At 32.8% G+C, this 288,358-nt stretch overlaps 6 protein-coding genes and 1 long non-coding RNA gene across 7 annotated transcripts; 1 reads left to right on the forward strand and 6 right to left on the reverse strand.

The window, feature by feature from the left end:
* Positions 1 to 10,195: 10,195 nt before the first annotated feature.
* LOC143046394 (uncharacterized) lies at positions 10,196 to 172,857 on the reverse strand. The gene is made up of 7 exons (XM_076219537.1): positions 172,753 to 172,857; positions 170,108 to 170,497; positions 164,906 to 165,135; positions 163,730 to 163,982; positions 145,815 to 148,211; positions 25,612 to 28,008; positions 10,196 to 10,365 (listed from the first exon to the last, which is right to left on the reverse strand). Exons 2-7 carry the CDS (start codon positions 170,325 to 170,327, stop codon positions 10,355 to 10,357), a joined length of 5,508 nt encoding a protein of 1,835 aa, XP_076075652.1. The 5' UTR covers positions 170,328 to 170,497; positions 172,753 to 172,857; the 3' UTR covers positions 10,196 to 10,354.
* On the reverse strand, positions 87,116 to 89,645 carry LOC143046395 (uncharacterized). The gene has a single exon (XM_076219538.1). The coding sequence runs from the start codon at positions 89,528 to 89,530 to the stop codon at positions 87,506 to 87,508; it is 2,025 nt and encodes a 674-aa protein (XP_076075653.1). The 5' UTR covers positions 89,531 to 89,645; the 3' UTR covers positions 87,116 to 87,505.
* LOC143046396 (uncharacterized) lies at positions 89,645 to 116,244 on the reverse strand. The gene is made up of 4 exons (XM_076219540.1): positions 115,933 to 116,244; positions 99,092 to 99,321; positions 97,070 to 97,322; positions 89,645 to 90,798 (listed from the first exon to the last, which is right to left on the reverse strand). Exons 1-4 carry the CDS (start codon positions 116,150 to 116,152, stop codon positions 89,660 to 89,662), a joined length of 1,842 nt encoding a protein of 613 aa, XP_076075655.1. The 5' UTR covers positions 116,153 to 116,244; the 3' UTR covers positions 89,645 to 89,659.
* LOC143046451 (uncharacterized) lies at positions 104,741 to 115,269 on the reverse strand. Its single transcript, XM_076219612.1, has 11 exons — positions 114,435 to 115,269; positions 113,724 to 113,794; positions 112,995 to 113,090; positions 112,290 to 112,382; positions 110,678 to 110,900; positions 109,552 to 109,803; positions 108,775 to 108,875; positions 107,194 to 107,740; positions 106,468 to 106,751; positions 105,645 to 105,840; positions 104,741 to 104,982 (listed from the first exon to the last, which is right to left on the reverse strand). Exons 1-11 carry the CDS (start codon positions 114,829 to 114,831, stop codon positions 104,741 to 104,743), a joined length of 2,502 nt encoding a protein of 833 aa, XP_076075727.1. The 5' UTR covers positions 114,832 to 115,269.
* Positions 172,858 to 225,713: 52,856 nt separating the features above from the next.
* LOC143047113 (uncharacterized) lies at positions 225,714 to 230,569 on the reverse strand. The gene is made up of 2 exons (XM_076220068.1): positions 230,167 to 230,569; positions 225,714 to 225,837 (listed from the first exon to the last, which is right to left on the reverse strand). The coding sequence occupies exons 1-2, from the start codon at positions 230,531 to 230,533 to the stop codon at positions 225,827 to 225,829; spliced, it is 378 nt and encodes a 125-aa protein (XP_076076183.1). The 5' UTR covers positions 230,534 to 230,569; the 3' UTR covers positions 225,714 to 225,826.
* A 29-nt stretch (positions 230,570 to 230,598) lies between these two features.
* LOC143046884 (uncharacterized) lies at positions 230,599 to 281,657 on the reverse strand. Its single transcript, XM_076219940.1, has 5 exons — positions 281,266 to 281,657; positions 276,159 to 276,388; positions 271,231 to 271,483; positions 230,696 to 232,659; positions 230,599 to 230,604 (listed from the first exon to the last, which is right to left on the reverse strand). Exons 1-5 carry the CDS (start codon positions 281,483 to 281,485, stop codon positions 230,599 to 230,601), a joined length of 2,673 nt encoding a protein of 890 aa, XP_076076055.1. The 5' UTR covers positions 281,486 to 281,657.
* LOC143046386 (uncharacterized) lies at positions 236,972 to 246,008 on the forward strand. The gene is made up of 4 exons (XR_012969152.1): positions 236,972 to 237,376; positions 240,299 to 240,333; positions 241,165 to 241,265; positions 245,650 to 246,008. It is a non-coding gene; the product is annotated as an uncharacterized LOC143046386 (long non-coding RNA).
* Positions 281,658 to 288,358: the final 6,701 nt, after the last annotated feature.

The following is a 288,358-nucleotide window of genomic DNA, read 5'->3' on the forward strand; positions in this document are numbered from 1 at the left end:
TTAACAGAAAAGTGTACAGTTCCCGCCAAAATTCGATGATAAGATTATTTCCGTTTTAACGGATTTAAAACATCGGTGACCCCCCTTTTTTATTTATGCTTTTAAAATCTTCCCTGAAGCTGCAACTTATGCATAAGTTTGAAAGGAAAAACATTAGTAGATTTTTTTTATTTCAAGAAAAATCTATTATAAATAGAAATTTAAAATGGCGGGAAATGTCCAAAGGCCTCCAAAAATAAAGAATCAGAGACAATTAAATTTGTTTAAGGTACAAATAACATTTGACTGTATATGATATTCCAGTTTAAAATCGTTTTTCAATAATTTTGCCATTTTAAAGCAATTTAGAGCTTTATTTCTATATTTTGGTATAACACGATTCTTTAAGTTCTGATGACGTCATATCTCGAAAACAACATCGGTGACCCCGAAATTTTTTCCGCCTAAAATATCGTAATAAGTATGATCTGTCTACATGCAAAATTTCAATGAATTATTATTAGTAGTATAAATAGTGTGATTTCCCTTTAAAAATATTATGTGTTCTTTATTAAGGTAACACGATACCGAATGACGTTACGCCACGAGTTATCGTTCCTGACGTTATCGTATATAACGTTCACACATACAAGCCAATGCAGCAGGTTCTGCAATCACAAAGTGATTACATAATAAAGAAAAAAATATTTTTGATAATCATAACTATGTGACATTTTTAACGGTTACTTTTTCTAGATGCAGAGTGCCGAGAGTTTTGATGCAATACGTAACGGTTAACTTTTCGACATAGATTGTTTTATCGTTTTCCGGCAATTCTTCTGCTCATTGTTAACCTTTAAAAATGTATTACTTTACTTTTACTTTTTCTTTAATATTTTAGCATCTGCACGATTTATCTATATATGTTCTTATGCAAAATAGACTGAGTTTTGTCACTTTATTTTACTCTTAGTTTATTTTTGCAATAAAAACTTTTTCATGATGCACGCCGTATCCCAATGAAATTTTGTTTTGAAAATAGAAATCTTGTCTATAGAAACTTAGGATGATGTGTAAAAAAAACGGGGAATTGTACAACTATTAATTGGTGTTAAAATGGTCGTCAAAAACACCACTCGGGCAAAATGGAAAAAGGAAATTTATCTGGATGAGAATACGGATAGAATAAGGCAAAAAAGCACAATTCAAGCAGACTTTGAAACTTATACAGAAAATAGTTTGTTAGTATGGAATGTAGAAAAGTGGTTTAACTTGGTTATTTTGCCGAATAACATTTCCTGTGTTCCAAGTGTAAACATTCTCATTGGTCTGTTCAGAGTAAATCTGATATAGTTTCGGAAACATTTTAAAAATAAAGTGCTAGCTTCGTAATATCATAGACCAAGTCTACACAGGACAGACAGCAAAATCAGAATGAGGCCTGAAAAAGTTACAGTAGGCTGAGAAATACATGGGAACTTGATTCGGCAAAAATTAAAACAAAATTAAATCAGGTCCCGTTAGAGTCTGATTAAAGCCAGTCCCAAGTATCCACTTGCATCTATACATATTTTTGTGTGATTTGAGTTGGAAATGATGTACATGTACAAGTTCGGAGACAAAATGACTGATAGATAATTAACATAGTTGCCTTTTTAGGTCATGGGTGGCATATTGCTCACATGATATACCATCATTTTCCAGTGTCAGTCCAAATTTTCTCAACCATCTTCCCGGATCGCCTCTATTACAAAACTTATCTATAATTGTATTAATGTTAACTTGTTCTCGTCCTGAACATGCATGACATATTTGCCACTGGACGTTTAAGCAACCAACAATCAATCCTACAATTTACACCCGTCACTTGAAACTTCAGTTGTTAAAATTTAAATCATTGCCTCTATTTTTTTCAAAGAAATCGACAAAGTTTACGAATATTTACGCAAAAAGAAATATCTACGTTTCCACTTGCTAATTATGGAAGTGGGGTAACATGAAACTTTATTTGTAAAAGTACAAGTACAAATAAAACAAAAAAATATATGGAACATGTTATTTGTACACAGAATGATAAATAGAGACATGGGATTTGCCATTTATGAGATAGCCACATCTGGACATTTAACGACATCAAAACCAAAGACATCAAGAACATTGTGACTAATGCTAATTGGACAAGCATCTTTTTATTTCTAATTCTGATTTATGCATGATTCACGTGGAACCAACCAGATCAAGTAAGTTTCAAGTATATGCTCGTTGTGAAAATCAGACGAGATTAATGTTAATTCATGTGAGTGAAATTTCCAGGTGCAGAACGAAATAAATTATATCAGCAGAATTGTGTATTTCATTACTAGGAAATTTACGAAACCCGACAGCGGAAATAAAAATAAAATAAAGACCATTCAGATCCCGACACATATTTTGTTTTCAATATCTCTGAGTAGTAATACCGTAACGTTACATTCTGTATTCAATAACGTTACACGTTTTCGGTCCAATTCTAATTGTATCAATCAACTTCGAAGCCATTTATCTCAAAAACAAGGATGGTGACATATGAGTTTCTATACGTGTATGGATTCAGTATGCAATTCTGGATATTATGTTAGTTTTTTGTTTTTCTCCGTATATAAGAACATAGCCATCCATTGGAAAATCTAAAAAGTTAAGCCGAAAAAAAGTCATTTCCCCTATATACCTAGGTAAATTTGTCGCCAAAATTGACGTTTTCCTATGAAAATACCAAGAAAACAAAAATGGTGACCCCCATTTTTTATTACATATTCCGATGTAACTCGATTCAAAGAACACGTGTGCCAAAAAGTTTGGAAATCGGGAGATATGCCATTCGGTATCGTGTTACCTTAAAACATGTATGATTTTGAATTCCAATTTGCAGTAACAGTAAGTCCATTTAACAGTAAAATAATTTTTTATTACAAAATTTATCTCTGGATACTATCTTATGATCATAAACAAGCTTCTGTCCAAGTTTGGTACAAATCCAGGATAGTTTAAGAAAGTTATTACAATTTCAATAACTTTAACCACAGAGTGAATATTTGTGGACGATGACGGAATGTAGGATCTCTATGTCTCGCTTTTTCGACAAAAGACAAAGCCTCAACAAAAATAATGTTGACACAATATCTGGTATTTGTAGAATACCATAAATGTATAATCTTCTGCCTTTAAATGAAAAGTATAACAAATGAATTGCATTCCTGTAGCAAAATACACCTGTTGATGATGTTTCCTGCAGGATAGCTTTATAAATTCTAAGCTATTTGTAATGATGATCTGTTTACATCATGTTTACATCATGAAAATAAACTGACAACACCATGGCTAAAAATGAAAAAGACAAACAATAGTACACATGACACAACATAGAAAACTAAAGAATTGCCAACACGAACCCCACCAAAAACTAGGGGTGAGCTCAGGTGCTCTGGAAGGGTAAGCAGATCCTGCTCCACATGTGGCACCCGTCGTGTTGCTTATGTGATAACAAATCCGGTAAAAAGTCTAACTAGGTAGGTACATTCATGAAAGGGGATTTTAGGTACGACGTAATGAACATATCCGATATTATGTGTGAAACTGTCAATCAACTCGTAATGGCGTCCATAAAATTTACAAAGGGATGATTTCAACTTCACTATTTAGAACTCTTGGTTTAATAGCTTCCTTGTGAGCAGCAATCCTCTATCAAGGAAATGTTCCAAGGCTGATCACTACCTTTTTTGATACACAAAGTATAGTGCATTGATCATAGCATTCTATACATACTGTCCATGAACATTTCCAGGAATTTATCGATGTAATATAAGCTCAGATATTAAAGGCACAAAATGATGTTCCACTTGTTAAAAAAATTACATAACTTTTGCAAGGTGCAGTAGGAATCTAATATCTGTTTAAAAAATATAAATTATGTCATTGTTAACCTCATCTTTAAAAATTGGAGTTATCTTCCTTTGTCTATAATAGCTGTTAAATCAACAACAACCAAAGCAATATTTGATTTTACTTCCCACTGATAAATTGAAGCAATCTTGACCATTCAGTGTTTTCATGCACTTTGATTAAAGTTGATGTAATAGAACAGATGATTATTTCCATAGTCAAATTTTGATATAAAATCGGACTACAATGCAAAATGTTTTTTTTTTTTTTTTTTTTACATTGATATCTTAAAAGAATGCAATCTTCTCATATTTGCCACTTAACGATAAACAAACAATAGTCAAATAATCATTCATCCCATTACACACATTTTAACAACAACAAGAAGAATGTGTCCTCAGTACACGAATGCCCCACTCGCAATATCATTTTCTATGTTCAGTGGACCGTGAAATTGGGGTAAAATCTCTAATTTGGCAATAAAATTAGAAAGATCATGTGTACCAAGTTTGAAGTCGATTGGACTTCAACTTCATCAAAAACTACCTCGACCAAAAACTTTAACCTGAAGCGGGACAGACGGACGAACGAACGGACGCACAGACCAGAAAACATAATGCCCCTCTACTATCGTAGGTGGGGCATAAAAAGAACATTGTTGAGTCCCAGAATAATAAAACAGTAAATTTTTGTTGCAATGGTTAATGGTTATTTTGTAAACCCTTTTTTGACCTATAGCTTATAGGTTTCAGCGATCCTGGTAAAAAATAAATAGATGGTTACAATTGATAAAGAATTTTATTGTAAAATAGAGGCGAAAGACATTATAGGGATTTTCAAAATCATTTAAAAATAAACTAAAAATTGCTGAAGATTTCAAAATATTCACTAAGGCGGACGACAACCACTGACTCTCTAGCAATAACTCACGAGGTCTTATCTAGAGATTATTGGTACAGAATATTTGTCAAACTTGTGCTTACAGTGAACATAATAAATCACGATACAGTCAATGAAAATGATGTCAGATGACATTACAATGACAAAGACATGACAAGATATACAAACCAAATATAGTTTACAACATGAAATTTCTTGCATATTGTACTTCAATACACATCTCTATATAGTTATCAAAGGTATACCAGGATTATAATTTAATACGCCAGACGCACGTTTCGTCTACATAAGACTCATCAGTGACGCTCAGATCAAAATAGTTGTATAGCCAAACAAGTACAAAGTTTAAGAGCATTGAGGACCCAAAATTCCAAAAAAGTTGTGCCAAATATGGCTAAGGTAATCTATTCCTGGGATAAGAAAATCCTCAGTTTTTCGAAAAATTCAAAGTTTTGTAACAGGAAATTTATAACAAGTATGTGTCCAAAGTACACGGATGCCCCACTCGCATTATCATTTTCCATGTTCAATGGACCGTGAAATTGGGTAAAAAATCTAATTTGGCCTTCAAAGTAAAAAGATCAACTAATAAGGAACATGTGTACTAAGTTTCAAGTTGATTGGACTTAATTTAACTTCATCAAAAACTACCTTGACCGAAAACTTTAACCTGAAACTCACACTTTTAATTTCTATGTTCAGTGGACCATGGAAATGGGGTCAAAAGTCTAATTTAGTTTAAAAATATGAAAGATCATATCATAAGAAACATGTGTACTAAGTTTCAAGTTGATTGCACTTCAGCTTCATCAAAAACTACCTCGACCAAAAACTTTAACCTGAAACTCATACTTTTAATTTCTATGTTCAGTGGACCATGAATATGGTGTCAAAAGTCAAATTTTGTTTTAAAATAAGAAAGATCATATCATAAGGAACATGTGTACTAAGTTTCAAGTTGATTGGACTTCAGCTTCATCAAAAACTACCTTGACCAAAAACTTTAACCTGAAACTCACACTTTTAATTTCTATGTTCAGTAGACCATGAAAATGGTGTCAAAAGTCTTATTTTATTTTAAAATAAGAAAGATCATATCATAAGGAACATGTGTACTAAGTTTCAAGTTGATTGGACTTCAGCTTCATCAAAAACTACTTGACCAAAAACTTTAACCTGAAACTCACACTTTTAATTTCTATTTTCAGTAGACCATGAAAATGGTGTCAAAAGTCTTATTTTATTTTAAAATAAGAAAGATCATATCATAAGGAACATGTGTACTAAGTTTCAAGTTGATTGGACTTCAGCTTCATCAAAAACTACCTTGACCAAAAACTTTAACCTGAAACTCACACTTTTAATTTCTATGTTCAGTAGACCATGAAAATGGTGTCAAAAGTCTTATTTTATTTTAAAATAAGAAAGATCATATCATAAGGAACATGTGTACTAAGTTTCAAGTTGATTGGACTTCAGCTTCATCAAAAACTACTTGACCAAAAACTTTAACCTGAAACTCACACTTTTAATTTCTATGTTCAGTGGACCATGAATATGGTGTCAAAAGTCAAATTTTGTTTTAAAATAAGAAAGATCATATCATAAGGAACATGTGTACTAAGTTTCAAGTTGATTGGACTTCAGCTTCATCAAAAACTACCTTGACCAAAAACTTTAACCTGAAACTCACACTTTTAATTTCTATGTTCAGTAGACCATGAAAATGGTGTCAAAAGTCTTATTTTATTTTAAAATAAGAAAGATCATATCATAAGGAACATGTGTACTAAGTTTCAAGTTGATTGGACTTCAGCTTCATCAAAAACTACTTGACCAAAAACTTTAACCTGAAACTCACACTTTTAATTTCTATGTTCAGTAGACCATGAAAATGGTGTCAAAAGTCTTATTTTATTTTAAAATAAGAAAGATCATATCATAAGGAACATGTGTACTAAGTTTCAAGTTGATTGGACTTCAGCTTCATCAAAAACTACTTGACCAAAAACTTTAACCTGAAACTCACACTTTTAATTTCTATTTTCAGTAGACCATGAAAATGGTGTCAAAAGTCTTATTTTATTTTAAAATAAGAAAGATCATATCGTAAGGAACATGTGTACTAAGTTTCAAGTTGATTGGACTTCAGCTTCATCAAAAACTACCTTGACCAAAAACTTTAACCTGAAACTCACACTTTTAATTTCTATGTTCAGTAGACCATGAAAATGGTGTCAAAAGTCTTATTTTATTTTAAAATAAGAAAGATCATATCATAAGGAACATGTGTACTAAGTTTCAAGTTGATTGGACTTCAGCTTCATCAAAAACTACTTGACCAAAAACTTTAACCTGAAACTCACACTTTTAATTTCTATGTTCAGTAGACCATGAAAATGGTGTCAAAAGTCTTATTTTATTTTAAAATAAGAAAGATCATATCATAAGGAACATGTGTACTAAGTTTCAAGTTGATTGGACTTCAGCTTCATCAAAAACTACCTTGACCAAAAACTTTAACCTGAAACTCACACTTTTAATTTCTATGTTCAGTAGACCATGAAAATGGTGTCAAAAGTCTTATTTTATTTTAAAATAAGAAAGATCATATCATAAGGAACATGTGTACTAAGTTTCAAGTTGATTGGACTTCAGCTTCATCAAAAACTACTTGACCAAAAACTTTAACCTGAAACTCACACTTTTAATTTCTATGTTCAGTAGACCATGAAAATGGTGTCAAAAGTCTTATTTTATTTTAAAATAAGAAAGATCATATCATAAGGAACATGTGTACTAAGTTTCAAGTTGATTGGACTTCAGCTTCATCAAAAACTACCTTGACCAAAAACTTTAACCTGAAACTCACACTTTTAATTTCTATGTTCAGTAGACCATGAAAATGGTGTCAAAAGTCTTATTTTATTTTAAAATAAGAAAGATCATATCATAAGGAACATGTGTACTAAGTTTCAAGTTGATTGGACTTCAGCTTCATCAAAAACTACCTTGACCAAAAACTTCAACCTGAAGTGGGACGGAAGGACGCACAGACCAGAAAACATAATGCCCCTCTACTATCGTAGGTGGGGCATAAAAATGACCACATAATTGATATTCATGTCAACACCGAAGTGCTGACTACTGGGCTGGTGATACTCTCGGGGACTATTCCTTGGATAAGAAAATCCTCAGTTTTTCGAAAAATTCAAAGTTTTGTAACAGGAAATTTATAAAAATGACCACATAATTAATATTCATGTCAACACCGAAGTGCTGACTACTGGCCTGGTGATACCCTCGGGGTCGAAACGTCCACCAGCAGTGGCATCGACCCAGTGGTGTAAATAGTTATCAAAGGTACCAGGATTATAATTTAATACGCCTTTACGCCAGACCCGCGTTTCGTCTACATAAGACTCATCAGTGACGCTCAGATCAAAATAGTTGTATAGCCAAACAAGTACAAAGTTTAAGAGCATTGAGGACCCAAAATTCCCAAAAGGTTGTGCCTCTTTGATGTTTATACATGTCAGTTAATGTACATGTCTCATTGATGTGTGCCCAACATATCAATTCATTCCGACAATTACTCATTTATTCCTAAAGTTCAAAGAAGTTTACCATTACTGATGAAAAGCTTACAGTGACTTACGAAAATTTCACCAACTGAACTATTAAGATCAACGTACAATTATATAGTAACAGATATGTCACCAAGATATAAGGGAGAGGAGCTAACTAATATGTGTCTGAACCAAGGGACAGGGGATCAGTCTATTGGTAGACTGTTCTGATAGATATAGCTAAAACACAAGAAAGGTTTTCATAGTTTAATAATTAAAGATAACATTAAAGATAACAATTTAGATGAATTAGAATCAATTAGTAAACAATACCAAATAATAATAAGGTACAAAGTATAAAATCTGAATATCGAATCTTAAAATAAAACTTTTTCTCTACAATGTAGAATATAAAAAAAATACCAAAACTACAAAATCATAAAATAAACTTAATTTCAAAATCAAAATGCAAAAGTTTCAAATTTTAATAATGCTCAAGTAGAAATTGACAACTTAAAAGTACATTGTAATTATAATTACTTAAGTTGGCAATTTCTACTTAATTATAATTACTTAAGTTGGCAATTATAATTACTTAAGTTGGCAATTATAATTACTTAAGTTGGCAATTTCTACTCGAGAATTATTATGTTACCATGTGATTATGGACTTTCCGATTAGACTTTCCTCTAAGTTCAGTATTTTTGTGATTTTACTTTTAAACAAGGACGATAATAAATCAGCTACAAAGTAACAACACTTGTTCAGCACCTCAACAGAACCATTCGTACCATGTTTGGTTTCAATCCACTAAGCGGTTTTCTAGAGGAAGACATTTGTATATATTTCCCATAGGGTCCAGGGGCGGATCCAGCCATTTTAAAAAAGGGGGGGTCCTAACCCAGGACAAAGGGGGGGGGGGGGGTTCCAATTACATGTCCCCATTCAAATGCATTGATCGTCCAAAAAAGGGGGGGGGGTTCCAACTCCCGGAATCCCCGCTCTGGATCCGCGCCTGGGGTCCTATGTTAACCGAAATTCCCCGCTGGTAGACACCTTGGATGATTGATTAGCACCTCATTAGGAACATTCTTGTCATGTTTTAAATCATTCCATTTAGTTGTTCTCTAAAAAAATACATTTGTATATAAAGCCCAAAGGGTCCTATGATAAACTTAGTACCTCACTGATGGCTATCTTGGATGATGGATCGGCTACAAAATAACAACACTTGGTCAGCATCACATAAGGAACATGTTTGGTATCCCATTCAGAAGTTCCCTAAAACAAGACATTTGTATGTATTGTCATAAGGGTCCTATGTTAAATGAAGTCCCTTGCTGGAGACCATCTTGGATGATGAATCAGCTACAAAGTAACAGTACATGCGATGTTTGGTTTCATTCCATACAGTGATTTGATAGAAGTTCAAACTGTGAAAAGTTAACAACGACGACAACGACGGACGATGGACGCCACGTGAGGAGAAAAGCCGACTTGCGGACCAAGTGAGGTAAAAATAAGAAAGAGATAAATTATGTCTCAACACTACACAGTCAACTGGTAGACAGTCTTGTAGGTCCAGTATAAAGACATGAGTAGTAAGAGGTTAAGGTTCCGGAACAATGACTACTTTTGACATGTTTGACGAAGTAATATTAAATTTACAATATTTTATGAGAAAGATAACCAAAAGTCGAAGTAATTCGTTTGAATAATCATGATTAATGTTATCTGAAATGAGTTTAATGTTATTATATTGTTAAGCATCTTAAGGAAATAATTGAACACATGCATACATACTTGCATATAATAAACTAAGTCCTCTATGCATGTTTCTGTTTTTATTAATTACAAATCCATAATGCATAATCTTAATATAAATACAAAATATATCATTCAGTAATTGTTAATCCAAAACTTTAGCTCCTAATGGTTGTGTTGCATAAGCTTTACAGTCATAACCTTAAATAACAATCCACACAGAATCATGGAGTACCTGAAAAATAAGAAAGTTGATAGAACAGTGTTTATTTCTTTCCGAATTTTCAGACGTTTCCTTTGTTAATCAAACTTTTTCATAACAAGTTATAAGTGATTTAGTATTTGTCTTTCAGAATCAATAAACATTACCTACCTTGCAGTGCATGTTTGTTTACCTTTTCTTTTAAAACGGATTTCCCTTTCATTTGTGCTGTGTGTTTGCAGATCTAGAAGTTCTAATGAGAGGTCGTTTAGTTGAGGTAAATGCATAAGAAAGGCAATTTAGAGAAGGGAACGGGAAAACAATAATTCAATAGCAGTACATTTCTTAAGATTTCTATAAGATGAGGGTTTTCTTTAACAAGAGACTACATGTCCACTTGTTCTTTAGTAAAACTTAGCAATACAAGTATAAATGAAATGCTCTCCTGGGCGCAGCTTGATACGACCACCTAGGTCGAACCCTGAACAGTTGGGGCAATTATGGACACTACATTCAAGCTTGATACAGCTCTGGATTTTGATTGTGATTAAGGGCGTATTTGTTACCGAAAAAACTGGTTTTTATTAGTTTTAGGTTTTGGTTTAAAACTGGTTTTGATTGGTTTTTGGTTTTGGTTTAGGTTTCAAAATTTGTTTGGGTTAAGATATTTTTCAACAAATGTAAAGTTTATCCGAAATTTAAATGATGTCAAAACTACTTGGGACTGTTTTATTGATCTCTTCTACACATTTCCAGGATGTCTTTTAGTGAAGAATCCCCCAAAAAAGAATCTGGACCTATTTTGGAGATATTCTACGGAAGATCAATGAATACAAATTCAATTTGCCTTCAAATATAGCAGATTTTTATTATGTTTGATGACATAAATTAAGTTTTCAATAATTGGCCACTATATGTTTTTTAAGAATAATCTTAAACTGCACAAGAAATTGTCAATGTTTGTCTAGTATATATACAGGAAAAAAAATCTGAGACAAGTGCCTGTGAATATGACTAATCAAAAAGGACATCTTAGTCAATCCACATTTTTTTAAAGTAACCCAAGTGGATTTTTTTTTTGTATAAAACAAAGATATCAGAAAGTTCTCAAAATCCCTTTTCTCTGGTGGTCCTAGAAAAAATCTTCTGGTCCTAACTATTTTTTCTAATGCAAAATTTTGATGGTCAAAACCTTTGGACTTCCACTTTTCAAAAACTTTCATTGTATATGGATCTATATGTAAGGATACATCGTATAGCAGACGTTTCTTAAGATTTTTTTTAAATAAATCAGTTGGTTGTGTACTGATTGATACTTCAGTCTGGGAGAACAAGATTTATTTCAGAACTAGTTGCAACTAGCTTTGAACAAACTTCCATTAATTGCAAATACTCTTAGTTTGATGCTTCGAGTCTATTGTCTTAATGTTAGTTCGCCGTTTTTTTTTTTTTGTGTGTCTCGTACCGATCGTTTGAGTTAATCTAATTGCAACTGATTTGCACAGGTTGTTCTTATATTGTACTGCCACACTACTGTTTCAGTTCCGGGGAGGATTGAGCGATCACAAACAAGTTGTACTGTTACACCACTGTCCTAGGTTAAGGGATTGTTGTTATCCCGCTAACATATTTAACCCTGCCACATTCTGTATGTACGTGTCTGTCCCAAGTCAAGAGCCTGCAAGTCAGTGGTTGTCGTTTGTTGCCGTCTTATTTTTTTTGTACATTAATTAGGCCGTTAGTTTTCTCCTTTGAATGGTTTTCATTTGTAATTTCGGGACCTTTTATAGCTGACTATGTAGTATGGGCTTTGTTTATTGTTGAGGGCTGTATGGTGACCTATGGCTGTTAATTTTTGTGTCATTTTGTCTCTATTAAGAGTTGTCTCATTGGTAATCATACCATATCTTCGTTTTTATATCAACCCCTGCCATATTCTTTATGAACCTGTTTAGTGGTTGTCATTAGTACATGTCTCAACTCATATTTAATTTTTTATAAATTGTTTTGTTTTGTATAGTTAGACCTATAGTTTTTTCGTTTGATTTTTTTCACACTTTTCATGGCCTTCTATAAACGGCTTTACAGTATTGGGTTTTGTCATTGTAGATGGCCTTAATGTTGCCTATAATTGCTTACATCCACTTCATATTTGGACACTAGCCTAATCATGAGTGTTAAACACCAATGAAACAAATCCCTTGAATGACAAATAGTTGCTCCTTAACTGTTATTGTCCGTGTAGTTCTTGTATATATCCAGCTTATCGTCCTACAGGGATGTCCTACTAAGACTGACATACCATAAAAACGTTTATAACACAGCTCACATTCTTATATATCTACATTCATAAATTTATTATTGTTATTTAGACTAAACGACTCCATGCATGTTTGTTTTGTGCCGCTGCCGTCTAAACCACCTTTTTAGCTCACCTGACCCAAAGGGCCAAGTGAGCTTTTCCCATCACTTTGCGTCCGTCGTCGTCCGTCGTCCGTCGTCGTTAACTTTTACAAAAATCTTCTCCTCTGAAACTACTGGGCCAAATTAAACCAAACTTGGCCACAATCATCATTGGGGTATTTAGTTTAAAAAATGTGTGGCGTGACCCCGCCAACCAACCAAGATGGCCGCCATGGCTAAAAATAGAACATAGGGGTAAAATGCAGTTTTTGGCTTATAACTCAAAAACCAAAGCATTTAGAGCAAATCTGACATGGGGTAAAATTGTTTATCAGGTCAAGATCTATCTGCCCTGAAATTTTCAGATGAATCAGACAACCCGTTGTTGGGTTGCTGCCCCTGAATATGTAATTTTAAGGAAATTTTGCAGATTTTGGTTATTATCTTGAATATTATTATAGATAAAGATAAACTGTAAACAGCAATAATGTTCAGCAAAGTAAGATTTACAAATAAGTCAACATGACCGAAATGGTCAATTGACCCCTTTTGGAGTTATTGCCCTTTATAGTCAATTTTTAACCATTTTTCGTAAATCTTAGTAATCTATTACAAAAATCTTCTCCTCTGAAACTGCATGGCCAAATTAATCTAAACTTGGCCACAATCATTTTTGGGGTATCTAGTTTAAAAAATGTGTGGCGTGACCCGGCCAACCAACCAAGATGGCCGCCATGGCTAAAAATAGAACATAGAGGTGAAATGTAGATTTTGGCTTATAACTCTGAAACCAAAGCATTTAGAGCAAATCTGACATGGGGGTAAAATTGTTCATCAAGTGAAAATGTATCAGCCCTGAAATTTTCAGATGAATCAGACAACCTGTTGTTGGGTTGCTGCCCCTGAATATGTAATTTTAAGGAAATTTTGCAGATTTTGGTTATTATCTTGAATATTATTATAGATAAAGATAAACTGTAAACAGCAATAATGTTCAGCAAAGTAAGATTTACAAATAAGTCAACATGACCGAAATGGTCAGTTGACCCCTTTAGGAGTTCTTGCCCTTTATAGTCAATTTTTAACCATTTTTCGTAAATCTTAGTAATCTATTACAAAAATCTTCTCCTCTGAAACTACATGGCCAAATTAATCCAAACTTGGCCACAATCATCTTTGGGGCATCTAGTTCAAAAAACGTGTGGCTTGACCTGGCCAACCAACCAAGATGGCCGCCATGGCTAAAAATAGAACATAGGGATGAAATGTAGATTTTGGCTTATAACTCTGAAACCAAAGCATTTAGAGCAAATCTGACATGGGGTAAAATTGTTCATCAAGTGAAAATCTTTCAGCCCTGAAACTTTCAAATGAATAGGACAACCGGTTATTGGGTTGCTCCCCCGAAATAAGTAATTTGAAGGAAATTTTGCAGATTTTGGTTATTATCTTGAATATTATTATAGAAAGAGATACACTGTAAACAGCAATAATATTCAGCAAAGTAAGATCTACAAATAAGTCAGCATGACCAAAAATATCAGTTGACCCCTTAAGGAGTTATTGCCCTTTATAGTCAATTTTGACCAATTTTTCGTAAATTTTTGTAATCTTTTACAAAAATCTTCTCCTCTGAAACTCCTGGGCCAAATTTAACCAAACTTGGCCACAATCATTATTGGGGTATTTAGTTTAAAAATTGTGTGGCGTGACCTGTCCAACCAATCAAGATGGCTGCCATGGCTAAAAATAGAACATAGAGGGGAAATGTAGATTTTGGCTTATATCTCTGACACCAAAGCATTTAGAGCAAATCTGACTGGGTAAAATTGTTTATCAGGTCAAGATCTATCTGCCCTGAAATTTTCAGACAAATCAGACAACCTGTTGTTGGGTTGCTGCCCCCGAATTAGTAATTTTAAGGAAATTTTGCAGATTTTGGTTATTATCTTGAATATTAATATAGATAGAGATAAACTGTAAACAGCAATAATGTTCAGCAAAATAAGATCTACAAATAAGTCAACATGACCAAAATTTTCAATTGACCCCTTAAGGAGTTAATGCCCTTTATAGTTAATTGTTAACAACTTTTTCGTCATGTTTTTAGGAAATATTTTCCACTGTAATTACTGGGCCAAGTTCATTATAGAGAGAAATATTTGTAGCAACAAGAATGTTCAGTAAAGAAAGATCTACAAACACATCACCATCACAAAAACACCATTTTGTCATGAATTTATCTGTGTCCATTGATAATATCCACATAGACCAAGGTGAGCGACACAGGCTCTTGAGAGCCTCTAGTTTGTTTTGTTTAAAAAAAGGTGGGAGAGAACCAGAAGATGCAAAACAATAGAAATGGACCTCCTCTGGCTCACGACCAAAGAAGAACAAAATACGCCCCTGATTTCTGCTCTTTAAATAAAATTAATGGCATGAATGAGTACATTGAAGAGTGGGTTTAGGGAGATGGAAGAAATAAATAACTTTTTTTTGGTGTACATAATACTTGACACTGCAAAGAAAAAGAGGTCACGTGTTGCTTAGAATTTAGACATAAAAATCAAACTTAACCAGTCTCTTAATTAATTATTGGTAAGATACTGACAGACGCACCTAGTCAAATTATAATAATCTCTGTTAAATGAGATGTTCACACTGTATACCAATATCAATGAATTATCAATGGTGGTTCACTATACCTAATCACAATTAAGTTCAACATGGTACCTGTCAAATGTTTCAGTGTTCATACCCTGAATTCGAAAATGGAGCCATTTATTTTCTAATTTCATAGTGAGTTGTGCTCATCTTAATGCAACAACATATATACCAAATATCATAATAACTGTCAACGTATATTTGTTCCACCTAACAGAAGTTCCAATGGAAACTTTGTTATAAACATTGTCATAATATCTATTCCTGTTGGAACAAATATTCTATACCATTTTTATCTCATAAACATTAATTGTCATCTCAGTATTTTCCAATTTACAACATATAAAAATTTAAGACGTTTTTTAATTGCCAATGTATACAAGAAGATATTTGTCAGACTGAATAAATAGCAATAACAGTAACAAACTAGATTTGTAATTGCTAGCAATAACGGATGGCACCCTCGTCCCCCCATTGCCAGGCGAGCGGCAGCCATTTTTGGAAATTCCAAAGTCAAAGAAGGCATCTACCCTTGCAAGTTATCATTTTTGCAAAATTTCATTAAGTTTGAAACATTTTGAAATTTTGGACAATTTTGCTGTTTCCATGGTTACGGTGGCCATTTTGGAAATTCCAACTTCAAAATGCAACTCCGCACATGTCAGTCACTATTCCTGTAAAGTTTCATCCAGTTTGCAGCACTTATTTTTTTTTGGAAATTTTGAACATTTGTGCTGCAACCATGGTTACAGTAGATAATTCCAAAATTCTAAAAGCGTACATCTCATTGCCACATGTCATGTTATATATCAATACAGTTTCATTGACTTTGGTGCACTGCTCTCTGAGAAAATGCTGATTTTATGCATTTTTCCATAGGGTCAATGCAAAACTTGGCCCCAGTTTCCATGACAACGGCGGCCATTTTGAACTATCCATATATTGTCTTGACATCTTGGCATACTGGAGTTTTGGTTTGAGAATAACAAACGTCAAACCAGTTTAGGTTCGAAACTAGTTTCAAACTGGTTCTCATTAACAAATGGAAAGTTTATCAAACCAAAACTGGTTTTGCACTAACAAATACGCTTGCAGCTTCTTCTTAGTATAAGACTCCTTTAATTAGGAGCCCCTCCAAATATATATGGAGTTTTCCCTTAACTTTAAAATTTAAAATGATAAAACAAAAATGTTCTATTTCCAACATATGTACACACATAATAAACAAATAAACAATAAAAGTGGCATGCACGGCATCTTTACATGGACCTTTTAATTACAAATTAATCTACCATACAAGTAGTTTTATTTATAGTTAAAAATATGTTTCATTTGAATTTGCTTTTTAATATGCATAAAAGGTATATTAAAAAGAGGTTTCTGACACAGAATGAATTTGGTCGAAAAACTAAACTTTGCTGATATTCTTAAGAAGCATTTCAATTTCAAGAATATGTATGATTTATTCAAGAATATGTATGATTTATTCAATAATGTTCCATTTACAAATATTGTTGCATTTTTAAAAGAAATTGGAATTTATTAAAGAATATAAAAATGTTATAATACTTAAGTCGTTTTTAATTTTTATCACGTTATCTTACTGTTGATTTTTATTTGTAAATAATCAATTTGCTTTATTCTAGAATTTTAGTATATTGAAGGACTTTTTGTCTTATTTTAAAAATATGCTTTAAATTGTAAAAATATTCGAATTAGCTCTCGCCGCGATATAGCCTTTTTGTACTAATGCGGCGTAAAGCAACCAAAAATCAATCAATCAAATCGCGGCCCAAAATCTGAATACATTGTTAGATTCAGCATATCAAAGAACCACATATATTCAATTATTGTTGAAATCAAACAAAGTTTAATTTTGAATCCCGATTTAGACGGTAAGACCAAATGAAAACTTGGCCAGAAATCAAAAATCTAAATACATGCTTAGATTCAGCAGGGACTTTCTATACTGACTAATTTGTATAGATATCGTTAAGTGACCAGTCCCGTTAGTATAGAAAGCCTCTGGTTTCAGTTTAGCAAAAAAAACCTTGAATTCATTTTTTTCATAAAATCAAAATAATCTTAATTTTGGACTATGTGGACCCATTGGAAAACTTGTCCAAAAAATAAATAAAATGCTCCGCAGGGCGCAGCTTGATACAACCGCAGAGGTCGAACCCTGAACAGTTGGAGCAAGTATGGACACAACTCTCAAGCTTGATACAGCTCTGAATTTGGATTGTGATTAAATAGTTGACAGAGCATAGGTTTCTGACACATAATGAATGTGGTTTAAGAAATTAAATGTTAAATAGGACATTAACCGATTATGGTCCAATATCCAAAATCTAAATGCATGCTTAGATCCAGCATATCAAAGAACCCCAATAATTCAATTTTTAAGGAAATCAAACAAAGTTTAATTTTCGACCCTTTTGACCTCAATGTGGACCAGTTTAATAACAGGGCCCAAAATTCAAATATCTAAATTCACGGTTAGATTCAGCATATCAAAGAACTCCATACATTCAATTTTTTATAAAATCAAACAAAACAAAGGAGTAGGGCATTAAGGCCTGGTTTTGGCCCAAGAAAATAAAATGTTTGATAACTTTTTCAAATTGGAACATAATCTTTAGAAATGCATAGGGTCAAGAAATATAAATGAAAAACATTAAGATTCTTATGTGATGACGTCACAATTACGTCATAATATATACTGTTTTCACAAAAACGATGAAAATTCAGAATTTATGCAGTTTTCTATCTTTATTTCTGTTGTGGAAACATCGTGCGCAGCCAAGAAACAACAAAATAATTTAACTGAAGCTTTATCATTACTATTGACAAAATCTCACCAAATATAAAGTTGTTTCTTGGGTGCGCACATACTTTTCCAATCGAAAATATACTCAACAATTTGATGAAAAACAAGGAAAATCACAAAATTTTACAAAATATGCAAATTAAGGCATGATTTGTTGCCATGGTAACTTGTTTAATGTCCAAAATTATTTTGTTTTTCTGAATACCTTCTACCTGAGATACTTTTCAGTAATTTTAAAATATGTATGAAAACTTTTAAATTTGCAGTAATTTTTGGGCCAAATAAGGGCCTTATTGCCCCTAATTTTGGACCTTTTGGACCTCAATGTGAACCAATTTAAAAGCAGGACCCAAAATCCAACCAGATGCTCCGCAGGGCGCAGCTTTATACGACCGCAGAGGTTGAACCCTGAACGGTTGGGGCAAGTATGGACACAACATTCAAGCTGGATTCAGCTCTAAATTTGGATTGTGATTAAATAGTTGACACAGCATAGGTTTCTGACACAGAATGAATGTGGTCTAATGAACTTTAAAAAAATGTTTTGCCTTTGAGCAATTCACTATGCTGTTGAATATTAATCCTCTCAAAAAAATGTTTGAAGAAATTTTCTTTTTATTTATGAAATCTGAAATGAAAAAAATGGACCCCCCAATTTTTTTTTTCACATCCCCCTTTCCCTTATTTCAAAACTGATCTCAATTCAAATTTCTAATGAAGTTTGCAACAATAACTACTCATTTAAATACATCATAAAATATTAAAATGTAAAAAAAGTGCTTGTTATCACTGAATGGTAAAGATTGTTTTAATCTATCAGTTGGTAGTAAAAGTGAATAATGAATATACATTGTATATTGTATAAAACAACGATTTAAGTTGATTCAACTACTATTCTGGACAAAGAAAGATAACTCCAATTGAAATCCAATTGGAATTTCTTGCTATTGCACAATATTGTGCAATTAGATATTTCTTGCTATTGTGCAATACTGTGCAATTGAAAATATTTGCTATTGCACAATACTGTGCAATTGAAGATTTCTTGCTATTGCACAATACTGTGCAATTGAAGATTTCTTGCTATTGCTGAATACTGTGCAATTGAAAATTTCTTGCTATTGCACAATACTTAATATAATAATTTTGGATCCTGATTTGGACCAACTTGAAAACTGGGCCCATAATAAAAAATCTAAGTACATGTTTAGATTCAGCATATCAAAGAGGTCCAAGAATTCAATTTTTGTTAAAATCAAACTTAGTTTAATTTTGGACCCTTTGGACTTTAATGTAGACCAATTTTAAACGGGACCAAAAATTAAGAATCTACATACACAGTTAGATTTGGCATATCAAAGAACCTCAATTATTCAATTTTTGATGAAATCAAACAAAGTTTAATTTTGGACCCCGATTTGGACCAACTTGAAAACTGGGCCAATAATAAAAAATCTAAGTACATTTTTAGATTCAGCATATCAAAGAACGCCAAGGATTCAATTTTTGTTAAAATCAAACTAAGTTTAATTTTGGACCCTTTGGACCTTAATGTAGACCAATTTGAAAACGGGACCAAAAATTAAGAATCTACATACACAGTTAGATTCGGCATATCAAAGAACCCCAATTATTCAATTTTTGATGAAATCAAACAAAGTTTAATTTTGGACCCTTTGGGCCCTTTATTCCTAAACTGTTGGGACCAAAACTCAATACCAACCTTCCTTTTATGGTCATAAACCTTGTGTTTAAATTTCATAGATTTCTATTTACTTATACTAAAGTTATGGTGCGAAAACCAAGAAAAATGCTTATTTGGGTCCCTTTTTGGCCCCTAATTCCTAACCTGTTGGGACCTAAACTCCCAAAATCAATACCAACCTTCCTTTTGTGGTCATGAACATTGTGTTTAAATTTCATTGATTTCTATTTACTTAAACTAAAGTTATTGTGCGAAAACCAAGAATAATGCTTATTTGGGCCCTTTTTTGGCCCCTAATTCCTAAACTGTTGGAACCAAAACTCCCAAAATCGATCCCAACCTTTCTTTTGTGGTCATAAACCTTGTGTCAAAATTTCATAGATTTCTATTAACTTAAACTAAAGTTATAGTGCGAAAACCAAGAAAATGCTTATTTGGGCCCTTTTTGGCCCCTTATTCCTAAAATGTTGGGACCAAAACTCCCAAAATCAATCCCAACCTTCCTTTTGTGGTCATAAACCTTGTGTTAAAATTTCATAGATTTCTATTCACTTTTACTAAAGTTAGAGTGCGAAAACTAAAAGTATTCGGACGACGACGACGACGACAACGCCGACGACGACGACGACGCCAACGTGATAGCAATATACGACGAAAAAAATTTCAAATTTTGCGGTCGTATAAAAACTAAAAATCGGGTTAGATTCAGCATATTAAAGAACCCCAAGAGTTCAATTTTTGTTAAAATCAAACCAAGTCTAATTTTGGACCCGTTGGACCTTAATGTAGGCCAGTTTTGAAAACAGGACCGAAAATTAAAACAAAATCTAAATATACTGTTAGATTCGGCATATATCAAAGAACCCCAATAATATTGAGAATGGAAATGGGGAATGTGTCAAAGAGACAACAACCCGACCATAGAAAAAACAACAGCAGAAGGTCACCAACAGGTCTTCAATGTAGCGAGAAATTCCCGCACCCGGAGGCGTCCTTCAGCTGGCCCCTAAACAAATATATAGTAGTTCAGTGATAATGAACGCCATACTAATTTCCAAATTGTACACAAGAAACTAAAATTAAAATAATACAAGACTAACAAAGGCCAGAGGCTCCTGACTTGGGACAGGCGCAAAATTGCGGCGGGGTTAAACATGTTTATGAGATCTCAACCCTCCCCCTATACCTCTAGCCAATGTAGAAAAGTAAACACATAACAATACGCACATTTAAAATTCAGTTACAGAGAAGTCCATAAATCATTTTTTGATGAAATCAAACAAAGTTTAATTTTGGACCCTTTGGACCTCAATGTGGACCTATAAGAAAACGGGGCCAAAAATCCAGAACTTAATACACGATGAATTCAGCATATTAAAGAACTCCAAGGACCATAATGCAGACCAATTTGAAAACGGGACCAAAAATTAAAAATATAATTACACAGTTAGATTCGGCATATCAAAGAACCCCAATAATTCAATTTTTGATAAAAATCAAACAAAGTTTAGTTTAGGACCCTTTGGACCTCAATCTGGACCTATTTGAAAACGGGGGTCCAAAATCAAAAATCTAAAGCACTGTTGGATTGGCCATTTCAAAAAACACCAGAATTAAATTCTTGATGAAATCAAACATTTGTTCAATTTTTGACCCCAATTTAGACTAATTTGAATACTGTGCCCAAAATCAAAAATCTAAATACACTCTTAGATTCAGCATATCAAAGAACCCCAACCAGTCATTTTTTTTAGAACCAGCAATATTAATTTTGGACCCTTGGGACCTCAATGGGGACCAATTTGAAGACAGGCCCGAAAATTAAAAATCTTAATACATTATAAGATTCAGCATATCAAAGAACACTATAATTAAGTTTAATTTTGGTGCCTTTGAATCTTAATATGGACCAATTGAAAAACATACCCCAAATCCAAATTATAAATACCAGATTAAAGAATCCCAATGTAAGAATTCAAGAATTTGAATTAAACCCCATTGAATTGCTAAAGCAATAAGCAATGTATACAAAGTATTACAAAAGAATTATTTTTGGCCCTTTTTAACTTAACCATTAAGGTCATAACCCCAAACTTTATTTTATGATATAACATCTTGTGGCAGAATTAAATAGCAATAAATAGAGTTATACTCAAGTTTTTGTCCAGAAACCAGAAAATCCCTTTTAGACCCCTATTTATTAGACAGTTTGACCCCCTAAATATAAATTAAAACTTTCATTATGAAGTACGAAACCTTGTGGTAAAATTTCATAGAGATCCATACTCTAATACGCAAATAATTGTCCTAAAACATGAAAAATGCCTCTTTTTGGCCCTTTTTGGCCGCTTATTATCAAACAGCTTCCACAATAACCCCAAAATAATTCCCAATCTTCCTATTGTGATATGGAACCTTGTGCTAAAATCTAATAAAGATCCATGCACTTTCACTTATACTCAATTTATTGTCTGTGAACCAGACAAATAATTGTTTTTGTTAAGTCCTTTTTGGTCCCTTATTCAGCTATATGACAAAATATAATTAATCTCAGTCATCTTCATAACTCAAGTTATTGTCTTAAAGCCAGACAAATAATTGGATTTGGCCCCTTTTGGCCCTTAATTACAAAACATCTGCAACAATAATCCCAAAAATCATTCCAACCCTCCTATTGTGGTATGGAACCTTGTGCTAAAGTTTCACACAGACCCATACACTTATACTAAAGTTATTGTATTCGAACCAATTTATTTGCTATGAACCTGTTAAACTGACCTTCTTTGACCCATAATAACAAAACCACTAGGACAATGACCTCCCCCCTACCCCCAGTTTAAAAAAATAAATCCCAACCATCCTTTAGTGGTATTGAACCTTGTGCTAAAATTCCATAAGAGATCTATGCACTCATACTGAAGTTATTGTCTGCGAACCAAAATGTTTTCAGACGCAGACAACACTGTCACATAATACGAACGCAATTTTAAATTCAAATTCATCTTTTTTCCCCAAAAAAATCGGGAAACCCTTCCCAATTTTTTTAATAATAAATATACATATCATTTGAATAAACTTGAAATTTCTGAAAATTGGTTTCATTTAACTTGAGGTATATTGTCTCAGGAAACCTTACCTCACTTTTATTTTAACAGGGATGAACTACATTGAGGCAAATGCCTCGTGTAGGAAATTTCAAAACCCAACGATTGTCTCCATATCAAATTGTGTTCACGGCCTTGCAAGAAGCAAGTTCTGTTTTCCCTCAGACTTATAGCCCTGATTTTTCGGGATCAATGTTTCTTATTTATTTGTGTTTTGTTCATTGATTGCCCTTCTGTATTCTGTTAGTGTTGCATTTCTTTTGTAATCTAGTAATTTTGTTATGAACTTGATCATGAGTTTAAAAAAAAACTACAGCCACAGACTTAACTATATGAATTCCATTTTTTGCTTTATCATGTACATTGGTATTTTGATGTTGTCTCTAGAAACTTAAGTCTTACAATGAATTTATACATTTTGATTTGAGACCAAAATATATATAGTTTCAAAAAATTATTAAAATAAAATTTGCATTTGCAGATTATGAAAGGGTCTTCGGAACACCCAGAAAGCATGATTTTGCATCATTTGTTCCATAGCTTCTTAGGCTTTCAGTGGCTCCAAAACCCTTCAAAAAATATTTTGCCTCGCTCCGCTCGTCGAAATACCTTTGTCAATACTTTTAAAAGAGGCTAGTTACAACCAAACTTTAATACAGTGTTTGTATGCAATACATGTATATGCAGTTGGGAATATACAAGATTCATTTCTACAGAGGATGATGATTAATTTTGATTAAATGGTACATAACGACTTGACTATACATGTATTATTTATGATGAACAAATCATTTAAAAATTGTTTGTTTTCGAATACCATAGATATAGTCGTGAAAATGAATAATCAGTCCCTTGCTTTAATAACAAGAGGCTCTCAAGAGCGGCTGAGCCTGAATCGCTCACCTTAATTCTTTTGGTTAAATCTCTCATCAATGATTATTTTGGCTTTTCAATTTATTTAAATGTTTTTTGGATCGTCCTATTTTCTTCAAAAGCCAAAAAAAATAATCATTTTCTCCTATGTTCTATTTTAGCCATTAGAGCTATGTTTCTTGACATACAAGGAAATAAAATATAAAATTTATACTAGATACTCTGAAACTCATTTAGCCTAAGTTTGGCTGAAATTGATACAGCAGTTTCAAAGGAGAAGATTTTTTAAAGTAAGTCAACATGATGAACAAATTGTGAAAAAAGTCTTTAAAGGGCAATAACTCCTTAAGGGGTCAATTGACAATTTTGGTCAAATTGACTTAATTGAAGATCTTACTTTGCTGAACATTATTGCTGTTTACAGTTCATTTCTATCTATAATTATATTCAAGATAATAAACAAAAACAGCAAAATTTCCTTAAAATTATCAATTCAGGGGCAGCAACCCAACAACAGGTTGTCTGATTCATCTGAAAATTTCAGGGCAGATAGATCTTGACCGGATAAACAATTTTACCCAACGTCAGATTTGCTCTAAATGCTTTGGTTTTTGAGTTATAAGCCAAAAACTGCATTTGACCCCTATGTTCTATTTTTAGCAATGGCGACCATGTTTGTTGATAGATCATAACTTCTGATACAATTTACAAACAAGATACCCTAAGGAACATTCAGTTAAAGTTTGGAAGTATTTGGCCCAGTATTTTCAGAGGAGAAGATTTTTGTAAAAGATTACTAAGATTTACGAAAAATGGTTAAAAATTGACTATAAAGGGCTATAACTCCTAAAGGGGTCAACTGACCATTTCCGTCATGTTGACTTATTTGTAAATCTTACTTTGCTGAACATTATTGCTGTTTACAGTTTATCTCTATCTATAATAATATTCAAGATAATAACCAAAAACAGCAAAATTTCTTTAAAATTACCAATTCAGGGGCAGTAACCCAACAACAGGTTGTCTGATTCATCTGAAAATTTCAGGGCAGATAGATCTTGACCTGATAAACAATATTATCCCTTGTCAGATTTGCTCTAAATGCTTTGGTTTTTGAGTTATAAGCCAAAAACTGCATTTGACCCCTATGTTCTATTTTTAGCAATGGCGACCATGTTTGTTGATAGATCAAAACTTTGGATACAATTTATAAATAAGATACCCTAAGGAACATTCAGTTAAAGTTTGAAAGTATTTGGCCCAGTAGTTTCAGAGGAGAAGATTCTTGAAATAGTTTACGACGACAGACGACGACAGACGACGGACGACAGACGACGGACGACGACGGACGCCAAGTGATGGCATAAGCTCACTTGTCCCTTCGGGACAGGTGAGCTAAAAATGAAAAATCTTGCTTCAAAATCAAAGAAAATGAATAATCTGTCCTCTTAGTTTACAAAAATAAATAACCGATCAAAAACAAATCCTCCTGCGTTCATCTGTGTTTTAAACTTTTGGATTGATTGATTGTTGTATGCTTAACATCCAGAGGTAAATATTTCATGCATTTTTAGGAAGATAACTTTTAAGTACAGTGGTAAAACAACAATATGAACATATATACTGATGAAGACAGTTTTAGTAATTTGTAGGAGTTATAAAGGTTTTCTAAAGTAATTTAAACTTTTAATGTTATGTACCTGTTTTGTTCCTAGAATGTTCATTTAAAACATTAACTATATCACCATGACCTCTTTCAGAAGCAATTATGACAGCTGACTTGCCTTCCTTGTCACATTTATTATAATCTGCTCCTATGTCTAACAACATCCTTACTATTTCTATATGTCCCTCACTACAAGCAATCATTACAGGTGACAAACCTTCATTGTTACATTTATTATAATCTGCTTCAATGTCTAACAACATCCTTACTGTTTCTGTATGTCCCTCACTACAAGCAATCATTACAGGTGACCAACCATCATTGTTACATTTATTATAATCTGCTTCAATGTCTAACAACATCCTTACTGTTTCTGTATGTCCCTCACTACAAGCAATCATTACAGGTGACACACCTTCATTGTTACATTTATTATAATCTGCTCCTATGTCTAACAACATCCTTACTATTTCTGTATGTCCCTCACCACAAGCACTCATTACAGGTGACCAACCATCATTGTCACATTTATTATAATCTGCTCCTATGTCTAACAACATCCTTACTATTTCTGTATGTCCATATCTACAAGCACTCTTTACAGGTGACCAACCATTATCGTTACATTTATTATAATCTGCTCCTATGTCTAACAACATCCTTACTATTTCTGTATGTCCATATCTACAAGCACTCTTTACAGGTGACCAACCATCATTGTCACATTTATTATAATCTGCTCCAATGTCTAACAATATCCTTACTGTTTCTGTATGTCCCTCACTACAAGCAATCATTACAGGTGACCAACCATAATTGTTACATTTATTATAATCTGCTCCTATGTCTAACAATATCCTTACTATTTCTGTATGTCCATATCTACAAGCAATACTTACAGGTGACCAACCATCATTGTCACATTTATTATAATCTGCTCCTATGTCTAACAACATCCTTACTATTTCTGTATGTCCATATCTACAAGCACTCTTTACAGGTGACCAACCATCATTGTTACATTTATTATAATCTGCTCCTTTGTCTAACAACATCCTTACTATTTCTGCCCAACCTTTTTGAGCAGCTATATGTAATGGTGATGTCTCATTATTCCTGCATTGATTAACATCAACACCATTATTAATACACCAATTTATCATAGGAATGTCACCATCAAAACATAACAGAAACAGAGCAGTATCATTGTTTCTTACATCACAGGTGAATGCTAGTTGTTTCTGATAAGATACATCCAGTTTATTCAAAACACATAGAAATCTCTGTCTGAAGTCAGGAATGTTCATATTTATGTTACAAAACACATCATTTACTTTGCCTTTTGACCAGTCATCAATAATTCTTTCCATGTACATGTCATGATACTTAGGAGGTACAATTGTTATAAACGGATCAACATTGTTTTGTTTATCTATCAAAAATCTTTCCATGATCAAACAACTATGTGCATTCTTTATCAAGCAGCTGATTATTTTCTGTCCAAAGTAGTACACCAGAAAGTCGAATATTTTATCATGTATAGTTTTGTATTTGTTTTGTTCCTTTTTTAGAAATGTATGTGTAAGTGAGTTTAGTTCATCCTGTAAAGTAAGCCGTGATGTCCCTCTATCCAGTTTACATGCCTCACACGTGTTCTCAATAATAGATCTTGTTTCTTTGTTCATATCCTCTGTTAATATCTCTTCATTCAAATTGTTGTTAAATATGACACATAGAGCCAAAGCACAGTATTTACTAGAAAATCCTTTTTTCTGTAGTTTGTCAATCTCTGCTTCATAAACTGTAAATGGGCTCTGGAAAAAATCTTTGATATTAAGTGCAGGATTTTCATGATACAATTTACATAAAAGAGGGAAACAATCATATAAATCATAATAATCTGTAATGTCAGGAGCTTTAGTTTTCAGATATAACCCAGCTATTGACTCCTTTTCAGCTTTTGTCAAGCACATGTTATCTGATAAAATGTTGCAAACACATGATTTGAAAACTGATAAAGATTCAAATTTGTCATCCTGATACACTTGTAATCGACATGCTGCTATTATCTTAGTATGTGTATTCGAAAGGATATTTTTTACTCGCTCCATGACTTGTTCCCAAAGTTTTATGTCGGTCTGGTTTAAAGAATAGTTTCCGCATAAATCATCAATAACAAACAATGTTTTCTGGTTTGGATTATAAAACTTAACAATGTCACCTGGATCTGTAACTGGTAGTACACCGTACCCTTCGTTTGTCATTTGTAAAGACACATGTCGGAGTATTGCCGTCTTACCAACACCAGAACTAGCAGCAATAGTCACACAACTGTTCTCCTTTATACATTTAAGTACATGTTTAGTAGCTTCCGTTGTTATAAACATCTGGTCATTATCCTTCCACTCCATAAGAATCTGACTGATTTGTGCTGAAATATAAATAAATTAATTACTTTCCTTATTCAGATTAGTCTGCAGTTCATATGCTTTTTGCAGATTAAAGCAATTTATTCAGTGCAAATACTTAAACTGTTTTATGCGCAAATTCTCCTTACCTAAGGGTATAAATCAATTTTTTTTCTAATATAGGATTTCGCTATATTTTTTTATAAATGAAGTTTATCATATACTTAACAGAAAAATGAAATAAAAAAATGGGGTCACCTTTCATTTTACTCACAATCTGCTTCTGGAAGAAGCATACATTTTTGTTAATGTCCTTTTTTTCTGTTGAGCTAATAGGAGAAATAGAGGTAATATCAAAATAAAAAAATAACCTAATTACAGAAATCGCTTAAATTTTTACAATTATTTAGTTTATGTTCAGCTTATTTGAAAATAATAATAAAAAATATAGGTCACCGATGAGTTAAAAAAAGAAATTTCAAATTTAATGCCAAAAAATGGCATTTTTGCACCAAAAGCAGATAATTTGGAGCTTTTTCAATGATATAAACATTTTAAGTCATCTGGGGCCAAACCGAATCGTTTTTTTTTTTGGTTGATATCTGTACCATATAATAAAGTAATAACTTATAGTGTAATAAATAACATTTGTAATGAAAAAAATAAAGGTTTAATTAGTTATTGACATTTTTGTACCCAAGAGCCACCTTAATTTCCAAATTGTATTGGGTTTTTTATGTTGTTTGTTTGATGTATCATTAATATATATCCACTTCTGTTGTTTATTTTGTTGAGTTTATAACAGTTTCTGTTTAATGAATGAGTTTTAAATGTCCTCTTGGTATCTTCCGCCTCTTGTTTCCCCGACCTTTAACAAGGCTTTTAATGAAGACAATGGTAAACATTGCTGAGATGTCTTGCCTGATAATTATGGAATTTGTGTTAAAAGTCATTACGACAAAAGTTTAATACACGTATAATATAAATCTTAACGTTGCATATGAGCCATATAAAGAGATAAACAGACATGTTACTTATTATGAGTGAGAAATTCATATGAAACCTAAACAAAGCTTATGCAATACAATTTTCTGAAATGAATGTTTGATACCAGGAATGAATTTAACATAATGTAACTATTTTTTTTTATAAAAATTATAACCCCAAAAGAATTGCTAAAACATATTAACCCTTGCAACATGAGCTTGTTGGATGTTTTTTTGCCATGGTGATGTGAATTTTTATTATGATTATGAGTTTCAAAGTCCCTCTTTTTTTACTGGTTCTATAAACCAAATACAGCTCATAAAGTGATTATCTAGCCTTGCCCTTTGTTTTTCATGATAATATATAAAGTGTACGACCTTGACCTTTCAGATACAAATTCCAAAATTATTTGCGATACATTTCCTTAAAACAAAAATATTATTAAAGGTTATCAATTTGCCATTGTAGTTAAATCGTTGAATGTTTTTTTTATTAGTATTGCTCTGATGGTTAAATACATAATTAAACATATATTGCTATCCAGTTTTGAAAGTTTATGGCCCGACATTTTATTTGACAAGGCAAAGCTTGGCTCAGACTGCTTGTGATGTTTTCAAATTTATCCTTAGTATTGTTATTAGTATTTTTCTTTCTTTGAAAACATGGTTTATATATTAGTTGAAATTCAGTATTAAAAACTATTGACACAGAGATATGTCTCATGTTTTGTAACTTTGACGGTGAAATGAAATTGTTGAAATTAAAGACACCCTAGTAGATTTCGAGAAAAAGCATGTTAATGCCGCTACAGGTCAGCACTTGCACCCGCAACGTTAAACGTGATTAAACGTTGCAATAACTTGTTTCCCAATCCACTATAAATAAATATGTTTAAACTAAATTAAACTATACTGGTAATATTTAAACATGTTAACCATCAAAATTATTCAAGGTTAATGAACCATGACTGAAGGTGCAGGGTCAATAGAAATGAGATTTGTCAATACTAAAAATCTGCATTTTTAATAATATAATATCATTTACCTTCCTCTAGGGAAGTAAACATTTAACTTCAAGGTGGGGCATTATTGGGTTTTTTTTCAGTGCCAAATAATTATTTTCTTAGTTTTTTTATTTACTCCTTTTTGAAGACTAACAGGTAAGGGATTTACTCCTTTTTGATGACTAAAGGGTAAGGGATTTACTCCTTTTTGAAGACTAAAGGATAAGGGATTTACTCCTTTTTAAAGACTAAAAGGTGAGGGATTTACTCCTTTTTGATGACTAAAGGGTGGGGGATTTACTCTTTTTCGAAGATTAAAGGGTAAGGGATTTACTCCTTTTTGAAGACTAAAGTGTAAGGGATTTACTCCTTTTTAAAGACTAGAGGGTGAGGGATTTACTCCTTTTTGATGATTAAACGGTGAGGGATTTACTCCTTTTTGAAGACTAAAGGGTGAGGGATTTACTCCTTTTTGAACACTAAAGGGTAAGGGATTTACTCCTTTTTGATGACTAAAGTATAAGGCATTTACTCCTTTTTGAAGACTAAAGGGTAAGGGATTCACACAGTTTTGAAGATTAAAGGGTAAGGAATTTACTCCCTTTTGAAGACTAAAGGGTAAGGGATTACTCCTTTTTGATGATTAAATGGTAAGGGATTTACTCCTTTTTGAAGACTAAAGGCTGAGGGATTTACTCCTTTTTGAAGACTAAAGGCTGAGGCATTTACTCCTTTTTGAAGACTAAAGGCTGAGGGATTTACTCCTTTTTGAAGACTAAAGGATAACCTTTTGAAGACTAAAGGGTGAGGGATTTACTCCTTTTTGAAGACTAAAGGGTGAGGGATTTACTCCTTTTTGAAGACTAAAGGGTAAGAGATTTGCTTCTTTTTGAAGACTTAAAGGTAAGGGATTTACTTCCTTTTGAAGACTAAAGGGTAAGGGATTTACTCCTTTTTGAAGACTAAAAGGTAAGGCATTTACTCCTTTTTGAAGACTAAAGGGTTAGGGATTTACTCCTTTTTGAAGACTACAGGGTAAGGGATTTACACCCTTTTGAAGACTAAAGGGTAAGGGATTTACTCCTTTTTGAAGACTAAAGGGTGAGGGATTTACTCCTTTTTGAAGACTAAAGGGTGAGGGATTTGTTCCTTTTTGATGACAAAAGTGTAAGAGATTTACTCCTTTTTTAAGACTAAAGGGAATGGCATTTACCCCTTTTTGAAGACTTAAGAGTGTGGGATTTACTCCTTTTTGAAGACTAAAGGGTAAGGGATTTTCTCCTTTTTGATGACTAAAGGGTAAGGCATTTACTCCTTTTTGAAGACTAAAGGATAAGGGATTTACACCCTTTTGAAGACTAAAGGGTGAGGGATTTACTCCTTTTTGAAGACTAAAGGGTGAGGGATTTACTCCTTTTTGAAGACTAAAGGGTAGGGGATTTATTCCTTTTTGAAGACTAAAGGGTAAGGCATTTACTCCTTTTTGAAGACTAAGGGGGTAAGGGATTCACACCTTTTTGAAGATTAAAGGGTAAGGAATTTACTCCCTTTTGAAGACTAAAGGGTAAGGGATTTACTCCTTTTTGAAGAGTAAAGGGTGAGGGATTTACTCCTTTTTGAAGACTAAAGGGTAAGGGATTTACTCCCTTTTGAAGACTAAAGGGTAAGGATTTACTCCTTTTTGAAGACTAAAGGGTAAGGGATTTACTCCCTTTTGAAGACTAAAGGGTAAGGATTTACTCCTTTTTGAAGACTAAAGGGTGAGGGATTTACTCCTTTTTGGAGACTAAAGGGTAAGGGATTTACTCCTTTTTGAAGAATAAAGGGTAAGGCATTTACTCCTTTTTGAAGATTAAAGGGTAAGGAATTTACTCCCTTTTGAAGACTAAAGGGTGAGGGATTTACTCCTTTTTGAAGACTAAAGGGTGATGGATTTACTCCTTTTTTAAGACTAAAGGGTAAGGGATTTACTCCTTTTTGAAGACTAAGGGGTAAGGCATTTACTCCTTTTTTGAAGACTAAAGGGTGAGGAATTTACTCCTTTTTGAAGACTTAAGGGTAAGGGATTTACTCCTTTTTGATGACTAAAGGGTAAAGCATTTACTCCTTTTTGAAGACTAAAGGGTAAGGCATTTACTTCTTTTTGAAGACTAAAGGGTGAGGGATTTACTCCTTTTTGAAGACTAAAGGGTGAGGGATTTACTCCTTTTTAAGACTAAAGGATAAGGCATTTACTCCTTTTTGAATACTGAAGGGTAAGGCATTCACACCTTTTGAAGATTAAAGGGTAAGGAATTTACTCCCTTTTGAAGACTAAAGGGTATGAGATTTACTCCTTTTTGAAGACTAAAGGGTGAGGGATTTATTCCTTTTTGAAGACTCAAGGGTAAGGGATTTACAACCTTTTGAAGACTAAAGGGTAAGGGATTTACTCCTTTTTGATGATTAAAGGGTAAGGGATTTACTCCTTTTTGAAGACTAAAGGGTGAGGGATTTACTCCTTTTTGAAGACTAAAGGGTAAGAAATTTGCTTCTTTTTGAAGACTTAAAGGTAAGGGATTTACTTCCTTTTGAAGACTAAAGGGTAAGGGATTTACTCCTTTTTGAAGACTAAAAGGTAAGGCATTTACTCCTTTTTGAAGACTAAAGGGTTAGGGATTTACTCCTTTTTGAAGACTAAAGGGTAAGGGATTTACACCCTTTTGAAGACTAAAGGGTAAGGGATTTATTCCTTTTTGAAGACTAAAGGGTGAGGGATTTACTCCTTTTTGAAGACTAAAGGGTGAGGGATTTGCTCCTTTTTGATGACAAAAGGGTAAGAGATTTACTCCTTTTTTAAGACTAAAGGGAATGGCATTTACCCCTTTTTGAAGACTTAAGAGTGTGGCATTTACTCCTTTTTGAAGACTTAAGAGTGTGGGATTTTCTCCTTTTTGATGACTAAAGGGTAAGGCATTTACTCCTTTTTGAAGACTAAAGGGTAAGGGATTTACACCCTTTTGAAGACTAAAGGGTAAGGGATTTACTCCTTTTTGAAGACTAAAGGGTGAGGGATTTACTGCTTTTTGAAGACTAAAGGGTGAGGGATTTACTCCTTTTTGAAGACTAAAGGGTAAGGGATTTATTCCTTTTTGAAGACTAAAGGGTAAGGCATTAACTCCTTTTTGAAGACTAAGGGGGTAAGGGATTCACACCCTTTTGAAGATTAAAGGGTAAGGAATTTACTCCCTTTTGAAGACTAAAGGGTAAGGGATTTACTCCTTTTTGAAGAGTAAAGGGTGAGGGATTTACTCCTTTTTGAAGACTAAAGGGTAAGGGATTTACACCCTTTTGAAGACTAAAGGGTAAGGGATTTACTCCTTTTTGAAGACTAAAGGGTAAGGGATTTACTCCTTTTTGTAGACTAAAGGGTAAGGCAAGAATGGAACTGGCTCTATAGTCGCCGTCATGTAAAATTGGCACCGTGATTTTTGTCGAATTTTTTTTAAATATCAGCCGCATTCACAGGAGAAAATGTTTTTCCATTAGCGGAAGAAAAATTCTTTACAAATATCCACTACTGTCCTACCTTTTATTGTGTTTGCACTGTATAATCTTGACCTTCACATTTTTCAAGATTAATTACATTGTAAAACCGCCATCTTGGTTTCTATGAGGATCCCTTATTTATGTGGTAGAGAGTCTAATTTTAAAACAACATTATTTCCCTTGATAATGGACTGTGAGAAATTTACATTTAAATATTACTGTTGATATAAATTATTGATAAAAATCATTATTTACTTATACATATAGCTTTTCTATTCATCTCGCTATTGTTAAATAAGATCTGAGATTAATATTTGTTAAATTGCTAAATCATTTAGAGAGCCACAGTCTTCCTATAGAAACTTTTTAATGTAGGTGCAATAGTTAAAATGCAACCCAATTCTGTTTTAAAACAGTCTACATAAGGCTTTTAATATAGAAAGTTTGCTGGTCTTGCACAGACCTCACCACTTGCTGAAAGATGACATTGTTACATATAGAACAAAATGTCTATCTTCAGTCTTGCTGGTCTTGCACAGATCTCACCATATTTTGTCACTCTTATGTGAGTTTTAACTTATTTACATTTGAATACTTTATTTTTACTATATTAATGTTGATATTTGCTAAATTGTAATTTATTAATAAACTATGAAAACTTGCTAGTGTTGAGTATTACAAAGTTAAATATGAAGGATCAGAGACTCAGGATTCTGATACCTACTCTTTATACAAACAGGGGTAAAAAATTGACACAGAAAATTCACAACTTAAAAAACCCTCCGGTTACATTTACATAACATTCGTTACTCTCTGGTTATATCATTGTCATTGATGTGATACAATTTCCAGCGCTTTTTGCCTTTAAACAATAAAGATGATGAAAAGCTCTGAGAGACCAGAGAAAAAAGACAGCATGTGGAACTCCACAGCAACACTTCCGGTAATAACAATGTCGGATTCCACCATACAAAATAATCTTGGATTATGTGAAGGTCAGGATTATACAGTGCAAACTCAATAATAGGTAGGACAGTATTTGATTTTTGTAATGATATTTGATTCCGCTAATTGAAAAACGTTATTTTGAATGAATGAACCAAAACATGGTACCAATTTTACGTGACGGTGACTATAGAAAGTAAATTCTGTCTTCCTAAAGTAATTAAACAGACGTCATATACGAGCTATTTTAGGTTTTTAGTGAATATAGGCTAATTTTAAGTACATTTTGGCTAAATTAACATAAAAAATGTTAAGCACAAGCATTGACTAGTATATTTTTTCCCGTGAAAAGATCAAACAAAATACACTTATTACTACAATATCACACAGATGAAAACTGTCTGGAAAGTTTAAACTAAGTACTGTATATAGATTCAAAATTTACACATTTAAACTAAAGGCTCTCAAGAGATTGTGTCGTTCACCTGACTCTACTGGGTTTTTCATATAAAAAAAAAAATCATAACAGATACTTAAAAAATGATTGAGGCCAACTTTGGTTTAATATTGGCCCCATAATGTAATAATAAATCATGGTGGCCAGCTTGAACAGTAAATCAGCAACAAAGTAGCAACACTTCAGCAGCACCTCATAAGGAACATTTATGACATGTTTAATTTCAGTCCAAGCAGTGGTTCTCTAAAAGAAGACATTTGTATGTATTTCCAATAAGGTCCTATGATAAACTAATTCCTCCCCTGGCTGCCATCTTGGCTGATGTATCAGCAACAAAGTAGCAAAACTTCATTAACACCTCATAAGGAGCATTTATGCTATGTTTGGTTTTATTCCATTCAGTGGTTCTCTAAAAGAAGACATTTGTATGTATTTCCCTTAGGGTCCTATGTTATATGCAATTTGGCAAAAAAAGAACCTTCTACAATTTTTTGGATTATTCAATATTTACCCCTTATATTCCAAGGTACTGTATCTTCTTGAGATGTCTTCAACTTTTTCACTTTTTTTGTCAAAGCTTTCTTTGCTCTCTTCAAGCCCTTCACTGACTTGTTCAAGCTCTCATACGACTTTTTCAATTCCATTATTTCACCATTTGAACGTTTAATGTCCAGCATTATTTCCTGATTTGTCTGGTCTAGTATCTTAACCTTCAGGTCATCACACTCCAGTTTCATTGGTTGTCCACCTAATCGGCTGATAGCCTGAAAATTAACAAAGAACAAGGAGTCTTCATTAAAAAACAAGTTGGATTGTGATTAAAAATATCTATATCTTAAAATCTAAATACACAGTAAGAATCAGCATATTAATGAAATATAAGAAGATGTGGTATAAGTGCCAATAAGACAGCTCTCAATCCAAGTCACAATTTGTAATAGTAAACTATTATAGGTAAAAGTACGGTCTTCAACACGGAGCCATAACCCCAAAATTCAATCCCAAACTTTCTTTAAATGTATCAATTCATATGCTTATTCACAATTGATTGTCACAAAACAAAACAAAAATGCAAGTTTTTTACCCTTTTGGTTTTACCCTTAATTGTTGAACATTTAAGACAATAACCCCCAAATCAATCGCAACATTTTTTGGTATGGAACAATGACAACAAAGACAATGTCATACAATTTTTCCAATGCAAAACTATTGCAGTTGCAAAACTAGAGGCTCTAAAGAGCCTGTGTCGCTCACCTTGGTCTATGTGAATATTAAACAATGGACACAGATGAATTCATGACAAAATTGTGTTTTGGTGATGGTGATGTGTTTGTAGATCTTACTTTACTAAACATTCTTGCTGCTTACAATTATCTCTATCTATAACAGTACTTTCTGTGGAAAATGTTATTGAAAATCTTCAAATTTTAAGAAAATTGTTAAAAATTGACTATGAAGGGCAATAACTCCTTAGGGGGTCAATTGACTATTTTGGTCATACTGACTTATTTTTAGTTCTTACTTTGCTGTACATTATTGCTGTTTACAGTTTATCTCTATCTATAATAATATTCAAGATAACAAAATAACAGCAAAATTTCCTCAAAATTACCAATTCAGAGGCAGCAACCTAACAACCGATTATCCGATTTATCTGAAAATTCCAGGGCAGATAGATCGTGACCTGATCAACAATTTTACTTCCTGTCAGATTTGCTCTTAATGCTTTGGTTTTTGAGTTATAAGCCAAAAACTGCATTTTACCCCCATGTTCTATTTTTAGCCATGGCGGCCATCTTGGTTTGTTGGCCGAGTTACCGGACACATTTTTTTTAACTAGATACCCCAATGATGATTATGGCTAAGTTTGGTTAAATTTTGCCCAGTAGTTTCAGAGGAGAAGATTTTTCTAAAAGATTACTAAGATTTACGAAAAATGGTTAAAAATTGACTATAAAGGGCAATAACTCCTAAAGTGGTCAACTGAACATTTTGGTCATGTTGACTTATTTGTAGATCTTACTTTGCTGAACATTATTGCTGTTTACAGTTTATCTCTATCTATAATAATATTCAAGATAATAACCAAAAACAGCAAAATTTCCTTAAAATTACCATTTCAGGGGCAGCAACCCAACAACAAAACGTCCGATTCATCTGAAAATTTCAGGGCAGATAGAACTCGACCTGATGAACAATTTTACCCGTTCAGATTTGCTCTAAATGCTTTAATTTTTGAGTTATAAGCCAAAAACTGCATTTTACCCCTATGTTCTATTTTTAGCCATGGCGGCCATCTTGGTTGGTTGGGCGGGTCACCGGACACATTTTTTAAACAAGATACCCCAATGATGATTGTGGCCAAGTTTGGTTAAATTTGGCCCAGTAGTTTCAGGGGAGAAGATTTTTGTAAAATTTAACGCAGGACGACGACGGACGCCGGACGCCAAGTGATGAGAAAAGTGAGCTAAAAAGTGACTTGCAACAATTGCTGATTATAATAGAAAAGTTAATTCTTAGCCGTTTTGTAAAAATATTCAGAATTGAATTAGTTTCTTATAGTTTCTGATTTGAAATACATGTACACTGCATTCAAGAACTGAAGAGATAATAAAAATGCTAATACCAAGTCAGGAATGTGACAGTTAATTTCCATTCGTTTGATGTGTTTGAGCTATTGGGTTTGCCATTTGATCAGGGACTTTCTGTTTTGAATTTTCCTTGGAGTTCAGTATTAGTGTTATTTTACTTTTAACATGTAGTGATTTCGAATGTGAGGAAAATCATCTTCATAGACTGCAACATGGTCCATGCCAACGATTGATATTTCCATGTCATATATAAATGCATATCTTTCAGTTTCAGGCTTTTTGGTGAAATTAATCTTACTGTATAGTTTGTATCCATGATAACATTGTATTTACGATGAACTTACACTAGTCACATTGTCCCATGCTGTTGTGAATGTAGTACTGTCTACTTTTCCCTCATCCAGGTGAGCAAGGAAGTTCCTGTAATATTTAATCCTGGCTAAATCTGAAGAAGGTGTGTTTTCATTATCAGATGGCAACTGGTCAAATCCACTGCAAGGAGGGGTCAGAGTGGTCAGATTTCTAAGTAACGTTATTATTAGAGTTACGTCAAATGATTTAGAATCAGGAACATCTACAAATAAGATACATAAGATCATTATATCATTGAAAATTTAAGACTATTTAACCTTTATGAATCCTAAGAGTAAAATTGAAGATCACAGAAACTGGATCATTTCTGCAAATACCCTTCATTAATAACTTGTTGTTTTCCTGGTAACATATTGTAGGTACATACATACAAATGAATCATGCTAATAGAAACAAAACGCTACATTATAACTATATGTCCATTGTCCATTGTCCTTGTACTCATTTTCATTGGTCATTGACTATTCGGGAGAAAAAAAAGATTTCTGTGCATCAAATATAGTATCTAAGGAATAAACTTAATCAGGAAAACTTAACATTGACCAATGAACCATGAACAGTATATCAATGTCACATGATACCTGCCATAAAGACATATACACCTTACAATTATTTCATACACCAAATATAGTTAACCTATAGCATACAGTTGAAGAAAAACAGACGAAAACACAAAACCTTAAGGTTAAATAAATCCTGCCAGACTGACATGTAAATTACAAAATATTTCCATACATCAAATATAGTTGACCTATTGCATAAAGTTTTAAAAAAACAGACCAAAACCACAAAAAACTGAACTTTAACCACTGAACAATGGAAATAAGGTTACGCTCAGAAGACACCTGTCAGTTGGACATGTACACCGTACAATCATTATATACACCAAATATAGTAGATCTATTGATTATAGTATTCGAGATATAGACTTGACCATGCAAACTTTACCTTGTTCATTGATCCATGAAAAGAGGTTGATATCAATTTGTCTGCTAGACATGAGGACCTTGCAAGGTAAGCACATACCAAATATAGTTATCCTATTACTCATATTTAAAGAGTTATTACCATTACAAAACATCTTTATTTTAAGTAGTCTCTGAATTATGAAAATGAGGTCATCGGCAATGGACATATGACAGATGGATATTTCATAATATAAAGCATATATATACATATGTCTGATGCATCCTGGTCTTTTACCTGATATATAACATGTCTATTATCACAAAATACAATGTACATTGAAATCAAGGGAACAGGAGTTTCACTGCGACTGACACCTAACATGAGGTTTGGCACCTTCAAACTAGTTTAACTCCACCACATTCTGGATTCGCTTGTACCAATTCAGGAGCCTGTAATTCAGTGGTTGTCGTTTGTTGCTGTATATCATATTTGTTTTTCGTTCATTATTTTATACATTAATCAGGCCGTTAGTTTTCTCGTTTGAATTGTTTTCCATTTGTCATTGCAGGGCCTTTTATAGCTGACTTTGCGGTATGGGTTTTAACCCATTGTTTAAGGCAGTGCAGTGACCTTTAGTTGTAAATTTCTGTGTTATTTGTTCTCTTGCGGAGGGTTGTCTCATGGGCAATCGTGCCACATCTTGTTTTTTTTTATATTCACAACATACCAGGAAATCTTTGTAGCAGGAGATTTCCTTGTTTCACTGTGAATGACATCTTACATGTCTATGTTAAGTTACTAGAAAATTAGAGAAAAGGAGTTTCCACTTTTTCCTGAACCAAGTTAGGAATATGACAGTTGTTTCCGTTTTTTTAATGTGTTTGGGCTGTTGTTTATGACATTAGTTAAGGAATTTTACGTTTTGAATTTTTTGTGGAGTTCAGTATTTTTGTTATTCTACTTTTCATTGAAATATGACTTATCTCCCCCTTTTTTAGCAGGAAATCTTAGGTAGTAGTTTCACCTTAACTATCCTGGTTTCCGGTACTACGTACGTTCCATATTTGTATATGTGTAACATAATGAATATTGCGATCGGGAACCAGTCTACACTGTAACAAACATATAACATGTCTCTTTACTCCAGGTGACCGGGGGGTCAGGAGTTTCCATTGCGATTGGTTTATTACTCGTTTATTTTGAAGGTCGTTTAGTTTATTGTAATTAACTACATAAACATGACTCTAAACTTACCAGAAAATGTTGGGAACAGGAGATTCCACTGTGACTGGTTAATTACTCGTTTCTTTTGAAGGTCTTTTAGTTTATTGTAATTAACTACATAAAACATGACTCTAAACTTAACAGGAAATGTTGGAAACAGGAGATTCCACTGTGACTGGTTAATTACCCGTTTCTTTTAAAGGTCTTTTAGTTAATTATAATTAACTACATAAAACATGACTCTAAACTTACCTGGAAATCTTGGGAACAGGAGATTCCACTGTGACCAGTTAATTACCCGTTTGTTTTGAAGGTCTTTTAGTTTATTGTAATTAACTACATAAAACATGACTCTAAACTTACCAGGAAATCTTGGGAACAGGAGATTCCACTGAGACTGGTTTATTACTCGTTTCTTTTGAAGGTCTTTCAGTTTATTGAACTCTTTCTTCAGTGAAGAATCCAAGCATGACGGAGCAAATTCCTGATCAAACAGAGCTCGTGCTGCACGCGGAGATATACCTGTTAGTAATAAACTCATCCTGACATAGTTTTCCTCCTCTAGTGAAAGACTAGACGCCATTATGTGATGCTATAATAATAAAGTTTATAGTTTTCTTTTGTTCAGACTTTCAGTTCTATTTATTCAAGTCAATGTCATCATTGCTTTCCATACACATATTTGGAATTATAAGCTCATGGCTGCACTTCTCATGATTCTCTGGTGGTCTGTTTATTAACTTCTAGGATTACTTTTTAACATCTGAAAAAACCTTCTGAAAGGAAAACCATAAATAAAAAATTTGTGATTTTTTTTATCATTTACAATTAGTGCTGTCATTTATCATGTTTATATGGAAATGTTGCATTATATATAAGGTTGACACCTGTTGTGAAAATATTTGGTAAATTCTAGATTTATAATGTAAACTAAAGATCTTTCAAATAAATCAAGCAACAACGGACGATAATTCTATAGTAGAAAGACTAGAGGCTCTAACACAACATAGTCAAACTGCAGACAAAATATATAATAATTTCTTTCTATCATTTTCATTATTTAAAGTCAAGAAAGTTTTACATCAAAGGTTTTTTGGACATACGAACAGAGCAAAGCAAATTCCTAAGGGGTTCTGCAAAACCAAATTTCTGGCCTCCGACTGCAGCTGTCAGTGTTGATTTAAAAAGAGAGTCCTTTTATCAGTAAAATATAGAATTTAAAAAGGAGTCAAATCTTTCTTTATTTAGCACTCCGCAGTTAGAAAATAAAATTAAAATTGAACCACCAAATGTTTTATCCTCTTCTATTTCTGGCTTTCTAATACATTAAACTAACTTTCACAAGTGTTATACATGTTTACATGTATGTAACACTCAGAAACGTGTCCTTCCTCTCAAACATGTCCGATTTCCCCAAACGTGTCCACATGACGTCACTGAACTGCAAAACATGTCTTGTTATAAAAAGGCTCCAAAGTTTGTCATTTGTTACATTTCTTGTTTTTATAGTGATTAAGATGATTTTGATTTGATTTTAAACATATTTTATTCATTAAGATATGAAAAGGATTGAGCAACAGGCACAGCCTATAAAAGCTCTCTCCATATTACATGTACAAGGTATAATTCAATCACAACAACTGTATTTAAAATAATGCAATATAGTGGAACATGCATGCTACTTGTGAGCACACACGAGCAAATATATGTTAAAAGTGTTACTTACTAAATGCAAAATATATTTAAATATATAGGCAATTAATCATCAGTTATTTAAAGTACCTTGAAACATGCAAATATCCTTTATAAGTCATTAGAAATATATATATGGCTTGAAAGAGACACTAAGCTTGCTTAGTGGAATAAATGAATTAATGTTGGAGTGTAGAAAAAAAATAAAAATTAAAAATAGATGAAACAAAAATTAAAGTAAGTTTCAAACAAAACGTTGAGTGTCACTGATATATTTCTGAACAGATTTAAAAATAGCAATATTCATATCATATGAAAATAATCTGTTTCCAAAAAGTAGTAATTCAATATTTATGTCAACATTATCAACAATGGAGTAAATGGAATCAAGAAGGATCTGTCTTACATCATTATACTTAGGGCAAATAAAAAAGAAATGTTGGTTATCCTCAACAGGATGGTTACAGTTTGTGCAAAAAGTGTTCTCGGATAAGAACTGATTAAACAAATGAGATTTAAGGTTGCTAGCATTATTTCTGAGTTGACAATGACTTATATTTAGTTTCCTTATCCCATAGTTGAAAGGTTTAAATATATCATCAGTCCTATAAAACTTATCTAGTCCACTTCTAAATATACCCAAACTTGGTGATTTTTGTAAACTCAAAGGAAGACTATTCCAAAGTCTTATAGTGGAAGGAATGAAACTATTAAAATAAGAGCTAGTTCTAGCAAGAGGCGGGTGAAAAGTGTTATTTTCATTCCTCAAAGTATAAGGGGTTTGTCTGGGAAGATATGGCTGAACTAACTCATATAAGTATGCAGGTGTCATCCCATTTAATATTTTGTAGAATAGTATAAGCTTATGTTTATTACGTCTATTCTCCAGAGTTTCTAAACCTAATTCAATATAAAGTTTTTGTCTGGAGGAATTTCGTCGTAATCCTGTAATAATTCTAGCAGCTTCTATCTGAATATTTTCAAGAAGCTCAGTCTCATGCTGGGAGCAATTGCCCCAAATAACATCACCATATTCTAATATAGGTCTAATAAAAGCATAATAAATACGTATAAGTGAACTCCTATCTAATAAGTGTTTAACTTGACGAAGCACAGAAAGACGAGAGCATGCTTTTTTATAAATAATATCAATATGCGTGTGCCATGAAGCTGATGACTGAAATGTTATCCCAAGATGACAGTGAATATTTATTTTCTCAACCTCTTCACCATTTATCCCAAAAAATACAGGTGGATGCTCCCTTTCCCTTCTAGTAAATACAATATTTTCAGTTTTCTTAGAATTAAATTGAACAGCCCATGATTTTGCCCAATTTGAGATAACATCCAAGTCATCAGTCAAAGAAGCAGCCGCTACAGCATGATCATCATCTACTATGACAAATAAAGAGGTGTCATCTGCAAAAAGTCTAATATCATTAGCAATGTCATTTACTATATCATTTATATAAATAAGAAACAGAAAGGGTCCCAAAACTGATCCCTGGGGGGACACCTGCATGTATACTTCTTAGAGTTGACGAAAAGCCTTCTGAAACTACCTTTTGTTGACGATCCGAAAGATAACTTTCTATCCAAGATAAGAGCTGGTCATTTAAGCCAGATTGTTTAAGTTTAAATAAAAGTCCTTTATGCCAAACTTTATCGAAAGCTCTAGATACATCACAAAATACAAACCTTACATCCCTACCACTATCCATATTACTAATAATTTTATGATATATTTCAATTAACTGATTAACAGTAGAATCACCTGGTTGGAATCCAGATTGAAACTTTGACAAAAGGTTATTACTCCTCATATAATTATACAAATGTTTAAATAAAACTTTTTCCATAATCTTACAAACAATACTAGTAACAGATATTGGACGATAGTTTAGAGCTGAATGTGGGCTACCTTTCCCTTTAAAAATAGGATTAACATGTGCAATTTTCCATAACAGTGGAACCTGTTTAACTGATAGAGACATATTAAATAACTTAGTTAATGGTTTAGAAATAAAGCTAGCAACCTCTTTTAAAATTCTAGGACTGATACTATCAGGTCCAGCTGGTTTATTAACATTCAAAATTTTTAACTGGTCTAAAATTTCTTTCTCAGTGATGACAAATTTGTTTAAATGACATGGAGGAGGCTCATTATTATCAGGAATTTCTGGTTCTATATCAATATTAGCTATATCAGCAAAATGATTGTTCAGGATCTCTGATTTGTCCAACGGATGAATAAAAATTTGGCCATCATGTTCCAAAAAAGGGGGGGAATCTCTGTTTTTAGTAAAATTTGAAACAGACTTGGCAATGCGCCACCATTTAACAGGAGGAATATTTTTGTCAATAAGTTGTGATGTCAGTTTGCACTTATAATCATCCTTTGCCTTTCTAACTAAACTGATAATTTCATTACGAATTTCTCTAAATTTTTTCCAGTGATCTGGATTATTTGAAGTTTTCGCTTTGTGGTGAATTCTATTACGATGTCTTATCTTGTTTCTAATCAAGTTGTTCATAAATGGTTTATCATTTGGTCTAACTGTAATAGTTTTAGTAGGTATGTATCTATTGACAGTACTTTCGAATGTTTTGACAAAGTTCATATAAACATCATTTATATTATTTGAATTAAAAACAACATCATCCCAGTCAGTATCATTCAACTGGTTTTTAAGACCTTCATAATCTGCACGCTTAAAATCTCGAATTTGTCTTTTAAACAAGTGTTGTTTAAAAGTTTTAAATGAAATTTCGACTGAAACAGGAGAATGAGAACTGCATATCGGTGTAAGTACAGTCACTGATTTAATTAAGTTTTTGCGATTAGTCACACATAAATCAATACAAGTTCCAGTTTGGGTTGTAAAGTTGGTAGACTCCCAAACAACATTTTCCAAGTTTAACCGGTTAAGTAACTTTTTAAAAGAGTTACTTGAGTTTGACATCATATCACAATTGAAATCACCACAAAGGAAAATTGGCAAATTACAATCAAGTGCTTTATCTACTGACTCACTAAATAAGTCCCATAAATTAGAATTTGAGTTAGGAGGACGGTATAAAACACCAACTAAAAATTTTTCATTACTACAATTCCTCACTTCAACCCAAAGTAATTCAAGATTACTTACAGATATGTCATTCCGTATAATAAAATGTAAGCTATTTTTTATATAAATGGTCACACCTCCACCATGTCTATTTCTATCTAACCTAATAGGTTTATGAAACCCATTTAATTTAATTTGGTCATCAGTAATTGACTTGTCAAGATGAGATTCTGATATACAAATAATGTCATAATCGTGTACTTCATTGTTAATGAGATCTAACTTAGGAAGTAAACTACACACATTATTGTGCACTATTTTCAAATTCTTTTTGTTACTCTGATCTGGACCTGGATTTTGCTCAATTCCAGCAACCAGTAATAAAAACTGTATTATACTACTGAGGACAAAAACATTTTTTATGATTATAGGGAGGATTATGTTATGAATAATAGTATAGTTTACAAATTTACAGATTAATGTTGAAAACATTGATCAGTCAAAACTATCAAAACTTATCATGAATATATAGTGAAACTTAAGCACATGATGTACACTTTGGACAGATCCTTGAAACCGAAAGCTGACGTATACATTAATTAACAGGATACTCAAACATAGACGAGATAAAGTACAAAACAAAACATACATGTACATGTACAGAACATATATATGAAAGGGAAACATTAATAAATAACAGATGTTGATGATATCAGATATCACTTATCTTGTGATACTGTAATACTATTGAAAAAATGAGCAAGGTCTGTGATCATGCAATAATCTGTGAATTTGAATTACAGAGATGTATGGCAGTAATTATAATGTGAAATGTAGAAAACAAAACAAAGGCAAAATAAATAAGCAAAAGTAGGATAACACTTGGCCTGAATTTCAGACAAAAGTTGAATGAGCCGCAGTAAAATTGACTAGACTAATCTATAGAATATGCTTGACAGAAGTTTATAAGCTTGACTTAATTTTAAATTTACGAGTGCAGACAGAAGTGAGAAACACAATTTGTCAAATGATTAGGATTATCTATGTTATAGATTATGGTAAAACTGTAAATTGAGGGATATTGATGTATGTAACATCCTTCACAATTGCAACCATTATCCAGTTGCTTGAGTGTAAATCTCATGTGTAAAAACGAGTTAACTCTGGAAGTAAATAATTAAATTTGTATGTTTACAGCTAACCGGAAATATGGAAATATGAGTATTTTCAAAATTAAACCAAATACGTAGGAAACGTATATTTTCCGGAAAATAGTTACAAAATAAAAATAGTTGATTGGTACACTGTGTCTAAACCACACCGGCAAAATTTGCTCGGACTCGATGCTATCTAACATCCGGCACAATGACGGAACATCAATAAACAAAAGAAAGGTAGGTTTCTCTTTATTGTTTTATTCTTTTTATGATATCGAAGAATATATATACATATACAACTATTTTCTATTGTGAGATGCAATATTTTCTACAACCGATCTCTATTAACGGAGAAATAAGTCAAAATCCATGTCAAAATGACGAATTGAGTGAACCTTGCCTCGAAATTGTTTAATTTCTCGTTAAATCGTTCACATTGTACGGAAAGAAAGGTACGGGAAGATAGATATTGACACGGAGATTGCAAATTAAGTTATTATGAGCATCTCATTAATTGTATCTCTGTGTATGGAACGAAAGAAATGGGTCATGTCAAATTAAAATAAACCGGTTTCGTCAATGTTGTTACTACACAATCACCCGGTTTCGTCTATATATATCACCCGGTTTGGTTGGGTTTTTTAACAAACAATTTATGAAAAGCAACTTTGGCACGGATCTGAACATTGTATTTCGAGAATTTAAATATATATTTATTGTAAGGTAAACTTGGCGTGTTAAAATCTATTTAAAACAGGCACTTTTGGACATATAGTTAATTATGATAATACACATTTTCTAATGAAAGGCGTATCCCTTATTTCACTTAACTTCAAACTAATTTTAAATGGAATATAAATACTCAATAGCAAACACTGGTATCTAACTATTTGTAACATTATTATATTTTCTTCGTTTATAATAGTAGTATGTAAAGATGAAAAATAAAAGTATGTGTTTTGATTGTGCCATAATTTTAATTTACTATACTAAATTATATACACTATGCATTCAATCATTGACGAACAGTCCCAAACCGACTATAGTCTTTACTGTTCTGCACAAGTTTATCATGCATGCGGTCCTGCCAGATTTTCTGGTACTATATATACTGTGTTCCTTGCACACTAAAGCAAGTTTTCACACTTAAGCATCCATAACATAGCAATGAGATTTGTAACTTTCTCCCCGTTTCTGGTAGGCACATTTATTTTCCTATAGGCATGTTTTTCACATTATTTTTACAGTTCAAATTCATTTTTTTTTACATTTCAAATTCATCTTTTTTACAGTTCGAATTCAATTGAAACTTCAAGATAACTTTCAAAAACAATATCTGACAGTATTGTATTTTCAATGTGAATAAAAGTTGGTTTGCAAAACATGACCGTCATTTATATCTAGGTCTTATTTAGAAGAAGTGACGGTAACCACTTATCCCATACACATTGACAATGAGACAACTTTCTTTTAGACACAAAAATGATGTTGAATTAGTCAAGTTTAGGTCACCGTATGCCTTAAACAATGAGAAAAACACACAAACCGCATGAAAGCAAGCTATAACAGGGCCCTAAATTATAAATGTAAAACAATTCAAACAAAAAAACTACCTGCCTATGTTATGTTCAAAACACATATGGTACAAAGCAACCAAAGACAACCATGGAATTACAAGCCTGTGACTCGGGAAATGGACTGAGTCAAAGTGTTGTCGCTGACACAAAGAGTACAACAAAAGTACAAATTATAAAAAATGATGAATAAACCTTAACTCGTCCTATGACAGAGCCTTTATAGTAAATTCGCGATTTATGCCAAAACTTGTATCATAGTTACAATTATCCATTAAATATGATAAATATACATGTACATGTATTCGCAGTTTACTATGAAATCCACTATCACTGAACTAGTATACATATTTATTAAGGGGCCAGCTAAAGGACACCACCGGATGCGGGAGTTTCTCGCTTCATTGAAGACCCATTGTGGCCTTCGGCTGTTTTCTGCTCTATGGTCGGGTTGTTGTCGCTTGGAATTTGTATGAATTTTTCATGTTTAAATGCCCCCCCCCCCTTTTTTTTTTTTTTTTTTTTACCAAAAAAAATTCAATCCCTCTAAACCAAAATTTTAAACATCACCAAAAAGTAAACAGAAGTTTATAGTATTTATATAACTAAGAAGTGTATAAAGTTTGATGCAGTTATGATACTTCGTTTTTGAGATATGGCGCGACATGTTAAAAACCCCCACATTCCTGTTTCACTTACATGTTCTGTAACTCAAAAAGATTTAATTTGATTTTCACTAAAAGGTTTACAGATCATGTTAAATTTTAAGACAATAAGATAAGCTGTCCTGAAGTAACGGTGCGACATGTTTATGGTGGACAGAAGTATAGATAGACGGACGGACGGACAGAATGACTGATAGATGGAGGAACGGACGGATGGAAGGACGGACGGTTAGACGGGTGTATACAATAATACGGCCTGTCAAAATTGGGACGGGCGTGTAAAAACGCGAAGAAATGGTGAAAAAAATCGTAATGAAGGTCAATAATTTTTATTAGGATATCGGCCAAGTCGATTTATTTGTATATTTGTCTGCCTTATCATTTTCATATATAACGTTTATATATATTTGAAAAAAAATGTATAGAAATCGATAAAAAGAACTTGATATTCGGCATTTATTATGAGAAACATAATCCAACTGACATAATCCGATTTCCCGGGTGTCCCTGTTTTCTCATTTCTTACAATATTTTAATTCGGTATACACTTTATAAGGTAAGTGGCGAATCTAGATGACGTATATGTTGCACGCCCCGACCCCACCTTTGGTTGCCAAAACTTTATTGATTCCTGTATTTAAGATTTTGTAAAGCAAAAAATAATCAAAATATTGTTCGACTCGCTACGCTCGGCGGTATGTAAAAGTTGTTCGAAATACGCCCACTTTGAAATAAACTGAATTCGTCTGTCCGTATATATTGTCAAAATATATTGACCAACATCAGTGTACGATCATCATAACACAATGGCGACAGTGCAGACTCGTTTTTTTAATAATGTTAACAAAATAATTATTATTGAATTGTATCGATGACCTGAGACTATTATACTAATTTGTACATAGCAGTATAGTGATAAATAAATTTTATTTATTTTTAACGATGGTAGAAAAGATTACATACATGGAATGATTAGATTACTTATAAAGGTGTCCATTCTTTTGTGCGAGACAATCACATATCAATTGTGTGTTTCGATTTTTAAGCCGGTAAACTTTACTTTCAAGTTTAAAAATGTTCAACATATTTTCCCATAACTCATATAGAAAAAACAAATTTAGAGAGCTTTAATCTCAATATGCTGTAAAAAAATTTCGGAATGCAAAGTAAAATTAAAATATATGTGTCGGCTATAAGAGTATGAATTTGCTTATTATTTATTTGAATCTGAGACTCATATAAATAATAAGCCGCTGTCCGGTGAACGAACTTGTTTTCGAACGACCCACAAAACTCCTTTTGAACGCTGAAGTTAAAAAATCAATTCTAATGTAATGGGATTATGATTTTTTTTATTTGACCAAACCGGGTTATGCATTTTTAAATCTATGACGAAACCGGGTTGTATACATTGACGAAACCGGCCAGTTCGATTTTGACATGACCCATTTCTTTCGTTCCATACACAGAGTTACAATTATTGAGATGCTCATAATAACTTAATTTGCAATCTCCGTGTCAATATCTATCTACAATGTGAACAATTTAACGAGATATTAAACAATTTCGAGGCAAGGTTTACTCAATTCGTCATTTTGACATGGATTTTGACTTATTTCTCCGTTAATAGAGAACGGTTGTAGAAAATATTGCATCTCACAATAGAAAATAGTTGTATATGTATATATATTCTTCGATATCATAAAAAGAATAAAACAATAAGGAGAAACCTACCTTTCTTTTGTCTATGGGTGTTCCGTCATTGTGCCGGATGTTAGATAGCATCGAGTCCGAGCAAATTTTGCAGGTGTGGTTTAGACACAGTGTGGTATAAGAGACAAAGAGACAAATCTCATCCCAAGGTTCAAGTTGGTGTTGTAGACAACAAAATAATTATAGATGAACAGGAATTATATAAAAATACATATGGTACTTGACATTATTTCTTATGCAGCAAAAATACTGCAATCTGATTGGTTAATTACCCCGGTGTAAATAACACCCCACCCTGGTTCACCCCGGGATAAATAAAATTTTGCCAAAAATTTCAGAATTTTTTAATTTTTTTGGCCAAGAAAAAAAAAAATAAAAAATAAAAAAAAAAAAAAAAATAATCAAAATAAAATGTTAAAAATTTCCAAAAAAAAAAAAAAAAAAAAAAAAAAAATTTAAATAAAAAAGAACACAAAATTTTTCTGATTTTTTCCAAAAATTAAGTAAAAAGTATTTTACAATGCACAGCAACATAGACATTGAAAAAAACGTTACTATGTAAATTTTTCATTACCATTTTTTCAATTTTACATCCTGGTTTCAAAATGAGTAAAGGAAATGTTCATAAGAAATAAATTCGTTATCTAGGTGTAATCAGGGGTGTACGGAATTTTACACCGTTGTTGAAAATTCATACACCCATTCGGCTGCGCCTCAGGGTGTATGAATTTTCAACAACGGTGTAAAATTCTGTACACCCCTGATTACACCAAGATAACTAATAATATCAAACAAATTTGAAAAGCATGTTCAAGTGATTTTATACACACATTTTATTTTTTCAGTTTTTTGTTTATGTCGTCAAATATTTCAAACCGATGTCTAGTTCCTTCCTCGTCTGATCCATATACATGACCATTAAAATACCATGAACTGATAACATTGTCATGTTGATACAATCTATTTTGGAGACCCTGGATGAGTTTTGTTATATCATCACCAATTCTAACTTTGAGTGATTAAGATGATAACACAATGTTGACTGCTGTACCCCTATTTTTGACATTTTTACCTATTGTGTCTGTTTGTTTTGTTCACGCATCGTTGACAATATAATGGAATTTGATGCGACTGGCATACAAGTGCGTGGTTTAGCTAGCTATAAAACCAGGTTCAATCCACCATTATCTACATAAGACAATGCCTGTAGCAAGTCAGGAATATGACAGTTGTTATCCATTCGTTTGATGTGTTTGAACTTTTGATTTTGCCATTTGATTGAGGACTTTCCTGATAAAATTTTCCTCGGAATTCATTATTTTTGTGATTTTACTTTTTGTATAAACGCCCAAATGTGTCCATTAAAAAAAACCAAACAAACGTGTCCATACCAAGCTTTTTTTAATTGGAACTATCATTCGTGTCCATATTATAAATACGTATGTTATTTGGTTATTGTTTATTCATTAACGTACACTCATTTTACTATTTCATTACAGAATAAAATTAATTACTTAAGGGCATAAATCAATTTTTTTTAAATATAGGATTTCGCTATATTTTTCTATAAATGAACTTTATCATATAATTAATAGAAAAATGAAATAAAATGTAAGCTCAAAAAATCTGCCTCCAAAAGAAGCATACTTTTTTGTTAATGTCCTTTATTTCTGTCGAACTAATAAAAAAAGAACTAAATTACAGAAATCGCTTGAATTTTACAATTATTGAGTTTATGTTCAGCTGCTTATTTGAAAACAATAATAAAAAATATAGGTCACCGATGAGTTAAAAGTAATATTTCAATTTAATGCCCAAGCATCGCATTTTTGCACCAAAGGGAGATAATTTGGGGCTTTTTCAAGGATATAAACATTTTAAAAGTCATCTGTGGCCAAACCGAATCTATTTGTTTGGGTGAGTTTTGTACCATATCATAAGGTAATAATTAATAGTGTAATAAATAAAAATTTCAATGAAAAAACAAATGTTTAATTTTTTGCTGAAACTTTTGTACCCGCGAGCCTCCTTAAGGTCTTTTTTATAAAGCGGCAGTTTAACATGAGTAAAAGTGGGGTCTTCCGTTCAAGTATGTCGGATGTAAGCAGCCATGCTCAGTCAAATTGTAGATATTAAATCAGATACCTTGTGGAGGGATAATGTCACTTTCTATGCGCATTAAAATCTTTGTAGAATTTCACTCTTTCGTGAAGCGATACGTTGAATTTTTGAAGGCAACATTTATTTTCAAATTTCTGTACATTTTTTTGTAAAACGGCATCGTATTACATAATAGATATTGAAGTAGTTTCTTACCTAAATTCCCGATATGACAACCTATATACCAGTATAGTATATGTATTTTTAACATGATTTTGTTCAAATAATGCATGAATTATTTGGCACTGGACGTAATGTCTCTTGATCATGTGCCTTTAGTGATGCTGGAAACCTAAAATTCATTAAAAGAAAACCTGATAGCCCGTTAATGATTTAAAGAGCTTTTAAAGTGACCGTGAAAAGGGGAGTCAATTCTGCTGAAATTCCGCTGTGCAATATTCGGATTTATTTAAAAGGCATCGTCGGAGTTTATTAGTACAAAATAATTTACAAAGAAAACGATTAATTCAACTCTAGATCTATTTGTATGTTCGCTCTAAATAAGTATGAAATACTTGCAATTGGACAATAAGCAATGTCAATCAAAAGTTAATTCATATGTTAAAGATTAAACTTGCAGTTATGATAATCATTAAAAACCAGTATTAAACTAAATAACGCTAATAAATAACAACTTCATCACCTGTATCCCCCATAATAGAGTTGCCCTAAACGTTATCGCTTTCATTTGGGACATACATGTATTAGCGCTTAAAGACGCGAGACGTTCTTGCGTTTAAGGTGGTATGGGAGTCTAAAATAAAAATGATAGAATTTGTTCATACTTTGCCAAAACGTAGTATCTGTCGATATATGGTAAAAAATATAATAAAAATGATAGGTCACCGCGCATTTTCTCAAGCTACAGGTTGTGACAAAATGACACATTTTGTATGGATTATACAGGAAAAAACACCATTTTGTGATTAGAAACTAAACGAATGATAGAATTGTAAAATAAATTAGGAAAAGATAGCTTTCAGACAATGCTTTGAGAATATCAAAAGTAAAGGTAGGGTCACCGTACGTTTTTTCCGGCTAAAATACAAAATAGGAAAATTCCATGTAGATTCCTTCAGAAAATGCACTGTTTTAAAGTTACCTCCCCTTAAAATGCCAATTTTAAAAACATTTAAAAACATTCCAAAATAATCTACACTTGTAAAAATATTAATAATTATAATTTATACTTATAAATTGGTTCTTTTAAATGAAAATTCATATTAGATATCTGCATTCCTGCATCAAATTTTGCCAACTTGATAAACAATCTGGACCTTAGGTTCTCTGTTTTTTACAATCCAAGATGGCGAAAGACACCCATACCCCCTTGACAGTGGACACGTTTCGTCAAATAACGATCATCGGACACGTTTGAGGGGTATGAAATCGGACACGTTAATGAAGTTTTGAATATTACTGACACGTTTGGGAAATATAGACACGTTGGGGGGAATCGGACACGTTTGGGAGTGTTACATGTATGTAATCAGTATATTTGCTAGATTTGATTTTCAACAGTTAAAAGCGTGAAATATAATCCCTTTTTATTTGTGTATCCATGGCAACATTTTGCTTTTATTTACACAAAATATTGCAAACAGGAGGGTTAAAATGTCACATATTGCCCAAAATTTGGATCAAAATAGAATTTCAATGCCTTTGAATCCTGGTACCTTTGATAACTATTTACACCACTGGGTCGATGCCACTGCTGGTGGACGTTTCGTCCCGAGGGTATCACCAACCCAGTAGTCAACACTTCGGTGTTGACATGAATATCAATAAGTGGTCATTTTTATAAATTTCCTGTTTACCAAACTTTGAATTTTGTGAAAACTAAGGATTTTCTTATCCCAGGCATAGATTACCATAGCCGTATTTGGCACAACGTTTTGTAATTTTGGATCCTCAATGCTCTTCAACTTTGTACTTGTTTGGCGTACTGAATTATAATCCTGGTACCTTTCATAACTATTTGAGTGAAACATTTTCAGAAACTGTTGAAATTAATCTACCTACTGATCAAATAAAAAATTGGTGTATTTCGCCTCATTTTTTCGTAAATTTAATCACAAAGTTCGTGCGACAAAAAAATGGGGAAAAACATAACAATAATTGCCGGACCAATGTTTGGTATGGATATCCAAATACGGACAGTCATACAGAAAACAGCCTATAATATTTGTTTAGGGGCCAGCTGAAGGACGCCTCCGGGTGCGGGAATTTCTCGCTACATTGAAGACCTGTTGATGACCCTCTGCTGTTGTTTTTTATTTGGTCGGGTTGTTGTCTCTTTGACACATTCCCCATTTCCATTCTCAATTTTATTACATAATCTTGATGTTCATATAAACCCACTATGAAGGCTATTCTAATCTTCGGCTATCCAAAAATGAAGTTTTATTGCACACTAGCTCTCTTAATTTGAAATTCCACAGGGTCCAAAATGCGAAACTACACACCTAATTGTGGTATGCTACCTTAATATGAATTGTTTCCCCTTGACTCAATTGTTAGTATATGTTCCATGTAGTACTAGCTGTAACGATTATAATGGTACCTTAGGTTTTAAAATTGGTTCAGTAATAAAGAGCTTATGAAGGTCAGCAGTTGATGTTGAAACGAAAAAAAATGCTTTAAAAAAAAGATGGATTATAGTGAAAAACCTTAAGTCTGTCTTATTTTTGGGGTAAATTTCTAAAACATTTTTGTTAATTAGTTATATACCTAAACAGATCATGATATGAATGAAGGAATAGTCATTTAACTCTGATATGGTTGGGGGTTATGGCTCTTTCCAATCACAAATATTGTAATTCCCAACTTAGAAGAAAAATCTATCCTGATCAAGGAGAAGGAGAACCAAAAGCCTATGAAGGAGCTAATGTCCCTTTAATAAAGGTTCATGTACATCTTTAACAATTGACACTCCAACATTGTACACTAGAACATTATTAATTTTTACTATTGATCTTGTATCGCTGATCCTTTTTTTCTGTTTACACCAGCTTCTCTTTCTTTTATAGTTTTTGCTCAAATTTTCTAATTCAAATCAAACCCTTGACATGTTCCCGTTCTGATTGATGCGCATCAGAATTTAAAATTTAGCTTCCAGATCACTGAGTCGATATTTTAGGTTTTTCTGTTTTGTAGTAATCGTAACATCCTAGCTATGCTTATATTGAATAATTTAACTATTTATAACTTTTAAATTGTGTTAATGTATTGTGCATAACTACCTTGGCTACATTTATTTCATAATAAGAATATAAAGACGAGATTTTATCGTCTAGTTGGCGAGTACCAGGAATAAGTAAAGGACTTTTTACAAATATAATATTTTCGACTGTTTAATAAAATTGTTTCTTATCTTAGGCAGATTACCGTAGCCGTATTTGGTACAAGCTTTTGGAATTTTGGAACATCAATGCTCTTCATCTTTGGTTTCTTTTACTACTTTGACATGAGTGCACTGGTGAGTCTTATGTAGACGAAAGACGTGTTTGGCCAATTAGATTATAAGCCTGGTACCTTTAATAACTATTAGCATGTCATAATGTTCTATTGTATTGTTAATTTGTGTATTTCTCTATCCTGAATGTTTTTCAATTTATTTGTATGGTAATCCTGTCATGTATAGCTGTCATTTTAGTGTTATATTTAACATTGCCATGAAAGCGGAAGGTTAAGCTTTCCACAAAACCAGGTTCAACCCACCATTTGTTTTCTTGAAATTCCTTGTACCAAATCAGGAAAATGACAATTGTAATCTTTTATTTCGTTTCTCTGTGTATTGCATTGTTGTTAGGTTTTTTGTTGCACCATAGTATTTCTGGGGTTTTTTTTCGTTGTTTTCCTCTTATATTTGATGTGTTTTCCTCAGTTTTTAATTTGTAACCTGGATTCGTTTTCTCTCAATCGATGTTTGACTGTCGAACAACGGTATACTACTGTTGCCTTTGTTTTTTTATTATTATGAAGTAACACTTAAAGAAAACTAAACCAACATTATAATTGATAATGACATACTAGAAATCGTTATATAATAGTTCAATATTATCATCTTATAAAGCATTGATTCTCATCACATAACACAAGTTAACATCCAAAGTACTAATAACGAGTGACCGATATCCGCTTCCGTACGAATATTATTGTTACATTTGTAGTTTATCAGTTCCTTTCCCAAAACAGGAACGAAGATACCAGAGGGATAGTCAAACTCATAGATTAAAAATAAATTGACAACGCCTGGCTAAAAATGAAGATGACAAACAGACAAATAATAGTACACATGACACAACATCGAAAACTAAAGAATAAGCAACACGAACACAACCGTGCATTCCTTGCATTCCGGCAATAAGTCTCCAATGTAACCTTTTTGTTATTGTTACATTTCAATGAAACCGTAGCCAATGACTTCTACTAATGCTATAAATAGAGCTTGAAATAAAATTATGATGCATCCAAATCTTGAAATGTCTAGACTGAATCAGAATACAAAAGGAATAATCAGTTTGAGGAAGATTCTTACGAAGAGGTACTATCAGAATAATATAATAGATCCCATGCATAATCATGACAAGGATTTGTGGATAAGATGTTAGGTAATAGGCAGGTATATACATATATATGTCTATATATGTCTCCGGTATGAAGAAATATATTTTTAACAAAGTGTTAGGTAAGTTTAATTATTTAAAAATATCAAATATTACTTACGTGAATATATAAAGTTTTTTAAACAAGTTTTAAACTGTGTTGATAGTAAATTTCTACTTTCGATTTCATATGTAGTTGTTAGGTTATTTCCCTCTTTTTAAATATGCTCCTCATGTATCCAAGCACGACGAAGCATGACATTTCGGCACATAACAAACTCGGAACATGGCAATTCTGCACAGTAGGTCTTTTTACCACCGAACACAATACATTAAATTTTCTTTTCATTTATCTTTTAAATTTGAGCTTAATCATAATTATAAATTCACCCAGCCCAATGAACTTATAAGTAACCTCAAATAAAACTAAATAATTATAAAACAATTATATTACGTTTTGGAAAAAAAAATATTCTTCAAATTATCTTTTTGTTGATGAAAGTTTATTTAAAAAAAAAAGATAATTTTAAAATATATAAAAATTTAACTATTTGTAAACAGAATTGCGTCCTTTGAAATACGATGTGTTTGGCTAGTTTTTTAGTATGACTAATAATTTACAAATTAATCTTTTCCCAATTATTGTCCATAGATATAAAGGAGGTAGTTAATAAAAGTTCATCAAACATATGTTCTCGTATACCAGAATAGAATGTAAAGTCTAATAAAAATGAGTTTCGGTTGTCGGAGTCTTTATGCTGGTCGTTCACCTATATATCGTCTGGCTGCTGTCCTTAGTGGTAATATTCCACATCTGAATTGTGCTAAAGGCAGATTTGAAAGTTATAAAAGTACAAATTTTGGCACTTGTTGTATATTTTCATTCCATATGTTTGAAGAAAGACGCTGAACGTAAATTTCTACAATTTTCAAAATGATAGCAGTTTTTCAATCAAAACTTTAAAAATAAATACTGTTTATATACCCTTCGGCTTCGGCTCAGAGAATATTAACTCTTAGCCTGGAATGTCACATTGTATACCATCTTGTCTGAGACCAGAACACCACATTGTATTTAACAATATATATACATGACATATGCTTTTGTTTCCTCATTTATATGTATTGGTACTTTTCCAAAATTTTACATATTTTTTAGCTTATCTTTTACAAACATATTTGCATCACCCTTTTCATATTCATAGCAAGATTTAAAAGCTTCATGTACATTAAAGTGTTCGTATGACCCTCAATTAATAATGTATAGCAATACAATAAAGTAACAATAAAATCTATTTCCAGACACTTAGGAAAGTTCAATTAAAACGGAAGGTCTCACATCAAATGACAAAACCTCAAACACATCAAACAAATATTCATGACTTGGTACAGGCATTATCTTGTTCAGAAAATGATGGATGAAACCTTGTTTTAATAGATAATTTAACCTATGACTTTTACGACAATAGTATACAATTCCATTATATTGACAATAACGCGAGATAAAAAAAATCCCATAACACAATAATACAAGGACGCAATGTATAATTTCCGATCCAAGTATAAAAGATGTAACCAAAAATAGACTAATAGTAAAACAAATCATTTACAAAGAAAAATAAAAGATAACTATAACACGTACTTTAAAAGAAGATAAACAACGCCAGTATCTAGAATATATACTTCAAGACCCTTGTGTTATACTTATGAAGTTGATACGGTGGGCGAAATTGAAATTTAAAAATTAAAATCGTCTCGTTTGTCATATATTCTGGTACTGAGATTACCACTTATGTCAAATTCGAGGTAAAAGTCTGAAATTTCGGCAAGGGAAATCGTGTCTGTTGTTTCTTTAAGTTCTAGTTCTTGGGATATATATTAATGGAAACAAATCAGAAAAGTTTTGCTTGTTAATGTCTCATAATGACAAATATGCGAGTACAGGAATACATCTATGATAAGTGTTACACATTTAGTCTTTTTTTTTTTTTGGAATACCAATAACTCATCCGTATATTTAATCTGTATAACAGACATACACATTAATATGTTAAAACTAACGAATGTCTGTAATCTTTCTTCCAACGATAAACTAGTGTATATTTGTTCAACTCCATTGTTAAAGATGAAATTGAAACTACTGCAACTGATATATGTATTTGAACCCAGTTTTTTTTCGTAACGCCTTTTATTATTAGACAAATATCTCTTTGGAACGATAACTGGTAGTGTAGTATAAAGAGTAGATAATCACTTCGGAAAAAGATGACAAAGTCACTTTCAAAAGATCATATTCCAGAAATCAAAAAATTGTTTCGATACTGAAGAACACCTATTTTAATCTCTCAAAAATATTTAAACGTCTAGAGGACTTTTTTTATCGATATCAAGTGTGTTAAAGGAAAGGTAATTTATGTTATATAACATTAAATCATTCATTATAGTGGTTAATTAATACAATCAAGTATTGAATAAATTAACAGATTGAGGTTTCTAACACAAAATTGTAAGTGTAAAGTATTTCTACATGAAGGAGGTAAATTGGTTCATTTCGTTTGTAAGAGTGTTTGAATAAAGATGCAATAGATATGATAAGTTTATTTACAAGCACACGGTCGATGCCACTGCTGGTGGGATTTTTTTTTCTTTTCCCCGAGGGTATGATAAATAAATTTACTGTTAACAAAACTTTGAATTTTTGAAATACTTAGGGTTTTCTACCTCAGGAATATATTACCTTAGCTATATTTGGCACAATTTTTAGGAATTTGTGATCCTCAATGCTCTTCAACTTTGTACTTTATTTGGATTTTTTTTTTATTCGAGCGTCACTGATGAGTCTCTTGTAGACGAAACGCGCGTCTGGTGTAAATATAAAATGTTAATCCTGGTATCTATGATATTTTTTTATACTGTTAATTGTGACAGTGTTCTTGTAAATACTTTTAAATAGATCTTTGCAATATATAGAGAAATATTTTCAGATTGTTCTAAGATTTACAAAGCAATATGATTGCTTCAATGTTGTCTAAAGAAACATCACTGTTGCTATTATTCATATTAGACATTGTTAAACTAGGTATCATTCGAGGGGTTTTATTTTCATTTCGGTGGCTTTCAGCGCATGATGACCTCTCCATGTAGCCCTCTGTATGACCTTCGCATCTGGGATATTACAAGTTGTTGTATTACAAGGAGACCATTAATGTTTGATTTCCCGCATGCGTTAAACCACCAAGGTCCTCGTCGTCCCTAACCACAATGATACAAGTGAAGGTCGTTGTCACGTTCAACTTCTCTTGACGTAAACTCCATCCTAATGATCCCATAACTTTCAGCAAAGGCATTACCTATAGGAAATTATGATAGTTAATTTAAAACAGGTGTCGCAAAAAGGTACATTTCTGTTATTGATTACATATAAAAAAAAAAAGATTAATTGACCCTTGGTGAGTAAGTAACAATATTTAAAAAAAATTCAGGTTGATCTTCTACAGCAAAACTGGAATCATAGAGATTTCAAACTTATTAAGTTACACTTAATCATTATTTGTGCCTTATTCAAACTGTATTTTTTTTTAAACTAGCTCAAGTGAACTAGAAAAATTAAGAAAGGAAAAAATGTATGGTAAAATAGTTCGATCCAGAATACAGTGGATAGAAGAGGGAGAAAAACCCACAAGTTATTTTTGTGGACTTGAATCTAAGAATTTTACCAGCAAGATTATTCCAAAGGTTGAAAAAGAAAATGGTGATATTGTAACTAACCAAAAAGAAATACTTAAACAGGTTAAAATATTTTATGAAAATTTGTACAAAAACAGAGATGTTGAATGTTGTAAACCTCAAGAAATTGAAAATAGTCTACAAAATGTAAATGTTAGAAAGTTGTCTTTAGATGAACAAGATAAACTAGAAGGTGAAATATCAGTTGAGGAAGCTGGTGAATCTTTAAAAAGAATGAAAAGCAATAAAACGCCTGGATCAGATGGTTTTTCAAGTGAATTTTTTTAATTTTTCTGGCCTGACTTAAATTTTTTGTTGTAAGATCCTTGAATGCAGGTTATGATAAAGGGGAACTTTCTGTTACTCAAAAACAGGGGATAATTACATGTCTTCCAAAGGGTAACAAACCTAGACATTTTTTAAAAAACTGGCGCCCTATATCTTTGCTTAATACTGTATATAAAATTGGCTCTGGGGTTATAGCAAGAAGATTTAGAACAGTTTTGACTAAACTTATTGATACTGACCAGACAGGTTTTATGAGTGGAAGATATATTGGGGAAAATCTAAGATTGATCTATGATATCATGGAATATACTGAAGATAATGATATACCAGGCCTTTTATTGTTGATAGATTTTGAAAAAGCCTTTGATTCCATTTCATGGGAATTTCTTTTAAATGTATTGAATTTTTTTAATTTTGGCGATTCTATTATAAATTGGGTGAAAGTGCTCTATCAAAACATCAATTCAGCAGTCATTTAGGGAGGAAATCTTTCAGACTTTTTCACTGTTGAACGGGGTTGTAGGCAAGGTGATCCATTATCGCCTTATCTTTTCATTCTTTGTGCAGAAATTTTAGCGTTAAAAATAAGAAAAAAAAAATATATAAATGGAATCAAAGTTCTTCATGTTGAACACAAACTCTCGCAGTTTGCTGACGATACATCACTACTTTTAGATGGAAGTGAAGAATCTTTAAATAGGGCATTATTGGAACTAGATTGGTTTGCGAAAATTTCTGGTTTGAATATAAATTTTTCCAAAACTCATGTGATTTGGATTGGAAGTAAAAAGTACAGCACAGAGACACTTTGTACAAATCAAAATCTTACTTGGGGAAGCACATCCTTTAAATTATTGGGTGTTAATTTTGATGTTGATTTAGAAAACATAGTTAAAATCAATTATGATGAAAATATTGTAAAAATAAAAAGACTAGTCAAACCATGGTCTAGACGTAACATTACTGTTATTGGTCGAATTACTGTTGTAAAGACACTTATGTTGCCAATTTTAAATCATTTAATATTGTCACTACCTAATCCAAGTGAAGATATTATTAGACAGATAAAAATGAACTTATGTATAAGTTTATATGGAACTCACCAGTTCATAGAGTAAAAAAAGATGTAATACAAAAAGATTATTGTGATGGAGGCTTAAAAATGATTAATTTACATGCTTTTATAAATGCTTTGAAATGTACTTGGATAAGAAGAATTTGTAAAAACGATTGTAAATGGCGATATATATTTTTGTCATATGTTGATAAAGATAGATTCTTTACTTGTGGTAATAGATATGTAAAGCAACTACAACAAAGTATTAAGAATAAATTTTGGAAAGATGTACTGGGTGCTTAGCAAATGGTAATTGAAAAAGAAATGAATTTGCATGACTGGGAATACTTTCTTTCCAGTCCAATTTGGATGAATAACCTATTCCAAATTGACAACAAACCAGTATTTTTCAAAGACTGGCATAGTAAGGGTATTCTACATGTAAATGATATTGTTGGGGAGAATGGTACCTTTCTAAATTTTTATCAATTTCAGGAGTGTTTTCAGATGGATATAGACATCATGAAATATAATAGCATAATTTCTGTGCTAACTAAGACTTCCAAAAAAAATAATAGGGGAGATTATAAATTAGTATCTCCTTTCATACCATCAGTTATAAAGACCATTCTCAAAAGCGAAAAGGGATCTAAAGATATGTATTTGGTGCTAAACAAAACCAACACTGTTCCTACAGGAGTAAAAAGATGGGAAGCAATTTTAGTTTTAGAAAATCAAAACTGGAAAAAGATTTTTCAATTACCATTTGCTATTACAAAAAATACTAAGCTACAATGGCTTCAGTATAGAATTAATCATAAAATTCTGGCAACAAATACGTTTTTAAACAAAATTGGGATAGTGCAAAACCCATATTGTACTTTTTGTAACACTGAACTTGAATCAATTGAACATATACTGTGGGACTGTTATTATGTACAACAATTTATTGAGCAAACTGAAATGTGGTTTCTCCAGAATGGTATTAGTATACCATTTACACAAGATATTTTTTTGTTTGGAAATTTATCACGAATGTACAAAGGTGACCCTCAAAACAATATTTTTCTCTGGATTAAACAATATATTTATAATACACGATATTTTAAAGGAGAATTAAGTTTAACAGCATTGATTGAAAAAATAAAGCATCATTATATTTTGGAGAAGAAGATATCAGTTAAAAATAAATGTTTTGACAAGTTTAATCAAGCTTGGTGCATTTACCAAGAGGCTTTACAGGATAATTTAGTGGAATAGCAACTATACAAAATTAGCAGACATCAAACTAAATTTTTGGGTTTTTTTTATATTTGTTTTTTTGTTTATTTTTCTTAATCATCTTTTAATTCTTTTATTTATTAATTCTCTATACTTTTTTTTTTGTATGTCCTTTTTAATAAGATACCATTATAAAATCCCAACAAAATGTTAATTTCAAGTTCTATACATTTTCTGATAGGTTGTATTATATAAAATTCATATATATGAGCTTACTGTTTGATAACTGTACTGTTGTACATTATATGTTGGATGAAAAAAAAAATTAAAAAAAAAAAAAAAAAAAAAAAAAAAAAAAAAAAAAAAAAAACTCAAGTAAAATGTTGTCGGTGTATTTTTAAGTTTTTAACACATGTCAATAAATGAATTCCTTGTGCTTCATTTTTCAGTGTTGTTGCTTGCGTTTTTCAATTTTGATGTTGTTTCATTCGTTACCAAATTTGTCAATCCTTTGTCATGAGATACGTTGTATAATTTCTAAATCATATTAAGGAGTCTCGAGGGTACAAAAAAATCAGCAAAAATTGAAACATTTGTTTTTTCATTATTTTTTGTTTATTACACTATTAATTTAGATGTTACCTTATGAAATGGTACAAAAATCAACCTAAAACAAATCAATTCGTTTTGGTCATAGATGATTTAAAAATTTATATATCATTGAAAAAGCTCCAAATTATCCCCCTTTGGTAAAAAATGCCATTTGTTTGCATAAAAATTGAAATAACTTTTTTAACGAATCGGTGACCTAGATTTTTTATTATTTTTTTTCAAATGAAATGAACTCAAACTAAACTATTGTAAAATTTAAGTGCTTTCTGTATTTTTTTTTTTTTTTATTTCGATTTTACCCTTTTTTCTCCTTTCAGTTCAACAGAAAAAAGTACCTTAACAGAAATGCGTGTTTCATTCAAAGGCAAATTGTAATTCAGTCTTGTCATTTGTTGTTGTGCTTCATAGGTGTTTCTTGTTATTGTTCTCTATATAAAATAAAACTTTGGTTTCTGTTTGTATTGTTTTCCACTAGTCACTTTGGGGACATTTATAGCTTCCTATTTAGAGTGAGCCAAAGCTATGTGTTGAAGGCCGTACATTCACCTAGAATTCCTTACTTTTAGTACATTGTCACTCGAATGGAGAGTTGTCTCATTGTCACTCATAACACATTTTCTTATTTATATAAGTAAGTAAATGGGGTTTTGTGGATATTACATATGGCATACCTTCTTATTGTTTTCTTATGATCATATGAGATGGTCCTTGTGCTTCCTCTTCGTCTGTTGTTAAATCTTTTCTTTTCCTTTGTTCCTTCTTTATTGATGGTGTTTTCTTTTTAATAATATTTTCATCAGACAAATAATAAAGTTGCATTAGGATGTTTTTTTATTCTACTATATTTAAATCACCACCAATAGATTTGGATTGCTTTCTTGAGAGAATTGGGGTCGTTGATAAAAAATTTAGTCTTCAATATTTTTTTCTTGATGTTCATGGTACATTTATTAGTGGCTGATAAGAAAACTGGAAAAAACATAATGGAAATACACATGTAAAAATGAAATATTATCCATGCCATAGCTATATTAAAGTTATTGTGTTTTTTACATATTTCTTTTTACACAAAATGACAAATGAATAAGGACAATATTTCACATATTACTAAAATTAAAAAAAAAATATGGTTAAAACCATTGTTTCTATTATATATTTTTACATGGATCAATCAATAAATAAATAAATTATTTATTTATAAAACTTTTAAGTATTTTGGGTTTATTAAATGTAGCAGTTTTTATTCAAGTATGCCAACATCAACAAACACAATATCAACCAATTAAAAGGATAAAGTTTAACTTTAAGAAGGGATATTGTGTTCGTATATTTCTTTCTGAAACAATCTGATAATAGAAACTACTAATGTGTTAAAGAGTCAACAATGTGACAAAAGCAAGGAAATTGGGCATGGTTGAATTAAAACATGCATATATTTATTACAATGTAGTAATAGCTCATACATGTATGAGGCATTTTCTCAGTGAGTTGAAGACCCTCTGGTGGCTTTTGGCATAGAAGGCTGTTAGTTTGGGTACCATCTTTTTCTATAATGCAGTGTTTTTGTCTATTCTTTGTATGAATATGTCATATGGATTTAGTGTTCTTACGACAAAATCAATCCATGGAGATTCACATATTAAAGCAATGTCTGACACTGGTAGTAGTAGTTGTGACTGATTTTAAGTTGCAGAGGACTGTTTGTTCCAGATGATACTTTTTTCCAAACAAAACGTTTTCAACGATGTTGCTGCCTGTGTAAGCGTTATATTTTTGTCATGTATCAGGTCCAAATTCATTTTTTTCAATAACTTTTCCATCAGGGCAAGCGGGTAAATATTTCAATTTTTGGTGCATAATAAATCAACATTTTTCAACTCTTTTCTCAATATTGTCTTTTCCTTTTATATTAATATATTCTTGTATGGTAATTCGTTCCTCACACAGGCCAATTCGAGTAGATTTATTTCCTTTAAAATCGAATCGATTCATAACCATAATGTTGTTTGGCGTTATTGCTGTTGCTTTCTTTTAACGATGACATTTTTCTTTTCCATCTTCTTTCCTTAATTTCTTTTTTATCTTTGCTCTTGTTGTTGTTTTCAATACACTGCTCTCTCTGTTGGTACACCTTATCAAAATATAAACCAGATGTTTTTTCTGTGGTTTGAGTCCATACATTCGGTGACCAATTATGACTTAGATTGAAACGTAATGTACTGAGTATACCAAGCACCCCTATAACAATGATTCAACATTTTTCCTCCATCAAATTATGACCTAATGTGCATCCAGCACCTAGCCAAATTTGTAGTAAAATTTCCAATGAGACTGCTTGATTTTTTCGCAACACTGTTCAATAATAAAGAAGGTCCTGTCTGATTTTTTTAAGTATTAATTACCTCTTGCATCTTCCTGGGCTTGTAGCGATGTTCCAGCATTCAAACCTCCGGCGGTTCTTGGAATATATCTTCAGATTCAACATCACTCTCGTCATCTTAATTTTGGTGTGAAACGTTTGATTTTGTTTTACAGAAGTCTGGGTTTCATAGTTTATGATCTCCATATATGTTGGAGGTTGTGTTTCTTAAGTCGTGTTCAAATTTTTATGTTGCTAAAATTCTGATGGTTTCATCAGACCTCTTTCGGATGGCACATTACACAGCACTCACTATTCTTACTCTCGTTCTTTTGCATGACTTTCCTTTACCCTTGTATAAAGGGTTTTCTTTAACTTAATTTTCCAGGTTTTATTGTGAACACTTTGTAATGTGATGGGCACATTCCAATTTCTAAACATGTTTGCCCCAAACTGGAACACAATCCATTATTTGCGCATGCATCGATGAATCACCATCTGCTTTAAAGTTCATGTATCTTACACGTTTCTCTGCGTTTAAAAACCCTTCACCAATAACATCAGATTCCATCGATTGGCTTGATTGATTCCAATTTTCAATACATTCGTGCTTCTTTAGCTTATTCCTACATATGCTATTTGTTTTTGTTTCTGCAACAATTGTAACTGCTACACCTTCTAACGCGTTATATGTATGTTTATGATATCTCTTGTTCCAACCCCATCACATATTACAGTGACTGATAAATTTCCTGAAAGTTAATGTTTAAAAATTGAGTCACTGATATCCATCTTAAGTCAAATTATCTCCGCTTCATGCTGTTTATATGTTATGATAGTTACTTCATGCACATTTCTCATGGATGTATAGAAGTATAGGTAGTATCCTTAATAATATGAATATACCTTAAAATACATTATAAGATTAAAGAGTATAACTGTTTACCTTACTAAACATGCAGTCACATACTACATGATACAATCAGCAAACAAATTATCTCCCCTTATTTGTCAGACTGTTTAAATGGTACAGTCTAACAGTGATTTTTTTAAGATATTTTTTTAATCACATAATTTTAAAGTAAGTATTATTCTGTACTGTTTGCAAAAAAACAAAAATCATAATATATCACAACAAGGAGTTAATTTATAATGAACTGATGTAATTAAAAGCACACGGTAATTAATTTAAATATATAGGCATTTGGGAGGGGCTAATATGTCAATCATCTGTAGATGCCAGTGTCCAGCTGTTAATCACTGACCACAAGATAAAAAGTGTGGTCTTATCTCATGGTATCATGTGTATTGCAACAAAAGTAATTTATATCACTTTGAAGTAAACAGAGAAAAGGGTCAAGTTATTAAAGTTTTCAAACAGGAGGGGTGAGGTGATCCTAGTGAAATCCCCTATATTTCATTTGATTTGTTATATTGTCCAATACATGAATATATATGGTTGAGGGGTGGGGATCTCATCTGTTTCTAAGTTATCAAACAGGAGTTGGTAGGGTGACCATAAGGACTCTCCCTATATTTCATTTGATTAGTTCTCATACATGAATATATATGGTTTAATTTAAAGGTGGGGATCTCGACTGTTTCCAATTTCTCAATCAGGAGGGGTGGGGTGACTGCAGGGACTTCCCCTATATTTCATTTGATTTGTTATATAGTCCCATACATAAGAATATAAAAAAGAAGATGTGGTATGATTGCCAATGAGACAACTATCCACAAAACTAACGGCCTTATTTATGTAAATAAATGAACGAAAAACAAATATGTAACACACAAACAAACGACAACCACTGAATTACAGGCTCCTGACTTTGGACAGGCACATACATAAATAATGTGGCGGGGTTAAACATGTTAGCGGGATCCCAACCCTCCCCTAACCTGGGACAGTGGTATAACAGTACAACATAAGAAAATATATGGTTAAGGGGTGAGGATCTCGAATTTTTCCAAGTTTGTAATATTGTCCCATGGGTAGAGTGGTCCCACGAACTCTACCTATATTTCATATGATTTGTTATATTGTCCCATACATGAATATATATTGTTTATGGGTGGGGATCTTGACCGTTACCAAATTCTCAAACAGGAGGGGTGGGGTGACCCACAGGGAATCCCCCTATATTTCATTTGATCAGTTATATTGTCCCATACATGAATAAATATGGTTTAGGGTTGAGGATCTCGAATGTTTCCAAGTTCTCAAACAGAAGGGTTTGCATTGACCCTAGGGACCCCCTTATTATTCCTTTGATTTGTAATATTGTCCCATACATGAATATATATGGTTTAAGATTGGGGATCTCAACCGTTTTCAAATTCTCAAACCGGAAGGGGAAGATTGGCCCACGAACTCCATCTATATTTCATATGATTTGTTATATTGTCCCATGTATATGTTCCAGACCATATGAGTATTTGGACCGTACGCGTACGGTCATGGTCCGGACCGTATACGTATACTCATACGGTCCGACCATACGCGTACGGTCGGACCGTATGAGTATACGCGTATGGTTCAGTACGAGCTGACCATACATATTATTAGATCATATGGGTTAAATTTTAAAAAAGTTACATTAATCACAATCTTTATTTTCAGATTTACTAATTTAATATTATTAAAATTACACGGATAAATTGAACAAATGAACAATTGAAATTAAATTTTTGTTTAATTGTATATCTTGATCCTAATTTTGGTACTCTCAACCAATGTTACACTTGCTACCACAAGTAACGTACTAATATTTTTGACATTTAAATTTTTGCAGTTCGTGTATGTTCCTTAGCAAAAATATTTTTTGGTAAAGTTGCTAAATATTCTAAAACAATTGTCCTCCCACTTTATATTTACTTCCGATATTTTCAATTTTAGTGATCATAATTCAATTATTTTACTGAGTGATCGACATGTTAAATACAAGAGATTAACAGATTCAATTGGCGTGAATTTTTTAAATCATTAAAATATATAGTTGTTTTTTGCAATTACAATTAAACTTTTTTATATCTATTTGAGAGATAAGTTATATTGATCTGTTATATAGATCTAATTAACTTTGACAACTTCTTAATATTAGTCAGACGGTACGCGTACAGTCCAAATACTAATACGGTCTGGAACATATACATGAATATATATGGTTTAGGGGTGGGGATCTGGACCGTTTCGAAGTTCTCAAATAGGAGGGGTGTGGTGATCCCCAGGGACTCCACCTATATTTCATTTGATTATATATATATATATTGTCCCATACAGGAATAAATATGGTTTAGGGGTGGGGATCTCGACTGTTTTCAAGTTTTAAAACATGAGGGGGTGGGTGACCCTAGGGACTTCCCCTATATTCCATTTGATTAGTTATTTAGTCTCATACATGAATGTAATTGGTTGAGGAGTGGGATCTCATCCGTTTCAAAGTTATCAAACAGGAGGAGGTAGAGTGACCCAATGGTCTCCACCTATATATCATATGATTTGCTTACATTCAGGGATAGTTGTCTCATTGGCAATCATACCACATCTTTTTTTTTTGTAAGAAACTTCCAGCTATTTTAACTGACCTATCAAAATTGAGAAGAAAAAAAATACCCTTTGAAATTCCAGCAATATGTTTAACTTTAAAAGCATCTAACATGCATTACCAACATTTATCACTGATAAAGACAATTTATACTGTTACCAGGAACATATATATATTGTTTAGATAATAAAATTAACGGTACCAATTTTCTTGCACCAGATGCGCATTTCGACAAAATATGTCTCTTCAGTGATGCTCGTGGCTAAAATATTTGAAATCCAAAGCTTATATAAAAGATGAAGAGCTATAATCCAAAAGGTCCAAAAAGTATAGCCAAATCCGTGAAAGGAATCAGAGCTTTGCAAGAGGGAGATACATTCCTCAATTTATAATAATTTCTAATATTTTGTAACAGCAAATTTAAATAACACAAAATCCGTATGTTCATGCAAGTACCGAAGTACTGTCTACTGGGCTGGTGATACCCTCGGGCACTATAGTCCACCAGCAGAGGCATCGACTCAGTGGTAGTAATAAAATTAACGGTACCAATTTTCTTGCACCAGATGCGCATTTCGACAAAATATGTCTCTTCAGTGATGCTCGTGGCCAAAATATTTGAAATCCAAAGCTTATATAAAAGATGAAGAGCTATAAACTGTTCCCAGCTGTCACATTGTATTGGATTTTGACATTAAAATTTGTGTACAAAATATTTTCTGCTTTTTCTTTTTTTACATATACAGTCCGTGTAACGTAATAATGCCCGCGTCACACTGTCCCGATTTTTATATACGATGGACACCCGAATGCGAAAATTGTAAGTTCGTACGAAGTTGGTCCCGATCTCGTTAAAATACCAAAAAGTGACCGAAGCAAGTACGATGAATAACGATGGTGCCGAAATTATATACGATAGCAAAAGATGGACATACGAAGGTTAACCGAAGACGGGTATTTAAGCTTCATATCTCAGCCGAAGCCTACACGATGGATCACGAAGGCTACACGATGGATTACGAAGGCTACACGATGGATTACGATGTGTACAGCTTACGATGCATTTAAATTATATGCCAAAGGCATCCAGTTACTGAATGTTTTGGTTGATTCCTAAAAAAATAGTTTATGTATCAAATATTCAATTTACCATTTTCTGCATGTGTCATATACAAATATAGTGTCCATATTTGTCCCCAATATGTTACATACGAGGGGATGTCACGCTCGGCATTGCCTCGTTTGAACTGTAAAATGTGTGCACTAGTCTGAATAATCACCCATAATTATGCCAATGTTTACTGATCTATCTTAAAGGTAAGGTAAAGGTTGATCCCTTTTATTCAAAAAGAACTCTTTCCAGGAGAATATCATAATAATATAGACAAAAGGAAGGATGTGGGGAAAGCAAGAAATGCGGCAAAATATGACATATAGAAAACAAAATGGATATGAAGTAAACATTCGTGTGACAACAACTCAGACGATACATAAAAAATCCGGCAGAATAATGAAGAAAAAGTTGGTTTCCCTATATACGTGTACCTGCAGTGTTAGTGTAGGAGGCGCGTTTATGATTTTCATTATGTTACTTGATATGAAAAATTGACAAAAAATAATATTTTACTTGTAAAAGTAAATCCTGAGTCTGTAATAGCTGCTCTTCCTGTTCCATTTGAATTAATAGAAACAACGCTGTCGCCTTTCTTGTTCTCATAGAAGCATATGATATGAGCTCCATGTTTTGTGAACGTCTTTCTTAACTGTCGTATAAGACTAACCAGTGCATATCGCGCATGGCACTTTAAATGTATTTTAGCGCGAAAATTAACTTACATTTAGCTGGATTTATTGCCGTCGTAGTTCCATCTTGTCGCCTTCGTACTTTTATTCGATGGCAACACGACGGGATTACGAGGTCTTCACGAAGTCGTGTTGCCATCGTAAGACCTTCGGGTAGCTTCGTGATTCATTCGTGTAGACATCGTAATGTCAAAACTGCCCGATGGAAACGATGGAAACACGAATGCAAGACGATGTTCAAAGATGCATTCCCGGTGACATTACGATGGTGAGGATGGTGATACGAACTCAATACGAACCCTCAACATCGGACGCACCTTCGGGGATTTTGTAACATGTTAAAAAATTTAGAACCCTTCCCGAAGTTGTCCCCGAAGGCTAGAAAAAGTCGCCGATGGTTCTACGATGGTTAAAGATGGCACTACGAATAGCCCGATCTGGATACGATCAGTCCCGATTTTGAAAATTTCCATAATCGTGTTGCTATCGGCGTAAAAATCGGGACAGTGTGACGCGGGCAATGTTGAGGGTTCGTATTGAGTTCGTATCACCATCCTCACCATCGTAATGTCACCGGGAATGCATCTTTGAACATCGTATTGCATTCGTGTTTCCATCGTTTCCATCGGGCAGTTTTGACATTACGATGTCTATACGAATGAGTCACGAAGCTACCAGAGGGTCTTACGATGGAAGCACGACTTCGTGAAGACCTCGTATTCCCGTCGTTTTGCCATCGAATACAAGTACGAAGGCGACAAGATGGAACTACGACGGCAATAAATCCAGCTAAGTGTAAGTTAAGTTTTGGCGCTAAATTATTTAAAGTGCAATGCGCGATAAAAACATGGACCTCATATCATATGATTCTATGAGAACAAGAAAGACGACAGCGTTGTTTCTATTAATTCAAATGGAACAAGAAGAGCAGCTATTACAGGCTCAGTATTTACTTTTACAAGTAAAATATTATCTTTTGTCAATTTTTCATATCAAGTAACATAATGAAAATCATAAAACGCGACTCATACACCAACACTGCATGTACACGTTTATATAGGGAAACCAACTTTTTCTTCATTATTCTGATTTTTTATGTATCGTATGAGTTGTTGTCACACGAATCTTTATTCCATAACCATTTTGTTTTCTACATGTCATATTTTGCCGCATTTGTTGCTTTCCCTAGATCCTTCCTTTTGTCTATATTATTATGATATTCTACTGGAAAGAGCTCTTTTTAAATAAAAGGGATCAACGAACCCATTACCTTACTTTTAAGATAAATCAGTAAACATGGGCATAAATATGGGTGAATATTCAGACTAGTGCACACATTTTACAGTCCAAACAAGGCAATGCCGAGCGTGGCATCCCTCGTATGTAACATATTGGGGACAAATATGGACACTATATTTGTATATGACACATGCAGAAAATGGTAAATTGAATATGCATCTTTGATACATAAACTATTTAGAAATCAACCAAAACATTCAGTAACTGAAAATACCTTTTATATTGTCTTTAGAACCAGCAGGTAAAAAAATGAGCAACCAATTTCCTGTGTACTACTAGTATGCTATTTCAAGGAGAAAAAACAAGTCCATATGCATAACCTTGACCTTTGGCCTTGAACGTAAAAAATGTCAGATCATTACAAGGAGGAACAATATACAAAATGTGGTTAAAATCTTTTGAAGCATATTGGTTTTAGAGTGTCCACAAGGGTGATATTGCCTTGTATGACAACTGCCACTGTGACCTTGACCTTTGAACTTTTAAGTTAATAGCGCTTAAGATATTCTTAACGAGTAACACCATACCAAGTTTTGAGCATTTTGTTTCTAGAGTGTCCATAACAACTCTATCTACACGCAACTTATATGTAGTAGGCGAGGGGATAATACACTAAGTTTTATAAGAATCGATTTTCCGCCATGCACGGCAGACTTGTACAGAAACAATATGTTGTCGAAATTCTGTTCGTATCATAAAAAAGTTCAAAACAGGTAGAACGCATTTTTAGATCGTTTGTACACTTATCGTAAGCTGTACACGACGTCTTTTATACATCGTATGGCCATCGCGCCATCATCGTAATCCATCGTGTAGCCTTCGTGATCCATCGTATCGGCTTCGGCTGAGTTATGAAGCTTAAATACCCTTCTTCGGTTAACTTTCGTATGTCCATCTTTTGCTTTCGTATATAATTTCGGCACCATCGTATAGACTTCGTTATTCATCGTATTTTCTTCGGTCACCTTTTGGTATTTTAACGAGATCGGGACCAACTTCGTACGAACTTACAATTTTCGTATTCGGGTGACCATCGTATATAAAAATCGGGACAGTGTGACGCGGGCATTAAGGTTAACAATACGAACGATGCCCGAACCATGTACGGACGATGCCCGAACGATGTACGTACGCTTCCCGAACGATGTACGAATGCAAACGAAACGCTGACCGAACGTTGTACGGACGCTGAACGAATGATGTACGAACGAAACCATGTACCATAAACCATACCATAAACGATAACATAAGCGCCCTTCTATCGTACATCGTATGATTTTGCGTACATCGTTTCGTTTAGCGTATATCGTATCGTTTAAGCGTACATCGTTTCTTGGCGTGCATAGTTTAGCGTACATGGTTTTTTAAATATAAAACAAAAATTGTGTTCTGTTTAATCTTTTGATATAGGTGATGTTATGTGTAAAATTTAGATTGGATACATGTTTTAGTTTTTAATTAATAATTTAATAGATAATAATTTAATCTGACTCGATCTTGATCCAACATTATTTACATAAAAAGTTTGAAAAATAAACACTGAAATAAATTTAAACAAATTAAAAGATACAATTATGATTTGTTTTAGCCGTAGAAATACGTACTAGTCTTGATGAATGTGCGAGTAAACTACAGTCTGCAGAGAATTCGGTCATTTTTTTTTTGAAAATAGCCTAAGGAATCACCATTTTTTTTCTTTAAATGAACAATGTATTTTAGATGGAATTCGGAATTAATCTAATGTTCTTACAAAAGTATATATGGGGTCTTAAGGTTGACTTTTTGTTTAAATTTGTTAAGTATTTTTATGTATTCTCTCTTATAGCATGTATTTTAAAATCGACTGAATAGCATTTTTATCTATATGTCGTAATTAAACCATATGTTTTTAGATTAAAGATATTTTTTATTCATTTTAAAATCAGACGAGAAAAGAAACAATTATTCGAAAAATTTCAAATAAAAACAATTTCTCATATGTGCCTCATCAACTCTAAACATAAATCCCTACCAATGTACAAACGATTGTGTATTATTTATCCTATAAATGCACTTGACTTTAAATAATCATCAACATTTGTCCGGCAAAATTCTAGACCACTCTCTCTATTCTTCAATTTTCTTATACCATTTTCCTCTGATCTTTATTTTGCCCGTTATACACTATTCTAAATTTTTCTTTCTTTTCTTTATTTTCCTGTATCTATATCTCCTTTATTCGGAGCAACCCACCCTAAATATACATATGATATACATGGTCTATAGGTGATCTCTTGTGCCGTGATACACATGTTTGCTTAACACATGATGTCCTTGTTTATATTTATTTATTGAATGCTTCTCTTTGTAACTTCATTGGGGTGTAAAAGCGTTGACCGAAGTACATTTTGTATGAAGCGCTTCATTCTAAAAAATTGCGCACGGTCAACGATTTTACAACCTTATGAAGTTACAAAAAGAAGCATTCAATGTCTTATAAATACATTATTTAGCTAGGATCATGAAAACACGATTTCTACCAAGTTTTTATTTACCTCTGCACTATATTGTGGGACCTCGTGTCATCATGAATGGTAGATTTTATTGTGTAATAATGAAATTGATTAAGGAATAAGGCAATATTGTAGTGTAGCCAATCAGAATAACGTATTATAATGAAACATACATCTGATTTTATTATATTAACATTGTAAATGTCCTCCTAATGATACATCTAATAGTTGCCACTGGACATTAAACAGCTCACTATAAATTCATCCGTTATATTCTCAGTTTTGTTATAATGTGAAAATCAAACAACATGATGATACAATAATTATTGCAGATTTGCACAAAACCACTCAGTCACATCCCTACGGCAAAAATTAAAGTGTAGCCTTTTCACATTGAAATACGTTATTTCCATCTATTTCAATCTATTCTAAATAATTTTAAACAATTTTAAATCAAACGGTCATTTTTCTTATTTGCCATAAAAAAAACAACAATTATTTTCATTTCTTATTTTAAACAGATCGATTGTTTTTCAATGGTCGGTGCCTGTGAGCATGTATAAAACCGTGTTTGCCAGAAAGAAAGCTACATAGTAGTTATCAAAAGGTACCAGGATTATAATTTAGTACGCCAGACGCGCGTTTCGTCTACATAAGGCTCATCAGTGACGCTCAAATCGAAATATTTTTTAAAGCCATCAGGAACATAACAATGTCTGAGAAATACTTCGAGGCTCTACATGTATTTTCTAATTTCTGTTGTAATGTGGTGTAATGAAAAGTGGTAATTCCTGAATACTGATTTGAACCCATCAAGCATCTGAGGTTAATAACAAATCTATGGTAGTGTCTTTTTCTTTACTCGCAAAGTATTCACCTCAATCATGTTTTATTTATGAAAATTGCTCATTGCTGGCGAATGTTAAACATTGATATCTAGGTTTTCAATTGTTTAGTTTAGGTTACTGTCTAATCTCGCAAACCTGACATTTTATGGTCATTATTGTTTGCATCTAATTGCACCAATGCATTAAAAAGATATAAACGCGACACCGTACGAGAGTCGTTATTTTATATAAACTATTAGTATTTTTTTTCTTTAACCAAAACGAAATACGAAACCACCTCTCGCAATTCGCTTTGGAGTTATTGTGCTTGTCTTTGGACAAAATATAGCCTTGTTTCAAAAACAAAACGTATAAGAGTAAGATATAAAACTGAACTAGAGTGAAGAGTTGGGAAGTAGGAATTCCTAATTTTAATTGAATGTTCTAAATCTTAGTGTATTTCTGATAATATACAAATATAGCCTTTGTATGAGGTCGATACAAAGATATATTGACCTGAAAGAAGTATATTGACTGAGGACGAAGTCCGAGGTCGATATACTTCTTTGGGTCGATATATCCTGTATTGACCTCATACAAAGGCTACATTTGTTATATTATTAATTTCAGACCATTATGTATATTTGTATCAAAATCGTTATTTGATTTTGTTTGAATTTTATACATCATAGTGTTTCCTTGACAATAACAACATATTAGTTGTTATTTAATTATTTTGTTTGTTTGTTTGACATCTTAGGTATTTGAAGACTTGTTTCCTCAAATAATCGATCACAGATATCATTTGTTTCAAAACGTTACAACGATATCATGAAATTCATTACATGACGTCACAAAGTAAATCGGTGTGCAATATGCTTTTTGTTATCCGCCGTTTTCTCTCGACCTTCGAAAATATTGTTTAACATGTGACTATCCCTAAACGAATCAAATTTGTTAAAATATACGAATTAATAATATATGATTGTACAGACTCAAAAATGTCTTTGTTTTGCTGAAATGAAAGGTCACCGTCACCAGCCAATAAAAGCAAAATGAATATAGTAGATCTTTCTAATTTTGAAAACAATATTTCTCTTGCTTCGTTGATAAAAGGGCACTTACAAATAGTGAATACTATCCTCAACAGAATGACCACAGCTGCTTGCGGGAGTGGGTTTAATATGGATCAGGTTTACATCTGCATTTGAATAACTGCACCATAGTTCTCAACTGCACTGGTATTAAACTGATAACCGTAACTGGAATTACGACTATCCCAATATGGCGACGGCAGATATAGGTAAAATCTTAACAGCCATTTTTCTAAAATGTAGCATGTTTTTGTCAACAGTTACAAAACTGCAAGGTTTTTCTATACCATTACATCATATTTGAATCGTAACGGTGCACTGGAATTGTCTAAGCACTTTGAAAATTGCCGTTGGAAAATACTGCCAAGATCTTTTACAGAATAAGGTTGTCAAAGTTGAGAAAAACGCTTGGTACTTTTATGTACTTTGTGGAAAGATAGAAAAACACTATAATTTTCGTCAGAACTCAAAGATTCTTCGATATGTCCCATTGTCCTCTGAATATTTTTTAAGATGAATAATTAAAAATTTGTATACCAAACATTTAAAATGTTATTCGGCGTTTATAAATAGCATTGAAAGTACAACAGCTCAAAAACGATAATCATTGATAAAATTAATTTAAATGAGCCACTCTGTCTCAGGTTGAGATGGAATATGGAATCGAAACCCCTGAAATTTCGTCTTATGACAAGCACGAAAAATGGCGAAACTGAACTTCCAACAGCGGACAATGATTTCTAATTATACAATGTTCTTTCAACGAATGTTTTAAATGCAATGTACAACTTATCAATTAAGACATTTCTTATCCCTTTTGAAATATATATATATGACGTCACATGCACGAAGAAGTTTGTCTGACGTATGAAAATTGAAAAGAAAAAAAGGCATGACATGAGTTAAGAGAAAAAAGGCAGTATGGCCATCTTGCCAAAAAGAAAAGTCATGATGAACTTATGAAAAACAAGTCAGGATACATTAATAACTAAGAAAGGCAGGACAGAATAGAGTGTAAAATAAAAAAAAACAGGACTACATTTACATTGAGATTACATTGAAAGAAAAATGCAGGACAACATTTTTCATCCTGGCCACAACACCCACCCCTACCCTGTAAAGATTTAATGGTATCTCCCTAGTGTTGATTTCGACAACGATCTTTAATTGTAACCGCAGAGAAATAGTCAATTGTAAGTCGGTGTGACTCTATCCACCACCAACACATAACCACAAGCTGAGTGAGGAGACTTTCTTGCTATTAGACCTCTAGAACTATTTCCGACCTTGTCGTCTTATTTTTTAAATTACGTCATTGATGATCTGATCACTACAATGTTTTAACAAAATATTCGTTCCCGTGAAAAGTAAGATTTGTTTAACTTTCAAATTTCATCGTGGTCTCTTCTCAGGATATAGCGGCTATCTTTATGTTGGCTTTACAGCTGATTTCCTAATGCATGTAAAGCGATACTTTGGTAAGCTTGATTGCTTAGTTTGTATCATTTACAATTGTAATTTGGATAATTTCCAATCAAATTTAAATATAATATATACAGATTAAAATATGCCTCTATATTGTTTGAAGATGTCAATGTTATTTACAAAGCTTGAATTCATGTTTATACAAACAGAGCAAGCAAGCCTACCAAAGTTTTACTCTACAAGCATTAGGAAATTAGCTGTAAAGTCGACAAGATAACAGGTTAATGTATTCAAGTGAATTTAAGATTTGTTGCAATTCTAAAGTACAATGGTTAAATCAATCTTAACTTTGATGTGCCACATGGGCATCCCTATAAAATAAGACAGTCCATGCGTGACCCATGGAACTAGATATTATGCATGTCAATGGATATTTTCTTTGTAAAGCTAGCACTTAAATAAACTATATTATTTACGTGTCTGAAATATTTTGAAAAGTGAAACTAAACTCTTGAACAGACCATTCATGAACGTCGTTTGTGTGAATTCTGGATTTACACGTATGAAAAACTCTTCACTTTTCGGGATTCGAGGAAAACAAATTTAGCAAACACTGTTGAGGAACACAAATAAAAAAATAATTCTGTATCATAAATTTAATTTGTTAATATTTGCAACTCTTAAAACCAGCTGATGATTTTTTATTCATCATGTTGAATAACCTAACAAATGGGGATACATGTAAACACTTCCCAAATTTAATCTAAAATTCAACTACGTTACCCAACACTTTTAATATTGAAACAATACAAGATATAAATAATTTTTTTTTTTATCAAATTCGAATACTGGGAGCTATCTGAAGTCTGTTCATAGGATCTCATTTTTAATATAGGCGTGGCAATCCATCACTTTAATCCAATCAACTGTCCTTAATAATAAAGATTGACGTGCAATTGTGTCTGTGTCAAGTTAGATAAATATATTCATATTTCTGGACGTACATATGTCAGGGTTTAGGCTATTTCATTCGATAGTAGTATAGGAAAAAAAAGGATTTTCTGTTATTCTATCTTTAACTGAAAAAAATGGCATTAAATCGTAGAGGCAGTCCCACTTAATGTGAAGAATAGAACATATTGAGCTTTTTTGGATTTTCTTTGTCCACTAGCAAATGTCTGCCTGTACCACTGATTATATATATAACTTCCGGACTAGCAAACACAGGCAACCCAGTTACTATTCTTCCTGCTTCCAACTGAACGACATGTTCCAGATTGTTGGAATTTTGTTTAGTACAGTCATTCCATAACTCGCGTGCATATTACATAATTGATCTTATAAGTGTATGCGAATAAGATAATTCCTAGTCAATACATATTTCAATTTTTTTTTTAATATAATCTTGCGCTTGCACACTTTAAAACGTTTTCTATATTGTATAGAATTTACCATTGGAATCAAATGTAATACTTAAATGTTTATGACAGGAGATAATTCTACTACTTGATTTTGAAGTTCTTATTTTAATATCATCTGGAGAAGAATTACAGGAGAATAGCATAGTAATTGTCTTGTTCCGATTAAAATCATAAAACCAATCCTTAGACCATGCTAAAATTTGTTCTAAATCGCTATTTAAGACATTCGCTATTGTAATAGGACTAGTTCTTGAATAAGAAAAGGATGTTTCATCAGCACACAATCGAGTTAGACTTATCAAATTACCAGCTATGTCATATACATGAATAAGGAATAGTAGGGAACCTAATACAGAGCCTTGTGGAACTCCTGCATTAGTATTCTCAAAAGGCAAATATGAAACAGAAACGCATTTTGTATATTTGAAATATAACTAATTAAGTGATTAAATACATTTTTTAATACAATTTCTTTTCAAATACTTTGCCCACTGCTGAAAATAATGAGATTGGTCTAAAATTGAGAAATCAGTGATTTGTCCCTGGTTTTGAAAGTAAACATATGCTCAAAGTCAACTCATTTTAGAGAAGTTTTGAAAATAAAATGGCTAAATGCATTTTTGTTTTACATAAAGCACCAATAAATTTACATGTTACATTATGAGATCAAAATATCTTAAATTCCCCAGTCCAGAGATACCATGTATATTCGCCTGAATATACCATATCGAGAATTTTACGTTCGTACTTGTTACGTAATAAGATATTTGCCCAGGTAAAAAGATCCAGCAGGTGGTGTATATTCTAAAGTGTTTATCGCCTTCCATTATACATGCTGACGATGACATTTAGCTTTAGGGCCATTTTGTTTTCGCAAAGGAAAACAAAAATTAAACAATTTTATATATATAATATTCTGTTGAAAAATCATTTTTAAAATTAAAGGTAAACAGATAAGCATAACGTCTTCGCAATTTCTTGTTCAGATCCATGGACACAGATGTCAGAATGAATAAGAAAACACTAAACTCTTAAAAAATATATTGTTAAATGGACACCAAACACATTTTGATAGAATAGTGTACTGATAGATTTTCTTGTGTATTTTCTATGTTCTGAAAACTTCAACATCCCATCAACAATACTTAGATTAAAGTCCTAAGTTTTATAAAGTAAATATATTTTTTTTAAATATCATTTGCAAGGCTGCATGGGGTACGTCTAAACACCGCTCAGGACCTCCTGAGTGCACTCAGGACATACAAAGTGCACTCAGGACCCTTTATAGTCATCGCATTTGCACACAGGATGGATGTATATATGCGTTACATGCTGCTTATCTACGAATTAAATTTTGGTAGAATTTGAAATCGAACTTAAATAGATATGTTAATTTTTGTTCTTTTTTTTAAATAATGAGGGCACGTGTCACTGATTACACAACTACTGAGCCGTGAATTATCCAATCAACAAAATTAATTGGATTATCTTTATTGATGTTTATGAATTGTGTTGTTTGTACAATGTTGCGTTTAAAATTTTTAAGATTGTTTAATGTAGGTAAATTTAAATTATGCACAGTGAAAATAATGAATTGTATGTAATATGGATAGAGAAAAAATAAGATAACCCATTCGATGTTCTTTGTATTTTTCATTTTGATGGCTAAATTATTTATTTTGTATAAAAAAGAAGATGTGGTATTATTGCCAATGAGACAACTATCCACAAAAGACCAAAATGACACAAACATTAACAACTATAGGTCACCGTACGGCCTTCAACAATGAGCAAAGCCCATACCGCATAGTCAGCTATAAAAGGCCCCAATAAGAAAATGTAAAAAAATTCAAACGAGAAAACTAACGGCCTTATTTGTGTAAAAAAGAAGGACGAAAAACAAATATGTAACACATAAACAAACGACAACCACTGAATTACATGCTCCTGACATGGGACAGGCACATACATAAATAATGTGGCGGGGTTAAACATGTTAGCGGGATCCCAACCCTCCCCCTAACCTGGGACAGTGAAATAACAGAACAACATAAGAACGAACTATAAAAATCAATTGAAAATGGCTTAACTCATCAGATGGACAAATATACAAGTGGACTGCAGTATATCTGAGACTACTATAACACATGTGTTATAGTAGTCTCAGAGTTTATGAATAAAGAAAATAAAAAATCTGTAGCAAGTTCGATTTTTGTTTTTCTTTGTGATTTTTTTTTCTCTCTCTCTCCATATCAATTTAATAAACAAAAACAATGTTTACTAAATATCAAATAACGATATTACAAGAACGATTAAAATGAGAAATAAAATCTTACTTAATGCGGATTCGTTTAAAATTCGTATTACTCAGAATTTTCTTATCACTTTTTTACAACAAATCATTCTTCAGAATTTACTTTTACATTAAAGCTGCTCAAGGAATTTAAAACTGGACAAGAACGAGCTCAATGTAAAAACAAATCTTACTACATGAAATTGTTTAGAAATAATACCCAAATGTGATAGTTTAAAAAAATATACAAAGCAAACTCTTTCATTTACGGTTTTGTTTTCATAGCGACCTGTTTCCATTCAGAAGGGGGCAACGTCACACATAAATTTAGCAAATGCACTTCTATATCGTATTTAAATGTTTTTCCTTAAATACATCTCTGTTTCAAAAACATCTTTAGACAATTTATGAGTACGTAATTTTTTTCCAACATTTTGTGGCAATACTCTATTATGTCATTTTATCTTATAATTTTCGATAAAAAATCTTCTAACTGTGTGATAACATTTTTAAGCGACACATTATCTAAATAAGTGTATAAATCTACATTACTTTTTCTAAATTTTGTCATAATCTAAAACACCAGTTTTTCTTTTTATTAATGGCATTTCTAAATGTCCATTGATATACTTTATAACCCATCCTATCTGTTGACATTACATTACATCTAGCCCCATGTCTAAAACCACAACTCCTCTGCTTCACACATGAAGGTATCCAACCAATATCCTGATTGATGGCATTACCAAGACCCATAAAAAAAACGGATAGCTCTGTGCTGAACAGCATAAATAACTGCCCAAAATGGCTATACATTTAATAGTTATCCCATAAGGACGCGGTGTGTCAAGATCATCCCGATGGCCGGAGGCCAGAGGGTGATCTTACACTGACACACCAAGTCCGAATGGGATAACTATTTTACATCCCAGCTGTTTTAGATTAGACGAAAAACCATTTACAATTCATAAAATCTAGTTTAGAACGCCACACAACCATTATTATATACTTTATATATTACTATATGATGTATACCCTTTATGACCCCCTAACACGATGAGTAGATATCAAATAATGTCAACTCGCCCCACTGGCCAATCGTGCCATACCATATCGCCACTTTATGAAAAAATCGCCCCACTCTTGTAACCGACTCGCCCAACTTTAAAAAAGTGTAAAATCAAATTGAACAATCAGTCTGACAACTCATTTATTTAACGAAAAGGGTTTAAACCCCACTGAGTAAAGGTCTACCAACTCGCCCCAGTTATAAAAATATCTTGCTTCCTTTAAGTATGTTAAATTTCTGATATTTCGTATCCAGTCGTCCTGGTGAAGTGGTATGTGTCGTGGCTTGATATGCTAAAGGTCTTGAGTTCGAATCCCAGCATATGCACTGGATTTTTTCTACGTGAATTTTGTTAGATAGTCTCCGTATAATTAATAAAGTTTTATACTGGATTTGACATTCCCGCCAAAATGTTACAGAACAAAGGAAAGCATGCATAACAAAGAAACTTAAACTGGGGTGATCTGGTAGGGGTGATCCGGCTCAGATCACCCCCGTTAGAACAAAGGAGCTGGAATGCAATAACTTATGACTGACCAGAAATAGCTATCAAAAAGTTTGGTGTATGTATTGAAGTAGAAATCTCCATGTGCTTTACTCTTTACAATCACTCAGTACACTTAATGCTCTTCCTGCTGGCATGGCTTCAGATTTTGCCATTTCATTATAATCTATAAATTCAGGCATCGTTTTCATTTTCAGCAATTTATACAATGTCATCTGCATATTATAAACTATCATTTTTTTCAACATCGATATCAATACCGATGTCTAGATCTTTTATGTCTATGACTAAATTGTTTATAAAAATATTAAATAATATAGGTGATAAAATGCATCCTTGTTTGAAGCCTGAGTCAACACTTAACCACTCAGTTAAGTTTCCATTAAATTTAATTGCACATTCCACCTGAGGGTAAATCGTATTAATAGTATTCAAAAATTTTGAACTGATTCCAAGATCATTCAAATCTGTAAACAATAATCTCCTGTTAACTGTATCATACGATTTCTTAAAATCTACAAAGACAGCAAAAGTTGACTATTTTTTCAATTTCCTTGTCTCAATAATTAACGTAATTGTGCAAAAAATTATCAATAATACTTCGACTTTTACAAAACCCATTTTTTTCATCATGTAAAATATCTCTTTGATCTAACCAATTTACCAATCTATTGTTTGAAATACTACAAAATAATGTATAGGCATATGGTCCCAAAGTTATTCCCCGATAAGGCAAAGGATCCCTTGGATCCGATGTAGAACACTTTGGAATAGGTGTCGATCCCTGGGGGGTTTGCCGTTTTTAGCTTGCGTTAATACTTTTAACACTTCATCAATACTAATTACAGAATCTAAATCAACATTATTTGACATATTATCATTTACATTTGTTACTTCATCTCAGTTCAAAAGATTTTCATAAGAAGTTTTCAATTTATTTGAAATAATGATAGTGTCATAGTACATTGAACCATCTTCTAGTACAACTTCTATGGGTATGGTCTTCTGTCTTTCACTACCGACATCAATCTTGCCAATGTTCTTCTAAAACACCCGGAGTCCCTAGTCTGTATATCCAAAAGATTATCTTGACTTCGGTACCAATATTGCCTTTCTGTTTGTTGACAATTTATCAAAAAGTTTACGTTTGTTTACAAAAGTATGACGTACGTTCTTCTTATCTTAGTTATGGCTTCTATTCCATTTACGTTCGTCTTCGCATACTTCATTCCAGAGCGCAGTGAGATTGTCGTTCCACCAGGTTTTTTTTTCAATTTCATACGTTTATTATTAAGACCATCCAAGTGAACCACCTTTCGTCTAGTTAGTTTAGAGTTCGTTTCGCCATGAATAATTGTGACCAAATCATTATATTTATTGTCCAATTCTTTCTGTTTAATTCCTAATAATTCTAAGTTCTGTATAAACGGATTTAATTTTCCATCTATTTCAACATCTGCCATTCACTCATTAGGTATATTGTGAGTGTCAAATTTAGTTCTGTATGTAACTTGTCGCCGATTGCTAAATTTTTATGCAAACAAACTTGTGTACTAAATTTCTTATACGGTACAATGCAATAATCAACGACTAGTTCCTGTCTTGTTGAAACCTATGTAAAATCATTATGTGAAGAGTTCCTTCCATTTAAGATGCACTAGTTTACATCGCTAAGAAAATCACACAAAATATCTTCATACGTGTTGTGAGTAAAATCAGTCTATAACTTGTCGCTCAGGTAAATTATCAATTGCTGTTATAAAATAAGTTATATACCATGTTTTATAGAATTGAGAAGTGAGAACATAAGACAACCCACTTCACTAATGACTTACATAAATAAATTATTGATAATGCATTAAATCCCCATCCCCTCCTATAGAGATGGCTCTGTAGGATCACGACAGGCACTTTTAAAATTATTAAACTGTACTTCCCCTAAATGGTATTTTTAATCGATTTTTTCAGTCGTTGTAGTATTTAAATTCTTCCTTTCAACATTTCATACTTGTTCTTGATTTGATGTAACGTTCACTATGAAAATCAAAATTATTTATTTTGAAAAAAATATTTCCAATCTCCATTTAAACTGTTTACCTAACAACACAATTATTTTCAATAACCTGTGAATAATATTGTTGTAAATGACGGAATTTTGTTCAATGTTTTTGTTGTTTTTCTGAAATTGTTTAACATTTAACAGAGGATAAATACTGTTACTTTTATTATCTATCCCTTATTTTATTGATTTTGTATTTACATTGTAACATAGATCAAATGTATTCAGTGTAAGTATTGTGTTAGTATTTCTTTTGACTGAGTTAAGCCACTATTGTTTCGAATAAAGGTGAAGGTTTGTTACCATTAAAACTTTTAAACCCGCTGCGATTGTTTGCACCTGTCTCAAGTCAGGAATCTGATATTCAGTAGTTGTCGTTTGATGATGTGTTTCTCGTTTCTCGTTTTCGTCGAGCAAATTATTGACACTGACGAAGGCTTTTAGTTAATCAGAAATAGTGGTCAACACGATTTTATAACACCATCTTGTTGTAGTTCTTATCTATTGTAGACGATCAGGTGCATATCAAGTTTGGTAGTTTGTACATTTTATAGACTCCTAAAAGGACATAGTCTCCTATAATTATATATGAGCCAGTCCATGCGAAAAGGTACAAAAAGTCCTTTTGGTAAACTTTACAGGACACGTTATCAAAGTTTGTTATAGTATTTTTGAAAAACGATTTTATCCGAAAAAAAATTACATTAATGTAAACATTCATAAGATTGTCAATTCTATCCCGAATTTGTCAACTAAAACCGAAAAAGACGTAGAAATATCTGAATTTTTGGTATTTGAGCAAGTGTAAAATCATTTGTTCCCCGGACTAATGCTATACCGACCAGAAACTACAAAAAATTATGACACTACAGAGACAAAAGTCAATAATTTCCGTCAGTTCTACAGGTTTAAAGAAAGAAAGACAACATTAAAACATGAGGGAAAATGCAAAAACTATGACATCTTGTGTTTTAGAGATAGAAATTTAAGTTAAGTTAAGTTATTTAATATTATATAAATCAACCTTAGTTGGACGGGATTCGAACCGTTGCCCGGGTTGATTGCATTGATATCCGCATCGTAAGCGAGAGCCTTATCCCCACTGCTACCAGGTTTAACGTTATCAATTGGCAAATCAAGCCATTTAAACTGTACTTTGAAAATGATTGAAATATATGAAATAATTCACTAAAAATCTAGATAAAACTAGGGGGGGGGGGTCTCAACACTCGCAGGAGCGTGTAGCTCACAGCTTGATGATATGAGGGAAAGTAAATGTGTTTTATAAATCACAAGTCTACTACCAATAATTATGCACACTTTTTAGAATTTCGTAAATTTTTCGTTTTTGTACCTTTTCGCATGGACTGGCTCATATATTATATATATCTTGTGGTATTTATCTCTATCTTTTCTGGAAATCATTGTTCACTTTAACTATATCACTATGGCCTTTTTGAACTATTCATGATTGCAGCTAACAATTATATCAATCCAGTCTATATTCTAATAACAACCTAACTATTTCTGTATGTCCAATTGCACTAGCAAACTTTACAGTTGACTAAGCAGCAGTCTATTATAATCTGCTCCAATGTCTAACAACATCTTTACTATTTCTGTATGTCCTAAATCAGAAGCAATCATTACAGGTGACCGACCATCATTGTCACATGTATTATAATCTGCTCCTATGTCTAACAACATCTTTACTATTTCTGTATGTCCATATCTACAAGCAATTAATGCAGGTGACCAACCATCATTGTTTCATTTATTATAATCTGCTCCTTTGTCTAACAACATCTTTACTATTTCTGTATGTCCCTCACTACAAGCAATTAATGCAGGTGACCAACCATCATTGTTACATTTATTATAATCTGCTCCTTTGTCTAACAACATCTTTACTATTTCTGTATGTCCCTCACTACAAGCACTCATTAAAGGTGACCAACCATCATTGTTACATGTATTATAATCTGCTCCTATGTCTAACAACATCCTTACTATTTCTGTATTTCCATATCTACAAGCAATCATTACAGGTGACCAACTATCTTTGTCACATGTATTATAATCTGCTCCTTTGACTAACAACATCCGTACTATTTCTGTATGTCCCTCACTACAAGCACTCATTACAGATGACCGACCATCATTGTCACATGTATTATAATCTGCTCCTATGTCTAACAACATCCTTACTATTTCTGTATGTCCCTCACTACAAGCACTCATTACAGGTGACCAACCATCTTTGTCACATGTATTATAATCTGCTCCTATGTCTAACAACATCTTTTCTATTTCTGTATGTCCATATCTACAAGCAATCATTACAGGTGACCGACCATCATTGTCACATGTATAATAATCTGCTCCTTTGTCTAACAACATCCTTACTATTTCTGTATGTCCCTCACTACAAGCACTCATTACAGGTGACCAACCATCATTGTCACATGTATGATAATCTGCTCCTTTGTCTAACAACATCCTTACTATTTCTGTATGTCTATGTCTACAAGCACTCATTACAGGTGACCAACCAATATTGTTATAAGTATTATAATCTGCTCCTTTTTCTAACAACATCCTTACTATTTGTGTATGTATATGTCTACAAGCACTCATTACAGGTGACCAACCATCATTGATACATTTATTATAATCTGCTCCAATGTCTAACAACATCTTTACTATTTCTGTATGTCCATATCTACAAGCACACATTACAGGTGACCACCCATCATTGTTACATTTTTTGTAATCTTCTCCAATGTCTAACAACATCTTTACTATTTCTGTATGTCCCTCACTACAAGCACTCATTAAAGGTGACCGACCATCATTGTTACATGTATTATAATCTGCTCCTATGTCTAACAACATCTTTACTATTTCTGTATGTCCATATCTACAAGCACACATTACAGGTGACCAACCATCATTGTTACATTTTTTATAATCTGCTCCAATGTATACCAACATCTTTACTATTTCTGTATGTCCCTCACTACAAGCACTCATTAAAGGTGACCAATCATCATTATTACATTTATTATAATCTGCTCCTTTGTCTAACAACATTTTTACTATTTCTGTATGTCCCTCACTACAAGCACTCATTACAGGTGACCAACCATCATTGTTACATTTATTATAATCTGCTCCAATGTCTAACAATATCTTTACTATTTCTGTATGTCTATATCTACAAGCAAATATTACAGGTGACCAACCATTATTGTCACATTTATTATAATCTGCTCCTATGTCTAACAACATCCTTACTATTTCTGTATGTCCCTGACTACAAGCACTCATTACAGGTGACCAACCATCATTGTTATATTTATTATAATCTGCTCCTTTGTCTAACAACATCTTTACTATTTCAGTATGTCCCTCACTACAAGCCCACATTACAGGTGACCAACCATCATTGTTACATTTATTATAGATTGCTCCAATGTCTAACAACATCTTTACTATTTCTGTATGTCTATATCTACAAGCAAATGTTACAGGTGACCAACCATCATTGTTACATTTATTATAATCTGCTCCTTTGTCTAACAACATCTTTACTATTTCTGTATGTCCCTCACTACAAGCCCACATTACAGGTGACCAACTATCATTGTCACATATATTATAATCTGCTCCTATGTCTAATAATATCCTTACTATTTCTGCCCAACTTTTTTGAGCAGCTATATATAATGGTGATGTATCATCATTCCTGCACTGATTAACATCAACACCATTATTAATACACCAATTAATCATAGGAATGTCACCATCAAAACATAACAGAAACAGAGCAGTATCATTGTTTCTTACATCACAGGTGAGTGCTAGTTGTTTCTGGTAAGATACATCCAGTTTATTCAATACACATAGAAATCTCTGTCTGAATTAAGGAATGTTCATATTTATGTTACAAAACACATCATTTACTTTGCCTTTTGACCAGTCATTAATCATTCTTTCCATATAAATGTCATGATACTTAGGAGGTACAATTGTTATAAACTGATCAACATTGTTTTGATTATCTAACAAAAATCTTTCCATGATCAAACAACTATGTGCATTCTTTATCAAGCAGCCGATTATTTTCTGTCCAAAGTAGTACACCAGAAAGTCGAATATTTTATCATGTATAGTTTTGTAATTATTTTGTTCCTTTTTTAGAAATGTATGTGTAAGTGAGTTTAATTCATCCTGTAAAGTAAGCCGTGGTGTCCCTCTATCCAGTTTACATGCCTCACACGTGTTCTCAATAATATATCTTGTTTCTTTGTTCATATCCTCTGTTAATATCTCTTCATTCAAATTGTTGTTAAATATGACACATAGAGCCAAAGCACAGTATTTACTAGAAAATCCTTTTTTCTGTAGTTTGTCAATCTCTGCTTCATAAACTGTAAATGGGCTCTGGAAAAAATCTTTGATATTAAGTGCAGGATTTTCATGATACAATTTACATAAAAGAGGGAAACAATCATATAAATCATAATAATCTATAATCTCAGGAGCTTTAGTTTTCAGATATAACCCAGCTATTGACTCCTTTTCAGCTTTTGTCAAGCACATGTTATCTGATAAAATGTTGCAAACACGTGATTTGAAAACTGATAAAGATTCAAATTTGTCATCCTGATACACCTGTAATCGACATGCTGCTATAATCTTAGCATGTGTATTCCAAAGGATATGTTTTACTCGCTCCATGACTGGTTCCCAAACTTTTATGTCAGTCTGGTTTAAAGAATAGTTTCCGCATAAATCATCAATAACAAACAATGTTTTCTGGTTTGGATTATAAAACTTAACAATGTCACCTGGAGCGATAACTGGTAGCACATCGTACCCTTCGTTTGTCATTTGTAAAGACACATGTCGGAGTATTGCCGTCTTACCAACACCAGAACTAGCAGTAATAGTTACACAACTGTTCTCCTTTATACATTTTAGTACATGTTTTGTAGCTTCTGTTGTTATAAACATCTGGTCATTATCCTTCCACTCCACAAGAAGCTGACTGTTTTGTGCTGAAATAGAAATAAAATAATTACTTTCCTTATTCAGATTAATCTTCAATTCATATGTTTTTTGGAGATTAAAGCAATTTATTCACTGTAAATACTTAAACAATGTTATGTGCAAATTCTCCTAGCTTAAGGGGGCTCCTGGGAATAAATCATTTTTTTTCTAATATAGGATTTCGCTATATTTTTATATAAATGAACTTTATCATATACTTAAAAGAAAAATTTCGCTATATTTTTTTATAAATGAACTTAATCATATACTTAAAAGACAAATGAAATAAAAAAATGGGGTCACCGTTCCTTTAACTCACAATCTCCCGCTGGAAGAGGCATACATTTTTGTTAATGTCCTTTTTTCTGTTGAGCTAATAGGAGAAATAGAGGTTATATCAAAACAAAAAAATAACCTAATTACAGAAATCGCTTAAATTTTTACAATTATTTAGTTTATGTCCAGCTTATTTGAAAACAATAATAAAAAACATGGGTCACCGATGAGTTAAAAAAAAAAGATATTTCAAATCTAATGCCAAAAAATGGCATTTTGCACCAAAGGGAGATAATTTGGAGCTTTTTCAATATAAACATTTTAAAAGTCATCGTTTTTTTTTTTTGGTTGATTTTTGTACCATATAATAAAGTAAGTGTAATAAATAAAATTTGTAATGAAAAAATAAAGGTTTAATTAGCTGCTGACATTTTTGTACCCAAGAGCCACCTTAATTTCCAAATTGTGTTGGGTTTTTTATGTTGTATGTTTGATGTATCATTAACATATATCCACTTCTGTTGTTTATTTTGTTGAGTTTATAATTAAAGGCAACAGTAGTATACCGCTGTTCAAAACTCATAAATCCATGGACAAAAAACAAAATCGGGATAACAAACTAAAACCGAGGGAAACGCATTAAATATAAGAGGAGAACAACGACATAACACTAAAATGTAACACATATAGACAAAATCCCACGAGAATAACAAATATAACATATATATATAAAACATCAAAACCAAATACATGTAACAGTTTCTGTTTAATTAATGAGTTTTAAATGTCCTCTTGGTATCTTTCGCCTCTTATTTTCCGAACTTAAACAAGGCTTTTTATGATGACAATGGTAAACATTGCTGAGATGTCTTGTCTGATAATTATGGAATTTGTGTTAAAAGTCATTACGACAAAAGTTTAATACAAGTTTAATATAAATCTTTACTTTATCAATGAGCCATATAAAGAGATAAACATGAGTGAGAAATTCATATAAAATCTAAACAAAGATTATGCAATACACATTTTCAAAAGAAATGAATTTTTGATACCAGAAATCAATCTAACATAATGTAACATTTTTTATTAATAATAATTATAACCCCAAAAACATGTTTACCCTTGCAACATGAGGAGTGCCACATGTGGAACAGGATCTGCCATCCCTTCAAGACCACCTACTCTCACCCCTCAATTTTGTGGGGTTCATGCTGCTTGTTGGCTGTTTTTTTTTTTGGGCCATGGTGATGTGAATTTTTATTATAATTATGAGTTTCAAAGTCCTTCCTTTTTTTTTACTGATTCTTTAAACCAAATACAGCTCATAAAGTGGTTATCTAGCCTTGTCCCTTGTTTTTTGTGATAATATATAAAGTGTATGACCTTGACCTTTCAGACACTCATTTGAAAATTATTTGCATCACATTTCCTTTGAATAAAGATATTATTTAAGGTTAATAATTTGTCATTGTAGTTAAATCCTTGAATGTCTTCTTTACCAGTGTTATAATGATGATTAAATACATAAATAAACATATATTGCTATCCAGCAGGAACATATATATTGATATACCGTTTACAGTATTCAGTTATGAAAGTTTATGGCCCAACATCCTGTCAAAAATTATATTCTGATAAGGCAATGCTTGGCTCAGAGGCAATTTAATTTAAACATACGTATTTATAGTGGATTGAGAAACAAGTTTTGCAACTTCTATTAATCCATTTCAACTTTGCGGGTGCGAGTGCTGCCTTGTAGCGGCATTAGCCTGCTCTTTTTCGAAATCTACATGGGTGTCTTTAACGTTCAAGAGATATAACTCTCTCTTACACGGGTCAGCCATTTATCGTCCCCTTCCGACGGACTTTCATCGTTTCGTCAAGACCATACTGGCAAATGGTCAATGCATAGCTCAGACTGCTTATGGTGTTTTCACATTTATCCGAAGGATGTTCATTAGTATTTTCTGTTTGTGAAAACACGGTTTATATATTAGTGGAAATTGGGATCTGAACTATCCTTCAGTACTAGAAACTATTGACCATGTTAACACAGAGATATGTCTCATGTTTTGTTACTTTGATGGTGAAAATGAAATTGTCGAAATTAAAAGATACCCTAGTAGATTTCGAAAAAGAGCAGGTAAATGCCGCTACAGGGCAGCACATGTACCCGCAACTTGGAAAGGGATTAATATAAGTTGCAATAACTTGTCTCCCATTCAACTATAAATAAATATGTTTAAACTAAATAAAGCTAAACTGGCAATATTTAACCATGTAAACTATGCAATCTTTCAAGGTCAATGAACCATGACTGAAGGTACAAGTTCAATAGAAATGAGATTTGTCATTCTAATATCATTTACCTATCACTAAGGAAGTAACCATTTAACTTCAAGGTGGGGGTTATTTGTTTTTTTTTTATGATACATGTAGATGTTCAATGTCAGATAAAAGCGCTTTTCTTTTGTTTTTAGATTTTTTTACACTACTAGTCAAATCTTTTCTCTTAAAATTATTAAAAGCAGGATAAGGCAATGATAAAATTTGGATTGAGAACTTTTTTTTTGTCATTTGCTTTGCCATGTTGCCCGTAATATTTTTTAAGTTATGTCATTGGCATTCATGCCACATCTTCTTTTTATATAGCGATTTATAAAACAGGATTTACTACTTTTTGAAGACTATACAGTTTGGGATGTACTCTTTAATGAAGACTTTACAGTGACCTGTTGCACACATTTTTTTCTATAAGACCTTGGTGGATATCTGATTCATTAACAATCACACCTCAGTCCTTATGTTCATATTGATTTGCAAGGGATTCAACTATAGTTTTTACCATCTGATGAGTAGAGTTAAACAGTATTTAAAAAACGGATTTGGTTCTAGAAAGTAAATTCTTTCTTCCTAAAGTAATTAAACAGACGTCATGTTCGAGTTATTTTAGGTTTTTAGTAAATATAAGCTAATTTTAAGTACATTTTGGCAAAATTAGCACACAGCATTTAACACAAGCATTGACTTGCATATTTTCCCCTTGAAAATATCAAGCAAAACACATTTATTACTGATGACAGCTGTCTGGAAATTTTTACTCAGTACTGTCTCAAGGGTGTTTGTCGCTCACCTGACACTACTTTTTTGACATCATATAAAAAAAGATAAAAGTCACAAAAGATACTTTAATAAAGATTAAGGCCAATTTAGTTTAATATTAGCCATATAATTTATTAATAAATCCTGGTGGCCATCTTGAAAAGTAAATAAAGGCAACAGTAGTATACCGCTGTTCAAAATTCATAAATCGATTGAGAAAAAACAAATTTGGGTTTCAAACTAAAACTGTGGGAACCACATTAAATATAAGAGAACTACGACACAACATTAAGATATAATACACACAGAAACGAACTATAATGTAGCAATGGCCATTTTCCTGACTGGGTACAGGACGTTTTAAGAAAAAAAATAAATGGGTTGAACCTGGTTTTGTGGCTTGCCAAACCTCTCACTTTTAAGGCAATGTTAAATATAACATGAAAATGTCAACATTACACGATAGGACTACAATACAAATAAATGGGAGAATATATATAGGACAGTGAAACATACGAACAATAGCCAACAAAAGGTGTTAGGTTTGAAATTTAATACGTCAGACGCGCGTTTCGTCCACAGAAGACTAACCTTTGACGCTCTGATGAAAAAGGCTCGAAAGCACAAAAAAATGTACAAAGTTAAGGAGGATTGAGGACCAACAGTTCCAAAATATTGTGCCAAATACGGTTAGGGTTGTCTGCCTGGGATAAGAACATGGCGTTGTCAGTTTGTTTTAGATTTATGAGTTTGACTGTCCCTTTGGTATCTTTCGCCCCTCTTCTATATCATTTAGAATAATTCATACTTTTTCAAACAGTAAATTTTTATAAAATGACTATATAATAGATATAAATGATAAAACCGGTGACTAACTACAATATAAAAACGAATAGATGAATAATCTAAACCAGCATATAAAAATTCACAACCGCGTTAGCCAAATAAATAAACGCACAAATGTAAGTGATGTCACATTTGAATTTCTAAAAATTTTCCCAACAAATAGGATAGTATTAGGATAGAATTCTTCTTCTTCTTCCAGGTAAGGAACCGAATTCAAATTTTGAATGTATGAGGTCCCGCGAAAACTAACGCAATGTCGGACAACACAGAAAGTTTTCTCTTGGCTATTTACGGGATAAAACGTTCTCTATATAAAACTATGTACAGGATGTTACTGTCTAAATTTTAGCAGAGCATTCCGTCAGGGCAGCTCTGAATCCATCAACTGTGTCAGCTGATGCTGCTGATGTTGGCAGTTGGTTCCAGTCTCTAATGGTCCTTGGAAAAAAATGATTGTCCGAAGGCGTCTGTTGTGGCCCTTTTTCGGAAGAAGCGGTTTTTACCTCTGGTCCGGCTATCGTTTGGCGTTAGATATTGGTGCCTATCTATGTCTATCAGATCATGTTGGATTTTGAACAGCATACATAGCCTATTTTGTTTCCTGCGGTCTTCAAGGCTCTCCCATTTTAAAGATGTTACCATTTTTGTTACACAGCCAGGTGTGCGGTCTGTGTAGTTGTTGTTAACAAATCTAGCTCCTCTTTTCTGTACCTGTTCGATTGCTTTTATTTTAGCCTGTTTCGTAGGGTCCCATACTGTGCAAGCATACTCAACTGAAGGTCTTACTATTGTTGAATATACTGCTTATTTGACCGGTTTAGTGCAATCTTTTAGGTTACGTCGTATGAAGCCTAGTGTTTTGTTTCCTTTCCCCACTATGTTGTCGATGTGTCTGTCCCAGGTAAGATTATTGCTGATAGTAACTCCCAGGTATTTACTAGCTTCAACGGTGTCCAGTGTGTGTCCGTGTAATTTGTAATTAGTTGGTATTACAGGACGGTTCTTGGGTTGTATTCTAATTACAATGCAATTTTTTGCATTGAAGCTCATTTGCCACTTATGATATCTACCTGGCTGTTACTTTTTAATTTCGATGCAAAAACATGAATGGTGATGATGAGTTGGGATTCGAAAAATCGTCGTTTGCGGAATCCATGCTGTGCATTTGTGTTCTAGGACTTTGCATGTAATTGAGGTTAGTGATACAGGCCTGTAGTTTGATGCCAAGTGTCTTTCATCCTTTTTGAAGAGTGGGACTACTTTTGCCTCTTTCCAATCTTGAGGGACTTCTCCGGTGTTGAGGGATGCTTGGTACAGTTTTGTAAGAATTGGAGCAAGTTGGTCTGCTGCTGTCTTTAGTATACAGGATGGTATAGCATCTGGTCCAGTAGCCTTATGTGGTTTCAGGTTCTTCAATAATTTATGAACTCCTTTTACATTGATTTGTATGTCAGCCATGGTGAATTCATTTAGAATAATTCATACTGACGTAAATCAGCAACAAAGTAGCAAAACTGTATAAGCACCTCATAAGGAACACTTATGACATGTTTAGTTTATGTTAAGTCCCCCGCTGGCTGCCATCTTGGGTGATGGATCGGCTACAAAGTAACAACACATGGTTAGCACCTTATACGGAACATTCATGTCATGTTTGGTTCCATTCGATTCGCTGGTTCTCTAAAAGAAGACATGTGTATGTATTTCCCTTAGGATCCTCTGTTAAAATTAGTCCCTCGCTGGCGACCATCATGGATAATGGATCGGCGACACAGTAACAACTCTTGGTTAGCACCTCATAAGGAACAGTCATGCCATGATTGGTTTTATTCTATTCAGTTGTTCTCTAGAAGAAGTTGTAAAAAATTAACGACGACCACCTAGGACAACGACGGCCAACGACGCCAAGTAATGAGAATAGCTCACTTGGCCCTTTGGGCCAGGTGAACTAAAAATCAGAAATTCGAAGCTTGAAATATATTTGATTTTAGATGCAATTTGGCAAAAAATGAACCTTCTACATTTTTTTTTACTACTTAAGTATTCCATATTTACCCCTTATATTCCAAGGTACTGTATCTTCTTGCAATGTTTGTAACTTTTTCACTTTTACTGTCAAAGCTTTCTTTGATCTCTTCAAGCCCTTCACTGACTTGTTCAAGCTATCCACTGACGTTTTTAATTCCATTATTTCACCATTTGAACGTTTAATGTCCAGCATTATTTCCTGATTTGTCTGGTCTAGTATCTTAACCTTCAGCTCATCACACTCCTGTTTCATTTGTTGTCCACATAATCGGCTGATAGCCTGAAAATTAACAAAGAACAAGGAGTCTTCATACAAAAAAACCAAGTTGGATTGTGATTAAAAATATCTAAATCTTAAAATGTAAATAAACAGTAAGAATCAGCATATTAATGAAATATAAGAAGATGTGATATAAGTGCCAATAAGACAGCTCTCAATCCAAGTCACAATTTGTAAAAGTAAACTATTATAGGTAAAAGTACGGTCTTCAACACGGAGCCATAACCCCCTTATTCAATCCCAACCTTTCTTTAGATGTGTTAATCTTTGTAGTACATTTTCATAGAGATCCATATGATTATTCACAATTGATTGTCCTGAAACTTAACAAAAATACCAGTTTTTTGCCCTCTTTTTGTACCTCTAACTTTTGAACATGTACGACAATAACCCCAAAATCAATCGCAACTTTATTTTGGTATGGAGCTTTGTTATATAATTACATAGAAATCTGTACACTTATACTCGAGCAAATTGTCTGGAAACCAAATGTCTCCAGACAATGACAACAGCAACAACGTCATACAATAATTCCAATGCAAAACTATTGCAGTTACATAAAAAGAGACTTGCGATAATTGCTGTTATAATAAAAAAAAAAACAACACAGGAATGGTTCAATATTATAGTTTACATTGTTGGTTTATTAAGTCAAATCAGTTGGACGAAATGGCATCTTAAACTATGAAATTTAAACTGACATAAGTCAATGGTACACGAGGACGCACACGAGAATAAGCTAGATTTGTTTTAGATCGTTTAGATGTTTTCTAATTAAAGAGATAAACAGGTTGAAGAGAAACAACCTTCTACAAAACTGTTTTGTAATAGATATAGTTTAATGTTTTCATAGAAAAATAAATTCCTAGCAGTTTTGTAAAACATATTCAGAATTGAATGAAATTCTTAGTTTCGGATTTGCAAATACATGTACACAGCATTCAAAAACTAAAGAGATAATAAAAATACTGATATCAAGTCAGAAATGTGACAGTTGTTTTCCATTCGTTTGATGTTTTCGAGCTTTTGATTTTGTCATTTGTCCGGAAATTTCTGTTTTGAATTTTCCTTGGACTTCAGTATTAGTGTCATTTAAACATGTAGTAATTTCGAAGGTGAGGAATATCATCTTCATAGACTGCAACATGGTCCATGCCAATGATTGATATTTCCTAGTCATATATAAATGTATACCTTTCAATTTCAGGCTTATTGGTAAAATTATTCTTACTGTATACATTTTATCTATGGTAAATAAAGGCAACAGTAGTATACCGCTGTTCGAAATTCATAAATCGATAGAGAAAAAAAATCTGGGTTACAAACTATTCTGAAGGAAACGTATCTAATATAAGAGAACTACGATACAACAGAAACACAACACCGAAATTTGACACACACAGAAACGAACTATAATGTAACAATGGCCAATTTCCAGACTTGGTACAGGGCATTTTATGACAAAATAGTCGGTTGACCCTGGTTTTGTGGCATGTTAAACCTCCCGCTTTAATGCCAATATTAAATATAACATTAAAATAACAACACAACATAACATGACTACAATACAAAAATTGGAACATATTGAACAAAGAAACAATCGAATAATTGCTAACAAAATGCACCAGATTTAAAATTTAATACGACTGGAGTGCGTTTCGTCCACACAAGACTTACTAGTGACGCCCATATACAAAGGTTCGAAAGCCAAAACAAGTACAAACTAGGGGACTATAATAGTTTTATAATTTTATTTACAATGAACTTACATTAGATACATTGTCCCATGCGGTTGTAAATGTAGTACTGTCTACCTTCCCTTCATCCAGGTGAGCTAAGAAATTCCTGTAATATTTTATCCTGGCTAAGTCTGAAGAAGGTGTGGTATCATTATCAGATGGTAACCTGTCAAATCCACCATGAGGAGGACTGAGGTTGGTAAGGTTTCTGAGTAACGTTATTATTAGAGTTACGTCAAATGTTTTAGAATCAGGTAAATCTAGAAATAAAATATATAAGATCATTAAGTCATTGAAGATTTAGGACAAATGAATAACCTTTGTAGTTCCAAAGAAAAAGATGGAAGGTCTCAGATACTTGATCACCTCTATTAATAACCTTTATGTATCTTGACCATGTTGATGTAAAACGGAATATCAAAGATACTTGATGACTTCTATAAAAAAAAACTACTTTATAAACACTTTGGATAAGATTTAAGATCACAGAAATTTGAAAATTTGATATATTTTATAAAAAAATTTCATATCACATATGATAGCGGATTTGTTTTAACTACAGCACTGTCACCATTGAATTGTGCCACACGTTTAGCTATATCTGCGTACCCTTCCGGAGCACCAGATATCACCCCTAGATTTTGATGGTGTTCGTGTTGCTCATGCAGTCTTTAGTATCTACGTTGTGCTTTGTATAATAGTGTTTGTCTATTTGTCCTTTTCTTTTATTATACATGGCGTTGTCAGTTTATTGTCGTCTGATACTATCAGATTATTACATGGCATTTTTCATATCGCCTGTATTATAAGCCCTAGGTTCAATATCAGCCCACGAGCCGAATGGCTCGAGGGCTGATATTGACCGAGGGCTGATAATACATGCGATATGAAAAATGACATGTTATGATCTTTTTATCATATACTTCAACAATAGAGAAAAATAACAGATTTATATATTGAATACAGATCCTTGCATGTGGTTCCCAAATAGAAGTTCAAAGAGTGAACGTTCACGAACGTCGGACCCCAAATTTAGTACATTCGATATGAAATCTTTCTATCATATGCATCAAAAGAGAAGAAAAACATTTTAATATGGACGAATCGACAAAAAAATTAATTTAACAATCTACATAATGAACACTGTTTGGAAAAGTTAAATTTTATAAAAGTTGCTTTCTAAATTATGTTTGAAACTTTTGAAAATGCATTTATTTTGGGTTTTTTACACAATATACTTTCCACTATCCAAATAATTGTTTTGTACACTACTTTGTGATGTTTTTCACTGAAAACTTAGCATTGAGGTGTATTTTCCGGAATTTGCCGAGTATCACCGGAATGCCATGCGATAACGTTACGGAAAGGTATGTGATAACGTTCGAAGCATGTGATAAACTTTTCATATCAGCCCGCTAAGCACCAATTCGAAAAATATGAAATTTACGTTAATTTTATGCTATTATCATACAGTAACATTCATATGTTATTTAGTCTAAGTATATGATAAATTTTGATATCCCTTTATTATCTTTCTCTCTCTTCTCTTCTCTATGCTTAGGGCGATATGAATTATCACAGATATTCAATAATTCCTACAAATAACCTTTACGGGATTTTTCCTGTGTAATTTTTTTTTCGCCACCACTTCCGCCAAAACAATATTTTTCGGCCACTCTAAATTTGTTTTTGTCAACCCATTTTAACATATTTTTCATTTTCCTTTACTTATTTATAACAAAAACTTGAAATTGCAGCAATGCTGTCTCAATTATTAAGATCCAACATTTCTGTTTTATTTAGAAAGTCCATGTAAAAACCAGACAAAAGGTGATATACCAAGGTAGTGGGAATTTTATAAATTTTTCAGAGAATGTTCCTTAGATAACCAAAAAGAAAAAAAAATCAAACAAAAAAGCTGGAAAGCAACGGTTGCTAGGGAATTCCGCTTATTGATATTTGCCTAACAACAGTAACAAATTGCTCAAAATTTCTTCTGAAAATGCTCCAATTTAAAGAAAAGAATTATAAATCTTGCAGAAGAAGCAATTATTAGATATATATTTTTTTACAGACGGTATACTTCCCTTAATTAAATTTGAACATCAAATTTGGATTTGTGTAAACATAATCATATATAACTAGGTCGTTTGAGGTAACACTTTAAAGGAATTTTGATAAAAGGTAACAATACCTAAATTTTTCATTTTTTAGATTAAAATTTGAAAAAAAGCCAGACCTGTACATCTGAAACACCTATATATCACGAATAATCAACCTTATCACAGAAATTTTTCATTAATTTTTTTTTGGGATTTTAAAAGGTCAAAGGTTAAAATAAAAAATGTCCAAAAAACATAAAAATCACACTGAAAGCAGGGTTTTTTTTCCTAAAATTGTTTCAATTTATGGTAGATAAATGCATACATGGTTGCATAATATCAGGACCCTAATGTTCTTACTTTTCTTAATATTATGACCTTGACCTTTTACCTGAAGGTCATTTTTTTTTTTGACTTTTTAGAGTTTTGAAAGCCTTTTTGACAGATTTGTTTACAACTTTTCAACTATTCTCAATATCATGTGTGTTATAATAAATTATTTTTGTGAACATGGCTTGCAGCTATATATCACCTTCACCTTTGACTTAAAGGTCAAATTATTTTGTTTTTTTAATATGACACTCTTCCAGCAGAAATATCTTGATTTTGTGCAGGTTTTTGATATTTGCAATCTAACGACTTTCTTATAACTTGTTTTGCACCTCTGCCAACATGACCTTACACAAAAGACTGCACACAAAAGAACATAAATGGAGAATCCCCCCATATAACGTTATAAACTGGCATAACTGATGACCAATTAAGCTGGCACAACCAAAAGTCAAACATGATCTGTGATTTATGGTAATATTATAAAGCAATGTGTATAAGTTTCATAACAATTGGTTGAGGAAAACTAAGAAGATAACAGTTACCAACTTTTTGATGTACAGACTTATGTTAATATAGATCAACATGGTTAAATTTAATGCCTTGTCACCTAGCGGTACCTATATGGTTGATTTATATGTCTGTGGGAGTTTGTCCCAGCCATCAAACAATATATTCTAAAAATATTTTTTTCTGTCACCTTTGAGAAACCTTGTTTCTACTGTTATATCTACACAACACACAGCAGATTAATTCCAATATAACCTTTATTTGGAACACCTTATATTCAGCAAAACAGGTATTGATGACTGTGAATTTTAATTAAAAAGTAAAACATAATAGCAGTCATCCAGTTTCAAAACATTTATTTGTGATAAAATAACTACAAATAGATTTTCCACACAGGGCCTATGTACGACTCATTTGGATTAGTTACATATATAAACACAATTTATATACTGCTTATTTAACCCTAATAATTTACCTTTGTTTTATTAAAACAGAATGCAATTTACATCGTGAGTAAGACGACCATTTTCCCTTCCTGAAACCAGCTTTTTTTAATCTAGTCACTTGATATATGCCTATTGGCATACATTTTAGGTTTTTTAATTCAAATTTAAAACTTACTTGCTTTAAATAACACAGATAATAAGAAAAAATACACACTATACTTGGATTTGGATTGTGGTTTGACACAGATGAATGTGTAACTTCTATTAATAATAAAAGGAATACACATACATTTACATATTGCTATATTAAACTGAAAGTACAGTTAAAATAAAAAATGATTAGAGTTATCTCCCCTTGCATATTTTAAGGAAGTATATGGAAACAAAATAAAGTAACTACATCTATATCAAGTAAGTTAATTATCTCCCTTTAAATATTTCAGATCACAAATATCTTCCTTTATGCACATTCTATGGCCATGTACTTCAACTGTGTAAAGTTTCATTAATATTGCTACAGTCATTTAGGAGGAGTTGTGCTTACAAGACCTAATGCCACATATTGTGATATTTAAACTTAATAATTTCAATTATCTCCCTTGAAAAAAACATCTGATAAGAAATATCCTCCTTCCTCATGTCTAAAGATGTATACAACATCTGTGTAAAGCTTCATCAACATTGATTAATCCATTTAGAAGAAGGTGTGCTTACAAGACTTGTTGCCATTTATTGCTATATTTAACAAAGTCAATTCAATTATCTCCCTTGAAATAATTTCGACGAGAAATATTTTCCTTCATGAACATCCTCAGGTTGTGTACTACAATCGTATCAAGTTTTATCAATATTGGTCCATCCATTAGGAAGATGTTGTGCATGTATACGAGACTTATCAGATGTATACACCCCCCCCCCCAAAAAAAAAAAACGAATTCTGAACAAGAGTGGACACACTGAAATGTCTCGCCTGTTCTAGTGTTCATAATATAATTTATGTTGAAAGTATAAAAAAGCATTGTATACCACAAGCATTAATTAACTGTACTTGAGATGAAGGCGACACAAAAATCACATCATGAGGAAGATGTGTACTAAGTTTCAAATTGATGTGCCTCTAACTTCATCAAAAACCACCTTGACCAAAAACTTAAACTTGATGTGGGATGGAAAATCAAACAAATACACTATTGTAGATAAAAAAATGTTTCATTATAGACTTGTTTTACTTAAAAGCAGGTGTATTTTTTTAAATAAACAAGTTACTATTTTTAAAAGGCAGAGTGCCCATATTCATTGTATTTGGCTTGTCTTTTATTCATGAATTTCTTCTGTGAATTAGGTTAGAGTTTTTTTAAATATAAAAAAAGAAGGTAAATAGTTTTGCTCCATGGATCAGTATTTCAGAAAAAAACCATTAAACTTTGATTTATCATAGCATGTTATCTAACCAAAAGTGATTAACAGCAAAAATATGGCACAAGCAAATTAGGGGCCTAAACTACATGATTAAAAAAGTTTTTCACAATAATTGTTCAACAGCATCAGCCTTGTTTAAAGCAAGAATAACAGCATCAAGATCTTGGTCAATATCTGCAATTGGTGTTTTACATCTCTGCATAACAGCCAATCTGGAGAAAAAGGATGCAATCTGTCCAAGTTCTAAATATTCTTTAGGGGTGAACCTTTTGTTTCCATTTTTATCCCTTGCCACTCTCATGTTCCTGACAACAGTTGAAGGATTAGCTTTAATTCCACTTCTTTCACCTTCTTCAAAAATGTTGCTCAAGTAAGATTTTACATTGTCTGAAAATCTTACAACCTTTCTTTCCTTCTTTAAGGCCCATCCCATTATTTGTTCATTGGAGCCTTGCTTTAACCCAGTCTCACATCTGAATTTGATTGTGTCTTCAGTTAGGTTAAAGCACGACTCCTTCCATCTCAATTTAATATCATTAAAGGTGCTTCCTTTATGATCTTGGTGTTCATGGTTGCCTAGCAGACAATGGTTGTTCATGTCACTGTACGATTCAAAATACAGTATACAGCCAATTTCTGGACAACTGATGTTAAATGACTCTGAATCTGTCTGTTTTGGCATAGTTGGTTTTTTTATAATACCATCAGGTTGTGTAGGAATTGTAAAGTTTGCATGGACATCAACATTCAATTCTACATCATTTAAAGTACTATTTATAGAAATCTTCTTCCCATTTCCAATTTCAAATGCCTTCCAGGCTGTTATTGTGTCATCGTTGTTGAATCTGACATTTGAAATCTTTGTAATTGCCTTAATAGGACAGGTGATCTTCTATCTTAACGAGAGAATTAGGATCTACAGCTACATATGCTGCTTGGCAGGATGTTACTCCACCATGTTTGTCAATGGCCATTTTCATATCTGAGGCAGTTAAAACATCACTACCAGATGCAGCTGATCTTCTGATTTTCCCTCTCATATGGGCAATCTTTGCGTCACAATATGATTTACCATTTTGTGGCTCACTATAGTCATACCGTGCAATTGTTATGCCTAAAAAAATAAAAATATACATGTACATTAATTCAACTTAATGACACCAGAGTTGAATTGTGTTGACAAGCCTTCAACATAACAGAGAACTTCCACACAAATTTTCAAAGCATAAATATCTCCATATTATGTGTTTATAGTATAGTATGCAGTAGATGATAGTTCAAATTTTGAGACACTTGTATGTAAACAAATAACACTTTTAAAGTCATCAATGAACTAGCTATATATATATTACGGTTATTTCTGGCAATTTGTATATTTCCCTTTGATCCAACTGGCTTATATTTTCAAATATCAATGTACTGACTGTATCACTAAAAATATAGGCAATGCATTGTGTGACATAATAATTTGTGTTACCTGCGATTTCTGTCCCAAAAAGCAAGACTTATGGATATAGTGATCTGGCAGCATATTAGTAATAGGTTAACTTTATTTTGTATGTGCGTACCTTGCAAGGTTCTCATACATGCACAGATAGACAATGGTTATTCTTATAGTGTATAATAGATTACCAATGAAATTATAAATGGTATTTATACCCTGGGATTTTAAAGTAAATTATATACTTTAAAACCCAGCTTTTTAAAGTAGATGATTATAGTGTTGTGGAGTTTGTCTATCTGAATTTAAGTGCAAAATGACATTATTTCTCTTACCAGTTGTTTCAGTGATCTTAGGTATAGCCAACCAAAGACTGCCACAATGGTAGCATCCTGCATTATCACTTCTCAAGTATACTGTGTTGATTCTGGGAAGCTGAATTTTTATTGTTCTTAAAGTGTGCTCTAACACGGAAGCTACTGCAACCCAATCTTGTTTAACTGCATCCATTGTATGTGTATATGTTCTTTGCTGCAAGTAAAATAAAAGGAATCTAAAAAAATATTTTACTAAAAAGATAATTCTATAAAGAGGCTCCTAAGAGCTTGTAATCTTTCACCGATAGTATTGAATAAAAACTGCCAGTTTATAGCAATATTTTTAAATTTTACTAGGCAACACACATACATATTTTGTGTGAGACAAACAAAGGTGCTTTAATATATCATTTATCTGATATTTTTGACAAATTTAAGCAATAGTTATTGGTGGTGACCATTTTTAATAGGTACTGGGGTCATCAACCTTAAATGTGGTAGTTTATTACATGCATGTATTCATAGGTTTCTCAAAATTTTGTCGAAATTGGCCCCTTCAATAATCTTGATTTTTTTTTTAAACACACAGTTTGTTTATCTCCTCTAAATTGTTTTACATTGGCCATATTGGGACCCTTTTCAGCTTACTTTGCTGAGGTGGCTAAGACTCTATTAAAGGCTATAGTAGCCTATAATTGCTTACATTAACAACAATTGGTCTCGGATGGAGAATTGTCTATAATTGGCAATCACACCACAAAGGAAAAAAAATGAAATAAAACATAGGTGAGGTCTATGAAGTTCAACTGACTAGTATATGCATTTTGAATAAGGAAATTACCATTAAATTCTGATTTTCATCTTTAAAAATACACACTGAAACATGCCAGTTAACTCCTTTTTGGCCAAACCAATCACTCTGTTTCTCACGAAATGCTAAAGGAAGGAATTTCATAGCCCAGTCCATGATTATGAGACATTCTCCATCTTTCAATTCCTCTAATAGTAGGATCCTTGCTAGATCTTGGTTGACACCTCTTACAATATGACTCTTCCATTCAAGAATCTTAGCCTCAGCTACATCTATACTGGCCAGCAGATCATTTCTAACTTCATCTGGTATGTCTGCAAAATAAATAATGTCAACTAGATATAGTATGCCTTTAGTAAAATAGATATGGGCCTGATTAAGACCTCCTCTGGGTGCAGGATTTCTTGCATGTTGAAGACCCATTGGTTGTCTTGAGTTGTTTTGTATGTTTTGGTTGGGTTGTTGTCTCTTTGAAAAAAAATTAAAAAATTCAATTCCTTGCTTTTTATTAACTTTTTCTTTGTTTTCAAGAAAGTGTATTTTCTAAATCAAAGAAAACTTAAAAATCATGATTATAATCGTACTATGTTTTATTATTTGATGACACTAGCAATAATGAAAAACACTAGTATTATTGTTCTCTTTTTATATTGAACAGTAATGTGCACCTAATGCATAAACTGAGAAAAGTTTATCTATTCAAATCAAATTACAAAATAAACAGTGATTTAAATTTGTTAAGGTTGCAATAAATACCTAATTCAGAAAGACGTCTTTTGATGGTGGAGACTGCTTGTGGAAGTAAATTACATCTCTCACATACCATGTCATGCTGATGGTCGACACAGTGCTGTTGTAGATGTTGGTCTGTTGGATCACTCAAAGAATAATTGATACAGTGATCTGGACATTTATCACATTTCCTGAGGTGTGCTTTAAAGTCTGTCTTCAAGTAAATTTTACTGGCATTTAAACTGTCCTTGCAGTCACGCAACTCTACTTGCACTTCCTCATCAACAACATAGTTACCCATTTCCTTGACTGTTGTTAACAATGTCTCATATGATGCACCACCATCAGCGGCACAATTGTCGAGGCCTTTCAGGTTTGTTCGTCTTGAAGATGGACATGCATTTAGAATTTTGAATAAAGTGGATCTTGATAAAGGCAGGAATTCAGTTTCTGTACAAAATTTTGTATACACGTTTATAAGAGTGGCATGACATGCAGTTCTCACTACTTCAGGTATTGTTACTGTATTTCCATTGTCCAACTTCATTTCCTTTACACCAAAGGATGAGACCTAGAAATCAAAAAAGGTTTAAGCTATTATTAGATAATTCAAGAACCTTAAAGAGAAAACTCGCATTACCATGCCCAAATAATTGTCACTAGTCAAACAAATCTTATCAGATTCAATAGTTGAAAGACTCATAACTCATACAAAAAGTTAGTTGATCAAAATCTGTGTGTGTATACAAATCTTAACAAAAAGTCCTAATCATCTATAAAGTTTCATGATATTCTGTTTTATGGTTTCAGAGAAGTTTCACTGACCAACAGTTGCAGTTGCAGCTGAATATTATGAGCCCATTTTCTCATAGAAAAAAAACATTTAAATATCTAAAGTATCTTAATCAAAGTTTGATTAACAAAATCATAGTGTAAGAGCACTATTTTCACAAAATTATACCCCTGCATCTTGCAAAGTTCATGTTATTGTATTGGAAACCCCAAAAATCAATTTAAACAAAAACAAAAAAGGAGGTGCACAATGGCATTATATCATAAAGAATCTGAGAAAGTTTCATTTCTTTCAGATAAGTGGTTAATAAGGAGTTGCAGATACAAAGTATCTGGGACGAATGGACAGACGAATGAACGGACGAACAAACAGATTGATGGACTTCCCTATCACTATATACCCCCGCTTTTTAGGGTATATTTAAACACAAATGGACACATACCTGTGTGGATAATATCTGGCATTCTAAGAGTTGCATAGAACTCACTAAAATGATATCCCAACTACCCATAAACTTCAATAAACTAAATTAGTTTCAATTATCTCTCTTGAAATATTTTTGACCAGGTTTTTTTCCCTTTATGCACATTCTCGGATTATGTACTGCAAGTGTGTAAAGTTTCATCAATATTGATCCAGCTGTTAATAAGAAGTTGCACTTACGAGACCTGTTACTACATATTGCAATATTAAACTCAATAGTTCAATTATCTCCCTTGAAATAATTGGACCAAGACTAATTTCCCTCATGCATATTCTCAGGTTGTGTACGGTAAGAATATTCAGTTTCATCAATATCAATATTTTTTTACCTGGTGAAATGATGGACTGAAGAAAAAATCTAAGGCATGGTCTAACTTGTCTTTATCCATCCTATGTCGAAAGACTGGGAGCTGTTTAGGTATTATAGCACCTGAATAAAAGCAAATATTTTTATAAATCACTAGTGGAAAGACTTAAGACATTTTATTTTCATAACATTTTAGTTTGCATATTACTGTTTCCTTACATTCCATAAGGCAAAGAAACAAATCTGGTAGTTAACACATTCAAAACAATTTATTCTGCTAAAAGGTATTCATATGCTTACTTAGCACATTTTGCAATTTCTTTTTTTTTTTATGATAATAACATTTGTATCAATGAATCAATAAACAAAGAATGATGATAATAATCAAAAGGAGTAAGTACTTGGACTAAATATGATTAAAATCATTCTCTGAATGTGACTTTGACCTAAATGATATGACCTTTGGGGGTCAAATTCTGGAATAAAACAATGCAGTAATACCTAGAAACAATTGTTATTATAGTTTTCTTACTGTGACCTTAACTCTCAACATCTGACCTTTGGTCAAGATCAAGATACAGTTTTTGAGTTATGGGAAAAAGCTGTGTCTGACTGAAATTAACTTAGCTGTTTTTGTTTTTAACTGTGACCATAATCTTTAAGAAATGCTCTATAATAGAGTAAGTAAATCTTTTTGTGCAAAAAATATTATTCTATTTTTTATTAATGAATTGAAAATCTCAATAATTTTTCAACTTCAAGTTATGGTAAATATATAATATGTGGATATTAAAATTACCATGGCCATTAGTTTTAGCATGTTTCCTGGCATCATTTATTGCATACACTGTCAGCCCAGGTATAAGCTGTTGAAGATCTTTCTTAGTATGTGACAAGGCAATCAATGACAAAAGTTGCTGTTTTGTGTTTCTGTCTGTACTCTCCTGATGAATCTTTACAATGATCTCTTGAAGTTCAGATGAGTTGGCAGATTCTGGGTCTTTATCTTGAATCATCTTAAAAAGTGCCTGACTTTGACCTGGAGCTATACCTGAAGAGAAACCAATTCAGTTAGTGATTTTTATGTTATGAATATTATTATACAATTATGACCCTCAGCATGCTCAGGCAAAGTAAATATTCCAAATGTTTAACCCTTCAAAGTTTTTTTACTGAGGGCACAGTAAAAAAGAAATGACTGTATAACGACCTATAGTTTTTAATTTCTGTGTCATATTGTCTCTTGTGAAGAGTTGTGTCATTGGCAATTACACCACATCTTCTTTTTTATATTTTAAGGTTACAATTTTGGATATTCACCACTTATTAGGGGCACAATTATACAGAACAACAGTTTCCTTATTAATTTTTTATGTACATCTGGCAATTGGATTGTATCTTTTGAATTATTTTACACTGGTCATTCTGGGTCCTTTTATATTTTACCTTGCAATGTGAGTCAATGCTCCAGGTTGAAGGCCAATACTGTGATCTATAATTGATCATATATGACATTTGGTATTGGATGGCAATATATCTCATTGGTAATTTTACCACATATTCTTATTTTTAAATTTATAGATTAATTTAATAGTCTACAGTTTTCAAACCATAGTACTGTTAATGGCTTGCCATTTTTGCTAAAATGGTCATTTACTAAGGGAGATAACTCATTCTCAAAAGTTTTTTGAACAGTGAATGACTGTAAATTGTTATTGTCCTTCCTTGCAATTGCATTTAAAAGAAAATTTAATAAGTTATATCATGTCATGTGTTTATGTATAATTTGTTTATAATATATAAGTAAAATATAATATATGAGAATGGCTGTCATATCAAGTTAAAAAGGGACATAACTCTATATTATTTTTATCAGTGAGAGTCAGCTTCATAATAATTTATTTAATAAAAATAAATGAGCTTACCATTAAGGACAGTGTCAATGGCTGAAACTACTTTACGTTTCACAGTTCTTTTCGTGGAAGGTTTTAGGCTACTTATATCACTTCTCACTTGAAATTTGACAGGACTTGAATGGCCTCTACTTATGATGTCAATTCCTTTATTTAGGTCAGATAAAGATGTTTCCATATTTTCCTGACTCCAAGAAGAAATTTGTGACAAACTTTGTGACTGTGAGTCTAGGAACTGAAAGTTAATAAAAGAATGTTCAAGTTTTAATCTATACACATTTAGAAAGTATTAATCAATTCATATATTGTCATCACCATCTGTTCATTTTAAGGAGTAGCAGAACTGGTGCCACTAGTGGAGCAGTAACTGCTTACTCTTCATGAGCATTCTAGCCCACTACAGTTTTTGGGTGGGTTTGTTTTGCTCATTTTCAGCTTTTATTGTTTGTTCCTGTTTTAAATTATTTTAAAGTATTTTTCCATTCTATATTAAAATTCTTAACATAACTAAACAGAAGACTTGATCCCACTAACATGTTTAACCCTGCCACATTATATATGTATGTGCCTGTCCCAAGTCAGGAACCTGTAATTCAGTGGTTGTTGTTTGTTGCTGTGTTATATATTTATTTTTTGTTCATTTATTATAGGATTAAACGCCTTTTTAAAGGAATTTTTTGGTGTATAAAGGGGACCAATTCACTTACTAATAAAGTCCGAAGGACTTTATGATATGTTTGTGAGTGACTTGGTCCAGTTTATACACCAATAAATTCCTTTTTAAAGCCATTTAATCCTTAAAATTCTTTAACAACACGGATAAGTGAAAATAAGTATTTTTTTAACGTCGAGCCTGACAGTGTTATTTTAGCCGCCATTGGTTACAAAAAAAGTAGTTCTGTCAATGTCGTCTATCGAAAAAATAAACAACTTCAAGAGTGACGACCGGAAGTCTTCTCGACCAATCATATGAACGTATTCCCTAATATGCAAATAATATCAGAATTATTTGTACATTAATTTGGCCGTTAGTTTTCTCGTTTGAATTGTTTTACATTTGTCATTTTGAACTAGCTACCAGTAAGTGTGAGTACTCTCACATCTGTACTAATGGTCTTTTTGTTGTTGGGATGTATAAGTGCCAAGCTATGTTCACTCTGTTTTTGTTAGATGTATTTCTATTTGTATATATCTGATGAGTTAAGCCTTTTCAACTGATTTTTATAGTTCAATCCTATGTTGTTCTGTTACACCACTGTCCAAGTTTAGGGGAGGATGGGATCCCGCTAGCATGTTTACCAACCCCCCCCTTCCCCATCCTACCCCAAATTATGTATGTATGTGCCTGTCCCAAGTCAGGAGCCTGTAATTCAGTGGTTGTTGTTTGTTGGTGTGTTACATATTTGTTTTTTGTTCATTTATTTGTACATAATTAGGCTGTTAGTTTTCTTGTTTGAATTGTTAACATTTGTCATTTTGGGGCCTTTTATAGCTGACGTATGTCGTATGGGCTTTGCTGATTGGTGACCTATAGTTGTTATTTCCTGTATCATTTGGTCTTTTCCGAAGAGTTATCTCATTGGCAATTACACCACATCTTCTTTTTTATTTCAGCTAAACATACCGATTCATCATCAGATAGGGACTCAGCTGTCTTGCATGTGTGCGTTTCAATACTCGTGTCTTCCAGTTTTATTCTCTTTCTGTTTTGAATAGTCTAAAACATATAAAAATATCAATCTGATATTATGAGTTAAAATAATGTAACCAATATTACAGCAATAATAACTAAAAAGCTGTTGCACATGTTTTTTGTGTTCAATACCCAATGTGTTGGTGTTGTTAATTTTTTAAATGCAAAAATAAAAACTCTTCTCAATTTTGTCTACCATGTCCACAGTTAAATTTTTCATTTCCTACTTATATAATTGCTAACTTCAGATAATGCCAGTATGTGCATGAAAGAAAACATTTATTTCAGGTATCATTATAACTCACAAACATGTACATGTCACATAATAATTTTTACAAACAAACTTCTGTTGATTCTAACAACTAAAGGAAACAAGTTGGCAGGAAACTTCTCAAATCAAACCAAATATTTACAGAACAGCTGGATCCATTATTCTTAATATGAAAAACTGTTTCCTAATGTTGCAAAACATTTATGGACGTCATACAATATGTTTCAACAATCTATTTGTTTCTAAATATAACTTAGGAAGATAAGCAAACTAAATAAGAGTCAGATCAATTTCGGAAAAAAAATGTCTTAATTTCGGAAAAGATTACGGAACATAAATTATAAATAGTTAGTTATACTACTTACATTTACAGTTTTACTTTGTTCAGGGTCAAACTCTTCTTTAGCAGATGATGCACTAGTTGAAACCTGTTCAAAGCCTCCAAATGGTTGTTCTTTGTGCTATAAGATTAAAACATAAAACAGTGTTTATGCAAATACTGTTTGTAAATAGGTACTACAAACAAATTTCTGATATATAAATATATCACTGTAAATTCAGAAGTTATTGTTTTGGATTTATTATTGTGATTTCATTATTTTACACCAAAATGAGAGAAAAGAAATCATGCTCTATTATTCATATATAAAAATCCAATATGTGAGTTTAAATTATTCTGATTACAACTGTATCATATTTCTCGCACTAATAAACATTGCAAGTATTTCCACACTTACAGAAGTTACAGTACTTTGTTCATTCAATAAATTAAACTCTGAACACTAAAAAAAGCAATGCATAGGTGTGCTGGGTGAGACCATTTTTTACCACTTAATTTTTGTACAAATAATTGAAATTTCATAACATATATATATATATTGAAGACCTGTTGGTGACCTTCAGCTGTTGTTTTTTTTATTTGGTCGGGTTGTTGTCTCTTTGACACATTCCCCATTTCCATTCTCAATTTTATATGCTAAATATATACATATATGATTATGCGTACATAAAATTTTCATAAAAGATTAAAGTTCTCATCTTATGCATATATAAAAGTTATTTCTAGTTTTTGGAGACCTTCCAGAAAAACTTACATGTACATCATTATCTTCAAACGACATTGAGTCAAGGTTTGGAATACCTCCTCTACATGTCCGACATATTCCTAAATGAAAAAAAAAATCAAATGCAATTGTAAATTTTAGATTAATATTAATGTGTGTAGGTCTTTTCAATATATGTTAAAATCCCAGAGGTAGGGGGCATTTGTGGAAAAATTTGGTTGATTATATTGGGAAGCATTGAAACATGACTGGAGCCGGGCCCCCCTCTTTTGTAGTCATTTGGACCCCCTTATAAAAATTATGGTTCAACCACTTATTACCCCTATCAACATCAAGAGGTAATCGTAGCTTTAGGCTGACATTAAGGATGATACATGTAACTGACCCACCCACCATTGAAAAGGCATATTCAATATACATGTAGTATAATCTTTCGAAATGGCAATATTTTTGTTATAAATAGGGGGTGCAAATTTCTGAAAAATTTCAATAATAACAAACATAATTCTACATTGAACATCTTTAAACCTGAGAAACACCATCTGAATATCTTTTTATTATCAAAATCCCCAGTATGATTTTTTACATGAATTTTCCCAGAAGTGAAAAAAAGCAAATTCTACTTTTTCTTTTATTTTTTCTTGATTGATTATAAAAATGTGAACAAATTGATTATATAATAATTATAGAAAAAGTTTGAACAGGTACAACAGGGGGCTATATTGTATATAAAGTTCTTACCTGAACCAACTGGCACAAGTTGTCCTGTTGAGATCAACAGATGTCGGCTGACAATTGGGGTGACACCTCTGTCTGGCTTGGTTTTCCCTTTATGGTTGGGATGACTGCATGCAACACTCCTTCTCCATCTTATTCCAAGTGTGGCCCGATGGTGTGGACATATTGTATAATCACAAAACAAAGTGAAAATACCAAGACGGAAAAAAATTAAATGGCCTTCTGATGGAATGCAGGTTTTTGAGAGTTGTAGTGATTGTAAATGGCTGTTAATATTAATGTTGCAGCTGCTTATTGTAATAAGATTATGTTCTGATGGAAAATAGTTGGAAAAACCACATCTACTGTTAGAAAAAATTGAAATGCTGCAGTTTCTTTCTGTCCATGGAGCGTCTGCCATTGTTTACATTTCCCTCCAATGTAGTATACCTATTTTCTTTTGCTGAAGATTTCCGTCAGGGGAGATAATAACATGGCAATTTTAAATTTTTTTTCAAACGGTTTTTTATTATCAATTCAAAAAATCCCAAGATTTTTTTTGTTTTATTTGATAGATATAACAATTGTCTTTCTATCTATATATAACTTATCATATATTTTTTCTAGCCTTAAGAAAAAATTAATGAAAAATATGTGTAATTTTACATAGGACAAATAGGCAAAAATCCTGAAAATGAAACCTCTAGTAAAAAGCAGCAGTTTGAATGATGAATATAAAAATTGTGAATGATGCATTATTTTGACCTTTTTGAAGTATTTATTGCAGTTTTGGGTCATTTGATAAGATAAGGTATATCACATTTTAGTTAATTTGTCAGGTTCTTACATGGACTGCTACTTAACACTTAATTAATCATAACATTTTATAAAGATACTATTGCTGGATTCATCTTCAATCTGTTTTTATTGGACACTACCAATCTAGTTAAGGTAGCACAATAAAATGATTTTTTACTTCCAATGATGAATCTCCTTCCTTTAAAATGCTGTTCTTTTCTTAAGACTGCATATAAATTAATAAAAGAGGTATATATAGATAGATAAAGATTATTCTTTTAAATGACTGCAATATTTTTTGTTATGCAATCATTATGAAATCAATTATTATGCAATTAATGGCAAAGTCTTTTGTCAGTTCACTTGAATGAATTTAGCTCTATGATCTCTAAAGCCTGCAAATGGAAACAAAGCAAAAGTGTCTAAAGTTGTAGAAACATCATTGGTTCATTTAAATGTTTTATAGATTTGCAGTAGCAAAAACTTAATTGTTGGTCTTGTGGTACATTTAATTTTACCAGTATTAGCAACTGGTTAATGATGAAGACTGTCAAAGTCTGTTGACAATATATGTCTGTCACAGGCTATAATAGGACAGGTCAGAAAGTTAAGGAACAGGACTTTCCACTTTGTTAGAATTATGAAATATATCACTGCTCTTTCCATGAAATCTAGAAATGTAATAATTCAATGTAACTGACATTTAACGTGTCTCTAAACTTACCAGGGAATCTTGGGAAAAGGAGATTCCACTGTGACTGGTTTATTACTCGTTTGTTTTGAAGGTCTTTTAGTTTATTGTACTCTTTCTTCAGAGAGGAATCTAAGCATGGCAGAGCAAATTCCTGATCAAAAAAAGCTCGTGCTGCACGAGGAGATATTCCCGTCATTAATAGACTCATCCTGACATAGTTTTCTTCCTCTTGTGAAAGTCTAGACGCCATGACCAATGGATTTACTAAATAAGTTTATAGTTTTATTTTGTTCAGACTTCCAATTTAATTTCTATATTCAATGTTTGTCGTAGCTATTCATATATTTGGAACTTAGATCGTGGCTGCACTTCTCATGATTCTGCAGTTGTCACCATCTAGGTTTCTTATTAACATATGAGAACATTTTCTGAAAAGAAAACCATATATAAAAAAATTGTGAAAATGTATTGTAATCATTCACAATTAGTGCTGTCATTTATATGGAAATATTGTAATTATATATGGTTGACGACTGTTGTGAAAATATTTGGTAAATTCTAGATTTTTAATGTGAACTAAAAGATCTTTCAAATAAATCAAGTGACAACGCACGATAATACTATAGGAGCAAATCCTGTAAACTAGAGGCTCTAACACAACATAGTCAAACGGATGACCAAATATATATTAATTTCTTTCTATCATTTTCATTAAAGCCAAGAAAGTTTTACATCAAAGGTCTTTTGGACATACGAACAGACGGAATATTAAAATCACAGATGGAGTCGATAAGTTATTAGACTTGGTTCTTCTTTTTGCAAAGCAAATTCCTAAGGGGTGTTGCAAAAACAAATTTCTGGCCTCCGACTACAGCTGTTATTGTTAATTTAAAAAGAGAGTCCGTTTATCAGTAACTTATAGAATTTAAAAAATAATCAAATATTTCTTAATGTAGCACTCCACAGTTAAAAAATAAAATTAAAATTGAACCACAAAATGTTTTATCATCTTTTATTTCTGGCTTCCTAATACATTAACCTAACTGTTTGTTTTCAACATGTTCATATGTATGTAACACTCAGAAACGTGTCCTTCCTCTCAAACATGTCCGATTCCCCCATACCTGTCCACATGCCGTCACTGAACTGCAAACCATGTCTTGTTATAAAAGGTTGTCATGTGTATAAACGCCCAAACCGTGTCTTTAAAAAAAAAAACCCAAACGTGTCCATATAAAAAAGAAGATATGGTATGATTGCCAATGAGACAACTATCCACAAAAGACCAAAATGACACAGACATTAACAACTATACCAAGTTTGTTTTTCATTAATTTGAACTATCATTTGTGTTCATATTATAAATACGCATGATATTTGGTTATTGCTTATTCATTAACATGAACTCATTTTACTATTTCATAACAGAATGAAATAAATTACTGAAGGGGGATCGCGGGTATAAATCAAATTATTTTGTAAAATAGGATTTCGCTATATTTTTCTATAAACTAACTTTATCATATAATTAAAAGGAAAATGATATAAAAAATTGTGTCACCGTTCATTTAAGCTCACAATCTGCCTCCGAAAGAAGCATATATTTCTGTTAATGTCCTTTATTTCTGTTGAACTAATAGGAGAAATAGTGGTAATATCGAAAAAAAAACTAAATTACAGAAATTGCTTACATTTTACAACTATTGAGTTTATGTACAGCTTATTTGAAAAAATTAATAATGAAAAATATCGGTCACCGATGACTTAAAAAGGATATTTCAATTCAATGTCCAAAAATGGCATTTTGCGCCAAAGGGAGATAATTTGGGGCTTTTTTAATGATATAAACATTTTGAAAGTCATCTGTGGCCAATAAGAATTGATTTGTTTGAGTGATTTTTGTACCATATCATATGGTAATAATCAATAGTGTAATAAATAAAAAAAATTAATGTAAAAAACAAATGCTTAATTTTCTGCTGAAACTTTTGTTTCCGCGAGCCTCCTTATGTTCTTTTTTTTTTTTTTTTAAAGCTGTAGTATAACCTGAGTCAAAGTGGGGTCGTCCGTTCAGCTATATCGGATGTAAGCAGCCATGATCAGTCAAATTGTAGATGTTTTAAAAATCAGATACTTCGTGGGGGGATAATTAACTTTCTCTGCGCATTAAAATCTTTGTAGAATTTCACGCTTTCATGGAGCGATAAGTTGAATTTTTGAAGGCAACATTTAATTTCAAATTTCTGTACATTTTTTTGAAAACGGCAACGTATTACAGAACAGATATTGAGGTAGTGTCTTACCTAAATTCCGGAAATGATAATACATTTGTAGAACCTATCTTCAACTATAGTATATGTATTTTTAACATGATGTTGTTCAAATAATGCATGAATTATTTGGCAATGGACATTATGTCTCTTGATCATGTGCCTTTAGTGATGCTGATCAAACTAAAATTCATTAAAAAAAATAACCTGATAGCGTGTTTATGATTTGAAGAGCTTTCACATTGACAAAAGGGGAGAAGTCTGCTGAAATTCCGCTGTGCAATATTCGGATTAAAATAAAAGACATCGTCGTAGTTTATTAGTACAAAATGATTTACAAAGAAAACGATTAATTCAACTCTAGAATTATTTGTATGTTCGCTGAAAATGAGTATGAACTGCTTGCAATTGGACAATAAGCAATGTCAAACAAAAGTTAATTCATATGTTAAAGATTAAATTTGTAATTTTGATAATCTTTAAAAACCGGCATTGAACTATATAATGCTAATAAATAACAACTTCATCACCTGTGTCCCCCATAATAGAGTTGCCCAAAACGTAATCGATTTCATTTTGGACATATTTTTATTAGTGCTAGAAGACATATATACACATGGAAAAAAGTATTGCAACACCTTGATTTTTCAAAAATTGAAAAATCAGCCTCTTTTTTTGGATGATATATAATAAGATATTTGTATAATATAATTGAAACATAGTTTATGATAACATTGGCATTGAAACGAACAAAAAATGTTTTAAAAAAAATGATTGATATAACCACAATTTTAATAACAAAATGAAGCGTTTTTTGTACAAAAAAATGCATTTTACAACTTTGACTGTAGTCGAACTTTACAATGTCAGACATTTCATCGATCGTTATACGCCAAAGAATTAGTACTTTGTGCGCAGCCTCCATTCACACGGATAACCGCATCTTAACGTCTTCTGATTCCTGCCAAAAATCGACTAATTTGTTGCTAAGGTAGCAGCAACCATTTCTGATGAAGGGCATTGTTTATTTCATGATGTGTTTGAACTGGGGTGTCCTTTCGCGCACTTCCCGCCCAAAAGTGTCCCATATATGCTCGATATGGTTCAAATCTGGGCTACGATCCGTCCACGGAAGATGACCCGAATTCCATTGGAACAATGAATCTTCCTCCATGATGCTAATTTTCAATTTTAGCGAGCTCTGCACTACATTGGATACGGAAAACTGTGTGTCTGTTCGTGAACAAAGGTCTCCGAAATGGTCTTATCGCACGATAACCAGTAGCGATGAGTCAATCTCGAACAGTTCTTGTTAAAAGGTCCCTGTATGCCAAACACTCTCTTTCTTGGATTGTATTGTTTGCAAGGGGTTTCCTTCTGACCAACCTTTTTTATGCTTGATTTTTTTACCTAGCAAATGGTATAGAGGGTCTTCTTTATTTCGGAAGGTCTTTAACATCGTTTAGTGCCATTTTTAATTCTCAAAACGACTTCTAGTGGAATGGTGATGACCAACAATACGTGCAGTTATTACAGCGACCTCCTGCTTCACTCATGCTGATAATCTGTCATCTTGCTGCAGTTAAGAGTTGTCGATGACCCATTACAAGGTGTCAATCACATAACTTTAAAATTTTGGTTATTTAAAGTGTTGAAAACAATGAGGATGAAAACACCTGTTTTGCTGTTTACGGGTACAGTAGCTGCATGTGCAGATAAAAACTTACCGAGTCGATATTTATTGATTAAACTCAGGTGATACTTGAATAATGTTTAAGTAGTTCTATTTTACCAAATTATATCACAAAAAAATAAAAAGTGTTTTTTTAATTTCAATTTCAATTTGGTGTTGCAATACTTTTTTCCATGTGTATATATATTTGGATCAAACTAGAATTTTATGCCTTTGACTGATACTTTTTCAGAAACTGTTGACATTAATTTACATTATGATCAAATAAAAAATGGGTGCCTTTCGCCTTATTATTTCGTAAAATTTAATCACAAAGTTCGTGCGACAAAAAGTTGGAAAAAAACATTACAATAATAGCACGACCAATGTTTGTATGCAAATACGGAATGTCATACAGAAACAGCCTATATTACATACATTAAGTAATTTTGATTTTCATATAAACCCACTATGAAGGCTATTTTAATCTTCAGTTATTCAAAAATGAATTGGTTCAGTAATAAAGATTTTATGAAGGTAAGTAGTTGATGTTGAAACGGGACAAAAAGTGATTTAAAAAAAAAATAGGTGGATCATAGTGAAAAACCTCAAGTCTGTCTCATTTTTGGTGGAAATTTCTAAAGCTTTTTTTTTTTTTGTTTAAAATCATCAGATTACTTTAAAACAGGAAGAATTGTACAGTTTTGTTGTGCTGTTAATAGCATACCAAACCTTGGTTAAGAAACTCTCAAGCAGGGTATACCTTTTTAACAGTACTGGCAACGTTAAATTTGAATAATATCAAAAAATAATAATTATAAAAAAGACTGCTAAAAATGTGTATTTGACCTATTTGCATTAAAAAATATAAAGCGGTACATTCTGAGGCTATCATGTAAAGCGCCACCTTTGGTTACAAGGGCGAAGATCACGGAGTACAAATTCAAAAACGCGACATGTCTTAGTTTCAAAATGTGTATTTTTGGTTGCTCAGGACAGTAAACAACAAAATTAACATGTATTGCAATCCTAGAAGATTTTTCCCTTCAGAACTACAAAAAAGAACCTAAAAGACTTTAAAAGATTTGTGGTCAAATCTATCTTAAAAGGTGCATTTCTGTGCTTTCTGATGTGCCATAATGTAGCACTAAACAGATAATAAAATTAAAATTGAACCACAAAATATTTTATCATCTTCTATGATACATGCGACAAAAAAAATTAAAAAAAAACCATTACAATAATTGCCGGCCCAATGTTTGGTATTGATATCCAAATACGGACGGTTATACAGAAAACAGCCTATAATACATACATAACATAATCTTGATTTTCATATAATTCCGCTATGAAGGCTATTTTAATCTTCGGCTATGCAAACATGAATTTTATTGCACACTAGCTCTCTTATTTGAAAAATCCTCAAGGCCAACATGCGATTATAATGGTGCCTTAGTTTTTAAAATTGGTTCTGTAATAAAGAGTTCATGAAGGTTAGCAGTTGATGTTGAAACGGGACAAAAAAAATCTTTAAAAAAAGGTAGATTACAGTGAAAAACCTTTTTGTTAATTAGTTATATACATCAAAAGATCATGAAATGAATGAAGGTCATTTAACTCTGATGTGGTTGGGGTTATGGCTTTTTCCTATTACAGATATTGTGATTCCCAACTTAGAAGAAAAATCTATCCTGATCAAGGAGAAGGGAAACCAAAAGTCTATAAAGGAGTTTGTGTCCCTTTAAAAAAAGGTTCAGGAACATCTTTAACAAAAAGTAAAATCACAAAAATACTGAACTTAGAGGAAAATCAATTCGGAAAGTCCATAATCACATGGCAAAATCAAATAACAAAACGCATCAAAAACGAATGGACAAGAACTGTCATATTCCTGACTTGGTACAGGCATTTTCAAATGTAGAAAATGGTGGATTAAACCTGGTTTTATAGCGCTAACCCTCTCACTTTTATGACAGTCTCATCAAATTCCGTTATATTTACAATGATGCGTTAACTAATATAAACAGACACAATAAATAAAATAGTCAAAATATGGGTACAGCAGTCATCATCGTGTAACAATTTTAAAAAGGAACAATTTAACAGAACACAAAAACATCTATCTACAAACACATTCATTGATTTGCGTGTCTGACGTCAGCAAATTTTATACGTCACATATATTTGTCGTTCAATGTACAAACAAACAATTTTTAAATTTCACATAGGCAATGTTAGCATACAGGGTTAAAAAATCAAAGTATATAAGAATAAATTTCAGAAATAGACCGAGATTTAAAATAGTCCAAAAGTTATATAGAATTTATAAGAATCCACAAATAGTTAATTCTATTACGCGATTGAATAATTTTGACGTTTGTGGTTCAATGTATTTTGTAATTCATAATAGAAATATATCATTATGACATAGAATAGAAAAATATCATACTGACGGGATCTTTTAAAGTACAGAGTCACGTAATAAGAACCAAAGAAATACAAAAAGTCGCATATACAAAACACACTACCAACAAATGAAAGACAATACAAACACATTGACGAGATGTATAAATACCGAGCCACCTTAAACGGATATCACATAAAACAATCCAACAGTAAAAGTAATATAAACAATAGAACAAAGACAAATGAAAGAACAATAAAACACGTTGTTAAGATGATAAACCACATCAGTACGCAGAATCTAACATCAAGACCATGCATCATGTAACAATGGACACTCCAACATTGTACACTAGAACATTATTCATTTTTTACTATTGATCTTGTATCGCTGATCCTTTTTGTCTGTTTAAACCAGCTTCTCTTTCTTTTATAGTTTTTGCTCAAATCACACAAAAGGGCAATCTACTTCAAATCAAAACCTTAAAATGTTCCCGTTCTAATTGATGCGCATCAGAATTTAAAATTTCTGTCTCAGATCACTGTGTCGATATTTTAGGTTTTTCTGTTCTGTAGTAATCGTAACATCCGATCTATGCTTTTCTTAAATATTTTAACTATTTATAACTCATAACTTACATTGTGTTTATGTATTGCGCATAACTACCTTGGCTACAATTATTTCATAATAAGAATATAAAGACGAGATTTTATCGTCTAGTTGGCGAGTATCAGGAATAAGTAAAGGACTTTTTACAAATATAATAATATCGATTGTTTAATAAAATTGTTTCTTATCAGGCAAATAACCTTAGCAGTATTTGATACAAGCTTTTTGAATTTTGAATCATCAATGGTCTTCATCGTTGTTGGTTTTGTTTTACTACTTTGACATGAGGGCATTGATGAGTCTTATGTAGACGAAAGACGTGTCTGACGAATTAGATTATAAGCCTGGTACCTTTATTAACTACAAGCATGTCATAATGTTTTATTGTATTGTAAATTTGTGTATTTCTGTATCCTGAATGTTTTAAAATTTATTTGTATGGTAGTCCTGTCATGTAATGTTCTCATTTTAGTGTTTTATTAAACATTGCCATGAAAGCGGGAGGTTTGGCTTTCCACAAACATTGACAAAACCAGGTTCAACCCACCATTTGTTTTCTTGAAATTTCCTGTACCAATAGTTATCAAAAGTACCAGGATTATAATTTAGTACGCCAGACGCGCGTTTCGTCTACATAAGACTCATCAGTGACGCTCATATCAAAATAGTTATAAAGACAAACAATAAAAAGTTGAAGAGCATAGAGGATCCAAAATTCCAAAAAGTTGTGCCAAATACGGCTAAGGTAATCTATTCCTGGGACAAGAAAATCCTTAGTTTTTCGAAAAATTCAAAGTTTTGTATCAGGAAATTTATAAAAATGATCACATTATTGATATTCATGTCAACACCGAAGTGCTGACTACTGGGCTGGTGATACCCTCGGGGACGAAACGTCCACCAGCAGTCAGGAAATTGTTATCTTTTATGTCGTTTCTCTGTGTGTTGCATTGTTGTTTGGTTTTTTGTTGCACTTTATTATTTCTGTTTTTTTCCGTTGTTTTCCTCTCATATTTGATGTGTTGACCTCATATTTTAATTTGGAACCTGGATTCGTTTTCTCTCAATCGATGTATGACTGACGAACAACGGTATACTACTGTTGTCTTTGTCTTTTTATTATTATGAAGATACACTTAAAGAAAACTAAACCAACATTATAATTAATAATGACATAAACGTTATATAATAGTTCAATAGTATCATCTTATAAAGCATTGATTCTCATCACATAACACAAGTAAACATCCAAATTACTAATAACGAGTGACCGATATACGCTTTCGTACGAATATTATTGTTACATTAAGAGTTTATCAGTTCCTTTCCCAAAACAGGAACGAAGATACCAGAGGGATAGTCAAACTCATGGATTGAAAATAAATTGACAACGTCTGGCTAAAAATGAAAAGACAAACAGACAAATAATAGTACACATGACACAACATAGAAAACTAAAGAATAAGCAACACGAACACAACCGTGAATTCCTTGCATTTCGGCAATTAGTCTCCAATGTAACCTTTTTGTTATTGTTACATTTCAATGAAACCGTAGCCAATGACTTCTACTAATGCTATAAATAGAGCTTGAAATAAAATTTTGATGAAATGTCTAGACTGAATCATAATCCAAAAGGAATAATCAGGTTTAGGAAGATTCTTACAAAGAGGACTATCAGAATAATATAATAGATCCCATGCATAATCATGACAATAATATGTGGATAAGATATTGGGTAATAAGTTTAGGCAGGAACATATGTACATATATATGTCAATATATGTCTCTGGTGTTTTCCATCATTAAAGAAGCATTTGAAGAGTCTAAAATTTTATCTAAAACATGTAAAGTCAATTGGGTGGGAAGCATTTCTTCATTATTTAAATAACTTAATTTAACCCCAGAATATTTGTTAAATCACAAATCTCATATAAAGTCAATTATCATTAAAAAAAAATCCGAATTAAATATGATGAAATTTGGCTTAACCAACCAAATAATGACAAACCTGGCATGGTGTAAGGAAATAAATTAAGGATCTATAGACTATTTAAAAATAATATAGGCCTTGAAAAATATTTATTGTTAAATAATTGTAAAACAATAAATGAGTTAACCAAATTTAGAACTAGTGTCCATAAACTTGAAATAGAAAAGGGAAGACATAAAGGAATACCCCAAGATAAAAGATTTTGTAAATTTAGTCATTATGACATTGTTGAGGATGAAATTCATTTTCTTCTTCAATGTCCATCACTTAAAAATGAAAGGTCCAGTTTCATTTTAGATTTATCCTCTAAATTTACTTATTTTAAAACTTTAAATGACCAATCTAATTTTGTATGGTTGGTGTCAAATGAAGATCCATTTGTTAACATAATGATTAATATTAATTGATAGTTTAATAAAGACTAGAAGAGTACAATTAAGTAATAAAACATCAGTAGTCCACAGCTCAACTTCTAATTAAAAAATGGTACTGATTGTGGCCACTCACTCAATATATTTGAGAATATGTACTGTGTTTGTTGTCTCCCTTCTCTTATATAGTTTAAATGGGAAAAAAACACAACAATTATTTGTACACTTTATTTCAAACTGTAGAACTAATTGTACTGCTCCTTGGGGCGTCTTGAATGACAATAGTCCAAATAATTATGACGTCTTGAAAGGCTATTATATTTTTTATCTTTGACGCTTTGGAGTAGATTGACAAATAAAAATTGTTGTTGTTGTTGGTGGTGGTGTTGGGGAAATCTGTTATATTTTTCACAAAGTGTTAGTTTAGTTTAACTATTTAAAAATATTAAATCTTACTTACGTGAATATATTATGTGTTTTAAACAAGTTTAAAACTGTGTTGATAGTAAATTTCTATTTTCGATTTCATGTGTAGTTGTTAGGTTATTTCCCTCTTATTAAATTTGCTATGTATCGAACCATGACAGTCGGTTTAAAGAGCTCTTAAGAGCTCATGTTCTTTGTTATTGTATATAAATGAAACCCGACTTTTAATAAAGATTACTTTACTTTATGACATCTCGGCACATGACAACTCTACACAATAGGTCTATTTACAACCGAATTACCTAGACAACTTTCTTTTCATTTATCTTTTAAATTTGACCGTATATATACTGACATATTGTTGTTTTAGGCTCTCCCTTTTATAGATAATTAATTGGATAAATATTACTTTATTGTAATACATTTGTACGGTTATTGTCCTCCAAGTTCACAAATTGCAAGATTTTTCAGGAAAATAATATTCTGATAAAGTTTCGTTTTTGTCCATAACAGAAAGACAACATTTTCGTTAAAACGAAACTTTATTGTAAAACTGTTTGAAAGTCAATTACAAAGATTTTGAAAATTATATAAAACATCGTAGAAAAAAGATAGACCGTAGCTCTGTTATGAACCTGTAGTAAATTATTTAATATGTGATCATTGCATCATATATCATACATACATTACCTGTGGCGGATCAAGCCCCTAGGGGGTTTGAACTCCCCTTTTTGGACGGTAAATGCATTTGAATAGGCACTGGACATATGGTTGCGGCCCTTCCCTTTTGAAAAATAAGTGGATATGCCCCTGATTCGTGTAGACGAAAGTATGCTATCCGTCCCCTAAAAGCACTCTTATAAAGACGGATAGGATGAGGTTAAAATATCAATCTATCTAATCAAATATAGATTCTGATTTCGTTATACTATGTAGTCCCGATAACAGAGATATATATTGTATAAAGATTGAATGTGAATCAGAAAATATTAGACTAGGAAATGAAACAATACAAACTGACAACCAATCGACACATTCAGGAATCACACGAGCATGCTGACCGGTATTCTATTGACAAAATAGAGATGTCAATGATATTAATGGAAATAAAGTCATCATAGATACCAGGATTAAAAATTTATATTTACGCCAGACATAAGACTCATCAGTGACGCTCGAATCAAAAAATGTTTAAAAGGCCAAATAAAGTACGAAGTTGAAGAGCATTGAGGACCAAAAATTCCTAAAAGTTTTACCAAATACAGATAAGGTAATCTATTCCTGAGGTAGAAAAGCCTTAGTTTTGAAAAACATCAAAGTTTTGCTAACAGTTAATTTATAATTATGAACATATCGATAATAACTCACGTCAACACAGAAGTGTTTGATTAAAGAATTGCAAAGTGAATTGGCTATTATAAAAAAATACAGGAAAGAATTTTTATGATAAAAGATGGGCAAAAAACAATAAGCGAAACAAAGAGTGTTTTAATTGTGGTCAATAAGGACATTTTCAATTGAATTGTAGCTATCCGCTTCAAAGGAATAACATTACACGAAACAATATAGGAAAAGAACTAAGTGGGAAAGTGGTACAAGAACACTAACCACCTGAAATCAAAAGCATCATGTAAAGTCTGAAGATGGTATGTATGTTGAAGCAGTTTTGAACAGACAATCGTGTAAATTAATTGTGGATATAGAAGCAACTTTCTCTGTGATTAAAACCGTATGAAAGTTTGGGAAAACATAGTAAGGTTGACCTTATTAAGACAAGTCAAAGCATAACACCGGTCAGAGGTGGTACTTTAAACTTGTACGGCAAAGCATGCTTTGTCATTCAAGTTGATAGTGAAGTTTCAAGTTGGGCGCACCTGTAGCAGATATCAAAATTGATGAAATACTTCGACTAGATTTTCTCAGAACAAACAAATGTATAGTGGATGTTGTATCTGAAAAGCTAGAACTTGGAGAATCTGAGATAAATTTTATTTTTGAGGGAACATTGGACTTAAATCAAAACTTTACCAGGCAAATCAGAAACCTGAATTCAGTATGGGCGTTGTAGCTGAGTCTTCGGAAGAAAATATTAAACGAACAATTATATCTCAAAGAGTTGTAAAACAAAGACAGGAATCTCCTTTACATAAATCGTTGAATAACACCATAAGCGTCCGATGTTCAGTGAGGTATCCGGTAAGGCTTATGTTGTCCGAAGCGTGTTGTATCAAGTTGAAAAATCGGCATATATAAAGGTTGGGATTCTGTACAGAACATATGTCAAGTAAACGAGAAACAAGAAAGATTGCAAGTTGTTCTACCGTTTAAGGAACAAATTAGTGTACTTACGAAATGTCATTATGACACAAAATTCAACTGTACCAATAAGTCAGAATACATAATGTTTTATGTCTCTGGTTGAAGCAGATTAAATCTATGAATATTTTCAAGTATTTAAACTCTTTAAATCCTAAATACAAATGTAGGCTTAAAACTTTACAAACAGTTTCGACAAAATCGGAAAAGGAATCTACAGCTTTCATTACGGGGGACTTTAGAATATCAGAAAAAGAGATCACATCATCAAAATAGATTTGTAAAACAGTTTTAGGCACGCAAGTCGCAACGTACTCAAACTGAACAACAGGTATCTTATGATATATTTATTTCGCTGGTCCCTATCAAGGATTACAACGTCAAATAACTTCAAACAATATGAAGAGTGAATTCATTAGTATGGCAACAGTACATCAGTGATACGACAAGATCGTACAACTAAAGGACAAATATCAACGGTGTTCGTCTGTACATAACAAAAAAACAAAAAGAATATTAACCATGTGCTTTTTTCCAACAGTTGTTTGAAGAGGATCAGTACTATTTATGTTTCTTACATTGATGTTGTGTAACTATTTAGTGGTATAACATTTTCCTTGCGTATGGTATTGGCCAAAATACTAGTACTTGTCCATTTTCGAATTGCTTTCCAAAAGAAAAGAAGTTAATTTGAAAGCGAATTAAACCTGACACTACTATAACACACCTTATAGTAGTGTCAGGTTAAACTAATTACCCCAAAAATGACTAATGCACAACATTTTAAAGAGCACCTTAAGAAATTTAAATTTCAGTTATGTGATCATTAATGTTGCTAACATTTGTCTATCTATTTTCTTTTTTGGGATACGGCCTTAGATAATAAGATAATTTTAAGTAACATCGAAATTTACGATGCATATTTGAAATCATCTCACAAAATTAACTAAAGAAGTTATATTAATATTAGTCTATGTGTTTCTGGAGAAAAACACATCATCGTTGTAATTTTCTAAAAATGGCAAATACAAATTGTATAGACAGCTATATAGCCCCCTAAAAATATAATTGTGTCTCTTTGCAAAAAAAAAGTGTTTGCCATGTTATAATCTTTTTTTATTATTAGTATAGCTATTCCCAGCAGAAACTTACAAAGGCAGTAACAGGAAGAACAAGAAAGTAGCTATGAACATTCAATATCTAAATGATATTGCTTTTCTTTTTGATGATTAATTTGTTTATTATTAACTCATTATTTATCGTTTCTGTTAATTTGATATGAATGTGAATCATGTTACCAGTTTTGTAAATCCTTGTATCAGATAAGGTAAATCTTTAATATTAAACCATTTCTGCTATTCAAACTATTGTCAACTGATGTACTGCTCTTGAATACATAGCATATACTGAAAAGTGTAATGTTTTACCGGCAAACTTATAAAGTTTACCCTTTCAAAAACTTCCATAAATCAAAGAGCAGAATGCTCTGAGGGATACGATTGCCACAGTTTTCATTGACACATGTATAGCAGTTCTGCCAAATTTTCATTAAGCAAATGCGTGAGATTTGGTCAAAATTGAAAAGATCAAAGAGGAAAAAAATAGATCCAAGGACACTACCGCAAAAAAAGCATGAACATGCGTGAGTGTCAAGCATTTTTGGCCGGCAACCCTGGCCTGGTACAGCTGGATAGTATTATTTTCAAAACTAATTCAACTGCACATGCAAAATGTAATAATCTGAATAGTCACTCAACTTTAAAAATAGCCAATCCCGGTTACAAGTGTATGAGCCATGTGCTTATTGTGTTTTATCGAATTATAGTTATCCCGTACCATTGTAAACTCGTACCACTAAAACAAAAGCTTGTACCAATGCAAACTCGTACCACTGCTAACACTTACCAACTTATTTAAAAGCATTTAAATGGTGTTAAATGATGAATATACATTATATACGTTACTTTCACTCAATACCTCTTAAGTCTGTAAAATGTATATAATTTGAAAGTACAATGACCAATTTGTAGCTAATGTTCCTTGTCTATAGGATAGAAAATACTGTGGCAGATGTAAATAATTAAAGTATTAACAGTTTCACCCGAAAATATTAATTTTTCATTAATAATTAAATCTTTGAAGTTAGGCAAAATGATTGCCAAAATTATTTTTACTGTCTATAAATAACAATGAAATGTAACTGATTCCTGTTAAGGGGTCCGGAATTTTCCCGCCAAAAAAGCACATGGCTTTCAACAGTTGTAAACATGGCATTCAATTTGCGATCATGGATTACAGCTTTAATAGACAATAGACAATAGACAATATTTTTAATTAACTTTTAATTAACTTAAATATATATTCAATTTAAGGTACAGTTAAAGCAATGTTTTAACTTTCTTCTGGATTATGTTCTACAGTGGCGGATCTAGAACTTTTCCTAAGGGGGCCCGCTGACTGACCTAAGAGGGGGCCGCTCCAGTCATGCTTCAATGATTCCCTTTATAATCAACCAAATTTTTCCCACGAAAAGGGGGGGGGGGGCGCCCCCCTTGATCCGCCTATCTTCTAGTTTGAAAGATCAGTTTAAACAGTAATGCTTAAAAACATTCTTTATTTTTGTCTAAATTTTCATTAAAATCCTGTATAAAATTCAAGTTATTCAACTTTATTTTTATTAAGTTTACAAACAAAAACCCATAAAACATCATATTTTTTAATATATTTTTCTGAATGGTACGACTTCCCAGTGGTACAAGTTAACTTTTTGGGTACGAATGGCGTGGTACGAGTTAACTTGCTTCCGTATCTTATCACCGTAATTCTAGGAGGAACCCTAAACTGGACCCCTGTTGTGTTCACTTATCGCTACACTGACCTTCAGTGCGAAGCTATATATAGAACGGCGGACCAGTTTAGGAGGAACCCCATTTCTTACTCTTTAAATATTGAAGTTCCTTTGGGTCAGAGGGCATGACTCCTTTCCGTACACACTCCTCTGTTTAAATTGAGATCGTTCTTAATATAATACGACGTTTATCGGCATTAACGAGTTAATTTTTCTTGACGAATATTTCCGGAGGAAGGGAGACAACTCGAAACGATAATATGGAAGACTCCATTTCGGCTGAAGGGGTGTTATAGGTAATTTTTCCGATGAAGCATTTATTTTAATTCAAATTATGCATATGATTTAAAATTATGCAACAACAATAACCCTCAATAGCAGACAGACATAGAAAGAATCCCATGAGTTTCAAATTAATCAATGAAGCGGGGAATCACTCAATCTGATACCCCTTGAAATCAGGAAAACTATACGCATGCGCATTAATATATAAACAAACCGCGACTTGCGATTTGGAACAAGAACGTTTATTAAATGATATGATGAATGGTTCTCCATTTCTTCATGAGAGTACAGTATCAAATCTCAGTTTCATAATAGTAAAATATAGAAATACTCCACTTAAGTTCCTATGACAGAAATAGAATTATCGATCGGAATTCAGAGAACTCTCGCAAGTTATCAAAACTGGGGTATTCCCTCTGACGTGTTTCTAAATTTATAAAAACATAAAATATAAATACTGTTTAATTCTGATTTTCCGTGTTGTTAAAAACATGCATATAAGTCAAGGAAACTATCACACATGAAGATTTTGAGAAGAACATTACAGGAAAGTTGTTTATGTTCAATCCTTTTGCTTGTTTTTACCTTTTAAAGCAAGACAATCATAAGAATCTGAGATGTTACTGAATGTTTAGAATAAAACGAATGACGTGAGGGAATGTAGCATGAGTCAACGGTAAAAGTCTACAGATTGCTTGACAGCAATCGTATCCCAAAAACTTATATACAAAAACACAATATATAGCCTATCCGAAGCCAGGAATCGTTGAATATTGTATTGCATTACCGTTTATTTTTGTTTATCATTTAAATAGGAATCAGGATATTGGTTTTTTCTACATTTTGTCTTTCATAGATCATTTATTGGTTACTATTATGATTTTTGCTCAATATTGAAGAACCAAAGATGATCTGTTATTGTTCACTATTTCTCTTTATTATTGTTGTTCAGAAACATAGCCATAAATATTTTCTGTGACTTGGCTTATGTTAGTCAAAAGGAAAGCCAATAATTTGTTCAGCAGATTGGCTTATGTTGGTGAGTAACACAATCTTATATTGTCATTTCTATTTTTAAATCAACAATTTCAAAAAAATAGCAAAACCAACTATAATTATGGTTACTTGAATAATATCTTAGTTGTCTATCTTACAACAAGAGGCTGTCACAATGACAGCAAACCGGATTTATTAATATTTATTTGTGTCCTGGCAATATCACAAGAACCATTACTGATGAATGGTGAAAGTGAAAATCGTCAATATCAAATTTGACCTCCATTTTGTCATCAGTATCAACATCTTAAAATTTGAAAAGCTTAGATTGAATGGTTCATGAGTAAATGCAACAACGTGAATGGAAATGCCATTTCACAATCTTTCAAGAACCATAACTCCTGAACGGTAAAAGTCAAAATCGTCATTATTGATCTTGACCTCTAATTTGCCATCAGTAACAACATATAAAAATTTCAAAAGCTTTGGTTGAATGGTTCAGATATAAGATATAAGATATAAGATATAAGATTTTATTGATATAAAAATCCAAAATCTGGATTGTCATCAACACATACACAAAGAACAAACAAACAGTAATCATTACAATCAATTATATGTACATAAAATGGTAATATATATGTTCTTTTTTATCTATCTATTTGACTGAGGAGGTACAGTTTTACATCATAGTTATACAATTTATATACTAATTAACGTAAAATAGCTTAAGTTAGTGAACGTCTGAAGATGTACATCTCACTAATACCTTTTATTGCAACATTTACTGACATCATAATCGTTACTTCGAAATATGAGGTGAAATTTTTCTATGTCTGAAAGATTATTGAAAGATGGTAAAATATCTGAAATATTCTGAAAAAATTTAATTCTCAACTCATTGAGTTTGGTACATTTTATGGTGAAGTGTAATTCATCCTCAACTTCAAATTTACATAGAGGGCATATTCTGTTTTCTAAATCAATCTTTCTGTGTCTGCCCTTTTCAATCATAAGGATACTATTACTTATTCTAATTCTCACAAAGTTTGAAATATCAGCTCTGTCTATATCTAATTTTAAAAAGTCTTCCATCTCAAATATCTTTTTCAAATCTTTGTAAGTTCTTAATTTACTTCCTCTTTTATCAATAATATTTTTTGAAATAGAATGGTCCCAAAATTTTATGAAATCATTTTTCAATTTTTTATATATAGAAACAGTCAAACGATTTTTACTAAATGAATTTTGATTTTCCCAGACATGGTCAAATCCAACTTTTTCAAATAACAATTTCATTTTAATTCTATACAAGTCTGACTTATTATTAAGGTTTGATGAATAAATTTTATTTATTAAGCTATCCGGATTTGAATTGACTATATGATGCCAGTAACCTACACAAAGTTTAGTAGCATCAACAGAGCATGGGATCATACCCAATTCTCCCAAAACTGCTAAATTTGAAGCAGTTTTGTTAACTCCTAAGACATTTTTAGCAAATTTAATTTGTACTTTAACAGGTTGATATAAAAAATATCTAGACTCCATGGAAACATTATTTTTCAACAAAGTATCTAAACATAAAACTTCACTACAATAAAGAAGTATAGGTTTAACACATGAATCAAATAATTTAAGATTTGGTAATATATTTAATTTGTCTGAATGCAAAGTTTTATAAATGCAAAATGATGCTTTCCTTGCTTTTTTACATAAGTATTCATTTGCCTTGGTAAAGCTACCTGAAGGTTTAAATAATACTCCAAGATATTTGTATTCTGGTGTTATTTCTAATACATAATCTTTGTACTTAAAATTGTGTTTTTTAATTACTCTCCCAGATTTATTGAAAATAATAACCTTTGATTTGTCTATATTTACTGATAAATTCCATGTATCACAATAATTTGATAACTTACTTAAACAATTTTGCAAACCATTTGCAGATTCTGATATCAAAACAATATCATCTGCATACATAAGACAATATAAATTTACATTATTTATTACAGTAGGGTCACATGTGTTGTCAAATATATAAACCATGTCATTTACATATAAGGAAAAAAGAGTTGGACTTAAAATACAGCCTTGTTTTACTCCCACTTTTGATGAAAATGACGTTGTTTCGCCTTCTGTAAACTTAATTGAGTATTTAACTTCAACATACATATTTTTCAAAATATTGAAAAAACAGCCTGATAAATTATAACAGGACAATTTATACAATAATGCTTCTCTATTAACTGTATCAAAAGCCTTCTTAAAATCAATAAAACAGACATACAATCATTTAGATAGCTTGAAGGCCTTATCAATAAGACATTTTAGGGTTAAAATATGATCACTAGTTCTAGTGTTTTTTAAATCCAATTTGTTCACTACAAACAATATTATTTTCCTCAAGAAAATCATCCAACCTGTTTGACAATATTTTAGTAAAAAAATTTCCAAAACAACTAGATAATGCAACTCCTCTATAATTAGAGGGGTCATTGAAACAACCTCCTTTGAAGATTGGTTTTATAAAATTTTCTCTCCATAAATCAGGGTAGGTTTCACATTTTAATATAGCATTGAAAAAACAGACAAACACCTTAGGATTAATATTACATGTAATTTTTAACATTTCATTCAATATACCATCAGGCCCACTTGCCTTTCCAAACTTCAGCTTCTTTGCTGCCTTCTGTACCTCCTCAGTTGTAACCTCAGAATTTAAAATTTCAATGTTTTGAATTTTGTAAGAAGATGTGTGAGTATCTTCATTTTCATAACTATTTATATGATCTATATTCATTAATTTATTAAAAATAATTCAACCATTCCTTTGGGGATATATTACAACTGGGGTCATTACTCGCTTTTTCTTTTAATTGATTTACTGACTTCCAAAATTGTGATGGATTCTTGTCTTCAGATTCTAAAATATTTTTTAATAATTTATTTTTAAAAAGTCTATGTTTTTTTCTGGTTAATTTGTTAAATTCCTTTTTATTTAAAGCAACTTTTTGTCTCAAATTTTTGTCCCAAGGATAATTACTTAAATTCCTTGCCAATTGTTTCACATGTCTGTACTTAACTTCACATTCATCATCATACTAAATTTTTTCTTTTTTCTCCTTTTCTGAAAATCTGATTTATTTGACATATTTTTTACATCATTTTTACTTTTTGTTGTAGCACTTATCAAAAAAGAAGAAAATTCAGAAACTTTTTCATTTAATTTTATACCAGAACCTTGCTTATCAAGTGAATTATTAATATTTTCTAGGTCTTTACATAATTTTTCAAAATCAAAATTTAATAAGGTTGACTTGAAAGTAATTTCCTTCCTATCATTCCATCTAATGTTTCTCATACTTTTCTTTAAACAGTCTTGTAAATTTCTATCAGTATCTTGAGATAAAATTTTTACATGTATAGGGCAGTGATCAGATAGTATAGGATTGAACTCATCTACCTTAAAACTCACAATGTTTTGTAAAAAATTTGAGTTACAAATGCAATAATCATCAATTGAGGCTCCAATATAATTATGATATGTTGTTTTCCCTATTGAATCACCAATGGTTCTACCATTTAAAATTCTAAGTTGTGCATCAATGCATAAATCAACAATATTCTTTCCATATTCATTTGTGTTTTGATGTATTTCAGTATCACGAAATTTTTGTATATTATCTGCCACATAATTAAGTGGTAAAAAATTGTCAAGAACATGATCTGCGTCATTTACTATAAAATCTTGTTCCCCTTTGTTAATGTGAGCATTTAAATCCCCCATTACCATAATATCTCCCATCAGACTAAATTTTGAAATATCCCTCTCTAATTTTTCAAAAATTATTCTATCACAATTTGTCTTTAATGTGTAAGAGGAATTCTTTGGAGAAATGTACACAAAACACAAATATAAATCTTTAGAAAATTTGAAAAACCCTTTGTCTAATTTGAACCAAACAAAGCATATCTTTTTCTGACTTGTCAACCAATTGAATATGAGAAAATGCACAGACACGACTGGAAACACCATTTTTCAATCTTTCAAGATCCATAACTCCTGAACGGTAAAAGTCAAAATCGTCATTATTGATCTTGACCTCTATTTTGTCATCAGTAACAACATATTAAAATTTGGGAAGCTTTGGTAAAACAGTTCATGCGTAAATGCACGGACACGACTGGAAACTCCATTTTTCAATCTTTCAAGAACCATAACTCCTGAACGGTAAAAGTCAAAATCGTCATTATTGAACTTGACCTCCATTTTGTCATCAGTAACAACATATTAAAATTTGGGAAGCTTAGGTAGAACAGTTCATGCGTAAATGCACGAACACGACTGGAAACTCCATTTTTCAATCTTTCAAGAACCATAACTCCTGAACGGTAAAAGTCAAAATCGCCATTATTGAACTTGACCTTTATTTAGTTGCCAGTAACAACATACTAAAATTTTAAAAGCTTTGGTTGAACGGTTCATGAGTTAATGCACGGACAACATTTGATTGCCGCCAGCCCGCCCGCCTACCTGACCAACCGCCCGCCCGCCGTACATCCCCAAATCAATAACCGACATTTTTGTCACAAAAATCCGGTTAAAAACTCAATTACGTGTATTTCTGTAACCAGCCATTTTAATGACACAATTGTATATATAGCAAATAACATATTTTCACAAAATAAGAATCCTGATTTTTTTAAGGTCACTTATTATGACAAATACAACAGAATCAGTTTAATGTTAATAACAAACTGCTGTCTAAATTCTGATCACATTATTCATAAGCAGTAATTTCTGAAATTGCATTAAAAATACCTTTTCTGTGCCTTAAACAAAAGTGCTATTATAAATGCAGGCATGTACAGATTGATAGTTTAGTCTTAGATGCATGATTTTTTTATTAGTTGTTAGTGGCTTTGAACTAGCTGTCAGATAACTGCGAGTACTCTCAGATCTGTTCATTGTCTTTATGTGTCGGGATGTATAAGTACCTGGCCACGTCCACTTGTATTTTTGTCCATCTGATGAGTTAAGCCTTTTTCAACTTATTTTTATAGTTCGTTCTTATGTTGTACTGTTATACCACTGTCCCAGGTTAGGGGGAGGGTTGGGATCCCGCTAACATGTTTAACCCCGCCACATTATTTATGTATGTGCCTGTCCCAAGTCAGGAGCCTGTAATTCAGTAGTTGTCGTTTGTTTATATGTTATATATTTGTTTTTCGTTCATTTTTTTACATAAATAAGACCGTTAGTTTTCTCGTTTAAATTGTTTTACATTGTCTTATCGGGGCCTATTATAGCTGACTATGCGGTATGGGCTTTGCTCATTGTTGAAGGCCGTACGGTGACCTATAGTTATTAATGTCTGTGTCATTTTGGTCTTTTGTGGATAGTTGTCTCATTGGCAATCATACCACATCTTCTTTTTTATATTAAGAATACTCCATCCCATTTGGCCTTGACATTCTATTTCACATGGTTATACATGTTATAACTTCTTCTCTAGAACCAATGTTCTGTACAAAATAGATTATTTCTAACTTGTGCATATCAGTTTATTTTGTTATCTCCCCTGTCAGAAGTCAATGTTCCTTAAAACAGATTATTTCTAACTTGTGCATACTAGTTTATTTTGTTATCTCCCCTGTCAGAAGTCAATGTTCTTTAAAATAATCTCTTTCAGCTGAGTCAAGTGAATTTTTTCCTGAAATAAGAAACAAATAGAAGGTAAAGTTTATACACATTTATCAAATTATAAATATAAACCTATATTTGTTGTTATAAATTTAGCTTCTTGTATCTTTTGGGGTTCATATCCAGATTTGTTATTTTCAGTTCTTTTTAAAACACAATCACACACACAAAATTTGTTACTTGAAATTTGGAAAACAAATTAACTTTATTTATAGTGCAACATCTTGTTTTTCTCCAATGCTTATGATTTTGCTGCCAGTAACAATGAGCATTCTTTGACATCTGTTTTTTTAATATTCAAAACTAAAAGTCCAAAAGTGTTCTACAATGATCACCAGTCCTTCAGCTTTCATTTGATACCAAAAATACCTAAATATTCTACATATTTTGAAAGTTACACTCATGCGTAGGAACTATTTTGTGTTAAATATGTACTACTTTCTGTGCTTTCTGGCCGGGCCTGAATTAGTGGTGTTACACCACTACCTTTCGCTAAGCTTGGCCGCATATAAGTGTAACAGAAGTTCCAATGGAAACTTTGTTATAAACATTGTCATAATATCTATTCCTGTTGGAACAAATATTCTATACCATTCATTCCGTTAGGAACATATACTGTAATGATTATTCCTGTGGAAATAATATTCCAGAATATCTGTTCCTTTTGGAACTTATATTATGAAGGAACTTCTATTCCGTGACAAACACTACTAACAATTTCATAAGCTCTTGTTCTCATTGGCTATTTCAATTTATTTCACAATTATGAATTCTAGTAATATTTGCATTTTTTTTTATCGGATTGTTATCTCATAAACATTAATTGTCATCTCAGTATTTTCCAATTTACAACAAATAAAAATTTAAGACGTTTTTTAATTGCCAATGTATACAAGAAGATATCTGCCAGACTGAATAAATAGCAATAACAGTAACAAATAAATTACCCCAAAAAAAAATGCAGAGTTCAGAATTAACATTATCTATATTAAAAACTATGTGAGGTTAAAAAACAACACAAAAAGTTTATACTACTAGTACATTAGTATTGAAGATCCACTAAACAAATCAATTTGACCATACAATCTGCATAAAATTTTTCGCGACCACTACACTGCATCAACATTGCCGCCATTTTAAACCCTATAAAACCAAAACCATAAACCACCCTTGGACATGGTTTGAATAGTTTCTGGAACCCAGTTTTGGTTTGAGAATAACAAACGTCAAACCAGTTTAGGTTCGAAACTAGTTTCAAACTGGTTCTCATTAACAAATGGAAAGTTTATCAAACCAAAACTGGTTTTGCACTAACAAATACGCATGCAGCTTCTTCTTAGTATAAGCCTCCTTTAATTAGGAGCCCCTCCAAATATATATGGAGTTTTCCCTTAACCATGTTAACTTTAAAATTTAAAATGATAAAACAAAAATGTTCTATTCCCAACATATGTACAGCACATAATAAACAAATAAACAATAAAAGTGGCATGCACGGCATCTTTACATGGATCTTTTAATTACAAATTAATCTACCATACAAGTAGTTTTATTTATAGTTAAAAATATGTTTCATTTGAATTTGCTTTTTAATATGCATAAAAGATACATTAAAAAGAGGTTTCTGACACAGAATGAATTTGGTCCAAAAACTAAACTTTGCTGATATTCGTAAGAAGCATTTCAATGTCAAGAATATGTATGATTTATTTAATAATGTTCCATTTACAAATATTGTTGCATTTTTAAAAGAAATTGGAATTTATTAAAGAATATAAAAATGTTATAATACTTAAGTCGTTTTTAATTTTTATCACGTTATCTTACTGTTGATTTTTATTTGTAAATAATCAATTTGCTTTAGTCTAGAATTTTAGTATATTGAAGGACTTTTTGTCTTATTTTAAAAATATGCTTTAAATTGTAAAAATATTCGAATTAGCTCTCGCCGCGATATAGCCTTTTTGTGCTAATGCGGCGTAAAGCAACCAACAATCAATCAATCAAATCGCGGCCCAAAATCTGAATACATTGTTAGATTCAGCATATCAAAGAACCACACATATTCAATTATTGTTGAAATCAAACAAAGTTTAATTTTGAATCCCGATTTAGACCAAATGAAAACTTGGCCAGAAATCAAAAATCTAAATACATGCTTAGATTCAGCAGGGACTTTCTATACTGACTAATTTGTATAGATATCGTTAAGTGACCAGTCCCGTTAACTATATAGAAAGCCTCTGGTTTCAGTTTAGCAAAACAAACCTTGAATTCATTTTTTTTCATAAAATCAAAATAATCTTAATTTTGGACTATGTGGACCCATTGGAAAACTTGTCCAAAAAATAAATAAAATGCTCCGTAGGGCGCAGCTTGATACAACCGCAGAGGTCGAACCCTGAACAGTTGGAGCAAGTATGGACACAACTCTCAAGCTTGATACAGCTCTGAATTTGGATTGTGATTAAATAGTTGACAGAGCATAGGTTTCTGACACATAATGAATGTGGTTTAAGAAATTAAATGTTAAATAGGACATTAACCGATTATGGTCCAATATCCAAAATCTAAATGCATGCTTAGATCCAGCATATCAAAGAACCCCAATAATTCAATCTTTAAGGAAATCAAACAAAGTTTAATTTTCGACCCTTTTGACCTCAATGTGGACCAGTTTAATAACAGGGCCCAAAATTCAAATATCTAAATTCACGGTTAGATTCAGCATATCAAAGAACTCCATACATTCAATTTTTTATAAAATCAAACAAAACAAATTTAATTTTGGACCTTTTGGACCTCAATGTGAACCAATTTAGGGGCAGGACCCAAAATCCAAAAACTAAATATCGGGTTAGATTCAGCATATTAAAGAACCCCAAGAGTTCAATTTTTGTTAAAATCAAACTAAGTCTAATTTTGGACCCGTTGGACCTTAATGTAGGCCAGTTTTGAAAACAGGACCGAAAATTAAAACAAAATCTAAATATACTGTTAGATTCGGCATATCAAAGAACCCCAATAATATTGAGAATGGAAATGGGGAATGTGTCAAAGAGACAACCCAACCATAGAAAAAACAACAGCAGAAGGTCACCAACAGGTCTTCAATGTAGCGAGAAATTCCCGCACCCGGAGGCGTCCTTCAGCTGGCCCCTAAACAAATATATAGTAGTTCAGTGATAATGAACGCCATACTAATTTCCAAATTGTACACAAGAAACTAAAATTAAAATAATACAAGACTAACAAAGGCCAGAGGCTCCTGACTTGGGACAGGCGCAAAATTGCGGCGGGGTTAAACATGTTTATGAGATCTCAACCCTCCCCCTATACCTCTAGCCAATGTAGAAAAGTAAACACATAACAATACGCACATTTAAAATTCAGTTAAAGAGAAGTCCATAAATCATTTTTTGATGAAATCAAACAAAGTTTAATTTTGGACCCTTTGGACCTCAATGTGGACCTATAAGAAAACGGGGCCAAAAATCCAAAACTTAATACACGATGAATTCAGCATATTAAAGAACAACATGATCAAATAAAATTGAGAATGGAAATGGGGAATGTGTCAAAGAGACAACAACCCGCCCAAATAAAAAACAACAGCAGAGGGTCACCAACAGGTCTTCAATGTAGCGAGAAATTCCCGCACCCGGAGGCGTCCTTCAGCTGGCCCCTAAACAAATATATAGTAGTTCAGTGATAATGAACGCCATACTAATTTCCAAATTGTACACAAGAAACTAAAATTAAAATAATACAAGACTAACAAAGGCCAGAGGCTCCTGACTTGGGACAGGCGCAAAATTGCGGCGGGGTTAAACATGTTTATGAGATCTCAACCCTCCCCCTATACCTCTAGCCAATGTAGAAAAGTAAACACATAACAATACGCACATTTAAAATTCAGTTCAAGAGAAATCCGAGTCTGATGTCAGAAGATGTAACCAAAGAAAATAAACAAAATGACAATAATACATCAAAGAACCCCAATAATTCAATTTTTGATAAAATTTAGTTTTGGACCCTTTGGACCTCAATGTGGACCTATTTGAAAACGGGGTCCAAAATCAAAAATCTAAAGCACTGTTGGATTGGCCATTTCAAAAAACACCAGAATTAAATTCTTGATGAAATCAAACAAAGTTCAATTTTTGACCCCAATTTAGACCAATTTGAATACTGTGCCCAAAATCAAAAATCTAAATACACCCTTAGATTCAGCATATCAAAGAACCCCAACCAGTCATTTTTTTTAGAACCAGCAATATTAATTTTGGACCCTTGGGACCTCAATGGGGACCAATTTGAAGACAGGCCCGAAAATTAAAAATCTTAATACATTATTAGATTCAGCATATCAAAGAACACCAATAATTAAGTTTAATTTTGGTGCCTTTGAATCTTAATATGGACCAATTGAAAAACATACCCCAAATCCAAATTATAAATACCAGATTAAAGAATCCCAATGTAAGAATTCAAGAATTTGAATTAAACCCCAATGAAATTGCTAAAGCAATAAGCAATGTATACAAAGTATTACAAAAGAATTATTTTTGGCCCTTTTTTTAACTTAACCATTAAGGTCATAACCCCAAACTTTATTTTATGATATAACATCTTGTGGCAGAATTAAAAAGCAATAAATAGAGTTATACTCAAGTTTTTGTCCAGAAACCAGAAAATCCCTTTTAGACCCCTATTTATTAGACAGTTTGACCCCCTAAATATAAAGTAAAACTTTCATTTTGAAGTAAGGAACCTTGTGGTAAAATTTCATAGAGATCCATACTCTAATACGCAAATAATTGTCCTGAAACATGAAAAATGCCTCTTTTGGCCCTTTTTGGCCGCTTATTATCAAACAGCTTCTACAATAACCCCAAAATAATTCCCAACCTTCCTATTGTGATATGGAACCTTGTGCTAAAATCTAATAAAGATCCATGCACTTTCACTTATACTCAATTTATTGTCTGTGAACCAGACAAATAATTGTTTTTGTTAAGTCCTTTTTGGTCCCTTATTCAGTTATGACAAAATATAATTAATCTCAGTCATCTTCATAACTCAAGTTATTGTCTTAAGGTAGATCATAAGTAAATGTTTTTTGAGACAGAATTTTCTTATACTTAGCCAAAATGAAGATTTTACTATGCTCTTTTCAAAAATATAATAAAAAGTATGGGTCACCGTGCTATTTTTCAAGCTATAAGTCGTTGCAAATTGCCTCAATTTGGTTAGAGTGTTCATGGAAAAACACATTTGTGTGCATGAAAAAAATTCTATGAGATAGAATTTTGAAATAAATTGTGAAAAGATAGTTTTTGTAATATATTTTAAGAAAATAAAAAGAAAAAATGGTGTCACCGAACTTGTTTTCTTGCTAAAAGTAAAAAGAAAAAATTTCCCTATCAGTCCAGTATAAATTTTTTACTAAAAGAGTTATCTTCCCTTAAATGGCCCATTTGAAAAAAAATGATTCTAAAAACAAAAAAAATGATATTTGTTTAAATATTTTTAATTATACAAAAAATTACCAAGTTTTCTTTAAATCATTAAACAGTCTAACCTTTAAATTGCAAATCTGTCCCTAAATTTGCAGATTTAGGCAAATAACTAGACCGACTTTTTACTGTGATTGTACAATCCAAGATGGCGGTATACCATGTATCTACCTTAAAGCCAGACAAATAATTGGTTTTGGACCCTTTTGGCCCTTAATTACAAAACATCTGCAACAATAATCCCAAAAATCAATCCAACCCTCCTATTGTGGTATGGAACCTTGTGCTAAAGTTTCACACAGACCCATACACTTATACTAAAGTTATTGTATTCGAACCAATTTATTTTCTATGAACCTGTTAAACTGACCTTCTTTGACCCATAATAACAAAACCACTAGGACAATGACCTCCCCACATCCCCCCAGTTTAAAAAAATAAATCCCAACCATCCTTTAGTGGTATTGAACCTTGTGCTAAAATTCCATAAGAGATCTATGCACTTATACTGAAGTTATTGTCTGCGAACCAAAATGTTTTCAGACGCAGACAACACTGTCACATAATACGAACGCAATTTTAAATTCAAATTCATCTTTTTTCCCCAAAAAAATCGGGAAACCCTTCCCAATTTTTTTAATAATAAATATAAATATCATTTGAATAAACTTGAAATTTCTGAAAATTGGTTTCATTTAACTTGAGGTATATTGTCTCAGGAAACCTTACTTCACTTTTATTTTAACAGGGATGAACTACATTGAGGCAAATGCCTCTTGTAGGAAATTTCAAAACCCAACGATTGTCTCCATATCAAATTGTGTTCACAGCGAGTGCCTTGCAAGAAGCAAGTTCTGTTTTCCCTCAGACTTATAGCCATGATTTTTCGGGATCAATGTTTCTTATTTATTTGTGTTTTGTTCATTGATTGCCCTTCTGTATTCTGTTAGTTTTGCATTTCTTTTGTAATCTAGTAATTTTGTTATGAACTTGATCATGAGTTTAAAAAAAAACTACAGCCACAGACTTAACTATATGAATTCCATTTTTGCTTTATCATGTACATTGGTATTTTGATGTTGTCTCTAGAAACTTAAGTCTTACAATGAATTTATACATTTTGATTTGAGACCAAAATATAGTTTCAAAAAATTATTAAAACAAAATTTGCATTTTCAGATTATGAAAGGGTCTTCGGAACACCCAGAAAGCATGATTTTGCATCATTTGTTCCATAGCTTCTTAGGCTTTCAGTGGCTTCAAAACCCTTTAAAAAATATTTTGCCTCGCTCCGCTCGTCGAAATACATTTGTCAATACTTTTAAAAGAGGCTAGTTACAACCAAACTTTAATACAGTGTTTGTATGCAATACATGTAACGTAACGGTACCCAAATTGCACCGAGTACCCAAATTGCACCTATTTAGCAAAACTAGCAGCGAAAATCTTACAAGATTTCCTAGAGACTAAACAATTTGTATTTTTATGATTTGATACTAAGCACATCTTTCAACATAGGTAAAACTATTTAGATATGCATAAAACGTTCATAGTATTTATCAACAGATGAAGTATTTACTGAAAAAGAAAAATGTACTGAAACGTCGCCATGCGACGTCATCAAAACGTCATCTTTTTAAAATGAGCAAATACAATATGTTACAAGTATCCATTTTAAAAATAATGAAGAGTTAGCATGGACTAATATCCAATTGTTCAAAATATTTGAAGAAATTAAACAAAAGCTCTGTTATTAGACTTTTGACGATGTGAATTTAAGCATGGATGCAATTTGGGTACTCCTCATTTCAGAATCATTGATGGTTTGGAGGTCAGTATAGACCAATTTTTCTATGATTCCATATGGAATAAAAATCAAATAGGTGTACCTTTATAATAAAGAAGGACACGGCTACAAAATAAACACAAAATGAACATTTTTGTCTTAATCATAAAAAAACGTAGATGAAAAAACTGTCAAAATAGGTGCAATTTGGGTACCGTCACGTTATATGCAGTTGGGAATATACAAGATTCATTTCTACAGAGGATGATGATTAATTCTGATTAAATGGTACATAATGACTTGACTATACATGTATTATTTATGATAAACAAATCATTTAAAAATTGTTTGTTTTCGAATACCATAGATATGGTCGTGAAAATGAATAATCAGTCCCTTGCTTTAATAAAAATGAAAAATCTTGCTTCAATATCAAAGAAAATGAATAATCTGTCCTCTTCGTTTACAAAAATAAATAACCGATCAAAAACAAATCCTCCTGCGTTTATCTGTGTTTTAAACTTTTGGATTGATTGATTGTTGTATGCTTAACATCCAGAGGTAAATATTTCATGCATTTTTAGGAAGATAACTTTTAAGTACAGTGGTAAAACAACAATATGAACATATATACTGATGAAGACAGTTTTAGTAATTTGTAGGAGTTATAAAGGTTTTCTAAAGTAATTTAAACTTCTAATGTTATGTACCTGTTTTGTTCCTAGAATGTTCATTTAAAACATTAACTATATCACCATGACCTCTTTCAGAAGCAATTATGACAGCTGACTTGCCTTCCTTGTCACATTTATTATAATCTGCTCCAATGTCTAACAACATCCTTACTATTTCTGTATGTCCCACAATACAAGCAATCATTACAGGGGACCAACCATCATTGTGACATTTGTTATAATCTGCTCCTTTGTCTAACAACATCCTTACTATTTCTGAATGTCCCACACTACAAGCATTCATTACAGGTGACACACCTTCATTGTTACATTTATTATAATCTGCTCCTATGTCTAACAACATCCTTAATATTTCTGTATGTCCATAACTACAAGCACTCATTACAGGTGACCAACCATCATTGTGACATTTATTATAATCAGCTCCTATGTCTAACAACATCCTTACTATTTCTGTATGTCCATATCTACAAGCACTCATTACAGGTGACCAACCATCATTGTCACATTTATTATAATCTGCTCCTATGTCTAACAACATCCTTACTATTTCTGTATGTCCATATCTACAAGCACTCATTACAGGTGACCAACCACTATTGTTACATGTATTATAATCAGCTCCTATGTCTAACAACATCCTTACTATTTCTGTATGTCCATATCTACAAGCACTCATTACAGGTGACCAACCATAATTGTCACATTTATTATAATCTGCTCCTATATCTAACAACATCCTTACTATTTCTGTATGTCCATATCTACAAGCACTCCTTACAGGTGACCAACCATCATTGTTACATTTATTATAATCTGCTCCTTTGTCTAACAACATCATTACTATTTCTGTATGTCCCTCACTACAAGCAATATTTACAGGTGACACACCTTTATTGTCACATTTATTATAATCTGCTCCTATGTCTAACAACATCCTTACTATTTCTGTATGTCCATATCTACAAGCACTCATTACAGGTGACCAACCATTATTGTCACATTTATTATAATCTGCTCCTATGTCTAACAACATCCTTACTATTTCTGACCAACCTTTCTGAGTAGCTACATATAATGGTGATGTCTCATCATTCCTGCACTGATTAACATTAACACCATTATTAATACACCAATTAATCATAGGAATGTCCCCATCAAAACATGACAGAAACAGAGCAGTATCATTGTTATTTACATCACAGGTGAGTGCTAGTTGTTTCTGGTAAGATACATCCAGTTTATTCAAAACACATAGAAATCTCTGTCTGAAGTGAGGAATGTTCATATTTATGTTACAAAACACATCATTTACTTTGCCTTTTGACCAGTCATTAATCATTCTTTCCATGTACATGTCATGATACTTAGGAGGTACAATTGTTATAAACTGATCATCATTGTTTTGTTTATCTAACAAAAATCTTTCCTTGATCAAACAACTATGTGCATTCTTTATCAAGCAGCTGATTATTTTCGGTCCAAAGTAGTACACCAGAAAGTCGAATATTTTATCATGTATAGTTTTGTAATTATTTTGTTCCTTTTTTAGAAATGTATGTGTAAGTGAGTTTAGTTCATCCTGTAAAGTAAGCCGTGATGTCCCTCTATCCAGTTTACATGCCTCACACGTGTTCTCAATAATAGATCTTGTTTCTTTGTTCATATCCTCTGTTAATATCTCTTCATTCAAATTGTTGTTAAATATGACACATAGAGCCAAAGCACAGTATTTACTAGAAAATCCTTTTTTCTGTAGTTTGTCAATCTCTGCTTCATAAACTGTAAATGGGCTCTGGAAAAAATCTTTGATATTAAGTGCAGGATTTTCATGATACAGTTTACATAAAAGAGGGAAACAATCATATAAATCATAATAATCTATAACCTCAGGAGCTTTAGTCTTAAGATATACTTCAGCTATTGACTCCTTTTCAGCTTTTGTCAAGCACATGCTTTCTGCGAGTAGGTTACATACACATGATTTAAAAACTGATAAAGATTCAAATTTTTCATCCTGATACACTTGTAATCGACATGCTGCAATAATCTTAGCATGTGTATTCCAAAGGATATTTTTTACGCGCTCCATGACTGGTTCCCAAACTTTTATGTCAGTCTGGTTTAAAGAATAGTTTCCGCATAAATCATCAATAACAAACAATGTTTTCTGGTTTGGATTATAAAACTTAACAATGTCACCTGGAGCGGTAACTGGTAGCACATCGTACCCTTCGTTTTTCATTTGTAAAGACACATGTCGGAGTATTGCCGTCTTACCAACACCAGAACTAGCAGTAATAGTTACACAACTGTTCTCCTTTATACATTTTAGTACATGTTTTGTAGCTTCTGTTGTTATAAACATCTGGTCATTATCCTTCCACTCCATAAGAATCTGACTGATTTGTGCTAAAATAGAAATAAAATAATTACTTTCCTTATTCAGATTAGTCTGCAGTTCATATGCTTTTTGGAGATTAAAGCAATTTATTCACTGCAAATACTTAAACAGTGTTATGTGCAAATTCTCCTAGATTAAGGGGGCTCCTGGGTATAAATCTTTTTTTTCTAATATAGGATTTCGCTATATTTTTTTATAAATGAACTTTATCATATACTTAAAAGAAAAATTTCGCTATATTTTTTTATAAATGAACTTTATCATATACTTAAAAGAAAAATTTCGCTATATTTTTTTTATAAATCAACTTTATCATATACTTAAAAGAAAAATGAAATAAAAAAATGGGGTCACCGTTCATTTAACTCACAATCTGCCGCTCGAAGAGGCAAACATTTTTGTTAATGTCCTTTTTTCTGTTGAGCTAATAGGAGAAATAAAGGTAATATCAAAATAAAAAAATAACCTAATTACAGAAATCGCTTAAATTTTTACAATTATTTAGTTATGTCCAGCTTATTTGAAAACAATAATAAAAAATATGGGTCTCCGATGCATTAAAAAAAAAATATTTCAAATCTAATGCCAAAAAATGGCATTTTTGCACCAAAGGGAGATAATTTGGAGCTTTTTCAATATAAACATTTTAAAAGTCATCTGGGGCCAAGCCGAATCGTTTTTTTTATTGATGTTTGTACCATATAATAAAGTAATAACTAACAGAGTAATAAATAAAATTTGTAATGAAAAAATAAAGGTTAAATTAGTTGCTGACATTTTTGTACCCACGAGCCACCTTAATTTCCAAATTGTGTTGGGTTTTTTATGTTGTTTGTTTGATGTATCATTAACATATATCCACTTCTGTTGTTTATTTTGTTGAGTTTATAACAGTTTCTGTTTAATTAACGAGTATTGAATGTCCTCTTGGTATCTTCCGCCTCTTATTTCCCCGAACTTTAACAAGGCTTTTTATGATGACAATGGTAAACATTGCTGAGATGTCTTGCCTGATAATTATATAGAATTTGTGTTAAAAGTTATTACGACAAAAGTTTATTACAAGTTTAATATAAATCTTTACTTTATCAATGAGCCATATAAAGAGATAAACAGACATGTTACTTATCATAAATATGAAATTATATGAAACCTAAACAAAGATTAACATTTTTTTCGCAATTTTCAAAAGAAATGAACTTTTGGTACCAGGAATCAATTTAACATAAAAAAAAAAAATTTCATAATTTTTTTTAACCCCAAAAGATGTTTCTAAAACATGAAAATTATAATCCTGGTACCTTTGATAACTATTTACACCACTGGGTCGATGCCACTGCTGGTGGACGTTTCGTCCCCGAGGGTATCACCAGCCCAGTAGTCAACACTTCGGTGTTGACATGAATATCAATAATGTGGTCATTTTTATAAATTTCCTGTTTCCCAAACTTTAAATTTTTGAAAACTAAGGATTTTCTTATTCCAGGAATAGATTACCTTAGCCGTATTTGGCACAACTTTTTGGAATTTTGGATCCTTAATGCTCTTCAACTTTGTACTTGTTTGGCTTTATAGATATTTTGATATGAGCGTCACTGATGAGTCTTATGTAGACGAAACGCGCGTCTGGCGTACAAAATTATAATCCTGGTACCTTTGATAACTATTTACACCACTGGGTCGATGCCACTGCTGGTGGACGTTTCGTCCCCGAGGGTATCACCAGCCCAGTAGTCAACACTTCGGTGTTGACATGAATATCAATAATGTGGTCATTTTTATAAATTTCCTGTTTCCCAAACTTTAAATTTTTGAAAACTAAGGATTTTCTTATTCCAGGAATAGATTACCTTAGCCGTATTTGGCACAACTTTTTGGAATTTTGGATCCTTAATGCTCTTCAACTTTGTACTTGTTTGGCTTTATAGATATTTTGATATGAGCGTCACTGATGAGTCTTATGTAGACGAAACGCGCGTCTGGCGTACAAAATTATAATCCTGGTACCTTTGATAACTATTTACACCACTGGGTCGATGCCACTGCTGGTGGACGTTTCGTCCCCGAGGGTATCACCAGCCCAGTAGTCAACACTTCGGTGTTGACATGAATATCAATAATGTGGTCATTTTTATAAATTTCCTGTTTCCCAAACTTTAAATTTTTGAAAACTAAGGATTTTCTTATTCCAGGAATAGATTACCTAAAGCGTATTTGGCACAACTTTTTGGAATTTTGGATCCTTAATGCTCTTCAACTTTGTACTTGTTTGGCTTTATAAATATTTTGATATGAGCGTCACTGATGAGTCTTATGTAGACGAAACGCGCGTCTGGCGTACAAAATTATAATCCTGGTACCTTTGATAACTAATTAACCCTCGGAGTGCCACATATGGAACAGGATCTGCTGTTTTATGCCCATATCCTCCTAACCTAATTCCAAATTGTGGGGTTTTTTTTCTTCTGATGTTGTTTGTTTGCTGTATCGTGAACCTGAACTCCACTTCTTTTGTTTAATTTTGTTTAGTTAATAACAGATTCTGTTTAATGAATGAGATTTGAATGTCCTCTCGGTATCTTCCGCCTCTTATTTCTTGAACTTTAAACAAGGCTTATTATGATGACAATGATTTTTGTAAAAGTTTACGGACGACGGACGACAGATTTTGTTTAGTTAATAACAGATTCTGTTTAATGAAAGAGATTTGAATGTCCTCTTGGTATCTTCCGCCTCTTTTATCCCGAACTTTAAACAAGGCTTATTATGATGACAATGATTTTTGTAAAAGTTTACGGACGACGGACGACAGATTTTGTTTAGTTAATAACAGATTCTGTTTAATGAAAGAGATTTGAATGTCCTCTTGGTATTTTCCGTCTCTTATTTCCCGAACTTTAAACAAGGCTTATTATGATGACAATGATTTTTGTAAAAGTTTACGGACGACGGACGACAGATTTTGTTTAGTTAATAACAGATTCTGTTTAATGAAAGAGATTTGAATATCCTCTTGGTATTTTCCGTCTCTTTTATCCCGAACTTTAAACAAGGCTTATTATGATGACAATGATTTTTGTAAAAGTTTACGGACGACGGACGACAGATTTTGTTTAGTTAATAACAGATTCTGTTTAATGAAAGAGATTTGAATGTCCTCTTGGTATTTTCCGTCTCTTATTTCCCGAACTTTAAACAAGGCTTATTATGGTGACAATGATTTTTGTAAAAGTTTACGGACGACGGACGACAGATTTTGTTTAGTTAATAACAGATTCTGTTTAATGAAAGAGATTTGAATGTCCTCTTGGTATTTTCCGTCTCTTTTATCCCGAACTTTAAACAAGGCTTATTATGATGACAGTGATTTTTGTAAAAGATTACGGACGACGGACGACAGATTTTGTTTAGTTAATAACAGATTCTGTTTAATGAAAGAGATTTGAATGTCCTCTTGGTATTTTCCGTCTCTTTTATCCCGAACTTTAAACAAGGCTTATTATGGTGACAATGATTTTTGTAAAAGTTTACGGACGACGGACGACAGATTTTGTTTAGTTAATAACAGATTCTGTTTAATGAAAGAGATTTGAATGTCCTCTTGGTATTTTCCGTCTCTTTTATCCCGAACTTTAAACAAGGCTTATTATGGTGACAATGATTTTTGTAAAAGTTTACGGACGACGGACGACAGATTTTGTTTAGTTAATAACAGATTCTGTTTAATGAAAGAGATTTGAATGTCCTCTTGGTATTTTCCGTCTCTTATTTCCCGAACTTTAAACAAGGCTTATTATGGTGACAATGATTTTTGTAAAAGTTTACGGACGACGGACGACAGATTTTGTTTAGTTAATAACAGATTCTGTTTAATGAAAGAGATTTGAATGTCCTCTTGGTATTTTCCGTCTCTTATTTCCCGAACTTTAAACAAGGCTTTTTATGATGACAATGATTTTTGTAAAAGTTTACGGACGACGGACGACAGATTTTGTTTAGTTAATAACAGATTCTGTTTAATGAAAGAGATTTGAATGTCCTCTTGGTATTTTCCGTCTCTTATTTCCCGAACTTTAAACAAGGCTTATTATGGTGACAATGATTTTTGTAAAAGTTTACGGACGACGGACGACAGATTTTGTTTAGTTAATAACAGATTCTGTTTAATGAAAGAGATTTGAATGTCCTCTTGGTATTTTCCGCCTCTTTTATCCCGAACTTAAACAAGGCTTATTATGGTGACAATGATTTTTGTAAAAGTTTACGGACGACGGACGACAGATTTTGTTTAGTTAATAACAGATTCTGTTTAATGAAAGAGATTTGAATGTCCTCTTGGTATCTTCCGCCTCTTTTATCCCGAACTTTAAACAAGGCTTATTATGATGACAGTGATTTTTGTAAAAGTTTACGGACGACGGACGACAGATTTTGTTTAGTTAATAACAGATTCTGTTTAATGAAAGAGATTTGAATGTCCTCTTGGTATTTTCCGCCTCTTTTATCCTGAACTTTAAACAAGGATTATTATGGTGACAATGATTTTTGTAAAAGTTTACGGACGACGGACGACAGATTTTGTTTAGTTAATAACAGATTCTGTTTAATGAAAGAGATTTGAATGTCCTCTTGGTATTTTCCGTCTCTTTTATCCCGAACTTTAAACAAGGCTTATTATGATGACAGTGATTTTTGTAAAAGTTTACGGACGACGGACGACAGATTTTGTTTAGTTAATAACAGATTCTGTTTAATGAAAGAGATTTGAATATCCTCTTGGTATCTTCCGCCTCTTTTATCCCGAACTTAAACAAGGCTTATTATGATGACAATGATTTTTGTAAAAGTTTACGGACGACGGACGACAGATTTTGTTTAGTTAATAACAGATTCTGTTTAATGAAAGAGATTTGAATGTCCTCTTGGTATTTTCCGTCTCTTTTATCCCGAACTTTAAACAAGGCTTATTATGATGACAATGATTTTTGTAAAAGTTTACGGACGACGGACGACAGATTTTGTTTAGTTAATAACAGATTCTGTTTAATGAAAGAGATTTGAATGTCCTCTTGGTATTTTCCGTCTCTTTTATCCCGAACTTTAAACAAGGCTTATTATGATGACAGTGATTTTTGTAAAAGTTTACGGACGACGGACGACAGATTTTGTTTAGTTAATAACAGATTCTGTTTAATGAAAGAGATTTGAATGTCCTCTTGGTATTTTCCGTCTCTTATTTCCCCAACTTTAAACAAGGCTTATTATGGTGACAATGATTTTTGTAAAAGTTTACGGACGACGGACGACAGATTTTGTTTAGTTAATAACAGATTCTGTTTAATGAAAGAGATTTGAATGTCCTCTTGGTATTTTCCGTCTCTTATTTCCCGAACTTTAAACAAGGCTTATTATGGTGACAATGATTTTTGTAAAAGTTTACGGACGACGGACGACAGATTTTGTTTAGTTAATAACAGATTCTGTTTAATGAAAGAGATTTGAATGTCCTCTTGGTATTGTCCGCCTCTTTTATCCCGAACTTTAAACAAGGCTTTTTATGATGACAATGATTTTTGTAAAAGTTTACGGACGACGGACGACAGATTTTGTTTAGTTAATAACAGATTCTGTTTAATGAAAGAGATTTGAATGTCCTCTTGGTATTTTCCGCCTCTTTTATCCCGAACTTAAACAAGGCTTATTATGGTGACAATGATTTTTGTAAAAGTTTACGGACGACGGACGACAGATTTTGTTTAGTTAATAACAGATTCTGTTTAATGAAAGAGATTTGAATGTCCTCTTGGTATTTTCCGTCTCTTTTATCCCGAACTTTAAACAAGGCTTATTATGATGACAGTGATTTTTGTAAAAGTTTACGGACGACGGACGACAGATTTTGTTTAGTTAATAACAGATTCTGTTTAATGAAAGAGATTTGAATGTCCTCTTGGTATTTTCCGCCTCTTTTATCCCGAACTTTAAACAAGGCTTATTATGATGACAGTGATTTTTGTAAAAGTTTACGGACGACGGACGACAGATTTTGTTTAGTTAATAACAGATTCTGTTTAATGAAAGAGATTTGAATGTCCTCTTGGTATTTTCCGTCTCTTTTATCCCGAACTTTAAACAAGGCTTATTATGATGACAATGATTTTTGTAAAAGTTTACGGACGACGGACGACAGATTTTGTTTAGTTAATAACAGATTCTGTTTAATGAATGATATTTGAATGTCCTCTTGGTATCTTCCGTCTCTTTTATCCCGAACTTTAAACAAGGCTTATTATGGTGACAATGATTTTTGTAAAAGTTTACGGACGACGGACGACAGATTTTGTTTAGTTAATAACAGATTCTGTTTAATGAATGAGATTTGAATGTCCTCTTGGTATTTTCCGCCTCTTTTATCCCGAACTTTAAACAAGGCTTATTATGATGACAATGATTTTTGTAAAAGTTTACGGACGACGGACGACAGATTTTGTTTAGTTAATAACAGATTCTGTTTAATGAAAGAGATTTGAATATCCTCTTGGTATTGTCCGTCTCTTTTATCCCGAACTTTAAACAAGGCTTATTATGATGACAATGATTTTTGTAAAAGTTTACGGACGACGGACGACAGATTTTGTTTAGTTAATAACAGATTCTGTTTAATGAAAGAGATTTGAATGTCCTCTTGGTATTTTCCGTCTCTTTTATCCCGAACTTTAAACAAGGCTTATTATGATGACAATGATTTTTGTAAAAGTTTACGGACGACGGACGACAGATTTTGTTTAGTTAATAACAGATTCTGTTTAATGAAAGAGATTTGAATGTCCTCTTGGTATTTTCCGTCTCTTATTTCCCGAACTTTAAACAAGGCTTATTATGATGACAATGATTTTTGTAAAAGTTTACGGACGACGGACGACAGATTTTGTTTAGTTAATAACAGATTCTGTTTAATGAAAGAGATTTGAATATCCTCTTGGTATTGTCCGTCTCTTTTATCCCGAACTTTAAACAAGGCTTATTATGATGACAATGATTTTTGTAAAAGTTTACGGACGACGGACGACAGATTTTGTTTAGTTAATAACAGATTCTGTTTAATGAAAGAGATTTGAATGTCCTCTTGGTATTTTCCGTCTCTTTTATCCCGAACTTTAAACAAGGCTTATTATGATGACAATGATTTTTGTAAAAGTTTACGGACGACGGACGACAGATTTTGTTTAGTTAATAACAGATTCTGTTTAATGAAAGAGATTTGAATGTCCTCTTGGTATTTTCCGTCTCTTATTTCCCGAACTTTAAACAAGGCTTATTATGATGACAATGATTTTTGTAAAAGTTTACGGACGACGGACGACAGATTTTGTTTAGTTAATAACAGATTCTGTTTAATGAAAGAGATTTGAATGTCCTCTTGGTATTTTCCGTCTCTTATTTCCCGAACTTTAAACAAGGCTTATTATGGTGACAATGATTTTTGTAAAAGTTTACGGACGACGGACGACAGATTTTGTTTAGTTAATAACAGATTCTGTTTAATGAAAGAGATTTGAATGTCCTCTTGGTATTTTCCGTCTCTTTTATCCCGAACTTTAAACAAGGCTTATTATGATGACAATGATTTTTGTAAAAGTTTACGGACGACGGACGACAGATTTTGTTTAGTTAATAACAGATTCTGTTTAATGAAAGAGATTTGAATGTCCTCTTGGTATTTTCCGCCTCTTTTATCCCGAACTTAAACAAGGCTTATTATGATGACAATGATTTTTGTAAAAGTTTACGGACGACGGACGACAGATTTTGTTTAGTTAATAACAGATTCTGTTTAATGAAAGAGATTTGAATATCCTCTTGGTATTGTCCGTCTCTTTTATCCCGAACTTTAAACAAGGCTTATTATGATGACAATGATTTTTGTAAAAGTTTACGGACGACGGACGACAGATTTTGTTTAGTTAATAACAGATTCTGTTTAATGAAAGAGATTTGAATGTCCTCTTGGTATTTTCCGTCTCTTATTTCCCGAACTTTAAACAAGGCTTATTATGGTGACAATGATTTTTGTAAAAGTTTACGGACGACGGACGACAGATTTTGTTTAGTTAATAACAGATTCTGTTTAATGAAAGAGATTTGAATGTCCTCTTGGTATTTTCCGTCTCTTTTATCCCGAACTTTAAACAAGGCTTATTATGATGACAGTGATTTTTGTAAAAGTTTACGGACGACGGACGACAGATTTTGTTTAGTTAATAACAGATTCTGTTTAATGAAAGAGATTTGAATGTCCTCTTGGTATTTTCCGTCTCTTATTTCCCGAACTTTAAACAAGGCTTATTATGGTGACAATGATTTTTGTAAAAGTTTACGGACGACGGACGACAGATTTTGTTTAGTTAATAACAGATTCTGTTTAATGAAAGAGATTTGAATGTCCTCTTGGTATTTTCCGTCTCTTTTATCCCGAACTTTAAACAAGGCTTATTATGATGACAATGATTTTTGTAAAAGTTTACGGACGACGGACGACAGATTTTGTTTAGTTAATAACAGATTCTGTTTAATGAAAGAGATTTGAATGTCCTCTTGGTATTTTCCGTCTCTTTTATCCCGAACTTTAAACAAGGCTTATTATGGTGACAATGATTTTTGTAAAAGTTTACGGACGACGGACGACAGATTTTGTTTAGTTAATAACAGATTCTGTTTAATGAAAGAGATTTGAATGTCCTCTTGGTATTTTCCGCCTCTTTTATCCTGAACTTTAAACAAGGCTTATTATGATGACAGTGATTTTTGTAAAAGTTTACGGATGACGGACGACAGATTTTGTTTAGTTAATAACAGATTCTGTTTAATGAAAGAGATTTGAATGTCCTCTTGGTATTTTCCGTCTCTTTTATCCCGAACTTTAAACAAGGCTTATTATGGTGACAATGATTTTTGTAAAAGTTTACGGACGACGGACGACAGATTTTGTTTAGTTAATAACAGATTCTGTTTAATGAAAGAGATTTGAATGTCCTCTTGGTATTTTCCGTCTCTTTTATCCCGAACTTTAAACAAGGCTTATTATGATGACAGTGATTTTTGTAAAAGTTTACGGACGACGGACGACAGATTTTGTTTAGTTAATAACAGATTCTGTTTAATGAAAGAGATTTGAATATCCTCTTGGTATCTTCCGCCTCTTTTATCCCGAACTTAAACAAGGCTTATTATGATGACAATGATTTTTGTAAAAGTTTACGGACGACGGACGACAGATTTTGTTTAGTTAATAACAGATTCTGTTTAATGAAAGAGATTTGAATATCCTCTTGGTATTGTCCGTCTCTTTTATCCCGAACTTTAAACAAGGCTTATTATGATGACAATGATTTTTGTAAAAGTTTACGGACGACGGACGACAGATTTTGTTTAGTTAATAACAGATTCTGTTTAATGAAAGAGATTTGAATGTCCTCTTGGTATTTTCCGTCTCTTATTTCCCGAACTTTAAACAAGGCTTATTATGGTGACAATGATTTTTGTAAAAGTTTACGGACGACGGACGACAGATTTTGTTTAGTTAATAACAGATTCTGTTTAATGAAAGAGATTTGAATGTCCTCTTGGTATTTTCCGTCTCTTTTATCCCGAACTTTAAACAAGGCTTATTATGATGACAATGATTTTTGTAAAAGTTTACGGACGACGGACGACAGATTTTGTTTAGTTAATAACAGATTCTGTTTAATGAAAGAGATTTGAATATCCTCTTGGTATTGTCCGCCTCTTTTATCCCGAACTTTAAACAAGGCTTATTATGGTGACAATGATTTTTGTAAAAGTTTACGGACGACGGACGACAGATTTTGTTTAGTTAATAACAGATTCTGTTTAATGAAAGAGATTTGAATGTCCTCTTGGTATTTTCCGTCTCTTTTATCCTGAACTTAAACAAGGCTTATTATGGTGACAATGATAAACATACTGAGATGTCTTGTCTAATAAATATATAGAATTTGTGTTAAAAGTCATCACGATAAAAGTTTAATACAAGTATAATATAAATCTTTACTTTATAAATGAGCCAGAGATAAACGGACATGTTACTTATTATGAGTGAGAAATTCATATGAAACCTAAACAAAGATTATGCAATACAATTTTCTGCCATTTTCAAAAGAAATGAATGTTTGATACCAGGAATGAATTTAACATAATGTAACCCCAAAAGAATTGCTAAAACATGTTAACCCTTGCAACATGAGGAGTGCCACATGTAGAACAGGAGCTGCTTGTTGGTTGGTTTTTTGCCATGGTGATGTGAATTTTTATTATGATTATGAGTTTCAAAGTCCCTCTTTTTTTACTGGTTCTATAAACCAAATACAGCTCATTAAGTGATTATCTAGCCTTGCCCTTTGTTTTTCATGATAATATATAAAGTGTATGACCTTGACCTTTCAGAAACAAATTCCAAAATTATTTGCGATACATTTCCTTAAAACAAAAATATTATTAAAGGTTATCAATTTGCCATTGTAGTTAAATCGTTGAATGTTTTTTTATAAGTATTGTTCTGATGGTTAAATACATAATTAAACATATATTGCTATCCAGTTTTGAAAGATTATGGCCCCGACATTTTATTTGACAAGGCAAAGATTGACTCAGACTGCTTGTGATGTTTTCAAATTTATCCGTAGTATTGTTATTAGTATTTTTCTTTCTTTGAAAACATGGTTTATATATTAGTTGAAATTCGGATTTGAACTAGCCTTCAGTATTAAAAACTATTGACACAGAGATATGTCTCATGTTTTGTAACTTTGATGGTGAAATGAAATTATTGAAATTAAAGACACCCTAGTAGATTTCGAAAAAGAGCAGGTTAATGCCGCTACAGGGCAGCTTTTGCACCCGCAACGTTAAACGTGATTAATATAAGTTGCAATAACTTGTTTCCCAATCCAATATAAATAAATATGTTTAAACTAAATTAAACTATACTGGTAATATTTAAACATGTTAACCATGCAAATTATTCAAGGTTAATGAACCATGACTGAAGGTGCAGGGTCAATAGAAATGAGATTTGTCAATACTAAAAATCTGCATTTTTAATAATATAATATCATTTACCTTCCTCTAGGGAAGTAAACATTTAACTTCAAGGTGGGGCATTATTGGTTTTTTTTTCAGTGCCAGATAATTGTTTTTTTAGTTTTTTGATTTACTCCTTTTTGGAGACTAAAGGGTAAGAGATTTACTCTTTCTTGAAGACTAAAGGTGAGGGATTTACTCCTTTTTGAAGACTAAAGGGTAAGGGATTTACTCCTTTGTGAAGACTAAAGGGTGAGAGAATTACTCCTTTTTGGAAACTAAAGGGTAAGGGATTTACTCCTTTTTGATGACTAAAGGGTGAGGGATTTACTCCCTTTTGAAGACTAAAGGGTAAGGGATTTACTCCTTTTTGAAGACTAAAGGGTGAGGGATTTACTCCTTTTTGAAGACTAAAGGGTAAGGGATTTACTCCTTTTTGAAGACTAAAGAGTAAGGGATTTACTCCTTTTTGAAGACTAAAGGGTGAGGGATTTACTCCTTTTTGATGATTAAAGGGCAAGGGATTTACTCCTTTTTGAAGACTAAAGGGTAAGGCATTTACTCCTTTTTGAAGACTAAAGGATAAGGGATTTACTCCTTTTTGAAGACTAAAGGGTGAGGGATTTATTCCTTTTTGAAGACTAAAAGGTAAGGGAGTTACTCTTTTTTGATGATTAAAGGGTAAGGGATTTACTCCTTTTTTAAGACTAAAGGGTAAGGGATTTACTCCTTTCTGAAGATTAAAGGGTAAGGCATTTACTTCTTTTTGAAGATTAAAGGGTAAGGGATTTACTCCATTTTTAAGACTTAAGGTGAAGGGATTTACTCCTTTTTGAAGATTAAAAGGTAAGGAATTTACTCCCTTTTGAAGACTAAAGGTTAAGGGATTTACTCCTTTTCGAAGACTAAAGGGTTAGGGATTTACTCCTTTTTGAAGATTAAAGGGTAAGGGATTTACTCCTTTTTGAAGATTAAACGGTAAGGGATTTACCCTTTGTTGTATTGTTTTGATGGTTAAATACATAATTAAACATATATTGCTATCCAGTTTTGAAAGATTATACTCCTTTTTGAAGATTAAAGGGTAAGGGATTTACTCTTTGTTGAAGATTACATGGTATGGGATTTACTCCTTGTTGTAGGCTATAGGTGACCTATAGTTGTTAATTTCTGTGTCATTTTGGTCATAGGATAAGCGATTTACTCCTAGTTGAGACTATAGGGTACGGGATTTACTCCTTTTTAAAGACTATACAGTATGGGATTTACTCTTTGTTCAAGACAATACAGTGACCAGTAGTTGTTGCACACATTATATTCCCTAAGACCTTGGTGGATATCTGATTCATTTACAATAACACCTCATATTCTTATTTTCATATAACTATGCAGGATATTCAAATATAGTATCATCATCTGATGAGTAGAACTAAATTGTATTCAAAGAAAGGAACTGGCTCTATAGTCGCCGTCATGTGAAATTGGCAACGTGATTTTTGTCGAAATTTTTTTAAATATCAGCCGCATTTACTCGAGATGATGTTTTTCCATTAGCGGAAGAAAAATTCTTTCCAAATATCCACTACTGTCCTACCTTTTATTGTGTTTGCACTGTATAATCTTGACCTTCACATTTTTCAAAATTAATTACATTGTAAAACCGCCATCTTGGTTTCTATGAGGATCCCTTATTTATGTGGTGGAGAGCCTAATTTTGAAACAACATTACTTCCCTTGATAATGGACTGTGAGAAATTTACATTTAAATATTACTGTTGATATAAATTATTGATACAAATGATTATTTACTTATATATATAGCTTTTCTATTCATCTCGCTATAGTTAAATAAGATCTGAGATTAATATTTGTTAAATTGCTGAGTCATTTAGAGAGCCATAGTCTTCCTATAGAAACTGTTTAATGTAGGTGCAATTGTTAAAATGCAACCCAATTCTGTTTTAAAACAGTCTACATAAGGCTTTTAATATAGAAAGTTTGCTGGTCTTGCACAGACCTCACCACTTGCTGAAAGATGACATTGTTACATATAGAACAAAATGTCTATCTTCAGTCTTGCTGGTCTTGCACAGATCTCACCATATTTTGTCACTCTTATGTGAGTTTAAACTTATTTACATTTGAATACTTTATTTTTACAATATTAATGTTGATATTTGCTAAATTGTAATCTATTAATAAACTATGAAAACTTGTTAGTGTTGAGTATTACAAAGTTAAATATGAAGGATCAGAGACTCAGGATTCCGATACCTACTCTTTATGCAAACAGGGGTAAAACGTTGACACAGAAAATTCACAACTTAAAAAACCCTCCGGTTACATTTACATAACATTCGTTATTCTCTGGTTATATCATTGTCATTGATGTGATACAATTTCCAGCGCTTTTTGCCTTTAAACAATAAAGATGATGAAAAGCTCTGAGAGACCCGAGAAAATAGACAGCATGTGGAACTCCACAGCAACACTTCCGGTAATAACAATGTCGGATTCCACCATACAAAATAATCTTGGATTATGTGAAGGTCAGGATTATACAGTGCAAACTCAATAAAAGGTAGGACAGTAGTTGATTTTTGTAATGATATTGATTCCGCTAATTGAAAAACGTTATTTTGAATGAATGAACCAAAACATGGTACCAATTTTACGTGACGGTGACTATATAAAGTAAATTCTGTCTTCCTAAAGTAATTAAACAGACGTCATATACGAGCTATTTTAGGTTTTTAGTGAATATAGGCTAATTTTAAGTACATTTTGGCTAAAGCATTGACTAGTATATTTTTTTCCTGTGAAAAGATCAAGCAAAATACATTTATTACTGCAATATCACACAGATGAAAACTGTCTGGAAAGTTTAAACTAAGTACTGTATATAGATTCAAAATTTACACATTTAAACTAAAGGCTCTCAAGAGATTGTGTCGTTCACCTGACTCTACTGGGTTTTTCATATAAAATAAAAATAACAAGAGGCTGTCACAACGACAGCAAACCGGATTTATTAATATTTATTTGTGTCCTGGCAATATCACAAGAACCATTACTGATGAATGGTGAAAGTGAAAATCGTCAATATCAAATTTGACCTCCATTTTGTCATCAGTATCAACATATTAAAATTTGAAAAGCTTAGATTGAATGGTTCATGAGTAAATGCAACAACGTGAATGGAAACACCATTTTACAATCTTTCAAGAACCATATCGCCTGAACGGTAAAAGTCAAAATCGTCATTATTGAACTTGACCTCTATTTTGTCATCAGTAACAACATATAAAAATTTCAAAAGCTTTGGTTGAATGGTTCATGAGAAAATGCACGGACACGACTGGAAACACCATTTTTCAATCTTTCAAGAACCATAACTCCTGAACGGTAAAAGTCAAAATCGTCATTATTTAACTTGACCTCTATTTTGTCATCAGTTACAACATATTAAAATTTGGGAAGCTTTGGTAGAACAGTTCATGCGTAAATGCACGGACACAACTGGAATCTCCATTTTTCAATCTTTCAAGAACCATAACTCCTGAACGGTAAAAGTAAAAATCGTCGTTATTGAACTTGACCTCCATTTTGTCATCAGTAACAACATATTAAATTTTGGGAAGCTTTGGTAGAACAGTTCATGCGTAAATGCACGGACACGACTGAAAACTCCATTTTTCAATCTTTCAAGAACCATAACTCCTGAACGGTAAAAGCCATTATTGAACTTGACCTTCATTTAGTTGTCAGTAACAACATATTAAAATTTTAAAAGCTTTGGCTGAACGGTTCATGAGTTAATGCACGGACAACATTTGATTGCCGCCCGCCCGACCGCCCGGCCGCCCGACTGCCCGACTGCCCGACCGCCCGGCCGCCCGACCGCCCGGCCGCCCGGCCGCCCGCCGTACATCCCGAAATCAATAACCGACATTTTTGTCACAAAAATCCGGTTAAAAATCATAACAGATACTTAAAAAATGATTGAGGCCAACTTTGGTTTAATATTGGCCCCATAATGTAATAATAAATCATGGTGGCCAGCTTGAACAGTAAATCAGCAACAAAGTAGCAACACTTCAGCAGCACCTCATAAGGAACATTTATGACATGTTTAATTTCAGTCCAAGCAGTGGTTCTCTAAAAGAAGACATTTGTATGTATTTCCAATAGGGTCCTATGATAAACTAATTCCTCCCCTGGCTGCCATCTTGGCTGATGTATCAGCAACAAAGTAGCAAAACTTCATTAACACCTCATAAGGAGCATTTATGCTATGTTTGGTTTCATTCCATTCAGTGGTTCTCTAAAAGAAGACATTTGTATGTATTTCCCTTAGGGTCCTATGTTATATGCAATTTGGCAAAAAAAGAACCTTCTACAATTTTTTGGATTATTCAATATTTACCCCTTATATTCCAAGGTACTGTATCTTCTTGAGATGTCTTCAACTTTTTCACTTTTTTTGTCAAAGCTTTCTTTGCTCTCTTCAAGCCCTTCACTGACTTGTTCAAGCTCTCATACGACTTTTTCAATTCCATTATTTCACCATTTGAACGTTTAATGTCCAGCATTATTTCCTGATTTGTCTGGTCTAGTATCTTAACCTTCAGGTCATCACACTCCAGTTTCATTGGTTGTCCACCTAATCGGCTGATAGCCTGAAAATTAACAAAGAACAAGGAGTCTTCATTAAAAAACAAGTTGGATTGTGATTAAAAATATCTAAATCTTAAAATCTAAATACACAGTAAGAATCAGCATATTAATGAAATATAAGAAGATGTGGTATAAGTGCCAATAAGACAGCTCTCAATCCAAGTCACAATTTGTAAAAGTAAACTATTATAGGTAAAAGTACGGTCTTCAACACGGAGCCATAACCCCAAAATTCAATCCCAAACTTTCTTTAAATGTATCAATTCATATGCTTATTCACAATTGATTGTCACGAAACAAAACAAAAATGCAAGTTTTTTACCCTTTTGGTTTTACCCTTAATTGTTGAACATTTAAGACAATAACCCCCAAATCAATCGCAACATTTTTTGGTATGGAACAATGACAACAAAGACAATGTCATACAATTTTTCCAATGCAAAACTATTGCAGTTGCAAAAAAAGTGACTTGCAACAATTACTGATTATAATAGAAAAGTAAATTCTTAGCCGTTTTGTAAAAATATTCAGAATTGAATTAGTTTCTTATAGTTTCTGATTTGAAATACATGTACACTGCATTCAAGAACTGAAGAGATAATAAAAATGCTGATACCAAGTCAGGAATGTGACAGTTAATTTCCATTCGTTTGATGTGTTAGAGCTTTTGGGTTTGCCATTTGATCAGGGACTTTCTGTTTTGAATTTTCCTTGGAGTTCAGTATTAGTGTTATTTTACTTTTAACATGTAGTGATTTCGAATGTGAGGAAAATCATCTTCATAGACTGCAACATGGTCCATGCCAACGATTGATATTTCCATGTCATATATAAATGCATACCTTTCAGTTTCAGGCTTTTTGGTGAAATTAATCTTACTGTATAGTTTGTATCCATGCTAACATTGTATTTACGATGAACTTACACTAGTCACATTATCCCATGCTGTTGTGAATGTAGTACTGTCTACTTTTCCCTCATCCAGGTGAGCAAGGAAGTTCCTGTAATATTTAATCCTGGCCAAATCTGAAGAAGGTGTGGTTTCATTATCAGATGGTAACCTGTCAAATCCACCATGAGGAGGACTGGTATTGGTCAGGTGTCTGAGTAACGATATTATTAGAGTAACGTCAAATGTTTTAGAATCAGGAACATCTAGAAATAAAATATATAAGATCATCAAATCGTTGAAGATTTAAGACAAATTAATAACCTTTATTTATTCTAAGAAAAAGATGGAAGATCACAGACACCTGATCATCTTTTCTATAGATAAACCCTATGTTATAAAAGTAAGATGGAATGTCTCAGAACTTGACCATTTTTATGAATAACCTTTATGCAGAAACTTCTCAGGAAGAAAGATAAGAAGTTAGGGATGTCCTTTAACTTTACTTTCCGCTATATAGATGATGTTCTCTCTTGTCGTTTTGATACATTCCCCATTTCCATTCTCAATTTTATCTTTCACTAAATATTTCAAAACTTGGTGACTATGTGGAACGCATCTATCCCATCGAACTAAAGATAAAGGATACTACAGATACAGTTAAGTCAGCCTCATATCTAGACTTACATCTCGAAATTGACAATGAGGGTCGGTTGAAAACAAAACTTTACGACAAAAGAGATGATTTCAGCTTTCCAATTGTGAACTTTCCATTTCTAAGTAGCAAAATTCCAGCAGCACCTGCATACGGGGTATATATCACCTAATTGATACGATATCCCGTGCTTGCATTGCCTATCATGGTTTTCTTGATAGAGGTTGCTGTTCATAAGGAAGCTATTAAACTAAAAGTTCCAAATGGTGAAGTTGAAATCATCCCTTCGTAAATTTTACAGACGCCATCACCAGTTGGTTGACCGTTATGGAATAATGATATCGGATATGTTCCTTACGTCGTAACTACAATCCCTTTCCCTATCATGAATGTGACCTACCAAATTATACTATTTACCGGATTTGTTATCACAAAAGCAACATGACGGTTGTCACATGTAGAGCAGGATCTGCTTACCCTTCCGGAGCACCTGAGATCACCCCTTGTTATTTGTGGGGTTATTGTTGTTTATTCTTTAGTTTTCTATGTTGGTGTCATGTGTACTTTTGTTTGTCTTTTACATTTTTAACCATGGCGTTGTCAGTTTATTTTCCATTTATGAGTTTTACTGTCTCTTTGTTTTCTTTCGTCCCCCTCTTTATTTATCCTGAATGTAAAACGAACTATCAAATATACTTGATCACTTCTGTAAATAACCTTGATGTATCCTTAAATGTAAAACGGAATATCAAATAGTTATCTAAGGTATCATGATTATAATTTAGTACGCCAGACGCGCGTTTGGTCTACATAAGACTCATCAGTGACGCTCGTATCAAAATATTTATAAAGCCAAACAAATACAAAATTGAAGAGCATTGAGGATCCAAAATTCCAAAAAGTTGTGCCAAAAGATACTTCATCACTTCTATAAATAACCAATATGTATCCTTAATGTCAAACGGAATATAAGATACTTGTTCACCTCTACAAAACAACACCTTTATAAACACTTTGGGTAAATAAAGGCAACAGTAGTATACCGCTGTTCAAAACTCATAAATCCATGGACAAAAAACAAAATCGGGGCAACAAACCACAACCGAGGGAAACGCATTAAATATAAGAGGAGAACAACGACACAACACTGAAATGTAACGCACATAGAAACGGACCAAGCATCAGACAAAATCCCACGAGTATAACAAACATAACATCAAAACCAAATACATGAATTTGGGATAGACAAGTACCGTGACACGTCTTATCGCAATGTGAATTTACACTCAAAAATAAGAGAAAACAAGATTGTAGATTACAGAAATTTGGTCATTTCTATAATGAATTTTCATTTCACAGATGATAGTTGACATGTTTTAACTACAATAGTTACTAAAGGTACCAGGTTTACAATTTAGCACGCCAGACACGCGTTTTGTCTACATAAAACTAATCAGTGACGCTCATATCAAAATATTTATATAGCCAAACAAGTACAAAGTTAAAGAGCACTGAGGATCCAAAATTTCAAAAAGTTGTGCCAAATATGGCTAAGGTAATCTTTGCCTGGAATAAGAAAATCCTTAGTTTTTCGAAAATTTCAAGGTTTTGTATACAGAAAATTTATAAAAATGACCACAACTCAACTATATATCTCAACTTGTGCAATTCGCTCGTGAATGTAACAATGTTTTATATTTTAACGAGAGAAAGTTGTGTATTACTGAAAAATTATTACACCAGGGTTTTTGATATTGCAAACTAGTCAAAACATTTACTAAATTTTATCATCGGTATAAGGACATCATTCGTAAATATAGCTCTTCATGCAGACTTCTTATACGTTTAGGTATTTCACATCCAATTTTTATGGCAATATTCTTTATAAAGCACAAAAATGTCAGTATTCACCGCAGAAACTAACAAAACCTTAAAATAGGCTTATTAAGAATGGATATAGTTACGATACTGTTGTCAGGTCACTAAAGATTGCATATTTTGGCGTTAATTTTGATTCACTTATAGGGTCTTTGCATCGGAACAAACACATTTATTCAAAAACCAGTTGTTGGCATGACACGGGTTATGTTCTTCTCATATATGTTATGATGGTATAATACTAAACCCCTAGCGGGAAGGATTGTGTCTGATATTCATATGATGAAATCATAATCTGTCAATCAGTTTAATTGAAGTCTGGAGCTGGCATGTCAGTTAACTGATAGCAGGTTATTGTTATTTATGTATAATTGTCATTTTGTTTACTTTCTTTGGTCACATTTTCTGACATCAGACTCGGACTTCTCTTGAATTTTAAATGTACGTTTTGTTATGCGTATACTTTTCTACATTGGCTAGAGATATAGGGGGAGGGTTGAGATCTCATAAACATGTTTAACCCCGACGCATTTTTGCGCCTGTCCCAAGTCAGGAGCCTCTGGGCTTTGTTAATCTTGTATTATTTTATCTTTAGTTTCTTGTGTACAATTTGGAAATTAGTATGGCATTCATTATCACTGAACTAGTATATATTTGTTTAGGGTCCAGCTGAAGGACGCCTCCGGGTGCGGGAATTTCTCGTTACATTGAAGACCCCTTGGTGACCTTCTGCTGTGGTTTTTTCTATGGTCGGGTTGTTGTCTCTTTGATACATTCCCCATTTCCATTCTCAATTTTACATTATTGATATTCATGTTAACACCGAAATGTTGACTACTGGGCTGGTGATACCCTCGGGGACGAAACGTCCACCAGCAGTGGCAGAGACCCAGTGGTGTAAATGGTTGTAAATGGGTGTAAATCCTGTTCCCTTTCAATAGTGCCACACGTAGAGCTATAACACTCATTCTCAATTTAGGGTCGCAATTCTATGTACCGCAGTGTAAAAGACATATTCGGCCACAGACTTGTACATTTCTATACATTGTCGGATAGGGGATACCTGTGTGGAGATAGAAATAATTGTTTTCCAAAAGTAACTCTCACAATTTAAACAAAATCCAGCTTTATGATCGTCAAAAACAGTACTTACGTTACTGTCCACGGCAAGGTTTCAAATTATTAAAATCTCAGTCTCGTGTTATTTGAGTTATTTGTGCACAAAAAATTCTGCAGTTATTTGAAGAATTATCATACTTTTCAACTGATACTTGTAAAATCCATACGCATAGCACATTTTAAAAATCAGATTGAATCTAAATTTCCAGTGTCACCAAGTCCAAACTATTTGAATTGATGTGTTTCTTAAACGACGTTTGCACTGCATTAAATGAAGTTATAGTAAACAAAACCTATTTGTTTTATTCCTTAGATACATTGTTTTAGCTGACAAATATCAAATATAGCAAAATTGTTCTGTTCACATTGAATTTGCATTTTTTTCCATACCAAGGATCATGGTTATTAAAACAGGGGATATTTAAGTGTTGCACGACACAGCAATAACGCATATCTCAAATGCAACAGCTCTTAGTTATTGGAGAGGTGGAAGTATATGTACATTTTTTGCATCTTTGGATAAAACAAAACAATATTTTTACGCCACTCGCCATTTGTTTTTGTCAACCCACATTAACATATTTTTCATTTTACTTCACTTATTTCTAACAAAAACTTGAGATTGCAGCAATGCTGTCTCAATTATTACGATTCTACATATAAAAAAGAAGATATGGTATGATTGCCAATGAGTCAACTACAATGTATCCACAAAAAACCAAAATGACAAAGACATTAACAACTATATGTCACCGTACGGCCTTCAACAATGAGCAAATCCCATACCGCATAGTCAGCTATAAAAGGTCCCGATAAGACAATGTAAAACAATTCAAACGAGAAAATTAATAGATATAGGAAGATGTGGTGTGAGTGCCAATGAGACAACTCTCCATACAAATAACAATTTAAAAAGTAAACCATTATAGGTTAAAGTTAATGTCTGTTTTATAGAAAAAATTGAACACTTTATTAATCATAACATTTTATAAAGATACATATCTGGATTCATCTTCAATCTGTTTTTATTGAACACTTCCAATCTAGTAAAGGTAGCACAATAAAAAGATTTTTTTACTTCCAATCTCCAACCTTTAAAATGCGGTTATTTTCTTAAGACTGCATATATACATTAATAAAAGAGGTATATATATAGATAGATAATGGTTTATCTTTTAAATTACTGTAATATTTTTTGTTATACAAATAATTATGTAATCAATTATTATGCAATTAATGGCAAAATCTTTTGTCAGTTCACTCGAATGAATTTAGCTCTATAATCTCCAAAGCGTGCAAATGGGAAGAAAACTCTACAAAGAAAAGTGTCTAAAGTTGTAGAAACATCATTTGTTCATTTATTTATTTTTTTATAGATTTACAGTAGAAAAACTTAATTGTTGGTGATGGAGTCTGTCAAAGTCTGTTGACAATATATGTCTGTCATAGGCTACATTGGGACAGGTCAGAAAGTTAAGGAACAGGACTTTCCACTTTGTTTGAAATATAAATTCTCTTACACTGAAACTTAAGGAATATGAAGTTTCACTGTAATTAACTAACTTAAAACATGACTCTAAACTTACTAGGAAATCTTGGGAACAGGAGATTCCACTGCGACTGGTTTATTACTCGTTTGTTTTGAAGGTCTTTCAGTTTGTTGTACTCTTGCTTTAGAGAGGAATCTAAGCATGATGGAGCAAATTCCTGATCAAACAATGTTCGTGCTGCACGAGGAGATATACCTGTCAGTAATAGGCTCATCCTGACATAGTTTTCCTCCTCTTGTGTAAGTCTAGATGCCATTATGTGATGCTATAATAATCAAGTGGATACTTTTGTTCAGGCGTCCAATTTAATTTCTTTATTCAATGTTTATCGTAGCTGTTCATATATTTGGAACTTGAATCGTGGCTGCATTTCTCATGATTTTGCAGTCACCAACTAGGTTTATTATTGACACCTGAGAACAGTTTCTGAAAAGAAAAGAAAATGTGAAAATGTTTTGTTATCATTTACAATTAGTGCTGTCATTTAAATGGAAATGTTTTAATTATACCGTAAAATTTCTTGAGTGATGACCTTAATTTGATTGATTCACAGCCATGTCGTAGGGACTTTTGAGAAAGCAGTATTCCTCGTTCAACAAAATCAACGTACTTGGAGCTAGCTCTAGAGTAACGTATCAAGTGAGACACATATACTCCATATGCTGGTGTCGCCGGAATGTTGCTACAAAGAAATGGAAAGTAGGTGACTAAAGGAAAACAAATAAAAAGTAGAGGAGCGCAATTGGTACCCATTGGGATTCCAATGGACCAAGTGTTTCTTTCATATTTCCAATAGTCTGTTGGAAGACCAAAATGACCAAACCTTTTAATTCAACAAATATGTTGTCAACTAAAAAATCCAGCATGGCAATGATATCCTCTTCGGTGTATTTTTCACTTGATTCTGTATAATTTTTCACAACATACGCTGAATTCCAGCCCAAAACTAGATATTTAAAACGTCTGGTGCCCCTTTTTGTTAAAGAAACATAAGCTGACAAGTTCTTTCAGTCGAGCTTTAAGTTTAGTATGTGGAATAGTGGTATAAAGAGTTGAAGGTTTTGATGTTGGTACAATGTTTTAATGATTTAGATTGTATATTAACCAAGAACTCTTTTGAATTTTTCAGTATCCACAACTGATTTACACTACATCTTGAATATGTCGTTTCGGAATATTTCTGACTGCCACGAGTATAGCAGTAAGAACTTTAGAAAGGGGTTTAGGGGAAAAGAACACTTGGAAGAACCTGCAATATATGATTTTCAAAAGTTAAAAGGGTGAAATATAATTCCTTTTTTTGAAGAGTCTAAAATTTTATCTAAAACTTGTGAGGACAATTGGGTGGGAAGCATTTATTAATTATCTAAATTTATCGCTTTTTTTGGCATTTTTCCTTTGATCTTTTTTTGTGATAATTTTCATATCATGCTACTCGCTTGAGATGGAAAATTATCACTAGAAACTAAGCATGCACGTGGCGTTGCTAACGAAATTGACATGAAATTGACACGAAATTGACAGCGTTGTCATACATGTCATAGGTAAAATAGCAATAAAAAGATTATCATTGTTCATCTCAACTCGATTGCCTTTCTTGCTTTCGCCGTCCCGGCTAAAGCGAGAAAATCAATCTCGTTGAGATGATCACAGATAATCTATAAATCTTGATTTACCCCAGGAGTATTTGTTAAATCACAAATGTCATATACAGTCAATTATCATTAAAAAAAACTCCGAATTAAATATGATGAAATTTGGCTTAACCAACTAAATAATGACAAACCTAGCATTGTGTAAGGAAATAAATTAAGGATCTATAGACTATTTGAAAATAATGTAGGCCTTGAAAATATTTATTGTTAAATAATTGTAGAACATTAAATTAGTTAAGCTAATTTAGAACTAGTGCCCATAAACTTGAAATAGAACAGGGAAAACATAAAGGAATACCCCCAGATAAAAGATTTTGTAAATTATGTAATAATAACATTGTTGAGGATGAAATCCATTTTCCTCTTCAATGTCCATCACTTAAAAGAGAAAGGTCCAGTTTCATTTTAGATTTATCCTCTAAATTTACTAATTTTAACATTTTAGATGAGCAATCTAATTTTGTATGGTTGATGTCAAATGAAGATCCATTTGGTAATTACATAATGATTAATATTAATAGATAGTTTAATAAAGACTAGAAGAGTACAATTAAGTAATAAAACATAAGTAGCCCAATTATAAAACGGTACTGATTGTGGTCACTCAACAAATGGAAGTTTTTAACGACCTTGACTGGCTATACAGCCCTTGCATGGTCGGTTGTGGTCACTCACTCAATATCTATGAGCATATATACTGTGCTTGTTGTCTCCCTTCTCTAATATTGTTTTAGTTTTATTGTCATGATTGTAATTTCAATGAAACAAGCACCACAATTATTTGTACACTTTATTTCAAACTGTAGATCTAATTGTACTCCTCCTTGGGGCGTCTTGAATGACAATAGTCCAAATAATTATGACGTCTTGAAAGGCTTTTATATTTCTTTTTTTTATCTTAGACGCTTTGGAGTAGATTGACAAATACAAGTTGTTGTTGTTCTTGTTGGTGTTGGGGAAATCTGTTATATTGTTAACAAAGTGTTAGTTGAGTTTAACTATTTAAAAATATTAAATGTTACGTACGTGAATATATTAAGTTTTTTAACAAGTTTAAAACTGTGTTGAAAGTCAATTTCTACTTTCGATTTCATGTGTAGTTGTTAGGTTATTTCCCTCTTTTAAATATGCTATGTATCGAAGCATGACATCTCGGCACATTACAAACTCGGCACATGACAACTCTACACATTAGATCTATTTACCACCGAATTACCTACAACTTTCTTTTCATTTATCTTTTAAATTTGACATATTGTTGTTTTAGGCTCTCCTTTTTATAGATAATTAATTGGGAAAATATAACTTTATTGTTATATATCATTTGTAAGGTTATTGTCCTCCAAGTTCACAAATTTCAAGATTTTTCAGGAAAATAATATTCTGATAAAGTGTCGTTTTTGTCCATAACAGAAAGACAACATTTTCGTTAAAACGTTTATTGTAAAACTGTTTGAAAGTCAATTACAAAGATTTTGAAAATTATATAAATCATCATAGCAAAACTGAGATGGACCGTACCTCTGTTATGAACCTGTAGTCAATTATTTTACATGTGATCATTGCATCATATATCATACATACATTCCCTGTGGCGGATCAAAAGGGGGGTTGGGTATTGAACTCTCCTTTTTGGACGATAAATGCATTTGAATATGTCCTGGACATATGGTTTCGGCCCTTCCCTTTTGAAAAATAACTGTATATGCCCCCGATTCGTGTAGACGAACGTATGCTATTCGTCCTCTAAAAGCACTCTTATAAAGACGGATAGGACCAGGTTAAAATGTCAATCAATCTTATCAAATATAGATTTCTGATTTCGTTATACTACTAGTATGTAGTATCCCAATAACAGAGACATATATATTGTATAAAGATTGAATGTGAATCACAAAATATTAGACTAGGAAATGAAACAATACGAACTGATAACCAAGCGACACATTCAGGAATCACACGAGCATGCTGACCGGTATTATATTGAGAAAATAGAGATGTCAATAATATTAATGGAAATAAAGTCATCATTGATACCAGGATTAAAAAAATATATTTACGCCAGACGTCTGTTTCGTCTACATAAGACTCATCAGTGACGCTCGAATCGAAAACTGTTTAAAAGGCCAAATAAAGTACGAATTTGAAGAACATTGAGGACAAAACATTCGAAAAAGTATTGCCAAATACAGCTAAGGTTATCAATCCATGTCTGAGGTAGAAAATCCTTCGTTTTTCAAAAAATTCAAAAGTTTGTAAACAGTAAATTTATAAATATAACCATATCAATGACAATTCATGTCAGCACAAAAGTGCTGACTTCTGGGCTTGTGATACCCTTAGGGAAATAAATCTCCACCAGCGGTGGTTGTAAATAAACTCATCATAGATACCAGGACTAGATTAAGTAGGACAAGAACTAAGTGGGAAAAGTGGTACAACCAGAACACTAACCATCTAAAATCAAAAGCATCATGTAAAGTCTGAAGATGGGATGTATGTTTATGCAGTTCTGAACAGATAATCGTGTAAATTTGTTGTGGATACAGAAGCAGCTTTTTCTGTGGTTTTCTTTAAACTGAATGAAAGTTTGTGGAAACATAGTAAGGTTGACCATATTAAGACAAGTCAAAGCATAACACCGGTCAGTGGTAGTACTTTAACCTTGTATGGTAAAACATGCTTTGTCATTCAAATTGGAAGTGAATTATTCAAGTTGTAAAAGAGGGACGAAAGATACCAAAGGGACAGTCAAACTCGTAAATCTAAAACAAACTGACAACGCCATGACTAAAAATGAAAAAGACAAACAGAAAAACAATAGTACACATGACACAACATAGAAAACTTAAGAATAAACAACACGAACCCCACTTGTAAGCACTTGTAGCAGATATCAAAGTTGATGGAATACTAGGGCTAGATTTTCTCAAGACAAACAAATGTGTAGTAGATGTTGTATCTGAAAAGCTAGTACTGGGAGAATCTGAGATTTTTGAGGGAACATTGGGCTTAAATCAAAGCTTGGACCAGGCAAATGAGAAAATTGAAGTCAGATTGTGCGTCGTTGCAGACGCCATGGAAGAAAATAAAAACGAACAATTCTATCTCAAAGAGTTACAAAACAAAGACAAGAATCTCCTTTATATAAAACGTTGAATAACACCATAAGCGTCCGATGTTCAGTGAGGTATCCGGTAAGGCTTATGTTGTCCGAAGCGTGTTGTATCAATTTGAAAAATCTTCATTTAAAGGTTGGGATTCTGTACAGAACATATTTGAATGTAAATGAGAAACAAGAAGGATTGCAAGTTGTTCTACCGTTTAAGAAACAAAAGAGTGTGCTTAGAAAATGTCATAATGATACAAACTTCAACTAATTGGAGACATTTGAAAAAATACGACAAAGTTACTACTAGCCAGGATTGCAATTAGATGTTATATCGTAAATATGGGGATGTCAATTTTGTTTTCATAAGAAGGGTACATACAACAGTATATATCAAAGGGTTGCAAAACAAAAACAAGAATCTCCCTTAATATAAAACGTTAAATAACACCATACGCGTCCAATGTTCAGTGAGGTATCTGGTAAGGCTTATGTTGTCCGAAGCGTGTATCAAGTTGAAAAATCTTCATTTAAAGGTTGAGATTAAGTACAGAACATATGTGAATGTATAAGAGAAACAAGAAAGATTCAAAGTTGTTCTACCGCTTAAGGAACAAATGAGTGTACTAGCGAAATGTCATAATAACACAAAATTCAACTAATTGGAGACCTTTGAAAAAACTACTGGCCAGGATTGCAATTAGATGTTATATCGTAAATATGGGGATGTCAATTTTGTTTTCATAACAGTAAGGAAAACCGAATCAGCAATGCAGACATTTGAAAAAGGTGACGAAATGTATGTATTTTTCCAAGCTAGAAATAGTGGACAATGGAAAGGTCTATGAAGAATAATTTATCCGTGTTCAAAAGTAAATTACAGAGTGAACTGTGGTTATACAGGGGGAGATCATGTTATTCGGGTAGATAGGACCCAAAAGAAGGATTTAATAAAGCTTCGAGATGGGTTTATAGAAAGCGAGAAAGTGCATGAGCCGGCTTACAAAGAAGATATACAGAAAGTGCGAGAAACATGTAAAATGAGGAACATATTGTGACATATGAATCAGAAGCAAATACCCTTGATACTGAAAAGAAGAAGTGTTTTGAAATTAAGGATCACTGTGTGAAATTAAAGATGGACAATTTTTATATTATATATACTGTAAATAATGTTTAATGCTTTACAGAACAATTTACTCGTGCTTGTAAAATACACCTCCTTCAGATTTCGTTAAGAGTAGGTCTTGTAGCCGCTGCAGAGGCTTAATTATTCTAAACCTATTTAGTGCTATATATTTCCAAGTGAAAATCGAAATTCTGATTTTTGCTATTTCCAGGCCTTTCATAGCTGACTATGCGGTTTGGGCTTTGTTCATTGTTGAAGGCCGTACATTGACGTATAGTTTTTAATGTTTGTGTCAATTGGTCATTTGAGGAGAGTTGTATCATTGCAATCATACCACATCTTCTTCTTCTTTACTTGCATCTGGAAATTATATCTTAAAGTTTATTTAAACTTGTATGTAGTACTGGTTGTATCGATGGATAGTGAAGAATTTACATCATGTGGGATTTGGTCTTAGTTCACTTATTTTGCTGTAAAATACCAATTGTCCTTTTTGTATAAGTTTCTCCGTGGTTGGAACGCAATTTGTTACTTGGAAAGAATTATATAGTTTGTTTGTGCTTCCAATTTAAGTATAATCTAAGTATAGACTGGTCCAGATTGTAATATTTAAACCAGCTCAACACAGTGAAACACTGTCAGATTTTTGTTGGCCATAGAGGCAGTTAAACTGGATAATATTCCAACTAGTGAGTATAGCTAATTTTATAGTGATCATTCTAAAAGATATAAATAGTGTTTAGATTATTGTAACTCATATATAAGTTTTTTGTACAGTGAAAGTATAAGGTGTATACTTGCTGCTGTTGTAAGTCGTAATGTTGTGGACTTGTGGGTTCTTCCTCGTACATTTTAGTGTATTCGTGAAAATAATTGCTGGTGTTGCAAGTTGTTATATTGTGGAAGTGAATTAGTTCATTGTGTTCAACTTTACCAGTTTAAAGAATATTCATTGTGTGTGAACTCATCAGAATAGTTAGTGAGTGAGTTCATATGTGTTTATGTACACATTCCTTGTGCATTGAAGGATAAGTGCAATATTTATTGTGGCATTGTCAGTCTATGGAAGGTGCGATACGATAAAAACTTTTCTTCTATCAATGAGCGATGTTGTCTTATATCAACGAGTTGCATTGTGGGAAATTTCAGACGAATTTAAGCATTTGTACGAAGAAAGGCAGATTTCTTCGTATACATTAATGACTCTTTTTTTAAAACAGGGTAACATTTAACACGACATACCTCTGGTGTATAATTTTCATGAGTTATTTTATGTAAAAACAAGCAAGGTGTATTTAAACGAGAAAATTGAATTATTGAATAAATGAAACATAAATGCACGATTTATCATTTGTAAATGTACACATTCTATAAATATCATGTATCAAATTCAGTGGAATGCAATTGATATGAATTCAAGTGTTTGCTACGCCAAAATCACCTATAAGTCAACGATACTGCTATATTTTAAAATATCAATGCGATATTTGTCTTATATCATAGCGATGATTTTTTAATATCAAAAATTTATGAATGCGATACTTTTCTAATATAACTGCTATAGTTTTCTAATATAAAATGAATACGATGACACGTCACAATGCATGTCAAGAAAACTGCAAACATAAGTCACAAACTTTGAGCATGACCGGTTTAATGTTTTAGGATAAATATCACTAAAATTTCGTAACTGTAACAAAATGAACGCGTACATGAACTTATCATTTCAAAAATGTGTCTTGACCCCTTTTGATAGTTGACAGTGTTAATAATCTGTTCAGTCTATTGTTTTCAATCACATTGTTTAACCGACTAACTAACATGTTTAACCCCGCAATATTATTTATGTATGTGCCTGTCCGAAGTCAGGAGGCTGTAATTCAGTTGTTTTCGTTTGTGTTACATATTTGTTTTTCGTTCAATTTTTTTTATATAATTAAGGCCGTTAGTTTTTCTCGTTTGAATTGTTTTACATTGTCTTATCGGGCCTTTTATGGCTGACTATGCGGTATGAGATTTGCTCGTTGTTGAAGGCCGTACGGTGACCTACAGTTGTAAATGTCTGTGTTATTTTGGTCACTTGTGGACAGTTGTCTCATTGGCAATCATACCACATCTTATTTTTTATAATTCTATTTGAAGTTATGATGCAATGGCGGAATTTAAATGCGGTTGGAAATACGTCTACCGACCTATTATATTATAATATACTGGTCACACTGCTATAGCCTATCCACCTTGGTAATATCGAAATAGAGAAAAAATATTATTACTTAAAAGAAACATTCATTCAAACAATCCAATCCAATACAGCTCCAAATTACAATAAATAGTAAAATGGTAAAATCAATAATCCAAACAAATTAAAATGTACAAATGCTGATGTCCCGAACTTTGACGATACCAGCTGAGTAGCCTTAGACTATAAGTTAGACAACTTCAGATACAACGAAAATCAAAAATCCTGTCACACAGAAAATGTATTTGTTATTAACATAAAAAAAGATATTGAGAAGGAAAACAGTTCTTTTTTTTGGATATCAAAGACTTTTCCCGTTGGTGAATCGATATCTCTATGAACATAATCAGCTCGCCGCGTGGACGCTCTTTTAAATCGCGATGACCGTGAGGGTATTCCGATGTATTGTTGCCACAGAGATTTGACTTTCGTTTTTGTCTAGTTATCGATGGTATAAATACGTGTACTTTTTTTTAATGCAAAATAAAAATCCGTATCGCTTGTTATAAATTCATTTTTTCAATGAGTACTAAAACAAATGTTTAGGACACAAATGAATAAGATGTAAATGTATTTTGACCTTATGAATGTGTATATATCTTTTCTATATTCAAAAATTTAGATCGTTCAGTGGGAGGACTGGAAAGCAGAAAACTGTTATTTATAAAGGGAAATTTAAAGATTTATAGATATAAGAAGATGGTGCATGAGTTCGAGTGAGACAACTTTCCATCAGAGTAATTATTTGTTTAGAGTAAACCATTATAGATCAAAGTAGGTCTTTGTGTGAGATCGTGGTCTAGTGGTTAAGACCGATGGCTACAGTGCTGAAGGTCCCGAGTTCGATTCTCACTCGGGGTGCTAAACATATCAGTACATCAGAAGGGCGATTTTCACCCTCTCACACACATCTCTGGTACCCAGACCGGAGTTTAAACTAGAATGGGTACTATGGGGGCCTCGGTTGGTCAAAGTTGTTCCCGACTTTGACCTGGAGATCAATCTGCTGATATCTCTTCGGTTTGTCTGTTCCTGCCGAGCAGCCCGGTGGTTCTCTCCGAGTACTTCGGCTTCCTCCACCAAAATAACAGACTCTGCCCGGTGTCCTAACACTCCCTGGTGTTGGGTGGGGATTGTCCTTGTAAATATTGAACATTGTAAATACGTTAGTGACACATCTCCATTAATCCCGATAGGGAGTGTACACGGATTCCACTGTACCCTCGCAGCTCTCGAGGGGTGCTCCGTAAACGGAGGGATCTACGTACATACATACAACACAGAGACTTGGCCCACAGCAAACACCACGTTATATAGGAACAAAACATTACTAGTGTTAAACCAATCAAACAGGGAAAAACAACGGTCTAATTTGTAAAAAAAAAAAAGGAGATTCAAAAGTACAGGTCAGATTTTGTCGAATCAATCTGAACGAGGACAGTATGATTCATCCTTGTCACAAGTTATTTTCATTCTTATCCAATGAAAGTCTTCCATACGTGCGTTGCGAACATATCGGATATATATTATTACGGTGCGTTCATTATGAAATTTGCTGAATGTTATCTATGTGAACAATCATTTTGATACTTAGCTATTTGATTACGGCATTGTTTATTAAACCTTTATTTGATTAGTTTTGCTTCCAAAACTTATTGAGAAATTTGTAAGACGTTACCAAAAACAATTTGAATTTAAGCAATGCTATTAAAACTGCTAATTTACACACAATACTACTAAGAAGTAAAATCACAAAAATACTGAACTCCGATCCGAGGAAAATTTAAAACAGAAAGTCCCTTATTAAATGGTAAAACCAAATGATAAAACACACCAAACGAATAAATAACAACTGTCATATTTCTGACTCAGTACTGGCATTTTCAAGTTTTGAAAATGGTGGATTGAACCTGTTTTTTTAGCGCTTAACCTCTCATGTGTATGACAGTCCCATCAAATTCTGTCATATTTACAACTATGCGTGAACAAAACAGGCATATTAGGTAAAATTGTCAAAATATGGGTACAGCAGTCTAATATTTATACTTATCGGTACTAATATTGATATAACAAAAATACCGCTATGATATTTTAAAAGTATCGCATTGGTATTTTAAAAGCATCGCATTGTTTATTTATGTATATAAGAAAAACACAGCACTTCAAATTTTACACGGACATAAACTTTAGCTTCTAACTAACTTCTGAATGTATATTTAGACTCAATTGTTGTTTATATTTGAACAATAAGTTTTAAAATTAGTATTTTCTTAATTTTTCGTTGCCGAAAACAACATTTTCCGCATGGAATCGCATATTTACAATTGATATTAGACAATATCGCTCATTGATATATGAAAAGTTTTTATCGATACGCTTCTTCCATAGACTGATTGTGTCTTTGAGGTTAATTGCATATTCACAAGGTGATACTACAAAATGACTGTCATTGTAAATAAAAGTTGTATATGTGTTATTGAGTTCATACGTTTTGTGTGGTACTTACTTGATGCTTCTTGCATAAAAATCTGTTGGTGACATTGTGTAATAAATTAAGGGCCGAATACATGTTGAAATCTGTTGGTGACATTGTGTAACAAAGAGCCTGATACATGTTACATAGTAATCTGTTGGAGACATTGTGTAACAAAGAGCCTAAAAATGTTACATAGTAATCTGTTGGTGACATTGTGTAACAAAGGGCCTGATACAAGTTGCATAGTAATCTGTTGGTGACATTGTGTAACAAAGGGCCTAATACATGTTGCATAGAAATCTGTTGGTGACATTATTTAACAAAGCGCCTGATGCATGTTGCATAGTAATCTGTTGGTGACATTGTGTAATAAAGGGCCTGATACATGTTACATAGTAATCTGTTAGTGACATTGTGTAATAAAGGCCCTGATACATGTTGCATAGTAATCTGTTGGTGACATTGTGTAATAAGGGCTTTATACATGTTACATAGTAATCTGTTGGTGACATTGTGTAATAAAGGGCCTGATACATGTTACATAGTAATCTGTTGTTGACATTGTGTAATAAAGGCCCTGATACATGTTACATAGTAATCTGTTGGTGACATTGTGTAATAAAGGGCCTGATACATGTTACATAGTAATCTGTTGGTGAAATTGTGTAATAAAGGGCCTGAAACATGTTACATAGTTATCTGTTGGTGACATTGTGTAATAAAGGGCCTGATACATGTTACATAGTAATCTGTTGATGACATTGTGTAACAAAGGGCCTGATACATGTTACATAGTAATCTGTTGGTGACATTGTGTAACAAAGGGCCTGATACATGTTGCATAGTAATCTGTTGGTGACATTGTGTAATAAAGGGCCTAATACATGTTTAATAGTAATCTGTTGGAGACATTGTGTAATAAAGGCCCTAATACATGTTACATAGTAATCTGTTGGTGACATTGTGTAATAAAGGGCCTGATACATGTTACATAGTAATCTGTTGGAGACATTGTGTAATAAAGGGCTTGATACATGTTACATAGTAATCTGTTGGTGACATTGTGTAATAAAGGGCCTGATACATGTTACATAGTAATCTGTTGGTGACATTGTGTAATAAAGGGCCTGATACATGTTACATAGTAATCTGTTGGTGACATTGTGTAATAAAGGGCCTGAAACATGTTACATAGTTATCTGTTGGTGACATTGTGTAATAAAGGGCCTGATACATGTTACATAGTAATCTGTTGGTGACATTGTGTAACAAAGGGCCTGATACATGTTACATAGTAATCTGTTGGTGACATTGTGTAACAAAGGGCCTGATACATGTTGCATAGTAATCTGTTGGTGACATTGTGTAATAAAGGGCCTAATACATGTTTAATAGTAATCTGTTGGAGACATTGTGTAATAAAGGCCCTAATACATGTTACATAGTAATCTGTTGGTGACATTGTGTAATAAAGGGCCTGATACATGTTACATAGTAATCTGTTGGAGACATTGTGTAATAAAGGGCTTGATACATGTTACATAGTAATCTGTTGGTGACATTGTGTAATAAAGGGCCTGATACATGTTACATAGTAATCTGTTGGTGACATTGTGTAATAAAGGGCCTGATACATGTTACATAGTAATCTGTTGGTGACATTGTGTAATAAAGGGACTGATACATGTTACATAGTAATCTGTGGGAGACATTGTGTAATAAAGGGCTTGATACATGTTACATAGTAATCTGTTGGTGACATAGTGTAATAAAGGGCCTGAAACATGTTGCATAGTAATCTGTTGGTGACATTGTGTAACAAAGGGCCTGATACATGTTGCATAGTAATCTGTTGGTGACATTGTGTAATAAAGGGCCTGATACATGTTACATAGTAATCTGTTGGTGACATTGTGTAATAAAGGGCCTGATACATGTTACATAGTAATCTGTTGGTGACATTGTGTAATAAAAGGCCTGATACATGTTACAGAGTAGTCTGTTGGTGACATTGTGTAACAAAGGGCCTGATACATGTTGCATAGTAATCTGTTGGAGACATTGTGTAATTAAGGGCCTGATACATGTTACATAGTAATATGTTGGTGACATTGTGTAATAAAGGGCTTGATACATGTTACATAGTAATCTGTTGGTCACATTGTGTAATAAAGGGCCTAATACATGTTACATAGTAATCTGTTGGTGACATTGTGTAATAAAGGGCCTGATACATGTTACATAGTAATCTGTTGGTGACATTGTGTAATAAAGGGCCTAATACATGTTACATCTTTCCTTTGCCAACAAAGGTCTCGATGGCGTCAACCTTGGCAATATCCTTCATCATAAATTAGTTCAATCGAAAATACCTCCTTATTTTAAAGACCAGTCTGTACCAATAATTTCTTATACCTATACCAAACCTATTGCAACTAAAATTTTCAATTACAAACGCGTTTTGCAGGATCTCGATATTGACGACTTCAAGTCTAAACCTCCTGATTGCACTTGTGCTAGTTCCCAATTCACATATAATCCCGCTGGCCACGTTATTACCGGTGACCTTAACATTGTTAATAACACTTCTCTACGAAACGTGTTATCGAAAGGTCCGAAATATCGTGAGCCTAAATCCATCAATTGGAAATACAACTTTAAAATTTTGATGGATTCAGTCGAGGATTATGCCAGGCAATGGGCTAAGCACGAGAAGGAAGACGTAGACACTCTATCCGAATGGATAAAGGCAGTGAGGTCCTTAATACAAATCAGAATTAAGAAACTGAATGGGTCCATCAATGCCCATGCTACGTCAATTTTTAAAGACCCAAATGTTGCTAAACACCTATCCGACCTCCATGATAAATATGTTGTTGTCCCCGCAGACAAAGCCCCAAATAACATCGTTTTTGTCTGTAAAAGTCATTACATTAATTGCTTGATAAACGAATTAGGTACAGACAATTCACTTGGAAACTCAACATATACCCTCACGACACTTACCAAAGAGGAAATCCTGGATAATCATAGGTCTGTTCTTTGTTCCTTTGGTATTTCAACCAAAGATGAAGAACTGGATCTTCCATCACTGTATTGGATACCTAAACTACATAAGTGTCCTTACAAACAGCGGTATATTGCTGGGTCTTCCAAGTGCTCCACAAAACCTCTTTCTAAATTATTAACATCCATTTTATCAGCAATCAAAGACGGGCTTCAAAGTTATTGTGAAACTGCCTATTCTAGAGGTGGCGTGAATCAGATGTGGATACTTAAAAATTCCAAAGATCTTTTAGAGTACATACAATCTAACTCTCTTTCATCTTGTAACAGTATTAAAACATTTGACTTCTCTACTCTTTACACAAGTATTCCACATTCCAAACTTAAAGACAAATTAAAAGAGTTGGTATTACTTTGCTTCATAAAAAAGAATGGCCAACGTAGATACAAGTATCTTGTCTTAGGGAGGGATAAATCCTACTTTGTAAAGAATCACTCTGATTCAAACAAAAAATTCTCTGAAACCGATATTATCAAGATGCTTGATTTCTTGATTGACAACATATTTGTTACGTTCGGAGGACGTGTTTTTCAACAGACTGTCGGCATACCAATGGGAACAAACTGTGCCCCTCTACTTGCTGACTTGTTTCTTTATTATTATGAGGCTGACTTCATGCAGGAACTTCTTAGGAAGAAAGATAAGAAGTTAGCAATATCCTTTAACTCTACTTTCCGCTATATAGATGACGTTCTTTCACTAAACAATTCAAAATTTGGTGACTATGTGGAACGCATCTATCCCATCGAATTGGAGATAAAGGATACTACAGATACAGTTAAGTCAGCTTCATATCTTGACTTACATCTAGAAATTGACAATGAGGGTCGGTTGAAGACAAAACTTTACGACAAAAGAGATGATTTCAGCTTTCCAATTGTGAACTTTCCATTTCTAAGTAGCAACATTCCAGCAGCACCTGCATACGGGGTATATATCTCTCAATTGATACGATATTCCCGTGCTTGCATTTCCTATCATGATTTTCTTGATAGAGGTTTACTGCTCACAAGGAAGCTATTAAATCAAGAGTTCCAAATGGTGAAGTTGAAATCATCCCTTCGTAAATTTTACGGACGCCATCACGAGTTGGTTGACCGTTATGGAATAACCATTTCACAAATGATATCGGATATGTTCCTCACGTCGTAACTACAATCCCCTTCCCTTTCATGAATTTGACCTACCGAATTAGACTATTTACCGGATTTGTAATCACATAAGCAACACGACGGGTGCCGCATGTGGAGCAGGATCTGCTTACCCTTCCGGAGCACCTGAGATCACCCCTAGTTTTTGGTGGGGTTCGTGTTGTTTATTTCTTTAGTTTTCTATGTTGTGTCATGTGTACTATTGTTTTTCTGTTTGTCTTTTTCATTTTTAGCCATGGCGTTGTCAGTTTGTTTTAGATTTATGAGTTTGACTGTCCCTTTGGTATCTTTCGTCCCTCTTTTATTACCACTGGGTCGATGTCTCTGCTGGTGGACATTTTGTCCCCGAGGACATCATCCGCCCAGTAGCAAAACTAAAATTGCATGAACTTACGAAGAACTAACAGGAAACTGGCTCGGACGTCGCCCAGTATAAAAAGGTCCGAAACAGACGTCACCATGGACACGGTGTCGTCTGATACGGCAGGTGTCCCCTCATCACCAGACATGACAAATATCCCAAACACGACTCATTCAGATCATCGTCCTAGTGACAACAGCAACATTACACATATACAGCCATGTTCAGTTCTCCTTAAAGACATTTTGGTTTTTGATGACACAGTACAACACTGTCGCATTTCAAAATGTGAGACCAAAGGCTGCAAAACTTGTGCTATTTTAATTACAGATGCTGAATTCACTAGCAATTTGACCAAGAAGTCATATTTTACCAGAAGTTACGATGATCTGAATTGTAAATCGATAAATGTCGTCTACGGATTAGAGTGCAACCTTTGCGGATTGGTATACGTCGGTGAAACGAAAGGAAGGCTAAACAAACGGATGTGCGGTCATAGATCAGACATTAACCTCAATGCTAACGACATTCTATACCAGCATTTCAATCAGCCCTATCATTCCATCGTTTCTATGACAGTTCGCATTATCGAAAAGATATACCATAGCTCTAACAATCCTAATCTTTCAACGACTCTCCGTAGACAAAAAGAAGACTACTGGATTAGACAATTGGGAACTGCAACACCGTATGGCTGCAACGACAAAATTGATGGTATAGGTATTCTATCTAGTCCTTCGTGTAACTCGGTGAATGTGATGAATATTTTCAACTCGACTCCTCGACGTAGACGCAGTCATGGTCATCGTCATTATACATCACCCTCTCTGCATGATGTCTCTATTAATGACTTGCTGCCATTCATACAAAAACCGTTAGGTATTCATCACATTCGCACGAAACTTTATTCATTACCCCTTTCAAAACTTCATTCTCTGTTCAATTTATGTTTGGAATCCACTGTTACAAACCCTCATTCAAACCAATACAAACTTCAAGCTATAATTTCGGATATTGCAAGTCACAGACTTTTCAAGCCAGTTCGCATTGGAAAAGATGAAAAAGAGAAAAGATATTTTCTAAATCTTTCCTTTGCCAACAAAGGTCTCGATGGCGTCAACCTTGGCAATATCCTTCATCATAAATTAGTTCAATCGAAAATACCTCCTTATTTTAAAGACCAGTCTGTACCAATAATTTCTTATACCTATACCAAACCTATTGCAACTAAAATTTTCAATTACAAACGCGTTTTGCAGGATCTCGATATTGACGACTTCAAGTCTAAACCTCCTGATTGCACTTGTGCTAGTTCCCAATTCACATATAATCCCGCTGGCCACGTTATTACCGGTGACCTTAACATTGTTAATAACACTTCTCTACGAAACGTGTTATCGAAAGGTCCGAAATATCGTGAGCCTAAATCCATCAATTGGAAATACAACTTTAAAATTTTGATGGATTCAGTCGAGGATTATGCCAGGCAATGGGCTAAGCGCGAGAAGGAAGACGTAGACACTCTATCCGAATGGATAAAGGCAGTGAGGTCCTTAATACAAATCAGAATTAAGAAACTGAATGGGTCCATCAATGCCCATGCTACGTCAATTTTTAAAGACCCAAATGTTGCTAAACACCTATCCGACCTCCATGATAAATATGTTGTTGTCCCCGCAGACAAAGCCCCAAATAACATCGTTTTTGTCTGTAAAAGTCATTACATTAATTGCTTGATAAACGAATTAGGTACAGACAATTCACTTGGAAACTCAACATATACCCTCACGACACTTACCAAAGAGGAAATCCTGGATAATCATAGGTCTGTTCTTTGTTCCTTTGGTATTTCAACCAAAGATGAAGAACTGGATCTTCCATCACTGTATTGGATACCTAAACTACATAAGTGTCCTTACAAACAGCGGTATATTGCTGGGTCTTCCAAGTGCTCCACAAAACCTCTTTCTAAATTATTAACATCCATTTTATCAGCAATCAAAGACGGGCTTCAAAGTTATTGTGAAACTGCCTATTCTAGAGGTGGCGTGAATCAGATGTGGATACTTAAAAATTCCAAAGATCTTTTAGAGTACATACAATCTAACTCTCTTTCATCTTGTAACAGTATTAAAACATTTGACTTCTCTACTCTTTACACAAGTATTCCACATTCCAAACTTAAAGACAAATTAAAAGAGTTGGTATTACTTTGCTTCATAAAAAAGAATGGCCAACGTAGATACAAGTATCTTGTCTTAGGGAGGGATAAATCCTACTTTGTAAAGAATCACTCTGATTCAAACAAAAAATTCTCTGAAACCGATATTATCAAGATGCTTGATTTCTTGATTGACAACATATTTGTTACGTTCGGAGGACGTGTTTTTCAACAGACTGTCGGCATACCAATGGGAACAAACTGTGCCCCTCTACTTGCTGACTTGTTTCTTTATTATTATGAGGCTGACTTCATGCAGGAACTTCTTAGGAAGAAAGATAAGAAGTTAGCAATATCCTTTAACTCTACTTTCCGCTATATAGATGACGTTCTTTCACTAAACAATTCAAAATTTGGTGACTATGTGGAACGCATCTATCCCATCGAATTGGAGATAAAGGATACTACAGATACAGTTAAGTCAGCTTCATATCTTGACTTACATCTAGAAATTGACAATGAGGGTCGGTTGAAGACAAAACTTTACGACAAAAGAGATGATTTCAGCTTTCCAATTGTGAACTTTCCATTTCTAAGTAGCAACATTCCAGCAGCACCTGCATACGGGGTATATATCTCTCAATTGATACGATATTCCCGTGCTTACATTTCCTATCATGATTTTCTTGATAGAGGTTTACTGCTCACAAGGAAGCTATTAAATCAAGAGTTCCAAATGGTGAAGTTGAAATCATCCCTTCGTAAATTTTACGGACGCCATCACGAGTTGGTTGACCGTTATGGAATAACCATTTCACAAATGATATCGGATATGTTCCTCACGTCGTAACTACAATCCCCTTCCCTTTCATGAATTTGACCTACCGAATTAGACTATTTACCGGATTTGTAATCACATAAGCAACACGACGGGTGCCGCATGTGGAGCAGGATCTGCTTACCCTTCCGGAGCACCTGAGATCACCCCTAGTTTTTGGTGGGGTTCGTGTTGTTTAATTCTTTAGTTTTCTATGTTGTGTCATGTGTACTATTGTTTTTCTGTTTGTCTTTTTCATTTTTAGCCATGACGTTGTCAGTTTGTTTTAGATTTATGAGTTTGACTGTCCCTTTGGTATCTTTCGTCCCTCTTTTACATAGTAATCTGTTGGTGACATTGTGTAACAAAGGCCCTGATACATGTTACATAGTAATCTGTTGGAGACATTGTGTAATAAAGGGCCTGATACATGTTACATAGTAATCTGTTGGTTACATTGAGTAATAAAGGGCTTGATACATGTTACATAGTAATCTGTTGGTGACATTGTGTAACAAAGGGCCTAATACATGTTGCATAGTAATCTGTTGGTGACATTGTGTAATAAAGGGCCTAATACATGTTACATAGTAATCTGTTGATGACATTGTGTAATAAAGGGCCTGATACATGTTACATAGTAATCTGTTGGTGACATTGTGTAACAAAGGGCCTGATACATCTTGCATAGTAATCTGTTAGTGACATTGTGTAACAAAGGCCCTGATACATGTTACATAGTAATCTGTTAGTGACATTGTGTAATAAAGGGCCTGATACATGTTACATAGTAATCTGTTGGTGACATTGTGTAATAAAGGCCCTGATACATGTTACATAGTAATCTGTAGGTGACATTGTGTAATAAAGGGCTTGATACATGTTGCATAGTAATCTGTTGGTGACATTGTGTAATAAAGGGCCTGATACATGTTACATAGTAATCTGTTAGTGACATTGTGTAACAAAGGGCCTGATACATGTTACATAGTAATCTGTTGGTTACATTGTGTAATAAAGGGCCTGATACATGTTACATAGTAATCTGTTGGAGACATTGTGTAATAAAGGGCCTGATACATGTTACATAGTAATCTGTTGGAGACATTGTGTAACAAAGGGCCTAATACATGTTGCATAGTAATCTGTTGGTGACATTGTGTAATAAAGGGCCTGATACATGTTACATAGTAATCTGTTGGTGACATTGTGTAACAAAGGGCCTAATACATGTTGCATAGTAATCTGTTGGTGACATTGTGTAATAAAGGGCCTGATACATGTTGCATAGTAATCTGTTGGATACATTGTGTAATAAAGGGCCTGATACATGTTACATAGTAATCTGTTGGTGACATTGTGTAATAAAGGGCCTAATACATGTTACATAGTAATCTGTTGGTGACATTGTGTAATAAAGGGCCTGATACATGTTACATAGTAATCTGTTGGTGACATTGTGTAATAAAGGGCCTGAAACATGTTACATAGTAATCTGTTGGAGACATTGTGTAATAAAGGGCCTGATACATGTTACATAGTAATCTGTTGGTGACATTGTGTAATAAGGGCCCTGATGCATGTTACATAGTAATCTGTTGGTGACATTGTGTAATAAAGGGCCTGATGCATGTTACATAGTAATCTGTTAGTGACATTGTGTAATAAAGGGCCTGATACATGTTACATAGTAATCTGTTGGAGACATTATGTAATAAAGGGCTTGATACATGTTACATAGTAATCTGTTGGTGACATTGTGTAATAAAGGGACTGATACATGTTACATAGTAATCTGTTGGAGACATTATGTAATAAAGGGCCTGATACATGTTACATAGTAATCTGTTGGTGACATTATGTAATAAAGGGCCTGATACATGTTACATAGTAATCTGTTGGTGACATTGTGTAATAAAGGGCCTGAAACATGTTACATAGTAATCTGTTGGTGACATTGTGTAATAAAGGGCCTGATACATGTTACATAGTAATCTGTTGGTGACATTGTGTAATAAAGGGCCTGAAACATGTTACATAGTAATCTGTTGGAGACATTGTGTAATAAAGGGCCTGATACATGTTACATAGTAATCTGTTGGTGACATTGTGTAATAAGGGCCCTGATACATGTTACATAGTAATCTGTTGGTGACATTGTATAATAAAGGCCCTGATACATGTTACATAGTAATCTGTTGGTGACATTGTGTAATAAAAGGCCTGATACATGTTACATAGTAATCTGTTGGAGACATTGTGTAATAAGGGCCTGATACATGTTTCATAGTAATCTGTTGGTGACATTGTGTAATAAAGGGCCTGATACATGTTACATAGTAATCTGTTGGTGACATTGTGTAACAAAGGGCCTGATACATGTTACATAGTAATCTGTTGGAGACATTGTGTAATAAAGGGCCTGATACATGTTACATAGTAATCTGTTGGTGACATTGTGTAATAAAGGGCCTGATACATGTTACATAGTAATCTGTTAGTGACATTGTGTAATAAAGGGCCTGATACATGTTACATAGTAATCTGTTGGTGACATTGTGTAATAAAGGGCTTGATACATGTTACATAGTAATCTGTTAGTGACATTGTGTAATAAAAGGCCTGATACATGTTGCATAGTAATCTGTTGATGACATTGTGTAATAAAGGGACTGATGCATGATGCAGAGTAATCTGTAAGTGACATTGTGAATAAATCGGTATGATACATGTTGCATAGTAATTGCATTAAGTGACATTGTGTATATATATATACATGGAAATAAGTATTGCAAAACCAAATTGAAATTCAAATTAAAATGAAAATGAAAAATTGTGATAAAATTTGTTGAAATAGAACTAGTTAAACATTATTTAAATATCACCTGATTTTAATCAATAAATATCGACTCGATAAGTTCTTATATGCACATCCAGCTACTGTACTCGTAAACAATAAAACAGATGTTTTCATCCTCGTTGTTTTCAACGCTTCGAATAACCAAGTTTATAAAGTTATGTGATTGATACCTTGTAATTTGTTATCCACAGCTCATAACTTCAGCAAGATGGCAGATAATCAGCATGAGAGAACCAGGTATGTCGCTGTGACAATTGCACAAAATGTTGGTCATCACCATTCCACTATAAGTCGTTTTGAGAATTAAAATCAGGCAACAAACGATGTTAAAGCCCTTCCGAGAGCAAGAAGACCCCTTATAACATCTGCTAGGGAAAACCAAGCATAATGAAGGTTGGTCAGAAGGAAACCAATTGCAAACAATACAATCCTAAAAAGAGAGTGATGACCATACAGGAGACTTTAAACAAGAACTGTCCGAGATCGGCTCATTGATACTGGTTATCGTGCGATTTCGGGGACATTTGCCTACGAACAGACACACAGTTTCCAGTATCCAATATAGTGCTAAGCTCGCCAAAATTGGAAATTAACATTGTGGAGGGAGATCCATTGTTTCGATGGAATTCGGTTTATCTTCCTTGGCCCGATCGTAGCCAGAATTTGAACCATTTCGAGCATATATGGGACACTATTGGGCGTAAAGTGCACGAAATGTCACCCCAGTTCAAACACGTCATGAAATAAACAATACTGTACGTCACGAATGGTTGCTGTTACCTAAGCAACAAATCCATCGACTTATTGGCGAGAATAAGAAGACGTTAAGATGCGGTTATCCGTTTGAATAGAGACTGCGCACAAAGTACAAATTCTTTGGTGTATAACGATCAATCATGATGTAAACAATCATCTAAAGATTAATTTTGAAATGTCTGACATTGTAAATTTCAAGGTGTTGCAATACTTTTTTCCATGTGTTTATATTCTGTTCTGAAACATTGTGTTAATGCATAGTGAATGAGGTAATTTATCTTGCATTTCGATTTATGTGCATTGTGTTATGTATATATTTTGCGTCGTGAATTATTATAAGGGTGTGATAATTGTTTTATATTGGGCAACTGGTTGTGGTTAAATAAAGGCAACAGTAGTATACCGCTGTTCAAAACTCGTAAATGTATGGACAAAAACAAAATCGGGGTAACAAACTAAAACTGAGGGAAACGCATTAAGTATAAGAGGAGAACAACGACACAACACTAAAATGTAACACACACAGAAACGGACTAAGCATTAGACAAAATTCGATGAGAATAACAAATATATCCCAGACCAAATACATGAATTTTGGATAGAAAAGTATCGTGACATGTCTTATAGTAATGTGAATTCAAACTTGTTTAACACTTGAAATTCCGAGTAATGCAGGATTCATGGATCGCCCGTTACACGTTTAACTGTTAGATGTTTTCGGTCCCTTCCCATAAGAAATTCAACAGCTGCTGCTTACCACATTTTTTATGTTATATTCTCATTCATGAATTAATGTGTTTTTCGGTCACTCGCTGGGTATATTTCATTTATTTCTATGTTTGAAATTTCCGATTAGTTATTCTATAATTAACTGGAATGACAACAAAAGGATGGTAAGGGCATAAAAAGAAGATGATGTATGATTACAAATGAGCCAACTCTTCACATTAGACTAATGAGCCTTTTTAGTAAACCGGTGTTGATTATGTATCACAAATAATAATCACATGAAGTCTGAATGTGATGTAAGCTATGATGTAAGTTTTTTTGCATTGCGATTTGTGATAGTGAACGGAAATCTTTTTTGCACATTTTTTTGGCCAAGTGACTTTTATTCAAGCGTGTCTGTGATGCATATTATTGGACGATGTTGATATTCTTTTTTATTTTGTTTGTTTTATCTCTCTTTACAAGCTATATACATTAACGAAGAATTGGCGTGTTCCGAAGAAAAGCCAGTATAAAAAATAAATTGAAGTTTTTTTTTTTTTAAACGTTTTATCTGGAATTTATTAGTATCAGAAACGTATGAGCAGAGAACGTAAAAACAAAATAATAATGCCAAGTCTTAGGGTTTGCAGGGGGGGTATTTTTTTAGCCACAACATTCTCCGATAGATGATACAACATATAACCACCAAGCCAAATAATACACGCATTATTATGCATGACCGGGAAAATGGAAAAGAAGCAGAGAAAAGCTATTCTTCCGAATTGCCATTTTTTTTTGTGTTTTTCAGGACAGCCGAAAGAATAGCGACTGCCTCATAACTTTATTAAAACATGGTCAGATTAATTACCACTGGACAAAACAGTCAGTTTTGGCCACGAGTGCTATGGCATGTCCTATCACCTTTTTATTTTTGTAATCTATAACAGGCCATTCAACGTCACCAATATGCAAAGAACATGGAAACCATTTATGAAGAGTGTCTTTGCGTATTCTACAACAATTGGAACTGCACAGAACTGTTACATTTTAATGTTGTGTTTCTGTTTTGTCGCAGTTCTCCTCTTATATTTGATGCGTTTTCCTCAGTTATGGTTTGTATAAAAAAGAAGATGTGGTATTTTTGCCAATGAGACAACTATCCACAAAAGACCAAAATGACACAAACATTAACAACTATAGGTAACCGTACGGCCTTCAACAATGAGCAAAGCCCATACCGCATAGTCAGCTATAAAAGGCCCCGTTAAGACAATGTAAAACAATTCAAACGAGAACACTTATATATGTATTGGTACTTTTCCACATGTTTATACATATTTTTCAGCTTATCTTTTAAAAACATACTTGCATCACCCGTTTCATATTCAAAGCAAGATTTAAAAGCAGCATGTACCTTTAAAGTGTTCGTATGACCCTCCATATAAAATGTTAAGCAATACAATACAATAAAGTTTAAAAGAAACAATAATTCCGAATACCTAGGAAAGATCAATTAAAACGGAAGGTCTCACATCAAATGGAAAAATTAAAAACTCCAACACATCGAACAAATATTCATGACTTGGTACAGGCACTATCTTATGCAGAAAATGGTGGTTTAAACCTGGTTCCATAGCTAGCTGAATCTGTTACGTGTACAACGTTCGCATACATTTCAATTATATTGACAACAACATGTGAACAAAACAAACAAATTACCATAGCACAATAACACAATGACGAGTTCGGATCCAGGTCAAAAGAATATGAACAAAAATTGACTAAACATTAAAGGCAATAATTTACAAATACAAATAAAAGGGCCCTACAGCTATAACAAATCGGTATACTTTATCTCCATAACAAACATACAAACTAATATGTGAAAACTAAAGAATGTCTATCATCCTTTCTTCCAACGATAAACTAGTGTATTTATCTACACCTCCTTTACCAAATATGAAATTGTTATGACTGCAACTGGTATATGTACTTGAACCAAGTTTTTTTCGTTACACCATTTACCATTAGATAAATATCTGTTTGGAATGATTATTCATCTCTCAAACATATTTTAACGTTTTATCGATATGAATTGTGTTAAAGGAAAGGTAATTAAAGTCATCTAACATTAAATCATTCAATACAGTGGTTAATTTATACAATCAAGTATTTGAATAAATTAACAGATTGAGGCTTTAATTACAAATTTGAAAGTGTCAAGTCTTTCTACATGAAGGGGGTGGATTGGTTCATTTCGTTTGTAAGGGAGATTGAACAGAAATACGTTAATACAAACAAATTATTTCAAATTTAACGCGATGCAGTTAGATTTACTGAGTTTATACTATTACTCGTGACAGTGTTCTTGTAAATACTATAAAATAGGTCTTTGCAATATAAAGAGAAATATTTTCAGATTGTTCTAAGATTTATAAAGCAACATAATTGCTTCAATGTTATCTAAAAGAAATCACCACTGTTGCCATTATTTATTGACATTAGGCATTGTTAAACTAAGTATCATTCGAGGGGTTTTATTTTCATTTCGGTGGCTTTTAGTGCATGATGACCTCTCCATGTAGCCCAATGTATGACCTTCGCATCTGGGATATTACTGGTTGTGTATGGACCATTAAGGCTTGACTCCCCGCATGCCTTAAACCACCAAGGTCCTTTTCGTCCCTTACCACAATGATAATAGTGAAGGTCGTTGTCACGTTCAGTTTCTCTTGACGTAAACTCCATTCCATAACTTTCAGCAAAGGCATTGCCTATAGGAAATTATTATAGTTATTTTTAAAACAGGTGTCTCAAAAATGTACATTTCCTTTATTGATTACAAATTCAAAGAATTGTTAATTGACCCTTGGTGAGTAAGTAAGACAATGTTAAAAAATACAGTTTGGTCTTCTACACCAGAACTGGAATCAAAGAGATTTCAAATTAATTAAGTTACACAGAATTATTTTTTGTACGTTATTCAAACTAACATTTTTTTAAAAAAGCTCAAGCAAATGTTGTCTGTGTATTTATTAGTTTTCAACACATGTCAATAATTTTATTTCTCGTGCTTCAGTTTTCAGTGTTGTTGCTTGCGCTTTTTATTTTTTCAATTTCTGTGTTGTTTTATTCGTTACCAAACTTGTTAATCCTTTGTTCTCAAGTTCAAGTTAAAAATTTATATGACCGATGGGTACACAATTTGGTGATGTAGGATTAGATAAGAGTCAATTACCATTTTACTATTGCGTGATGCATAATCACTTGATGTTACTAATCAATATATTTCATCGGAGTAACAATTAGGGTATCACATGTTCAGCATGATCTACCAACCCTTCCAGAGTACCTGTGATCACCCGATTTTGTTTTGTTTTCTTGGTCGATTTTCGTTGTTAACTATTGCATAGTCTTTTATTTATCAGTTTTGATGTCCCCTTGGTACCATCTCTACTGTATAGCCTATCTTTTGTATGAATTTAAACTGTTCTCGGACCAAACATGCATGAAATAGATGCCACTGGAGGCAAATCAAACAGCAACCAATCAATTTAGCGTCACTCGTATTTTAAACCCCATCCAATCATTAACGGTTATCTTACCAGCAGTGCCTGTGTATCCAGAAAATGTGACCTTATAGTTGGTAGCTTCATTTGCGACCTTAAACGATTGATATTCAGCGTATGCTGTGTCGTCTGCGAAGTCTTTGAGTTCAAATCTGATAACATAGGTTCTTGCTGTTGTCAAAATATGTAAATTATCGTTCCCTGAAATAGACTAAATATAAAGAAAGTTGAAAGAATACTATTGTTTTACATTGTCTTATCGGGACCTTCTATAGCTGACTATTCGGTATGGGCTTTGCTCATTGTTGAAGGCCGTACGGTGACCTATAGTTGTTAATGTTTGTGTCGTTTTGGTCTTTTGTGGATAGTTGTCTCATTGGCAATTATACCACATCTTCTTTTTTTATATTAGTTACATAGTGTATTAGTGACCTAATATGATATATATAGGGTTAGTAAATTCCATATGGGGTAATTTTGACATTGATGTCAGAGATCTTCATCAGAATGAAATCAGAACCAACTATACTAATCAATTATTTTTTCTTAGATATTCGTTCATAGGGCACTGTAATGGATATGTTATAAATATGTGTACAACGTTTGTATTCGATGTGACCACGAACAACCCTAAATAATTGCTAAATTGACAAAGTAAAAATAAGAAATGTTTTTATTATGCATTTCTCCCCTTTAGGTGTCATCAAATTCGATATCATATCTATCTATATCGTAAATAGTTGGGCCATTCCAATTCTTTTAGTATTCCTCGTACAAAACAAATATCTAAATTAAATCAAATTGTCAACCGGGACCTTTTGCAACAGTTTTCTATACCTTATTGGGTTTTTTTGTATTTGCACACAAGGATTAAATTTGTATAGCATACATTTACATCATTTACCAAATAAACTCATCATAGATACCAGGACTAAATTTAGTAATATACGCCAGACGCGCGTTTCGTCTACAAAAGACTCATTAGTGACCAATGCAAGCTTTCCTAGTTAAAAGATCTTTCTTTTATTTGTTATATTTAACAAAAACCTTTCCCCCTAATTCAATTGACTAATTGTCAAACAAATTATGTTATACACGCCTACATTTTATGCACAACAGCTGTAAAACAATGCATTGGTGTCTAAATTTTATTTAATCGACTTTTGATGGTCTTTCCAAATAGTATATCTCTAATAACGTAGGAGCATTTTAACCAAATACTTAATAGGCAAACTAAACTGGTAAATTTTTCCAATTACTAGTACTAATGTGCACATAGTTTATAAATACTTAAACCATGTCAACAATATTGAATATTAAGTATCTAATGCTGTTTTTTCGAACATTTATGCTACTGATTCTGAACCATGGTAATATAAAAAATTAAGTCATAATCAGCGTTATCTCATTAGTAATAGAACACGAGTTATTAACCAGATAACCAAAATGTATAGTAAAAACAATTGCGCATATTGTGAAATCATATTTGTTCAAGTTTTAGCCGCTTAAAATCAAAATGATTATCAAATATTACTTTAAAATTATGATCATTGCACATATTGCAATAACCAAAATTATTCACTTCCTGTGCCAATAAATAAACCTACCAGGCCAACGATTAGCAATAACACTTCCAATCTCGTTCTTGTAATCAGTCCAGTATTTATGGAAATCTACTGAACCATTCAATAACAATACCTAGCAAGCCAGTGGTTACCAGAAATATTTCCAAATTCATTCTTGTAATTATTCTAGTATTTATAGAAATCTACTGAACCATTCAATAACAATACCTACCAAGGCAATGGTTACCAGAAAAATTTCCAAATCCATTCTTGTAATTATTCCAGTATTTATAGAAATCTATTTAATAATTCAAAAACTTAGCTCACCAAGCCAGTGGTTACCAGAAACACATCCAAATCCATTCTTAGCTTGTAATCATTCCAGTATTTATAGAATTCTACTGATTCATCAACACGTCGCTGTACAACCTAAACAAATATTTAAATATATAAGCAAACATTCGTTTAAATTAAACAAGGATTAAATTTTGTTTTTACGATAGACGCGCGTTTCGTCTACAAAAGGCTCATCGGTGACGCTCGAATCCAACAAATCAAAAAGGCCAAATAAAGTACGAATTGAAAAGCCGGCAAACGTAAGAGCTATATGATGATGTAAAACGCCTGCAAACGGTAAGAGCTATATGATGACGTTTAACACATACAAACGGGAAGAGCTATATGATGATGTAAAACGCCTACAAACGGGAAGAGCTATATGATGATGTAAAACGCCTGCAAACGGGAAGAGCTATATGATGATGTAAAACGCCTGCAAACGGAAAGAGCTATATGATGATGTAAAACGCCTGCAAAGGGGAAGAGCTATATGATGACGTTTAACACATACAAACAGGAAGAGCTATATGATGATGTAAAACACCTAAAAACGGAAATGCTATATGATGACGTAAGACACCTACAAACGACAAGAGCTATATGATGACGTAAGACATCTACAAACGACAAGAGCCATATGATGACGTAAGACACCTACAAACGACAAGAGCCATATGATGACGTAAAACACCTACAAACGGAAAGAGTTATATGATGACTTAAAATACCTACAAACGGGAAGAGTTATATGATGACTTAAAATACCTACAAACGAGAAAATCTACATGATGAGAAGAGCTATATGATGACGTAAAATACCTGCAAACAGGAAGAGCTATATGATGATGTAAAACACCTTCTAACGGGAAGAGCTATATGATGACGTAATACACCTACAAACGTGAAGAGCTATATGATAATGTAAAAAACCTACAAACGGGAAGAGCTATTAAGCTCGAAATTAGGGAAAATTTATCCTAGGAAGGTTTCCATGCAATGATAAGTTTTCTTTTTTTTTAAATCAGATAATTAAAGAATGTCGATGGTATTTTGAACTAGAGGATATTTCTCGGCTACAATCTTAATGAAGGACGATGGTTTGAAAGACCATTGATGATCTGTTCATTGCTTTTTTTCCTAGTCAATGTCAATATCATAGGCTCATTAATGCATACATTCTCTTTCAACTCTACTTAGAAAAAACCCTAATACCATTTGAGTAGCGTGATATATTTGATAAATAAGTCTAAAAATTTGCACAACGGTACTGATATAAGATGTTATTATACGAAGATGTTGTTATTAAATCGTGTTGACAAATATTTCGGCTTAACAAATAGCCTTCTTCATGTGTCAATGGTTTTAACAATACTGATTATATATATATATATAAACATCTTCAATTAGGTCATTGCAGGATCTTTTATTCTATTTCCAATTGATACTAAATAAAGGCAACAGTAGTATACCGCTGTTCAAAACTCATAAATTCATGGACAAAAAACAAAATCGGGGTAACAAACTAAAACCGAGGGAAACGCATTAAATATAAGAGGAGAACAACGACACAACACTAAAATGTAACACACACAGAAACGGACCAAGCATTAGACAAAATCCCACGAGAATAACAAATATAACATCAAAACCAAATACATGAATTTGGGATAGACAAGTACCGTGACACGTCTTATCCGAATGTTAAATTACACTCAAAAATAAGAGAAAACAAACGACGCAACGTTAAAATGTAACACACACAAAAACGAACAATTATATAACAATGGCCATATTCCTGACTTGGTACAGGACATTTTTAAAGGAAAAAATGGTGGGTTGAACCTGGTTTTGTGGCATGCCAGACCTCGCAATTTAATGGCAATGTTAAATATAACATTGAAATGACAACACAATATTACAGGACTACAATACAAATAAATAGGAGAACGTATTAGACAAAGAAACACATGATTAATGAATAACAAAAAGCATCAGGTTTAAAATTCAATACGTCAAAACACGCCTCGTCCACACAAGACTCACCAGTGACGCCCAGATATAAAAGATCGAAAGCGAAAAAAAGTACAAAGTTGGACAGCACTGAAGATCAAAAGTTGAAAAAGGCTGTGTCAAATACGGCTATGTTTTAATGCTTGGGATAAGATCATCCTTATCATTTAGAACAATTAATGCTATTGCAAACAGTAAATTTTATCAAATGAATATAACAGATATACATAATGAAACTGAAGTATTAACTCATTACAGAAAACAAACACGAATACATAATGCAAAGACAAACACAGAATAGACACACCCGACTCAGTCCAGGCCTCAACGCAGTAAATTGTAAAAATGACGTCACATACGATGGTGAAAAGGCATTAAAAATTACGTCACATTTGAATTTATGAAATTTCTGAAACAGCAGAAGAATGACGTCACATATGAAAAACTATATCTCAAAAGTAAGATAGAATTAGGATTGATTAAAGATTATAATAGAACTAAACATGTCATCATAATACTCTATGATTTTGTCTTAGAACAACCCTGACTTGAGCTTTTCATATACGATATTGTGAACCCTTATCTATGGTAATAAGAACAACAATCTTTCTAAATTAAAACCTACTGTCCATCCACCATCATTGATACTCATATCATAGTAAACAATCATAGTGTGGGATTCAACGGGGTATATTGTGAAGATTCCACTCGTTGTGTTAGCTGGTAGGTCACTACAGTCTCCTGGTTGTAGGTTTTTAATTGAATATGAAAAATATAGATTGCTATAACACAATAAAACTTAAATGAATTTCATGTATATAAGAAATTAAAAAAAACATATGTGTAAAGTAAACACGAATATAACCTGAAGGTATAGAAATGGTATGATGGCTCTAGGAAGAACAATAATACAAATATTATTGTACCTAAGAAACGTTCTATGATTTTATGTTTAAATTTAAGAAGACGAATCAAGAAATGTAAATTGTTCAGCTATGACATTTGTTCTATTTGAGTGTATTCTGTGTAAAATAAATACAGCTTGATTATTTTGGGAAACCATGTATTCTTTATGAATTATCTGATACAGACCCTTACTTGTCCAATAATTTGCAAATATTTTCTCTGTGTTGATTCATATACTTAAGAAATAATTCTAACCCCCATTCTTTTAGATCGGAACGCTCTAGGTTAAGATATTTTTTGCTGTTTTCGTAATTTAACACACTACTTATATTGACGTAAGATACTACGAAACCTGAATTACTGACATGCTAGAACAATTTATAATAATATACTATTAAAGGCAAGTTTGGACGAAGTGAAATGATTATCATAATTTTAGTTAAGAAAATGAACTTTCAAAAATTCTTATTATTGTTTGTTTGTGTTTCCTTGAACTCATTTTCACATCCGTGGATTTTCTAGTAGATTGCTTATATATTCTCATGGTTTCAAGGCGTAATTTATTCCAGTTGAACTCAGGTAACTCGTTCATAAAAAAGCATGTACCGTGGGAGTAAGATAAGAACAGCCCGCACAATTACAGATCAGCTGACTTACAATGTATTCGTATTTTACCATAGGTTTGTACTAAAAACGTCTGAAAACGTCAGACAATAATATATAAATAGCTTATAGCTGAGATAGTAGTGATAGAACAATTTGACAATGTTCATTCCAGGGGTAACGATCTGCTCTGTCACCGTTTATGATATTTGATATTTGATTTATTATACTGAATATTCTGTAATTATTGTCTTCATTAAATTTCAAATTGGGAGTAATGAGCTGTGACTTCAAAATCATAACAAATATCCGTATTTGATCAAGCGCAAGTTTTTTTAAATATATTTTAATTGAATAGACAAGGAACTTTTTCTTAACTCATTCTGTTGAATATGAACATTTTAATATGAACCGTTTTTGGACTCATACGATTATTTGCTATATGTTCAACGGCTTAAAAATGTAAAATCACAAAAAACTGAACTCCGAGGAAAATTCAAAACGGAAAGTCCTTAATCAAATTGCAAAATCAAATGATAAAACACATCAAACGAAAAGACAACAACTGTCATATTCCTGACTTGGTACAGGCATTTTCAAATGTAGAAAATGGTGGATTGAACTGGTTGTCCCTTTTAGTAAAAGAGCAGATTATATGAGATGATCTGTAATACTGTGCGCAACGACAGTCATATCCCACTCAGCAAACAAGCCAACTAAACTACCTTGATATTGTACGTACTCGAACAGATTAAGACCTTGATTTATTATGACTTTTTGTATTCTCGACGACTGTTTATTGCTCCCTAAAAAGTAAAATAAAAAAAAATTAACTCCGATGAAAATTCAAAAAGGAAAATCCCTTATCAAATGGCAACATCAATAGCTCAAACACATCAAATGAATGGATAACAACTGGCATATTCCTGAGTTGGTACAGGCATTTTCTTATGTACAAAATGATGGCTTAAACCAATTTCAAAGCTAGCTAAACCTCTCACTTGAATGACAGTCGCATAAAATTCCATAATTTTGACAACGATGTGTGAGCAAAACAAACAGACATAATAGGTAAGCATGTAAAAAATGGGGTAAAGCAGTCAACATATGTTAACGTGTGCATATAAAACAAATTTCGTTGTAGAAGGGTCTAAACAGCACAAACAACATTTTCCAAAAGACCAAAAAAGTTAAAAAGTATATTTAAACAAAACGCATTTGACTAACAGTCGAACAAGTGATGTTCTTCAACCCTGTTGACTGCCATTGGCGATTGCCAAATAAAATTGATCACAAGATGTAAGAAAATGGATCTTAATATAAATTTAATACTAAACAGATTTTTTTTTACTTGTGGCCATGATTTTATGCCACAAACATAAGGTGTCAATATTGTTTTAGTACACCAGATCCGGATTTCGACAATAAATGTCTCTTCAGTGATGTTAGGGATCGAAACGATATTTGGAAGGCCATATAAAAAGTACCCTCATTTGTAGAAAAAAGGACACTCATTTTTAGATAGACTCTTGATTTTAAGAGTCAATATAGGATGAACGGATCATATAAACCGGAGGGAAAATATGATACAAGCCCAAACGAAAAAATATAAACGGGTCTAAATTGAAAACTACGTTCAAACCTATGATTGCGTTGGATAAAAACCGCAATTTTTATACGTATGCATGTAAAACAAATTTCGTTGTAGAAGGGTCTAAAATCAGCACAAACAACATATTCCAAAAGACCCAAAAAGTGAAAAAGTATATTTTAACAAAACGCATTTGACTATATATATATATCATAGGTTTGAACGTAGTTTTCAATTTAGACTTATTTATATATATATTATATATATAAAGATCACTATAATAAATGTTCTTGTGTATAGATATAGATGTAGATAACTAATAAATCAAACATTTCCGGTATGAATAGTTTTAATTCACTAGTGCTTTCATGTTTTAATGAGCATGCGCCGGAATGAATGGCTGTGAAAATTTTAGTAGCAAAAGATTTAATGTTTTTTGGATTATAACATGAGTAAAAGTTATGCCACGACGAAGAAGAAACAATCAAAATCAAAATAAGCAAAACACTTTTGATTCTTCGTCGTCAGATCAAAACAGTTTTGCAGATAAACGACAGTGTATAAAACAGTCTACAGAAAAGAAACAGAAAGACAAGGTACATGTAAACACTAGTAAACAGAAAGACAAGGTACATGTAAACACTAGTAAACAGAACTCAAATGACACTTATAACGTTGTAAAAGTTATGAATATTTCCTTTCAATAGTTATCAAAAGTACCAGGATTATAATTTAGTACGCCAGACGCGTGTTTCGTCTACATAAGACTCATCTGTGACGCTCATATCAAAATATTTATAGAGCCAAACAAGTACAAAATTAACGAGCATTGGGGATCCAAAATTCCAAAATGTTGTGCCAAATACGGCTGAGGTAATCTATGCCTGGGATAAGAAAATCCTTAGTTTTTCTAAAAATTCAAAGTTTTGTAAACAGGAAATTTATAAAAATGACCACGTTATTGATATTCATGTCAACACCGAAGTGTTGACTACTGGGCTGGTGATACCCTCGGGGACGAAACTACCACCAGCAGTGGACACCTTTAACAAGCACACCTGGAATGACATATCAACAGAATTATTCACCTGTTTACCCCCCCCCCCCCCCCAACCATTTGTTCCCCCATTTTTGACTTATCCCATGTCACCGGAAATCGAAAATACATGAAGAGAACTCTTGTAACGTGCATCGATCTCAAAATGACAAAGCTTGATAACATAGAAGAACGATTGGAGTTAATTGATAATAGGTTTAAATAAGTTGATACAGAATTAAGCAGTTGTAAAAAACGGTTAAATCATCTTGAACAAAACGCCCAATTTCTATCAGATGTAAACGACGAGCAAGCTGCGCAGAAGAAAAAACTTAATAAAATGAAAAGTTCAATTGAAAAAACAAAAAACTGCAAAGGTAAACCTTTAGATATCGAGAAACAAAACCTTTAAAAAAACCTGCTGTTTTTTTCATTCGATGAGGAACCAGTTAAAATTAAGACAAATGATAATAACATCGACAAACAGTGGAAAGGAGATCAAAGTGGTAAAAATGAACGTTGTAAGGAACAAATACTTGAATTCTTTGAAAACACTATGAAGTTAGAAGGTGTGACCATAATACATTTGGAAATGGTGTTTTTTTTTTAAATGTCCTGTACCAAGTCAGGTAAATGGCAATTGTTCTATCATAGTTCGTTTCTGTGTGTGTAACATTTTATGTTTCCGTTGTGTCGTTTGTTCTCTCTTATATTTGAGTGTGAATTCACATTATTATACGACGTGTCACGGTACTTTTTTATCCCAAATTCATGTATTTGGTTTTGATGTTATATTTGTTATTCTCATCGGATTATCGGATATTTTGACTTATGCTTAGTCCGTTTCTATGTGTGTAAAATTTTAATGTTGTGTCGTTGTTCTCCTCTTATATTTAATGCGTTTCCCTCAGTTTTAGTTTTTTTATCCCAATTTTGTTTTTTTTTTCCATAGATTTAAGAGTTTGGAACAGCGGTATACTACCGCTGCCTTTATTTTTCGTTTAGGGAAACGAAAACCTGACGCAATAAGACTAAGGCGTCAATAGTTTTGAAATTTAGTCAGCTGTCGGATAGAGCAAAAGTTAAAAATGCATCAGTTTTTTAAGAGACACAAAGTTCGGAATTAGTCCGCAGTATCCCCGTGAAATTGTTGAATGGCGGAAAAAAATTGGTTCCGATAATGCTGAAAGAAAGAAAACAGAAAAACATTGTATATTGTAGGTGATAAACTTAATGAATAAGAATAAGAATAAGAATAAGAATTTTATTAGTATAAAATCCAAACAATAGGATTGTTACTAAAATATACAACAAAAACAAACAAACAGACAGTGGCATATTAATTACAAAACGAAAGTCATTAAACACTACAAACATGTAGCATTGAAAGAAAAACAAAAACATGTGAACGGAGAAATATGGGAAAGTTAGGAGTCAGCGGAGAGTGTAAATAAAATATCTTACACCCAACAAAGGGCTATTAACATATGTGCTTGGAATATTTCAAAAGTCCTAGTGTGTAAGCTACGTCATAAGGAATGTGTTCAAATTGTATCTGAATACGACGTTTTATGTCTAAGTGAATGTTGGGTCAAATGTCCTGATGAGTTTGAATTAGATGGCTATGAAAAGAAACATTTGGCTAGATCAAAATGTGGTGGTGGTGGAGTAGTATTGTTCTATAAAAAATGGCTTTGTCAATTTATTGAAGTAATTAAAAATGTAGTTGATAGTATGATCTGGTTAAAATTTGACAAACGAATTATGCCAAACAATAAAAATTTATATATAGTGACCTACTTTAGAGACGCAACACTAGATTGTTTTTTTTTGTTATTTTTGAATGAATGTGTCACGGTCAAAAGCGATAACTGCCTGTTACAAACGCCAAATGATTGTCAGAAAGGTCAACAAATTCTGTCAAACATGTTTGGGTTGTGTTTTATGCCTTCTGATTTTGCATTTGTTCAACCCATGGTTTTGGCAATTATGCGGTTGGAACTTTAGGGCTTTAAAAGTTTTCCGTCAGTTGAATCTTTTGCAATTCATTTGACGGGAAATATGTATGGCATGAATCTGTACGCAATGACATTCGACAATTTGATAAGCAGTTGACGTTTCGACCGTAAACATGTCTGGCAAATGACGTTACGTAATCAAATTATGTTTACGTTTCAGTGTCACTACACGTTGATCTGTTCATTGATGACCAGAAACAAATCGTGTCTACTTGTATCGTTGTCGGAAGGACAGTAAGACGAGTTTCTGAAGTCATACAGTATGATTGCAGCACGTTTATGTTTTCTTGTTTGCAGTATTCTTAAGGGCTGATTCAGTTTTTTTATTTCTCAGTCTTGGCAATATTGAGATGCAACATTTTTTAACTGGTTTAAGTCAGGTAAAGGATTGAAAGAACTGTTTCACAAAGCAATAAAAAACTGAAACAATCTTTCATATGTCAATGATATGGAGATAGAACTTATTACCTAAAATTGTAAATCATATGAACTTAAAATGTTAAATCTGTACTTGTTAATGTACGCTGACGAAATGGCTTTATTTAGTGAAAATATTGCTGATCTATAAAAGATGATCGATGCTATAAATGTTTATTCAAATAAGTATTATTTGTACATAAATTTGTCAAAAACCAAAATTGTAGTTGTTAGAAACAGAGGGAAAATTAGACCAGAAGAGCAAAGGTATATAAATGGAAAGGCTATAGATATATTTAATGAGTTCATGTATTTGGGAATTTTATTTTATTATACTGGTAACTTTGCAGATACTTAAAAGAAACTATCAGAACAGAGTAAAAAGGCTGTGTTCAGTATATTCAATGAAATACATGATGCTTATCATAATCCTGAAACTTTGTTGTCATTATTTGATACCTATGTAGCCATAAAATTGAGAATGGAAATGGGGAATGTGTCAAAGAGACAACAACCCGAACAAAGAAACAAACAACAGCAGAAGGTCACCAACAGGTCTTCAATGTAGCGAGAAATTCTCGCACCTGGAGGCGTCCTTCAGCTGGCCCCTAAACAAATATATACTAGTTCAGTGATAATGAACGCCAGTATATTGAATTATTCCTCGGAAATAAGGGGATTTCTTATGGCACCAAATATCGATAAAATTCATTTGTATTTTTTAAAACGTATTCTTAAAGTCAAAATGAGTGCCAATGTATATTGAAAGGCAGTATAGAATGGTCAAATATTGGTTAAAAATTTTGAGTACAGAAAATTGTATATTAAAGAATTGCTATGATGAGATGTATGACAGAAGTTTTATTAAAAGAATGATAAACATAACTGGTGTTGTAAAATTAGAGATATTTTGTTTAGATATGGATTTAATTATGTTTGGTTAAACCAAAGTGTAGGTAAAACTTTTTTTCTATCGCAATTAAAAGAAAGAATGCTTGGTGCATTCATTAGTGAAGTAACTGTGTTTTTTGAGAATTCAAATAAATGTCATTTGTATAGATACATGTATAGTACACACACATAGCAATTTTATTTAGATAGACATGTAAATTATATATACAAACTGAACCATACATTTGTAAATATCGTATATCAGCTCATATATTAAGCATAGAAACAGGCAGATATTATAATGTTGATAAAAATAATAGACTTTGCACCAATTGTAATACTAGCTCTATTGAAGATGAATACCATTTTATACTTGAATGTAAAAAATATAGTCAAAGTCTAGAAAAGTTTATAAAAAGTATTATTGGAGAAATCCTTCTACATACAAACTTATCCAGTTCTTACCTGTCAGAAATATTAAAGAATTGAATAACTTGGGTATATTTCTAAAATCTGCAGAAAAACTTAGAATTTAGTTGCAGTAAATAATATATTTTTTCTCACTTTATTTAAATATTATATTATTCTCCGTTCACAAAAAAAAATCCGGGTTACAAACTAAAACCTAAGGAAACACATCAACTATAAGAGGAAAACAAAGAAACAACAGAAACGCTGAAGTGATAAAAAAAAGTGACAATGCAACACACACAGTTACAAACTATAAGATAAAAATTGCAATTTTCCTGACTTGGTACAGGACATTTTTAGAAAACAAATAATGATTTGAACCTGGTTGTGTGGCTAGCCAAACTTTCCACTCTTATGTTTAATATAACACTAAAATGATACCATTACATGACATTATATGTTGTCCAGGTGAAAATTTAAAGCTTCAATCGTATCTTCCCATTAACAGTAAGTGTATCTAGCATACTTTTCTTTTTCGTTACAAACAAACGCTTAAAACAAGTTACAGCAAATAAATTTACAATGAATTTTTTCAAAAATACATTTAATCAAATATAATAACTTTTTTTGGATAATATTGTGAGGAAGTGTAATCTTAAGATAAGAAAGATCATAACTGTCAACAGAATGAAAAGGACCACCAAAATCAAGTATTTTATCCAAAACCTCTAAAGAATTTTTAACACTCAAAATAATTTATACCATTATTTTCATAATCTTTATGACAAAAGTTAAAAATAAAATCTTTGATAGTAATGAGGTAGGTAGTTAGAAGCGCTGACATATAAGTAGAAAAACCCTTACAAAATGAAGAGATGAAACGAAATTTAAATGATAGTTTGTGTAATGTAGTTAACCAGTACATAGTCATGACTTTCAAATGTTCAGAACAGGCTTTAAGCTGTGAAATGGCAGTGATATTCTTGTTTACAATTTGACTCTTTATGGAGTGTACGTCCAGGACATATTGTAATTTATCAATATTTTTTAAACACATGCCCTTCATTCATCGTAAAAAAGAACAGCTCGTAAAGAAGGATGTGGTTTCTTATCGATCTCAGTTGATATTTATTTGTCAGTACAAACAGGACTAGCAACACATTTTTGGCACAACTATATATTAATTTGGAGTAAAGTCCGTAAATATTGGGGCGTATTATGATAAACCACATGCAAATAGCACTGATTCCTTCACATAACTTAAGAAATATACTATTGGTTACTTTAACTTCAACTACCATTAACATGACTGGCCCAAACAAGAACTCAAATTCAATTACAAATACACAAATACCTTAAAAATAGACGTAATCTAGACAGGTTTTACGTACATCTGTTTTACCCAAATCATCTATCCTTTTTATGGCTAAGTAAAACAAGTGATTTCAGACTTCTATACACATGAACTGAGACTGCTCTTCTTATCTTTTTCGAAATCATTTAATTAATAAATAAATGCAACAGTAGTATACCGGTGTTCAAAAGTCATAAATAGCTTTAGAGAAAACTAAACACGGTCACAAAACCGACGGAAACATCAATTATAAGAGGAAAACAGTTGAAAAACAGGAAAACCGAAGTGCAACAAAAACAAACGCCAAAACGAATTAATTGATAACAGCTGCCATATTCCTTACTTGGTAGAATACATTTAAGAAAATAAGTGGTGGGTTGAACCAGGATACCATTAAATAACATTGTTCCAAAACATGAAGTCATGGTTCCTGAAATTCAGTGGTTGTCGTTTGTTGCTGTATTTAACATTTGTTTTTCGTTTATTTTTCTTTTAAATAAATCAAGTCGTTAGTTTCTCGTTTAAATTGTTTTCATATTGTCATTTCGGGGACTTTTATAGCTGACTATGTGGTACGGGTATGGCTCAATGTTGAGGGCCGTACGTTGACCTATAGTTGTAAATAACTATGAGATTTGGTCTCTTGTGGAGAGTTGACTCATTTGCTATCAAACAATTTCTTCTACTTTTTATATAGTTATACTCAGATCGACGTTGTGACGCCATGTATTTCACGATTATATGTAGGCACTGAATAGATATAAGAAGATGTTGTATGAGAGCCAATGACACGACTCTCCATCGAAGTCACAATTTGTAAAAGCAAGTTATAAAGGGATCAAAAAATGATAAATGTAAAACCATTCAAATAGGAAAACCAACAGTTTAATCAACCGGAAAAGTACTGGTATTCGTGGGGTATCAATGTTCGTGGTTTTCGTTGCTGGCTTTCTACACGTATTTAAGTGACCAATGAGATAAAACAACTGTTGTCTAAAAGACAAATTAGATGGGACGATACCCATGTAGGTTTAACCCCATGGATTGTTGATTAATTCTAAAAAATACATCAACTATAGTCTTTGTTTACAATTTCAGACAGGATTTTGCCTATTTAATCCTTAACAGAAACTAAACTGTCAGGCTTTGATCGATGCGAGTCAGATTTCCGGTGGTTTTATTCCGGGTGATAAGTTGTTCATTTGATCGCCTCATTAATATATTACGAAAAGAATATCATATTGTCCTTGTTTCAAAAGAATTAAATTCTACCATTCAAAATATATATTGCGTTTTTTTTTTTATTTAACCGTATTTCTTAAAGTGACATGTTTATGGCCAAATTTACAACTTTGATGATCGTTTATCTTTTGATCTCAGGTAAATTAGTGTCATCACTTCAGATTTCACGTTTGCATCATTTAAAATGTTAATGTTTGGATATCCTTACCTAGACAATTTGAAAGCATAGCATATATCCGAAAGCAATTATTTTAATAAATATTTAATGAATGTTGTCATTCATGAAAGACGAAGAAGTATGTCAAAATAAATTTTGCATTGTACCATTAATCAGCATAAAATATAATATATAAGCACGAAAATTGGAACCTACGAATAAAAGTACTTCTACAGTAAAAAAAAACGAGAAATGAGAACCACCTATAAACCACACAAACAAACGACAACAACTGAACAACAGGGTCATAACTTATGACAGGTTCAGAAAAATGCAGCGGGTTTAAACGTTTTCTGTAATTAGTAAATACTTTAGTTTCTTTGTGTATATCTCTTTCATATTCATTTGATAAAATTTACTGTTTGCAATAGCATGAATTGTTCTATATAATAAGAATGTTCTTATCCCGGGCATAAAAACAATGCCGTATTTTGCGAAACCTTTTCAACTTTTGATCTTCAGTGCTGTACAACTTTGTACTTTTTTCACTTTCGATCTTTTATATCTGGGCGTCACTGGTGAATCTTGTGTGGGCAAGGCGCGTTTTTGGCGTATTGAATTTTAAACCTGATGCTTTTTGTTATCTATTAATCATGTTTTTCTGTGTCTAATATGTTCTCCTATTTATTTGTATTGTAGTCCTGTAATATTATGTTGTCATTTCAATGTTATATTTAACTTTGCCATTAAAGTGCGAGGTTTGGCATGCCTTAAAACCAGGTTCAACCCACCACTTTTATTCCCCTTTAAAAGTGTCCTGTACCAAGTCAGGAAGATGGTCATTGTTATATATTGTTCGTTTCTCTTTGTGTTGCATTTTAACGTTGAGTCGTTTGTGTTTTCTCTTATTTTTGAGATATTGAGATAAGACGTGGCACGGTACTTGTCTATCCCAAATTCATGTATTTGGTTTTCATGTTACATTTGTTATTCTCGTGGTGTTTTGTCTGATGATTGGTCTGTTTCTGTGTGTGTTGCGTTTCGATGTTGTGTCGTTGTTCTCCTCTTATATTTAATGCGTTTCGCTCGGTTTTGGTTTGTTACCCCGATTTTGTTTTTTGTCCATGGATTTATGAGTTTTGAACAGCGGTATACTACTGTTGCCTTTATTTAAAAGGCGCAAGTCCTCACCCTAACCTGAGACAGCAGTATGACATTACAATATAAAAAGACACACTATAAAATATCACTTGAAATGGCTGGACACGATCAAAAGGTATAACATACGTTACAGGTAGTAATGGCACATATTTTCTTATAGTGTCAATTAGACAATTCTTACTTTGAACAAAATGGCGTTTAATAAAATAACGTACTCGGTAAAATTTGAATATAATAATTTTGTTGTTAAGAGTACAGACGTCAACATGTTAACAAGATTGATAAATTTTTTGTTCAAAGTACGAGAACTGGAATGAAAAATTGATCGTCATACATGTATTCAATACTTATCAAAGGAGGTAAATATTCGAACTAGTTAGTCGAGATAAAACAGAAAAAAATAGACATTGAAATAGAGAAATGCATTACGAATTGTGTCAACAGGTCAAATTAACATATTGTAATTGTGCTTTCTCTGTAAAGTTGTATTTAGTTCTTGGAGAATAAAATATTTATATATCATTTTTCTATATAACAAACAATTACGACTTGAGATTACTCGCAGTTACTGAAAACAAGTAAAAAGCCAAACAATATTAACATTAAAACAAGCATGCAGCAGAAACTGAAATCAATTAAACCACATCCCAGAGGTTTAGTGTTTAACGCCATGCACAGTCAAAGAAGACGTGACTTGTGCAATGCCTAAACAAAAGTATCGGAATGCAATAGCTTAGGATTCAACGTGGATAATGAGTATTGATATAACCCCAAAAAAAACTCGAAAAGAATACAAAGTTAGTCGTGTTTTATTTTGTTGAAGACACAATCGATGTGAGTGTCCATGTAAATAATATTCAAAGATCTTATTACGAAATGAATAAGATAACCTTTATTAATAAGTTTGTTTAAAGTTTCGATGAGTTTCCACGGATCACATAGTGATTTATGCGATTTTATTACAATATAACCGTAAAATTTAGGATTTGAAATACCGTTTTTAATCAGTTTTCTACAGGCAAAGCCAAATTTACTAATCAAATCTTTGTATCTACGAACGAATTTAGCAAATTTTTTAAGTAATGTATGGTAACGAATTCCTGACTTACCAGTGATGCATTAATTAAGTTCGTTTAAATATATGACATCAATACACACACGGGCATACCGAATGCGTTGGGATATATAAACACCGTATGATGGAGTCAAACATCGCCGTCTAAAAAAGGAAAATAAATCATAGGGAATGAAAATTTCGTCTCTTTTGACTTTAAATTTTAGTATGGAGTTTCCCTTTAGAGATTGAAATGTCAAAATCTAGAAAAGGACAACTACTGCTGTTCATGTAAAACTTACTTAAAGTAAGTTCCTTTGGGTAATTTTCGGTAGTATATTTAGAGAACTCTGAATTATTAAACGAAAATAAAATCACCAAGATAACGGTAGGTATTGTTGAATGTGTCAAGCAAATGTAACAATGTCGTGTCTTTACTGAGTTTGGCCATAAACTGTGATGCAATAAACGAAATCTGCTATTTAAGGGGTGCAATTAGTGCCCATATGAATACATACTACCTGTATGTCGATACACTTCATTGCCGAAAAGTACATATAAATAAAGGCAACAGTAGTATACCGCTGTTTGGAAAGCATAAATCGATTGAGACAAACACAAATCCGGGTTACAAACTAAAACTGAGGAACAAACTCTAAGATAAAAATTCAATATCCTGACTTGGTACAGGACTTATTTAGAAAACAAATGGTGGGTTGAACCTGGTTTTTCTGGGTAGCCAAACTTTCCACTCTTATGTTAAATATAACACTAAAATGATACCATTTCATGACATTATATGTTGGACAGGTGAAAATTTAAAGCTCCAATCATATCTTCCCATTTACAGTAAGTGTATCTAGCATACAAACAAAGGCTTAAAACGAGTTACAGAAAATAGATTTACAATGAAATTTTTAAAAAAAATATTTAATCAAATATAATAACTTTTTCTGGATAATATTGTCAGGAAGTGTAACATAAAGATTTGAAAAATCATAAATGTCAACATAATTAAAAGGACCACCAAAATTAAGTATTTTCTCCAAAACCTCTAAAGAATTTTTAACACTCAAATTAATTTATACCATTATTTTCATAATCTTTATTACAAAAGTTAGAAATAAGATCTTTGATAGTAATGAGGTAGGTAGTTAGAAGCATTGACATATAAGTAGAAAACCCCTTACAAAATACATAGATAAAGCGAAATTTAAATGATAGTTTGTGTAATGTAGTTAACCAGTACATAGTCAGGACTTTCAAATGTTCAGAACAGGCTGTATAAGCTGTGAAATGGCAGTGATGTTCTTGTTTACAATTTGACTCTATATGGAGTGTATGTAGATAGATATAGGAAGATTTGGTGTGAGTGCCAATGAGACAACTCTCCATCCAAATAACAATTTAAAAAGATACCTGAATGTAGAAGAATTGATAAATTCGTTTTGGATAAACCCTCGTGTAGTATATGCATCACACTTTCCCTATGTTATTGGCTGCTTTGTTTGCCAATACGACACAAACCGCTTTGCATGTTGTTTTTTATATTTTAGAAATGGGTATATTATGAACTCATTTATTAATTTCAGAATTATTTTCAAAATGTGATATACGAATATCAACAGTAATGATAATTTTATTCAAATAAGTACTAGAAAGATTTTTTATCAGATTTTTCACATTTACAACAATTTGTACAGTTACATTTTTTAAATGACCAGACGACACTGTTTCTAATCTATAATAGACAGAAGACGATATTTGTGTCCTTTTTTAAGTAAATGTTTACCTCGCGGTCTTATACAATGATAAGATCACCTGTAATGACATTACCGTAGGAAACATATATAAAACTAAATGTGTCTCAGTCACATGAGGAGGAGCATTATTTTCTGTTTTGACGTCTGATATTACTGACGTATAATTGAAATTCAAACTTCTGCTGAAATACCATACAAATACAAAATAATAGGTGGTTCTGTATTGTCAAAATATGGAGATATTTGGCGATGGATAGTAGAGTCATTGAATATACTAGATAAATTGATAAAATCATTACCTCTTTTTATATATTTCAATTTAAGAAAATGTATTTGATTTTCATAATAATCGATAGTAAGACACAACCTGTAATGACAAAAGGCTGCAATAATACGGGTGTATTCTTACAAAGGGCTGTAATAATACGGGTGTATTCTTACAAAGGGATGTAATAATACGGGTATATTCATACAAAGGGCTGTAATAATACAGGTGTATTCATACACAGGGCTGTAATAATACGGTTGAATTCATAAAAAATGCTGTAATAATACGGGTGTATTCATACAAAGGGCTGTAATAATACGGGTGTATTCTTACAAAGGGATGTAATAATACGGGTATATTCATAAAAAGGGCTGTAATAATACGGGTGTATTCATACAAAGGGCTGTAATAATACGGGTATATTCATAAAAAGGGCTGTAATAATATGGGTGTATTCATACAAAGGGCTGTAATAATACGGGTGTATTCATACAAAGGGCTGTAATAATACGGATTTATTGATACAAAGGGCTGTGACAATACGGGTGTATTCATACCAAGGGCTGTAATACGGGTGTATTCATACAAAGGGCTGTAATACGGGTGTATTCATACAAAGGGCTGTAATAATACAGGTGTATTCATACAAAGGGCTGTGATAATACGGGTGTATTCATACAAAGGGCTGTAATAATACGGGTGAATTTATACGAAGGGCTGTAATAATACGGGTTTATTCATACAAAGGGCTGAATAATGAAATTGTATTACACTCCAGAAAAAGATCATATAGTCTCTTTTTGGTTTATGACCAAATTTGCATAATAATTGATGTCTATATAAAAAAAGGAGATGTGGTATGATTGCCAATGAGACAACTCTTCACAAGAAATCATATGACACAAAATTAACAACTATAGGTTACCGTACGGTCTTCAACAACGAGTAAAGTCGAAACCGCATAATCAGCTATAAACACCCCACAATGACAATGCAACAGTATGAAGAATTCTTATAAAATCTATACTGAACAGCCTTACAAAATGACACTAGTAAAACAAGACAGACATATAACAAACATTGGTCCGAGAAAACAGTTATATCGTAGTGAATTTATCAAAGACAGAAAACAAAAAAAATATTTTTACAAAACTTCGCACCTGCTCTATTCGAAAAATATTTTCACAGTGTAGTGTATTAATTTTGGGATACATTATATCAAAATTATAGAAAAGTATATAAACTGTCACTCAAATGAAGAACAATTTTATGTTATATAAACTGACAGCTTCAGATCTAGACATACTAATTTTTGACCTTTTCATACTGGACCAGATCACCAATATTTTCAATTATAGATAACAGATCAGCATGTGTATAATGTATACAAAATTAAATACGTAGATACAAGTTTTTTTTACGTTTACCATGATACCTATTATTTATTAGCCGTTTATCGACAACATTCATGATATACGTTTAATTCATGTTCTCCTGTCCCAATATTTTGTCATTGAGACAAAGACGATAAGCTGTTTGAAGTTTGTTCATCCAAAATAGTTTGCGCATTTCATGGGATTTTTCAAAATTGTTTGTGTGATTGTCCTGGTTGTTTCTGAACGGTTTCAATAGGTGGGAATTTTATAAATTATTATATTGTGATTATGCTTATCTAAATGTTGATATATCAATAAAGGCAACAGAAGTATACAGCTGTTCAAAAATTTTCAAGTTGTGAGGTCTTCGAGAGCATTAAGGTGCTCTTGATTTCTTTTGTTATATTCTCGTTCTGTTTCCCCCGCGTTTTGAATACCACACTAAGACTGGAATGAAAATATCAAATAAAACATTTTTTTTTAGTAAAGTCAGAGGAAACGGGGAACAAAAAAGTTCTTCGGTTAACTGCTGACCTACCAATATTTTGAGAAGTTAATCTGGAACAGGTCAATCATTTTCTGGCATTGCATGGGATAATTTGTGGATATCCACGTGCATTTCTGTGTAACAATCGGGCTACAGAGGCATTGCCTCCTTTCACACAAATGTACACAGTGCTAAATGTAGTAGGATAGTTTTTATAGGCTGTTATAGATTTTTTATTAGTAATTCATTTTTTAGCACGTGGATATTCTAGATGTAGGATAATTTTTCAATTTCTGTCAATTGCGTAATAATGATTACATAAATAGGGGTATATGGAAAACAAAAAACAGACCAGAGGTGTACCAAGTCAGGAAAATGGCCATTGTTATATTATATATAGTTCGTTTCTGTGTGTGTTTCATTTTAATGTTGTGTTTCTGTTGTGTCGTAGTTCTCCTCTTATATTTGATGCGTTCCCCTCAGTTTTAGTTTGTAACCCGGATTTGTTTTTTTCTCAATCGATTTATGAATTTCGAACAACGGTATACTATTGTTGCCTTTATTTGAAACATTGAATAAGGATCACAATTACGCAATAAGAAATAATACGTACAAATGTAAAGCAGTAAAAGTAAAATCACAAAAATACTGAATTTAGAGGAAAATCAATTCGGAAAGTCCATAATCACATGGCAAAATCAAATAGCAAAACGTATCAAAAACGAATGGACAAGAACTGTCATATTCCTGACTTGGTACAGGCATTTTCAAATGTAGAAAATGGTGGATTAAACCTGGTTCTATAGCGCTTACCCTCTCACTTTAATGACAGTCTCATCAAATTCCGTTATATTTACATTGATGCGTTAAAAAACAGACACAATAAATAAAATTGTCAAAATATAGGTACATCAGTCATCATCGTATAACAATTTTAAAAGGAACAATTACAATTTAACAGAACAGAAAAACATCTACTATCTACGAACACATTCATTGATTTGAGTATCTGATGACAGAAAATTTTATACGTCACATAAATTTGTCACATAAAATAGTTATCAAAGGTACCTGGATTATAATTTTGTACGCCAGACGCGCGTTTCGTCTACATAAGACTCATCAGTGACGCTCAAATCAAAATATTTTTAAAACCAAACAAGTACAAAGTTGTAGAGCATTGAGGATCTAAAATTCCAAAAATTTGTGCCAAATACGGCTAAGGTTATCTATGCCAGGGATAAGAAAATCCTTAGAAAATCCTTAAAAGAGCTCTTACAAAAACTGTTATAAAATGCCCGACTAAAAGTAATACAAAACAGACATACAATGTATAACAAACACAGGGCAATAGCAGCAGGGGGCAATAGCAAAAACAGCAAGCGTGAATGAGTATCTATACTTCCCCACACCATACTATTCAATTAACAAGATAAAACAAACATGTGAAAGTTCTTTCACAGTCACACAATCAATAATTATAAAATTTTAGGGCAAACACAAAAGTATAGGGACACATACTACCTCTAATATTTACTAGAATTATAATTTACAAATGTAATATTTATTTATTTTCTAAATACCTGCAATTTTCATTATAAATTTTGAATTATCTGCTGTCTCTGTCCCTGGTGTGCAACATGTGTCTAAAGTACAGAGTCTAGTTGATGTTTCATAGCTTGATGAACAACACTTTGATCACTAGCTAGAACATACACTGGCACATGCTGCTGTGGATGGCATCACATTCACCGATATTGTTGAGGTATTTGAAGTTATTTTTTTATTTGCCTGCATGGTAAACATTTGTCCATTAGTGTATACCATTGAGAAAGATGTAGATATAGATATGTGTAAGATATATCCTATGTAAAATAAAGACATGTCGTCCTTTTTTCGAACTTATTTTATTTGTTCGAATGCTTTTTGAATATTCAATAAATAGTTTTTAGTTTGTAGACGGATTTTTTTCTCTCATAATTGTTTTCTGTTTATAAAACTTTGAATTTTTCGAAAACTAAGGATTTTCTTACCCCAGGAGTAGATTACCTTAGCCGTATTTGGCAAAACTTTTTTGGAATTTTGGGTCCTCAATGCTCTTCAACTTTGTATTTGTTTGGCTTTTTAACTATTTTGATCTGAGCGTCACTGATGAGTCTTATGTAGACGAAACGCGCGTCTGGCGTATAAAATTATAATCCTGGTACTTTTGATAACTATTTACCCTAACTGGATTTGATTCCATTTATAAACAACATATATCACTTTAAAAATGTAAGTATAAATCCAAAAACACAAGAGTATCCACCAATCACTTTGACATGTAAGAAATGAATAATGCCTGGCTCTTTCTGATTTTTATCAGCAAATGAAAAGGCATAAAACATGTAGTCACCTGTCAGTAACTATTTCATAATTTATTTATTCGCCATTCAATTTTACGATGCCTTTAAAGGATGTTTGCTTTTCTGATTCAAAATAGCAAGCTTTTTAAAAGTCCGTTTAACATTGATTTTTTATTAATAATTGAACAGAAAAAAGCCGAACGAGTGAAGGGTCCGTGACAGTGTTTTCGCGATATAATGAAATTGAGAATGGAAGTGGGGAATGTCCCAAAGAGACAACAACCCGCTCATAGCACAGAAAACAGCGGAAGGTCACCGATAGGTCTTCACTAAGCCATTGAAAAATTGATGGGAAACAAATGTACTCTAGATTTTTTATTTTAGACAGTATTTATTATTGAAAAATTACAAGATAAATATTACAATGTTACATAAAGTTCAAATATGGGATTCGGAAACATGTTTGGAAAATCTAATATAAATCCGTCTCCCTATAAATCTCTAGATTTTTCATTTATTTAACAGTGACACCCTTTTCCTTTTAAAATCTATGCTCTGCGGTCGGGTTGTTGTCTCTTTGGCACATTAGTTCGTGGATTGTCATGAATTTTAGTGTTTGGAAGAAAAAAAGTCGAACAAATAAATTCAAGCCGCCAGAAATGATGTTTTGAAAATGATTAACTGTTTTATATTGATTTATGAGACAGTGCAAACTAAGGTTTTCATTTTCACCTACTTTTTCGAATTTCATTAATGACAACATGCATTTAATATTTAATAACACAACTGCTTTCGGATATACTCTATGCATACAAATTGTCTCGATTAAATGATATTGCAAAGTAAACACTTTAGATGATGCGCAGGGGAATCAGAAGTGAATCTATTCATACAAAAACTAAAGAATAAACAACAACATATGGATGAAAAAAAATGAAAAAAAATAGGGGTTCACCGACCATCTAAGCGAGTTACTGACTGCTAAAAAAATAGGGTTTTCTCTCATAAATCGTACAATTTTTACAAAGACTAATAGGGGAAATTGCACCTCCATTACCGTAATCCTAAAGTACGGAGAGAACTAAATAACAGATTTGTATTATACTTTCCATTCTAAGAGACTTGTTATTGAAGTATAAAAAAAGCAAAAAAAGATTGGAAATTCGTAAGGTCAAAGGTTAAGGCTATAAGGTATATAAAAATGCTAAATTTATGTTGTTTTTGAAAGTTTTAACAAAAATTTAATGAGATCATTAGCTAAGTTAAATCTAAATTACAAATTTGTATTATACTTTCCATTCTAAGAGAGTTGGTATTGAAGTACAGAAAATGAAAAAAACAATGGGGTCACCGACGTTTTATGAGAGATAGATCACCAAAAGTGTGAAACCATGGCAACCAAAAATGGTAATTTTTGAAAAAAAATCCTTCTTCCATTTTTTTGCTTTAACTTGATTGATATGCAGGCCAACGTCGAGTTTTAGGTCATTTGATAAATTCGTAAGGTCAAAGGTGAAGGCTATGAGTTGGTAATGAAGTACAGTAAAAAAAAAAAGGTGGGGGTCACCGACCTTTAAAGAGAAAGAGATCCTTCCAAACACCGAATATACTAGTCCTATTGCCTATAGTATCTGAGGTATGGAATTAACATTGTTCACTAATTCATGAAATATCGTTATCCTGTTACTGATAATAAGATAGAATTTAACATTTACAAAATATCTTCACTTTTTTTTAAGTAGTCACTGAACCATGAAAATGAGGTCAAGGACATATGACATAAGACTGACGGAAAATTCGTAACGTGAGACATTCATATACAAAGTATGAAGCATCCAGGACTTCCGCCTTCTTAAATATAAAGCTTTTTTAGCTAACGCCGCCTCGCCAGATCACTATCCCTATGTCGAGCGCAGGCTTGACAAAAATTATTCCTCCACTTTCCAAATACCTACGGAAGTCAGTGAGTCCAGAGAGGCGTGTTAAATTTCGTACCCCCTAGGTATTGTCGGAAAGCAAAGGTATTTACCTTCAAAACTAATCCGATAGATCTACATTAGACCACATAAGGTGGTGGGTAAAAAGAGGAGATAAGACAGCAAAAAGGGATGCTTGGCTGCGTGATAATATCAAAAGTAACATTGAACCCCGTGTGTTGGCATCATCCACCTATATATCTGACATATATATATACATACGATCTAACTTCCATAACATACAACAGACAACAAGGGCAGGATCTAGCTTAATTTAGTTGTATTTTGTCCTCAATATCTACAACGTCGTACTTTATTTGGCTTTAAAAAAAAAATTATTCGAGCGTCACTGATGAGTCTTTTGTAGACGAAATATGCGTCTGACACAATACAAAATTTTATCCCTGGTATATATGATGAGTTTATTTACATCCACTGGGTCGATGCCACTGCTGGTGGATTTTTGATTCCCCGAGGGTATCACCAGCCCATTAGTCAGCACTTTTGTGTTGACAAGAGTTATGTATCATTGATATATTTATAAATTAACTGTTTACTAAACTATCAATTTTTTATATGGTGACGCTTTTCTATCTCGGGAATAAATTACCATAGCTGTTTTCGGCAAAACGTTTAGGAACTTTTGATCCTCAATGTTTTTCAACTTCATACCTCATTTGGCCTTTAAATTGGAGCGTCACTGATAATTTTTGTTGTAGACAAAACGTGTGTCTAACTCAAATACCAAATTTCTTTGAAGGAACCTTTGATTATATAAAAAAGAAGATGTGGTATGATTGCCAATGAGACAACTATCCACAAAAGACCAAAATGACACAGACATTAATAACTATAGGTCACCGTACGGCCTTCAACAATGAGCAAAGCCCATACCGCATAGTCAGCTATAAAAAGCCCCGATAAGACAATGTAAAACAATGTAAAACGAGAAAACTAACGGCCTTATTTATGTAAAAAAAATTGAACGAAAAACAAATATGTAACACATAAACAAACGACAACCACTGAACTACAGGCTCCTGACTTTGGACAGGCATATACATAAATAATGTGGCGGGGTTAAACATGTTAGCGAGATCCCAACCCTCCCTCTAACCTGGGACAGTGGTATTTACATCGTATCATACCTCCGTAGAATATATGTTACCGATACAGCTTGCACAGAGAGATAGTAGATATAACATCTCACTTTGGAATCAATATAAGAAAAAGACCCTGCAACTTTCACTGAACAGGACAGCGATCTTAAGTATCACATTGACAATATCAACTTTGAAGAACTCAATTTCATCTTGGACTTGCTACACAACCCCAGCAGACGAACTTGTTACAACACAAGCTCTATACTAAAATACAATTAAAATATGTATATGGACGACATCCATCCAGATAGGCTTTTATATAACATTTGGTTACAAAAATTAAAGGATCAAATGAGTAAGGACTGCTAGACAAGAAATCAGATTAACAGGCAACTATATTCTATTGTTTTTATGGTATGAGTTGGATCCTACACTCTACACTATTGCATACTGAATAGAAGAAACCTCATTGTATGATCGAGAATCTCAACTGTATAACATTTCATATTTATTCAAAAATAATAGTTGTATAGAAATCAAGCAAGTTTTACAAGATAAATACTTAGATTTGCGATTATATTTTACTTTGCTAAATATTTTAGTCCACAGTTTTTTGAGCGGTTAGCTGAAGTATGCCTACGGGCGCTGTAATGAAGACCCATTGGTGGTCATCGACTGTTTTCTGCACTTTGATCGGGTTATTGTCTCTTTGACACATTCCCTTTTACCATTCTCAATTTGTTTTACAACTATTGGACTATAGATATTGTATTTATATATACATTTAGCAAATATTGCATAAAAGAGAAGACTCCCAAATACACCGGCAGTCTGATATGAGTGGAACCTCCACTCTTCACCATTACTTTTGGCTATCAAAATGGTTGATTTCACTCTCTCATAGCATTTTTACAAATGTCACAGAAACAACAATTTTGGTATGATAGGAAACCTCTTATCACCACCAGTACACTTATTTATAAGGCACTTAGTCATCTTAAGTCTTCTGTATACAGTTCAGTAAACACTTGTATAAACAGGAACTTAAAAGTAAGATATTTGGTAAGAGTGGGAACCTCCACTCCGTACTATTCTAAACTCTTTCTTATTGTCTTCTTTAGCATTCTATTTACAGCCCTGTGAGCACTAACATAGCCAGGAACTTCACAGAAAAAGCAACTTATCGCCTTCTCCATTATTCTGTCTGGCTCAACACCATAAATCTTTATGTAATAGATATGGGAAGATTTGGTATGAGTGCAAAAAAATATTTATGAAGGAGTATGACAACCACTGACGCTCATTGATTGAGCAATAACTCACGAGATCTTATCTAGTTAATTAGAACCAAATATTTGTCAAATATGTGCTTACAGTGAACATAATAAATCACGGTATCAATCAATGAAAATGAAGTCAGAGTTGTTATGATGACATTACAGTGATTAATACATAAGAACTACTAACAACTACTGACAAATATAGTTAAAACATGAAATTTCTTACACATTGTACTTCAATACACATCTCTATGTGTCTTAGTTGTTCATGCCACTCAATAATGTCTCATTGATGTTGGCCTTACATCTCTTTTCATTCAGACAATTACTCATTAATTCTTAAAATTCAGAGAAGTTTACCATATTGATGGAAAGCTTACAGTGACTTATGAAAATTTCCGCACTGAACTGATTAAATCATCCAGTAAAGAATAACGTACAACTATTCAGGAACATATATGTCACCAAGGTCCAGAGCACTGTAAGATAAGAGGAAGCTAACTCATATGTACTCGAACCAAGAAACAGAAGGTCAGTCTATCAAAAGACTTAATGTTCTGAAAGACAAAGCTAAAACACAAGGAAGGTTTTCATAGTTTAATAATTAACGATAACAATTTAGATGAATGATAAAAATCAATTAGTAAACAATATCAGATAATAATAATTAAGGTACAAATTATAAAATCTAAATATCAAATCCAAAGTAAAACTATTTCTCTTTCCAATGTAAAAATAAATACCAAAACTACTAAATCATAAAATGAACTTAATTTTAAAATCAAAATGTAAAAGTCTAAAAAATACAATAATTTTCAAATAAATTGCCTAAGTAACTAGAGGCTCCCAAGAGCCTGTGTCGCTCACCTGATTCTAGTTTGGTTTTGGAAATCATGTAAAAATAGATTAAATCTGAATCATAACAGATACCCTAATAATAATTGAGGCCAAATTTGATTGAATGTTGTCTTGTAATTTAACCAAACGCAGCAGACTTTTGTAAAGTTTTACAAAATGTAGAAAATGACTTTATAAGGACAATGACGAATCAGCTACAAGGTATAAACAACACTTGTTCAGCACATCAACAGAAACATTCATACAATTTTGGTTTCAATCTATTAAGCGGTTTTCTAAATTAAGACATTTGTATATTTTTCACATAGGGTTCTATCTTAAACGAAATTCCCATTGGCAGCAATCTTGTTTGATGGATTTGCTACAAAGTGAACACCATTGGTCAGCACCTCACATGGAACAGTCATACCATGTTTGGTTTTTATTCCATTTAGCGGTTTTTCAAAAGAAGACTTTTGCATGTATTTCACATAGGATTCTTGTTAAACTAAGTTCCCCTCTGGCAGCCATCTTGAATGATTGATTGGTTACAAAGTAACAACACTTGGCCTGCACCTGATTTTGAACATTCATTCCATTTAGTTGTTATCTAAAAGAAGACCATTTTATGCATTGTCCACAGGATCACCTACAAAGTTACAATACTTTGTCAGCACCTCATATGGAAAATTCATGCAATTTTTATTTCATTCCATATCGAGGTTCTCTAAAAGAAGACATTTGTATGTAAAGCCCAAAAGGGTCATATGTTAAACTAAGTACCTTTTTATGGATATCTTGGATGATGGATCGGCTACAAAAAATTACAACACTTGGTCAGCACCACATAAGGAGCATGTTTGGTTTCATTCCATTCAGTAGTTCTCTAAAAGAAGACATTTGTATGTATTGTCAAAAGGGTCTTATGTTAAACGACAGTCCCGTGCTGGAGACCTTGCTACAAAGTAACAGCATTTAGTCAGTACCTTATAACGAACATTCATGCCAAATTTTGTTTCATTCCACTGAGTCACTGATTCAAACTGTGACGGACGCCAAGTGAAGAGAAAAGCTCACTTGCGGGCCTAGTGAGCTAAAAATGAGAAAGAGATAAATTCTGTCTCATCACTACACAGTCAGCTGGTAGACTGATGGACAGTCTTGTAGGTTCATTATAAAGACATAAGCAGTGAGAGGTTATGGTTGCGGAACACTGACTGCTTTTGACGAAGTAATATTGAATTTACAATATTTCATGAGAAAGTAACCAAAATCCGAAAGTACTCGTTTGAATAATCACGATTAAAGTTATCTCAAACGAGCATCATGTTATTATAATGTTAAGCATCTAAAATTTTTGTTTTTGTTTATTACAAATCCATTATGCATAATCTTATGGATACAAGATATATCATTGAATGATTGTTAATCCATAACTCTAGCTTCTAATTGTTGTGTTGCATTAGCTTTACAGTCATCACCTTAAATAACAATCCACACAGAATCATAAAGTACCTGAAAAATAAGAAAGTTGATAGAGCAATGTGTATTTCTTTCCGAATTGTCAGGCGTTTCCTTTGTTAATCAAAACTTTGTCATGACAGGTTTTAAGTGATTTAGTATTTGTCTTTCAGAATCAATAAACATTATCTACCTTGCTGTGCATGTTTGTTTACCTTTTCTTTTTCAAAACGGGTTTCCCTTTCATTTGTGCTGTGTGTTTGCAGAAGTTCTAATGATATTTCTTTTAGGTTAAGGTAAAGGCTTAAGAAAAAGGCAATTTAAAGAAGGGGGAAACAATAATTCAATATCAGTACATTTCTTAAGATATGATTAGATAAAACTTAAATTCAAGTATAATACCCCCTTGAATAAAACATTATATTTAATAAACATTATATAACTCTAGAACGGTTGTAGGATTATCATAGGGACGCTATCCAAATTTATTGCCCTAAGCATGCAGGAATTTTTCAAATTCTTTAATTGCACAGTATTGTGCATTAGAGTTTGATCACAATCCAAATTCAGTTAGTATCAAGCTTAAATATTGTTTCAAAATTTGCCCCAAGTATTCAGAGTTTGACCACTGCGGTCGTATCAGGCTGGACTCAGCGAGATATTTTATTTCCATTTGTAGAGGACATATAACTCTAGAACGGTAAAAATGACGCCAAGGTTAAGGTAAAGGCTTAAGAAAAAGGCAATTTAGAGAAGGGGGAAACAATAATTCAATATCAGTACATTTCTTAAGATATGATTAGATAAAACTTAAATTCAAGTATAATACCCCCTTGAATAAAACATTATATTTAATAAACATTATATAACTCTAGAACGGTTGTAGGATTCTCATAGGGACGCTATTCAAATTTATTGCCCTAAGCATGCAGGAATTTTTCAAATTCTTTAATTGCACAGTATTGTGCATTAGAGTTTGATCACAATCCAAATTCAGTTAGTATTTGACCACTGCGGTCGTATAAGGCTGGACTCAGCGAGATATTTTATTTCCATTTGTAGAGGACATATAACTCTAGAACGGTAAAAATGACGCCACCAAAACTCATACTTGATCTGTGTTTTGTGGAAATGAGCGTTGTGTATAAGTTTCATATAATTTTGTTGAAGCAAAGTAAAGTTAGATGGAAACCAATATTTTGATGTACAGATGGACAAGGATAAAACTTATACCCCCTCTGCGACGGTAGGCCCATAAAATGCTTAGGAGTATTAATTTCCGTGTTCATCCAAGTAAAAATGTACCAACCATCAATGATTAAACTTGTTTGGTTAATGAAAACATATAGCTCTGTTTAATGCTTATATATGTAATCACATCGCACACTGAATTCTTTTATCATCTATATTAGTAATTTAGTCAAAATCATTATATTATTGCACAACATGCGTTTTCTGTGTATTTAACTTGAATTGGATTGACTGTTGCTTGCTAAACATCAAGAGGCAAACAAAATATTTTGAAAGTACAGAGGTGAAAATAAAATTTTGAAGTTTTTTAGTTGATATAAAACATTTTGGAAGTACAGTGGTTGATATAAAACATTTTGGAAGTACAGTGGTTAATATAAAACATTTTGGATGTACAGTGGTTAATATAAAACATTTTGGAAGTACAGTGGTTGATATAAAACATTTTGGATGTACAGTGGTTGATATCAAACATTTTGGATGTACAGTGGTTGATATAAGACATTTTGGAAGTACAGTGGTTGATATAAAACATTTTGGACGAACAGTGGTTAATATAAAACATTTTGGAAGTACATTGGTTAATATAAAACATTTTGGATGTACAGTGGTTGATATAAAACATTTTGGATGTACAGTGGTTGATATAAAACATTTTGGATGTACAGTGGTTGATATAAAACATTTTGGATGTACAGTGGTTGATATAAAACATTTTGGAAGTACAGTGGTTGATATAAAACAATTTTGATATACAGTGGTTAATATAAAACATTTTGGAAGTACAGTGGTTGATATAAAACATTTTGGATGTACAGTGGTTGATATAAAACATTTTGGATGTACAGTGGTTGATATCAAACATTTTGAATGTACAGTGGTTGATATAAAACATTTTGGAATTACATTGGTTAATATAAAACATTTTAGAAGTACAGTGGTTAATATAAAACATTTTGGATGTACAGTGGTTAGTATAAAACATTTTGGAAGTACATTGGTTAATATAAAACATTTCGGATGTACAGTGGTTAATATAAAATATTTTGGAAGTACAGTGGTTGATATAAAACATTTTGGATGTACAGTGGTTAATATAAAACATTTTGGATGTACAGTGGTTGATATAAAACATTTTGGATGTACAGTGGTTGATATAACACATTTTGGAAGTACATTGGTTAATATAAAACATTTTGGAAGTACAGTGGTTGATATAAAACATTTTGGACGAACAGTGGTTAATATAAAACATTTTGGAAGTACAGTGGTTGATATAAAACATTTTGGATGTACAGTGGTTGATATAAAACATTTTGGAACTACATTGGTTAAAATAAAACATTTTGGAAGTACAGTGGTTGATATAAAACATTTTGGATGTACAGTGGTTGATATAAAACGTTTTGGAAGTACATTGGTTAATATAAAATATTTTGGAAGTACAGTGGTTGATATAAAACATTTTGGATGTACAGTGGTTGATATAAAACATTTTTGAAGTACATTGGTTAATATAAAACATTTTGGAAGAACATTGGTTAATATGTTATGTTTTAAAAGTACAGTGGTTAATAAAAAAACATTTTGAATGTACAGTTGTCAATATGAAATGTTTATTTAAACAGTGGTTATTATGAAACTTCTTGAAAAGTTGTTAACATAAAACATTTTGAAAGAAAAGTTGTTAATATAAAACAATTTGAAAGAAAAGTTGTAAATATAAAACCTTTGGAAGGTACAGTACTAGTGCTTATTATTAAACATTTTGAAATTTCAGTTGCTGATATGGAATGTTTTGAAAGTACAGTGGTTAATATGAAACTTCTTGAAAAGTTGTAAATATAAAACATTTTGAAAGAAAAGTTGTCAATATAAAACAATTTGAAAAAAAAGTTGTTAATATAAAACATTTTGGATGATGTACAGTGGTTAATGTAAAACATTTTGAAAGGACTGTTGTTGATATAAAACATTTTGAAAGTACATTGGTTAAAATGAAACATTTTGAAAGTACAGTGATTATTACTAAACATTTTGAAAGTAAAGTGGTTAATGTGGAATGCTTTGAAAATACAGTGGTTACTTTTAAACATTTTGAAAATACAGTGGTAATATAAAACCTTTTTAAAGTTCAGGGAAATATAAAAAAAAGAAGTACAGTGAAATACAAAACAATACCAGCATGATAGTGTATGTCATTAACAGGAAGTGAGGTTACCCACTGTTAAATTGTAAAGCTTCAAACTAAATGATATGGAAAAAACATAAACTTGTTTTATATATACATGTACAACATTCTGGGTTTCGCAAGTTACATTGAAATATATAGTGAACACGAACCCAGTAAAGTAGCAAGTACATGTTTGAGTATTTAGTACTAGTATGTGTTGGCTAGTCGGACATCGTCTGTTACCACACGACTTGCTACATCCTGCAGTTGAAGAGCTTTCATTATAGGACATTCTGCTCTCACAAATAAGTTTATCAGACACTAAAAAGTGCAATGTAACTTGCAAAACCCAGAATGTTGTTAACCTTTTTCGGGGTCGATGTGGCATGCAGTATATTGGCAAGACAGAATAGCCATTCAACAAACGCATGAATGGTAATCAAAATGACTACACCTGCAAGACGAACTCTCCGTATGTCATTATTTGACATCACCTCGGCACGCCCAAGTTGATCTCGAAGACTTGCTATCACTATCAAAGACCCCGACAAAGGTTGGTCAAGGTTCTACAGAATTGCTCGGCAATGTTTTTGGATAAGAAAGTTAAGGACAGTTTTCCTAGACATTCTAGAGGGCATGAATGAAAATAACATACATAAATCACTCATTTTAGCTCAGGTCTCCGTATAGGACTCTTTATACGGTATTAAAGAATTTATTCCTCCTCCCAAACAACAATATTGAAAAATTTACCAGCGCATTGATTCGTGATATTTAGTTTGGCTACCACATGTCAAGATAAGAATCATTTGGCATCTTACTGATGAAGGATATGAGTTATCCAAAATATTTAAAATTTGTTCATGATTTTATCTTTTTGGTGATGGTGTACCCTTTTAGGCTTGCTAAATTCATATTATATTTTGTAGTGTACTGTATCATGATTATATTTTATATACCTGTTTCTTTCCTTGAATATTCATCTATCATATTAACTATATCAAAATGACCTCCTTCAGAAGCAATTATGACAGCTGACTTGCCTTCGTTGTTACATTTATTATAATCTGCTCCTTTATCTAACAACATCCTTACTACTTCTGCGTGTCCCGTACTACAAGCCAACATTAAAGGTGACCAACCATCATTGTCAAATTTATTATAATCTGCTCCTTTGTCTAATAACATCCTTATTATTTCTGTATGTCCCCGAAAACAAGCACTCATTAGAGATGACCGACCATCATTTTTACATTTATTATAATCTGCTCCTTTGTCTAACAACATCCTTACTATTTCTGTATGTCCATTACTACAAGCACTCATTACAGGTGACCGACCTTCATTGTTACATTTATTGTAATCTGCCCCAATGTCTAACAACATCCTTACTATTTCTGTATATCCATATCTACAAGCAATCTTTACAGGTGACCAACCTTCATTGCATTTATTGTAATCTGCCCCAATGTCTAACAACATCCTTACTATTTCTGTATATCCATATCTACAAGCATTCATTACTGGTGACCAACTTTTATTGTCAAATTTATTATAATCTGCCCCTATGTCTAACAATATCCTTACTATTTCTGTATGTCCATATCTACAAGCAATCTTTACAGGTGACCAACCATCATTGTTACATGTATTATAATCTGCTCCTTTGTCTAACAACATCCTTACTATTTCTGTATGTCCCTCACTACAAGCACTCATTACAGGTGACCAACCATCATTGTCACATTTATTATAATCTGCTCCTTTGTCTAACAACATCCTTACTATTTCTGTATGTCCATATCTACAAGCAATCTTTACAGGTGACCAACCTTCATTGTTACATTTATTGTAATCTGCTTCTATGTCTAACAACATCCTTACGATTTCTGTATGTCCATTACCACAAGCAAGCATTACAGGTGACCAACCATTATTGTTACATTTATTATAATCTGCTCCTATGTCTAACAACATCCTTACTATTTCTGTATGTCCATTACTACAAGCAACCATTACAGGTGACCAACCTTCATTGTCACATTTATTATAATCTGCCCCTATGTCTAACAACATCCTTACTATTTCTGTCCAACCTTTTTGAGCGGCTATATATAATGGTGATGTCTCATCATTCCTGCATTGATTAACGTCAACACCATTATTAATACACCAATTAATCATAGGAATGTCACCATTAAAACATGACAGAAACAGAGCAGTATCATTGTTTCTTACATCACAGGTGAATGCTAGTTGTTTCTGGTAAGATACATCCAGTTTATTCAAAACACATAGAAATCTCTGTCGGAAGTGAGGAATCCTCATATTTATGTTACAAAACACATCATTTACTTTGCCTTTTGACCAGTCATTAATCATTCTTTCCATGTACATGTCATGATACTTAGGAGGTACAATTGTTATAAACGGATCAACATTGTTTTGTTTATATATCAAAAATCTTTCCCTGATCAAACAAATATGTGCATTCTTTATCAAGCAGCTGATTATTTTCTGTCCAAAGTAGTACACCAGAAAGTCGAATATTTTATCATGTATAGTTTTGTATTTGTTTTTTTCCTTTTTTAGAAATGTATTTGTAAGTGAGTTTAGTTCATCCTGTAAAGTAAGACGTGATGTCCCTCTATCCAGTTTACATGCCTCACACGTGTTCTCAATAATAGATCTTGTTTCTTTGTTCATATCCTCTGTTAATATCTCTTCATTCAAATTGTTGTTAAATATGACACATAGAGCCAAAGCACAGTATTTACTAGAAAATCCCTTTTTCTGTAGTTTGTCAATCTCTGCTTCATAAACTGTAAATGGGCTCTGGAAAAAATCTTTGATATTAAGTTCAGGATTTTCATGATACAATTTACATAAAAGAGGGAAACAATCATATAAATCATAATAATCTATAATCTCAGGAGCTTTAGTTTTAAGATATACTTCAGCTATTGACTCTTTTTCAGCTTTTGTCAAGCACATGTTATCTGATAAAATGTTACATGCACATGATTTGAAAATTGATAAAGATTCGAACTTGTCATCCTGATACACTTGTAATCGACATGCTGCTATTATCTTAGCATGTGTATTCGAAAGGATCCTTTTTATTCGCTCCATGACTGGTTCCCAAACTTTTATGTCGGTCTGGTTTAAAGAATAGTTTCCACATAAATCATCAATAACAAACAATGTTTTCTGGTTTGGGTTATAAAACTTAACAATGTCACATGGGTCTGTAATTGGTAGTATATCGTACCCTTCGATTTTCATTTGTAAAGACACATGTCGGAGTATTGCCGTCTTACCAACACCAGAACTAGCAGTAATAGTTACACAACTGTTCTCCTGTACATATTTAAGTACATGTTTGGTAGCTTCCGTTGTTATAAACATCTGGTCATTATCCTTCCACTCCACAAGAATCTGACTTATTTGTGCTGAAATATAAATAAATGTATTACTTTGTTTGTTCAGATTAAAGTGCAGTGCATATGCTTTTTGGAGATTGAAGCATGTTATTCAGAGCAAATACTTAAACTGTTTTATCCGCATATTCTCCTAACTTTATTCCAAATTGTGTTTTTTTCTTCTTATATTGTTTGTTTTACACAGCAAAAAGTGCAACGCATGTTTTACGTACGTTTTAAAAAACGTCTGTAAAACGTACGTTTTACGTATGGAAAACGCATGTTTTAGCCAACATGCGTTAAACGCCTGTACCAAAACGGGTGTTTTACGCCCGTTTTGAAACGGGCGTAATACATCACGTACGTAAAAAGTATGTTTTAAAAACGCACGTAAAACATATGTTTTACGTGTGCTTTACGTGCGTTTTCATTATATATTTTTGTGTTACGCAGCCTTTTTTTTCTCATATTAAAAAACTCATTTTATAACTTCAAGAGAATTTTACATCAAATTGAACATGTTTTTCACAATTTATTTTCCATCGCTTTTTATTTTCTAGAGAGTATATTTATAAATAGTGTATAAGCTGACAAAAAAATTAGAACTGTTACAGCATATAAATATGAAAACATGAATATTTGCATAATGGTTAAAATTATCTGTTCATGCTAAGCCTCTTTAAGCTGATAAAATGATAAAGCACATTTTCCTCCTTTAATAAGCTATATTGTATGTATATATGTCTCTGGTATTATTAAACTTAAAATTTACACATTAAATATAGTCATGCATGTGAATCTAGAATTTTAAAAATGCATGTGCAAATTTTCTGTTGAACTCAGAAGTACTCTTATTGGCAATCATACCACATCTCCTTATTTTTAAATGAATAAAAAAAAATCAATGTGAAAAGGTGAAACATTCATGTATTTACAATGTATGTCTTTGATACAAGTATGAAAATATCATCTTATCATATCTTTTTGTTTGAAAGGAATCATTTCCACTTAAGGTTAGATGTAACTGCTGAGGCAATGGGAGTTAATTTAAAATAATAGTTTCTATAACTGATTACAAAGTATACTCATATTTAGATAAATTTGATTTATTTCCCTTGTCCACCCCCCCCCCCCCCCCCCCCTTTCCATTTTAAAGTATTGAGCAATTAGAATATGGCAATGAAGAAAGAATGGCCAAAACACTAAAAATATATGTACTATCATGACTTCAACAGAATGTAACACAACACATAGCTGTATAATACAATATATGTATCTTTTAAAAAAATATATGTCTCTGATAAGTCAGGTACTAACAACAGTTTTCACCCTCTTACAGTGTCTTAGCCTTACTCAATCCTGACCTTATGATTAAGCAACTGGCTTAATTACCATTTTAACAATATATTTATACACTCACTAATCAGAACAAAATAATGTTCACTGTTTTATGTAGGAAGCATGACAGAGAGCATCCCAACTTGTATTTTGTTTTCTTTCAAAGGGATAAATTGGTACAGGGGAGCGAAACATAGCCTCTACCTATACATTTTTACATGCAGAGAAAGGTATTAGACGAACACAATATTCTCTTTGACAGTAAAAAATAATTCGAAAAGGAATAAGTAACCAAAAATTAAAGGACATTCACAAATTATCGCCAAATTAATTACCATTGAAACCATAATTGAAAAAGATATCTATTTGTGCTGTTAAAACCTGACTGACTGTGTGACCGGGCTGTGTGAATAAATGAATCAGATATTTATAAGTTATTATGAAATTTTGAAGTCTACGCTAAAGGTCTTAATATATCTTTGTTGTTCAGTAAGCACTTCCCCCTAATCCGCCTTAGGTTTTTCAAATCTATCCTCATTTTACAGTAAAATGAGAATAGAAATACCAGCAGGGATCAGAAGGACACTTGGATGTGATATTTCCATGGTCATATGTTGATTTATTCTGTTTATAATCACAGTTAGTAAATATATTTACCGGGGATGGGGGGAATGATTCATTGTTTACGTTGGCTGGTCTTCTGGTATGCAGCTAATTTCTGGAGTTTATTTGGGATCTATTTGTAAGGTTAACTTACGAATGAATACATCATGAACCATAATTTTAGCACTTTACATATTAATTTAAAGTGAAACCTCCCCACCCCCTTTATTAGTTTTTCAGATAAACGAAGTCGAAGGTGTCAAGACAGGTGCAATTTTATAAATACAATTGAGAATGGAAATGGGGAATGTGTCAACGAGACAACAACCCGACCATAGAAAAAAACAACAGCAGAAGGTCACCAACAGGTCTTCAATGTAGGGCGAGAAATTCCCGCACCTTCAGCTGGCCCCTAAACAAATATATAATAGTTCAGTGATAATGAACGCCATACTAAACTCCAAATGTACACGAAGAAACTAAAATTAAAATAATACAAGACTAACAAAGGCCAGAGGTTCCTGACTTGGGACAGGCGCAAAAATGCGGCGGGGTTAAACATGTTTATGAGATATCAACCCTAGCTCCCCCTATACCTCTAGCCAATGTAGAAAAGTAAACGCATAACAATACCAAGAAATATTATTTATTCAGTTCAATTTTAAGAGAAGTCCGAGTCTGATGTCGATGAGAGGGGGGATAGGAGGGGTCCTGATCCCGAAATCCCGGACTTAAAAAACGAATTCCCGAGGTCCCGAATTTAAATAAAATAAATCCCGATGTCCCGAAATCCGAAAAAAACGATTCCCGGATCCCGAAAGGGTCAATTCCGAAATCCCGAGCTTAAAAACACCCGATCCCGGTGTCCCGTTCAATTCAAGAAAAGTAGTCTAAATAAAAAAATATTAATTACAGTTCAAAAATCGTTCGTAATTGAGGGGGGGCAAGGGGTTTAACTGTTATGCTGTTATGGGGCAATTTAATTCTTTGTTATCTGTTATTTTGAAAATATATTTGCTGTTAGCTGTTATTGTCTTATTCGTTGTTAGCTGTTATTGGGCTTTTAGTTTTTTTGTTATCTGTTATTGTGATAATGTATTTGCTGTTAACTGTTATTGAAAATTGGAATATTAGCATTTTTTTTGACAGTCAATATTTGGTATAAATTGAAGATCATTGGCCATTGGGGTCTACCACTACTAATATGTTTGTCCCGTATTCAGAGAAGGATTCCATTAACATATACCCATCACAGAAGTGAGGTCCAGGACAATTCAAGTATATCTTATGATTATCCTTTGTAATAAATTCCATATTTTTTTATGAATGTGTATTTAGAATTTTTTGTATGAGAATAATGTTCCTTGTTTTCCGTACGAACATATTAAATAAAACAATTCTTAATATGACAAAAAACATATGGCCAGGAATATCTGACAAGGATCTCAATTAAGGACTAGGTCCTAACAACCACTTAACCTTTTATATAATATGGTACATAGACTTAGCTCTGTAATTCTTTTCAAAGCAGAACCAAATGCATTGTACAATGAAAGTTCCATGTACTTGGGTCTGAAGCTGCACATAACTCATTACAAACAAAGATTTGTTTCGTTTCAAGCCATTGTTTCCCTACTAAACTATGTATTCTACTTACTAGTACACTTGGTACAATCAAAAACCTCAGCTGATAAAAAATTGTTCAAATAAGGCCTTTGAAAATAGTGGAATAAATTGCTTTCGAGTGTCAAAATTCGTTCGAAGTACTTGATAAATTGCATGCTTATAATTGGTGCTGTTGATTTTTCTACCCTATATACCACTTTGCCTCATAGTTTTATTAAGAAAAATTCACACACCTCATTAAATGGTCATTTAGAAAAAGTCAGAATATCAAACTCTTTTAGGTCACTTTTTTTATTAGCAACAAAGGGAGCTCACGTCAATAGATATAAACAATTTCCCAAAGTTTAATGCAAATGGTTATAGAGTTTTTGAGTTAATGTCCGACATGTTGACAACAGACGGACAACAGTATACCATAATACGTTCCGTAAACGAGCGTATAAAAAATATTATAATATATTGAGTAGTAATTTAAACACATTCTAGATACATAAATTAATACTAAAAACATAGTCATAAAAAATGGAATGCATTACAAAGGATTATATCCGTAATAAGAAATACTGATTTGTCAAAGACCGAATTATTTTAATATTTCATTTACTGTTATCTGTTTTTGTCCATTTTAATTCCTTGTTATCTGTTATGAGCCAAATCAATTTGCTGTTTTGCTGTTATTGGGACCCCCCTTGCGCCCCCTCGTAATTGTGTCCGGTGATTTAGTATCATACCATCATAACAAGTGAGAAGAACCTAATCCGTGTCATGCCGTTATTCTCAACGATATATTTTTTTATCAGTTTGCAAATTTCCGAGGCCAGTCATTCTTATTTTGAAAAGGCAGTATTAATGATCATTAAAAACGACAGAACTAATAATATACTCAACATTGAAAATGCGTCAGCGGGAACCAGTAACGTAATCGGGATATTTAGTCCGGATTCGGTTTTCCTTTTTTTAGATGTTATGACGCAGACGACAAGGACGCTGGGTGCGATTGTTTATGAGAAATATTGACTTGGAGAGACGGACATTTGAATTAAAACAAATGGAATAAAATATGCAAACCAAGCAGAGGCGGATTATTTTCCGAGAAGAAGGTCGCTTTACAGCTTCAAAAATGGGGACGACTTGTCAAACAGTCAACGAAACAAGAGGCAGATTCAGATAACTTATTTTGGTAAATAATTAATAAATGGGTAGATCACTCAGATCGCTTAAACAAACACACTACATATATTAAGTATGTTGAATGCAATGTTGAAACGTTGCTAATCAGCGTTGCCATATATTTATATACAAACAAACAAACATTCATAGCAAGACCGTTGACAACGATGTCAAGTCCGTTCGTCCTTGGCTTATTGCATGACAATTTTGCCATGTGTTCGTTCGCCCTACTGTTTTTAAAAACGAAACAAATATATTTAAATGGCATAAAGGTTTTATAAACTGAATCAGATATTATATGAAAAATAGTAGGGATCTAGCAACCATTTTACTTCAAAGGTAATGACTATATAAGAGGGGGAGGACAGGGGTAAGGGAGACAGGGAGAAAGGGGGTAGGAGAAAGGAGAAAAAATAAAATATCTCTCCTTTTAAAAAATGATCTAATATTTCAAGACAAAATATCTCAAAAGGAGATGTTTTATTCTAATGGGAGAAAGGAGAAAGGGGGTAGGAGAAAGGAGAAGAGGGGTGGGAGAAGGAAGAAGGGTACCCCCCTGTCCTCCCCCTCATATAAAAAAAAAGGTTTTATTTATTTAAATTAATATATGAAAATAAAGGGTTGGGTAACAGAACCCCATCAGCATTAAGTAGCTTCCCATACTAATTAAATTAGCCTTTCCCCAGTAATCTACAGGCCAGGAGCTCAATTTTTGAAATTTTTTAGTTATAGATTCTGTTGGCCCGTAGTGTAGATATGATTTTAACAGGCCCGAGTGAGAGCAATTTTACTAGCCTGGGCTGCCACTCAGCGTGAAGACTGCTTCAGTGGCGGATCCAGAAATTTTCATAAGTGGGGGCCCGCTCCAGTCACGCTTCAGTGATTCCCTATATAAGCAACAAAATTTTTTCCCAAAAAGGGGGGCCTGCCCCCCCCCTAAATCCGCCTCTGTGCTTCCCCACTCCCCACCCCCAAGATTAATTGTCTTTGACTTTATTCAAGATAAAATGTATGAATTAGTTACAATGTACAATGACATAGTTGACTGAGTTGTAGCACTAGACATAGTTAATAGACACTAAAATTATAAAAGATTTACATAATACATGTTTACAGAAGGGGGCAGGACCTTTTTCGTGTTATTAAGCCCTGGATTTCAGGATCATGACTCATTCGACCCCCCTCATTACATGTTTACTAAAAATTATAATTTAAGAATATAAAATCATGAATATTGTCATGATATTTTGATAATACAATGTACATGTACGGTACCATATATGAATAGAATCTGATGTGTCAGCGCAGTAGTGGATCCAAGGGGAGGGTTCTTGGGGTTGGAACCCCCCTTTTTTTGGTCGATTAATGCAATTGAAATGAGACATATATTTGGACCCCCCCCCCTTTTTAAAATGGCTGGATCTGCCCTGCAGTGGTTGTCCTCTGTTTATGTAGTTATACCCCACGCAATATTGCGTATATAATGTTTTTGACCCGTCAGTCCTGTTTCTTGTCATAGCAACTCCTCTTGAACCAAACAACATAATTTCACGAAACCTTTTTAGATAATAAGGACATTATATGTAGATGTGCATATCAACAGGAAATCACGATTCATTTTTTTTTTTCAAGAAGTTGCGCCCCTTTGAACTTTTTTGCTTTAATGTACTACTGCAACAGTTTGTCATCGCAACTCCTCTGAAACCACACAACTGAATTCCATTAAACTTTGTAGATAATAAGGACATACAACGTAGATGGGCATACCGACATGAAATTACAATTTAATTTTTTTTCCAGGAGTTACGCCCCTTTGAACTAGTTTGCTGTAATATACTACTGTAACAGTTCATCATCGCAACTTCTCTGAAACCATACAACAGAATTTCATGAAACTTTTTAGATAATTATTAATAAGGACATACTCATAATGTAGATGTGCATATTGACAGGAAATTATGATTCAATTTTTTTTTCTCATTCTATTTTCTTTTCTTATTTAATTTCTCCAATGACAATGTGGGGACGTACATGTAGGGTATGTGGGCCCGCTCACTAAGGTTCTTAATTCATATATGTTTCTCAATTCTCGTTTTTATATAGATTAAACCATTGGTTTCCCTGTTTGCATGGTTTAACATTAGTAATTTTTGGGGCCCTTTATAACTTGCTGTTTGGTGTGAGCCAAGGCTACATGTTGAAGGATGTACCTTTACCTATAATGGTTTACTTTATTTTTCATAAATTGTAAATTGGATGGAGAGTTTTCTCATTGGCACTCATACCACATCTTCCTATATCTAAAGATTACATACCACATCTTATTTATATCTATATATATATGCTATGTAACTACTTGGACTATGGATATTGGATACCTGATTGATCATATGCAGTCTCGTTATATTGTTTCGTAATCCAACATAAGTTTGTCTCGACTAAATATTATGAAAGTGCTACTACATATATACATTGTACACAATGCTTATTACCACAAAGCACAGATTGAGGTTAAAATTTTGTGGAGTCAAAGAGATATGCCCCATTATTAGAAAAAATGGCTGAATCTAGTTTCTGTTCTCTATCTTAAGTATGTCTCATACAAATGTTTAAAACTTATGCTTATAATCACAAAATGAATCCTGCATCTGTATACATGTATGTTTACAAAATTGCAATGCCAAAAGCAATAACATTTTGAAGTTTAAACCTTTTTTAGAACTGTCAAATTGATATAAATCTAAAAAAAGATACCATGCTAATTTCAAAATTAGCAGATGCAGCATGCAATATGAATGCCAATGTCACACACACATGACATTGGCAACTATCCACCTGATGGTCAAGTAAATTTTGTAAAAATATTTGCAGATTATGCAAATTATTTGTACATGTATGCATGAAAATTAAGTATATTTTTTTAATTTTTCAGTGCCAATCACTATTCCAACAACTGAATATAAATGGGTAAGTATTAGATACTGTTTTGTAGCAAACAATTATAAGCTGTAGCTATCAATTTGTCATGTATGATGTACAATATAAAAAAGAAGATGTAGTATGAGACAACTGTCCACAAGAGACCAAAATGATACAGACGTAACAACTGTAGGTCAACGTACGGCCTTCAACAATGAGCAAAGCCTATACCCCATAGTCATCTATAAAACGCCCCGATGTTTATGTTCAAAAAGACAAGATCAACAAATAGGTCATAAGGTCAAATAGCTGGAATGAAAATTACCTTAAAATCATGCATCATATCAGCAATTTGGGGAAAACTAGCGATAGTTGGTCGTTAAACTATATACTGAAAAACTTGTTTAACTTCAAATTTGATCGCAAAGTCAACCAATACTATAGCTTAACAGCACAAAAATTGTCTTGCCAACTCCTTCCATGAGTTGTTAATCTTAAAAAGAATGGTCATGATGATACAGAAAAATTAAAAGAGACATTCAAAACTTACAAGAGGAAGTGAAACTTATTGTCTTACAAAACAAAAAAACAACCATAAGTCCACACACCACTATTTAGAAAACTAATTATAAAAGACTGAACAACAGTAAACCACCAAAAACAAGAGGCGACATGTTTAATAGCAGATTCACAATCACGTAAATATTATTGTTGATCCTGATTCCGCGCCATAGCCACACATATACATGTATATACTATTTAAAGACTGTAACAGTTAAACATAAACTTCATAATCATCTATTTAAGGGAGGGTAAAAAAATCTAAACTTTTTTTATATACTAATTTATATAAAACTATTATTATTTTTTCTTTCTTAGGTTTATCAAATATGTTCTTTGGTGTATGATCAGATCCTGTATATACAGTACTATAGTATAGATCTAACAAGCTTTTAAAAGAAAAGAAAATTATGTTTTAGGTAAAATTTATATAAATGATGCATACATTGTATATATATAGGATACATTGAGTTATTCAAAGACAATTTCCAAACATGTCTACAAAATTTATCATTTACTATATATATATTACTTTAATGATGTTTGCTTGTCATGTTTTGTGATTTTTGTCAGATTATCAGAATCCTCAGGTTTTATTCATTTATCGTCTTTAAAAAATTCCCCCAATTGACCCCCATTTTTCTTTCTATAAATCTTTTAGATGTAAAACTATATGCCATCTGTCATGTCTGGAAAAGTCTTATAAAATCTTTGTTATTTTTTTAATAGTTTTTATACAACCCCAAAAATTAAAAAAAATTTGGTCGTATATGGTATGATGTTGACGTCGTCCGAATACTTTTAGCTTTCGCACTCTAACTTTAGTAAAAGTGAATAGAAATCTATGAAATTTTAACACAAGGTTTATGACCACAAAAGGAAGGTTGGGATTGATTTTGGGAGTTTTGGTCCCAACATTTTAGGAATTACGGGCCAAAAAGGGCCAAAATAAGCATGTTCTTGGTTTTCGCACTATAACTTTAGTTTAAGTAAATAAAAATCAATGAAATTTTGACACAAGGTTTATGACCACAAAAGGAAGGTTAGGATTGATTTTGGGAGTTGAGGTCTGAACAGTTTAGGAATTAGCGGCCAAAAAGGGGCCCAAGTAAGCATTATTCTTGGTTTTCGCACCATAACTTTAGTATAAGTAAATAGAAATCTATGAAATTTAAACACAAGGTTTATGACCACTTAAGGAAGGTTGGGTCCCAACAGTTTAGGAATAAGGGCCCAAAGGGTCCAAAATTGAACTTTGTTTGATTTCATCAAAAATTGAACAATTGGGGTTCTTTGATATGCCGAATCTAACTGTGTATGTAGATTCTTAATTTTTGGTCCCTTTTTCAAATTGGTTTACATTAAGGTCCAAAGGGTCCAAAATTAAACTTAGTTTGATTTAACAAAAATTGAATTCTTGGGGTTCTTTGATATGCTGAATCTAAAAATGTACTTAGATTTTTTATTATTGGCCCAGTTTTCAAGTTGGTCCAAATCGGGGTCCAAAATTAAACTTGTTTGATTTCATCAAAAATTGAACAATTGGGGTTCTTTGATGTTGTCGAATCTAACTGTGTATGTAGATTCTTAATTTTTGGTCCCTTTTTCAAATTGGTCTACATTAAGGTCCAAAGTTAGTTTTGATTTAACAAAAATTGAATCCCTGGGGTTCTTTGATATGCTGAATCTAAAAATGTGCTTAGATTTTTGATTATTGACCCAGTTTTCAAGTTGTTCCAAATCGGGGTCCAAAATTAAACTTTGTTTGATTCATAAAAAATTGAATAATTGGGATTCTTTGATATGCCAAATCTAACTGTGTATGTAGATTTTTAATGCTTAGTCCCGTTTTCAAATTGGTCTACATTAAAGTCCAAAGGGTCCAAAATTAAACTAAGTTTGATTTTAACAAAAATTGAATTCTTGGGCTTTTTTGATATGCTGAATCTAAACATGTACTTAGATTTTTTGATTATGGGCCCAGTTTTCAAGTTGGTTCAAATCAGGATCCAAAATTATTACATTAAGTATTGTGCAATAGCAAGAAATTTTCAATTACTCAGTATTCAGCAATAGCAAGAAATCTTTAATTGCACAGTATTGTGCAATAGCAAGAAATTTTCAATTGCACAGTATTGCGCAATAGCAAGAAATCTTCAATTGCACAGTATTGTGCAATAGCAAATATTTTCAATTGCACAGTATTGCGCAATAGCAAGAAATATAGAAATTTTCAATTGATTATTGATTATTATCTTTCTCTGTCCAGAATAGTAGTTGAATCAACTTCTTAAATCATTGTTTTATACAATATACAATGTATATTCACTTTTACTACCAACTGATAAATTAAAACAATTTTTACCATTCAGCATTGTTCAGTGATAACAAGCACCTTTTATTACATTTTAATATTTTATGATGTATTTAAATGAGTAGTTATTGTTGCAAACTCCATTAGAAATTTGAATTGAGATCAGTTTTGAAAAAAGGGAAAGGGGGATGTGAAAAAAAAAATATGGGGGGGGGGGGGTAAATTTTTCTCATTTTTGATTTCATAAATAAAAAGAAAATTTCTTCAAACATTTTTTTGAGAGAATCAATATTCAACAGCATAGTGAATTGCTCAAAGGCAAAAAAATATTTTAAGTTCATTAGACCACATTCATTCTGTGTCCGAAACCTATGCTGTGTCAATTATTTAATCACAATCCAAATTTAGAGCTGAATCCAGCTTGAATGTTTTGTCAATACTTGCCCCAACCGTTCAGGGTTCAACCTCTGCGGTCGTATAAAGCTGCGCCCTGCAGAGCATCTGGTTTAGAACTTAAATTGACATTGATAAAGCTATAAAAAATCAAAGAGAGAACATTTTCCTGCCAAAATTTAAATGGCTAATATCTGGAAAACAAGCACATTGGCCTATATATTTTTTTTGTTTTTTAGTTCCTTTATTAATCACCTATCGATATGCATTCTATGTACTAGTATTAAGAAAAGCTTGATATTTTGAAACTGAGTAGGGAACTTCCATAAATTAAAATATATTTGGTGTGTCAGATGATTTGCATATCTGTCCGGCAGTATTAATCTGAATCTTGGTCTGTCTTCAGCCGTTAACTTTGTAGAGTGTCCTTTGTTTGATAAGTACATATACCAAGGTGAGCGAGACACAGGTTCTCTAGTTTTTATCAACTGTACAGTTTTTCCTTATCTATTGTCTTCGTGCTGGCTGCTATCATGTCTCATATTTATGGTTCATTTAATTTGTCAATATTAATTTTATGTGTGGTTTGGTTGGTTTCTCAAATACTGCATTAGCAATAGATCATCTGTATATAATATATGGTTTATACTATGTTTGTAGGATGAATATGTCTGTCTGTTAGGTTTTATCTGCCCCTCATCCTTTATCATGGTTCATAGGACAATGTTAATTTTTTTAATGTATACATTTGTACTATATACAATTGGGTCAAATATATGTATTGTATGGGATATTGTAAGGTGTACCTGTGTCATCTGACCTTGACTTCATTCTTTGTTCATTGGTTAGTGTTAGTTTTCATGGTAATGTCTTTTTCCCAGATACTATAATCAATCTATCGACTATATATGTAGCTAGGAATGATTGCATAGTGTAGGTGGTCAGTGGTGTCTGCAGTGTTCATTTGACCTAAACCTCATTTTTAGCTCACCTGGCCTTGGCCAAGTGAGCTTTTCTCATCACTTTGCATCCGTCGTTGATAACTTTTACAAAAATCTTAACCTCTGAAACTACTGGGCAAAATTAAAGCAAACTTGGCCACACTCATCATTGGGGTATCTAGTTTCAAAAATGTGTCTGGTGACCCAGCCAACCAACCAAGATGGCCACCATGGCTAAAAAATAGAACATAGGGGTAAAATGTAGATTTTGACTTATATCTCTGAAACCAAAGCATTTAGAGCATAATTCAAGATCTACCTGCCCTGAAATGTTCAGATGAGTAGAACAACCGGTTGTTGGGTTGCTGCCCCTGAATTGGTAATTTTAAGAAATTTTGCAGATTTTGGTTATTATCGTGAATATTATTATAGATCGAGATAAGCTGTAAACAGCAATAATGTACAGTAGAGTAAGACCTACACATAGTCAAGGAATAAAATGGTCAATTGACCCCTTAAGGAGTTATTGCCCTTCATAGTCATTTTTTTTTTAAATTTTCACAATATTTTTTTAACTACTGAGCCAAGTTCATTAATTTATAGATAGATATAATTGTAAGCAGCAATAATGTTCAGTATAGGTAGATCTACACACACATCACCATCACCAAAACACAATTTTGTCATGAATCCATCTGTGTCCTTCATTTATGATATGCACATAGACAAAGGTGAGCGACACAGTCTCTAGTTATGATACATACTGATAAGTCAATGTACAGTTTTCTAACTTGTATAAAAATTAGATTATATGTGGTACGATTGCCACTGAGACAACTCACCACAAGAGACTGTACAGCCTTTAAGAATGACCAATGGTCAGTTACTCAGATATGATATTAGCAATAGGCTAATTTGGTGTATTGCGTTACAGTAATTCACTGATACATGTATATCAGACTTTTTAGTTTTGAGATAAGTAAAGCAGACTTGTGTTTATAAAAAGGACATATCTCCATTCCTGACAAACATCTACATATATTCATGCTGGGATTTGAATAAAAATTATGTTTAAGTATACTTTGCTATTCCATTAAAAAAAAATGATTTCCCACGGTCCACCAAACTACATTTTCTTTTGTTTTTACATTACAGCTGCTGAAGAAATCTTTCGAAGGATGGATTGTTGATTATGAACAACAGGATTATATCATCATGACCTTGGAATCTTACAAGGAGAAGTTCAAGTAAATGAAGGAATTCATGTGCAAAAATTACAATATTGTAAACAGGAGAACAGTTTAAATAATACTAACAGTACTAGTTAAACAGTTTTGTGAGACCAAGAGCAAGGCAGAGTAAACTTGGAGTGTATATATGTCAACCACAAGTACATTTAAATACCACATAATGCTAATGAAATAAGAACTATGGTACACACATTTTGTATGATTGTGAATATCAGGTCCCAAAATAAATGCAGTTGTTAAATAAATAGAATTGAAATAACCAAATTTGTAGTGTTTATATGACCATCATATTTTGAGGTCTTTTTGCAAATTCTATCAAAGAACCAACCAACCAACAATCAATTCAAATCACAATTGTAGTGAAAAAAAATTCCATTGACCAACAGAAAAAGATGATGTCTAATCCTTAATACATGTACCTTTTCTTCTTCACATTGGCTTGAGTATAACCAATTCTTTTCAATATAAAAAAGGAGATATTGCGTATACATCAATTAAACCAGCATAAAGACCAAAAGACATCTTTAACATGTTTAAGGCAAATAGTCCATTCTAAATGGTAATTGATAATCTTTCTTATGAGGGTTTTTTCATGGATGTAGATCATTTGTATAGGCTGTCATAAAATATTGTGCTTCAATTCTAATTGTAAGATAGCGCACAGTAAATGTATGCCTTGCCAAAACAGTTATGGAAGGGAGGCAAAGGTTGAAAAGGACAGACAACACTATCATATTTAAATGTTGTCATTTTGATTTCCAACTAAATACTACAAGGATATACTCATTGATTTATATACATACATGAAGATATGTAAAAGAATCAAATTGTTAGTGTTTACGTAAGAAAAGACAAATATCTATGGTTTATCCATTTATACCAACCAGAAAAAAAACTCCAAAAAATCATATATATAATGTGTTTGGAAATTTTTTGGATGTTGTGGACAACAAAAAATGTTAAACAGATGATGCGTTACCCCATACAAAAAAAACTTTCATTAAACTGGTGTAGATGCAAAAAAAAAACCAAGAACATACATATTATGGGTGCTGTGGAAAAAAAACCCATGTAAAACAGGTTTTGAAGACTACAAAAACATGTATAAATAGTTGTTGCAGAGAAAGAAAAAACATACGTAAAACAGGTGTTGGAGGACAAAAAAACATATGTAAAACGGGTGTTGAGGACATAAAAAAACATACGTAAAACGGGTGTTGAGGACATAAAAAAACATACGTAAAACGCATGATTTGTTAGAAATTAACAGGCGTTTAACGTGCGTTTACACGTAAAACGGGCGTTATACGTACAATTTCAACGCACGTTTAACGTTCACACACGTATTACGTGCGTTTAACATACGTAATTCATACGTTTCAAACGGGCGTTTTACATGCGTGGTCCTCAATATGCGTTTTACGTACGTTTTATAACATACGTAAAACGCCTGTTTTACGCATGAAAAACGGGTATGCAATTTTTGCTGTGTATGTATCTTTAACATGTACCCCACTTCTGTTGTTTATTTTGTCTAGTTTATAACAGATTCTGTTTAATTAATGAGATTTAAATATCCGCTTGGTATCTTCCGACTCTTTTTCCCAAATTTTTACAAGGCTTATTATGTTACAATGGTAAACATTGCTGAGATGTCTTGCCTGATAATTATGGAATTTGTGTTAAAAGTCATTACGACAAAAGTTTATTACAAGTTTAATATAAATCTTTACTTTATCAATGAGCCATATAAAGAGATAAACAGATATGTTACTTACTGATCATGAATATGAAATTATATGAAACCTAAATAAAGATTAAGCAATACATTTTTTTCGCAATTTTCAAAAGAAATGAACTTTTGATACCAGGAATCAATTCAACATAATATAATTTTTTTTTCCATAATTTTTTTTAAACCCAAAAGATGTTTCTAAAACATGTTAACCCTCGGAGTGCCACATATGGAACAGGATCTGCTGTTTTATGCCCATATCCTCCTAACCTAATTCCAAATTGTGGGTTTTTTTTTTCTTCTGATGTTGTTTGTATCGTGAACCTGAACTCCAGTTCTTTTGTTTAATTTTGTTTAGTTAATAACAGATTCTGTTTAATGAAAGAGATTTGAATGTCCTCTTGGTATTTTCCGTCTCTTATTTCCCGAACTTTAAACAAGGCTTATTATGATGACAGTGATTTTTGTAAAAGTTTACGGACGACGGACGACAGATTTTGTTTAGTTAATAACAGATTCTGTTTAATGAAAGAGATTTGAATGTCCTCTTGGTATTTTCCGTCTCTTTTATCCCGAACTTAAACAAGGCTTATTATGATGACAATGATTTTTGTAAAAGTTTACGGACGACGGACGACAGATTTTGTTTAGTTAATAACAGATTCTGTTTAATGAAAGAGATTTGAATGTCCTCTTGGTATTTTCCGTCTCTTATTTCCCGAACTTTAAACAAGGCTTATTATGATGACAATGATTTTTGTAAAAGTTTACGGACGACGGACGACAGATTTTGTTTAGTTAATAACAGATTCTGTTTAATGAAAGAGATTTGAATGTCCTCTTGGTATTTTCCGTCTCTTTTATCCCGAACTTTAAACAAGGCTTATTATGGTGACAATGATTTTTGTAAAAGTTTACGGACGACGGACGACAGATTTTGTTTAGTTAATAACAGATTCTGTTTAATGAAAGATATTTGAATGTCCTCTTGGTATTTTCCGTCTCTTATTTCCCGAACTTTAAACAAGGCTTATTATGATGACAATGATTTTTGTAAAAGTTTACGGACGACGGACGACAGATTTTGTTTAGTTAATAACAGATTCTGTTTAATGAAAGAGATTTGAATGTCCTCTTGGTATTTTCCGTCTCTTATTTCCCGAACTTTAAACAAGGCTTATTATGGTGACAATGATTTTTGTAAAAGTTTACGGACGACGGACGACAGATTTTGTTTAGTTAATAACAGATTCTGTTTAATGAAAGAGATTTGAATGTCCTCTTGGTATTTTCCGTCTCTTTTATCCCGAACTTAAACAAGGCTTATTATGATGACAGTGATAAACATACTGAGATGTCTTGTCTAATAATTATGGAATTTGTGTTAAAAGTCATTACGACAAAAGTTTAATACAAGTATAATATAAATCTTTACTTTATAAATGAGCCAGAGATAAACGGACATGTTACTTATTATGAGTGAGAACTTCATATGAAACCTAAACAAAGATTATGCAATACAATTTTCTTCCATTTTCAAAAGATATGAATGTTTGATACCAGGAATGAATTTAACATAATGTAACTATTTTTTTTTATAAAAATTATAACCTTAAAAGACTTGCTAAAACATATTAACCCTTGCAACATGAGCTTGGTGGTTGTTTTTTTGCCATGGTGATGTGAATTTTTATTATGATTATGAGTTTCAAAGTCCCTCTTTTTTTACTGGTTCTATAAACCAAATACAGCTCATTAAGTGATTATCTAGCCTTGCCCTTTGTTTTTCATGATAATATATAAAGTGTATGACCTTGACCTTTCAGATACAAATTCCAAAATTATTTGCGATACATTTCCTTAAAACAAAAATATTATTAAAGGTTATCAATTTGCCATTGTTGTTAAATCGTTGAATGTCTTTTTTATTAGTATTGTTCTGATGGTTAAATACATAATTAAACATATATTGCTATCCAGTTTTGAAAGTTTATGGCCCGACATTTTATTTGACAAGGCAAAGCTTGGCTCAGACTGCTTGTGATGTTTTCAAATTTATCCGTAGTATTGTTATTAGTATTTTTCTTTCTTTGAAAACATGGTTTATATATTAGTTGAAATTCAGTATTAAAAACTATTGACACAGAGATATGTCTCTTGTTTTGTAACTTTGATGGTGAAATGAAATTGTTGAAATTAAAGACACCCTAGTAGATTTCGAGAAAGAGCAGGTTAATGCCGCTACAGGGCAGCACTTGCACCCGCAACGTTAAACGTGATTAATATAAGTTGCAATAACTTGTTTCCCAATCCACTATAAATAAATATGTTTAAACTAAATTAAACTATACTGGTAATATTTAAACATGTTAACCATGCAAATTATTCAAGGTTAATGAACCATGACTGAAGGTGCAGGGTCAACAGAAATGAGATTTGTCAATACTAATAAGTCTGCATACTTAATAATATAATATCATTTACCTTCCTCTAAGGAAGTAACCATTAAACTTCAAGGTGAGGCATTATTGGTTTTTTTTCAGTGCCAGATAATTGTTTTTTTAATTTTTTGATTTACTCCTTTTTGGAGACTAAAGGGTAAGGGATTTACTCTTTCTTGAAGACTAAAGGGTGAGGGATTTACTCTTTCTCAAAGACTAAAAGGTGAGGGATTTACTCCTTTTTGAAGACTAAGGGGTATGGGATATACTCTTTCTTGAAGACTAAAGGGTGAGGGATTTACTCCTTTTTGGAGACTAAAGGGTAAGGGATTTACTCTTTCTTGAAGACTAAAGGGTGAGGGATTTACTCTTTCTTGAAGACTAAAGGGTGAGGGATTTACTCCTTTTTGAAGACTTAAGGGTGAGGGATTTACTTTTTCTTGAAGACTAAAGGGTAAGGGATTTACTCCTTTTTGAAGACTTAAGGGTGAGGGATTTACTCTTTCTTGAAGACTAAAGGGTAAGGGATTTACTCCTTTTTGAAGACTAAAGGGAAAGGGATTTACTCTTTCTTGAAGACTAAAGGGTGAGGGATTTACTCCTTTTTGGAGACTAAAGGGTAAGGGATTTACTCTTTCTTGAAGACTAAAGGGTGAGGGATTTACTCTTGCTTGAAGACTAAAGGGCGAGGGATTTACTCCTTTTTGAAGACTAAAGGGTGAGGGATTTACTCTTTCTTGAAGACTAAAAGGGTAAGGGATTTACTCCTTTTTGAACACTAAAGGGTAAGGGATTTACTCTTTCTTGAAGACTAAAGGGTGAGGGATTTACTCCTTTTTGGAGACTAAAGGGTAAGGGATTTACTCTTTCTTGAAGACTAAAGGGTGAGGGATTTACTCTTTCTTGAAGACTAAAGGGTGAGGGATTCACTCCTTTTTGAAGACTAAAGGGTAAGGGATTAAGTCTTTCTTGAAGACTAAAGGGTGAGGGATTTACTACTTTTTAAACACTAAAGGGTAAGAGATTTACTCCTTTTTGAAGACTAAAGGGTGAGGGATTTACTCCTTTTTGAAGACTAAAGGGTAGGGGATTTACTCCTTTTTTGGAGACTAAAGGGTAAGGGATTTACTCCTTTTTGAAAACTTAAGGGTGAGGGATTTACTTTTTCTTGAAGACTAAAGGGTAAGGGATTTACTCCTTTTTGAAGACTTAAGCGTGAGGGATTTACTCTTTCTTGAAGACTAAAGGGTAAGGGATTTACTCCTTTTTGAAGACTAAAGGGAAAGGGATTTACTCTTTCTTGAAGACTAAAGGGTGAGGGATTTACTCCTTTTTGGAGACTAAAGGGTAAGGGATTTACTCTTTCTTGAAGACTAAAGGGTAAGGGATTTACTCTTTCTTGAAGACTAAAGGGTGAGGGATTTAATTTTTCTTGAAGACTAAAGGGTGAGGGATTTACTCCTTTTTGAAGACTAAAGGGTAAGGGATTTATTCCTTCTTGAAGACTTAAGGGTGAGGGATTTACTCCTTTTTGAAGACTAAAGGGTATGGGATATACTCTTTCTTGAAGACTAAAGGGTGAGGGATTTACTCCTTTTTGGAGACTAAAGGGTAAGGGATTTACTCTTTCTTGAAGACTAAAGGGTGAGGGATTTACTCTTTCTTGAAGACTAAAGGGTGAGGGATTTACTCCTTTTTGAAGACTTAAGGGTGAGGGATTTACTTTTTCTTGAAGACTAAAGGGTAAGGGATTTACTCCTTTTTGAAGACTTAAGGGTGAGGGATTTACTCTTTCTTGAAGACTAAAGGGTAAGGGATTTACTCCTTTTTGAAGACTAAAGGGAAAGGGATTTACTCTTTCTTGAAGACTAAAGGGTGAGGGATTTACTCCTTTTTGGAGACTAAAGGGTAAGGGATTTACTCTTTCTTGAAGACTAAAGGGTGAGGGATTTACTCTTTCTTGAAGACTAAAGGGTGAGGGATTTACTCCTTTTTGAAGACTAAAGGGTGAGGGATTTACTCTTTCTTGAAGACTAAAAGGGTAAGGGATTTACTCCTTTTTGAAGACTAAAGGGTAAGGGATTTACTCTTTCTTGAAGACTAAAGGGTGAGGGATTTACTCCTTTTTGGAGACTAAAGGGTAAGGGATTTACTCTTTCTTGAAGACTAAAGGGTGAGGGATTTACTCTTTCTTGAAGACTAAAGGGTGAGGGATTTACTCCTTTTTTAAGACTAAAGGGTAAGGGATTAATTCTTTCTTGAAGACTAAAGGGTGAGGGATTTACTACTTTTTAAACACTAAAGGGTAAGGGATTTACTCCTTTTTGAAGACTAAAGGGTGAGGGATTTACTCCTTTTTGAAGACTAAAGGGTAGGGGATTTACTCCTTTTTTGGAGACTAAAGGGTAAGGGATTTACTCTTTCTTGAAGACTAAAGGGTGAGGGAATTACTCCTTTTTGAAGACTATAGGGTAAGGGATTTACTCTTTCTTGAAGACTAAAGGGTGAGGGATTTAATTTTTCTTGAAGACTAAAGGGTGAGGGATTTACTCCTTTTTGAAGACTAAAGGGTAAGGGATTAATTCCTTCTTGAAGACTAAAGGGTGAGGGATTTACTCCTTTTTGAAGACTAAAGGGTAAAGGATTTACTCTTTCTTGAAGACTAAAGGGTGAGGGATTTACTACTTTTTGGAGACTAAAGGGTAAGGGATTTACTCTTTCTTGAAGACTAAAGGGTGAGGGATTTACTCTTTCTTGAAGACTAAAGGGTGAGGGATTTACTCCTTTTTGAAGACTAAAGGGTCAGGGATTTACTCTTTCTTGAAGACTAAAGGGGGAGTGATTTACTCCTTTTTGAAGACTAAAGCGTAAGGGATTTACTCTTTTTTGAAGACTAAAGGGTGAGGGATTTACTCCTTTTTAAGACTAAATAGAGAGGGATTGACTCCTTTTTGAAGACTAAAGGGTGAGGGATTGACTCCTTTTTGAAGACTAAAGGGTAAGGGATTTACTCCTTTTTGATCAATAAAGGGTGAGGGATTTACTCTTTTTTGAAGACTAAAGGGTGAGGGATTTACTCCATTTTTAAGACTAAAGGCTAAGGGATTTAATCTTCTTTGAAGACTAAAGGGTGAGGGATTTACTCCTTTTTTAAGACTAAAGGGAGAGGGATTTACTACTTTTTGAAGACTAAAGGGTGAGGGATTTACTCCTTTTTGAAGACTAAACGGTGAGGGATTTACTCCTTTTTCAAGACTAAAGGGTAAGGGATTTACTCTTTCTTGAAGACTAAAGGGTGAGGGATTTACTCCTTTTTGAAGACTTAAGGGTAAGGGATTTACTCTTTTTTGAAGACTAAAGGGTGAGGGATTTAGTCCATTTTTAAGACTAAAGGGTAAGGGATTTAATCTTTTTTGAAGACTAAAGGGTGAGGGATTTACTCCTTTTTTAAGACTAAAGGGAGAGGGATTTACTACTTTTTGAAGACTAAAGGGTGAGGGATTTACTCCTTTTTGAAGACTAAAGGTTAAGGGATTTACTCCTTTTTGATGACTAAAGGTTAAGGGATTTACTCCTTTTTGATGACTAAAGGGTATAAGGGATTTTCTCCGTTTTTAAGACTAAAGGGTAAGGGACTTACTAATTTTTGAAGACTAAAGGGTGAGGGATGTACTCCTTTTTGAAGATTAAAGGGGTAGGGATTTACTCCTTTTTGATGACGAAAGAGTTAGGCATTTACTCCTTTTTGAAGACTAAAGGGTAAGGGATTCACACCCTTTTGACGATTAAAGGGTAAGGAATTTACTCCCTTTTGAAGACTAAAGGGTAAGGGATTTACTCCTTTTTGATGATTAAAGGGTAAGGGATTTACTCCTTTTTGATGATTAAAGGATGAGGGATTTACTCCTTTTTGAAGACTAAAGGGTAAGGGATTTACTCCTTTTTGAAGACTAAAGGGTAAATGATATACTCCCTTTTAAAGACTAAAGGTTAGGGGATTTACTCGTTTTTAAAGAGTAAAGAGTGAGGAATTCACTCCTTTTTGAAGACTAAAGGGTAAGGGATTTACTCCTTTTTGAAGACTAAAGGGTGAGGGATTTACTCCTTCTTGAAGACTAAAGGGTAAGGGATTTACTCCCTTTTCAAGACTAAAGGGTAAGGGATTTACTCCTTTTTGAAGACTAAAGGGTGAGGGATTCACTCCTTTTCGAAGACTTAAGGGTGAGGGATTTACTCCTTTTTGATGACGAAAGGGTAAGGCATTTACTCCTTTTTGAAGACTAAACGGTAAGGGATTCACTCCCTTTTGAAGACTAAAGGGTAAGGCATTTACTCCTTTTTGAAGACAAAAGGGTGAGGGATTTTCTCCTTTTTGATGACTAAAGGGTGAGGGATTTACTCTTTCTTGAAGACTAAAGGGTGAGGGATTTACTCTTTCTTGAAGACTAAAGGGTGAGGGATTTACTCTTTCTTGAAGACTAAAGGGTGAGGGATTTACTCCTTTTTGAAGACTTAAGGGTGAGGGATTTACTTTTTCTTGAAGACTAAAGGGTAAGGGATTTACTGCTTTTTGAAGACTTAAGGGTGAGGATTTACTCTTTCTTGAAGACTAAAGGGTAAGGGATTTACTCCTTTTTGAAGACTAAAGGGAAAGGGATTTACTCTTTCTTGAAGACTAAAGGGTGAGGGATTTACTCCTTTTTGGAGACTAAAGGGTAAGGGATTTACTCTTTCTTGAAGACTAAAGGGTGAGGGATTTACTCTTTCTTGAAGACTAAAGGGCGAGGGATTTACTCCTTTTTGAAGACTTAAGGGTGAGGGATTTACTCTTTCTTGAAGACTAAAAGGGTAAGGGATTTACTCCTTTTTGAAGACTAAAGGGTAAGGGATTTACTCTTTCTTGAAGACTAAAGGGTGAGGGATTTACTCCTTTTTGGAGACTAAAGGGTAAGGGATTTACTCTTTCTTGAAGACTAAAGGGTGAGGGATTTATTCTTTCTTGAAGACTAAAGGGTGAGGGATTTACTCCTTTTTGAAGACTAAAGGGTAAGGGATTAAGTCTTTCTTGAATACTAAAGGGTGAGGGATTTACTACTTTTTAAACACTAAAGGGTAAGGGATTTACTCCTTTTTGAAGACTAAAGGGTGAGGGATTTACTCCTTTTTGAAGACTAAAGGGTAAGGGATTTACTCCTTTTTTGGAGACTAACGGGTAAGGGATTTACTCCTTTTTGAAGACTTAAGGGTGAGGGATTTACTTTTTCTTGAAGACTAAAGGGTAAGGGATTTACTCCTTTTTGAAGACTTAAGGGTGAGGGATTTACTCTTTCTTGAAGACTAAAGGGTAAGGGATTTACTCCTTTTTGAAGACTAAAGGGAAAGGGATTTACTCTTTCTTGAAGACTAAAGGGTGAGGGATTTACTCCTTTTTGGAGACTAAAGGGTAAGGGATTTACTCTTTCTTGAAGACTAAAGGGTAAGGGATTTACTCTTTCTTGAAGACTAAAGGGTGAGGGATTTAATTTTTCTTGAAGACTAAAGGGTGAGGGATTTACTCCTTTTTGAAGACTAAAGGGTAAGGGATTTATTCCTTCTTGAAGACTTAAGGGTGAGGGATTTACTCCTTTTTGAAGACTAAAGGGTATGGGATATACTCTTTCTTGAAGACTAAAGGGTGAGGGATTTACTCCTCTTTGGAGACTAAAGGGTAAGGGATTTACTCTTTCTAGAAGACTAAAGGGTGAGGGATTTACTCTTTCTTGAAGACTAAAGGGTGAGGGATTTACTCCTTTTTGAAGACTTAAGGGTGAGGGATTTACTTTTTCTTGAAGACTAAAGGGTAAGGGATTTACTCCTTTTTGAAGACTTAAGGGTGAGGGATTTACTCTTTCTTGAAGACTAAAGAGTAAGGGATTTACTCCTTTTTGAAGACTAAAGGGAAAGGGATTTACTCTTTCTTGAAGACTAAAGGGTGAGGGATTTACTCCTTTTTGGAGACTAAAGGGTAAGGGATTTACTCTTTCTTGAAGACTAAAGGGTGAGGGATTTACTCTTTCTTGAAGACTAAAGGGTGAGGGATTTACTCCTTTTTGAAGACTAAAGGGTGAGGGATTTACTCTTTCTTGAAGACTAAAAGGGTAAGGGATTTACTCCTTTTTGAAGACTAAAGGGTAAGGGATTTACTCTTTCTTGAAGACTAAAGGGTGAGGGATTTACTCCTTTTTGGAGACTAAAGGGTAAGGGATTTACTCTTTCTTGAAGACTAAAGGGTGAGGGATTTACTCTTTCTTGAAGACTAAAGGGTGAGGGATTTACTCCTTTTTGAAGACTAAAGGGTAAGGGATTAAGTCTTTCTTGAAGACTAAAGGGTGAGGGATTTTACTACTTTTTAAACACTAAAGGGTAAGGGATTTACTCCTTTTTGAAGACTAAAGGGTGAGGGATTTACTCCTTTTTGAAGACTAAAGGGTAGGGGATTTACTCCTTTTTTGCAGACTAAAGGGTAAGGGATTTACTCTTTCTTGAAGACTAAAGGGTGAGGGATTTACTCCTTTTTGAAGACTATAGGGTAAGGGATTTACTCTTTCTTGAAGACTAAAGGGTGAGGGATTTAATTTTTCTTGAAGACTAAAGGGTGAAGGATTTACTCCTTTTTGAAGACTAAAGGGTAAGGGATTAATTCCTTCTTGAAGACTAAAGGGTGAGGGATTTACTCCTTTTTGAAGACTAAAGGGTAAAGGATTTACTCTTTCTTGAAGACTAAACGGTGAGGGATTTACTACTTTTTGGAAACTAAAGGGTAAGGGATTTACTCTTTCTTGAAGACTAAAGGGTGAGGGATTTACTCTTTCTTGAAGACTAAAGGGTGAGGGATTTACTCCTTTTTGAAGACTAAAGGGTCAGGGATTTACTCTTTCTTGAAGACTAAAGGGGGAGTGATTTACTCCTTTTTGAAGACTAAAGCGTAAGGGATTTACTCTTTTTTGAAGACTAAAGGGTGAGGGATTTACTCCTTTTTAAGACTAAATAGAGAGGGATTGACTCCTTTTTGAAGACTAAAGGGTGAGGGATTGACTCCTTTTTGAAGACTAAAAGGGTAAGGGATTTACTCCTTTTTGATCACTAAAGGGTAAGGGATTTACTCTTTTTTGAAGACTAAAGGGTGAGGGATTTACTCCATTTTTAAGACTAAAGGCTAAGGGATTTAATCTTCTTTGAAGACTAAAGGGTGATGGATTTACTCCTTTTTTAAGACTAAAGGGAGAGGGATTTACTACTTTTTGAAGACTAAAGGGTGAGGGATTTACTCCTTTTTGAAGACTAAACGGTGAGGGATTTACTCCTTTTTCAAGACTAAAGGGTAAGGGATTTACTCTTTCTTGAAGACTAAAGGGTGAGGGATTTACTCCTTTTTGAAGACTAAAGGGTAAGGGATTTACTCTTTTTTGAAGACTAAAGGGTGAGGGATTTAGTCCATTTTTAAGACTAAAGGGTAAGGGATTTAATCTTTTTTGAAGACTAAAGGGTGAGGGATTTACTCCTTTTTTAAGACTAAAGGGAGAGGGATTTACTGCTTTTTGAAGACTAAAGGGTGAGGGATTTACTCCTTTTTGAAGACTAAAGGTTAAGGGATTTACTCCTTTTTGATGACTAAAGGGTAAGGGATTTACTCCTTTTTGATGACTAAAGGGTAAGGGATTTTCTCCCTTTTTAAGACTAAAGGGTAAGGGACTTACCAATTTTTGAAGACTAAAGGGTGAGGGATGTACTCCTTTTTGAAGATTAAAGGGGTAGGGATTTACTCCTTTTTGATGACGAAAGAGTTAGGCATTTACTCCTTTTTGGAGACTAAAGGGTAAGGGATTCACACCCTTTTGACGATTAAAGGGTAAGGAATTTACTCCCTTTTGAAGACTAAAGGGTAAGGGATTTACTCCTTTTTGATGATTAAAGGGTAAGGGATTTACTCCTTTTTGATGATTAAAGGATGAGGGATTTACTCCTTTTTGAAGACTAAAGGGTAAGGGATTTACTCCTTTTTGAAGACTAAAGGGTAAATGATATACTCCCTTTTAAAGACTAAAGGTTAGGGGATTTACTCCTTTTTAAAGAGTAAAGGGTGAGGAATTCACTCCTTTTTGAAGACTAAAGGGTAAGGGATTTACTCCTTTTTGAAGACTAAAGGGTGAGGGATTTACTCCTTTTTGAAGACTAAAGGGTAAGGGATTTACTCCCTTTTCAAGACTAAAGGGTAAGGGATTTACTCCTTTTTGAAGACTAAAGGGTGAGGGATTCACTCCTTTTCGAAGACTTAAGGGTGAGGGATTTACTCCTTTTTGATGACGAAAGGGTAAGGCATTTATTCCTTTTTGAAGACTAAACGGTAAGGGATTCACTCCCTTTTGAAGACTAAAGGGTGAGGCATTTACTCCTTTTTGAAGACAAAAGGGTGAGGGATTTACTCCTTTTTGGTGACTAAAGGGTGAGGGATTTACTCCCTTTTGAAGACTAAAGGGTAAGGGATTTACTCCTTTTTGAAGACTAAAGGGTAGGGATTTACTCCTTTTTGAAAACGAAAGGGTGAGGGGTTAACTCCTTTTTGATGACTAAAGGGTGAGGGATTTACTCCTTTTTGAAGACTAAAGGGTAAGGGATTTACTCCTTTTTGAAGACTAAAGGTTGAGGGATTTACTCCTTTTTGATGATTAAAGGGTAAGGGATTTACTCATTTTTGAAGACTACAGGGTGAGGGATTTACTCCTTTTTGAAGACTAAAGGGTAAGGGATTTACTCCTTTTTGATGACGAAAGGGTAAGGCATTTACTCCTTTTTGTAGACTAAAGGGTAAGGGATTCACACCCTTTTGAAGATTAAAGGGTAAGGAATTTACTCCCTTTTGAAGACTAAAGGGTAAGGGATTTACTCCTTTTTGATGATTAAAGGGTAAGGGATTTACTCATTTTTGAAGACTAGGGGGTGAGGGATTTACTCCTTTTTGAAGACTAAAGGGTAAGGGATTTACTCCTGTTTGAAGACTAAAGGGTAAATGATTTACTCCCTTTTGAAGACTAAAGGGTAAGGGATTTACTCCCTTTTGAAGACTAAAGGGTAAGGGATTTACTTCTTTTTGAAGAGTAAAGGTTGAGGGATATACTCCTTTTTGACGACTTAAGGGTAAGTGATTTACTCCTTTTTGAAGACTCAAGGGTAAGGGATTTACTCCTTTCTTGAAGACTAAAGGGTAAGGGAATTACTCTTTCTTGAAGACTAAAGGGTGAGAGTTTACTCCTTTTTGAAGACTAAAGGGTAAGGGATTTACTCTTTCTTGAAGACTAAAGGGTAAGGGATTTACTCCTTTTTGAAGACTAAAGAGTGAGGGATTTACTCCTTTTTGAAGACTAAAGGGTGAGGGATTTACTCCTTTTTGGAGACTAAAGGGTAAGGGATTTACTCTTTCTTGAAGACTAAAGGGTGAGGGATTTTCTCCTTTTTGAAGACTTAAGGGTAAGGGATTTACTCTTTCTTGAAGACTAAAGGGTGAGGGATTTACTCTTTCTTGAAGACTAAAGGGTGAGGGATTTACTCCTTTTTGAAGACTATAGGTTGCATTTCTGTAAATATTGACAATGCAATTTCCCATAGGAACTCCTTTTACGGCTAAAACTGTACCACTTTTACTATGAAGTTTTGAAAAAAATCTTATCCTAGAATTGAAAGTTCATAATTATGCACCACAATTTTTTTCAAAGGTCAAAATATAGGGCTGTGCGGCATATTTTCAACGTTTATATGCCCTGAACTTCTCAGAGTTTAAACTTACACTAGTTTTCTTAACTACTCCTACCTCGAATGAAAGGTTACCACAGATTTCAATGTAAACAATATGCACGTGTTTATTTACTGGTAACATTCCCCAGTTCTGTCTCTGCGATATGGAACACAGAGAGCATAACTGGGAACCAGTATGTAAACAAAATTAATTTTCTATGAATATTCAATTACTCCCCAAAAGAGGCGTGTTTTTAGAAACAGCTGTATTTACAAAGTGCAACCTATACAGACATTTATTCAAATAGAAAACTCTCTAAAATCAGTTTTTCTCACATTAATACTCATTTATCAGAATTAAAGTCTTAAAGAAATCATTGTGTATACTCTAAGATTTTATTTTCTATACATTTTATACCCCCCTCCCCTGTTTCAATTTTTTAAAGAATTTGAAAACAAGACTTTGATTATTGCCAGCTTACCCTATTTCCATATTTTCTGATAAAAAATGCCTAGAACCTGTTAAAAAACTGTTTTGATAACATATTTAAAGCATATCAGAATATCATAAATGTAATGTTTAGCAGTCAATCATTACAACATTCAAGATTATATAAAGTATCCAATCCAGCCTCTATCTCCAGTCCACATCTAGCTGTATGCCTATTTGTCAATTAAAGAACACATTTTCTGCCTCAAATGGTCAATTTAGAATTCTTGTCACAACAGTATCATCTGTAACCATATATCTGACACAATTTAGCTACTATATATACTAGAAGTGTTCAAACAAAGCCATATTTGCAATAGTTGTATTTATGCAGATACCAGTCGGAAATATAAATTCACTTAAAATGTTGTAGAGATGACTGCTAACATCTGATTTTTGCATAACTGCCAAGCATGGTTATTGTTTTCTATATCAAGAACTTAAAAATCATAAAATCATAGCATTTACAAGTTAAATTATTTGTTTTATGACTCAGGGGGTAGGCAATTTTCTATGTTTTTTGCCCCTGGGGCCCCAAATTTCCTAACTCATTTTGCTGTTTCTAGCAATCTGGAATATTTAGTACATATTCAGGATAGAACACACTATTGTAAGTTTTCTTGAGATATTTTAGTTTTTCTAGCTTGTATTTATTATGCCGTGGTGACAAAAAAGCAGATTTAGGTATTGCGGCTTACTTTTGGGTTATCGAAAGGACACAAATACCCCATAAATAATATTCAGGAAGGATCTATGAGTTGCAATGACTGCGAAGAGTAAATATAAGCACGTCTTAACAATTTAACTTACAAATATGCAAATATTATGATTTAATTTTGCATCCAGGACTTTAAGTAAACTATGCATACTGTAAACTGTGAATTTATGCTGAGTCATCATATTTAAGGCCCAGGACTCTATTAATCTTCATTAAATATTTATAAAACTTCTTATTTGAGTTAATTTCTTTAACATCTGTGAAATAAAGCAAATTTTGTTAAATTCTGAATGTTCCCCTTTTTCACCCTATATACAGACATTTATTCAAATAGAAAACTCTCTAAAATCAGTTTTTCTCACATTAATACTCATTTATCAGAATTAAAGTCTTAAAGAAATCACTGTGTATACTCTAAGTTTTTCTTTTCTATACATTTTATACCCCCTCCCCTGTTTCAATTTTTTAAAGAATTTGAAAACAAGACTGATTATTGCCAGCTTACCCTATTTGCATATTTTCTGATAAAAAGTGCCTAGAACCTGTTAAAAAACTGTTTTGATAACATATTGAAAGCATATCAGAATATGATAAATGTAATGTTTAGCAGTCAATCATTACAACATTCAAGATTATATAAAGTATCCAATCCAGCCTCTATCTCCAGTCCACATCTTACTGTATGCCTATTTGTCAATTAAAGAACACATTTTCTGCCACAAATGGTCAATTTAGAATTCTTGTCACAACAGTATCATCTGTAACCATATATCTGACACAATTAAGCTACTATATATACTAGAAGTGTTCAAACAAAGCCATATTTGCAATAGTTGTATGTCAAAATGTATGTATGCAGATACCAGTCTGAGATATAAATTCACTTAAAATGTTGTAGAGATGACTGCTAACATCTGATTTTTGCATAACTGCCAAGCATAGTTATTGTTTTCTATATCAAGAACTTAAAAATCATAAAATCATAGCATTTACAAGTTAAATTATTTGTTTTATGACTCAGGGGGTAGGCAATTTTCTATGTTTTTTGCCCCTGGGGCCTCAAATTTCCTAACTCATTTTGCTGTTTCTAGCAATCTGGAATATTTAGTACATATTCAGGATAGAACACACTATTGTAAGTTTTCTTGAGATATTTTTGTTTTTCTAGCTTGTATTTATTATGCCGTGGTGACAAAAAAGCAGATTTAGGTGTTGCGGCTTACTTTTGGGTTATCGAAAGGACACAAATACCCCATAAATAATATTCAGGAAGGATCTATGAGTTGCAATGACTGCGAAGAGTAAATATAAGCACGTCTTAACAATTTAACTTACAAATATGCAAATATTATGATTTAATTTTGTATCCAGGACTTTAAGTAAACTATGCATACTGTAAACTGTGAATTTATGCTGAGTCATCATATTTAAGGCCCAGGACTCTATTAATCTTCATTAAATATTTATAAAACTTCTTATTTGAGTTAATTTCTTTAAAATCTGTGAAATAAAGCAAATTTTGTTGAATTCTGAATGTTCCCCTTTTTCACCCTATATAGGGTAAGGGATTTATTCTTTCTTAAAGACTAAAGGGTGATGGATTTACTCCTTTTTAAAGACTAAAGGGTAAGGAATTTACTCTTTCTTGAAGACTAAAGGGTGAGGGATTTACTGCTTTTTGAAGACTAAAGGGTAAGGGATTTACTCTTTCTTGAAGACTAAAGGGTGAGGGATTTACTCCTTTTTGAAGACTAAAGGGTGAGGGATTTACTCCTTTTTGAAGACTAAAGGGTGAGGGATTTACGCCTTTTTGAAGACTAAAGGGTAAGGGATTTACTCCTTTTTGACGACTAAAGGGTAAGGGATTAACTCCCTTTTGAAGACTAAAGGGTAAAGAATTTACTCCTTTTTTAAGACTAAAGGGTAGGGATTTACTCCTTTTTGAAGACTAAAGGTTGAGGGATTTACTCCTTTTTGATGATTAAAGGGTTAGGGATTTACTCCTTTTTGAAGACTAAAGGGTGAGGGATTTCCTCCTTTTTGAAGACTAAAGGGTTAGGGATTTACTCCTTTTTTGATGACGAAAGGGTAAGGGATTTACTTCTTTTTGAAGACTAAAGAGTAAGGGATTCACATCCTTTTGAAGATCAAAGGGTAAGGAATTTACTCCCTTTTGAAGACTAAAGGGTAAGGATTTACTCCTTTTTGATGATTTAAGGGTATGGGATTTACTCCTTTTTGAAGACTAAAGGGTGAGGTATTTACTCCTTTTTGAAGACTAAAGGGTAAGGGATTTACTCCTTTTTGAAGAGTAAAGGGTGAGGGATTTACTCCTTTTTGAAGACTAAAGGGTTAGGGATTTACTCCTTTTTGGAGACTAAAGGGTGAGGGATTTATTCCTTTTTGAAGACTAAAGGGTAATGGATTTACTCCTTTTTGAAGACTAAAGGGTAATGGATTAACTCCCTTTTGAAGACTAAAGGGTAAGGGATTAACTCCTTTTTGAAGACTAAAGGGTGAGGGATTTACTCCTTTTCGGAGACTTAAGGGTGAGGGATTTACTCCTTTTTGATGACTAAAGGGTAAGGCATTTACTCCTTTTTGATGACGAAAGGGTAAGTCATTTACTCCTTTTTTGAAGACGTAAGGGTAAGGAATTCACTCCCTTTAGAAGACTTAAGGGTAAGGCATTTACTCCTTTTTGAAGACTAAAGGGTAAGGGATTTACTCCTTTTTGATGACTAAAGGGTGAGGCATTTACTCCTTTTTGAAGACTTAAGGGTGAGGGATTTACTCCTTTTTGAAGATTAAAGGGTGAGGGATTTACTCCTTTTTGAAGACTAAAGGGTAAGGGATTTACTTTTTTTTGAAGACTAAAGGGTGAGGGATTTACTCCTTTTTGAAGACTAAAGGGTGAGGGATTTACTTTTTTTTTTAAGACTAAAGGGTGAGGGATTTACTCCTTTTTGAAGACTACAGGGTACGGGATTTACTCCTTTTTGATGACTTAAGGGTAAGGCATTTACTCCTTTTTGAACGACTAAAGGGTAAGGGATTCACACCCTTTTGAAGATTAAAGGGTAAGGAATTTACTCCCTTTTGAAGACTAAAGGGTAAAGGATTTACTCCTTTTTTAAGACTTAAGGTGAATGGATTTACTCCTTTTTGAAGATTAAAAGGTAAGGCATTTACTCCTTTTTGAACGACTAAAGGGTAAGGGATTCACACCCTTTTGAAGATTGAAGGGTAAGGAATTTACTCCCTTTTGAAGACTAAAGGGTAAAGGATTTACTCCTTTTTTAAGACTTAAGTTGAATGGATTTACTCCTTTTTGAAGATTAAAAGGTAAGGAATTCACTCCTTTTTGAAGACTTAAGGTAAAGGATTTACTCCTTTTTGAAGATTAAAGGAAAAGGGATTTACTTCTTTTTGAAGATTAAAGGGTAAAGCATTTACTCCCTTTTGAAGACTTAAAGGTAAAGGATCTACTTTTTTAAGACTTAAGGTGAAGGGATTTACTCCTTTTTGAAGATTAAAAGGTAAGGAATTTACTCCTTTTTGAAGACTAAAGGTTAAGGAATTTACTCCTTTTTGAAGACTAAAGGGGAAAGGGATTTACTCCTTTTTGAAGACTAAACGGTAAAGGATTTACTCCTTTTTGAAGATTAAAGGGAAAGGGATTTACTTCTTTTTGAAGATTAAAGGGTAAGGCATTTACTTCTTTTTGAAGATTAAAGGGTAAGGGATTTACTCCTTTTTGAAGACTAGAGGGTAAGGGATTCACACCCTTTTGAAGATTAAAGGGTAAGAAATTTACTCCCTTTTGAAGACTAAAGGGTAAGTGATTTACTCCTTTTTGATGATTAAAGGGTAAGGGATTTACTCCTTTTTGAAGACTAAAGGGTAAGGGATTTACTCTTTCTGAAGATTAAAGGGTAAGGCATTTACTTCTTTTTGAAGACTAGAGGGTAAGGGATTCACACCCTTTTGAAGACTAAAGGGTTAAGGAATTTACTCCCTTTTGAAGACTAAAGGGTAAGGGATTTACTCCTTTGTGAAGATTAAAGGGTAAGGGATTTACTCCTTTTTGAAGATTAAAAGGTAAGGTATTTACTCCATTTTTAAGACTTAAGGTGAAGGGATTTACTCCTTTTTGAAGATTAAAAGGTAAGGAATTTACTCCTTTTTGAAGACTAAAGGTTAAGGGATTTACTCCTTTTTGAAGACTAAAGTATAAGGGATTTACTCCTTTTCGAAGACTAAAGGGTAAGGGATTTACTCCTTTTTGAAGATTAAAGGGTAAGGGATTTACTCCTTTTTGAAGATTAAAGGGTAAGGGATTTACTCTTTGTTGAAGATTACATGGTATGGGATTTACTCCTTGTTGTAGGCTATAGGTGACCTATAGTTGTTAATATCTGTGTCATTTTGGTCATAGGATAAGCGATTTACTCCTAGTTGAGATTATAGGGTACGGGATTTACTCCTTTTTAAAAACTATACAGTATGGGATTTACTCTTTGTTCAAGACAATACAGTGACCAGTAGTTGTTGCACACATTATATTCATCTGATGAGTAGAACTAAATTGTATTCAAAGAATGGAACTGGCTCTATAGTCGCCGTCATGTAAAATTGGCACTGTGATTTTTGTCGAAATTTTTTTAAATATCAGCCGCATTCACTCGAGATGATGTTTTTCCATTAGCGGAAGAAAATTCTTTCCAAATATCCACTACTGTCCTACCTTTTATTGTGTTTGCACTGTATAGTCTTGACCTTCACATTTTTTAAGATTAATCACATTGTAAAACCGCCATCTTGGTTTCTATGAGGATCCCTTATTTATGTGGTGGAGAGCCTAATTTTGAAACAACATTACTTCCCTTGATAATGGACTGAGAAATTTACATTTAAATATTACTGTTGATATAAATCATTGATACAAATGATTCTTTACTTGAGACAATATCTGAAAAAGTCTAATTTCCATGTCCCGCACTTCACCAGCAATTATTTTTTTATTCAACCATCTTTTTGGAAAATTTTAAGTTTTAGTATAAACTAAATTATATAATGTACCATGGCCTGCCAATTAAACACTCATTCTTATATTTCTTCCAATAAAATATTGTAATTTAAATGTTCAACCCCTCCCTAAAATCATGTTGTCCCCTGTGTTTTTTTGAAAACTAAATCATTCAAATAATATCCAAATTAACTAAACAGGCGTCCGATTCTCACATATATGATATATTATTTAATAAACTTGCCCTTAATTTGTCTTTTTATATTATAACTATAGCATGTAATAAAATTTTGCAAATTTTAAGAGAAAAAAAATTTGTCCCAGGGGTGATTTCCCTCCTGTTACCACTGGTTTTTTTTTAACCTGTGGAAACGTTTACAAGACCAAAAGTTATTTTCCCATTATGTATTGTGAAGAGCATCATTCCCTGAATGTATTAGTACAAAGAAATAGTTGGAAAGGCGGCCAGGTTTGAAAATTCAAGCCCATCCAAGGTAAGAATTTATAAAAAAAATACTTATTGGTGTTCTATCCTGTTATAGCCTTTTTTTACACTTTCTGAGAATATTTTTAAGTGTGCACCACAACATTAAGTGTGTTTTTATATCATCTTTTTAAAAGTTATATGTCACAGGAAATACACTTACATTTAATGTGATAAAAAGGACAAAAACTATCGCGTAATTCCTTTCTGTTACGTTCTGTCATGTTACCTGATCAAAAGTAACAGCATAACCATCATCAGTAACAGGAAGGATGTTCAAGACAATTTCACTGAAGAATCGAACAGTTAATCTACTATATGCCAACCATTTCATTTAATATAAGTTATCACCCCCATATCAAATAAATTTCAAAATAATATACAGTATATTGAATAAAAAAATAGGTTTTTTGCTTTTGATAACAGCAGAGAACATTGTGCAATTCTAGTATATTAGATAGTAACAGAAAGGAATTTATTTTAGAATTTTTCATTACCTGGGCAGATTTTTCATCTTGCAAATACAGTTTCAAAGGATAAATGACATTGTTTGCTGTTATCTTCCAATTGTGACCAATATAAAATGATTTATTTTTCTTAAACTTTAAAATAAAGCAGAAAAATCCTTTCTGTTACCAACTCTGTCCTGTTTCCGTTGTCCTGTTACTCACGATTCTTTCATGTTACCGACATATCTGACTATATTTAAGTATATTTCTAAAACTTTTGTATTGCAAATGCTAAAATCAATAATTGGCATTTGATAAACTATTGCAGGATATACTAGTAAACCACAAATAATGTCTTAACTTATTCCTTATTCCCATTAGAAACTTTTTTAACTTGATTCACTTTGGTAACAGGAAAGAACTGGATTTTTTTTGTACCATTTTCTAAATTGCCATTGTTTCCTTATTAAACAAGTATTTGAATTACAGACAACAGTTCCTAGATCCCCAATGTGTGTTCTTTGATTTGTGCTATTAAAATACCGGGTCTAAAGAATTTTTTTTGTTTTTTTCTTATTGCCAAAAACTAGACTTTTTCAGATATTGTCTCACTTATATTATATAGCTTTTCTATTCATCTCGCTATTGTTAAATAAGATCTGAGATTAATATTTGTTAAATTGCTTAATCATTTAGAGAGCCATAGTCTTCCTATAGAAACTTTTTAATGTAGGTGCAATTGTTAAAATGCAACCCAATTCTGTTTTAAAACAGTCTACATAAGGCTTTTAATATAGAAAGTTTGCTGGTCTTGCACAGACCTTACCACTTGCTGAAAGATGACATTGTTACATATAGAACAAAATGTCTATCTTCAGTCTTGCTGGTCTTGCACAGATCTCACCATATTTTGTCACTCTTATGTGAGTTTTAACTTATTTACATTTGAATACTTTATTTTTACAATATTAATGTTGATATTTGCTAAATTGTAATCTATTAATAAACTATGAAAACTTGCTAGTGTTGAGTATTACAAAGTTAAATATGAAGGATCAGAGACTCAGGATTCCGATACCTACTCTTTATACAAACAGGGGTAAAAAGTTGACACAGAAAATACACAACTTAAAAAACCCTCCGGTTTCATTTACATAATATTCGTTACTCTCTGGTAATATCCTTGTCATTGATGTGATACAATTTTCAGCGCTTTTTGCCTTTAAACAATAAAGATGATGAAAAGCTCTGAGAGACCCGAGAAAATAGACAGCATGTGGAAATCCACAGCAACACTTCCGGTAATAACAATGTCGGATTCCACCATACAAAATAATCTTGGATTATGTGAAGGTCAGGATTATACAGTGCAAACTCAATAAAAGGTAGGACAGTAGTTGATTTTTGTAATGATATTTGATTCTGCTAATTGAAAAACGTTATTTTGAATGAATGAACCAAAACATGGTACCAATTTTACGTGACGGTGACTATAGAAAGTAAATTCTTTCTTCCTAAAGTAATTAAACAGACGAGCTATTTTAGGTTTTTAGTGAATATATTATATAGGCTAATTTTAAGTACATTTTGGCTAAATTAACATGAAAAATGTTAAGCACAAGCATTGACTATTATATTTTTTTCCCGTGAAAAGATCAAGCAAAATACATTTTTTTTTTTTTTTTTAACGTGGATAATATATTTTTATTGCACTCTATTGCTGTTAACAATTTACATCTAAACACCTCAGGTAAACATGATTATACACAACCTCAAAGTGTACAACACAAAGTTGTCAAAAAATAAATAATCAAAAGGTTAAAGAAGGAGACAAAAAAGTGTGTATTATACAATATTGAATAATATATTATTATTATTTTTTTTGTACATTATTGTCACCTGACATGCTCAAGTCATGTGACATAATACTTGGGTCATGTGACTTCAGTGATATTTCTTATTATTTATGATCATTTATGAAGTTAAAGGTTTTTATGATCAAATTACTGTTTTTTCTTTTAATTACAGTATTTATTTCAACTATATATTTTATTTCTGCCTTGAATATTTTGAAGATATCTATTTTTGTTCTCTTTGAGTCAGAAATGTAATATGATTTATAGATGGAAAAAAATATTACAGTCAAAAGGTAGTTAATTTCATAGTAAGCTTCATCATTTATTTTATATCCTACTATAAGATTTTCCATATTAAGAATGCTTTCATTGAATCCTATAAATTTAAGAAGGTTCAATATTTTTGATATAAAGTCACTGTTGTAACTGCAAGAAAAATAAAAGTGTTCATAATCTTCTTTTATACTGCAATGATTACATTTAGTATCTGTGAGTATTTTCCATTTTACTAATAAATCATTGCATTGAAGTATGAAATGAATTAATTTCCATCTAAACATTTTCAATTTATTGTCAGGTAAGTAGTTAAAAATGAAGTTGAAACAATTTTCTAGTTTGAAGTAAAGGTTTTTTGCAAACATTTTTTCCCACATTATAACTCCTATAGGTTTGTCTGGTTTGTTTTCATTTATAATAATGTTATAAATTTGTTTTGTACTCATTTTAGAATTAATTTCTTTATTTGCCATAATTTTTAGACTATTTATAGTTTTATTAATATTAACTTTAGTTTTAATTGAATTATCTTGATTTATTATTGTAAGCCATTGATTTGGAATAGCTTTTTTAATGCAAGATATCTGCCTGATCCAATCTTGTTTATTTTTTAGTTTAGAAAGTATATGTGTTTCTGAAATTTGACCTTTATCATCTATGATATCATTTATGAAATACAAATTGCTTTTTACCCACTCTTCAAAAAATAAACATTTTCCATTTAGTCTGATAAAATTATTTCCCCATATAAATTGTTTTCTTATTTGTAGAAAGTCATGTGGGTATGTTGACCCACCTCCTTTAACACTAATCCAAGTTTTAATTAATTCTTGGTAAAATTCTGGAACACTCTTGAAAATTGTCTTATCTAGATCATTTATATTTTTTTAGATTAATTAGAAATATGATCAAGTTTTTACCAAATTTATTTAAATAGAATCTTGGTATAACTGTCCAATTGTCCGTTTCAGTATTAAATAATTTTGTTATCCAGCCTATGTGTATAGATTTTATAAAAATATCAATGTCTATCATTTTAAGTCCCCCTTTTTTGTACTCTGCTGTAAGAGTTGATCTTTTAATTTTATCTCTTTTACCATTCCATATAAAATTGTATATGAGGGTTTTAAATTTTTGTAAGAATCTTTTGGTATTACAGTATTTGATGCTATATATGTTAAGTTTGGTAGAATTAAAGATTTAGTTACTACTATTCTCCCTAATATACTTAGTTTTCTTTTCTTCCAGTTTGCTATTATTTTTTCACATTTCAATATTTGTTTTTCAATATTAAGATTTTGACATTCTGATTTATTGTGTCCAAAATAAATTCCCAAACTTTTGATTAAAATACATTTATTACTGCAATATCACACTGATGAAAACTGTCTGGAAAGTTTAAACTAAGTACTGTATATAGATTAAAACTTTACACATTTAAACTAAAGGCTCTCAAGAGATTGTGTCGTTCACCTGACTCTACTTGGGTTTTTCATATAAAAAAATATAAAAATCATAACAGATACTTAAAAAATGATTGAGGCCAACTTAGGTTTAATATTGGCCCAATAATGTAATACTAAATCATTGTGGCCAGCTTGAACAGTAAATCAGCAACAAAGTAGCAACACTTCAGCAGCACCTCATAAGGAACATTTATGACATGTTTAGTTTCAGTCCAAGCAGTAGTTCTCTAAAAGAAGACATTTGTATGTATTTCCAATAGGGTCCTATGTTAAACTTATTCCTCCCCTGGCTGCCATCTTGGCTGATGTATCAGCAACAAAGTAGCAAAACTTCATTAGCACCTCATAAGGAGCATTTATGCTATGTTTGGTTTCATTCCATTCAGTGGTTCTCTAAAAAAAGACATTTGTATGTATTTCCCATAGGGTCCTATGTTAAACTAAGTCCTCCGCTGGCGGCCATCTTGGATGATGGATCGGCTACAAAGAAGCAACACTTGGCCAGCACATCATAAGGAACATTCCTGCCATATTTGGTTTCATTCTATTCAGTTGTTATCTAGAAGAAGTTCAAAATGTAAAAAAGTTAACGACGACGACAACGGACGACGACGGATCATTTAACGAACGAAGGACAAATGAAAATAGCTCACTTGGACCTACGGGCCAGGTGAACTAAAAATCAGAAATTTTAAGCTTGAAACATATTTGATTTTAGAAGCAATTTGGCAAAAAAAGCACCTTCTACAATTTTTTGGATTATTCAATATTTACCCCTTATATTCCAAGGTACTGTATCTTCTTGAGATGTCTTCAACTTTTTCACTTTTTTTGTCAAAGCTTTCTTTGCTCTCTTCAAGCCCTTCACTGACTTGTTCAACCTCTCATACGACTTTTTCAGTTCCATTATTTCACCATTTGAACGTTTAATGTCCAGCATTATTTCCTGATTTGTCTGGTCTAGTATCTTAACCTTCAGGTCATCACACTCCAGTTTCATTGGTTGTCCACCTAATCGGCTGATAGCCTGAAAATGAACAAAGAACAATGAGTCTTCATAAAAAAAAACAAGTTGGATTGTGATTAAAAATATCTAAATCTTAAAATCTAAATACACAGTAAGAATCAGCATATTAATGAAATATAAGAAGATGTGGTATAAGTGCTAATAAGACAGCTCTCAATCCAAGTCACAATTTGTAAAAGTAAAATATTATAGGTAAAAGTACGGTCTTCAACACGGAGCCACAACCCCAAAATTCAATCCCAAACTTTCTTTAAGGTGAGAGGTACGTAAATGAACGCCTCTAGGGAAAAACGTGAAAAACGACGTCTGTTGTTATGGGAGTTATCTCCCGTACACCAGAAAATACGTTTTCAAGATGTCGGAATAATGGTCTATTTGGTGGAAGAGTATTGAATGCACCTAATCAAAATATAACAAAAAATGAAGTATTATGTAAATAAAATTCTAAGCACAGTAAATCAGTGCTTCACTCCCATGAAAATAAAAGTAACTAATTAGCTTGACGTGATGGTCGGAAAGTGAGTTTACTAGCTGATCAACTTAAGCTTGCAAGAACTGCTATAAATCATATTTTTTTTACAAAACTGTTTAAAAGAACTATTAAAGAATGGGTCTCGAAAGTATTTTGTATATACATTGGGGTAACTGTACATACATTAACTACTACATGCTGGTACTCGGCACAGATCAGAGACTTAACTTGAAAATCGGGAATGTTGATATGGGAAGTGAAAACGAAATGTAGTATTGAATATTGTATACATGCATAATCCATTACACACATACACTCACACAATAACAAATTAAAGCATACACTATATATTGTCATTTTATTATATTGAAATTCCATAGTTAAAATAGTCGCAGACTAACATTCGGTCATGCATTTGCATTCAAAGAAATAAATGTATTTCTCAAAACAACTGTGAAAACGTCTAGGTTAATTCTGATATTCTTGATTTGATATTCCTGTTATATAACCTTTTTCTCATTTAAATATAAACATATGGATGCTCATACAAAAGAAACTTTCTTTACAGTGCTTTCTTTCACGTCCGCGATATGGTCTATAAATAGAATTTGAAAATGAAAGTACTAGTAAAAAAAAGTTACACGTTGCTTTTCAGTCAATTTGAATTGAATAGAGCATTGTCAATTACAAGCTTCCAGCACGAAAATGCGGTAAGGGAAATATAGAGATATGCTGCATGAAAATTACCCTTTATACTGCCACTTGAAAAATAAAATAATAATCAAAGTATATAAATACTGCTCCCTATACTGAAGATTTAGAAATTTCTGCGTACATCAACCAATTCATTTTAAAATGCGCAAAATTTGCGTAATTTCTTATTTCAATTTAAGTTGATGCTGTTTGTACACATGTGCAAATGCTGCTATTAAAAGTTAGAATTAGAGTTTTTATTTTTCGTATTTCTTCTCAATATTTTACAATAATTAAAACTTGTCAAAAAATTCTGAAGTACGAACTGGCCGAATATTGTTGGCATAAATTGCGAGGCAAATAATGCCATTGGCGATGTCCAATCGCTGCAAAAGCAAATTAATACTTTAAATAAAACTCCCCCGAAGACGGTTCTTCAAAATCATATGCAGCATTTCTTTTCAGTACATTTTTAGCTTGAGCTTAACAGCTAAAAAAATCTAGACTGGACACATTTATATCAGAACGTCATTTAATGTGTGTTCAAAGTCCGTGTTGAACAATATATAAATAATATATAACTGAAAGAGGGGTAAAGCAGACTGTTACCCCGATGAAATGTTGTCATTCACCGCGGTTGACAATGCTTTTTTAAAGGGTATTATTTTGCAAGAACTTATCCTTTAAGGAAAAAGAGAAGGTGTTGATAGGGTACATGAATTGCTCACATAACAATGAAACCCCGATTAACAAAAGCATCAAAAGATAAATAAGTTGGAATTTATATACATTTATTTTTAAATATTCACATCTTTGCACTTCCGTCACTATAATAATGAACCAAAACCAACGATAGGGAAAAAAGTAGGGATAATATGCATCAATCTTCAAAATATTATTTTTGTTTGTTTTTTGCCTATAATTTACATTTACATGTATCCCATATCTCCTTTCGTGTCATATTAAACACACCATTTAAGTTTGCAAATGACCAGTACTATTGTGATTGAAGTATGAGTTCATGTTTGTGTTCCTTCTCGTGCTATTGAAACATGATTTTATATATTTTATATGCATAACCTTCTGTAACTATCGGGTGAATAAAATTTTACTGTTGTGTTTTATCATGCACCCGCCGTAGCGGGGGGGCATTTAATTTTTCACTTGTCTGTCCGTCCGTCCTTCCCAAAATTGGTTTCCGTTCTCTAAATATATTTTGCCTCAACCAAATGTTAGGAAACCTATACCCAATGCTTAACACAGATCTAGTTTAAATTTTGGTGGCTTCACTTTTAACGTTCATCATTTATGCCCATAACAAATTGAAAATTGCTACTTTTTCCGTTTCTGTTCTCTAAGTTTAGTTTGCCTCAACCAAATGTTATGATATCTGTACACAATGTTTATTACCACAAAACACAGATCATTTTGATTTTTCGGTGGCATCACTTTTGCTGTTCTAGAGTTATGCCCATTTACAATTGGAAAAAAATGCTGAATATTTCGTTTCCGTTTTCTCACTTAATCTAATGAAACGTATACACAATGCTTATTACTACACAACTAAGATTTGGTACAAATTTGGGTAGTGTGTCACTTTAACATTTTTTGAATTATGTCACTATATAACATTATATGCAAGCGGGGCATCATTTGTGTTCCATGGACACATTTTCTCATTTATTTACAATTGTTTGTCTTTTGTCTGTTTTTCTTTTTTTTTCAATGCGTTGTCAGTATGTTTTCGGCTTACAAATTTCCTGTTGCGCAGTATATTTCGCCTCCCTTATTGTGAAACAGCAAAATTGTGGTAAAAAATGTGAACATTGAATGTACATCGTCATTCGGAGAATCTATTTTGATGACAGAGCTTTTATTGTTTCTGTTAAATATGTTTTGTTTTAAAGATGTTCTTTGTTTTTAATCATTCCAGAAATACGTAATAAATACATAGGATCTCGTATAATCACTGAAAAAAATAATAACAGGATAATATGTTCTATATAGCATTAGTATTGCGAAAAAAATTATAATGAAGCGGTCGTTGTCTTGTCAATTCTGCTGATATAGCCTTGACGTTGCGTTGTCCTTTCGGCGACGTCATGCTTTTTTTTTTCTCTTTTCCCTTCACCAACACCCTTTCATCGGTTGATATATGAAAAGGGAGTTCGGTAACCCCATGAAAATTATATATCAAAAGAAAGGAAAACAATACCTTAAAATCGTTTAATTTTTATAGAAAAATCGTAGGATTGGTTTTAACTGCAGAATAATTTAAGTTTGAAATTTCTTATTTTTGGTTCAAATGTGACGTTATGTCTATGTACTTTATGTTATTTCCTTACCATTTTCAAATGTCTGGAACTCGGAAACTAGATCGGTTACCTACTTAAATTTTTCGATTTTTCATTATCTTTTATAAAGTTCTACCTGCATATAATTTCTTTTAAAAATCGCCGGACAAGCCATTTACGTACCTGTTACCTTAAATGTATGGATTCATGTTGTAAATTTTCATAGAGATCCATATGCTTATTCACAATTGATTGTCACGAAACAAAACAAAAATACAAGTTTTTCACCCTTTTGTTTTACCCTTAATTGTTGAACATCTAAGACAATAACCCCCAAATCAATCGCAACATTTTTTTGTATGGAACAATGACAACAAAGACAATGTCATACAATTTTTCCAATGCAAAAACTATTGCAGTTGCAAAAAAAGTGACTTGCAACAATTGCTGCTTATATTAAAAAATGGAAACCATAGAGCAGACAAAAGCCGAAGGCCACCAATGCGTCTTCAATGCAGTGAGAAACTCCCGCACCGGAGGCGTCCTTATAGTTTACATTGTTGGTTTATTAAGTCAAATCAGCTGGACGAAATGGCATTCTTAACTATGAAATTTGAATTGACATAAGTCAATGGTACATGAGGACGCCCAAGAGAATGGGTTAGATTCTTTTTAGATAGTTTAGATGTTAAACTTTTTTTTTAAATTAAAGTTGAGATAAACATGTATAAGAGAAAAAGAAATTCAACACTTCTCCAATACTGTTTTGTAATAAATATAGTTTAATGTTTTCATAGAAAAGTAAATTCTTAGCCGTTTTGTAAAAATATTCAGAATTGAAGGAGTTTCTTATAGTTCTTGATTTGAAATACATGTACACTGCATTCAAGAACTAAAGAGATAATAAAAATGCTGATACCAATTCGTTAATTTCCATTCGTTTGATGTGTTTGAGCTTTTGTTTTGGCCATTTGATCAGGGACTTTCTGTTTTGAATTTTCCTTGGAGTTCAGTATTAGTCATATTTTACTTTTAACATGTAGTGATTTCGAATGTGAGGAAAATCATCTTCATAGACTGCAACATGGTCCATGCCAACGATTGATATTTCCATGTCATATATAAATGCATATCTTTCAGTTTCAGGCTTTTTGGTGAAATTAATCTTACTGTATAGTTTGTATCCATTATAACATTGTATTTACGATGAACTTACACTAGTCACATTGTCCCATGCTGTTGTGAATATTGTACTGTCTACTTTCCCCTCATCCAGGTGAGCAAGGAAGTTCCTGTAATATTTAATCCTGGCCAAATCTGAAGAAGGTGTGGTTTCATTATCAGATGGTAACCTGTCAAACCCACCATGAGGAGGACTGGTATTGGTCAGGTGTCTGAGTAACGATATTATTAGAGTAACGTCAAATGTTTTAGAATCAGGAACATCTAGAAATAAAATATATAAGATCATCCAATCGTTGAAGATTTAAGACAAATTAATAACCTTTATTTATCCTAAGAAAAAGATGGAAGATCACAGACACCTGATCATCTTTTCTATAGATAAACCCTATGTTATAAAAGTAAGATGGAATGTCTCAGAACTTGACCATTTTTATGAATAACCTTTATGCAGGAACTTCTCAGGAAGAAAGATAAGAAGTTAGGGATGTCCTTTAACTCTACTTTCCGCTATATAGATGATGTTCTCTCTTGTCGTTTTGATACATTCCCCATTTCCATTCTCAATTTTATCTTTCACTAAATATTTCAAAACTTGGTGACTATGTGGAACGCATCTATCCCATCGAACTAAAGATAAAGGATACTACAGATACAGTTAAGTCAGCCTCATATCTAGACTTACATCTCGAAATTGACAATGAGGGTCGGTTGAAAACAAAACTTTACGACAAAAGAGATGATTTCAGCTTTCCAATTGTGAACTTTCCATTTCTAAGTAGCAAAATTCCAGCAGCACCTGCATACGGGGTATATATCTCCTAATTGATACGATATCCCGTGCTTGCATTGCCTATCATGGTTTTCTTGATAGAGGTTGCTGTTCACAAGGAAGCTATTAAACTAAAAGTTCCAAATGGTGAAGTTGAAATCATCCCTTCGTAAATTTTACAGACGCCATCACCAGTTGGTTGACCGTTATGGAATAATGATATCGGATATGTTCCTTACGTCGTAACTACAATCCCTTTCCCTATCATGAATGTGACCTACCAAATTATACTATTTACCGGATTTGTTATCACAAAAGCAACATGACGGTTGTCACATGTAGAGCAGGATCTGCTTACCCTTCCGGAGCACCTGAGATCACCCCTTGTTATTTGTGGGGTTATTGTTGTTTATTCTTTAGTTTTCTATGTTGGTGTCATGTGTACTTTTGTTTGTCTTTTACATTTTTAACCATGGCGTTGTCAGTTTATTTTCGATTTATGAGTTTTACTGTCTCTTTGTTTTCTTTCGTCCCCCTCTTTATTTATCCTGAATGTAAAACGAACTATCAAATATACTTGATCACTTCTGTAAATAACCTTGATGTATCCTTAATGTAAAACGGAATATCAAATAGTTATCTAAGGTATCATGATTATAATTTAGTACGCCAGACGCGCGTTTGGTCTACATAAGACTCATCAGTGACGCTCGTATCAAAATATTTATAAAGCCAAACAAATACAAAATTGAAGAGCATTGAGGATCCAAAATTCCAAAAAGTTGTGCCAAAAGATACTTCATCACTTCTATAAATAACCAATATGTATCCTTAATGTAAAACGGAATATAAGATACTTGTTCACCTCTACAAAACAACACCTTTATAAACACTTTGGGTAAATAAAGGCAACAGTAGTATACCGCTGTTCAAAACTCATAAATCCATGGACAAAAAACAAAATCGGGGCAACAAACCACAACCGAGGGAAACGCATTAAATATAAGAGGAGAACAACGACACAACACTGAAATGTAACGCACATAGAAACGGACCAAGCATCAGACAAAATCCCACGAGTATAACAAACATAACATCAAAACCAAATACATGAATTTGGGATAGACAAGTACCGTGACACGTCTTATCGCAATGTGAATTTACACTCAAAAATAAGAGAAAACAAGATTGTAGATTACAGAAATTTGGTCATTTCTATAATGAATTTTCATTTCACAGATGATAGTTGACATGTTTTAACTACAATAGTTACTAAAGGTACCAGGTTTACAATTTAGCACGCCAGACACGCGTTTTGTCTACATAAAACTCATCAGTGACGCTCATATCAAAATATTTATAAAGCCAAACAAGTACAAAGTTAAAGAGCACTGAGGATCCAAAATTTCAAAAAGTTGTGCCAAATACGGCTAAGGTAATCTTTGCCTGGGATAAGAAAATCCTTAGTTTTTCGAAAATTTCAAGGTTTTGTATACAGAAAATTTATAAAAATGACCACAACTCAACTATATATCTCAACTTGTGCAATTCGCTCGTGAATGTAACAATGTTTTATATTTTAACGAGAGAAAGTTATGTATTACTGAAAAATTATTACACCAGGGTTTTTGATATTGCAAACTAGTCAAAACATTTACTAAATTTTATCATCGGTATAAGGACATCATTCGTAAATATAGCTCTTCATGCAGACTTCTTATACGTTTAGGTATTTCACATCCAATTTTTATGGCAATATTCTTTATAAAGCACAAAAATGTCAGTATTCACCGCAGAAACTAACAAAACCTTAAAATAGGCTTATTAAGAATGGATATAGTTACGATACTGTTGTCAGGTCACGAAAGATTGCATATTTTGGCGTTAATTTTGATTCACTTATAGGGTCTTTGCATCGGAACAAACACATTTATTCAAAAACCAGTTGTTGGCATGACACGGGTTATGTTCTTCTCATATATGTTATGATGGTATAATACTAAACCCCTAGCGGGAAGGATTGTGTCTGATATTCATATGATGAAATCATAATCTGTCAATCAGTTTAATTGAAGTCTGGAGCTGGCATGTCAGTTAACTGATAGCAGGTTATTGTTATTTATGTATAATTGTCATTTTGTTTACTTTCTTTGGTCACATTTTCTGACATCAGACTCGGACTTCTCTTGAATTTTAAATGTACGTTTTGTTATGCGTATACTTTTCTACATTGGCTAGAGATATAGGGGGAGGGTTGAGATCTCATAAACATGTTTAACCCCGACGCATTTTTGCGCCTGTCCCAAGTCAGGAGCCTCTGGTCTTTGTTAATCTTGTATTATTTTATCTTTAGTTTCTTGTGTACAAATTAGTATGGCATTCATTATCACTGAACTAGTATATATTTGTTTAGGGTCCAGCTGAAGGACGCCTCCGGGTGCGGGAATTTCTCGTTACATTGAAGACCCCTTGGTGACCTTCTGCTGTTGTTTTTTCTATGGTCGGGTTGTTGTCTCTTTGATACATTCCCCATTTCCATTCTCAATTTTACATTATTGATATTCATGTTAACACCGAAATGTTGACTACTGGGCTGGTGATACCCTCGGGGACGAAACGTCCACCAGCAGTGGCATTGACCCAGTGGTGTAAATGGTTGTAAATGGGTGTAAATCCTGTTCCCTTTCAATAGTGCCACACGTAGAGCTATAACACTCATTCTCAATTTAGGGTCGCAATTCTATGTACCACAGTGTAAAAGACATATTCGGCCACAGACTTGTACATTTCTATACATTGTCGGATAGGGGATACCTGTGTGGAGATAGAAATAATTGTTTTCCAAAAGTAACTCTCACAATTTAAACAAAATCCAGCTTTATGAACGTCAAAAACAGTACTTACGTTACTGTCCACGGAAAGGTTTCAAATTATTAAAATCTCAGTCTCGTGTTATTTGAGTTATTTGTGCACAAAAAATTCTGCAGTTATTTGAAGAATTATCATACTTTTCAACTGATACTTGTAAAATCCATACGCATAGCACATTTTAAAAATCAGATTGAAACGAACTCTAAATTTCCAGTGTCACCAAGTCCAAACTATTTGAATTGATGTGTTTCTTAAACGACGTTTGCACTGCATTAAATGAAGTTATAGTAAACAAAACCTATTTGTTTTATTCCTTAGATACATTGTTTTAGCTGACAAATATCAAATAAATCAAAATTGTTCTGTTCACATTGAATTTGCATTTTTTTCCATACCAAGGATCATGGTTATTAAAACAGGGGATATTTACGTGTTGCACGACACAGCAATAACGCATATCTCAAATGCAACAGCTCTTAGTTATTGGAGAGGTGGAAGTATATGTACATTTTTTGCATCTTTGGATAAAACAAAACAATATTTTTACGCCACTCGCCATTTGTTTTTGTCAACCCACATTAACATATTTTTCATTTTACTTCACTTATTTCTAACAAAAACTTGAGATTGCAGCAATGCTGTCTCAATTATTACGATTCTACATATAAAAAAGAAGATATGGTATGATTGCCAATGAGTCAACTACAATGTATCCACAAAAGACCAAAATGACAAAGACATTAACAACTATGTCACGGTACGGCCTTCAACAATGAGCAAATCCCATACCGCATAGTCAGCTATAAAAGGTCCCGATAAGACAATGTAAAACAATTCAAACGAGAAAATTAATGTCTGTTTTATAGAAAAAATTGAACACTTTATTAATCATAACATTTTATAAAGATACATATCTGGATTCATCTTCAATCTGTTTTTATTGAACACTTCCAATCTAGTAAAGGTAGCACAATAAAAAGATTTTTTTACTTCCAATCTCCAACCTTTAAAATGCGGTTATTTTCTTAAGACTGCATATATACATTAATAAAAGAGGTATATATATAGATAGATAATGGTTTATCTTTAAATTACTGTAATATTTTTTGTTATACAAATAATTATGTAATCAATCATTATGCAATTAATGGCAAAATCTTTTGTCAGTTCACTCGAATGAATTTAGCTCTATAATCTCCAAAGCGTGCAAATGGGAAGAAAACTCTACAAAGAAAAGTGTCTAAAGTTGTAGAAACATCATTTGTTCATTTATTTATTTTTTTATAGATTTACAGTAGAAAAACTTAATTGTTGGTGATGAAGTCTGTCAAAGTCTCTTGACAATATATGTCTGTCATAAGCTACATTGGGACAGGTCAGAAAGTTAAGGAACAGGACTTTCCACTTTGTTTGAAATATAAAATTCTCTTACACTGAAACTTAAGGAATATGAAGTTTCACTGTAATTAACTAACTTAAAACATGACTCTAAACTTACTAGGAAATCTTGGGAACAGGAGATTCCACTGCGACTGGTTTATTACTCGTTTGTTTTGAAGGTCTTTCAGTTTGTTGTACTCTTGCTTTAGAGAGGAATCTAAGCATGATGGAGCAAATTCCTGATCAAACAATGTTCGTGCTGCACGAGGAGATATTCCCGTCATTAATAGACTCATCCGGACATAGTTTTCCTCCTCTTGTGTAAGTCTAGATGCCATTATGTGATGCTATAATAATCAAGTGGATACTTTTGTTCAGGCGTCCAATTTAATTTCTTTATTCAATGTTTATCGTAGCTGTTCATATATTTGGAACTTGGATCGTGGCTGCATTTCTCATGATTTTGCAGTTGTCACCAACTAGGTTTATTATTGACACCTGAGAACAGTTTCTGAAAAGAAAAGAAAAATGTGAAAATGTTTTGTTATCATTTACAATTACTGCTGTCATTTAAATGGAAATGTTTTAATTATACCGTAAAATTTCTTGAGTGATGACCTTAATTTGATTGATTCACAGCCATGTCGTAGGGACTTTTGAGAAAGCAGTATTCCTCGTTCAACAAAATCAACGTACTTGGAGCTAGCTCTAGAGTAACATATCAAGTGAGACACATATACTCCATATGATGGTGCCGCCGGAATGTTGCTACAAAAAAATGGAAAGTAGGTGACTAAAGGAAAACAAATAAAAAGTAGAGGAGCGCAATTGGTACCCATTGGGATTCCAATTGACCAAGTGTTTCTTTCATATTTCCAATAGTCTGTTGGAAGACCAAACCTTTTAATTCAACAAATATGTTGTCAACTAAAAAATCCAGCATGGCAATGATATCCTCTTCGGTGTATTTTTCACTTGATTCTGTATAATTTTTCACAACATACGCTGAATTCCAGCCCAAAACTAGATATTTAAAACGTCTGGTGCCCCTTTTTGTTAAAGAAACATAAGCTGACAAGTTCTTTCAGTCGAGCTTTAAGTTTAGTATGTGGAATAGTGGTATAAAGAGTTGAAGGTTTTGATGTTGGTACAATGTTTTAATGATTTAGATTGTATATTAACCAAGAACTCTTTTGAATTTTTCAGTATCCACAACTGATTTACACTACATCTTGAATATGTCGTTTCGGAATATTTCTGACTGCCACGAGTATAGCAGTAAGAACTTTAGAAAGGGGTTTAGGGGAAAAGAACACTTGGAAGAACCTGCAATATATGATTTTCAAAAGTTAAAAGGGTGAAATATAATTCCTTTTTTTGAAGAGTCTAAAATTTTATCTAAAACTTGTGAGGACAATTGGGTGGAAAGCATTTATTAATTATCTAAATTTATCGCTTATTTTGGCATTTTTCCTTTGATCTTTTTTTGTGATAATTTTCATATCATGCTACTCGCTTGAGATGGAAAATTATCACTAGAAACTAAGCATGCATGTGGCGTTGCTAACGAAATTGACATGATATTGACACGAAATTGACAGCGTTGTCATACATGTCATAGGTAAAATAGCGATAAAAAGATTATCATTGTTCATCTCAACTCGATTGCCTTTCTCGCTTTCGCCGTCCCGGCGAAAGCGAGAAAATCAATCTCGTTGAGATGATCACCGATAATCTATAAATCTTGATTTACCCCAGGAGTATTTGTTAAATCACAAATGTCATATACAGTCAATTATCATTAAAAAAAACTCCGAATTAAATATGATAAAATTTGGCTTAACCAACTAAATAATGACAAACCTAGCATTGTGTAAGGAAATAAATTAAGGTTTAATTCTCCCTCGCCATGCTCGTCCGAATTTAAAACATTTCTTTACTAAATCCTTGGTATAATAAATAAAACAAAACTCTAGATATAGGTTTAGTTGCTCGCAGTAACTTCGTTTTTCTTTTCTAGTAAGCAATGTTTAATAACATTATAAACCAACATATTATAAATACAAACACATTTGTCCAATACATTTAAATGGACTATAATTAAACAATTCATAATCATATATATGTACACATTCTTATGACATAATAAACTGCAAAAACTGTCGTAGTTACTGTGAGCGAGCACTTTCGATAAATGACACCCGCAAATTTTCTTTATATAATATAACGGGACCCCACTTTTTAAACCGCCAAAGTATTTCACGAGCATATTTTACCCATCTATATTTATAACCAAAACAAGAACTTGTTATACAACTACTCTCACTAACCAACCTTGAACTTATAAATAGTATCACAGGGGAAAAACCCCAAGTCTCAACGAAAAGAAATTTAATTAAATTCTCCCTCGCCATGCTCGTCCGAATTTAAAACATTTCTTTACTAAATCCTTGGTATAATAAATAAAACAAAACTCTAGATATAGGTTTAGTTGCTCGCAGTAACTTCGATATATCAAAGGAATAAATGAAATATGAATTAAATGCCAAGATTCAAAGAAACTGCCATTTGTGATTGAATATTATCTTTTATGTAACCATCTTTAGATCTATCGGATGACCAACGACCGTGAGCTTTCAGTAATCTCTCTGAAATACCAAAATTAGCTGCAGTAGAAGCCCCACCACTTCTTAAACTATGCAAACCAAATTTGCTCTTATCTAATCCTATAGATTCCAATGCCACAAGCAAAATCTCTCGTGCCCTAGTGTAAGAAAGTGGAGAATTCTTACTGCACAACTTATGAATGTCTCGAGTTTTTAAAAAACACAATGCGCGGAAAATATACTGATCAGAATCTAACTCAATGTTAGCTAACTGCATATATCTTAATAACCACTTAACGGGACAAAGATTTCCTCCAGTTTTAGAAATAATAACTGTACTACCTCGCCTATAAATATCGGTTTTACTCTTTTCTAAAAGAATAGACATATAACTAACAAAAAAGGTAATATGTTTTGCCTTTATAGCAGCTAATTCACTGTATCTTAGGAAACCTGAAAAACCTAATAAACATAACATGCATATTCTCAAACTAGACAAATCATTCTCTATACCATATTTAGAAATAATCATCTGTAAAATTTCTGGTGTAACTGCATGGTTCTTTTTTATTTATGGGCTTACTTAAAATTCTTTTACCACCCTCGACAATCAAGGAAAGAAATTCATCTGAACAAGGATTGTCCTTAAAATTCTTATCATGATGCCATTTAATAGAATAATAATTAGCCTCCAAAACTGACACACTAATTCCTTGCTGAATGAGTCCACCAATATAAAGCGAAATAGTAGTAGATGTAGCTGGTGAATACTGTAGTCCGAACAAAACACACCATTTCCGAAATTTTTCAAAATAAATACGATATTTATTATTAGTAGACTTGGCTTTAGATGATTCTATAATAGACGGTAACACTTCAATCACACTGGCTAATCTTGGATTGTTGGCATAATCTTCAAACTGTTTCCATTGAGACTATAAATAGAAAAAAGAATAAATCAAAATCAAAATTTTTGAATGATATCTGTATACATAAATTTAACTATACAACATTCCATGGTGCACTTTGCAACCAATCACATCGCTCCCAGCGACCTAATAAATAATGTTCATACATTATAACAATCTAATTAAAAACCGATCTCTCATCGCTCCTGTTTCTGATATGTCGCGTGGGAGATCTAACGAAACCCGCTTTGAGGTCACATGTGAGTGACCTCGTAGGTGTGTCTTTTTCGACCAATGAAATTGAGTCTTCCACGATCTTGGAAGTTTGACGTAAGGCAAAGGGATGTAACTCATTTTATTTACGACGAAATCGTCAGTCAAAATAATTCATAAACTTTTTTGATTGGCTTATTAATAGGTCGTCAACTCATTTGCATATCTTTATAAATTCATAACTTTTAGTTCACTCACATGTGACCTCAAAGCCGGTTTCGTTAGATCTCCCACGCGACATATCAGAAACAGGAGCGATGAGAGATCGGTTTTTAATTAGATTGACATTATAATAAATAATGTTCATACATTACAACATTCCATGGTGCAACTTTGCAACCAATCACATCGCTCCCAGCGACCTAATAAATAATGTTCATACATTACAACCTTCCATGGTGCAACTTTGCAACCAATCACGTCGCTCCCAGCGACCTAACAAATAATGTTCATGAATACATAAAATTTCACACTCATTTGTAATTCATACATTTCATAAAAATAAACATTAGCTAAAATCAACTAACAGTACCAACACGTGACTGTTAAATGGCTGTTTTGCAAAAATACTGTTGTCATGTGATCCAGCCACAAACAAGTTTTTTGGATTTTTATATTCTCTAAAATCCTTTACAAATTTTTGATAAGTGTCAGTAAAACGATCTACAATTCTAGGCCAAAAAATGGCAGACTTCCATTTCGGTACTACTAAAACACCTTTGGCTTTGCACATCTGCATATGATTGATTGCCCGAGTAATTAAATTAACAGGAGGAACTACCCAATTATTAAATTTTGACCAATCATATGCAAATGCATCTACACCTGATGTACCTGGAGTAAAAAATTTTGAAAAGAATACAGCTAATTTCTTATTTCTGTCGTCTGCAAAAGTATCACAAGTAAATGGACCCCATAAAGAATTAAAAAAATTGAAAATATTTTGTGAAACACCCCAGTCATCGAAATTAAATATTTTACTAAGCGCATCTGCGCAGGTATTTTCGTTCCTAGGTATCCATTCTACTTCTAATACTATATTGTTGTTTAAACATATGTGAAAAATATCTAATGCTATAACTTGTAAGTCTAATTTCATGCTACCTTTCTGTACAATTTTAACAACATTCTGATTGTCTGTATAAAGTTTAATAAGTTTTCCGCATAACATTAATTGTAATGATTCTAATATATTTTTGACAGCTTTTAATTCTCTCCAAGTAGAACTCTTAATTCTGTCTTCCTTATCCCACATAAAATGTACAATATGGTTATCACCTACAGTAAAACCTGCGCCAGCATATTCACTAGCGTCTGAATATATAATTCGTTCAGGTAATCTAAACATCGGAGTTATACATTTAAAATGTAATTTTTCACACTGAAAATACCAAAATCTGAGTTCTTGTAAAATGTCGTCATTTAAATGTATAAAAGAATCCCAATATATCCTAGTGTTAATCATCATATGCAAATGTCTAGTCATAATTTGACAAATAGAACCCAATGCTGGTTTCATGGATATAATTTTACCACATACTTTAGCTAAATTTCTACAAGTTGGTCTAATCGTACCTTCTAATAATGCAGAAATGCACAATTTCAAACCCTGAAATTTTTTATTTGGTATTTCTAATGTACTATTATATAAATTCCAAATAAATCCCAACCATTCAATACTCTGTTGTGGTGTCCACACGCTTTTAATTTCATTAGCAACAAAACCAGATTTTTCAAATCAGCACGAATCTGATTAGCCATTTTTGTACATGTATCAAAATCAATAGCTAAACCAAAACCATCGTCTAAATAAACTATGATGGGATAACCCATAGATCTCCAATGTTTAACTAAAACTCTAACTGTCTTAGTGAAAATATGACCAGCTGATGATAAGCCGAATGGTAAAACAGAAAAAGTATAATATCTGATTTTGTTGCCAAATTTCCATGAAAAGCCTAAATATTTTTGGTGATCATCATGTATATCAATATGGTGATATCCTGACCAAAAATCAAATTTATACCCATATTCAGCGTTAACTGCATAATTTAACGCTTCATTAACACCCTCAAATTTCACCTTTTGTTTGTCAACATATTTATTAACATGACGTAAATCAAGTACTAATCTCATTTTACCTGAACTTTGTACAGATACCGTTAAAGGGTTCACAACAAAAGGTGGACATGTGACTTCTTTAATACAATGTGAGTCAAGTAATTCGAATATGGATTTTTCGACAAAATCTGAATATTTAATAGCAGACATATTATTTCGTAAAAGGCCATATTCGGTTCACTAACAAAAGGTATTCTATATCCTAAATTTATAGTATTAATAATAAAATCATTTGCGCATAAAACATTTTTCCAGAATTCAACATTTCTTCTTAAATTGCCTTTGACATTAATAAGTGTTTTTCCCGATTCTGTCTCATAATTGTTAATAATATCAAAACTATACTCAACTTCATTAATAACTGATGACTGTGAAGAATTCACCTCATGTTGATTTTGGCAACTGTTCTTTTGGTGAGCTGACTGTTGCAGATGGGGCTCCTTTGAATGGACAGGCTCTTGCGAAGTGACCAGGTTGGTTGCAGTAATAGCACACTGCTGATTGGAAATTGCTGTTTGGTTTACCACGGTTCCCGTCATTGGCGTTGAATTGGCTAAAGCCACGAAAAAATTCTTTGGTGTTGAATTTTGTACCGTTGTTGTCTGCACGGCTATAACCATTGGTTGATTTTTCCACCGGACGATCATATGGTTTGTAATTCCTTCTCCTTGAATTAGCTCTGGTGATCGCGGATCGTAAGTTGGCGGCATCGTCCTTATCATCAGCCAAAGGACTATCCAAATACTCATTAACAGTATCCCACCCATGCTTATCGGCAATTTTAAGAATTTTGTTGCGTTTTCTTAATGTCTCTTTCTCTTCTGAAATAAGGCGTGATGCGGCGTCCAAAGAATTAAACTTAACAAAACTGTCAATTTTGGACAATTTTTCCGAACGTTCAATATTAAAAATGTGTTGAATGCGGTTACCTTCCTTCTTGAATTTAAAATCTGTTGCATCTACTCCAGTAGCTTTCTCCGACTTCTCGTTCGCAAAACGGCTCTCAAAATGTTGAATAATGTTGTTCTTTTGTTGTTCTAACGCATTACTCAATACGGTAGAGAAGAGTGACACAGCACCGTCTGTCGACAAATCAGTATTAACACCACTGGATTCTGTAGGATCTCTCACATCTAGATCTGGATCGGAGTTTGACATAACGTAGTCAGGAATAAACTGCAAAAACTGTCGTAGTTACTGTGAGCGAGCACTTTCGATAAATGACACCCGCAAATTTTCTTTATATAATATAACGGGACCCCACTTTTTAAACCGCCAAAGTATTTCACGAGCATATTTTACC

Source organism: Mytilus galloprovincialis, chromosome 9, assembly GCF_965363235.1.
Source record: "Mytilus galloprovincialis chromosome 9, xbMytGall1.hap1.1, whole genome shotgun sequence".
NCBI classification, from domain to species: Eukaryota; Metazoa; Mollusca; class Bivalvia; order Mytilida; family Mytilidae; genus Mytilus; species Mytilus galloprovincialis.

Excerpts from the sequence above, each read along its gene's own strand:
- LOC143046395 (XM_076219538.1), bottom strand. The coding sequence starts at position 89,530 with ATGATTAATTGGTGTATTAATAATGGTGTTGATGTTAATCAGTGCAGG.
- LOC143046451 (XM_076219612.1), bottom strand. The coding sequence starts at position 114,831 with ATGGCAGACGCTCCATGGACAGAAAGAAACTGCAGCATTTCAATTTTT. Across the intron at positions 113,795-114,434 it reads ACTTGTGCCAGTTGGTTCAG|GAATATGTCGGACATGTAGA; the intron begins GTAAGAACTTTA and ends TTTTTCATTTAG. Across the intron at positions 113,091-113,723 it reads TTGAAGATAATGATGTACAT|CACAAAGAACAACCATTTGG; the intron begins GTAAGTTTTTCT and ends TTAATCTTATAG.
- LOC143046396 (XM_076219540.1), bottom strand. The coding sequence starts at position 116,152 with ATGGCGTCTAGACTTTCACAAGAGGAAGAAAACTATGTCAGGATGAGT. Across the intron at positions 97,323-99,091 it reads CATGGGACAATGTATCTAAT|GCTATCAGCCGATTATGTGG; the intron begins GTAAGTTCATTG and ends GTTAATTTTCAG. Across the intron at positions 90,799-97,069 it reads AGTACCTTGGAATATAAGGG|CACAAAACAGTCAGCTTCTT; the intron begins GTAAATATGGAA and ends TTTCTATTTCAG.
- LOC143046394 (XM_076219537.1), bottom strand. The coding sequence starts at position 170,327 with ATGGCATCTAGACTTACACAAGAGGAGGAAAACTATGTCAGGATGAGC. Across the intron at positions 163,983-164,905 it reads CATGGGATAATGTGACTAGT|GCTATCAGCCGATTAGGTGG; the intron begins GTAAGTTCATCG and ends GTTAATTTTCAG. Across the intron at positions 28,009-145,814 it reads ACATTCTAGGAACAAAACAG|CACAAATCAGTCAGATTCTT; the intron begins GTACATAACATT and ends TTTATATTTCAG.
- LOC143047113 (XM_076220068.1), bottom strand. The coding sequence starts at position 230,533 with ATGAGTGCTTGTAGTAATGGACATACAGAAATAGTAAGGATGTTGTTA.
- LOC143046884 (XM_076219940.1), bottom strand. The coding sequence starts at position 281,485 with ATGGCATCTAGACTTACACAAGAGGAGGAAAACTATGTCCGGATGAGT. Across the intron at positions 276,389-281,265 it reads CCTGTTCCCAAGATTTCCTA|ATGTTCCTGATTCTAAAACA; the intron begins GTAAGTTTAGAG and ends TTTTATTTCTAG. Across the intron at positions 232,660-271,230 it reads AGTACCTTGGAATATAAGGG|CACAAATAAGTCAGATTCTT; the intron begins GTAAATATTGAA and ends TTTATATTTCAG.